This window comes from Myotis daubentonii, chromosome X (assembly GCF_963259705.1).
Source record: "Myotis daubentonii chromosome X, mMyoDau2.1, whole genome shotgun sequence".
In the NCBI taxonomy this organism is placed as follows: Eukaryota; Metazoa; Chordata; class Mammalia; order Chiroptera; family Vespertilionidae; genus Myotis; species Myotis daubentonii.
Genome location: NC_081861.1, coordinates 431,074 through 719,431, shown reverse-complemented (window position 1 = coordinate 719,431; position 288,358 = coordinate 431,074). Strand labels below are relative to the sequence as shown.

General features: G+C 46.6%; 4 protein-coding genes, 2 long non-coding RNA genes and 2 other non-coding genes across 10 annotated transcripts; 2 read left to right on the top strand and 6 right to left on the bottom strand.

Annotated features, from left to right (window-relative positions):
• The first annotated feature begins 68,428 nt into the window (after positions 1-68,428).
• On the top strand, positions 68,429-131,694 carry MED14 (mediator complex subunit 14). Of its 3 annotated transcripts, XM_059679431.1 has the most exons (31): positions 68,429-68,947; positions 73,668-73,694; positions 76,393-76,498; positions 83,024-83,197; positions 83,827-83,956; positions 84,392-84,520; positions 84,840-84,947; positions 85,475-85,607; positions 86,414-86,564; positions 87,046-87,157; positions 93,792-93,917; positions 95,955-96,033; positions 98,225-98,384; positions 100,450-100,644; positions 101,023-101,157; positions 103,736-103,812; positions 108,348-108,508; positions 108,596-108,742; positions 109,963-110,054; positions 110,982-111,134; positions 111,407-111,676; positions 113,376-113,516; positions 115,297-115,408; positions 118,401-118,532; positions 120,292-120,474; positions 121,687-121,922; positions 124,027-124,206; positions 124,298-124,405; positions 126,033-126,158; positions 126,740-126,932; positions 129,514-131,694. In XM_059679431.1, exons 1-31 carry the CDS (start codon positions 68,733-68,735, stop codon positions 129,585-129,587), a joined length of 4,365 nt encoding a protein of 1,454 aa, XP_059535414.1. In that variant the 5' UTR covers positions 68,429-68,732; the 3' UTR covers positions 129,588-131,694. The 3 variants fall into 3 exon arrangements, with proteins under 3 accessions (XP_059535414.1, XP_059535415.1, XP_059535416.1); XM_059679432.1 differs by lacking the exon at positions 118,401-118,532; XM_059679433.1 differs by lacking the exons at positions 68,429-68,947; positions 73,668-73,694; positions 76,393-76,498; positions 83,024-83,197 and having other exon boundaries at positions 83,828-83,956; positions 84,361-84,520.
• A 2,192-nt stretch (positions 131,695-133,886) lies between these two features.
• Positions 133,887-145,027, top strand: CXHXorf38 (chromosome X CXorf38 homolog). Its single transcript, XM_059679434.1, has 7 exons — positions 133,887-134,160; positions 134,322-134,456; positions 137,794-137,913; positions 139,504-139,653; positions 140,385-140,564; positions 144,147-144,309; positions 144,725-145,027. Exons 1-6 carry the CDS (start codon positions 133,945-133,947, stop codon positions 144,306-144,308), a joined length of 963 nt encoding a protein of 320 aa, XP_059535417.1. The 5' UTR covers positions 133,887-133,944; the 3' UTR covers position 144,309; positions 144,725-145,027.
• Positions 145,028-145,466: 439 nt separating this feature from the next.
• LOC132224315 (uncharacterized) lies at positions 145,467-145,823 on the bottom strand. Its single transcript, XR_009450648.1, has 2 exons — positions 145,629-145,823; positions 145,467-145,561 (listed from the first exon to the last, which is right to left on the bottom strand). It is a non-coding gene; the product is annotated as an uncharacterized LOC132224315 (long non-coding RNA).
• Positions 145,824-145,992: 169 nt separating this feature from the next.
• On the bottom strand, positions 145,993-146,947 carry LOC132224313 (uncharacterized). The gene is made up of 2 exons (XR_009450647.1): positions 146,514-146,947; positions 145,993-146,482 (listed from the first exon to the last, which is right to left on the bottom strand). It is a non-coding gene; the product is annotated as an uncharacterized LOC132224313 (long non-coding RNA).
• Positions 146,948-150,686: 3,739 nt separating this feature from the next.
• MPC1L (mitochondrial pyruvate carrier 1 like) lies at positions 150,687-153,308 on the bottom strand. The gene has a single exon (XM_059679243.1). The coding sequence runs from the start codon at positions 152,113-152,115 to the stop codon at positions 151,684-151,686; it is 432 nt and encodes a 143-aa protein (XP_059535226.1). The 5' UTR covers positions 152,116-153,308; the 3' UTR covers positions 150,687-151,683.
• A 10,973-nt stretch (positions 153,309-164,281) lies between these two features.
• ATP6AP2 (ATPase H+ transporting accessory protein 2) lies at positions 164,282-178,958 on the bottom strand. The gene is made up of 9 exons (XM_059680213.1): positions 178,791-178,958; positions 174,035-174,165; positions 171,592-171,723; positions 169,460-169,555; positions 169,167-169,304; positions 167,787-167,840; positions 166,505-166,654; positions 165,573-165,692; positions 164,282-165,299 (listed from the first exon to the last, which is right to left on the bottom strand). Exons 1-9 carry the CDS (start codon positions 178,828-178,830, stop codon positions 165,105-165,107), a joined length of 1,056 nt encoding a protein of 351 aa, XP_059536196.1. The 5' UTR covers positions 178,831-178,958; the 3' UTR covers positions 164,282-165,104.
• A 46,158-nt stretch (positions 178,959-225,116) lies between these two features.
• Positions 225,117-225,195, bottom strand: TRNAP-GGG (transfer RNA proline (anticodon GGG)). Its single transcript has one exon. It is a non-coding gene; the product is annotated as a tRNA-Pro (tRNA).
• A 50,059-nt stretch (positions 225,196-275,254) lies between these two features.
• Positions 275,255-275,419, bottom strand: LOC132225454 (U1 spliceosomal RNA). The gene has a single exon (XR_009450950.1). It is a non-coding gene; the product is annotated as a U1 spliceosomal RNA (small nuclear RNA).
• Between the last annotated feature and the right edge of the window lie 12,939 nt (positions 275,420-288,358).

The following is a 288,358-nucleotide window of genomic DNA, read 5'->3' as shown; positions in this document are numbered from 1 at the left end:
AGAGAGAAATATAAAACGGCTTAACAAAACCATATTTACTCTCACTACTGTGCTGATCATTTCTACTCTGGTCTAATTAATAAAAGAATTGGCTGATGCTCACTAAATAGATTGCCAAACCTACTAATTTAGGGTGGTCTCAAACCACAGTCCAAAGAACACAATTTCAGAAACTATTCCTCAGATATTCAAATAATAAACTGGAAACATCTTTATTTCTTCAACGCTTTTTGCTACTCTGAGATTTATTTCCATATTTCTAAATAATATGAATATACTCCTATTTCTCTTTTTGGCCTTTCAAATGAATAATCCACTTTCTTCTTATGGAAAGTGAACATTTAGCTCCCTTCCACGCACCTTCTTCAAATATACACATATTTCCCCTCGTTAGCTCCCAATATCTTGTGTACTTTTTAAGTCAACATCCATGTTTATATTATCATGGTTGTATGTAGCAGTTAAGGTCCTAGCACACGCCAATTGGGTGCTTTGAGAAGAGTTTAATAAGGGACCATTTGTAAACCACTAGACATGGGGCCAGTGAAACTATGGGGCTACATTACCACTCAGAACCCCCAAAGAACCTAGAGACCAAGAGCTCCAGAGGCAGGGAGCCTCCTGCTGCAGCTGGAACTGTTGTGAAGACACGTAGCCACCTTAAAAGACCACAAACCCCGAAGGTCCTTCTCCCGCCCTCCCCTCCCCTGCTGGGTCCATCCGCAGGCAGAACCCACCTGGAAGCCCGAGGGCACAGGAGTGTGTAGGCAGAGTCCATCGAAGTCTGCCTCCTGGGCACCGAGCTGCTGGGGACGGGTAGGTGGATGTGCAAGGCAGAAAGAACACCATGGTACGTTATGTAACTCGGAGTCACAGCTGAGCCCAGGCCATGTTCTTTCCTCTCTTGAATAACTCGTATTTGCCTTGAGTTAATAATTGGCTCTTTTTCTTAAAAAACTGTTTTGGTTTCTTGTGCTTTAAATGTAGTGCTTATTATTACTACTAATAAAGGCTAGGAATGGAAAAAAGGACAGGCCTCTAACCCCCCACAGGCAACCATTTGCTTCTCTTCTAACCATTTCTTCTGGTGTTTCCCGTCCTATCACGACACAGCGTGCTTGTAGTGACAACTCTGGCTTTGTGCAGTGTAGGGAGGCATTATCGGTTGATGGCTCAATTTGAAAAATGAAGACTTTTGCTATTTCACTAATTTCCCTTCTCCTGGCTTAACACATACAGCCACACTTTCCATCCCCCAAGCCTCCCAATACAGTATAGATATAACATCATGTGGCTAAACCAATATTCATTCTGTATATTACCATGATTATGTAAATGTAATTCATCACTAAGTTGTACCCCGTGATTACTTTTCCTTGCTCACTCAAGTTTTTCTTTGGCCTGGAATTAAATTTTAAATTAAAATTCCTTGGTTTTCTCATTTGTGTCATTTCCTATAGACTTATAATAAATTCATCCCCCAAATCTTCCTTTATTGTCTAAGTCTCCTTTCAATATGTTCAAATTCATCAAGTATTCCATCAATTTCATCTCCTTGAAGAATTAATATTTGGCCTGTTCCGATCTCTATCTGTTCTCTCTGTCCCTAGTCGGCTGCTGTCTTAGACTTTCCTTCATTGTAATCCTGGGAGCTCCTGTCCCCTTTCTCTTGAGTTACATTCTCCATTTCTTGGTCTCCATGTCTTCCTCTTTCTTGGTTCTATCCCTCGTTTTGAAGCAACAGTTCCAGTAGCTTCTGAAAATTGGGTACATCGGAGATAAATTTTTTGAGACTTTGCCTATCTGAAAATGTGTTTATTTGTTATTCTTGTAAGTGCCCTGACCAAGGATTGAACCCACAACCTTGGTGTATGGGGAAGATGCTCTAACCAACTAAGCTACCTGGCCCGGACAAAATGTATTTATGCTCACATTGATTGACTGTTTTGAAGGTATAGAATTCTAGGCTGGAATTCATTTTCCTCGGCATTTTGAATGCTCCATGGTCTTTTAGGTTCCAAATATTGCTGTTGATAAGTTCGCACCCATTCTGTTACATGACCCTATGTAACTAATTTTTTTTCTGTCTCCCCTTATGGTCATAAGATGGCTGCCACATTTCCAGGCATCGCACCCACACACTACAATACGTAGTAGAAGAGTCATCTCTTTCTTCTGTGTCTTTTTAAAAGTAAGAAAACCTTTCCCAGAAATTCCTCACTGACTTCCTTCCCCACATCTTTGGCCAGAGCTGGGTCACAGCCTGCATTTAATTCAATCACTGACAAAAGGGAGTAGGATCACTCTGATTGGCTTGGACCATCATGCGTGAGATAAGGTCCCTTTTTCTGAGGAATCGATATCTGAACAAAATTAGGATCTGTAAACAGGTAAGACGTGGGATGGCTGTTGACTAGGCAACCAATAATGTATGTTATAGAATGGGGCATCTGACATATAGTAAGCATTTAATATACTAGTATATTAGCTACTGTTATTAACTATTTTTAAAATATATTTTTATTGATTTCAGAGAGGAAGGGAGAGGTAGAGAGAGACAGAAACTTCAATGATGAGAGAGAATCATGGATCAGCTGCCTCCTGCATGCCCCGCACTGGGGATCAAGCCTACAACCCAAGCAGGTGCCCTAACCGGGAATCGAACCATGACCTCCTGGTTCATAGGTCAACACTCAATCACTAACCCACACTGGCTGGGCTACTGTTATTAACTATTAATAGCTATGTGAACTTATTCAAGTCACATACCTCTTAGAGCTCCAATCTCCTCATTTTAATATGTGAATAGGATTATCTGATTTGTTGGATGGTTATAAAATTAAAAGAGATGACAAATATGAAGTCTTTGTGCTTAATAAATGATAGCCATTTATCATAGTTGCATTTCATTATTGCCAGAGTACTTGGGCAGCAAGTTGAGGTCTCTAACAAAGTTTCCTGAGGTTGGCCCCAGCCAGGTGTAACTAATTTTTCTCCTGCAGCTCACAGAATCTTTCCTTTGTCCCTTGTGTTCTAAAACTTCATGATTATGTGCCTTGTTATAGTTGTTGTTTTTTTCTCAGCTCATGCCCAGTGAGCCCTTTCAATCTGGAAATGTATCCTTCAAGGCAGAGAAATTTTCTTGATCATGTCTTTGATGATTTCACCCTTCCATTTTCTATGTGCTCTTACTCTAAAACTCATTATTCACGTTGGACTTCCTGACTGACACAATGGTTTTATATCTTTTATCTCCCATTTTCTTTTTGCTCCATATTCTGAAAGATTGCCTCAACTCTAGCTTCTACTTCTCTTATTGAGTTTTTCACTTCTGCTATCCTATTTGTAATTCTTTCCTATTCTCTAAATATTTTTTTTATTTGGTTGCAATGTCTTCTCTTATTCTCAAAAAATTAAAATTCCAAAAATGCTATCTCTCAGCATAGTTTCCTCCAAGATCTTTTTTTCTCAATGTTTTAGCCTCTGTCTTGGATCTTAGTTTTCTACAATGTCTGGTAGTCCTGGGCTACTTGCTCACATTTAATATCATAACCTGAAACCTGATTGGAAGAGAGCTTGGTGGGGGTTACTGATGGTAGATGTCACTGTACTATAGCTAGCCTTATCCTATATAATAAAAGCCCAGCAACTGAATGGCGGAATGACCAGAACGACTAGTCGACCAGTCGCTATGACATGTACTGACCACCAGGAGGCAGACACTCAATGCAGGAGCTGCCCCCTGGTGGTCTGTGCACTCCCACAGTGGGAGTGCTGCTCGGCTGCGTGGGATGAGCGGTGCTCACACAGTGGCTGATCCCCGCAGGCCGTGTCCCCCACCAGTGCATGAATCCCGTGCACTGGGCCTCTAGTATTGATATAAGATTCTCAGAGAAGCTTCCCACGCCCTGCCTGGAGAATATGTATCTCACTTGCAGTGGAGGTCATTTGGGAGAAGATGGCTGAGGTCTTGATGTTTAGCAAGCCTTCACTTAAACCCTATTTTCAATATAGGATCCCCCTCTCAATAGTGCTTAACGTCCCCAGTCCAGAGAACACACTCAGTATTCAGGTGCCACGGAAGGAGCAGCAGTTGCCTTGCTGAGGTTGGAGATCTGGGTTTGCATTTGCTTCTAAGACCAGTGCTGCCGGTTATGATGCTATTGTCTCCCAGCTTTAAGCCCAACTCTCCTGTACTCAGCTTTGCAACACTGTGGTTGGGACCCTGAAAACCATCATTTTGCCAGCTGTTCTCTGTTAGGCTCTGCCCATAGAGGGCAACAGAGGGAAACTGGAAGGCTGGGGAAACAAGGGCAAGCTACTTCCTGTTTTCTTCTCACAGTTGTGAGTAGCACCCAGTGAAGCGTCACCGTAGCAGCAGGGCCTTCCTGCAGCAACAGCTTAAGTCAGTTTGCAGTGTTTCCAACACTCACAGAACCAGCCTGATCATGGCCCCCACGCCAGCGACAGGAGCCCTAGCCGAGCAGCAACCCCTTCTCAGCGGCCTGGGTCCCAGCCCCACAGGCCCCTCCTCCAAGCTTCTAGGTTCTAATAATTCCATCCTTTCCCCTTTTCCCTGCAGCCCTGGGAGCGATGCCTTGTAGTCTTCTTTTTACCCTTTCAGTTATCTAGTTAACAACTTTATGCCTAGTTAGCAGTTCTTTATATTAAATTCCTTCTATTGAAATAATTGGTGTGGTTTCTGTCTCCTGACAGATCCTGGCTGATACACCCACTTTCAATGAAACCTCTCATTTTTTCCAGCCCCATTTATACTCCCCTTTCAGAGGTATGGGTCGCTTCCAAATCCGGAGTCTTTCTGGAGTTTCACACCAGAAATTAGCTCGCTTCTCGGCCTCCCTACCCTCTTGAGAAACTTGAGACTCAGCCTCATCTGGTTGGCTGGGTCAGTCAGTGCTTGTCCATCTGCTTTCTTGCTTCTAAAATTTTGTTGCTGTTTTCTCTGCCAACCTCTTTGTCCCTTTAGAGTTTTTGCTTTTTTAAAAAAAGTCTTGTTTATTGTCATAATGTAATTTGGGGAGGAAACTCATTGCTTTAAAAAAATAAGAACAAGAGACTAATGTTGAAAGGGAATGGCAGCAAACTAGGAGGAAATATTGCCACAAGAAGTCGGTGGCCGTCTCCCCTGGGGAAGGAGAGTGCAGAGGGTCCAGGAGGAGGAGGCGGGGGCACTTCATTTACTCTGTTCCTACATCTTATCTGCGAGCTTCAATCATCCTGTGCATGATCAGTTTCACAATTTTTGAGCAGGTAAACGTCAGCGTACAACTGTTATCAGTTGGTGTGTACCCGCTGCATGAAACTGGAACTTGACCACAGAGGTTCAACCAAACAGGAGTACAGTTTTCTCCCATAATCAAGTTGAGGGGAAGGCAGCCAGGATTAGTACACTATCTCCTTAGTGGCCATGGGCATCTAGGCTCCTCTTAGCTTTGGGTAAGATCACGCTTGGCTTTTGTCTTTATGTTTCACCTCCGAGTATCACATCCATATTCCAGGAAGATGGCAGAGGACAAAGGGCAAAAAGCCAGAGACAAGCTAACTGAGTTGGCCCCTTTAAAAAGTGTTCCTTGTACACTTGAAACTAATATTATGTTATATGTTTACTAGAGGCACGGTGTACGAAATTCATGCAAGAGTAGGCCTTCCTTCCCCCAGCTGCTGGCACCAGCTTCCCTCCGGCTGCCAGCAGGCACCCAGGACCCAGGCTTCCCTCACAGCCCCAACTTCGTCCAGAAGGACATCAGGTCTAATTAGCATATTATGCTTTTATTATTATAGATATGTCAACTAGAGGCCCGGTGCATGAAATTCATGCATGGGTAGGGTCCCTAGGCCTGGCTGGTGATCAGGGCTGATCAGGTTCCCCACCTCCCGCCTCCCTGCCACCTCTTTCCCTCACTCCCTCAGCATCCTGCCGCCACTGCTGGTCGCCCGCCATATTCTGCACTACCCCCTGGTGCTCAGCACACATCATAGCGAGTGATTGAACTCCCAGTCTTCCAAACTCCAGAGGGAACAATTTGCATATTAGCCTTTTATTATATAGGATTATATCTCAATTTAAAATAAATCAATAATGAAGTTAAAAACAAAAGTGAGCCCAGCTGACGTGGCTCAGGGGTTGAGCGCTGACCTATGAACCAGGAGGTCGTGGTTCAATTCCTGGTCAGGGCACATGCCCGGGTTGCGGGCTCAACCCCTGGTGGGGGGCATGTAGGAGCCAGCCGATTCTCTCTCATCACTGATGTTTCTATCTCTCTCTCCCTCCCTCTCCCTTCCTCTCTGAAATCAATAAAAAATATATTAAAAAAGCAAATAAACAAAAAGCCAAAAAACAAACAAAAGTGAAACCAGGCCTTTATATGTTTAAATCATGATTACAATCTATTTAATCATGATTACAATCAATCTATGAAATAAAAAGTAAAAACTAAAATCTGCGGGAAAGCATGTGAAAAAATGAGACCATGCGGTGCTCACTTAAAGAAGTTTACCTTTAGGGAAACTAAAATGCTTTACTAGCCCCCTGCATCATTTCCAAACTGTTCTTTCTCTCGGGTTATTTACTGTGAAGTGTCCACATTATGGAATGAAATGTGTGTGAGCAACCGTCTCACAAACAAACCATGCTTGGCCCTGTGCGTCCTGGCACTGCTATGACCAACATTAAGTCACAATATTAAGCCAGAATTTGATCTCACCTATTTATTGTCAGATTTTAAAAATTATGTCATAAGTACTTGCAACATCTGCATATACACTGAGTGGCCAGATGATGACGACCACCCTCTCAGTACTTCATCGACACTTCCAAAAATACTGAATATTGAAAACTTCCTAAGCAAATACTCTCAAGGTTTTATTATTATGATTATTTGCATAACTAATTCACTTCATTGTACTGATGGGGTGGTCATCATCATCTGGCAACTCAGTGTATAAAAGTCTGCCTAAATGTATGCGCATGAAAATTGGGTAATGGAATTGCAAGTGGTCCACTTTTTTCTTATAAACGCAGATCTATGCAGGATGTACCCTCTCTCTGAACATTACTAGGAGGCAAATACAAACTTTACATACATATTTTATTGCTCTTTTGTAATGTTTTTTTAAAAACGCTTTCCTGAGTGGCCCAAGCAGCAACTTGGCTTACGCCTCATTGTCCAAGACTGTCGCAGGCCACCCCAAACAAAGAAGTGTGGGAAGGTGACACTTTTCCCTGGGCACCTTGTCACCCTGCACAAAAGCAGGGCAGCTCCCCTCCCTGGTGTGGGCAGGGGAAGAGAGAGGCAGAGGTGGCCCACGCAAGGGAGGGGAGCTGCATCTGGGCAAAACGGATAGTGTGTAGCCAACTAACAGCATCTGCCACAGTTGCCATTAGGATTAAAATAGATAATATTTATAGAGCCCTTAGCCCAGTGTCTGGCACAGAATGATCACCCAATAAATTCAAACCTCTTTAAAAACTACTCATCCCTAGGTATCTGGCCCATTAAAGAGGGGCAAATGACCAAGAGAAGCAAACAGAGAGTTTCAGTAATCCTATATAATAAAGAGCTAATATGCAAATGGTCATCATGCCCTTGCGCCAGAGCCGGGGAAACCTGAGGCCAGGTGGGGGGACCTGAGGCCACACCCCCTGCCCCGGCACTGGGGCCAGGGGATCTGAGGCCGCGCTCCCCACCCAATGGGGCTTGACTGGGGACCTGAGGCTGCCCCCAGGCCTGGCAGGGCTTGATGGGGGACCTGAGGCTGCGCCCCCCATCCTCTGGGGGTTGATGAGGGTGGGGCTGGCTGGCACTGGGTCTCACATGATTTTGAGGTGCACGTGGGTGGGCAGGGACTTGACTCTGAGTCCCACAGCATGACCCAGACTCCGACAGGAGGGAGATTTTCATGTACATTTTACTAATTTTCTTTCATCTCTGACCCTTCTATTATAGAGAAAGGGCAAATAGCAATATTAAAATATTTCCTCTAATTCCCTTTTAATGTGCATGAATTTCATGCACCGGGCCACTAGTACTACATATAAGAAACATTGCTGATCTTTAAGGCTTACTGCTGTGGTTTTCCCCTTAGTTTGTGGTTGCACGTTGAAAGAGTATAACTGCTTCCATGGAGAAAGTCTAGTGCATAAAATGTACCTGCAACTTGGCAGGTGAGGGGAAACGTATTGCACGTGGCTTATTTGTTGTCGCACACTTATAGCTTGCTTTCAGCTCCATCTCCAAGCTGGAGAAGGGAACTCCCTCCAACCTTCCGTCCTTTTTTGGTCACCTACTCACTTTCTTTAGAGCAGGGCCTCATTTGTCTTTTCCTGCACTAGAAGCCTGTGTTCTCTCTCATTGGTATTTAGTTGGCTACATCACCTAATAAATGAGTATTCATAATGTTACAAAGAACAACATGGCACTAAAATATGTGTTGTGTTGGTGAGAATGCTTTTGGCTATAAGGACAGACTACTTGGCTGAAACTGGCTTGAAAAGAATGGCATTTATTACCTCATATAATATGTCTAGAGGCAGGTGGTTCCAGAGTTGTCTAATGCAGGGGCAGGAGCTTGCCAAGGATTCAGGTGCTTTTTTCTTACTGTTGCACCATCTTTAGTGTGTTGGGCTTTATCTTCACAGTTTTGCCTTCTGATCACAAGATGGCTGCAGCTTCAAGTATCACATCCTCACAAAAAAGCAAAATGGGCCAGTCAGGTCTCCCTTCCATCACCATTGTTCCCCCTTTACCCTCTCCTGCCTCCCCTCACCCCCTTTCCCTCTGGTAATCACCACATTGTTGTCTGTGTCTATGAGTTTTTTTCCCATTGCTTAATCCCTCCACTTGTTCACCCAGTTCCCCAAACCCTCTCCCTTCTGACAACTGTCAGTCTGTTGTCTGTATCTATGGGTCTGTTTCTATTTTATTGGTCAGTTTATTTTGTTCATTAGATTCCACATATAAGTGAACTCATATGGTGTTTGTCTTTCTCTGAGTGGCTTATTTCACTGAGCACAATAATCCCCAGGTCCCTCCATGCTGTTGCAAAAAGTAAGATTTCCTTCTTTCTTACAGCTGAGTAGTATTCCATTGTGTAAATGTACCACAGCTTTTTTATGCACTCATCCACTGATGGCCCCTCAGATTTCAATGGCCAAGTTTGGATCATATACCCACGCCTAACCCCACCAGACAAAACGAATGAAATTGCCTCATTGTCTGGGAGTGAGGGGGAACACTTTCCCTGAACACATGGCCATTGAGGTGTCTAGAAGGAGAAATGATTTGGGGAGGTAGCTAACGGGTGTCTGCTATACTTGGTAATTCTGAGCTGCAAAAACAAACCAGTTGCTGGAAATGCTTGAGAAGTGGTAAAGGTGGGGACAATCCCTTGGCTGCTTTTCCTGATTCCTTCATGGAATAGTTTCCAACTCTTGACACGAAAAGCCTTGTGTGCGGTTTTAAGTTCTTCCAACTTACCTCCCTTACTCTGGTGCTACAACTTGGACTGGAGCCTACTTTTGCAGTTTGGGTTAGATTGTTCATTCCAAATACTGATCAGACTGAACAGTGTTAGGGCAAAAGAAATTCGGCCTTGACTTGACGAGGGGCCATGTTTTCTTCATCTCGCTCTGCCCAATGTGCAACCACCATCCTTCCCAGTGATGCAGAACCTCTCTCTTCAGCTAATGGCTACTGTCCCTCCCCATCCACTCTCCCTTAGACCAGAGGACGTATACAAAGTGGAAAGAAACCAGTGCCCTTTAAAGCCCTTGTGTGATTTTATCTGATTTTCACAAGAACCATCAGAATTAGATGCCATCCAAGTCCAGGGAGATGGAATCACCGAAGTAGCAGATTTGCAACTCAAACCCCAGCCTGTCTCTTTCAAAGCTCACATCCCCGACCAACAGGTAGAAGTTTTTCTTCTCCTTCTGCTTTGGTACAGGCTCACCTCGGCCTTCCCTTGATGGGAGGAAGGGGAATAAATCTGTCCTCATGTAGTCAACCCGGGACCCCTCAGTCCACAGGCCGACGCTCTATCCACTGAGCCACACCGGTCAGGGCTCACCTGTGTTTTAAACTCCTTGAGAACAGGGGCCATGGCTTCTCTTTCTTCTGTATCCCTAGAGAGCATCTAAAGCCCTGCACACCCTTAGGCACAGAGGTCACTGGCTGACAAATGTCTTGCAATTCCATTTTCTAAAGAAAATCCTGCTTTTATGGCTCTGGTGATGCACATAATGAGGAGTAAATTGGTGCATTAAAATGAACAACACGGTCTGTGTGCCTATTCAAATACAGATGCTATACTGCACACCAACTTTATTATGGAAAAATCCATTTCCATGCTTGTCACACAACTGATCTTCTCTGAAGGCACAGAGCAAAGACTGTCTGCGCATTGGAAATTTATTGACTCACTATTTTATCCAAGGACATTGGGTAATTAGAAGCTTCTAACATAGACCCGGAGAATCCTCTTCATCTGCGAACATGTTTTATCACTCACTCCTGCCTTGTTCCTAATGCTTAGCATTTAAAGGTTATATTTTTTAAAAAAGACTCCAGACATTATGTAGTCACTGTCTGGAACAGCATTATATTTCAACAGAATACGATCACTCGGGCAGAGAAATCATTTTTACGGGGTAGGAAATGATTCCATTGTGTGGCAAATTATGACACCTTCCGCTGGAGTTCCTTCTTCGGCTGTTCATATGCAAAACGCGAGGCTGCAAAGAGAAGAGGCCTTTTCCATAGAATGCAGGCAGCTGGGCAGGTGAGCCATGACGTCATTTTGTTTCTCAGGAAATTCTTTTGGACTTCCCCTGTCTTACTTCACCCATCAGCAACCCGGGTTCCTTCTGTTCGTTACCTTTAGCCAGGGGTCCTCAAACTATGGCCCGCAGGCCCCATGCAAATACAAATATTGTATTTGTTCCCGTTTTGTTTTTTTACTTCAAAATAAGATATGTGCAGTGTGCACAGGAATTTGTTCATAGTTTTTTTTTAAACTGTAGTCCGGCCCTCCAACGGTCTGAGGGACAGTGAACTGGCCCCCTGTTTAAAAAGTTTGAACAACTTAACAATTGGTGTCGTTCCAGAAGTTTGTTGGAAACCCTGTCTTAGAATTGGGAACAGATTTCCTCAGTTCGTTCAGGATGACGCTGGTTCCCCAGCAGGCCACTGGAGCCCATGTCACCCATAATGAAGTGAGACTGTAGGATTAATGATGATCAGGAAACCAGTTACGGGGGAGAGGGCTCTTTCCCCGTGAAAATCCACTCCGAGTTCCAACTTGGAGAACAGAAGTGCAGCTGCCTTCTGCCGCCCCTGCTCCCCTCTGCAGTCAGAAGTGGGAGCTGCTGCAGCTTCGGGGATTGGAGGACGCAGGGCAGGAAGGAGTGGGAAGGTGTCCAGAGGCTGTGAGCAGAGGCTGGGGCTTCCCAGCAGTGACACAAAAAGAAGGAAAAGGGAGCAGGGCGGGCCCAGCAGTGAGGCCGTGGTGGAGGCGGGAATATTTATAGCTTCAGCTACAATCCTGAGGAAAGTCCCAGGATTCGGGAGGGAGTTTGCCCGTGGGACACTGGTAACGTGGGTGATCATAATTGAGGGACTGTCCCAGTCAATATACAAGTCAGTGGTTTGACTTTATAATCAAGCCCCTGGAAACATAACCTTTCTTTCTGCTTTAAAAAAAAATCATCATGGAATATATCAGATATACAAAAGGTACACAGAACAATTCACAAACACCCAGCTTAAGGTATAAAAGATTTCAGATATAGCTGGAGCCCTTCCTCCATGTACCCCTTCTCACTCTTATTCCCTCTACTCCTGAGATAACCACAAATTTGATGTTATAACGTCCATGTATATTTTAATATTTTCAGTACATATATGTCACATCCTATATAATAAAAGGCCAGGGACCATAAGCGTAACCACTGGAACGACCCCTTGACCAGTCGCCATGAGGTGCATTGACCACGTCTAGGTCCCACCCACCTCCCCCTCCCGGCCCGCAAGCGGTGGCAGGCGGAGGCACACAATTTTGTGTGCTGGGCCTCTAGTATGTACATATTATAAATCCTATAAGTTATATCCTAGCATAAATCATTAGGGATAGATGGGATGTCCCAAAAAATGTATACATGCACTTTGAGTAATTATTAAGGCAGTGTTTATTAAAACACATTTCATTTTCAAAATTGAGCTATCTGCTGTTCAAGTATGTATACATTTTTGGAACACCCTGTATATTTAAACTAAATGAGTTATACATTTTTGCATATTTTAACATTTTAGAAATTATAGTACACTTATGTATCCTTCTGCAACTTGCTTTTTCCTTCCAACATTATGTTCTAAAAATTAGTCTATGTTGATAATGTGGCTCTGGGTCCCCCATCTTACCTACTGTATAGTATTCCATCTCATAAAGAGACACACCTTTTCTACCAGCCCAACTCACTCCCCTATCCTGCCTCACATGGGATATTAGCTTCTGAATTCACAGCCAGAGCAACACCCTTTCTAAGGGCCAAATCCACCAGGTCCCTCATCTAAGTGCTCCTTCGTGGGTCTCAGAAGCTTTGTTAGAAATGGCAGGCTGCCTGGTGAGTATGGATTCAGAACATTGACCTTGAGAGAGAGTTGGTCCTTGCCATGGATAAGGACTGAAGAACTGCCTCCACCCCTGGTGGCAGGATGACTCATGTACCTGGAATTCCCTACCTCCTTCCTCTGGATGGAGGCCAAGTCATGCAATCAGCAGGTAATTAATTCACTCTTTAAAAGGGAAAAGGCATCCTTAGGATTAAAAATAACAGAATCATCCAATGCAAGAGCTGGGAGGGTAACCTGTCCGTGCCTCCTTCCCCAGCACCTCAGTATAGGACAAGACATATTTGGGCATAAGCCAAACCAACCATCTGAGGAAATTTCAAAGCAGCAATTGTTTGAGGTCTTTCTAGAAGGGCAGAGGGGTGAAACTTGACAAGAAAGAGCAGCAGGGTGCTGGGATGGCTGAGAATCACCCTTGGTGATGAATCAGTAGCATTTAGAGCCACTTCTCTCTCAGCTCAATAGGTCAGAGAGCCTCCTGGCAAAGGCTCTGTCCCGGGGTTCCTGGCACTCCTTTCCTGGCTTGGGTCAAGCATTCCTTGAGAATTGTCTGGCCAGCCGAATGCTGGCGCCTGCCACCCTGTTCTTAGCGGGCAGGAGCTGTGAAGCAGGAAAAGGACTTCTTCAAGTTCTCACCCACGGCTTAGACTGCGGGGGGGCTGCCATTTCACCCAGCTGGCTGTTTTCCCATCACCCCTGTATCCTACAGAAAGGGCCTCAAAAGCATGGCTGAAAGGTTAGAGCTGACATGAACGCTAGAGACGTTGAGCTCAACACCTGATTTACCAAGTTAGGTGTCAAATGCCCAGGATATGCCAGACTCTGTTCTGGGAATACAGTGATGACTGAAATCAGGCAGAGCCTCTGGCTTCTTGATCACATTATAGTGGGTGAGTGGGTGGGGTGGCCAATATTTATCAAGTAATCATACAAGTGTAAAATACACCATGCTATGCGCCAGACTTAGGGAGGTCAGCGAGGACTTCCTTAAAGAGGTGATGCTCGGGCTGAGATTAAACATGAGCAGATGTTAACAAGGCAAAGAGGGAATAAAGTGGTACGCAGCAAATAGAGAAGGCCGTGTGACTGTCTACAGCAAATAAAGAGCAGAGATGGGGATGGAGCAGGAGTGCAGGGGCCAGACCACATGGAGCCCTGAAACCGATGCTAAATATTTTGGTCTTTATCCCAAAAGCCATGGGAAGCTACTGAGGGGCTTCAGCTGGGGCGTGGACATGATTGAAATGGAATTTTCAAAATGATCTTTTTGACTGTTGTATGGAGGACCAACTGGAGAGGGACTAATTGGGAGATTACTTTAGGTAAGAGATATTGATGGCTTGGGCTAGGTCCGTGGGCGGCAAACTGCAGCTCGCGAGCCACATGCGGTTCTTTGGCCCCTTGAATATGGCTCTTCCACAAAATACCACGTGCGGGTGTACACGTACAGTGCGATTGAAACTTCGTGGCCCATGCGCAGAAGTCGGTATTTTGTGGAAGAGCCACACTCAAGGGGCCAAAGAGCCGCATGTGGCTCGCGAGCCGCGGTTTGCCAAGCTGCAGTTTGCCGACCACTGGGCTAGGGTGGTGCTGGTGGTAAAGAGAAGAGGAAGGATTTGAGAGATGTTTAGGAGGTTAAATCAATATGACCTGGCCATAGTGTGAACACCGGGGTGTGGGTTAGCTACTTGTATAATAGGAAAAGCAAGTCTCTCCTCCACCGCCATCTCCTTCAGTCCTTCTCGGATAGCTCTTTGCATGGGTGACTCTGTTAGTGGCGATTTAAATGTTTCAGGATGAGGACATGAAGGCCACTCCTCCAATTTATCTTTCTGCTCCTCTTTAGGAGCGCAGGGTGCAAAGGGAGGAGGCTCTAGCAAATGCAATACCGGTTTCCACAAGGAGACACAATTTGGAGGCAAAGTTTTCCCCTGCTGCGCCTCTTTCAAGTTCTCACCTACTCTTTCCCAACATTCAACATCCAATGTACCCTCGTCAGAAAACCATGCATTATATTCTATAAGAATCTGTAGAAACTGTAAAAGAAGATCTTCTGACACTGCAATTCCCTTTCCTTAACCATGCAAGTCACAGGTCTACAAGAAAGTCTCTCCTCTCTCACCAAATTCTGCCCCATTATGGTCTGGCTGAAACAAAAGAAATTACTCAAGCACTTACGGATCTGAGGGCTTCCGCAGCTGACACAAGTTTTGCATGCAGTTAATCTTCCACTACTGATCTGGTGATTTCTTTTTCCGCTCCGGCGACTTCTTTTTCTCCAAGTCCCAGTTCAAGGCGCCAAATGTGAAGCCACGGCCCGCATGGCCTCGGGCTCAAAGACTTGGAGAAAGGGCTGACATGCAAATTAATTACACAAGACAAGAAATATAAATTTGGAAATTATGGGGGAAGCCAGTTGTGAGCTTGGTACAAGGGACCAAGTTCCACTGAGTCTCTGTTCCCATCTACTTTTTATTTACTAGAATACACAATTGCCTATTAGGAATGCAAACAGACATATCAAAGGTGATGTTTAGTATCAGGTTGGGGGAGTTTGCTTTAGGCCACTGAGTCAGCAGTAGGTAATAAAATGTAGATATTCAGCCTTGTGAATATCAAAAGCCCCATTCAGCCTTCTGACTGGATTTCTCACATTTATATTAATTACTGTTGATCATGGCTCCTGGCACAGGGGTGACAGGGAGGAGAGTTCACAGGTTTCTTCAATGGGCAGTGCTATTAAGTGAGATGGAAACCATTGAAAGAGGACCAGGTTTGTAACAGAGGATTGAGTGTTGAGTTTCAGATACTTTTATGCTATCTAAGAGGAGATATCTAGCCCTAGCTGGTTTGGCTCAGTGGATAGAGTGTCAGCCTGAGGACTGAAGAGTCCCAGGTTTGATTCCAGTCAAGGGCACATATCTCGCTGCAGGTTCCTTCCCTGCCCAGACTCTGGTCGAGCTGAGTGCAGGAGGCAACCCATCGATGTGTTTCTCTCATATCAATATTTCTCTCTGTCTTTCCCTCTCTCTTCCACTCTCTCTAGAAATCAATGGAAAAAAATCCTCAGGTGAGGATCTATAATAATAAAAGCATAATATGCTAATTAGACCAGACATCCTTCTGGACGTCCTTCCGGACCAAGCTGGGGCTGCGAGGGAAGCCCAGGTCCCGGGTGCTAGGAGGAAAGCTGGTGCCGGCAGCTGGGGGAAGGAAGGCCTACGCTTGCATGAATTTTGTGCATCTGGCCTCTAGTAAATAAATAAATAAATAAATAGAGGAGATACCTAGCAGACCACTATCTATGGATTTGGGACTGAGAGCAGAAGTCTGAACTGGAGATCTATGTATCCTTGCATCATCTTCAAAAAGGTAGTGATTCCGTCAGAGTTCCAAAAGAAAACAGATGATACAATCAAATTCGTATAATTCAGTGAGGATTAATAAAAGGGCTATGGTAGGTTTCTGCTAAATAACAAACAGTACCATTCCCTCAGTGGCTTAATAGAGCAAACATTTCCTTTCTAGCTCACAGTTCTGTGCGTTGGTTGCAGTTCAGCTGACTTGGACTGGGCTCAGCTAGGCCAGGCTGACTCCATACTTCAAGTCCCATCATGTGTATTCCACAAACTGGACCCCTCAGGGAAGGGTCCTATATCAAACACTCAGAGTTGGCCTCTGCTGTTGGCCGGTCAGGCGCCCAGCAGTGGGCTTGGTGAGGGAAGCTTTGTGGATGCTTTGACATTGAGTTCACAAGGTCATTGAGGAAGCACAGGGGAGCTGGAGGAAGAGGCTGATTGGCATCCAGGGATGGGTAGCTCAGTCCACCTAATAAACTGAGAGCCTCCTCTTTCGTAGATGCCTCCTGGTGGACATTACCTGGATATGAATACTTTCATATTTTGGGTTTAGTCTCAGAGGTCCACCCACATATGTTTTCCAATCTTGTTCTTTCCAAGTCCCTGACCAAGTGAATAATCCATTAGTCATTGCCTACAAGACAGTGTGGATCCAGCAGTCTGGCCATCTCAGTCCCAACAAAGTAAACAACCAAATCTTCTGCTTCCTTGGAGAATTCTTCATTTTCAGGGGCAGTGCTAAACGGGCTGGTGCCAGCACACCATGCAGACCCCTTGGGGAAACAGATCATAGGGGATGGAGGGCATGAGGCCACAGGCATAACTGAATGAGAGGCAGAGGAGCAGGAAAAAGGAGGGACCATGGGAATCTGAGCCACCTGCTTGTGCAGTTTTCTCTTGTTCTTCTGACAGGCTTGGGCCTGGTTTCATATATCCCACTTCTGATTTATAATGGAAAATTGCTATGCATGTCCAGGTTTAGGTTTGGGAGAGTAGATAACACGCAGCTCATGCTAATGGCCAATTGTGGGGAGCTTAACGTATGCTCCAGTGTTTTTCACCCTTCTCCCATTTCTCATACTTCAATCATTTAATCCTCATCTTGTAAGTGATAGATGGGCCGTGTCATGATCTCCATTTTACAGGTGTAAAAAGACAATTTCAGAGAAGTTGAGATAACTTGCCCAAGTCACAGACCTCATAAGCGCAGAGGCAAGACTCAAATACAGAGGTTCCTGACTCCCGAATTCATCTGATAATAGATGACCGATAGATACATAGGCAGATTGCACTGAAGAGGGAAAAGGCCCCTATTCTTACCTTGAAAGATGTTAGCTACGATCACAGACTTACTGAGAAGAAGCCTTAGGGAGTGGTCCAGTTGGTGGCAAACTCAAACCAGGAATTCTCACATGGTTGTCCTGGCTCCCAGGGCACAGAGCCACCATGGAGAAACCCAGGGGTCAGCCTGGCCACAGATCCTCTTTCAGCCCCCACTCTCAGAGGAATTTCTTGAGGCAACAAACAGGACATGTTTCCCAAGTCCTTTGAATGAGAATTTTAAAATCCTCACCCGAGGGTATGTTTTCATTTATTTTAAAGAGAGAGGAGAGAGAGAGAGAGAGAGAGAGAGAGAGAGAGAGAGAGAGAGAGAGAGAGATGCGAGCGAGAAACATTAATCAGGTGTCTCCCATATATGCCCTAACTGGAGATTGAACCCACAACCTAGGAAATTGCATCTTTTTGGTGTATGGGATGATGTTCCAACCAACTGAGCCACCCAACTAGGTCCCTGGAGCAATTTTTAAAATTCAGAGTTGGATGTTGAATGATAACATGTTGAAACAATAATATTTTGGATGTACAGCACTGGACTAAATAAAATATATTATTAAAATTGATTTTACCTCTTTCTTTTTATTTTTAAAAGCGTGACTGCCAGAAAATCAAATATTGCCTATGTGGCTTGCATTATGTTTTACGGACAGAGCTGGTCTAAAGAGTATGCCAACCCTGAGGTCACTTCTGAAGGGACTGAAAGTAGGGAGGGGACATTGGGCAGGCGCTTTGAGGGGCTGCTTTCTCCTCTCCATCCTTCCCCACCCCCTTCAATTTCCTCACAGCAAAAGGGGCAATTTTTTGGGGGGTGTTTCATAGAACCCAAGAATAAGACAAAGCGGGAGAGGGGCTGGGGCTGGAATGCGTTCTGCCTCTTGTTTCTAAGTCTTTCTTTTTCTTTGCCTCTGCTCCATGTTCATGCTCCATGTCCACATGCAGGAAATGGCCTCCGCCGAGGGTCCCAAGCTTAGATTTCTTTAGCAGAGAAAGGAGCCCAAGTGAGTGTCCATATTGAGAGTTACAATTGCCCTAACCGGTTTGGCTCAGTGGATAGAGCATCGGCCTGTGGACTGAAGGGTCCCAGGTTCGATTCCAGTCAAGGGCATGTACCTTGGTTGCGGGCACATCCCCGGTGGGGGGTGTGCAGGAGGCAGCTGATCGATGTTTCTCTCTCATCGATGTTTCTAACTCTCTATCCCTCTCCCTTCCTCTCTGTAAAAGTCAATAAAATATATTTTTTAAAAAATAAAAAAATAAAAGTGTACCTTTGGAAAAAAAAAAAAAGAGTTACAATTCCCAGAGAAGGATTGTGATTGGCTTAGCTCGCATCTAGTCCCTTTCCTGGACTAGTCATCTGTGCCCAGGGCACTATAGGCACACCGTACTAAGTCAGCAGTTCTGAGAGTAAGAACCTCATTAAGCAGCGCAGGAGGGCGGGGTGATTCCCAGAAAAGCAGAGAGGTGAGGGGAACAGGAAGACGCTGAGCAGACAGGCGCATGAACTAACTGGCATTCGCTCAGTGGCACTTCTGAAACTGGGCTGGGGAACACTGATGCCCACACATATGCTGGCCATGCCAGCCAGCACAGGTGGCACATTCTTGGCTGTTACAGAATGAGTTGTACCATTCCTCCTCCCCCTTCCCAAATTCATGTGTTGAAGTCCTAAACCAGCGGTTCTCAACCTGTGGGTTGCGACCCCTTTGGCAGTTGAACGACCCTTTCACAGGGGTCGCCTAAGACCATCCTGCATAGCAGATATTTACATGACGATTCATGACAGTAGCAACATGACAGTGATGAAGTAGCAACGAAAATAATTTTATGGTTGGGTCACAACATGAGGAGCTGTATTTAAAGGGCCAGAAGGTTGAGAACCACTGCCCTAACCCATCAAGTGACTGTGATAGAAGACAGGGCCTTTAGGAAGGTAATTAAGATTCAATGAGGCCAGAGGGTGGGACCTATCCAATAGGACTGTTGTTCTTACAAGAAGAGGAAGAGACATCAGAGAGCATCCTCTGTTTCTGCACATGCGCAGGCCAAAGGCCGGGTGAAAACACAGCAAGAAAGAGGCCTTCTCCAGCAAGGACGGGATGGCTCACTAGAAGTCAACACTGATGGCGCCTTGATCTTGGACTTCCAACCTCCAAAATGGTGAGAAAATGGATTCCCGTTGCCTAAGCCACCTAGTCGGCGGGATTTTGTTGCGGCAGCCTGAGCACACTTATACAGTGTTCTTATTAAATTCTCATGGACTGCCTGGCTGCCAGTAAGCTCCAGTGTGATTTCTCTGCAATTAGCAAGAGGCTTTTGTGAAGTGCACTTTTAGAAAAGAACACAGGGTATGAGATCTGTGCGATCTAGGGGTAGGCAAAGAGTTCTTAGGTTTGACACCAAAAGCATGATCAATATAAGCCAATACTGGACCTCATCCAAATGAAAAACTTCGGTTCTTTGAAAGTCTCCATGAAGAGGATGAAGAGACAAGCTATAGCCAAGGAGGACATATTTGCAAACCACACAGCTGACAGAGTACTACCCTCTGGAATATTTTGTAAAAGTCTCAAACCCCAACAGTAAGAAACAAACAATCCAATTAGAAAATGGACAAAAGACACAGAGACACTTCACTGAAGAGAATATACAGATGGCAAGTGGGCACATGCAAAGAGGCTGAACATTATTAGCCATCAGGGAAATTCAAATTAAGACCACAATGACATCACCACACACACATACACACACACACACACACACACACACACACACACACATCTGAATGGCTACAAATCAAAAAGAATGACAATATAAAATGCTGAAGAAGACACACAGAAACTGGGTCACTCATATATTGCTGGTGGGACCGGAGAATGGTACAGGCACTCTGGGAAGTTTGTTACTTTCTTTTAAAATTAAACATGTGACTACCATGACACTCAGCGATTGCACTCCTGGGCATTCATCCCAGAGAAATGAAAACGTATGTCCACATGAAAGTCTGTACATGAATGTTCACAGCAGCTTTATTTATAATAGCCTAAAATGAGAATCAGTAGAGCTGTTCTTCCACAGATGAATGGGTAAATACTATGGAATTCCGTACCATGTAGTATGCCCACACCATGGAATACTACTTAGCAATAAACAGAAATGAATTATTGATACACAAAACAACCTGAATGAACCTCTAGAAAATTATGCTGAGTGAAAAAAGCCAATCCCAAAGGGTTACATACTGTGTGATTCCATTTATATAACATTTTTGAAATGAGAGTTTTAGAAATGTAGAACAAGTTAATGATTGCAGGGTTCAGGGACAGAGGTGGGAGGGAGATGGGTGTGTATAAAAGGGCAACAGGAAGTCCTTGTGGTGATGGGACTGTTCAGTATCTTGGCTGTGGTGGTAGGTAGATGAGTCTATACAGGTGATAATATTGTATAGGACTTCACACACACACACACACACACACACACACACACACACACACATACACACACGTACAAGTGAAACCAGGGGAATCTGAGTAATATCAGTGGACTGTATCAATATCTTAGTTGTGATATTATAATACAGTTCTCCAAAATATTACCATTGGTGGAAACTGGGAAAAGTATACACACAATTTCTATCACTGCATATGAATCTACAATTATCTCAATGAAAATTTCAAGTACAAACATGTATTACTTAACTGTAAAACAAAGCAAAGGTTTGAAAGCTACCACATGCTCTGTAAGGAACTCAGAGTTCCATTTTCCACACAGAATTTTGGTTTCCTCCTCTGAGCTTCCACTGCAGTGCTAATCATGACTGTTCTAGAATTGTTTGTAGACTGTCTCCCAGACAAACTGAGCTCCTCAAAGTAGGGGCCGCGGTTTCTCCTCTGTAACCTTAGTGCTGGCTCCATGTCCGCCGCAATATGCTTTGGTTGAATTCAATTATTCAGCTCCATATACGCCGCGGGGTTTTGCATCTGATAAATCTCCAGTGACTGCTGTGGCCTGGAACTGGGTTATCGGGTGGCGCATGGAATGTCTTTGTGGCTTATTCTCAGCTGAGATGGGGAGGACGAAGGGCATGACAAAAAGGGCTTTTCTGGGGAGTGTGTACTAGCTGACCATCCATTTCATAAGAGCTTTGGGGGCAGGGGAGAAGCAGGTAGGACATTTGATTTCAGAAAAGTTAAGACCTGAGGCCATTGTGTCCCCTTGACTCAAAATATAATGACAATGGGGGGGGAAGTGGCCTTACAGTCTGCAAACCTGCCTTTTTGTCCTGGGAGGCGCTGATTGGATACTGTATTGGGAGAAATAAACAGAAAGAAAAGAAGGGAGAGGGAGAAGAAGAGGGAGAGGGGGAGAGGGAGGAGGAGAGGAAGAGGAAGAGGGGGAGGGGGAGGGGGATGGGGAGAGGGGAGAGGGAGGGGGAGGGAGAGAGGGAGGGGGAGGGGGAGGGGGAAAGGGAGGAGGAGAGAAAGAGGAAGAGGGGGAGGGGGATGGGGAGAGGGAGGGGGAGGGGGAGAGGGAGGGGAGGGGATGGGGAGAGGGAGGGGGAGGGGAGAGGGAGGGGAGGGGGATGGGGAGAGGGAGGGGGAGGGGGAGGGGGATGGGGAGAGGGAGGGGGAGGGGGAGAGGGAGGGGAGGGGGAGGGGGAGGGGGAGGGGGAGGGGGAGGGGGAGGGGGAGGGGGAGGGGGAGGGGGAGAGGGAGAAAGTATAGGCGGTAAGTATTGGAGAAAGGAGCATGTCTGAAGTGAGTGAGTTACACCATGTGAACACCAAAAATCCGGAGTGTTTTCTTAGCTAATATTACCCACTAAAACCAAAGGGTGGAAGATTATGCGTTCCTGCTGGCTGATGCTGCTGACAGCATGCTGTTTGGACAGAATCCCAGAAACGGCTGGCAGAAGCATCATTTCTCTTTAACTCTTGAACTGCTAGTGCATTCATTCTCCTCGTCTCTCCGAATTCTGGCCGCCGTAAGGACTCCGTTCGAGTCTTCCGGATAGTGCTTGCTAGTTATGACTAAAATGAAATCACTTCCTTCTATGGTGTGATTTGATAGTTGCTCCCCGAAACAGTTTCTGGCCCCTTCAAAAAATTCCCCTCCTTGGCCAGGAAGAGATGCTTGGGATTCCTCTTTGACAAAAGGAATTCTCCTTTCCAGCCTTCACTTTCAAATGCAAATCATCTCAGAGTGGGGCTACAATTTGCCGCAATATAAATCAGTTTGTCAGAGATTAGCTATGAATTCTTCCTCACACAAATTCGATACAAATTGAAAACAGTATGAATAAAAGAGTGGATGAGGGACCATGGCCTCTGGATCCTGACAGGATCGTTAACTTTGGACACTCATTTTCTGGCATTTGTGGGGGCAAGAGTGAAGTGCAATCACTTTAAACTAAAGTTCAATTCAGCATCGACTGTGTTTCAGATACGGAAGTAGGTGCCAGAGATACCCTTGCGGACCTCAGGAGGACGTGCAGGGAATAAAATACATGAAGGGCAATTATAATACCAACACTAAGCACTGAAAAATAGCAGAATATGCCATTGTGGCATAAGAATAACGTAAATGAAAGGCAATTGAGAAGCAGCAAATACAAGAAGAGCTCTCTGCCCTCCCCCGTTGGCCTAAGAGCAGGACATATATTTGTACCTGAGTGTCCCCACCCCCTTCATCACTGGAGACAACTCTGGTTCCTTATCAGCCCAGACACATCACCAAGGAATCTACACAGCAAACTATACTAACTAGACCAGTGATGGTGAACCTATGACACGTGTGTCAGAGGTGACACGCGAACTCATTTTTTTGGTTGATTTTTCTTTGTTAAATGGCATTTAAATATGTGAAATAAATATCAAAAATATAAGTCTTTGTTTTACTACGGTTGCAAAGATCAAAACATTCCTATATGTGACACGGCACCCGAGTTAAGTTAGGGTTTTTCAAAATGCTGACACGCCGAGCTCACAAGGTTCGCCATCACTGAACTAGATCTTCTCTTCCCACAATTTGCCTTTGTTTCGTTACTTCTCTGGAAATGTACTGTTCTTTGTTAAGATGCTGGACAAGCCCAAGTTCTCACCACCCTTTTGAGTTACTCATCTCTGAGTGCTCCCATGTGGACAGGTAATACACACGCTAATCAATGCCTGCTTGCTTTCTCTTCTTCATCTGTCTTTAGTTAGTCTAATTTACAGGCTCCAGCCAATGAACCTAAGAAGGGTAGAGGGTAAGAAGATAGGTGGGAAAAGGTGAACCTTGACCTTTAGTTGATACCACACACAAAAATTGACTTGAAAGAGCTCAAAACCTTTAACATTAAAGCTGAAACGTCAGGAAAAAGAGTTAGAGAAAATCTTCTCAGTTTTAAGATAAACAAATATTTCTCAGCAAACATAAGACACCAGCCACAATGGAAAATCGTTGAAAAAAATGGACGTAATAAAAATTAAATCATCCGCTTTTCAAAAGATAGTATTAAGAAAATAAAAATTAAAAGCCACAGACCAAGAGAAAATATTCATAATATATCTGGGTATATTATGAATATTGGTACAAAGGACTTGCATGCTGGATATACAGCCAACCTTTAAACAACATGGAGGTTAGGGGTGCCAACTGCCTGCACAGTTGAAAATCCAAGTATAACTTTTAGTCAAAATACTGTTTTTGAAAGCTACTTAGGTATGTTCTTTTCTAGCAGTAGGATCCTTGATTCTGGAAGCTTCTTCAAGCAACCCGTGTCCCTCCTCATAGTCTGGGTACCCATTTTATCCACATGCAAATGACCATAGCATACTGGGTTTTAACATCATGACCCCTTTTCTTCTAGAGTGCAAGCATTTTTTTAAAATATATTTTATTGATTTTTTACAGAGAGGAAGGGAGAGAGATAGAAAGTAAGAAACATCGATGAGAGAGAAACATCTATCAGCTGCCTCCTGCACATCCCCCACTGGAGATGTGCCCGCAACTCAGGTACATGCCCTTGACCGGAGTCGAACCTGGGACCCTTCAGTCCGCAGGCCAACGCTCCATGCACTGAGCCAAACCGGTTTTGGCAAGAGTGCAAGCATTTTTAAGGTCCTACTTTTATTTATTTACTTACATTTATAAAATTTATTTCAAGTCATAGAACTAAATTTGCCTCAGTAAATCATATTGGCTTGGTCTTATTTCATATCCCTAGAATTCAACTCTAATGTCTACCAGAGGTGACATTTATAATAGCCATTTGCTCAATAATCCTAAACCAGGTTCGTTTTTTTAAATGACAAATGTTTATAAAAGACTGACTGGCATGGCTCAGCGGCTGAGTGTCGACCTATGAACCCGGAGGTCATGGTTCAATTCTAGTTCGATTCCTGGTCAGGGCACATGCCCAGGTTGTGGACTCTATCCCCAGTGAGGGGCATGCAGGAGGCAGCTTATCAATGATTCTCTCTTGTCATTAATGTTTCTCTCTCTCTCTCTCCCTCTCCCTTCTTCTCCAAAATCTATAATATATATTTAGATTATAACTAATCTAAATGGTATTTTATAATATGTAGTCTTTGTTGGGAGAAAGTTCCCATAGGTTGCTCATGTTTTTGTGTATTTCACAAGTGAGCCACTGACTGTACTTTGCTCTGGACTATCTTATAAGAGGGTTTATAGAATACATCCTTGAAGAGACACTGTCTCCTTCCAAAGAAAAGGGCAGGCATGCTTACTGTCCAGTATAATAAAGATAATGTTTATATCTGAAGCAGAGGGCAGGCACACTTGCTAGGCAGTAATTTTAAGTCTGGCTTCTGCCCATTATGAAGATCCAGATTCCCTGAGCTCAGTTTCTCTTCTGAAACACAACCCACTGCATGTGCAGGTGTCACCTGGACCTCTTTACATTGCACTGTGAGAATCTGTGAATCAGACACATGGATTTTCTGGAAAGACAACAAAGCCAAGATCGATTCCGACGGTTTATTCCTTACATAGATAGTTTGAAAAGAAAGACTACCACGGTCTCAGCTCCTGGAGTCCCTTGTCCTGTAGGACATTAAAACAAAAGAAGCCAAAAGACAGGCATCATGAGTCATGGAGCCATTTCTGCACTGCAGCCAAGTAGTTTTATAGCCTGCAGCTCTGCCCTAAGGGGGAGGAGGCAAGGTGGAATGTACCATACTTCACTGGAGCCAGGGAGGTCATAAGAAACTGTCTCGCTGGTAGCCTCCCTCAAGATAGAGAGGCAGATGAGAACTGTCCCTGGGGCAGCTCCTCCTAAGACTGCCTATCCTCCCATGTTCTGGAGGATCACAGGGCCTTCCACCAAGGCAGCTCCCCCTGGAGCTGAAGGGGCCTCTGGGACAACATCAATATAACAACATCTTTATCATAGGGGTGCCAGAGGAGAGAGAGAGCAAAGAATTAAAAACCTATTTGAAGGAATGAGGACAGAAAACTCCCCTAACTTGGCAAAGGGAATAGACATACAAGCCCAGGAAGCACAGAGAATCTCAAACAAGGTGAACCCAAAGAGGCCCACACCAAGACACATCATAATGAAAATGCCAAGGTAAAGACAAAGAGAAAATCTTAAAGGCAGCAAGAGAAAAGCAGTTAGTTACTTGAAAGGTTGTTCTCATTTGACTGTCAGCTGATTTCTCAACAGAAACTTTGCAGGCCAGAAGGAATTGGCACAAAATATTCAGAGATGGAAAGCAAGAACCTACAACCAAGATTACTCTACCCAGCAAGGCTATCATTTAGAATCGAAGGACAGATAAAGAGTTTCCCAGACAAGAAAAAGCTAAAGGAGTTCATCACCACTGTGAGAGTGAACCAGTTATCTTTTCTGTCAAAGAAAGGAGCTCGCTGCCATATTAGGTCCTGCGATATTGATATGACCTTCAGACTCTCAGGGGGCCGCCATCTTGGGCTCCGCCTTACCCCTCTCCTTCCTCTGAACTAGCCACTCGTACAATAATGGGAACCTGAGCTCTGAGCCCTGACCAATCAAGTCAGAGTCAGAGTGAGGGGCAGGGCAGACCACATCAGGGAATAAAACCTGAATGGACTTCCATTCGGTGTGCTTTGCCCATAACTTTCAGCTGGCATGCATCCTTCTGCAGAAGTAAATTTGCGTTGCCAATCCAGTTTCAAGTGTTTGTCTCATTCCTGCGACACTGCTGACAGGCATTTCTAACACCACCTCCTAGTACAGTGATGGCGAACCTATGACACACGTGTCAGAGGTGACACGTGAACTCATTTTTTTGGTTGATTTTTCTTTGTTAAATGGCATTTAAATATATAAAATAAATATCAAAAATATAAGTCCTTGTTTTACTATGGTTGCAAAGATCAAAACATTCCTATATGTGACACGGCACCAGAGTTAAGTTAGGGTTTTTCAAAATGCGGACACGCCGAGCTCAAAAGATTCGCCATCACTGTCCTAGTACCATCACATTGGGGCTTAAGTTTCAATATATGAATGGGCGGGGGGGGGTGGGAACGACACACAAATATTCAGTATATAGCATAAGTGTAAACAGTTTCTTAACCCACCTCCCTGCCTCTTCTCTGGTGGTCCACCAGAAGCTAAAGAATGCCAGGAAGAGAAAGGGAAATCACATCCCTGACTAAGGACTTAAAGGCACCAGAGTTGGTAACTAATGTAATATCTCAATACAATGGTCCTGGATGGCTAATAAAAAAGACTAACAGGAGCTAAAGGCTTATAGCAGATTTTCAAAAAATATTTATTGCTGAAAGTATTATATATGTCCCCTTTTTTCACTATTGACCCATTCTAGCCCTCCCTCGCTCCCCCCCCCACCCTAAACCCTCACCACCCTATTATCTGTGTCCAGGGGTTATGCATATATGCATACACATTCTTTGGTTGATCTCTTCCCACCCACCCACCCACACCTTCCCTCTGAGATTCATCAGTATGTTCTATGCTCCCATGTCTCTGGATCTACAGTGGGGCCTTGACTTATGAGTTTAACTTGTTCTGAGACCGAGCTTTTTAAGGAGCTCGTTAACTCAAATTACTCTATCAACTCAATGCAAAAAATTGGCCAAGAGACAGCTGGTATCTCAAAAAACTCATTAGTCGGGACACTCGTAAGTGAAGGCCCCACTGTATTTTGTTCATCAGTTTATTTTATTCATTAGATTCCACACATGAGTGAGATCATGTGATACTTGTCTTTCTCTGACTGGCTTATTCACTTAGCATAATACTCTATAGGTCCCTCCATGCTTTACAAATGGTAAGAGTTCTTCCATTTTTATACTCTCCCTGGCCCCTATCTTTGTTGGATTGGGATCTACATCTGAACTATGTGATTTCCATGCATCTTAAAGTTTAAGAGTCTCTGCAATGGACAAAGACTAATTTTCTGCCCTGGCCAATTTGGCTCAGTGGATAGAGCATCAGCCTGCGGACTGAAGGATCCCAGGTTCTATTCCAGTCCAGGGCATGTACCTCAGTTGCAGGCTCCTTGCCCTGGTAGGAGTGCATGCAGGAGGCAACCAATCGATGTGTCTCTCTCACATCGGTGTTTCTCTCTCTCTCTCTCTCTCTCTCTGTCTCTTCCTCTCTCTTCCACTCTGTCTAAAAATCAATGGAAAAATATCTTTAGGTGAGGATTTAAAAAAAACACAAAAAACTGAACATTGACCCATGGAAGCCATGTGACTTTCCAGCCTGATGTCCCTATTTGGGGATAGGTCAACTCAAACTCCATGACTCCAGCCCTGGCTGGTGTGGCTCAGTTGGTTGAGTGTTGTCCCCATGCACTGAAAGGTCACCAGTTCAATTCCTGGTCAGAGCACACGCCCAGGTTGCAGTCAAGGTGCATGCAGGAGGCAGTCAACAGATGTTTCTCACATCAATGTTTCTCTCTCTCTCTCTCTCTCTCTCTCTCTCTCTCTCTCTCTCAAATCAATAAAAACATATTTAAAAAACAAACAAAAATTCTATGACTCCATGACCCCCAGTGAGATGAGCCCAATAAGCTTCACTTGTCAAAAGGAAATGGTATATTAAGAAAGCAGCTAGCCTGGCCCAAGCAGTACCTCAATTTTATGTGTAAAAGTGACAACTATCCATCCCTTGGAGGGAATAATTTATCCCCCACTCTGTTGCCTAAAGCAAAGCCACTGGTTCAAGGGGACCCTTGATTCACAGAAGTTTCCCTAATGGCTGGGCCTGGTTCACTGATGGTTCTAACTGAAATCCAATGGTGCCCACGGTATGCTGTAGCTATTCAACCTCACCACCAACTATGCAGAACCAAACATGACCATGACTCCACTCAGTGGGCAGAACTGCAGGCCATTCTCATCTCTCTGACCAATACTCCCGTTGATGGACCTTGTTATTTTTTTTTATATTTTTTTATTGATTTCAGAGAGGAAGGGAGAGGGAGAGAGGATAGAAACATCAGTGATGAGAGAGACTCATTGGTTGGTTGCCTCCTGTACACCCCTACTGGGGATCAAGCCTGCAACCCAGGCATGTGCCCTGACTGGGAATCGAACCCAGGACCTCTTGGTTCATGGGAGGATGCTCAACCCACTGAACCACCACAGCTGGGCTTGTTATTTTTTTTTTTTACTGACTTATTGGCTGTTGCCAATGGCCAAGTTGCTTGTTCTGCCACTTGGAAAACTATAAAGACACTCTCTTGGGGGCCATGTGCTGTGGAAACCAATTACGACTTCTGATCAAACTGTCGGGGTTACTCATGGAAATGCTCATGGAAAGACCAGACATGGCAACACAGCCACCCTCACATACTGGGCACAAAATAAAGAGCTTCATGTTTCTGATGCAGAGGCTGCCGCCGCATGCCAGGCTTGGGAGTTCACATGGCAAGGGGCATTGACTCCATCTGTTCCTGGAAGATGGACCACACTGGACCTTTGAGCCCTTGTAGGCCTATCACTGGGGCCTCACTGCTGTTGACATTTTTTCAGGTTACCGTCCGTCATGTGATCAGCCCGGACCATTTGCAGGCTGACAATAATGCCTCTTTTGTGGCAAAAGACACAATGGGCTGATTGTCAGGGTATTCAATCGTTTTTCATTCACCTACCATCCACAGGCCTCTAGTATTGTGGGGTTTGACCCTCAAAAATCGACTTTAAAAGATTTCTGACTCTATTTCCCTCACCCCCTCCTGGTCTATACCACTTAATAAGGCGGTTCGGTCACTAAATGCAGTTGTCCCCCCAAAAGAATCATCCCTTCTCAGCTACCTCCTGGGGAATGATCAGGACAAAAGAGATGGGGTTACTACAGACCTATTTTGAAAACGCAGGACTCCGTCCTGACCATTTCTAGGCATGGCGCTTCTTTCTTCCCCTAATGGCAACTCCAAGACAATGGCCGGTACACAGGGTGGCAGTTTAGTCCGAAAAGGGCCCAGAGGATTGAAACTTCATTCTGGTTCAGCCATCTGGATTCTCTCATTGGACCGCCATGGTCTGTAATGGTTCCAAGTTTCTTTTCTTTTGAAAAATCGATATGAGATGACAGATATTAACAAACTTACTATGTTAATCACTTCACAATATATATGTCAAATCATTATGCTATACACCTTAAACTTATACAGTGGGGTAATGTCCACTGTATCTCAATAAAACAGAAATTAAAAGGATTTGATGAAATAGGAAAGGCGATATCTATTTTAGTTTGCTTCCAGTCAGTTTCACATGCCAGTATCTACAACCAAGTTAATTTTCTAGACATAATTCTCAGGCCTGCTGTATTCTTTACTTCCTTATTGTGTCCATGCCTTTCATCTCTTAATGTCAGCTCACTTGTTGCCATCCGAAACAATAGAGAGATGATTATCATAATCTGAGATATGTCTCCATCTGGATCCATTGTGCATCGTAATGTTTGATAACGAATTGAATAAGAAATGTATCTCTTGGGTCCAGAAGCAGTAGGATTCTCCAACCCTGTAAGGCTTTTCCCACTTTGAATGTGATTCTATTTCCTTCCATCTCTGCTGGCAAACTGGCTGTTTCTTGCTTGAGCACATCTTTTTCTTATAATACCTTGCTACAGCAGCAAGGAGGAGCCTACACATTAGGTTTCGGGCTTTTGCCCTGTGCTGGGGGCCTGGTAGGCAGATGGTCTGCCTTCCAAGTTAACATAGGTAACATTTGTACCAGCTGTTTCGGAGTCCCCAGATTTTGAGCTTGCACTATTTATTTCTTCATCATATGCTGCCTAGGCATTGAGCAAATGTTAAAAAATGTAGGTTTTTGTTATAGCAGTACTCCACTTTCATGGTACCCATTCCTGTATTAGTTAAGGAAGGCCTGGATACTAAAGTAAAGAGGCATCCTAAAATGTACCGGCTTAAAAAACCACCTTTATTTCTATCATGTCACATTCTGAACTGAGGGTTCTAGGTCTCTACGCAGATCTGCCATCTTTGATAGATTTTCTTTTCTTTTTAGCATGTTTTTATTGCTTTCAGAGAGGAAGGGGGAAAGAGAGAGAGAGAGAAACATCCATGATGAGAGAGAAGCATGGATCGGCTGCCTCCTGCACGCCCCACACTGGGGATCGAGCCTGCAACCTGGGCCTGTGCCCTGACCGGGAATCGAACCGTGACTTTCTGATTCATAGGTCTATGCTCAACCACTGAGCCACGCTGGCTGGGCAGATAGGAGATTTTCAAGGTCACTGTAGTCATATTCATTCTAGCCAGTGGGACAGGAGAGGGAGGGATCATCCAGAGTCAGGAAATGTCTCTTAAGCAATAAATTGTACTCATTATTTTGCTTAAATTCCAATGATTAGAGCTCAGTCATATGGTCACATTTAGTTTCAAGGGAAATTAGCTGGGTATCCATATATTTAGTATTGGCTTAATATGATTCCAAGTCCCCTTGCTGCCGACCTCAGTGAGGCTGCTGTCCTCTGCGTGTGGATGACAAAGGGGAAGCGTGGCTTTGCTGGGAGAATGAAGTCAGTCGCGCCAGGAGGCCGCCCTCCTGCATCTGCTGTGCCGGATAAGCGCTCAGCCCCCAGCTGCTGAGGGCCCCGCCGGGGGCTGGCCGATAAGACACGTGAAGAAGCAGCGATGACAAGGGGACGCTGACAGTGAACGCTGACAGTCCGTGGGGGCGAGCTGAGGGCTCTGCTGTGGGCGAGGCGACTCTTCGCGAACCTGAAAACTCTCCGCAGGGCCCTCCCCTGGCCCAGGTGCCTCTCTGGTGGGTCGTGGTGTCAGGCTGTGCAGCCGTCTCTGGGGTAATGGCCTGGAGCAGCTCGGCCTGCCACGGACACTGGTGTCTTCGTTCCCTAGCAACAGATCTAGCAGAGGGGACGTTTACTTTGGCTCTGGCAGCTGGAAATCAGCTCCAGGTTGGCCACATCTTTCCAGAATGCCTCCTTGTATAAAAAGGTACATCTCATATAAAACTTGAACTTTATTCCTTCATCTCCCCTTGCCTGAAACAATAGTGTGATTACGCTGTCATTTGTTTGGGGTGTGTTATTTTATTATTTGCCTTATTAAGAGATATTATCCTGTATACTATTGGCTTGTGAAACTACTATAATTCCCACAGTGAACCTGTGCTAAATAAATTGCTGGCAAATGCCTGGTCGGCGTGGCTCAATGATTGAGCGTCAACCTATGAACCAGGAAGTCATGGTTCAATTCCCAGTCAGGGTACACGCCCGGGTTGAGGGCTTGATCCCTAGTGTGGGGCGTGCAGGAGGCAGCCGATCCATGATTCTCTCTCATCATTGATGCTTCTATCTCTCTCTCCCTCTCCCTTCCTCTCTGAAATCAATAAAAGTATTTTTAAAAATAAAATAAATTGCTGGCAAAGACAGACTCAGTCTCTCAGTATAACTTTTGGTACCTCCCAAAACAAAACACTATATCTCAGTTACAATAATGGAGAGAATAGATTTTGGTGAAAAGCCAGCAATTTCCATCACAGAATATAATTTCCAACATATCTAAATTGACATTTTTAAAATAAAATTTACATCACTTTTTCGAATGTGTCCAATGGACTCTAGTGTTTTAATATCCACCATTGTCCTTCCTAAAACAAATTTGAACAGGTTCTTTAACAGGTGGATATAGTGCATTGTTTCTGACGCCTAGGTGCCACAATTCCATTTTTCTCTCCCTGCAAAATGTTATACTAATGTAATCTATTTTAGGTTTAAAAAATCTTTTATTAATCATCCTACCACACTACGCAGAAACAAAAATATGTGTGTGTGTGTGTGTGTGTGTGTGTGTGTGTGTGTGTATAGCTGGAAAAATTATATATATACATATACACACCAATATACAAATATTTAAATGTTTCTGTGACCAAGAGGCTCTAGGTAAGTGTTCTAGATGAAATTATCCTTATAGTAAATAGTACCAAGTGATCAAAACAACATAATTTATTATAGATTTTAAAATTCATTATTAAACCTTTATTTAATATACATCACTTATTAAGTTGGATGGGCTTTTTCTTAAGTCTATGTATCCATGGTTGACTAGTACTTATGCAAAAATGAGAGAAGTTCAACAGCAATTATATTCCTATTTTATAGATGTAGACATTGAGAAAATGTATTAATATGTAAAGTAATAATGGAAGAGTTTTATTATAGAAACATTAGTTAATTCTTTGAACTCCTTGTCTTAAGGAGTATAGGGAAGAGGAGACTATGTTCAGGGAACATTCAAGGTAGAAAAGAAACAAAGACACTTAAAGCCAACGCTACATTTTGGTCGGGACTGACTCCGGCAGCTGGGTGTGGTGCAATGATCTGTGGGCCAGAAGCGCCACAGAGTTAATGCCCCCAGGAGCAGCCCCAGCCACTGAGGGGAGGGAACTTGATGCTAAATACTGCGTGTGCACGTCAACCTGTACCATTCTCCATCACCCTGCGAGACAGGGCGGGTCCCTGGTGTGCCATGAGGGACGCATTCCTTTGCCTCTAACCCAGGGGTCTCCCATCTTCTGCCAGAACCTGTGAATCTGTGGCAGGCTAACTTGTTAGTTTGCAAGTAAGGCCAAACCCCAGACCCTTCACAGTTCTTGACATTTATGTCATGTGATACTCTATAAGTACATAATCTCTATGTATATATATATCTTTTCTGGAATTTCTCCAATAAGCATTTATTCTTTTTAATATTTTAAATGAGTGAATGGCCCTGTACACTTCTTGTCCCAGGACCCCCGTCTCCCACTGGTGTTTTCTAGATTCACCTCCCAGATAAACAACTGGTGGTCAAATTCTTGACTCTAGGTCTTTTTAGACAACACAGCCTAAGACAGTATGTTCCATAGGTGTTTGTCCAATCACCCGCCACACTCCAGTCTGAAAGAGAGATTAACGCCAGTTTCTACTAGATTTAGTGGCCTGGGGGGCAGAGCGGGGAGGTGAAGGGAGGGGAAGCCCGAGGCCTTTTATGTATTCCCTGCCTGCTGGGAAAGGGCTGCTCCTCATAAGCCTCATCACTGCGGCTCTTACCTCCTACCACCTTCGGATACCCTTTTCTTTTCTTTCCATTGATTTAATTCCCAAATAACATATTCATTTAATGACTATGAAGTGGTTTACACCCCACGGATAATGGAGTGCAATGATTGAGGTGGGATGTGGTACATTTTCCTGAACAATGAATTACAGTAATAAACATTCATCAACTACTGAATAGGAAACACCAAAAACTATTTAGTTTAAAAAAGCATTCCAGTAATAAGGGCAAATAAATAAAAGGCAGAGTCCAATTAAAATGCAAAATAGTAACTAGACAAATAACTATAAAGAAAGGATAAACCAGAGGGGGCCTTAAGGATAGAGAGCATGGAATTTGATTTGAAATGTTTTTCTTTCATATGCATAATAAAACATGCTATTCATATTCAAGTATTCTGCAAAATGTAATGAGTAGAGCAAATCAAATTTGAAATAAGGATGCTTCTAAAAGGCAGTTGGACCTTTTTAAAAATACAAATTAAAATTAAAATCAGCTACTCTTCGGGGATGACCTTTTAAATTTTAAGGATCTTTTCCCTCCTACCTGGAAAATCCTCTTTTTCTCCCTCAATCTCTGTCTATTCAAAACCTCTACAGCACTCAACACATTTGTAATACCAATAAAGAAATTAAAAAATTAAAAAAAAAAACTGAAGCGCCCCTGTCCTCCAGAGCCACCTCACAGCACTTATTATCTTTACTACTCATTTTGGCACTTAATAATCATAGCTACCATTTAGTGAGCATTTATTATGTGCCAAGTCCTGAACCAAATCTTCTGGGGGCAATTATCTCACTAAATACAACAATTCTTAAGGCAGCTACTATCATGATCGCTATTTACATGAAAGAAAATGGAGGTACTGAGTAACTTGTTCAAGATCACAAAGTGAGTTGCAGAGTTAGGATTCAACCTGTTTTTGTTTTTGTTTTCATCTCGGGACCTACCTAGAGTCATATACCGCTTACTGACAGGGATACATTCCGAGAAATGTGCTGTTATGTGATGTTGTCATTGTGCAAACATCATAGGGTGTGGATATACAAACCAAGGCGTACAGCCTACGCCACACTCGGGCTAAGTGGAAATGAATGTGGTGGTGTCCCGTCAGATTCCAAGGTTTGAGAAACTGCAGTGCCTAGCCCTAACAGGTACTCCCATTCCATTAGTAGGAACTGTAGTTTTATAGAATTGAAATAAATACATTGTTTTTTCCCATTAATATGTATTATTTTTTCAAAAGGCTAATAAACTGCTAGGACACAAATACCTAGTAAGTTGTTTGGATTCAACTACTTAATAGACGGAACTCTTAGGTGTTTATTTTGGCCTATGAGCTCCATGAAAAAATTACTGAGATGTTAAGGGTTCTATGAACTCTGGGAACCAGGGAAATCTGGGAAGTCCAAGCATTTCTTGGCCTCCAGCTAGTGTTGCTAACTGATGCAAGGAAGTGGACAAACGGGAGTGCGGGGGTGCGGGGGGGGGGAGAAGGAGGTTGAATGAGAGTATGTGTGGTCTCCAGCTGACCCTTTCCAGGGAATTTCTGGGCCATCCTTTCTAAGATCCAGTGAGACAGTGGAGATAACTCTGTGAGGTGATAGACATATTAATTAGCTTGATTATGGCAATGATTTCAAAATGTATACATATATCAAACCGAGTCATACATCTGCATTACATATATGTGAGTTTTATTTGTCAAGTATACCTCAGTAAATATGAAACAGTTTTCCTGTGTAATATCAACAGAACCCTCCTTTGGAATTAAAAAATTATTTTATTAAAAATTAAATTGCTGGCCTGGCTGGATAGCTCAGTTGATTAGAGCATCATCCTGATACACCACGATTGTGGGTTCAATACCCATTCAGGGGACATACAAGAAGCAACCAATGAATGCATTAAAAAGTGGAACAACAAATTGGCGTTTCTCTCTCTCTCTCTCTCTAAAAATCAATCAATAAATAAAACAAAAATTTTTAAATCAAATTGCTTTTGAAATTATTTCTTGAATATTGAACTTCTTTGAAAACAGCACTATGTTAAGACCGGATCGTTGTAGCTCAGATTTATGTGGGTTATATATGCAAACATTATTTCTTTTCTGTTTAAAATATCTTTGGATAACACTTTTTGTTGTTGTTGTTAATCCTCACCTGAGGATATTTTCCATTAATTTTTATGGAGCGTGAAAGAGAGAGGGAAAGACAGAGCGAAACATCGATGTGAGAGAAACACATGAATTGGTTGCCTCTTGCACGAGCCCTGATCAGGACTCGGACAGGGGCGGAGCCTGCAACCAAGGTATGTGTCCTTGACCAGAATCGAACTTGGGACCCTTTGGTCAGCAGGCCGAAAGCTCTGTGCACTGAGCCACACCGGCTAGGGCTGTGGAAACCACTTTAATAGCAAGAAGCACACCTAGTGCCCAGAACTTTGTAGAGATTACATTCCACTAAAAAGAACCAGGGCTCCTTGGAGAAGTGGATGATTCTAATTCTAGGCTGGAGTAGGGAGCGTCAAATGAGGGTTTAGAATATTTTGTGCCAGGAAATATGGGCATACTCAAAAATTAACGGGGTCACGTAAAAGAAATACAGAAGCCAGTTTGAGAGGGTTCCCGTTTTCTAAATATGGGACAATTTGAGTATCAAAATGAATAATGATTGGAATAAATGATAACACATTGAGTAAAAAGGAATTCAAACCCAAATACCCTTGATCTAAGTTCACTAGTTGTTAACATTTTGCCAAATTTGTTTTCTATTTCAATAGTCTTTAAAAATTAAGGAGGGGAGGAGGAGCAGGCAACATTGTTTATAGAAGAATGCTAACTCATAAATGTAAAATTGTTAGAATTAGCCAACCAACGTTTGCAATCACCATTGTAATAACTGATTCAGGCAAGAATTATCAATAGATATAAAATCATTGAGTGAAAGACTGTTAGGGAATAATATATTCACACAGTCTCAAAGTATCACCAATTACAATTACCAATTACCAAGAATAAAAAAAACAACCAACGGTACCTTTATCAGTGCAAAGGTCTGGTAGATACCACCTGAACAAAATGATCAAACTTAATGTCACCATACTGATATCATGTGTTTTCCGATGTGATGTACTCAGGACACAAATCACACTGAAGTATTCCTGTGGGAGAGAAAAAGGTGCTAATCATAAGGAAATACTAAGACAAAAAATTCAGGAGCATTATGCAAAGTACTAGTAGTTGACCTGGATTCTTCAAAAATGTCAATGTCATGAAAGGTAAAAAAAAGTTCAGGGATTCTCTTTTTCTTAAGAAAAACATGCTTGAAGTATGTTTGGGTGAAATGTCAAGATGTCTGAAACTTAGGTTTAAACCTCTTGGATATTTCACAAAAAGGTGTGTGTGTGTGCGCGCGTGCATGCACGCACCCATTTCCACAAAAACATATTGAAATAGAAAACAAATTTGGCAAAATGTTAACAACTAGTGAACTTAGATAAAGGGTATTTGGGTGTTCATGAGACTATTTTTATAACTTTTCTGTAAGATTAAAAATTTTCAAACTAAAGAAGTTTTAAAAATAACATGTAAAAATAAAATTAAAAATATGCCGAGCCAAAGATAAAATGCTGGAGGCAAAGTTGTGATGGGCAAAGTTAGGAGTCGAGTAAGGACAAAAAGTCTAAACCTCTGACTTCTCTTGGCTCTATTCCTAGGAGTCCACCCAGCCATCTGCGAATATCCTATCATATACCATAGATTCTTCAAAGTAGGATCTTAAGCTCTTGACCTTGTGTCACAAGGAAAAGATAGATGAGAAATTAAACACGCTATAGCTGAAACTCCTTCCTACAGACATGCTCTCCAGCCTTTCTTGTTCAAGGGGCTGGCTGAATTTTCCTTTTCTTTGACTGTCGGTTTGTCATGGGGATAACACAGTTCCCACGGCCTGGAAGGAGAGCTGGATGCCAGCAATTCCAGTCATTTTGAAATGCATTTTGGGAAGTTAAAGACCATGTCTTATCTGGTTTGCAAGGCTTCCTTCCTCATCTTTCCATAAATCTTTTCTGGACATATTGCATCTGACTCTGCTCTCATCCCTCATGGATTCCCCTTGTCCTGGTGACCTAGCAGAATGCCACTGTTGATTCTTTATGTGTCACCTGTGAGCATGAATGTGGACTCCTTCCCCCTGCCTTTGCTCATTATTTATTCAACCAGGATAATTACTTATTCATGTAGGTCACTTTATTTTAAATGATAGTTTTACAAATGTTGAAGCAGATGAGCACTTGTATTCCAAAGGGCAGGAGAGATGAACAACAGATACAAAATGTACCGCAGAGCGCTGCACTAACAGAGAGATGAACACAGACCTGGGATCTCTTCTCGTATCTTCATCATCTACCTCTTTCCATTGGCCTGATCTGTTCTCAATGGCCGCTTACTACTTTAAATACCCTCGTGATTGTTTTGGACTCTACTACCTTTTTTTAAAAGCAGGAACCACAATGGCTACCGAATATGGCTAGACTGACCAAATTGGAGATGGGACTCTAAGAGTTCTAAATCCAGTCTAAGCCAGGCCCCTGATTGGTCATTTAATTTTGTTATAATTTCTTTTTAAAAAATATATTTTTATTGATTTCAGATAGGAAGGGAGAGAGAGACAGAAACATCAATGATGAGAGGGAATCATTGATTGGCTGCCTCCTGCACACCCCGTACTGGGGATCGAGCCCGCAATCTGAGTATGTGCCCTTGACCAGAATCGAACCTGGGACCCTTCAGTCTGCAGGCTGATGCTCTAGCCACTGAGCCAAACCAGCTAGGGCTGGTCATTCAATTGTTACTGAGCATCTACCTTTAGTCAGGCACTATGTTTGGAAGTGGAGGGAAACACCGACTGAGACACAATCCTAACAGTGCATCAGGTTCACGCTGGTCTCGTCTAAAGAAGACTGACGGGGAGAACATGGCTCCCACCACGTGGATGTGAGGGCATCATCTAGGAATTGTGTGCATCTGGTAGTAACAGACACTCAATAAAGGATGGTTTAAAGAAATTGCAAGGTAATTTTTCTCTTTTGCAGGAAGACGTAGGCAATTCAGTGGTGGCCTGACAAGCCCATGGAGTCATCCAAGTCTGGGCCTCTTGCATCTTGCTGCTTTGCCTTTCTTAGTACACAACTTCCACCCTAAAGTTTGCCTCATGGTGACAAGATGGCCAATGCATTGTGTCTGCATTCTAGGCTGGAGAAAAGAGGAAGAGAGAAAAGAGAAGGGGCAACAAAGGCACTTCCAGGTAAATCAAACCCCTCTTTTAAAAAATATATATTTTTATTGATTTCAGAGAGGAAGGGAGAAGGAGAGAGAGATAGAAACATCAATGATGAGAGAATCATGGATCGGCTGCCTCCTGCATGCCCCACACTGGGGATGGAGCCTGCAACCCGGGCATGTGCCCTGACTGGGAATCGAACCCTGACCTTCTAGTTCATAGGTCGACGCTCAACCCCTGAGCCATGCCAGCTCGGCAAGTCCCTCTTTTTTTTTCATGGCTTAGTTACTTTTTTCTTTAAATTAAATTCATTGGGGTGACATTGGTTAAATAAGATTATATAGGTTTCAAGTGTACATTTCCATGATACATAATCTGTATATTGCATTGTGTGCCCACCACCCAAAGTCAAATCATCGTCCATCACCATAAATTTATCAACCCCCTTTTCAAAGAGCTTCCCCCAAATCTCTACCAACATTTCTGTTTCCATTGCTCTAGCCAGAAGTTAGTGGTGAGTCAAGGATTTCTTAGATATGACACTAAGAGTATGATCCATTTAAAAACCCCAAAAGGACTTGTACCCAGGATCTATAAAGAACTCTCAAAACTAAACAATAAGAAAACAAACAGCCCAATTTTTTTAAATGGGCAAAACCTTAAGCTATAACCCAGCAATCACATTCCTGGATATTTATCAGAGAAATTAAAATTTGTATCCACACAAACCTGTACACAAATGATCACTGCAATGTTATTTGCACGCAGCCAAGACGTCCCTCAATAGTTGAATGGTTAAACATACTGTAGTGTGTTTACACCATGGAATACTCACTCAGCAATATCAAACCATGAACTACAGACTGGATCTTGAGAGCATTATTCTGAATGAAAGAAAAGCCAATCTCAAACTGACTGTCACATACTATATAGCCCTATTTATGCAGCATTTTCAATGTGACAAAAGTATAGAGATGGAAAAAATTACTGATTGCCTAGGGCAGTGGTCGGCAAACTGTGGCTTGCGAGCCACATGCAGCTCTTTGGCCCCTTGAGTGTGGCCACGAAGTTTCAATCGCACTGTACGTGCGCGCCCGCACGTAGTATTTTGTGGAAGAGCCACACTCAAGGGGCCGCAGTTTGCCGACCACTGGCCTAGGGTACGGATGATTGGGGGAGGTGTGTGGCTATGATTATAAAGGGTAACACATGGGAGATATTGGCAGTAATACAATAGTACTGCATCTTGCTTGAGGTGGTTCTTACATAAATCTACACAAATGACAACATGGTATAGAAATATACACACACTTTATACCAATGTCAATTCCTGGTTTTGATATTATATTATAGTTATGTATGATGTAACCATCAGGGGGAACTAGGTGAAGGGTATATGGACCTCTTCATACTATCTTTGCAATTTCCTGTGAATTTAGTTATTTAATAATAAAAAGGTTTTTTTAATAGCAAAATACTTGAGCAAACACTTCAAGAAAGAATATTCAGATCACAAATAAGCACGTGAAAAGATGTTGAACATCGTCAGCTATTAGGGAAATGCAAATGAAAACTACAAGGAAATACCACTACACACCTATTAGAATAGCTACAATGGAAAGTATTGACAATACCAAGTGCCAACAGGGATGCAGAGCAACAGAAACTCAAACTGGTGCAGCCCCTCTGAAAAGAGTTTACAGATGTGTGTTTTTTAATAAAGTCAAACTACACTTACCATATGACCCAGCAATCTGACACCTAGGTAGTTCCCTGGAGAATTAGAAACTTATATTCACCCCCAAATCCATACATGAATGTTCGTAACAGCTCCATTCATAAATGCCCCAAACTGGCAACAACCCAATGTCCTTCAACAGGCAAACGAATAAACAAATAGTGGCACATCCATACCATGGAAATCTACTTAGCAATAAAAAGAAAAGAACTATTGACAAATGCAAAAACATGAGTGAATATCAAAGGAATTGTGCCCCAAAGTCTCAAAGGGCTACACACTATATAATTCCATTTGTATGATAGTTTCCAAAAGACATAACTATAATGACAGAGAACAGATTAGCGGTTTCCCAGGGGGAGGGGGAGGGTATGACTGCAAAACAGAGGGTCAACAAACGTTTTCTGCAAAGGGCCCACAGTAAATATTTTAGGCTTTGTGGGCCAGATATGGTCTCTGTTGCATATTTTTCCTTATTTTTGTTTGTTGTTTTGTTCTTTTCCCAACACTTTCAATACGTAAAATCCATTTTTAGTTTCTGGGCCCTAAGAAAGCAGGCCATGGGTCAGATTTGTCTTGGGCGTAGTTTGCTGACCACTGCTATAATGAGATAGCACAAGGGAGTCCGGGGTAGGGTATGCGATGCCATTGTTCTGTATCCTGTGGTGGTGGTCACACAAATCTATAGATGTGTTAGAATTCACAGAAGCGTATGCACACAAAACGTCAATAACATTGTATATTAATTGAGAAAAAAACCAGTAACTTATCTGACCAGTTCATCTCTGTCACAAAAGAGATCAAAGATTGATTTTCCCCTCAGATATAGAGATCAAGAAATCGTTTAAAAGATATGGCTTCATCTATCCCTTTTACAAATTATTTACTGTAGCAATTCCCTCAATTAAAATGGCACCCTTGTGTGAATGAGATAAAGAATTCAGTTGTGACTTATTAAGTTATAACGATGACAACTATTTCTTTGAGAACAGGAAAGGCACGTGTTTTTCTCTGTTACCGAGAGATAAATGTATTTATTTATCACTTACAATAATGTTCAGTTTATTAGCAGAGCAATGAACATTTAAGCTCAGAGCAGCGTGCTTCAGTCTTTAAACAGCAGTTTAAGCTGGATTGTTTTAGAATAAGGTGCTCTTGTGTCAGAAATTATAACTTGTGTTATGGAGAATATGGTCTTTCTTAAGTTTCCCTAACGAGAGAAGAGAACCTCACATTTACTTGAATGCTCTGGACAAGAGGGTCGCTGTGCCATCGCAGTAGCTCTGTCCCCAGGCCTTGGTTACTGTCACAGGGAGTACTCAGCATCCAATATTTAAAAAGGAGAGAACTGGCTTCTGTGGCTGGCCAAATGAATACATTTTTAATGCTTCCCTAAAAACAGTCTTTAAGAAAATAAAAATATTTCATCTTTAGTAGTGATTCTCACGTGGTGGGCGTGGGTACCTCAGGGCGGGGGATGCTTTAGAAAATTACATGGCCTAATAGCAGAATCAGAGGCCCGGTCATCCCTTTGAAAAACAGTGTAGCCCGGCTGGTGTGGCTCAGCAGTCGAGTGTCCACCCAGGAACCAAGAAGTCACTGGTCTGGTTAATGGTCATGGCACATTCCCAGGTTGTGGGCTTGATCCCTAATAGGGGGCGTGCAGGAAGCAGCCGATCAGCGATGGTCCTCTCTCATCGATGTTTCTATCTCTCTATCCCTTTCTCTTCTTCTAAAAATCAAAACATATTTTAAAAAGAGGAAAATAGTATAATACCTTTCCTCTAGACCAGGGGTGGGCAAACTTTTTGACTCGAGGGCCACAATGGGTTCTTAAACTGGACCGGAGGGCCGGAACAAAAGCATGGATGGAGTGTTTGTGTGAACTAATAGAAATTCAAAGTAAACATCATTACATAAAAGGGGACGGTCTTTTTTTTTTTTTTAGTTTTATTCATTTCAAACGGGCCGGATCCAGCCCTTGGGCTGTAGTTTGCCCACGGCTGCTCTATATAGTCCTTGCAGGGAGTGGGCCTAAGCCAGCAGTCGGACATCCCCCAAGGGATGAGGCTCCCACCACCGCCACTGCTCGCCAGCTGTGAGGCTGCCTTCTGACTGAGTGGTGTTCCCCTGTGGTCAGTGTGCTCAGCTGACCAGGATGAGCGGTTGCTCCCGCAGCGGGAGCAGCCCGCTAGCAGGCCCAGGGTGAAGCTGAGTCTCTGCGCCTATCAAATACCTGAGACAATCCAGACTGTGACTTAACTCCACCAGCTGATGCAGGCCCTCTAAGGTGTATTTTAGAAAGAGTGCAGGGAGCTGGCATAGGTGGATGGCGAGAGGGGATGTGACTGTGGACCCCCGGGGAGGCTGTCCTGATGACTGAGGATCCTGGAGCACAGCTGCCCTGAACATCCCTGATGGTGTCACCAACCTGGCATCACACATCAAGGACATTCACTGAGTGGCTTTGGGGTGCAAAGCTCTCCACCAGGTTCCTCCAGGACACAGAACACGCCTTTACCCAAGACATTGCCCCAAAATATCAGCTCAGACTAATTTCCTCATTCAGCAGCCGCTCAGAGGGCAGGTCCACAGCTGCTCAGCTGACTGGGATGAGCAGTGCTCCCACAGCGGGCCGATCCCCGCAGGCCACCCCCACTACCAGTACACGAATCCATGCACCAGGCCTCTAGTTTTGAAATAATTTTAGGTGCACAGAAAGTTGCAGTGATATTACAGAGAGCTCCCAGGTACTCCTCACTCATCTCCCCCCAGCCCCAGTTAGATCTTCCCTAACTATAGAACAATATTGAAACCAGTAAACTGACATCAGCACAATGTGTGTGTGGTTCTGACACTTTATCACGTGTGGATTAGTGTAACCACCACTACAATCAAGATACAGAACATTTCTTTCAGCATAAAGAACTCCCTTTTACTACTTCTTTACTGACACACCCATCTCTTCTCCCCAGCCTACCTCCATAAACTTGAACCCCTGGCAACCACTAATTTGTTCTCCATCTCTATAATTTTGTCACTAGAGAACATTATATGACTAGAATCATGCAGTACGTGAGCTTTTGAAATTGGCTCTTTTTCACGCAGTATAATGCCTTTAGAATTCACCCAAGCTGTTGCATGTGTCAATCGTCACTTCGTTTTATTGCTGAGTAGCATTCCATGGCACGGATGCATCCCACTTGTTTAACCATTCACCTGTGAAAGACCTCTGAGCTGTTTCCAATTTTAGGTTATTACAAAGAAAACTGCTATGAACAATCATGTACAGGTTTTGGTGTGGACATAAGCTTTTATTTCTCTGGGATAAATGCCCAGGAGTGCAACTGCTGGGCCATATGGTAGGTGTATGTTCTGTTTTTAAAGAACTGCAGAACTGTTTTCCAGAGGAGCTGTACCGTTTTACATTCTACCAGCACGGCACCAGAGAGCTGGTTTCTCCACATCTTTGCCCGCACTTGGTGGTGTCATTATTTTTTCCAATTTTATTGAGATAAAGTTGACATATAACACCGTATACATTTAAGGTGTATAACATAATGATTTCATATATGTATATATTGCACAAGGAGTTCAGTTAACATCCATCATTTTTCCATTTGAGCAGACCACAGAAGTCAGTCCTGTGTATGCTATATTCTACATACTGTATGATCTCACTTATATTTGGAATCTAAAAAAACAAACTAATATCAACAGAGATCAGATTTATGGTTGCCAGAGGCAGGGGATGGAGAGTAGAATTGAGGGAAGGCGATAAAAAAGGTACAAACTCCCAGTTAGATGATAAATTCTGGGAATGTAATGTACAACATGATGACTATAGTTTACAACACTGTATTGTATATTTGAAAGTTGCTATGAGAATAGATCTTAAAAGTTCTCAGCAGGAGGAGAACAAACTGTAATTATAAGAGGTGACCTCATCTCTTATTTCTCTTCCCTTCGCTCACTCTGCTCCAGCCACACTGGCCTTGTAATTCATCTAACACATCAGACAACTTTCTGTCTCAACAGCTTGGCAGTTACTATTCCCTTTGGAATGGTCTTTCCCCAGATACCCCGATGTGCTTTGGATATTACTTAATCTCACCTTCTTATGCATCTCCACGCCACCACCATCCCCTCTGCCCAAGACATCTTATCTCCCCGCCTGGCTTCATTTTTTTCCCTTTAGCACTATTGATATAGCTCTTTTTATATCTACAGTATATCTGTATCTGCATCAGTAGCTGTACCTGTATCTATATCTATACTTATGCTATTTTTAATGTTTTATTGATTTTAAAGAGGAAGGGAGAAGGAGAGAAACATTGATGAAAGAAACACCAATTAGATGCCTCCTGCATGCCCCTACTGGGGATCAACCCCACAACCTGGGCATGTGCCCTGACCAGGAATCAAAATGGGACCACGCTCAACCAACTGAGCCACACTGGCTAAGGCTCATCCTATTTTTTAATCCTCACCTGAAGATATGTTTATTGATTTGAGAGAGAGAGGAAGGAAGGGGGGGGGAGAGGGAGAGAGAGAGAGAGAGAGAGAGAGAGAGAGAGACAGAGAGAGACAGAGACAGACATTGATCAGTTGCCTCCCGTATGGAACCCAAAACCCAGGTATATGCTCTGACCAAGAAAAGAACCTGCAACCAACCCACAACCTTCTGGCGTATGGACGACACTCCAACCAACTGAGCCACCCAGCCAGGGCCATTCTTCATCCTATTTTTATGCTTTTCCCACCAGAATACAATCTTATAGAGGTATGAATTTTTATCTGTTTCCTTTTCACTTTAGTCTCAGAACCATCCTAGCACACAGTAGGTGCTCAGTAAGTATTGTAAACGAATCATGTTGCCTACTCTAATTAAGTGCATTCCAGCAGGGAGTTATTGGCTATTATGCTTTACACACTATAATACTGGTCACTGGACAAATGTTTTCTACAAGCTATTTCTTCCACATCCTTCATGCTGACTATATCAACAGTTAGAACTCTAAACAAAAGATAATACTGTCTACCAGGTCCTCACTCGATGTATTTATGAGCTGTGAGTGTGCACTTCTCCTTCAGACTGGCCAGGGTTTTGTGTGTGTTGCTCTTGGGGATGTTTGCAATTTCTTTGTGATCTATTTCCTTCCTTGTATCATTCATCTTCTTCCCCCACCCTCCCTGCCCCCAAAACATTCGGGAGAGGGGTTTACAGCCAGGAAAACCTTTCACCTTTTACCTTAATCTTTTTCAGTGCTATCTCAATTTTGAACAGGCTTAAATGAAATAAAGTATTTCTTAGATGCCGATATTATTAGACATACAGTTGTATTCATCAAGCTCTGCTTACTATAAATGTCTCTCCACTGACAACACATACACATTGTGTTAGTAAAATAAAGAAGGAGGCAATGGAGGCTTCTGGAACTCGCATCTGTGTTCCTCAAATATCAGAGTTGCTCGATGGAGTTTAATGAGGCACTTGCCCATTAATTTTAAGTTGGATTTTCAAATTATTTGGAAAGTATTATGTTTCAAATTATTACCATCACTCTGCAATGCATTTTTAATTTTCCTGAGTAAAACCTTTAATTATTCTTCCTAAATTTTAAAAACAGCCAATTATTATGGCATTTAGCTGGAATATACTAGGCAATTAAAAAAATACTTGAAACTAGATTGATTTAAAAATTAAGATTTGGTACACAGCACAGGGAAATAATCAATAATATAACTTTGTATAGTGACAGATGGTACTAGACTTATTGTGGTGATCACACTAGAAGGTATAGAAATGTAGAATCACTATGTTGTACATCTGAAACTACTATAATATTGTATGTTAACTATACTTTAATAAAAATAAGTAAAAGAAAAATTAAGATTTGCTTTCAAATGTATGTTTATTAAAAACATTTTGCAAGTATGTATATTTCCTTCTAAGGCTCCTACATAAAGTATAATAACTGGAAAAGTATACCCTCTATTTTTTATTATGAAGGCTCAATATTTAAGACAAATGCTTTTTGTTAATCTTTACTTTTTTGATTATTTGTAATGTTTTAAAAGTTACTCTCGCCCGGCTGGTGTGTTTCAATGGCTGAGTGTGGACCTATGAACCAGGGAGTCACAGTTCTATTCCCTGTCAAGGCACATGCCTGGGGTTGTAGGCTCAATTCCCAGTAGGGGGCGTGCAGGAGGCAGCTGATCCATGATTCTCTCTCATCATTGATGTCTATCTCTCTCTCCCTCTCCCTTCCTCTCTGAAATCAATAAAAATACACATTTTTAAAAAGTTATTCTCAACTAATGAATGGAGCTACACTTCCTCACTAGGGCATCATTAAATTACTAAGTGCACTAGGGATATTTTTAAGGTTCAAAATGCATGATTTTAAGCATTTGAGGAATTTAAGACAAAAATAAGAAGTTATTTGTGGATAAATTCTAAATGTTACATAATGGCTGAAATAAAATTCTTAGGATAAGAATAGTGTATGCGGAGGTGGGTTTGAAATATCCAAAAGACCAACATTTTACTTCTTAAAAATGGAAATTCCCTGTTTTAGTAACAGAATTCTAATCACATAGCATGCCAGATTTTAAAATATTTATTTTAAAAATTGAATCTATATGTTTAACTTCTTATGAATCATTTTAGTGTGCAATCAAAGTTATTTGGTTTAAAAGTATCCACCCAGAACCTCTAGATTTTTTTTTACTGATTTCAAATTGGTTAGACTTTAACTTTACAGTATTTTAATCACTTGTATTTAAATCCTGAGTATTGCTTGTTTTGCTTGTCAAATGACAGCAGTTGGGAGTAAAATCCACTCTGAAAGTCTCCCTCCTTGAACAGAGCGTATACTATAATAACAAGTCTCATTATCACACTATGATGGAAACCTCAAACATCTTTAGTGGAAGGATTCAAATTACATGTTGCAGCACCAAAGCGCCAGCTCATTAATCACCTTTCTTCTCCACTCATAACTACCTGCATAAAATATCATTCCAGGCTCCCTAATGCAATTTAATTTTTCATTAAAAAATTTAAAAAGAAATTGCAAGTTAAAATAGTAGGGGTGGACAGTGTTACTTTTTTGTTGATTACTCCCTGTCCATTTCCAATTATGTTTTCCACTTGGGGCACAGAAGATGTGGTCCAACAAAAGAGATTCATTCACACACACACACACACACACACACACACACACACACACACACACACACGTCACAGTCCTGGTCCCAGGAGTTGACATATTTCACTTTTGTTATTTGATACCCTTCTTTCATATTCAAGTTATTCAGCTGTTAGCTTGCTTTCTTTCTTTTTTTAATCCTCACATGAGGATATTTTTTCCCCACTGCTTTTCAGACAGTGGAAGGGAGGGAAGGAGAGAAAGGGAGAGAGAGAAAGAGAAACATCTATGTGAGAGAGACACATCAACTGGCTGCCTCCTGCACTCGCCCAGACCTGGGGCAGGGAGTGAACCCTCAACCTAGGTACATTTAACTAGGAGTAATTTGTGCAACAAAACTAGATGATAACTTATCCCCCCACAAAATATGAGCAAGTAGGTACTAAACTAGTGACAGTCACACTACCTACATTACCAGCTTACGTGCAGAGGGATCATAGGGATATAACAGGGTCTCTCACTGACCTGAGAACAACAAAATAACCAAAAGGTACTCATTGAAAGCTCATAGAGCCAACATGAGGGCAGGAGTCAAAACTGTAAGGGGTTTAATATCCCAGCGGCAAGTGAGTACCATGGGTGTGCAGTAAGGTCTAAGAAGGCTAAAGTAGTCTGGCTCAAACATGAACTCCTGGAACTAACCAGCCAAAGCATCCTTTGAGGATGAAGACCACACTGAGGAAATCTGCTGATGAATATAAATTGAACAGGATAGTGACGATTGAGGCAGAGTAAAGACAGGTACAGAAAAGGCAGGGGAGGGAGACAGAGGCTAGAGATCTCAGAAATTAAGCCACCATCGGAGACTTCAAAAAACAACAGGCAAGAGCTCTAGCCATGAAATTATAAAATCCATTATCTCCCTTCTAAAAGTTCGGAAAAAATAAATTCACTTGAAAATGAACAACATAATCAACTAAAGAAACCACCTGATCATCTCGATAGACACAGAAAAAATGTCTTTGACGTTCATTATACAAACTCTCAGCAAACCTAGAATAGAAGGGAAATTTCTCAACCTGATAAAGACATGGAAAAAGGCCTGCAGTTAACATCATACTTAGTGATGAGAGACTGGATGTTTCCTCTGAAGACTGGAAACAAAGCAAGGATGCCCACTCTTGCCACTTCACTGTTGCCACTTCAACATTATGCTGGAGGGTTCTGGCCAGTGTGATCATGCAAGAAAAATAAAAGGCATCCGGATTGCAAACAAAGAAGTAAAACTATTGTTACTTGCAGATGACATGATACTATATGTAGAAAACACTAAGGAATTCACACACACAAACTTATTAACTAATAAATATGTTCAGCAAAATCACAGGATACAAAATCAGTATATACAAAAGCCAACTGTATTAGTATTTACAAACAATGAACAATAAAAAAATTGCAACTAAGAAAATAATTCCAGCCCTGGCCAGTTTTGCTCAGTGGATAGAGCATCAGCCTGTGGACCAAAGGGTCCCAGGTTTGGTCCAGGGCATGTACCTCGGTTGCAGGCTCCTCCCTGGCCCAGGCCCTGGTCAGGGCACGTGCAGAAGGCAAGAAATTGATGTGTTTCTCTCACATCGATATTTCTCTTTGTCTTTCCCTCTCTCTTCTACTCTTTCTAAAAATTCAATGGAAAAATATCCTTGGGTGAGGATTAACAACAACAAAAAAGAAAAAAGAAAAGAATGCCATTCGCAATAGCATTAAAAAGAATAAAAATACTTAGGAATAAATTTAACAAAATAAGTACCAGACAAGTACACCGAAAGTTTAAAACCACTGATGAAGGAAATTAAAGAAGTTCTAAATAAATGGAGAAACACATCATGTTCATAGATTGGAAGACTCAATATTATTAATATGGAAATTCTCCCCAAATTGATCTATAGTTAACAGAATCCCTACCCAAATTCCAACAGATATTTATTTATTTACGCAAAAGTTGACAAGCTGGTAGTTGGGAGACAATTCTCCATGAATATTTCACAGTTCTGCACAATCTAGGTCTTCTTAGCACAGAACATGTTTGAACAACAAAGGCTGTGGAAGCTTGAGATTTAGAGATATGCCTCCCTTAGAGATACCCGCTTACATTCCAAGGTAATAAATCTACAGGCCTTTCCCTCCTTGCTCCAGAGATTTGTTTCTATTCCAGAGCAAAGATGAGCTCATCATCTTTCTCTCCTTAAAGGAGAGAATGGGCAGATGTGCCAGAAAACCTTACAGAAGCTTAGAGTCTCATACTTGTGGGGGTCCTTTCCTGCAGTGAAACCCCCTGCGCGTGCAGGTAAACATCTGTCTGTCTGTCACTAGTACTTGTGTTGCCCGGTGGAGAATTGCCACGTGGGGGAACTGATGCAAGGTGCTACTCTGGATGATGCTTTTCCCATGAGTAATAAACCATCTGTGTCCCTAACGTTTTCTGTCAGTATACGTATGTGAAACTGACAAACTTAGTTTGAAAGTCGGGTAAAATCTCAGACCCTTCACAGTTTCTGACTTAATACTGATTCTAAAATGAAATGGACTAGACCTAGAGTACCCAAAATAATTTTGAAAATGAAAAACAAAATTGGAGGACTTCCACTTCTCAATTTTGAAACTTATTATAAACTGTAGCTATCAGTACAATGGGGTGTTGGCATAAAGATAGACATATAGATCAATGGAAAAGAATTGAGAATCTAGAAGTAAACTTTATATTAATGGTCAGTTGATTTTTGACAAAGGTGCCAAGGCATTTCAATGGGGAAAAGGATAGTTTTTTCAACAAATGGTGCTGGAAAAATTGGATATCTCCATGTACACTATTATAAAAAATTAACTTACAACAAATCAGAGACCTAAATGTAAAAGCTAACTCTATAAAATAGGTAACAAGAAAACAAGATAAAATCTTAAGGATCGCGATTAGGAAGATTTCTTAGATATGACCCCAAAAGCATGATTTATAAAAGAATAAATTAATAAATCCAGTATTATCAAAATTCAAAACTTCTGAACTTCAAAAAACATCACTGGTGAAAAGCCATAGTCTGAGAGAAAATATCTGCAAGTCACATATTCAGATAAAGGACTTGTATATTCAAAATATACAAAGAACTTTTATAACTCAATAAGAAAACAACCAAACCAATTTTATACCCGGATAAAAAGCTGGATTTCTTCCCTATACCTAAATAGGACTGCCTGCTAAGAATGATTAAGTAGAGTCCAGAGTCTCACAACATAATACCCAAAATATCCAAGATACGAATGAAGATGACTCATCATACCAAAAACCAGGTCAATTGCAACAGATTCCAACATTAAGATGATTGAGATGTTGGAATTATCTGACAAGGATTTTAAAGCATCAATCATAAAAATATTTCAATAAGTAATCATAAATACTCCTGAAACAAATGAAACAATAGAAATTCTCAGAAAAAAAAAACCAACAGAAGATACTTTAAAAGAAATTGTAGAACTGGAAAATACAATTACTGAAATAAAAAACTCACTGGACGGGTTCAAGAGTAGATTGGAGGGTGGAGGAAATAATCAGTGAACTCAAAGACAAATCAATAGAATTTACATAATCTGAACAACAGAGAGCTTTACATTTAGGTATTTGATAGATTTTGAGTTAATTTTTGTACAGGGTATGAGATCAGTCTAAATTCATTCTTTTGCATGTAGATATCCGGTTTCCCCAGCATTAATTGTTGAAATGGCCAATTGATTTTTTTGTACAAAGGTGCAAAAACAATTCAGTGAAGAAAAGACAGTCTTTTCTACAAATTGTCCTGGAACAATTGAATATCATAGAGAAAGAAAAGAAAAGAAAAATGAGACCTGGCCGGTTTTGCTCAGTGGATAGAGCGTTGGACTGCAGACCAAACGGTCCCAGGTTCGATTCCGGTCAAGGGCACACGCCCGGTTGTGGGCTCGATCTCCGTTGGGTGGCATGCAGGAGGCGGCCGATCAATGATTCGCATCATTGATGTTTCTTTTTTTTTTTTTTTTAAATCTTTATTGTTCAGATTATTACATTTGTTCCTTTTTTTCCCCCCCATAACTCCCCTCCTCCCAGTTCCCGCCCCACCCTCCGCCCTCACTCCCCACCCACTGTCCTCATCCATAGGTGCACGATTTTTGTCCAGTCTCTTCCCACATCTCCCACACCCCTTTCCCCCCCAAGAATAGTCAGTCCACTCCCTTTCTATGTCCCTGATTCTATTATAATCAACAGTTCATTCTGTTCATCAGATTATTTATTCACTTGATTCTTAGATTCACTTGTTGATAGATGCATATTTGTTGTTCATAATTTGTATCTTTACCTTTTTCTTCCTCTTCCTCTTCTTAAAGGATACCTTTCAGCATTTCATATAATCCTGGTTTGGTGGTGATGAACTCCTTTAGCTTTTCCTTATCTGTGAAGCTCTTTATCTGACCTTCAATTCTGCATGATAGCTTTGCTGGATAAAGTAATCTTGGTTGTAGGTTCTTGGTATTCATCACTTTGAATATTTCTTGCCACTCCCTTCTGGCCTGCAAAGTTTCTGTTGAGAAATCAGCTGACAGTCGTATGGGTATTCCCTTGTAGGTAACTGAGTTTCTTTCTCTTGCTGTTTTTAAGATTCTCTCTTTATCTTTTGCTCTTGGCATTTTAATTATGATGTGTCTTGGTGTGGTCCTCTTTGGATTCCTTTTGTTTGGGGTTCTCCGCGCTTCTTGGACCTGTAAGTCCATTTCTTTCACCAGGTGGGGGAAGTTTTCTGTCATTATTTCTTCAAATAGGTTTTCAATATCTTGCTCTCTCTCATCTTCTGGCACCCCTATAATTCTGATGTTGGTACGCTTGAAGCTGTCCCAGAGGCTCCTTACACTATCCTCGCATTTTTGGATTCTTTTTTCATTTTGCTTTTCCGGTTGGATGTTTTTTGCTTCCTCGCATTTCAAATCATTGACTTGATTCTTGCGCTCCTCTGGTCTGCTGTTGGGCGTCTGTATAATATTCGTTATTTCAGTCCGTGTGTGCTTAATTTCTAGTTGGTTCCCCAATATAAGATCGAGGGTCTTATTAGTTTTCGTGTAGATCTCATTAAGTTTATCGGCAGCTTCTAAACAGTTCTTGAGAGACCTTAAAAGTGTGGTTCTGAACTCTATTTCTTCCATTGACAATTTTGTCCTGTTTCTTTGTCTCCGCATTTTGTTATGCTTCCTTGGTGCACCCCCTAGTGGTCTTTGTTCGCAGTCTTATAGATAAATCTTGATTGTTGTAGCTAATTCCAGGGAGGGTTTGACCTCCAGGCCAAGTGGCTATGAGAATCAGCTGTGTCAGCAGTGAGAGAACTTCTGTCCTCTAGGGAGGTGCTAATCTAGCCTTTGCCTGAGGCTACCCGGCAAATGCCTCCGTGCAGGGCTTGGGCGGGGCGGGTCGCACAGGATCAACAGGGTGGGCCGGAGAGAGCAGTTATGGCGGCTCTCAGTCCTGTCCCAAGGGACTCTGCCTCTCTGAGTCCCAGCACCCGCTGCAAAGCTCGGAGAGAAAGCTGCCCTCGCTCTGACCGAAGCCAGATAGTCCCGCTTCTCCCGTTTGAGTCTGGGTCCCTAAAGACTCGCCCGGATCTGGTGCTCAGAGTCTGCGACTCCCTCCCAATTGGAAACAACAACCGCGCCCTCCGCCGCCAGCCCACTCTGCGCACTCCGCACCTCAGAATTTGACTTCAACACTGCGCCTCCTCTGAGTGTCCGTATGCGTTTCTCTTTCCTCCTAGTTGTAGGACTTCCACTCAGCCAGCGTTCCTGTGGTTCTGGGTGATGTCCCTTCCGTTTTTTGGTTTCACTTTTGAAGTAGTTGTTCAAAGCAGCAAACTCCCGCGTTAACCTATGCCGCCATCTTGGTTCTCCCTGTCTCTCTCATTGATGTTTCTATCTCTCTTTCCCTTCCTCTCTGAAATCAATAAAAATATATTTTTTTAAAAAATGAGTCTTGACCTAAACATCACACCATATACAAAAATTAATTCAAAATGGATCATGGACTTAAATGTAAAATGTAAAACTATGAAACTTTTAGAAGAAAACATAAGATAATTTTTAGGACCCAGGACTAAGTGAAGAGTTCTTAGAAACGACACTAAAAGTATGATTCATAAAAGAAAAAAAATTAATAAATTGGGCTTCATCAGAATTTTAAACTGTGGTGCTGTGAAATACTCTATTCGGAAGATGAAAAAACAAGCTACAGTATGGTTGAAAATATTTGCAAACCATATATCTGTCAGAAGCTTTCTTTGTAGAATATGTAATTTATAATTAAAAATCCAATTATAAAATGAACAAAATACATGCAGAGACATTTCACCAAAGAAGAGATATGGATGGCAAATAAGTACATGCAAAGATGTTCAACATCATGCATCATTAGGGACATAAAAATTTAAACCACAATGAGCTATCTAAACTTATTAGAACAGTTAAACAAAAATATAACAATGATACCAAATGCTGGTGAGGATGCAGAGAAACCGGATCTCTCATGCACTGGTGGTGGGAATGGAAACTGGTAAGGCTACTCTAGAAAACAGTTCGGTGGTGTATTAGTTTCCTAGGCGGCCATAGCAAATTACCACACGCTTGTTTACTTAAACAACAGAAATTTACTCTCTTTCAGTTTTAAAGGCTAGAACTCCAAAATCAAGGTGGTGGCTAGGCTACACTCTCTCTGAAGACTCCTTCCTTTCCTCTTCCTAGCTTTTGGAGTCTCCTGGCAATTCTTTATTTTTATTTTTTAAATCTTTTTAAAAATATATTTTTATTGATTTCAGAGAGGAAGGGAGAGGGAGAGGGAGAGGGAGAGAGAGAAACATCAATGATGAAAGAGAACCATTGATCGGCTGCTTCCTGCACACCCCCCACTGGGGATTGAGTCGGGCATATGCCCTTGACTAGAATCGAACCCAGGACTCTTCAGTCTGCAGGCCGACACTCTATCCACTGAACCACACCAGCTAGGGCTCCTGGCAATTCTTGATGTTCCTCAGCTTACAGCTACCACTCCAATATCAGCCACCACGATCACATGGCTTTCTTCCCTCTAGCTCTCCCTCCCCATTACAAAAACAGCAAACGTGGATGTCAGACCAGCTGACACACCTCCTACCAGTGTGGGTATGCTTTCTTCTTTACTTCTCTAGTTGTAGGATTTCCAGCCAGCCAGCTTCAGGCGGTTCTGAATGGTTGTTCTGTAATTTAGTTGTCATTTTGATGTGGTTGTGTGGGGCGGCGAGTCCAGGCATTTACCTATGCCACCATCCTGGTTCTCTCTCCCCTCCTTTCTTTAGTTCATTAAATCCAGCCATTGGCTTTCGGGCCCACTCTAATCCAGGATGACTTCATCTGAACTTGATTACATCCTGACTAATGTATGGTCCTTAAAATACTCTACCTGCAATTTCCCTTTCCAAGTTTACATGTTATTGCCAATATTTTAATTCTACCTTGTTTTTAATACAGTCAAATGAATCATTATTGTATCTTTGCTATTTTTTAAAATAGTCAATGCCCAGTTAGATTGATCTGCATATTTACCAATATCTTTCTCACTTCCGGCATCTTGCATCCTACATTGTCCTTTAGGATTACAAATATTTCTTTCCAGAGTGAATCCTTCAGAGATTCTCAGGGTGACAAGACTATGAGTGACAAACTCCTTCTGTCTTTGTCTGGAAAATGTCTTTATTTTATCCTTCTTTGAATACAAAATGTAATCACATGGTGTGGCAGCTATGAAAATATGTCATTCAGACCTCTTGCTATGGGAGTGTAACTGGCAGATGGCCTCACTGCTGCACTCTGAATCCACCGCCACATTAGCATGGAGGCCACCGAGGCCACGCTTCACACAGGCTGCTCTTAATGATTAAGCATGGCAAGGGCACGCAGACAGACACGTGACTCCTCTGGATGGCTGCTTGGTCTGGAGGACTCCTCATCAGCCTGGCTGCACCTTTCTCAGAACTGCACTGCAATCTGTAAATCCGCCTGGGCAGCCCTTCCTCTGCCATGGGTCAGATCTGCACTGTGGTCTGAAGACCTCACCCGCAGGGACTCCCTCCCTTTTTATACTCGCAGGCATTTCCTCCATTCAGTCTCTTGCATGTCGTCTTATCTTGGCTTCTCCTTCTCAGAGGACCTAGGCTAACATGCATGGTTTGTATATCAAAACAATATAAAATATATCTATAGTAATAAAAGCATAATATGCTAATTAGACCGGACGTCCTTCCTGACGGATGAAGCCAGGGCTGTGAGGGAAGCCTGGTCCTGGGTGCCAGAGGGAAGCCAGTGCCAGCAGCCGGGGGAAGGAAGGCCTACTCTTGCACGAATTTCATGCATTGGGCCTCTGGTACAGTAATAAAATTCTAAGTCCCATCTTTGCCCACATCTACCATTTCACTCACCACAACCACATTCACACAGATGTTCTACCTTTTATCAAACTGTCATGTGTCACGTATACTTTGAGTTTTTAATGGAAATATTATAAAAGATGAGTAAAGTCTTGTTTTCCTTTTTCTTACACAAAAGGTAGCATACTACATGCTCTGGGTCTTATACATTTTATCGTCCAGATCTCTTAAACTTCTTTAAATATTTTCAATCTCATGTCACAGAATTCTGAAACATTTCCTTAAATCTATCCTACAGTTCATTTATTCTTTTTATGTGTGTCTAATTTGCTTTTTAACTTATCCATTGAATTGCTTTTCAGTGCCTGTAGTATTTATTTTTTTAAATATATTTTTATTGATTTCAGAGAGGAAGGAAGGAGAGAGAGAAAGAAACATCAATGATGAGAAAGAATCATTAATCAGCTGCCTCCTGTGTGCCACAACCTGGGCATGTACCCTGACTGGGAATTGAACCATGACCTCCTGGTTCATAGGTCACCGCTCAACCACTGAGCCACGCTGGCTGGGCAGTGCTTGTATTTTTTTAATCTTTATATTTCTATGGCAACTTTTCCTAATCTAGCCATTCTTCTGTCATAGTGTCTTGTTCTTTTCTTAGTGTTTTGATCCTTCTTTTAGGTTTCTAATTATCTAAAATATACTGATTTTATATTACCTTTCTTTTTCAAATATATTTTTATTGATTTCAGAGAGGAAGGGAGAGGGAGAGAGAGATAGAAACATCAATGATGAGAGAGAATCATGGATCGGCTGCCTCCTGCACAACCCCTACTGGGGATTTAGCCCACAACCCTGGCATGTGCCCTTGACTGGAATCAAACCTGGGACCTTTCAGCCCGCAGGCTGACGCACTATCCACCGCGCCAAGCCAGCTAGGGCTATATTATATTTCAATTTTATTATAATATCTCTTGTTTGGGGGAGCTGATCCATGTATGCCTGCTGATTTCTGCTTGTGGTAAGTTGTTTCCTTATAAGGTCTTATAATTTTTTAATGTAAGTTCAACATTGGTGGGGCATTTTATTTTTCTATGTGAATCCAATTCTTTGCACTTATTTTTGCCAGGTGTATCAATTAGGGTCCAGTTAGCAGACTGAAACCACACCAGTAATTTGAACATAATTAGTACAAAGAATTATTAAGGAGTTAAAGTTGATTACTGAAAGAATAAAAGAAAGATCTGAAGAACACAGGAACAGCATCCCATGGAGCAGCTACCATCTCTAGAGTTGAGGGAGAAGATCCAAGGATACTAAAAATAAATAAATAAATAAATAAATAAATAAATAAATAAATACCCCATCCCACCCCCCGACCCCAAAAACAACCTTGCAAGGCACTGGTCCTTCCAGTACCCCCAGCTGAGACTTCCACCTTGTCAGAGAGGGTGGCTTGCAGCCCACGGGGTGGTGGACAAGTCTTCTAAGGTGTCACAGGTCAGAGCCAGTCCACAAGTAGCAGGCCAAGACTGGTGATCAGGGAGCTGCTCACCCGGTGCTGGTGAGCTGGGGCTGGAAAACAGGGAGCAGCCTGTTCGGATACCAGGGAAGGAGAGAGAGAGAGAGAGATGGAGAGAGAGAGAGAGAGAGAGAGAGAGAGTTGGGGGGGGGGGGTGGTGACAATGGGTCTCTTGTACACTGCTGGGAAAATGATGCCTGCTAGGAATCTGGTGAAAATTGCTGAATGGCGGGCACCACTTGGTCTCCTGCACACCATTGACAGCTGAACCGTAGGTTCAGGAGGAAAAACAAAATCACCAGACCAGAAAGAGGAGCTCCTGCCGCTGCTATGCTTTGCACTGTTCCTTCAGCACCCTCACTTGGCAAAGCCTGACATTACACCATCTGGCACAGGAAAAATGTTTACATGACCACTTTGCTGCCTCTCAGCTCAAAATCCACCTTTCCTGGCAGCGGAGTGATAACTGGCACATCCGGTTCTTGAGGAGGTATCATGGGTCCAGGACCAATTTTCTCATGTTGGCTTTATAGTGTGCGGTAACCGAACCATGTGGGGAGTATCAATTTGGACTTCAAACCCAGAAGAGGCATATTCCTAAGATTTTGATTTTTCAGGGAGATTCTCTCCCCTCAAAACCTCCCACACAGCATTGCCTGCTCAGAAAGGTGGCCCCACTCCTATGTGGCAGTTATTTCTACAGCCATAAAAATGTCCATGCAGCCCTAGCTGGTTTGGCTCAGTGGATAGAGCGTTAGCCCATGGACTGAAGGGTCCTGGGTTCAATTCTGGTCAAGGGCACGTACCTTCGTTGCAGGCTAGATCCCTAGCCCTGGTCAGGGCCCGGCCCTGGCCAGGGTGTGTGTGGGAGGCAACCAATTGATGTGTCTCTCTCACATCGATGTTTCTCTCTCTCTCTCTCTCTCTCTCTCCCCCCCCCCATTCCACTCTCTCTAAAAATCAATGGAAAAATATCGAGTGAGGATTAACAACAACAAAAATGTTCATGCAAAAATACTTATATATTTTACTACTAAAAGAATTACATTACAGATTAATTCAGATAACTAAAGCCTATCTAGAACTTCTCATTGCTCACAATGCCAGATTCATTATAGGAGCAAAAATCTAGAGACAGAATAATAAAATAACTCAAAGAAATATAAGCACATAACCAAGAATAACCATAAAAAAGGTTAGCAAACTCCCCATATGGAAGAAACAGTTAACACAGCAGACCAAAGAAGACTTGAAAATTAAGTGTAATATTCTTGGAGATAGAAAGTGCATGAGGCAAAAGATGAAATATATGATCATTGAAATAAAACACTCAAGAGATGTGCTAAAAAGAATAACAAACACACCCAGAAATGATATTAAAAATATTTACTGATGCCCTGGCTGGTGTGCTGGAGCGTCCTGGTCCACTGAACAGTCACCGGTTCAATTCCCAGTCAGGGTATATACCTGAATTTCAGGTTCGATCCCTGGTTGGGGCACATATGGAAGGCAACTGATCCATGTTTCTCTCTCACATCATCAATCTCTCTCTCTCTCTCTTTGTCTCTCTCTCCCATCCTCTCTCTTGAGAATCACTGAAAGGCATACCTTCAGGTGAGGATAAAAATAAATAAATGAATACATAAATAAATGGTTGGGAACAACTCTTCCCCGCATAGGCCTCTTTAAACACACACACACACACACACACACACACACACACACACACACACACACACTATAGCACAAGTACCAAACAATCAGAATATACACCTAATCAGTAAGACTTGGAACAGTATGCCCTTAACACAGTATGCTGGCTTAACTTCAGCCTTAAACACAGATGAAAACTGAGCCAGGAGATGTTTCCAGAATACAGTGCATAGGAACAAAGAAATGAAAAGTATAAGAGACACATCAAGAGACATGGAAGATGGATCCAGAAATTTAAATACCCGCATGATAGCACTTCTTCATGGATAAAACAAGATAGTGGAAGGGAAGGAATGAAGAAGTAGATGTTATCAGCCCTCAGAAAGGACACCAGTCTTCAGGCCACTAGGTCTTACCACGAGCACAGATGGTTTTACTTTCACAAAGTTCTTTACCTGCATACATTACGGTGAAACTGTGATCTTATCATTTAGAGAAAATCCTAAATGCATTCAGAGAAAAAAGAAACTGAGTACCTACAAAGAAGTGAGATCAAATCCACAACAATGGATGTTATAAGACAATCCCTTGAGAATTCTGAGGGAAAATTGTCTTGATCCTAGAATTTTATACCAAGCCTCAGTAGCACTCAACCTCAAGGGCTAAATGAAACACTTTTGCTTTGCACAACTGCAAAATTTCTGTGTCTAGATATGTAAACTATTTTTGAAAGAATTATTTGAAGATGTGCTTTGGCAAAATAAAAATTAGTCAAGAAGGAAGAGAAAATAAAACAAATCTCAGTAAACATTGGTGGAAAAAAACCAACAACAATCCTACTAAATTCCCAGGTGACCTCAACATGTGAGGGACGCAGGTGAAAGAGAAACTGAATTATGTTAAGGCTCTTATTTTGTTGGGTAGGGTACGGAGTTAGAGAGAAAAAGATAGAGATATTTGCTAGTTACATGGTTTTTTGAAATAGAAATTCAAATAATATAACAGGAACAACTATATGAAACAACCAGAATTACTCAAGTGAAATATATGTAGCACTACATTTCCATTACGGCCAGTTTAAGTAGGCCCATCAGAAAATGGTCCTTCTATATTTAGAATCTTTAATATCAATTTGAAAAGGGGCTATTGGAAATATTTTCTCAACAGTTATTTTGGGGCCAAACTCTGTTTTAAGTATAGTTGCTTTCCTCTTCTTCATCTCACCAGAGGTAGGAGACACAGAGGAGTGTTCTGTAGATAAGACAGAACGTGAAAACACAAAATCCAAAAAGCGCTGGCAACACAGGACACTGCAGAGCAGTGATTTTTCAATCGGTGTGCTGCGAGAATTTTTAAAACATGCAATACCTGACCAATACCTGAGCTCTTTTCCCTTAGATTGTCAAATTAAAAAAAAAAATGACAACAGCCAACACAATATTTTTGGTGTGCTGCAGAATATTAGTAATTAGTTTATGTGTGCCATGAGATGAAAAGGGTTGAAAATCGTTGTAGACTATTGGTTATTTATCCTTGTGATCACCTGTCTGAATGGGATCTGTGGCTTGCTGCAGTGCTGAACCAATTACTTAATTTTTCTAAGCTTCAGTTCCAACAACCATAGAATGGGAATAACAATAGTACCTATCTCATTGGGTGGTTGTGAAGATTGAGATAGCCTATGTAAAGCCCTCAATTTCTTGTTATTTCAAACAATAATAATGTGTCTTGGGAGTGCATAGATCATTTCCAGTTGTGGAGATCAGGGAACACTTCCTTGGAGAGAGAATATTTGAACTAGGTTGTGAAGAACGAATAAAATGTTTAATATGTAGAAATGGAAAAAGAGGTCTATTCAGGCTGAGCTAACAGCATTAGCAACTGCATGGAGGCAGGAAATTAAATTGGGTCAGGTCATATAATACATTAAAGGAAATATTAGCAAATAAAGCTTGAACAGTGGTTTGATTTTACATTTTGGCAAAATAAATGAAAAAAATTATGAGCCCCGACAGGCAGAATTTCTTAGATTTCCTCCTTAATTTTGCTACCCCCGTGCCCCATTGAATAGAACTGAATAGCACATAAGTCACCTGTTTCATGTGTTGGTAAGCTAGCCCAAAGTTTGTACCCATTTGCTTTTCTCTGGCCTTGTCTCCATTCTAGAAGTTACAAAAAGCCTTGGTTTCCCAGTCTCCCTCATAGCCAGTAGTGGCCTTACTACTTCATAGTCTTACTAATCCTGTATAATAAAAGGCTAATATGAAAATTGTCCTCTCAACTGGAAGTTCGACCAGGAGTTCAACCAGGTGGGCAGGGGCCGGCCAGCCAACCTCCCATGTCCCCCCCCACCCCACCTCCCCGCTGGCCAGGCCCAATCTACCCCGATTGGGGCAAGACCCCACTGGTGCATGAATTCATGCACTGGGCCTCTAGTGAACTATGAGGAAATCTGTTGAAGGACTTCTGGGAGTTTTGCTTTGTAATGAAAAGGACAAATACCCTGGGAGCATTTTTTTTCTCTGTACTTCATTCCATGTCTGGAGTTGCAGCAGCCATCTTGTGACCATGAAGATATGAAGTAGAGGACCCTAATCTCCAGACACTTTATTATGTGAGAAAATGAATTCCTATCCACTGTTAGCCACACTACTAGCATCTGTTCTTGCAGTCCAAATCACACAATGGGGGATATCTGGCTTTGAGTTTTAAAGAATAAAATAGAACTAGCTTTTACTCAGGCAGAGTTATTTTTTTTAAATATATTATTATTGACTTTTTACAGAGAGGAAGGGAGAGGGATAGAGAGTTAAAAACATTGATGAGAGAGAAACATCAACCAGCTGCCTCCTGCACACTCCCCACTGGGGATGTGCCCGCAACCAAGGTACATGCCCTTGACCGGAATTGAACCTGGGACCCTTCAGTCCGCAGGCCAATGCTCTATCCACTGAGCCAAACTGGTCAGGGCAGGCAGAGTTATTTTATCAGTCTCAAGTCAGTGCCCAGTCCCTATGTGAAACCTAATCTAGTGTTTGGCTGAGGTCAGTCTAGAACTGGCAAAGTCTGTAAATGGGCTGTGACAACTACATACCAGAGACAGATGAGTTTAGTGTTCAGTGCCACTATTCATCAATACAGGTTTCTGAATGTTCTGTTGTCAAAGAGAAAAGGCTTTGACATAAATAATGGCCTATAATATCATAGTAATTGAATGCAACATCCATAAAGAGAAAATAACGGACTGATATGGAAATCCAGCATGACATAACTGTTACTTTGCTGCCAAATATAAGGCAATGTAGTCTAAATTTTCTGCTGTGAAAGAAATGGTAATACGACGATTCCAGGAAATGATACAAGCTTAACCTGATATCAGATTTCAAGGTAAAGATTCATCCACATGTATTTTTTTTCTAAAGTCTCTAGTAGTACCTTGTCACAAAACATGGATGGATGGCTTTGTTGGCCTTCTCAACAAGGTTGTCAGACGCTCTCCATGTTGTTGCTACCACCGACCATGTGAGGTTAGTAGCAGGAGATAAATCATGGTGTTGTGATCCTTTTGTGTGATGACAAGTCACTCCCAGCTAAAGCAAGTTTAACTTCAGTACCGAGGAGAACCAAGATGGAGGCATAAGGTATAAACCTGTATGTGCTGCCCCCCCCACAACAACATTAAAACTACAACTATAAGACAAAGCAGCTATCATCCAGAACCATGGAAAGCTGGCCGAGTGGAAGTTCTACAACTGGAAGGAAAGAAAAAAGTGCATTGAGACCGGGTTGGAGGTGCAGAGGCGCCAAGAACAGGTACAAAGGCGCGCGTGAGGTGGGCTGCACCTGGGTGCGCGGTTTTTTTCAATCAGAGGGGGATACAAGCTCTCGAATGCACTGAACTCATTTACGGCAAGACTCTGGGGTCCCAGACGCCTATGGGGAGAAACTGGACTGTCTTGCAGCAGGTCGGAAAGTGAGGGTGGCTTTCTCACAGAGCTGCTTGCAGGGATCATTGTTGCTGTGGGGGTGTGGGACTCGGCAACGCAGAGGGACTCAGGGACGCAGAGGGACTCGGGACGCAGAGATGTGGAGTCGCGGAGACTGCTAACAACAGCCATTGCTGTTTGCTCCGCCCTGGTGATTCTCTGAGACCCTGCCCCACTCAATTTACATCCCCACCCAAGCTGTGTGCAGGGGCGCAAAGGAATCACCTGCGCTTTTGCAGCCTAATCTAACAAAGTTCAGCTGGGTCAGAGAGCTCCAAAACTTCCAAACCCCAAACAAAGAGGAGAAATCTGCTAATATCGCTGTGCTCCTGCTGGGTGGACTCACAGAGTGGTTGACTTGGAGATCCAGGAGCCAGGGTACCCCTGGTCCGACACCAGAATTCAACTCCTCACATCCATAAGGGACACACTCAAGAAGCAGACTCAGTGAGCACCAAAGCCCCACTGAAGCAAGTCCTACCCCATAAGGTGTCTCCAGCACAGCAGTTCTTCCACTGTAGACACAGAGGGTCCTCGCAGTCAGCCAAAAGTGTGGAGACAAAGAAACATGTCACAAATGAAAGAAATGGAGGAAAGCAAACTAATGGAGGACATAGAGTTCAAAACCACAGTTATAAGGTTACTTAAGGATCTTCTACGAACCTCCGAGGAACTTAGTGAGACCTTCAAGGATCTTAATGAGAATGCCAAAAAATGGAAAAGGACCAGTCAGAAATTAAACATACACTGACTGAAATTAAAAATAAAATACAGAGATCCAACAGCAGACTAGAGGATCCCAAGAATCAAGTCAAACATTTGAAATACGAAGAAGCAAAAAACACCCATCCAGAAAAGCAAAATGAAAAAAGAATCCAAAAATATGAAGATAGTGTAAGGAGCCTCTGGGACAACTTCAAGTGTACCAACATCCAAATTATGGGGGTGACAGAAGAAGAGAGAGAGCAAGATACTGAAAGCCTATTAGAAGAAATCGTGACAGAAAACTTGCCCTACCTGATGAAAGAAATAGACTTACAAGTCCAGGAAGCGAAGAGAACCCCAAATAAGAGGAATCCAAAGAGGACACACCAAGACACATCATAATTAAAATGCCAAGAGCAAAAGACAAAGAGAGAATCTTAAAAGCAGCAAGAGAAAGACAGTCAATTACCTACAAGGGAGTACCCATATGACTGTCAGCTGATTTCTCAACAGAAACTATGCAGGCCAGAAGGGAATGGCAAGAAATATTCAAAGAGATGAATAGCAAGAACCTACAACCAAGATTACTCTACCCAGCAAAGCTATCATTCAGAATTGAAGGTCAGATAAAGAGCTTCACAGACAAGAAAAGGCTAAAGGAGTTCATCACCACCAAACCAGGATTATATGAAATGCTGAAGGATATTAAGAAGAGGGAGAAGAAAAAGGTAAAGATAAAAATTATGAACAACAAAGTGACAACAAATAAACATCTATCAACAAGTGAACCTAAAAATTAAGTCAGAATAAACTGGTGAATATAATAGAAGCAGGGGCATAGAAAGGGAGTGGACTGACAATTCTTGGGGGGAAGGAGGTGTGGGGGGTGCAGGAAGAGACTGGACAAAAATCGTACACCTATGGATGAGGACAGTGGCAGGGGGTAAGGGCATGGGGTGGGGTGAGAACCAGGTGAAGGGGAGCTATGGGGGGAAGAAAGAGGAACATCTGTAATAATCCGAACAATAAAGATTTATTAATTTAAAAAAAAAACACTTTAGTACCAAGAAGTGGAGACTTGAGGACTTGGTCTGTTCTGAACGTTGCTATCGTGCTTAGAGTGTGGATACCAATGGCCCTGGCCCAATCGCTTGGAGTTGATACGACTCAATTTTAAATTGGGCCTGGAACAAGTGCTGGCTGATTTCAGGTGGTATTAATATTTTTCCTTGCCTAGGGAACTTCTGTGGAACCACCAGCCGAGGCTTTAAGCTTGAGTATCCTTCATCACTCCATCGATAAAACAGGCATGTTGAAAATCCTCCCAATGGCTCCAGATCAAGTGTAAGGAAGGCTCATAAGGGTGTCATCCGGACTGCAACATGCGCGCTTGCAAGAGCGAGGTAAATGTGATGCTGAGAATATCTGAGTGATTTGGAGAACTAAGGAGAAGTATCCAGGAATGACTGCATCTGCTGGGTTGACCTGAGGGAAGGTATTAGATGACATTTTCCATCCACGTGTATTTTTATATCCTGGTGGTCCTCCAAGTCAAATAGTTTGGATTCAATATAGTCTAGGTTCCAATACAACAAATAAGTTTCCAGTTTTGCTTTGGCAAAAAGAGAAAACTCTGAAACTTTGAAAAAGATATATGTAAATGCAATTACTGAGGAATTAACAACCTCATAGTTTTTGGCAATCTTATATTGGACCCTGGTACACCACGACCTATCCCTCAATTGTACCTGATTTAACAATCTTTTGATAACGTTTATAGGAAAGAATTTTGGCAATGTTCAAAAATAGAAAATAAAAATTATAATTCACATTTTCTTGAGCATTGTTCTCTCTCTAAACTTTGCTCTTAATTTAGAATTGGGAGTTTCCTTCCCTTTTGGCTCACTGTCTCTTATTTAAAATTCTCTAGAAATAATGGGCTCAAATGTTGAAGTAAAAATGAATTCTACACAAATCTTTCCACTGGTTTATGGGAGAGGTAGTCACCACAGTCTCAAGCGTCCTTGCATGGCCTTGCTAAGTGTGCCTCTCTAAGGACAAACACCCTAACATTTTCTGTCCTTCCTGCTCATTTTTTTCTACGAGCACTTCCTATTTTTGCCTGGTTTGGAAGGTGGGCTATCACCTTTCATTTACACTACCTGCCTGATTTCCAACAATCCAAGCACATCAAGTCTCACAGTCCCATTCCTGTATTTTCAACTTACTTTCCTCTATTTATTTATGTCAATCACCACCCAAGGATATTTTTTCCATTGATTTTTAGAGAGGACGGGAGGGAGAGAGAGGAGAGAGAAACATCCATGTGAGAGACACATCAATTGGCTGCCCCCTTCCCTCAGTGTGCCCCTCCTGGGGCTGGGGAAGGAGTCCTTCAGTGAGAGGGCCTGCGCTCTAACCACTTAGCACACTGCTCAGGGCCCTATTTTCCTTTCAAACATCCTTTTGAATAACTAGTTTTCAATTTTTAAAGATATCTATTCAAACTCACAGAAATTTCAATGAAATCTAATCTGGTGGGTGTGACTCTTTTGTAAAACCCATCCACCCATTAATTTTTTCTTTTATTTGCAAGTTCGCTGTATTCTCTCTCTAGATAGAACCTTACTGCCAAACAGAAAGTGTTTAATATATGCAATAAGGCAGAGTTAAAATCCTACCAATATCACACAGAATCAGACTCTGAGCTTTAGAAAAGACCTTAAGGACCATGTTGTACAACCCCCTTTTGTGTGTATGTGATCACCAGGGCTTTTTAACTTAATACTTTTCCAAAGCGGGTTCCGGGGAAAACGTCAATAAAACCAATCAAAACAACCACAAAAACAATGGTGATTCTAGTTAATTGGTTTAAAAAATGTGTTTGTTCGCTGAGGTAGCCTGGACGGAGGAGGCTGCACCACGGTGGGTTGTGTGTAAATGTGTTTTACCACCACAAAGGAGGGAGTAAGCCATTTCCCTCGGAAGGATACACCTTTAGAAGCCCAGTGACTGGCCTTCTGGAAGGGCTACACGGGTGAAGCATGAGAGTATTTTAACGCCAGGGAACGGGCGAGTTACAGACGGGAATCTGCAAAAAGCTGCTGGAAATGGGTCGCAGCAATGGGCGCTTCTAAACTGAATTTCTACTTCAGCTGCAGATTGCTAGCAGAGACCTCACATGAGATCAATTAAAGGAGAATCTGTGGGGCCGGCAGGCAGAGTATTTTTTAAAGCGCGCCCTCCCCCCTTAATCTAACGTGCAGGCGAGGTTGAGATCACCATTTTAAAGCAGGAAGCAAAGAAAGGTGGGTTTGGGGGGGAGGGGGGGAGAGTAGCGGCGGGACACAGATGAGCCGAAAGCCCGTGGGCAGGGCGGCCCCTGCAGGGCGGGGGAGCACCAGCGGGGAGGACTTCAAGGCTGTTTTTTTGTGCTAAAACTGCCTGGATCTGGGGGTCGTAATAAGATCAGCATCCATCCAACTCCATGAGAGTGAAATGATGCTGCCAGCGGCCTCGCTTCTACCTCCAATCCTATTTTCTTGCACCTTTTCCCACACTCATAAAAAAAAAAAAAAATGACGGCAACGTTTTCTATCCCACGAAAGGCGCATGAGCGGACTGTGGGAGGTGCAAGGGCCTGAGAAGTCACCAGCCGTGATCATTTCTTCGCGATTCCAGAACCACAACTCACGCACTTACAGGAGGAGCGTGTCCGGCCGCAGGGGGGAACCACCCGGGAGCGCGGAGACGCACCTCGAGGCAAAGCGCAGCCTTTTAAAACCTGAGGGCCGCGAGCGTGAGGGCCGGACAACCAGTGACGTTCGCGGTGACGCGCCGGCTCCCTCCCACACAGCCGCTTCCGGTGGCGCGCGGCCGCGCTTCCGCTTTTCCCGCCCGCGCGCCGGCCCCGCCTCACTCCCTTAACCCCGCCTCCCTCCGCCCCGCCTCCAGCGTCCTGGCGCCCAACTGCCTGGAGAAAGGCCAGGAACTGTCGGAAGTCCCCCTGCAGGTTCCCCTTCCGGTCGGCTATCGACTTCCGCTTTGGGCCGTCAATATGGTTGCTGCGGCTGCCCGGCGGAGCGGACTCTGATCCGTGGCGGAGGCGCTGCTTCTCTGCGGCAGCCGGCCCGCTTCCCCGCCCTCCCCCCCGCCCCTCGCTGCCGTCCCTGGGGCTGGCGGGCTCCTTGCTTCATGGGGGCGGGCCTCCGCGCCCGGCGCTCGGCTTCCTGTTCAGAGGCGCTCCGGCGGTAGGCGGCTGACTCTGCCCGCGCCCACCTCGGCGCGGCGACCGAGCCCCCCGGGAGGCTCCCGGGCCGCGGCGCCGAGCCCGACCCCGTGCCGCCATGCCCCCTGTGCAGCTGGAGAACCACCAGCTGGTCCCGCCCGGAGGCGGTGGCGGTGGCAGCAGCGGCCCCGCGTCAGCGCCGGCGCCTCCTCCCCCTGGAGCCGCCGTGGCGGCGGCGGCGGTGGCCGCGGCGAGCCCCGGCTACCGGCTGAGCACCCTTATCGAGTTCCTGCTGCACCGGGCCTACTCGGAGCTCATGGTGCTGACGGACCTGTAAGTGCCGCGAAACCCATGCCGGCTCCGCCGGTCCCCTTCCCGCCCAAGCGGCGGACGGGCGAGCACCGCTGTCTCCCCTAGCGGCTGCTGTTCTCTCCTCGGCGGGGCCGCCGAGTGTAGATGTCGGAACTCCTGGGCTTGGCGGAGGCGGAGGACAGAAGCCTCGCATTTGGGGTCTTTCTGGAGCAGCGGCGCCCGAGACTTGTTAATTATGCATGTTGCTAGGCTGGCAGAGAAAACCTCACCTTTGGGATTTTTTTGCTCAGGTGGCCAACAGAACTGTATTGATTTCTTGGCTGGCAGCTTTTTTAGCCCAGAGCCTAACATCGCGGTTGAGGAAAACATCAGCGAGGTTTTGTTTTAAAAAATCTCAAAGGTGGGAGATGTGTTTTACAGCCTCTTCACGGCCCATTTTAGATGTGGGTTGTAATTGCTTCTGACTGAGCTGGAACTCGGGAGATGGATTGTGTATAAAATAATGCCATCATTTGGATCCCAAAGTTTTTTTTTTCTAGAACATTGGAAACCTTAACGCATTTGGTGTAAGGAAAAGGTTTTTGGGAACTGGTCTGCTGTTGCAGTTTCTTGGTGTGTGAAGGGAATTTATAAATCACCAAGTTACCCAGGAATTACCTTGGGACATAATGAGGGTGTAAGCCCTTCAGAGTAGGGTCAGAAAACACTGTAATGATTTTCAGTGCACGGAGAAAAGGCGCTATAAAATTTGGCGGTGTATATACTTTACTATTTTGCGTGTTTTATTCCAGGTTCAGAAAAAGTGAAGAATCATGAGTTTTTAATTTATATTCGTTTTTATCTTTTATCTGTTGCTAGGCAGATCAGTGTTTTCAATGGAAATAATTAGTATATAGATATTAGGCTCTAAAGTGTCATAGTAATTTGTTACTAGAGACTTAAAATATTTGCATATGACTAAAAGAATTTGAAAAGGTTCCTCTTATTCCTGTAAAACATCATTCTCACTCAGTTCTAACATACTCTACTTTATTAAATGGGACAGAAAAAAGTCTGCCCCTTTCTAATGAGAAACTTAAGAAGATGTCACGAATAGGGATTCTTGTAGTAATATACTTCTTTGCACCACTTATTGTTGGATTTCATAAAAATCCAAGCGTATCCAGGAGAAAATTTCATACTAGTATATGTGAAGGTTACGTGTCCTATGTATAGCTATGGAGAAGTGTTAAAAACTGCTGCTCTGAGTGGTTGTGTAATTTGTTTTCCCATAGGGATTTGTAGAAATTCTTTGAATTATTGTGGTGTTCTTGCTATTTTAGGACTTAGTTATGAAGAGAGGAACATCTGTTTATGGCTGTAGAATAAGTATGTCGTTTGTTTTAGTCCCATACACTTTATATGATTATGATTCCCACACTTATATCTCTAGCATAGATCTCCAGACTCTATATCCAGATGCCTACGTGTAAATACTTAACAGGCATTTCAGTGTACCAAGTCCAGAACCAAACTCCTGCTTCCACTCAATCTCTCCAAACCTTTCCTATCTCACTAAATAGTATCGCGATTCTTCCTATTGTTGCTTCGGCCAAAAATACTGGAATAATTCCTGGCTCCTCTCTTTTCTAGCCCCACAGCACAGTTCAACAGCAAGCCTGTCATCTTTGACTTCAGAATCTGACCACTTTTCAATATTCCCATCAAGGGTTACTCCTTCACCCATGTTACCTCAGTAGTCTGCTAACTGGTATCTCTACTGCTGCCCTTTCCCTCTTCAGTTTTTTCCTCCAAAAAATAGCCAGGATGATCCTTTGAAACCTGCTCACAACCTTTCAGTGGTTCCCCATCTCACTTAGAATAAACGTTTTTATAGTCACCTATTTATAGGGTGACCATAAAATTTATGGTTGAAATCAGGACGCTTTTGAGCATGAAAGATGGTGCTGTTAGTAGTAATGTCAAAGCAACAGGCATAAACTGAAACTATCTTGGGCAAACCAGGAATGTGGTCACCTTAGCTTTAAGGCCCTATATCAGGGATGGGGAACCTTTTTTCTGTCAAGGGCCATTTGGATATTTATAGCATCATTCACGGGCCATACAAAATTACCAACTTAAAAATTAGCCTGCTATATTTGGTCAAATATTTAATTAACTAATATTTAATTAACTAATGCCTTGGAAGGGCCAGACCAAATCATTTCGTGGGCCTTATCCGCCCTCCAGCCAGATGTTCCCCACATTCATTCATTAATGTGTGAAATCAGTGAATAATCAGGCAATCCCCTACATTGATCTGTGCCTTCCCTCCCTTACCTCTCTAACTTCACTTGCCACTACGCTCCTCCCTGCTTATCCTGTTTCAGGTACTCTACCTCTTGATGTTTTGTGATTGTGCAAGGCACACTCCCCTCTCCCAGAAATCTGTGGGGTTTGCTTTCTCATTTCCTTTAGGTCTTTGTTCAGACTTTCTCTGACTGTCACGGGAAGCTCTGCCTCTTCACTCTATCCTTTTCTACTCACTGCTTTGTTTTGTTTCCTCCCTACCCTGGAAGCTCAGTGAGGATGGGTTTTAATTTGATTGCTACTTTCCCCAGGGCCTACATTACAGTGGTTCTCAACCTGTGGGTCTCGACCCCTTTGGGGGTCGAACGACCCTTTCACAGGGGTCGCCTAAGACCATCGGAAAACACATATATAATTACATATTGTTTTTGTGATGAATCACTAGGCTTTAATTATGTTCCATTTGTAACAATGAAGTTGGGGGTCACCACCACATGAGGAACTGTATTAAAGGGTCGCGGCGCGAGGAAGGTTGAGAACCACTGGCCTAGAACAATGCTGACACATACTAGGGGATTACCTGATTATTCATTGATTTAACACATTAGTGAATGAATTTTTAGAATGGTCATTGCAGATCATGGAGAATTTTATGGGAAGATTCGTTGTTGCTCTTGATAGATAACCTTTTTCTCTCTTGATTTATGGTTACCAAAATTAGTTTAGGGACTTACCTTGGAAGTTCCTAAATCATGTATTTTTCCTTGTTCCAGGTAGGAACTGTGAGGATTAATGTATTAATAATGTAAGACCAGTGTTCTTATAAGAGTCTTATTTCTGCCACAGCTGATGCTTGTCTGTGAACTAGCGAATGAGAAAACAGCCTTAGCATTTAAGGTGGTTTGGTTTTGGCCCCAGATTTCTGTTTTTTTCTTTGCTTGTCCACTTCCTCCTTCTGCCACACTCCCCCACCCCCACCCCCCAATACACATGCTCCCATCTTAGAGTTTATACTCTGCCTTGACTTTTTAGAGACTTAGCGGCTACTCTTTTTTAAACCTCTTTAAATTAAAATTAGAAAATGCTAGAATTTCAGTTTTGTAAACTTACCCCACATTTAGGTATAAGTTTCTGACTTACCATTTCCAAAAATTAGCATTTTAAAAAAGGCTTTTGCCTCAAATGGTGGATTTGTTATCTGTAAAGGAATTTAAAATAGATTAGGAGGAATTGGGGCGGGGTGTTGTAGGCAGCAAAGCCTGTCTTTTGTCCCTGAAATAACACCACCTGTGACATGGGATGATCCTTTTAGGGGCAGGTGGGAGAGCTGGAGCAATGATTCCTGTGCTTTCTCCCCCAAAGGCTCTACTCTTTTCTGTCTCTCTTGCACCATGGTTCTTATTCTCTCCTTCCCTTGAGGACAAGGGGACTGTTCTCAAGAAGTTCCACATGTAGAGGAACTCAACAGCTGCTTTTACTTCGGTCTTCCCATAAAGCCTTACTTTCTGCTTCATCCTCTGGTCTGCTTGTCCTTGCAGCACCTACCTGGTTTCCTTTATTACTTGGATGCTATCTTCAGCTTCCATCCCACTGTCTACCATAGGAATTGTGGGTAACTATAAGCCAGGGCTTATTTTAATAGTTTTCCCTCGTGGCCTTAGTTTTCTGTACCTGTGGCATGTGGTGTGTATTCTTCAAGAACGATGAAATGTTAGGGGAGGCTTTAGAGTCCAGGCCATTGCATCTTGGACCCTGGGATAAAGGTGTACAGAGCATGGCGATTCAGGAGGCAGATCAGGACCTTTCTAACAGCATCTGTGGGTGCGAGAGTGCTAACCGGTCAGGGGAGATGGTGACCGGTTACTGGCTGTTAGTACTGGAGAACTAGCAAAAAAAAGGAAAAAAAAGAAATGACAAAGAATCAGAACCTTCCTGGAGCTGTTTAAAAGTAATATAAGTAATTTACATCTCCTCACGTGCAGCAGCATAATTACTGTGAAACCCTTGCAGACACTGGCTCTTTTGTGTGCCCAGCTTCCAGCTTTGCCCACCATAACAAAACAGGGAGGATCAGTGCTGGGAAGCGACTGTTCCTCTGGATACGGGCAGACTGGCAACCAAGGAGGACTCTGCATCTGTGACCATTTTAACCTTAAAGTCATGTTTCCTCTGACTCTCTCTGCTATAGTGTGCTAATGGAAGGCTTGGGCTTCATAAATGTCTGAAGTTCACGCAATACCTTTTGAAGCATTCTGAATGGAGAAAAATGCTCCTTTGTTAGTTTTTTCCCTGATAGCCGTATTGCTGGAAACTTATAAAAGAGTTGGTAGCCACACAAGCCTGTTTATCTAGTTTTTCTGAATCCTAAGGTGTTTAATAGAGTCAAAGTAAAGACTATTATCACTTTAATGAAGGTGTGCATATATTTAGTCAATTTCTTTTTTCTTCTTAGGCTGCCAAGGAAATCTGATGTGGAAAGGTGAGTATGAAAAAAACCTTAAATCTGTGTCTGTGCTGCTATATCTGTGAGTGTGTGTGTGTGTGTATGTGTGTGTCTGAGAGAGTGAACGTGGGTATTGGCCTGGAGGGTACTGCCGCAGATCGGAAACCTAGGCCCAGAGAGTCGGGGGTGGTTTTTTTCACATCATTTCTTTGTGATTTCTTCATCCCTGACAATTCTTAGTGTGAGGCCAGCTCTGGACCTTAGGTTTTAGAAACCTTTTTTAAAAAATATATTTTATTGATTTTTTACAGCGAGGAAGGGAGAGGGATAGAGAGTTAGAAACATCGGTGAGAGAGAAACATCCATCAGCTGCCTCCTGCACACTCCCCACTGGGGATGTGCCCGCAACCAAGGTACATGCCCTTGACCGGAATCGAACCCGGGACCCTTCAGTCTGCAGGCCGACGCTCTATCCACTGAACCAAGCCAGTTAGGGCTTTAGAAACCTTTTTAAAGTCACTGACCAGTTCAAGCCTCTGAGAAGATGTAAAGCTTAATAGAAGACGCTAAGAAATAGACTGGCTTTAAAAGTTGGCTGCCAGCTAACCATTTGTTACAATGATGCAATTAGATATCTTTAGACGCTTGACATTTGTCTACTATTGTTGCTGTTTTAGAGTTGAATTTTGATTCAGTTGCAGTTTGAGGCTTAAGATACAACTAAACACTATTATGTTTCCATAAGCCAAAGGAGCAAGATAAATTATGGTTTCAAAGAAATTTTGTGATGGAGATATTATGGCTACAGCATAGGCTGTTTAACTATATTTTTGCCACTTCTTATGCTCCTTAGTTTATTTTTTTTTAAATACCAAGTCACTGGAGAGGATTTTAGCCTTTATTAATGATTACACTCTCCCCACTACCCAACACCGACCTTTCTGATAAAATTAGACATAGATCAAAAAGAGGTGAAAAAAAATTGAAGCGTGCCTGTGTTACGGTTTGGCTGGCCAGTTGTAAAGGAGGGACATGAAAATGAAAGTCAGGATTTGTGCTGTCCACTCTCGGGTGGGAAGGGCTCTGGAAAACCGACCCCTTGAGACAGCCTGGTGGAAAAAGCCCACGTTACAATCCTTTGCAAAGGGGGGTGTCCTCTTTCTAGGAGAGGTGCTCATTTGGGAAACCGCATTACTAACATACAAATAGGTTTGTTCCGGAAGAGGAGCAGAGACTCACGTCCTCTGTAAGCCGTTCAGAGTTCGAGTGACAGTCAGTACTGAGGCTCCTGGCACTGAGGGGGCTGTCAGATCATAATGCACATTTAGCATTTCTGCGGTGGCCCACTCTTGCCTGTGAGGCTCTGCTGATTTTCTCTCTTAGGGTCCTCACTGGCAGAAAGTCACAACTGGATTTGCCCCCTTGATTCTTCTCTTTATACTTCCAACAACATTGCTGGCTGGTTCTTAAAGCCTGTCAGGTTATTTGTGGGCTACGTGTGCTCTTTTTTTTTTTTTTTTAACATTTTTATTGATTTCAGAGAGGAAGGGAGAGAGAGATAGAAACATCAATGATGAGAGAGAATCATGGATCAGCTGCCTCCTGCACGCCCCTCACGGGGATCAAGCACACAACCCAGGCATGTGCCCTGACTGGGAATTGAACCGTGATCCCCTGGTTCATATGTCAAGACTCAACCATTTAGCCACACTGTTCGGGTATATGTGTGCTCTTGATAGGAGCTAGACTCCATAGTCTCCAGTCAGGATTATACTTCAGCAAAAATTTCATTTTGGTGCATCGTACCGTAGTATTGGTGTTGGCAAGATGCAGAGATATGGATTGGATCCGCAGGTCATTGAACAGCTGTACTAAGATTAACAGGTCAGAATCCAGTTGGAGAGAGGTCGGTGTGCTGTTTGGCTCCTGTCATTGGCCCTGGCCTGTCGAATATGTTTTCAGTGTCTTAGGTAAACCATGGGAGGTATGATTGTCAGTTCTGTAGATGTCATGCAGTTGAGAGGTCTAGCTAACACATCGATTGACAACATAAAGCCTTTAATTAAGCTTTAAAGACTCTATAAGGAGATGATAAAAACAGTGATGAATAAGTATTGAGAGAAAAAGGATTGTAGTGGGTATAGAATAAAAATAGATATGGACAGACCTAGCTTTTACTTTTAGTACTCAACTTTCTTTGCGGCTAATTTAATATCTAAGTTTATCATTGAAATTCGTTTGGTAAAGAGTTGCATGGCTAAATTCTTTTATTATTTAATTTTTTAAGTTGTGCCCTTGCTTTTGTAGGAATAATACAGTTGCAAGCTCTATTTCAATTCTTTCCTCTTACCAAAAGGTTACTAATGCATAACTCATAATTTCAATTATATAATTCCTAATTTGGTCCCCTATGTGACCCAGTTAATTTCTATATAGTAACTTTATATCTGTGAATTTACTATATTTTAGCAAACAACTTTTATTGCAATGTAAAATTAATTTTTAAATGTGATTTATTGCTAAAACATTCTTTTAGATTTATGACAGATAATAAAGCATATGCAGGTGGTATATAAAACAACAATAATTTATATGTATTTAGATAAATATTTTAAGTGGTTCTCATTTTGTTGTAATGGTTTTAAACAAAGATTGAGTCATACTTTAGCTCAGATTAAATAAACTGAAGTTCTCTTTTAATGCTGATTTATTAAGAATTGTTTTATTTTTATAGGAAAATAGAAATAGTACAGTTTGCTAGCCGGACACGTCAACTCTTTGTGCGATTACTAGCTTTAGTGAAATGGGCTAATAATGCTGGCAAAGTGGAAAAATGTGCGGTGAGTTAAACTTTTATTTTACATAAAATAACTTTGTGGAATGTTAACTTACAATAGACAGATTCTCATTTTAATTTTAACTTATATATGCTGATTTGTTTTGAGAAACATTACTTAATGTGAATAATATTTCTGGTGATAATGTATAATATATGTCTGTAGCAGCTGAGTATTTGCTTATGGACAGAAAGAAAACTAGGCAATATCTGGAGACATCATTAAGCTAGAAGATATTAATGAAGAGACTTTAAATGGGGGGAATGGTTAGTTTATATTTGTATGGTTCCTTGGTTTGCAAAGTACTCCCTTATATTTTGCCTGTTGATTCTTGACAACCCTGTGTGACAGAGTCAGTATTTCTTATTTTACAAATGAGGAAACAATAAGTTTCCTAGAAGTTAAGTGGCTTCTTCAAGGTCACAGAGCTGATAACAGCATATATCTGTTTATTCGTCTACTCATTCTCCAAACATTTATTGAGCACAGGTTATGGGATTTGGTGGGTGGAGACTTGAATGAGGAGGCATAGCCCCTGCCCTCAAGAAGCTCATAGTATTTGGACTCTTTTTTTTTTTTTTTTTAATATGTCTTATTGATTTTCTACAGAGAGGAAGGGAGAAGGATAGAGTTAGAAACATCGATGTGAGAGAAACATTGATCAGCCGCCTCCTGCACGCCCCCAACTGGGGATATGTACCAGCAACCAAGATACATGCCCTTGACCGGAATCGAACCTGGGACCCTTGAGTCCACAGGCCGACACTCTATCCACTGAGCCAAATCGGTTCTGGCAGCATTTGGACTCTTGAATAACGCTTTGGAATTCAGAGGACTGATTTGTAGTGAAGTGGACCAAAGATGCTAAAAATATTGTCCATTGATATGATTGGGGAATAAAAGTTTGTAGACAGAAAGTCTTTTGTACACTGTAAAACACCATTGAAAGAATAATGTTTTACATTATTATAAGTGTTATAAATACTTAAACAGGTTTATTCCAAGCTTACTTATCAGAAATTTTACACTTCATTGTTTTGGAAATTTGGGCACCAAGTCTAAATAAATCTATTTTAGCCGAAGTGAAGAAGCATGGTATAGTATTTCTGAAAAACAGAAGGTTTCTTTTCAATAATTAATTAATTTGGGGTAATCTTTTCTTAAAGATGTTCAAACTTTCAGGGAAAAGTTAGGTGTTACTAAAGTATATCAAATCCAAGTGTTCAATTGTTCAAAAACGTGTTAAATCCTAAATTATGCCATGGGTATTTAAGTTACCTGTTTGATACTACTGAGTTGTGCTTCAATAACATATCAAACAAAAACCAAAACTCTTGGTTTTGATATTAAGCCATATTGCATTCATCTTTCATTAATTCATAGTATAGTATTCTGTTATTTTTTTGAGTTGGCTATTCAAATAAGTCATTCTGATAAAGTCTCATTGAATTTATATTGTTTTCATTTTGTGACTGTAGATATAGATGTGTTTATGTCAAAGATAAAGTCCATCAGCTGGAGAATTAGAGGATTATTCGTGTTTTGACACTTCTGTGTCTTTAGAGATGCTTGATATGAATAGATCATGAGCTTTAGCCCTGTCGGACATATTACATGTGTAGCTGAGTGTATAAATACACAGTTTAGTCTGACTAATGTTTTATCTAAGAAAAAGAGAAAACTCTCTTGTTTTCTTAGAGGTATTTAAAAAAAACAACAGTTTTATTGAAATGTAGTTTACATATCATGCCATCTACCCATTTAAAATCCACAATTCAGTGGTTTTTAGTATATTCACAGGTACGTGCAACCATCAATGCGGTCAATTTTAGAACATTTTCATCACTTCAAAAATTAAACCATTGCCCTTTTAGCTATTGTCGTAATGTACCCCACGAATCACAGAAGGACGCCTCAAGAAGTCGAATTAAAGAGTTACATTTATTGCAATCTGGGACTATGAGGGGTCATTCCCAAATCTCACAGCAATAAGATGGTGGCAAAACCAGACTTATATAGGTAAAAATCACAAAGGTGTTGATTACATCCCAGAGTTTGGAATGTGGCACCTGGCTCCCAAAAAAGCAGATTACAGAAGCAGAATTAAGCATGTTAATTACAGTTTCTAGAGCCCTTGGGTAACCTGGGTTAAATTTAGGCATGTTATCTAAATTACAGTTTTGGGTCTCCGGATCACTGAGTTGATAGAAACACATTATCTAGAGCCCTCTGGTCTCCCGACCACTGAGTTGTCAGGACAGTTTAGAGTAATTGTGCTGTCCTGGTCTCTGGACCACTGAAACAGCTGGAACGCACCACCTGTGGCCACTAAAACAATTTAGGGTAATTGAGCTGTCCTGTTTCCAGGTACAGTAGAATGTGCTCTCTAAGACCAGTATGATAACAATCAATGGGATACTCATTCAATCGATAAGGCATTCAATCGAATGGGATGACTTATACAATTTAGAAAATCAAAGTAACCTGTCCATTGTTAAACAAAGCAAACAGGTACCATACTTCACTATCATCCCCAAGTACCTGCCCTAGCCCCCAGCAAGCAATACTCTGCTATCTCTATAGATTTGCCTATTCTGAACATTTCATATAATTGAAATCATCACATGTGGTCTTTTGTGACTGGCTTTATTTACCAAGCATAATGTTTTCAAGATTCACTCATAGTGTAGCATGTACTAGTACTTCATTGTTGGTTGTGGCTGAATTGTATGGTTTTTGCTTGTCCACTCATCAGTTAATGGGCATGTAGGTTATTTCCAGTTTGTGGCTATTACGAATAATGTTGCTATAAACATTCATGTACAAGCTTCTGTGTGGACATATGTTTTCATTTCTCTTGGGTATATACCTGAGGGCTCCACTCTCTCCATGCCGACACTTGCTCTTGTGGGACATTTTGATTCTAGCTGTCCTAGTAGGTGTGCGGGAGCATCTCATTGTGGTTTTGTTTGCATTACTTTGATGACTAATGGTGTTGAACATCTTTTCATGTGCCTTTGGCTATTTGTATATTTTCCTTAGACAAATGTCTGTTTGGTGCTCAGTTAAATTTTAAAGGAAGATTATTAGCCATATTAACAGCTGGTAGGTGAGTACTTAAAAGAAAAAAGCGAGCATGCTGATCATTAGGGACCGACATAAAGTCACTAATAAGTTATTCAAAACTAAAGTTTTAATCTTTATTTATTTGACTTCTAAGACAAAGGAGTGTAGCTGAAGTTAGTATATTTTGAGTTGAGCAAGGTGGTTTAGAGTGTTTCATTAATTACCTGTGTTTAAGGTAGAGGGACTTGGGCTGGATAAACTGTGGCACCCCATTAGGGTTGATGCATGTCTTCCTGGAGGCAGGTCTTTGTTATTCTTTGGCCTTGGCTTTGGCCTGAGAAGCATTTTTAGTGTCCTGAGTAAAGGGAAAATTGGGATGGCCTAAATCTGAGTAAAAACCAGTTCAGAAGTTCAAAGAAAGCAAGATTAAAAATGGTTTTAAATATGTTAAAATCAGACACATTCTAGTCCTGCATTAAGTTGGGATGGAAAAGCAGATCTTGCTTGTTAGAGATTCATAAAGATTCATGTACAAAAGATTAAGGCCTTTTAGTTAACTCCAAGCTTGCTGTGTTTTAGCAATGGCTTCTAATAAAGAAGTTAGTGTCGGTGGCATTGATAGAAATCCATTTTACTAGTGTGGGGGCGCAAAAAAAAATGTTCCTCCCATCTTTCTACGTTCTTCTGATTAGGCGAAAAATCAAATTAACATGAGACAGATTAATAGGAGAAAATGTCCAAGTTTCTTAATATGTACCTATGGAGGTTACATAACGCTGAGACTGGGCAGTGAGGCTTATATGCTATTTTGGACTAAGGAGAGGGAGGCAGGGTCTGGTATTTCAGAGAGAGAAAGCAGGCAATTCACAGGTAGCTGAGAAAGAGCAAACATGTGGTAAGCATTCTTGCTGGGCCACCCAGAAACAATGGGACACAGAGGGGAGCCCAGCAAACAGGCTTTGCTAGATTCCTCTCTGTCTGCCACACTTAATCTCTATTATGATGCTAAGGTGATGCTCCCTTCCTCTAAACAGGCTTTGCCATCTGAATTCCTTTAGACAGGTAGGGAGGAGGGGCAAAGGTTCTTTCTGAGTCTTGTTTCTTAAAAATAACCAGCTTAAAATAGCCCCAAAAGTATATGTTGGGATGGCAAACCTTTGGTCCCTTTCACTAGTCATAGAAGGTAGCACTTGTACTGCTGGTCTTTGCTGGTCTAATAGTTAGAAGAAACATTTTTGGTTCCAGAGTCTCTGATTGCCTGACTTTCTTTGGGCAAGTGTCTTAACTTAAGCCTCAATTTTGTTATCTCTAAGCTGATGGTGATTGTGAGTGTGGAAATGCTGAGAAAACGTAGGGCATGATGTGGTATAAATTCTGGACGCCATATTTTAAGTTGGCCACTGATACACAAGCATTTGCAGGTACTGGGACAAGAATGGTGAGTCCGGAATTTGGAGATGTGAAGGCTCATTGAAGTGATATGGAATGGTTAGCTTGAAAATAGGTTGGACTTCCCCAATTTGAAGGGCATGAGAGACTAAGTTTTGTTCCAGAATAGAAGTAGAAGATAGAAGTTTCAAGGAAATAGATTTCAGCTTTGTGATGAGCTCTAGAGCTCAGATGCTTGTGAAATGCACTGAGTTAGGGAACTGATGGGAAGTATTGGGCATGAAGTTGACCTAGATCTCATAATGAGCAATGTTTATTGAGTGTTTTATATGTTCTAGGCACTGTTCCAAAGGTTTCATATGCATTAACTCTTTTTTTGTTGTTGTTAATCCTCACCGGAGGATATTTTTTCCCGTGATCTTTAGAGAGTGGAAGGGAAGGGGAGAGAAACATCGATGTGAGAGAGACACATCGATTGGTTGCCCCCTGCACTTGCCACGACCAGGGCTGGGGATGAAGCCAGCAACTGAGGTACATGCCCTTGACTGGAACTGAACCTGGGACTGTTCAGTCCGTGAGCGATACTCTATTTACTGAGCCAAACCGGCTAGGGCTGCATTAACTCTTAATCCTCAGAACAACCTCATGAGGTTGGAAGTCATCTCCATTTCACAGATGAAAAAACTGAGGCACAGAGGGATTAAGTAATTTATCCAAGGTTATAGGGTCAGTTAAGTTACAGAGTTAACACTGAGATCAAGGTAGTTTGGGTCCAGGAGTCCACACTTCATTGCCAACAAAAATTTTAACTGAAAGTCTTTTTATTTTTTAAATATATTTTATTGATTTTTTACAGAGGGGAGAGGAGAGGGATAGTTAGAAACATCGATGAGAGAGAAACATCAATCAGCTGCCCCCTGCACACTCCCTACTGGGGATGTGCCCGCACTCAAGGTACATGTCCTTGACTGGAATTGAACCTGTGACCCTTCAGCCTGCAGGCTGATGCTCTATCCACTGAGCCAAACCGGTTAGGGCTAACTGAAAGTCTTTTTAAAAGAAAGGATTTATTAGGCCATTGCTAGCAAAAAAAAAGGAGGAGAAGAAGAAGACTGCCTGGGGCATGGAGTCTAAACCACCAGCAACATGGCTAGGTAGGAAAGACAGACATGTCCGTCCTCCTGGAGTTTTGCCAGTGGCTTCATACAGGAAGTTGGGGGTCGGGGAGATGTAAGCCATTCTGAAAGGCTTTACATTCGCTATAGACAAAGCGGGTGGGAGAAGGTGTAGCAGGGCTAATTCCATGACTATTTAAAGCTCATGTGTCAACAAGAAGAGGGGGCTCCTGGGGTTCAAGGTGCCTGGCTCTTCTCTCTTTCTAGATAATCTCTGAAATAGCCACCTGGCAGTTAATTTAATAGTGCCGACCTGCACTGAGGAGTCTGAGCAGTCTTTTGTTGGTTTTGCACCGCACCTAACTGATTGACCCCCTTTTGCCTCTTCCTTCCACCCTCTGGCCTTCTGTAATTTAATTTAGGACATCCAGAATTTTCTCCTTGTCACCAACCAGCTCCAGAAGTCTGTAAGAGTAGTAAACGGGATTTTAATCTATTTATGTTTTCTAACGTGATAATTGTGTATCTGGAATGTTAAGGATGAAGAAATGAATTAAATTAATAGAAGATTATTGTTTTCAAAAAGATACTGGGGGAAATTATTTTTTAATAATTTCTTTTTTGATGCTCACCCAAGGATATATTTTGTTTTTAATTGATTTGAGAGAGAGAGGAAGGGAAGAGAGAGATACATTGATGTGGGAGAGAAACGTCAATCAGCTGCCTCCCATAGCATCCCGACCAGGGACTGAATGCACCACCTTCATTGGACGGACACTCTAACCAACTGAGCCACACCAGCCAGGGCTGGAAATTTTTTGAAGAAATACTTTGTAATAGCAAATACCTATATTAATTCCCCTTGAAGTTTACTTTGAAATGAATCAGTGATATTTGAAGTGAAAAGTTGCTAGTTGCCAAGGAAGCTTAATTAATCAATTTACCCTTTGCTTTAAAGATGATCTCGAGCTTCTTAGACCAACAAGCCATCTTGTTTGTGGACACTGCTGACCGCTTGGCCTCATTAGCTAGAGATGCACTGGTCCATGCGCGCCTGCCTAGTTTTGCCATCCCATATGCCATTGATGTATTGACTACTGGGTCTTACCCACGGCTGCCAACCTGCATTAGGGTAAGTACATTCTCTCCTACCAACCCCGTTCTTAAAAGCTGAAGGCTTTGGCATTGGATCTACTATATTATTAAGTAGACCACCAAAAACTTTCATACTTTTAAAACAAATATTTATTTGTTTTTTCCTGTATAACTAAGATTGTGTTTTGTTTAAATAAATTGGGGTCAGAATGTGAGTAGCTATGAAAATGGGTGGATCATTTTTTTTCTGTGAGGGAGAACAGATATGCAGGTGTAACTTACATCTATTTCTGTTATGAAAATACTGCATGCTGGTTGCTTTGAGGAAGTGTTTTAAAAAGTTTACTATGCTGGTTTTTGACTGCCTTAGTAGTATTGTATTTTATACTTCTAAGTGGTGGACGTCATCTCGTGACATTAAGTTGGTTTCATAAATAGAGCAGGAAGAAGATCATGTTGCATGACCATCTTAGCTGAGTGACTGGTGGAATCACGTGGCACTTTAATGCATGAGAGTAAAGGTCACTATTATTGGATGTAGAAGGCAGGAATGAGTGTTAAGATTCTCTGGGTTGGGTAAAGTAAGAAAATACTACGTTAAGAAGACACAGCTAAAAATTACACCTCTTTATACATTATTTTAAAATCACTTAAATTTTTTTGAAGGACAAAATTATTCCTCCAGACCCAATTACCAAAACTGAGAAACAAGCCACCCTTCACCAGCTGAACCAGATTCTTAGACATCGGCTTGTAACCACTGATCTTCCTCCTCAATTAGCAAATCTTACAGTTGGTATGTACCTGAAGGCTCTTGTTTTAAGAATTGACTTGCTGGAAATATTTTTTTTAAGGCTTTTGGGATTTTATTAAAAGAAATATCATGATGAGGTTTTGCCCTACAATTTTGATGGTGTTTGAATCTGGGACTGGTCAGCCCTGTCATTTCTCTTTTATTACCTGGAAATACAGTTCTGGTGTTTGAAGCTGACAAGTGGGTGAGATCACCTTTGTTCCTTGATGCCAGAAGAGTTGCCTTTGGTTTCTTAATGGCCCAGAACCTGGCTACTGCTTATGCAGGAACCACTGAATTGTTTGAACATTTGTGAAAAAACATTCAGTCTATTTAAAATTTCTTATAAGCAAGACCAAGGTTCTGGGTTAGCAAAGAGCTGCTTACTTTTTTTTCTTTTTTTTTAGCAAAGTAGACTTACTCTTTTTCTTTTAAAAGCAAATGGCCGGGTGAAGTTTCGAGTTGAAGGAGAATTTGAAGCCACCTTGACTGTAATGGGAGATGATCCTGAAGTTCCATGGCGTCTGCTCAAGCTAGAAATTCTAGTAGAGGATAAGGAAACAGGAGGTAAATCATAAATCTGGATTGAAGTCATAAGTATTGATTTAAATGTTTGAGTTTTTTATATCATTGAAACATTTTGGCAGAATAATAAATGTGTTTAGCAATTTATTCTGTAATTTGAAGCAGATTTCATGATAATCATAATTACCTACTGACCTTAGAGATTTTGGTGTCTAAGTATAATGTTCTCTAGTTTCCATAGATAGTTTCAATTCTTTTTTAAAAATGTATTATTAGTTAATATATTCTTCCATAGTTGGTACTATGACATGATCTGTACGCTTTTCTGATTAACCACTTTGTTTTCTCCTGTGAATGGAAGATGGACGAGCCTTGGTTCATAGCATGCAAATCAACTTTATCCATCAGCTGGTACAATCTAGGCTCTTTGCTGATGAGAAACCTCTTCAGGACATGTACAATTGCCTGCGTATCCTTCTGGAATTTGAGACACATGTTTATAAGGAATTTGTGTCTCCTTCTCACCTCCACATTTCCATCTGCCCCTCATCTCGAACTGTAGCAGCCTAAGCTCTCCCCATCCACTTTGTTGGGTAGAAATGGGGCTGGGGAAACTAGTCAATGTGAAGAATAGTAATCGGTAGTAAATCAAGTTGTAAATTTGCTGTTGACTTTGTGGGTAAAAACAGAAAATGATGAATTAGAAGTAGTATTATTTGGAGAAAAAATATTGGTCTACCCATATTCTTTAAACTATGATGAATTAAGGGGCAACTAAATGGTTTGTTTATATTGGATCAAAATTAAATATACATTTTTCTAAAACTATGCCACAAATTATACCACTTTTTAGGATAAGTCATTGGCGATCTGTAATTCCAGAAATTTCTTTCAGAACCAGTTTTTAGGACTAGAGCTTTTGTTAAATGAAGTTTGCTTGTACTTCATTGGCTGTTGTAGTGATATGTATTATATTTGCTTAACGAGATCCATCAGATTCTTTTTGCTTGTCACTTCAGTTAGAAGTGCTACATTCCCAAACTCTGATGTTAATCCGGGAGCGGTGGGGAGACCTTGTGCAGGTGGAAAGGTATCATCCTGGGAAGTGCCTCTCCCTCTCCGTTTGGAAGTAAGTAAAGCTGGTTCTGGTGGGTTCCAGCTCTGACTGTAATTGCTCTTTTTGTTTCTCTTTTTCTCTCGTACATATGACGCACTGTATACTGATAGCTGTATGCCTCAGGCAGTATGATTTTGTATAGTGGGGTCCCATGGTATCCTAGAAACTATAGAGGACATCCATAATTGACAGCTTTCTTAGAATGTGGCATGTTTGAAATACGTAGACATCTATCTGTTTGTATTAAGACTTTTCTTAAAGAGTTAGGTGACTCTGGACTCAAAGCAGATTGCTAAAAGACTTAGATTATTGGATATTGTTTTAAAAACAAACCTGCTTGCTTATCACAGTTTTACACTTTGAATTGCTCCTTTTAAAATCTTTTGGGGGGAGGGTTTTGGGAAAAATTAGTATCGAGCTGCTTACAGTCCCAATTTCCTATTCGAACTTTGCTTGATCCCCATTTTCTGTAAAGGAATCGGAGATGAATAGATATCACTTAGAATACAGGTTGTTCTATTTTGGGATTTTTTTATTTGTTTGTATGCATGTGTTTTATTTTTAAATTCTGTGTCTGGGTTTTTTTTGTTTGTGGGTTTTTTTGTGGGTTGGTTTTTTGGTTTTTTTTGGATGCAGTAAATCAAATATTGTGTTTGATTACAGAATAGCTGTCTTCCCAATATTAATGTAGTCCCTCCACAAACAGTGAGGGCCTGCCATGTTCTGGCCTCTGGCTCAGACACACAATGGATTGCCTCTATTTCATCCCAAAAGTTAACAGGCGTTGTTGAAAAAAATTGTATATTTTTTCTCTTTAGTCAACAGATTCTTGGGAGAAAAACAGGGACGGCATCTGTTCACAAAGTTACAATTAAAATCGATGAGAATGATGGCTCGAAGCCTTTACAGATTTTTCATGATCCTCCTTTGCCAGCTTCTGATTCCAAATTAGTAGAAAAAGCCATGAAGGTAGATATCTCAATAGATTTTAATATTGGTTTAATTAAATGAATATAATGTAGCTTATCATTTATACTTAAACTTTTAGTGTAAATTCTTTAAATTACCTAATTGTTCCTAGAACCCTTTATGGAACTTGTTTTAAATGACTGTTATGCTTCTGCATTTGTTATTTTTTTAAATCTAATATTATAATATAGTTTTAAAGATGTTCTTTCATATTTTATAATTTTGATCAGATCATCATTTTGTTTTTAAGGTCATTTAATCTCTATGATAACTGATACATATAGTATCTTGATCTATACTCATCAAAATGTTGTCTGTAGTCTTTAAGCTACCAGTACTACATGGTTATTTTTTTACTTTAAGTTTGTGCTTAATCATTATGATTCTAAAAGGAAATATCTTGAAGCACAATAATCTACTCAAGCTTTAAAGTAAAAATGTTTAAATTGCACATGTGATTCTGTTGTTCTTGTCTATGCAGATCGATCACTTATCAATAGAAAAACTCCTGATTGACAGCGTTCGTGCACGAGCGCATCAGAAGCTCCAGGAACTGAAGACCATTCTTAGAGGCTACAATGCCAATGAAAACTGTAGGTTCTTTTAAACAGGCATCTTTGTCTTTCTTTTGTTTAAATTAGTATTCACTTTTATTTTCTGAAGGGTCTGTGTTAGTGTGACTTCTTTCCTGATACATAGGTTTTGTTGTGAAGGCTGGACATTTTTGCATTTCAACTTGTGATCTACCCAGCTTGTTCTAACTGTCCCCTTATTTTCTTTCTATTTAGCTTGGCCTTATTTGAAATGTATGCATATTGACCCTCCTTAAAACTCTTTTTTTTCCTATTGAAATGGAAGCTATTTTAACATCTCAATATGAATTTTATTTCTCTTAGGTTTTCTTCTAAGGTTAAGGCAGCTTTGCAAATGTTTATAATATAGTTACAAAATGGGCCCCTTTGAAGCAGAATGTATGCTTTGTCTTTTAAAACATTTTTTGAATTGTTAATACATTAACAGGGTTCAAAATAAGAAATACAGATAGACACACCGTGAAAAATCTTCCAGTTACCTAGTACATTCAGAGCTTTAGGGGGACAGTCAGTCATTTAGAAAGTAAGTACTTTTCGTTCTAGGAATATAGCTTCACAGTATCATTATGGGCATATTTACTATCCCTGCTCCAGTTGTTCTTGGCTGTGGCTACCTTGTACCCACAGTGAGCAGCCTTTAAGTGAGATGATGTTGGTGAAGTGCCATATAAATAAGAAGTCCTCATAGCGCTAGTAGCAAAGGTACTGCGTTTCATTATCACAGAGCCCACCTCAACCCATTATACTTAAAAAGGCAGCTTCTTAGGTACAGACTAGTCACACTGGAATGGAACTGCTTTGGTGAAGTAGAGAAAGACACTGCCTGAAGAAAAGACAAAGTCAGGAAAATAAATGTGTATTTAGAACACAAATTTCCAAGGAAGGTGAAAAAGAGGATCTAAGACAAGCTAAAAGAGGAAGGGTAGCTCAACTTTAAAATGCAAATGTGGGCCTTAAAGAAGGGTGTGCCAGGCATCTGGTGAATGTAGTTGTTCCATCTACTTTGAGGGGGTATGTCCTTTAACCCCATCAAGGCTTAGCATTAGATTTCTCAAGTCTTAATAATTTAAATTTAATTATAAGATGTAGTGTAAGTTGCACCCCCCCATTTTAATCCCTCAAGCAATGTTACTAAATACAGATCTAAAATTTATGATTGGAAAGCATAATTAAAACTCTCATTGGACCCTCCTTTTTGTTTTTTTCATTGCTTTATTGAGATATAATTCACTCATTCAGTGTTTTTCTAATATATTCAAAGAGTTGTGCAACCATCACCACAATCTAATTTTAGAACATTTTAATCATCCCCGAAAGAAACCATGTACTCATTAGCAGTCACTCCCCCATTCACCCCTCCCACCAGCTCCCTAGCAACCACTAATCTATTTCTGTCTATAGAATTGCCTTCCAGGACATTTCAGAGTAATATCATATACAGCAGGTCCTCAGATAAGCCGGTCCACCATATTGTTCAATGTTGTTTTGTTAAAATGTTGCTGAGATGCCATAGGAACTGAACTCTTGTTTATTATCAATTAGCCTGTGGTAAAATTGGTTTTATTATATGCTGTTTTGCTTAGTCTCAGAACCTATTGATGACATTAAGTGAGGACTTAACTGTAATATATGGTCTTCTGTGTATTTCTGTTAGCAGAATGTTTTTGAGGTTTGTCTATGTTATGGCATGTTTCAGTAGTTCATTTTTATTGTCACATAACTTACTGCATAGACATACCACATTTGTTTATCCATTCATTGTTGATGAGGTTAGTTTCTACCTTTTTGCCTATAATGAATAATGCTGCTATGAATATGTACAAGTTTTTGTGTGTACCTATGCTTTCATTTCTCTTGGATATATATGTACCTATGAATGGAATGGCTGGGTCATATAGTGACTCTATGTTTTACCTTTTGTCATGTTTAACACCTCTTTTTTATTCCACTAGTACATTGACGGCGAACCTATGACACGCGTGTCAGAGGTGACATGCGAACTCATTTTTGTGGTTGATTTTTCTTTGTTAAATGGCATCTATATATATAAAAGCCTAAGTGACTGTTATGACCAGTTGACTGAATGACCAGTTGACCAGGTTGCTATGATGCACACTGACCACCAGGGGACAGACACTCAATGCAGGAGCTGCCCCCTGGTTATCAGTGTGCTCCCACAGCCAACCTCCCGTGGCTGGCCAACCTCCTGTGGTCCTTCCCCATGGCTGGCCCTGATCGACCCAGATTGGGACTGGGTAAGGTGGCCCCAATTGGCTTCGATTGCTAGCCAGGCCGAGGGACCCCACCCGTGCACAAATTTATGCACTGGCCCTCTAGTTTAAATATATAAAATAAATATCAAAAATATAAACCTTTGTTTTACTATGGTTGCAAATATCAAAAAATTTCTATATGTGACACAGCACCAGAGTTAAGTTAGGGTTTTTCAAAATGCTGACACGCTGAGCTCAAAAGGTTCGCCATCACTGCACTAGTAGCATGTGCGGATTCCAGTTTTCTCCACATCCTCACCAACACTTGTTATTGTCTATCTTTGTTTCTAGCCATCCTGGTGGGTATGAAGTGGTATCTCATAGTGGTTTTGATTTGCATTTTCCTAATGCTTGTTGAGCATCTTTTCACTTATCTTTTTTGAAGAAATGTCTATCCAGATCCTTTGCCCATATTATACTTAGATTAATTACCTTTTTATTATTGAGTTATAACAGTTCTTTTTGTAAGTTCCTTTTCATGTATCATGATTTGCAAGAATTTTTTTTCATTCCATGAGTTGTCTTTTCACTTTCTAAATGGTATTGTTTGTAACACAAGTTTTTAATTTGGACAATGTCCAATTTGTCTATTTTTTTCTTTAGTTGCTTGTGCTTTTGGTGTCAAACCTAAAGAATCCATTACTTAACCCAAGGTCATGCAGATGTGCCCTGGTGTTTTCTTCTAAGAGTTTTATAGTTTCAGTTCTTACTTTCAGGTAGGGGTCCAACTGAGTTTTTTGTTTGGGGATATGCAGTTGTCCTAGTAACTTTGCTTAAAAAGATGATTCCCCCCCCCCCTATTTAATTGTCTGGGCACCCTTGTTGAAGTGCCCCTTTTGTTCTTAATGAAAACTTTTAAAGTATTTTTTGCAATCTTAATTTTTTCTAATTTTTCTTATTTCTAGTTTTTCAAAATAGAGAAATTCTAACATTTCATTTGTTGGGATTGCAGAGAATAGGGGTTTGTGATCTTGTGATAGGCTCTGGTTTACTTTAGTATAGTCTGTAAACAAGACTTAGTAAGTAAAAAAAGAACTCAGTATGATTGCCCAGGGGATATTTAAATTACTTTGAAAAATAGACTGTAAGTATGTGTTACATAGGAAGTGCTGTTTGAATAAGTTACGAAGATTTTTCTTTGGCAGCATTCAGTAGCGATGTCACTACTTGAGTAGTAGCCAGAAGACCTGAGTTCAGCTGCGTGTCTTGAATGATCACAGTCTTCGGGCCCCATTCTCCTCATTTGTAACTAGCGATGTCCAGGCTCTTCCGAGATCTCTATAACTCCAGCAAAAGGGTGGTTCCAAGGCCCAGGTGTCTGGAGTCCTCGGTGTTAGAGAAAGGGGCTTGGGAAACTAAGCTTTAGAGGGGAGGGAGGTGCTGGCAGATGGGGTTGGAACTCTCAGTCCTACTTTAATCAGACAGTCCTGGAAATGAGAACCGCCATAGGAAAGGGCCTGCTGACCCACCATCTTGGGACATATGCTGTATCTTGTGTGGTGGTGGTGGTTGTTGTGTGTGTGTGTGTGTGTGTGTGTGTGTGTGTGTTTAATATATTTTTATTGATTTCAGAGAGGAAGGGAGAGGGAGAGAGAGATAGAAACATCCATGATGAGAGAGAATCATGGATCAGCTGCCTCCTGCACGCCCCACATTGGGGATCGAGCCCGCAACCCGGGCATGTGCCCTTGACCGGAATCAAACCTGGGACCCTTTAGTCCGCAGGCCGACGCTCTATCCACTGAGCCAAACCGGCTAAGGGTTTACCTTGTTTTTTAGATTCATGTTCATGCATTTATACTCTTACTGGATCCCTTTTTTTAAAGCATGCTTTAGTCAGGTCCTTGGCTGGGACCAGGGGCTGTTCTTGGAATCCCTTTATGCAGCCCTCTATCAGCTGGCTTTTCCTCCAGCGCCTCACTGGGATGATCTGAGGACATGAGTAGCTCGGAAAGGGGAGCATCTCAAGGGATGGCCAGGAGAAGGCACAGGCGGCAGTATGTTTTCTTAAGCGGGGGAAGGGGTGGGCAAAGGCTCCGGGAAAGTAGGCAGGGCTTTGGAGAGAACTTTAATAACAGGCAGCGTGAGGCACTGAGGGCGGCTTGCCATGTGGCCCCATTTGCAGCATTGCCTGCCTCTTGAAAGCTGGGGTGCTTCCCTGGGGTTGTGCTCTGTCAGCACTGGAATTGGGGTGTCCGGGTCAGTTCAGAAGCTGTGAAGCACACAGCCGTTCCTAAGTGTGCCTGGTTGCTTGTCTTCCGTCTTCACCCTTCACATTACTGTGTGCTGGTGGTTCCTCATGTTGTCCTCAGTGAATAGCTAGGGAGGAACAGAAGAGGAAATAGGTGTGTGTGCCGTTGCCGCAGGCAAAAGGAGTGCGTAGCCCTGGCATCTGGCGCAGCCTGTAATTCTCCCTTCTGTATTGTATTCACAGGTTTCTCCATTTTTGGATAACTTAACACCTGCTGCCTTTAAGTGCTTCGGGCCTTATCTGTTTTATTTTATGGACATGGGTGGTCATAAAATATGTTCAGAGATAGACATCAAAGTATTTTCTATCTTTTGGGCTGTGTTGTATAGTCTACTTTGATCCCCTATCTTTTCAAGAACACTCGGTTTTTATAATTAGATTGAAGTTATCATCGTTATCCCAGTTGTCAGAAACTAGTTTTGCTCCATTGCTACGCTTCAAAAAATGTTTTTGCTTAAGGAATACATCTCTACCCCGTTAGGAATTATAACAGTGCAGATAAGTTTTAAAGTCAGCAGCCCTGCTTCAAATCTGTAAGTACTTTTTATTATGTTAACACAGTCATTCAGCAGAACATGAACTAGTTTGTCACACTGTTCTGAATTATAAAATAGTGTAAAGAAATTCCTGTGTGTGCCTTTTTGTTCTGTTTTTTTTGTTCTATTTTTTGTTTGTTTTTAGGTGAGAGTTCTTCTGGATCTGCTGTTAAACATTTGTATACAGAGATGTACCAGACATACTTGAAAGCAGTTTGTTTTCATCTGACTATATCTCTTTCCATTTTTTTTTTTTTTGCTTTATTAATTTGTTTGATAATTTGTATAGACCAGGGGTGGGCAAACTTTTTGACTCGAGGGCCACAATGGGTTCTTAAACTGGACCGAGGGCCGGAACAAAAGCATGGATGGAGTGTTTGTGTGAACTAATGTAAATTCAAAGTAAACATCATTACATAAAAGGGTACGGTCTTTTTTTTTTTTTAGTTTTATTCATTTCAAACGGGCTGTAGTTTGCCCACGGCTGGGATAGATAGTACCAATGGTAACTTCACTAATTTCAATTATTGCAAATTCATAATAAGATGTTTTGGTTTGTCTCTTTGACTCGTAAAGGTAATGTACATTGTTAAGCACTTTGCTTTTTAAATCACCTTTGCAAACTTGTCACTTCTTCCTCCTAAGGACCCACGGCATGGACAGCAAGATGTTGTCCTTGTTTAACAGAATAGCGCCGAGAAGCCACACCTGATGAAAGGCTGGGCCTCCATTTCCGCTCTCCTCACTCTCTGCCTTTCTTCTGTGTTGTAGCCTTAGAGGAAGGTGGCGGCCAGAAGAGCATATTCCTTTCACAGCTCCTGATCTGATCAGCACGCGGTGTGCTCAGTGCTTTGCTCCTTTCTTATTCTCTTCTGCCAGCTTGTGGGCTGAAGGGAAAAGTCCACTGGGCCTGGCAGAAATACTGACAAACTCTAGAACAAGTACACTGGCAGCTTTGGGGATTTGTGTAGAGAAGTTGCCTATGTTCTTATTTTATCTGTAACTTGAAAATGAGGTACATAAATAATGAAAAAAATTTTTCCTGTATAATCAGTAATGTTCAATAATTCTCACGTGTTATGTGTTGTTGTTTTTTAAGCACATGGGCCCTAATTGCCACAAAACCTTTCTTTATGAAGAATGGCATTGAGAATATTTATGCCATAGATGAAACTTCTTTGATTTCCGAAACAACTGATTTGCCTCCCATTATATCAAAGAAAATCCTTAAAAATTAACTTATTGGTCATTACTAAGTGAAAGTAAAACTAGGACCCAGCTCACTGATGGGGTTAAATTTTCCCTAGCTATTTTAATGTTTTTTAAGGCACCTTGGGACTTTTTTGCGATGGTATTTGAGTTGGGCATATTTGTTTCACGCCACGTTGAAGATTACATTCTTCCTTTTGAGATCCTAATTGCCTTCATAAATTCCAATTTTGCAAAAATCACGTTTTTCTTCTAACAGTCAGGATTGTTTAATAGTTGACTTGTTTTTAGTCTCTGAGATATACTTTTTTTTTTTTTTAGAAATGCTCAGATAGAAATATAATTTTTAATTCTTAACTGTTCAGCTTCCATAGAGACTGCACTTCCAGCTCTCGTTGTTCCCATCTTGGAGCCGTGTGGTAATTCGGAGTGTCTACACATTTTTGTGGATTTGCATTCTGGAATGTTCCAATTGATGCTTTATGGACTTGGTAAGTTAGTAAATGATATAGTCATTCAATGTAAGGAAAAATATTTTTAACAAAAGCAAAATTAAAAATTTCTGCCACTAGATATTGAGAAGAGTGGCATGAGCAGTGTAGAGAGTAGTAGATACGGAAAGAATAACTCGCTGACATCTGTTCCTTGGGGCCCATTTTAGCTCCACTTTGGATTTTCTTGTACCGGAAGTTAAACTTCCCAATATGAAGTACATTCATATTGCTTCTCTTTCGTAAAAGTCATAATGTTGATAGCTGATGTGTTTTAGATGTAACGATTTTCACTAATAGTTGGGTGACATGAAGATCGCCACAAGGGATTCTCTGTCGTTCACGGCTATAAACATCTAAGATAACTTGGGGTACAGAATCCTGGAGGAAAAGATTTTTTTCTGGCTTAAATACAGTAGAAATTAAAGTTTGATTTCTTACATGTTCTGTCACTGAGTTGGTGTTCTAAAATGGTGAAATACTAGGAACTTAGTTTTTGTATTGCTCATGGGACATTGCTCTTGAGTATATTAGCACATTTGCCATTTGAAATTAACATTAAGCTACATAGATTGCTGAAAATAAAAGGTTTTCTAGTTATGCTGTATGGCGAGAAAGATAGATTTTTGTACAAGCTGCTCGTGGAGTACTGGCCGCATTACTTTGAATCACATCACATTTGTGATGGCTAAATGATAAGTGACACATTTATGAATTACCTTTTTTTTTTTTTTTAAATATATTTTATTGATTTTTTACAGAGAGGAAGGGAGAGAGATAGAGAGTTAGAAACATCGATGAGAGAGAAACATCGATCAGCTGCCTCCTGCACATCTCCCACTGGGGATGTGCCCGCAACCCAGGTACATGCCCTTGACCGGAATCGAACCTGGGACCCTTCAGTCTGCAGGCCGAAGCTCTATCCACTGAGCCAAACCGGTTTCGGCTATGAATTACCTTTTAACTATGCTTCCAAACCAACCAGGCAATTGTTGTTTGTTCTTAAAAACTTTAACTTTTTTTATTAACACAGTACATTCTCATAAGTAAAAACCTAAACATGTAAAAATGAGAGAAACAGTAAAAAATAGTTTCTCTTGGCAATCCTTGTTATTTTAGGATATCAATGCTTATCTTACTCATCTCATGCTACCATAACAAAGAACCAGAGTGGGCGGCTTAAACAACAGAAATGTATTTTCTCACAGTTCTGGAGGTTGAAAGTCTGAAAGCAGGTGGCCAGCACGGTTGAGTTATGGTCAGGGCTCTCTTCCTGGCTTGCAGACTCTGGCCTTCTCACTTGTCCTCATGTGGCAGGAAGAGGGAGAGAGCAAGCTCTCTGGCCTTTCTTATAAGGGCACTAATCCCATCATGAAGCCCCCAACCTTAACTGAGCCTAGTTATTTCCTGAAGGCCCTGCCTTCATCACGGGCAGGTAGGGGAATACAGTTCAATCCATAGCAGTGTTCTTTTTCTTTTTCCTGTATTTTTTTCTTTAGTTGAAATCATTTTATATTTAGCTTTTTGCTCAACATTCTATTATTAGCATTATCTAGTGTCATTAAAAATTCTAAGTGACATTTAGCATGCTAATCTTCAGCCAGCACATCTTGTTTATGCCAGAGACCATTTGTGTTTAATAAGTATTATAATGGAATTTTATAGTTCTAATTTTTAAGGATATTCGTCTAGTAACATTAAGAGCTTTCAATACATATAAGTTAAAAATATCAATTGACATAATAATTTTGGGAATTAAAATATAGGCAAAGAATTAATTCATGTATTTGTTACTTATTCTTGTTGCTAGTATACATTTGCTATTAATTAGTTGTCTTAACTATAACTCTCCCTAAATGTTAAAGAGGGAAAACAATTTAGGTTTAATTTATGCCTAATGATGCATTTAGTTTAGTTTTTTTCTAACTCAAAAGTAACACTCCTTTCTGCCTAAAATAATAATTTCATTTAAGTTTTGGGCTATCTAGATATATTGTGTCTTGTACAAGCAATTAATAAAAATGCTTTATTTTTTAGATCAGGCCACTTTGGATGACATGGAGAAGTCTGTGAATGATGATATGAAACGGATTGTTCCTTGGGTTCAACAACTTAAGTAAGCTTAATTATTTAGCTCAATACTAAAAATGGAAACGTTTGTAAAAAATATGTTTTTTATTGATTTCAGAGAGGAAGGGAGAGGGGAAGAGAGATAGAAACATCAATGATGAGAGAGAATCATGGATCGGCTGCCTCCTACACGCCCTGGACTGAGGATCGAACCCGAAACCTGGGCACGTGCCCTTGTCCAGAATCCAACCCTGGACCCTTCATTCCGCAGGCTGATGTTCTACCCACTGAGCAAAACCAGCTAGGGCAAATGGATACATTTTCTCTATCATTGCTTTTTTCCAAAAAATATATTTTTTTTATTTCAGAGAAAAAGAGAGAGGGAGAGAGGGATAGAAACACCATTGATAAGTGAGAATCATAGATCGGCTGCCCCCTGCACGCCCCTCCACTGGGGATCGAGTCCGCAACCCGGGCCTGTGTCCTGACCAAGAATCGAACCATAACCTCCTGGTTCATGGGTGGATGCTCAACCACTGAGCCACACTGGCCGGGCCTCCATTATTGTTCTTGATCGGTCCTTAATGTTTATGACATGAAGCTTGAACACCTTTTAGTACCTACTGGTCGAATCTAACTCTTGGAATATGTCCAGGATGGCAGTGCTTCATATCATATTCCCCTCTAGAGCAAATGTAGGTATGAAGGGCATGACATTCAACTTTCGTTCCTTGCCACATTTTCTCTTGCACAAGTGCGCTACCCAAGGAATTTTATTGTAGCTAGTGTTCTCTGCAGTAGTGTCTTATTTGTTCTTATCCAGGAGAATCGTCATGGTATGAATCTACCAGCTGACACTTTCAAAATAATCATTTCTGCTTCTCCGATAGTGTTCAATTTGTCTCAAAAGCCTGTGAATGCTTCATACTGTGAAACTAAATAAAATTGAAAATGGAGCTAGAGATAATCCTTGAAGGTTTCATCACCACTCTAGTCCACAAAGGTACCATTATAGCAACTCTAACAAACTCTCTTAAAATTAATAAATCAACAAAAATTCCAAGAGAGAAACATAAATTTTAGCAATCAAGGGGAAAGCGGGCAAATGGAGAAGGGGTGGGTCTATTGCTTTTGTGATCTTCTAGCCTACCTCTTCCCCTTTGGAAGTTTTAGTTGGTAAAAATTCAAACGTTTTGATATCAAGTCATTTTTCTCATTAACAGGACATGATTTTAAATGCCAATAGAGAGATAATATTACATTACCCTTTTTTTTTTACATGAGCCTTTTGAACGGCTGTTTAGTTTGTATGTGAAAAAATGAGTCATTACTCTGGGTAACAATTTCTAAAATTTTTGTGGTTTAGCATCATTTTTTTGTGTGTGCATTTTGGCTAAACAAGCAAGGTTTAAATACTTAAATGCTCAATAATTCACAGTTTGCATAACTTAAGGTTATCTGGCAGTTCCAGCCTGCAGAAATATAACTAAAACCAGAAAGCTAAATCCCAAAAGCCTTAAACTCACGTAATTATAAGAAAGGTCCCCTGGCCCTGGCCAGGTGGCTTAGTTGGTTGGAGCATCATCCTGGGCACCAAAAGATTGCAGGTTTGATTCCGGGTCACGGCACATACCTAGGTTGTGGGTTCAATCCCTGATTGGAGTGCATACAGGAGGCAACTAATCAGTCTTTCTTTCCCTCCCTCCCTCCCTCCCTCCCTCCCTCCCTCCCTCCCTCCCTCTCTCCCTCTCTCCCTCCCTCCCTCCCTCCCTCTCTCTTTTTCCCTTCCTCTCGCTAAAATCAATAAAAACATATGCTCAGATGACGATTAAAAAGAAATCCTCTGTCAGTTATTATTCTGTTTCTCAAATGATCTTTGATGAATAACCAGTTCGTCACTAATTTATCATGGAACATTAATTTTTTTAAAATATAATTTGCTTATCATAAAATTCACCCATTTTAAGTGTGTAATTCAGTGACTTGTAGTAAATTTACTGAGGTGTACAACCATAGCCACAGTCCAGTTTGAGAACATTTTTTATTACCACGAAGGTGCTCATTTATAGGCAAGTATGAGCCTACTTTTCATTTCTGTAGATTTTCCTTTTCTGGACATTTCATATAAATGCAGCCATAAAGTCTGGGATTGTTTATGACTGGCTTCTTTCACTTAGCATAATGTTAATCAGAAAATTCTATGATTTTATGATGTGGATTACATTTTTTAAATTAAGGTTTTGGCTTGGACAACAGCGTTGCAAACAATCTATAAAACATCTGCCTACAATAAGCACTGAAACATTGCAGCTGTCCAATTACTCAACTCATCCTATTGGAAAACTTTCTAAGAATAAGCTGTTCATTAAACTTACTCGCCTTCCACAATACTACATTGTAAGTATGCAAAGGTGATCCAGTTCAGTAATTCTGTCAGTATCTTGAATGATTTATTGTTTAATTTCATTTGCAAATATATTTTATTGGATAACTGACTTTTGTATAGTGATTCTCAACCCAGGAGGGTAGGGTTGGGAGAGAGAGGAAAATTCTCTCTAAGAAATTACATAATATGCAGGCAGGCTTGGGGAATATAAGGTACTAGAGGCCTGATGCACGAAATTTGTGCAAGGGGCTCGGCCCTCGCAGCCACGGAGGCTTGCCTGGGCCCTTGCAGCCCCGGCTTTGTCCTGAAGGTCGGCTGTCCGGTCTACTTAGCATATTACGTTTTTATTAGTATAGATACCCCCATTTCTCATCCTGAGATCTTTCCTATGGTGAGGCCTAATTTCTGCTTGGAACGAGACATCTTTGTATAAGAAGAAAAAAATTGAACGCAGCTACTGGGAGGGTTTGGAGATGTTGGTGTCAGATAAATTTATTTGGTTTTAATCAGATGTTGACTTGCATAATGCAGCCTTTTAATATGGGTTGGCTGAAGAGCTTTATTTTCTAATCTTTAATTTTCTGAAGGCATATATATTCACTTTATTGGTTGCATGTACCTTTCAGTGCATAGTAAGATTCTTATTGTTGTATGTATCATAGTTCACCCCTTTTATAGCTGAGGAGTATTCCATGGGATATGTGTGCCACAGTTTGTTTAACCAGTCTCCAGTAGAAAGAATCTGGGTTGTTTGCAGTTTGGGATAATTATCAGTAAAACTGCTATAAGCATTTGCATATAGGTTTTTTGTGAACTTAAATTTTTGTTTCATTTGTATAAGTAACTAGAAGTGGGATTGTTGGGTCATATGGTAAGTGTTTAGCTTTATAAGAAACTGCCAAACTTTCCCAACATGGCCAGACCATTTTACATTCTTGCCATCAACACATGGGAGTTCCAATTGCTCCACACTCTTGCCAGCACTGGATATTATAATTTTTTTCAAATTGGCCATTCTGATATGTAATGGCCTCTTACTGTAGTCTTAATTTACACTGCCCTCATGGCTGATGAGGTTTACTGTCTTTTCATATGCTTATTTGCCATCCCTATATCTTCTTTGGTGAAGGGTATCAGTATGATGCTTAGGTGTTGGCCAGTATCCTGAAGAGAAGATTTGGGGAGGGGGAGGGGAGAGGTAGGATGAGAGAGAGGAAAGTGTTGGTCAAGAGCTTTGCCTAAGGGCATTTATTTCTCTTACTAAAGTATTTAGGAGACTTTTCTTAAATTTCAGGTAGACCTTGAAAATAGTAAGTTGGTACAGTGAGTAAGGACAAGGTCTCTAGAGCCAAACTTCTGGGATCAAAGTATGAGGCCATCGCTTCTTAGCTCTGAGACCTTGGGCAAGTAACCTAACTCTAGTGCCTCAGTTTCCTTATCAGGAAAATGAAGATAATTTGATTTCACTGACTTATTAGGAGGATTAAATATGTTGGCACCTGTCAAGTAGTTAGGGCAGTGCATGGCGCATAGCAAGCTCGCTATCATCTTGTTGGTGATATTGTTGTCATTATCCTCACAGTGACTACGTTTTTCTGTTGAAAAGTCGGGGTTCATTTTTCTATGCTTCCAAGTATGAGAGATAGTTGTCCTTTTTTTCTGCCATAATAGTGGAATTCTTAGGATGTTTTAATGGTTAAGGGAGACAGCAGGGCAAGTTGAAATAGGTAACATTGTAGAAAAATCTAGCAGAGCTGCTGGACTTAAGCATAACTTTTTTTTCAATTTATAAGCTAAGGCAGGAATATCAAGAACATCTAATGAAAATAGTCTAAATGTCCCATTTGCTGTAGTTTAAGGTTTTTACTATTATTGTTCTTTAGTCTGACCAATTTTTTAGAAAATAAATTATTTACTGGGTAGGAATGCTTTTTTTGACATCACGATTAATTTGTCTTGTTTAAATAAAATAATAGATCATTAGATTTATCATTCTAAGCCCTCCTTGATATAAGGAGGAAAATATCCAACACCTATTATTTCTCTGAGTTTCATTTTTTATTTGGGTCTTTTTAGGTTGTAGAGATGTTGGAGGTTCCCAATAAACCCACACAGCTGTCATACAAGTACTACTTCCTGTCTGTGAGCACTGCGGAGCGGGACGACGGCCCTGTCATGGCACTCCTGCTGCAGCAGTTCAAGGACAACATCCAGGAATTGATTTTACGGACAAAAACCGGGAAACAGCCTAGAACCGGTACCAAGCGCAAGGTATGCTCACATGTGCAAATAAGCACAGAATTTGTGTACATTCACTTCATTGTAGTCTTAACCTGTTTTTAATATGGGAAAGAATTAGATGCAGTTTTTAAAAGACGAGGCAGCAATACGATTTAAGTAATAATTGTCTACATTTTCTTGGAAATGCTTCTCTTTTAATTAATAATTAACTATACACCATTTTCCACAAGAGAACTTGTTAAATACACAATATTTACTGCTAAATTTCTCGTGTGTAGGCCAGTATTTGCCCAATAAATATTTGCTGAATGAGTAAGGTTTTTACTTAACCTTGAGCTTTATCGTTGTTTAACTGCCTTAACTAATTGTATCATATGTACTTTTTTCTGTTTTTTACGTATATTCTAGTTGTCTGATGATACATGTCCACTAGAACCTAAGAAAACCAAACGATCAGGAGAAATGTGTGCCTTCAATAAAATCCTAGCTCACTTTGTCGCTGTGTGTGATACAAATATGCCCTTTGTAGGACTTCGGTTAGAGGTAAGTTTGTTAACAATTTTGGGCGCTCTAAATGAAAGCAATTTTTAAAATGCTTTGCTAAAGCTCCATGGATTCCATTAGAATCAGAATGATTGTCATCTTTTTCATCTTGGGATCGGTGGGGTTGAAATCATACAAGTAAAACAACTTAAATTATTTCATGTCATTACAAATTGTGTGCCTTCTGCTCTTTGTGGAAATGGAAAGTAAATTCTTTTCAGTTTTAAAACAAAAGGACAGCTTTTGAGAATTAACATCTCGTATACCCCTTCATAGCAGCATTATTTAACTGTTAGGGCTAATTGATAAAGGGGTGGCTTATTTTTGAGTTGATGAGCTATACATACTGCTTACACAGTAACAAAATTGGGTTCCTTTCTGAGAAGCAGGTCAGAAAGAATCTTAAACTGAATTTACTTTTGTCACACAGAAGAGGCATAGACTTACGCAGAATCATGTTTTTCAAGAATACACAGCTGTGATAATCCAGCATGGCCCCCAAACATGGAAGTAAAAGGGGAAGGGACAGACAGAATCTGTGCTTTTTTTAAAAAATATATTTTTATTGATTTAAGAGAGGAAGAGAGTGATAGAAACATCCATGATGAGAGAGAATCATTGATCGGCTGCCTCCTGGACATCCCCCACTGGGGATCGAGCCTGCAACCCAGGCATGTGCCCTTGACTGGAATCGAACCTGGGATCTTTCAGTCTTCAGGCCTACGCTCTATCCACCGAGCCAAACCCTTGCATCCTAAATTATTTCGCTCTGGTTTAAGTTTTACTTTTTGTGAGACTCCTTCGCTCTGGGAATCATTGTGAAGGAAGAGATTTGGAAATGTGGAAGTGGATTGTTTCGGTTGCACTGGTGATGACAGTCTCAGGACGACTTTCAGGAAACACACTCGTGCTTTAGAGCAGGGATTGGCAAGCTTTTTTGGGAAAGGGCCAGATAGTAAATAGGTGTGTGAGTCATATGGTCTCATACCATAGCTGCTCCAATCTGTTGTGTAGTGTGAACCAGCCATGGTTGATATTTTAAAAAAATGAGCATGGCTATCGTCAAGTAACACTTATTTAGAAAAAGAAGCAGTGGGCTGGATTTGGCCATGAACTGTTACACGCTGACCCCTGCTTCACAGAGCTTTGGGATCTAAAGGTGGGCATCCGCTGTGCCATTGTGAAGAGCATCACTAGCCCTGAGAAAGCCTCAGTGTCCCGGCTGCTAGAGCTGTGAGCTTGAGGAATATTTTTCTAGGTACTGGCCACAGCTCCTAGACTGCACAGACCGTGCCCAGGCTTCCTGGCTGCTTGCCTGTGTTCTCGGCCTTTTCATTGTGCTGTGTGGCTCGAGTGTATGGAAGCCTGTGCGGTATTACCTTTGCAGTAGGAAGGGAGGCTACATCGTGTCCAAGGGCAAAGTAATGCAATTGTTTCCTCTTTTCCTGCCTGGTCTCGCCCCACCCCTCCCCACCCACAGGCTAGAAATCACAGAAACGTGTCTTTGTAGTGCCACATGGACTAACACCTATAGACACATGTCCTCTCTGTCCCCTTCTCTTCACTCCCATACCTGTTACACACATAAGACGTGAGCTCTTGTCAACTCAATCAGGCTCTTAAAAACCTTGCCTACTTTTCTTCTCTCAATGAAAAAGACACGTTAAAGACCAAAGCCAGCACATTTTCTGCTTAAAGCAATTTCTACTGAGATGTGAATAACGAAATCTAATCTTACCCGGGCTATTTATTTCTCTGATCCATAGAATAAAGGCAACAGTTTTTGAGCCCTTCATCCTTCGATTCCTTTTGAGTCTGAACTACTGCCTGTTTGATCAGGGGTTCTTTTTCTAAACCTTTGCCCTTCCCAGGCCAGAAGCCCAGGGTTCAGTCAGATCCTCAGGGCTGCCTTAAATCCTTTCGGGACCAAGGTCAATATAAATAGTCTGCTGGGACCCTCTGCCGAAGGCAAGCATTCCTTCTGGCACACCTAAATAACCTGGAGTGCCGCGGCAGGGTCTCGGGCACTCTCCCGCATCATTTTTATACCTCACTTTCTGAGCCCTCCCACTGGGAACTCTTTCCTTCACTGGCTCTACAGGAAATAGTTTGTTAAAAATAAAAATGTATTCCAGAAAGGTTCTGGACTAAAAAAATAATTGTTTGTGATTAGAAGTGAGATACGACTATCATTCAAACAGTGTTTCAAACGAATATAATTGAATTACACCGGTAGACCAATCTTATTTTACAGTTGAATCATTTGGAACCACCAGAATAGATTATGGATTGCTTCTGGTTCACTACACAAATGAGACCAGTCTCCCGAATTGTGAAGATTTATCACTTATGGACGTGTCTTTTAACTAGAAGCTCTGGGTCATCTTTGAGTTTCACTGGACTTAAATGTAGTTCCCAGAAAATGAAATGATGCAGACAATGCTCGTGCCTCATATGTCGTAACTTTAGAAAGAGTGGCGCTAGGAAAGATGCTGTGAGAATAAGCAGGAGGATTTAGAGAAGGTAGTTTCCCTTGTAAAGTTGGTGGTCTGATATAACTGTGCTTTTCTCCTCCCAGCTGTCCAATCTGGAGATTCCCCATCAAGGAGTGCAAATGGAAGGGGACGGCTTCAGCCATGCAATTCGCTTATTGAAGTAAGTCCCTGTCCTGTGTGTCGCTTGGTGCCACACATTTTAGCCACGCAGCCAAAGCCGCTCCTCTCCTCTCAGGAGTCAGCATACAGCAGACTCATATGGGTGTCACGGATTTCTGCAGAGACTTGCTAAGATCCGGGGGAGGATTCTCTTCCCCCCGCCGAGTGGCCAGCCAGCACCAAGCCAGCACCGCTTGGTATCTTAGGTTGTCTCTCCTCTGCTTTCTTTTCTTCAGTCAGCAGGTGTTTCCTGAGTGTGACTCCGTGCCAGGCTTGCATTCTGGGGGAGCCCTTCAGGATGCTCTGGATCACATAGCAGGGGATCTGGACTGGTTCGGAAGTCAGGAAAGGTGGCTCTGAGAAAGCCCCAGTTGTGCTCTGACCGCCGGAGAGGTGGGAGTTACAGGAAAGGGAGCGAGGGTGCGAGGGGGTGGTCCTCGCCAGAAGGGGTAACTGCTTTGGCGAAGGCTCGGAGGCAAGAGAGCTGAGCATCCCGGAACTGGAGGAAGTTCAGCATGGTAAGAGTGAGAGAGATGTCAGCAGGGAGGGTACAGGTCCCGTGGGGTTTTGTAAGTGTCCTTAAGGAATTTAGACTTGATCCTACTGGCAATAAGAAGCCATCAGATGATTTTAAACAGAAACTGACATCATTAAATAAGTGTTTTTGAATGATGGGTGAGCGTGGTGTTTTCTAAGATAAGGGACACTGGAGATGTGAGTTTGAGGGGCTTTCCTAAGTTTGAGGTGCCTAGACATCCGTTTGGGCAGGTAGGGATGTGTCTCAAGCTCAGAAGACAGGTCTAGGCAGCACAGGTAGATGAGTCATCACCAAGGTGATGGTAATTGAGCTGGGATCGTCAATTAGCTCACCAGGAAAGAGTGTACAGAGGGAGATGGGCAGAGGGCTTGGCTTGGTTCTAAACATAGAGGGCAAGGCGCCAAAGGATGCTTAAAAGGAAAGCATTGTTTGTGCTTCATAAGGTGACCAGGATGGACTTGCAAAGGTAGTACGCCATTTAAGAGATCAACCTTTTTTTAAATATACTTTTATTGATTTTTTTTTTTAGAGAGAGGAAAGGAGAGAGAGAAAGAAACTGATCAGTTGCCTCCCTTAACGTACACCAATGAGGGGTCAAACCCACAACCTGGGTATGTGCCCTGACCTTGAATGAACTGGAGACCTTTCGGTGCATGGGATGACACTCAGCCAACTGAGCCACACCGGCCAGGGCGAGAGATCAACCTTTTTAGTGCAAAAAACATTTTCTTTTTTTGGCATTTGTATTATTTCTTAGATGTTTAATCATATAAATCAGTTTGTTGCTGTGGAAGATGGGAAGGGCTAGCAAGTGGCATACACACCACCTGCCTTGTTATAGAAAACCGGAGAAGAACCAAGCAACGCTTAGAAAGATGGAGTTACATTTATTATTATTATTATTATTATTATTATTATTATTATTATTATTATTACATGCGGGCCCAGAGGAAAATGTCTCTCAAATTCTGAGCCCCGTCACACAGGAAGTTTCTTGTATTTATACCTTTTTACCTTCTTTGTCTCCCAAATATGGGGTTCTGTTCCAGTCCCCTTTGCAAGTTCTTAAAGAGCCCCTATGTGCTGGGGCTTTGAGACCTTGGCCTGGTGCCAGCACTGATAACTTCGTCTGGGGAAGGTTTAATGGCCTCTCTGAAATGGGTCTTATTTTCCTTATTATTTAAGCCAGCAAGCATTACAGAAGCCAAAATGCAGGGTTAAAATTTCAAAGAGCAGTTTTTATATGAGATGGATGCTTCAGCATGTCCTGGTGCTTAATCCAGATAAAGCGTTGAAGAACTGGAATAGCTTCCCTTCCTGGCTATCTTCAAGCCATCTCTATGAAATGTCGTTTTCTGGAGCGGGAGGGCTAGTCTTACAGTGGATATCAATAGGAAAATGTAGTACTCTTAATTTAATTGCATTCAGTTTTGAATTACTTCTGCTTAAAATGCAGGGTATTTTTTTCTTTTCACTCTTCTTGGCAACTGCAGATGAGTAGGTGCTGTTAACTTTTGTGTTCTATTTTCTTAGTTATGTTTTCATATTTTACAAGAGTTTTAAAATATCTTATGCTCAGCATTTTTATGAAAGCAATTTCAGTCCCCTTTTGAGAACTCATAATCCTCCTGCCTAAGAAGGCAGTTGACTTTTATTCTTTCTGTTACATGTATAACCTTAAAAGCAAGTAAATATTTTCCAAAGTTTCTTGGGGTAAGCCGATTATATTTATGCCATAGATTAAGAAAGTGACCTGGAATATATTTTCAAGGTTGTATTGTTCCTGAGACCATAAATTGGAAGGAGTCTTATTCTTACTTAGTTCTTACTTGAAAATGTGCTGGCTTCTGTGTATTCATTTTCTAACCAGATGGATTTCATGAAATACCTATTTTATGTGAAAAGAAGATAATGTATTGCATTTCCATTTTCAAAATCAAGATTTAGAAATCTCTCTGCATTGGTTGCTCTATAACTCTTATGGGTTAGGGTTATGTTTTGAAGGGTAGGGGCAGGCATATGTGTGCCCAGCTGGAGAGGCTCAGTTGGTTGAGCATCATCCTGTGCACCGAAAGGTTGCCAGTTTGATTCTCAGTCCAGGCATATACCTGGGTTGCGGGTTTGATCCCCACTCGGGCGCCTACTGAAGGCAGCTAATTGATGTCCCTTCCTCTCTCCCTCCCTCCCTCCCTCCCTCCCTCCCTTTAAGAATGTCCTTTGGTGAGGATTAAAGAAAAGCATATATGCAATGTATGCGATTCCTATAATAACTACCCCAAATAAAATCTTCCTGGTAGTCATAAAAGGTCTCTAGTATGAAGGATTCACTTTTGAAAAATGTAAAAAGCTATACATTTAAGAAGAATTGTGATGAATTTTTAATTGAGGAAATTTCAGTGCTATGTTAATTTTATGCAACCTGTATAGATTTCTTTCCCCCTACAGAGTTTATTGTTTACCATATGCTTATTGTAGGGTCAGTGGTTCTCAACCCCAGGGTACTTTTGCCCTCTAGATGTTTGGCAATGTTTAGAGATATTTTCGGTTATCATTAACTTAAAAGAGGGGCTAGAGGTGCTCCTGGCATCTGGTAGGGAGAGACCAGGGCTGCATTGGACAGCCCTCCACAACGGAGTCCAGCCCAAAATGTCAGTATTGCCAACATTGAAAAACCCCGTTCTAGGTGTTCCATTCTGAACAGGAGGCCTAAACCAAGATTCCATGTTTCCAGTTATAGTTGTTTTTTTTCCCCTTAGTTATTGATAATCATACCAACTCTGAGAATTGATCCACCTTCTCTATGAGTTACTAGATAATGTAGGGTTAAAGAATATATTATCATTATTTCACCCATTACTGAAAAGAACAGCTAAACTGGATTACCTCTCAGTGTTTTATGACAAATAAGAGAGTCATAAAATTGCGAGAAAATGGATAGGTAGGTGTGGTAAGACAACTAAACTCATACATTCCTCTTGTATGTGTAATATATGTGAGTAATAACATGTATGCTAAATGAATTGATACAATTTAAAGCTCATCATAGTGCATGTTACTCTGTAGAGGAGGCGAAGGGGATGATAATGAACCTGGAATTCTGTCATGGCAATCAGTGATGAAGATTTGTTTTACTGCAAAGGGGATTGACATCTATGAATACCTGGTGTCTCAGCCACCATAAGCACTTTATTAGTTTTAAAATCACTGACCATGAGATAGTTACTTAGCTCCATTTTGTAGTTGGGAACTGAAATCCAAGGGTTTAAATGCGGCTGAGTCAGAATTCAAATGCAGGTCCCTGATTCCGCCGCCCTGTACTTTCCACTGTATCATCCTGCCTTCAAAAGTGGCTTTACAGCTGCCTCAAACAGATTGTCGAGCTGCAGCGGGAAGGCCGGGGAGGGTTGGGGGGCAGGAGGTAGGGGGGTAAGAGATCAACTAAAGGACTTGTATGCATGCATATAAGCATAACCAATGGACATAAGACACTGGGTGATAGGGGAGGCTAGGGGACTGTCTAGGGCGGGGGGATAAAATGGATACATATGTAATACCCTTTGTAATACTTTAAGCAATTAAAAAAAAATAATAATAAAAAAAAATAAAATAAAAAATTAAAAAAAAAAAGTGGCTTTACAAGTATTTTGCTCCCCTTAGTTTTTCCTTGAGGATGTTCTAAATAGATTTTGTAGAAAGTCAATATCCTTGATTTTTTCATTCTCAAGAATTGTGGTCTTTTCTAGTAACAAGATTGAGGATGAAAACAAACATCACTTTGTTAAAATGAGAGTCCTAACCTGTGTTGAAGTGAATGGAAATGGGTTAAATGCTATGAATTGCCTTGAATTGCTATGAGTTGCCTCCTTCCTTTACAGAAGGTGCCTGGTAGAGACTTTGAACTGAAGCTCTAATGTAAATGCCCTCCTGTCATTGTGGAGACTGTGCTTTTGTCTTTCTGTGACGGGAAGTACACTTCATATGCTGTCTTTCCTCACCAGAATTCCTCCCTGTAAGGGTGTAAGTGAGGAAACCCAGAAGGCTCTGGACCGCTCTCTCCTCGATTGCACTTTCCGATTGCAAGGTAGAAATAACCGCACGTGGGTGGCAGAGCTAGTGTTTGCAAATTGTCCGCTTAACGGCACTTCTACCAGGGAACAAGGTGAGATGCTTCACACACTTTGTCTTTGTATATTTCTGGACTTTTTTTCATACTGATTGCTGTTAATTTTCTCTTTTAATCCGGTAGGACCATCCCGGCATGTTTATCTAACATATGAAAACCTGTTGTCTGAACCTGTTGGTGGTAGGAAAGTGGTTGAAATGTTCCTTAATGACTGGAATAGCATTGCGCGATTATATGAGTGTGTGTTGGAATTTGCACGTTCTCTACCAGGTACGTGTGATAATCTTCCTTTTGGGGGGAAAAGCATCCCCCTCTTTTTTAACTGAAGAAGTAAAACATGCACTATTAAAAAAAAAAAGAAGAAAAGAAAAGTATATCCAATGAGAAATGAGTTTCCCTTTTAACTTAGGCTTCAGTTTCCTTCCCTCAGAGACAGTCACTGTTAATTATGTCTCCAGAAATTTTCACACATGGGTATACCATATTATAATAATACTAGAGGCCTGGTGCACAAAATTCGTGCACGGGTGTCTCTCAGCCCAGCCTGCATCCTCTTCAATCCAGGATGCCTCGGGGGATGTCCGACTGCTGGTTTAGGCCCGATCCCGCAGTCAGACATCCCTCTCTCAATCTGGGACTGCTGGCTCTTAACTGCTCACCTGCCTGCCTGCCTGATTGCCCCTGACCACTCTGCATGCCAGCCTGATCGTCCCTAACCACCTCTGCCTGCCTGTCTGACCACCCCTAACCCCTCTGCCTGCCTGCCTGCCTGATCGCCCCTAACAGCCCCTGCCTGCCTTCCTGATGCCCCTAAGTGCTCCCCTGCCAGCTGGATCGCCCCTAACTGCTCTCCCCTGCTGGCCTGATCACCCCTAACCGCCTCTGCCTGCCAGCCTGATCGCCTGTAACTGCTCTCCCCTGCCAGCCTGATCGCCCGTAACTACCTCTGCCTCAGCCCCTGCCACCGTGGCTTTGTCCAGAAGACGTCTGGTCTATCTGGTCTAATTAGCATATTACCCTTTTATTAGTATAGATTATAATAATAGTTAATACTTAGAGAGTTTACTATGTGCTGTACAATGTACTAAACAGTTTGCTTGTATTAACTCCTCATAATCAATCACCTTATGAGATGGGTAAGTTATGCTTCATTTTATAAATGAAGAAAACAAGTCACAGAGACTTAAGAAACTTGTTGATGGTCACATAGCTAGTAAATGGCAGAGCTGGAATTGAAGCCTCTGACCACTATGCTATTGCTTCAATATATCTCCACCTCTGCCCAGGCCACCTTGTATACGAGGAAATGGAAGGAAGCCTACTTTCTATTTATGCTGTTGCTTTCTTTTTTTCTTTCTTTACTAAATTACATGTATTAGAGATCTTTTGATCTAGGCATATAATATTGTCAAAATATCCTCCTTTTCAAATATATATTTTTCATTTTGCATGTGTAATCTTAATCTCCTTTTTGTTTCCTTTATATTTAGACATACCTGCTCATCTAAATATTTTCTCAGAAGTTCGTGTTTATAATTACCGAAAACTTATCTTGTGTTATGGAACCACCAAAGGAAGCTCAGTAAGTGTATGAATTAATTAAAACTGAAGTTCCTCTCATCAATCTTGTAAAAAGCAAGAATTCAAAAATTATGAAAACTGCCTTGAAATAATTGGAGGCTCAAGTAAAAATTAGGGATAAATGGTAAAATTTAAATACTTTGTTGATACAAATATAGTGTACTATAATGTTTAACTCTTTAAAATTGAAAACAAAAATTATACCCTCTTTGATAGGTATATAATCTTGAGTTTTAGACAATATACTTTTAGTTTTTGCATTTTATTTTTAACTGATTTTAAATCTTCTTAGCAATGTGATTACTGTGATGAAGTTCACACATAAGTTTGAACAATATGGTATATCTATATTTTTGGTCATGTGATAATGAACATTGTTTGATCTTATCTTTTTAAGGTATTCCCCATAATTCGTGGTTTTTGTTGTTTTTTTTCTACCTCACATGTAAAGCCCTAGAAATTCAATATGAAAATTCAGCCAGCTGGCTTCTTTCTGCACTCTCCAAATCAAGTAATATCAGAAATTACTTGAGTGTTTAACAATCTGTTAATGAAGGCATCTGTGTTGGGGGTGGCTTCCTTTCTCTCTATGACCGTGTGCACCTAGAGGGTGACTCTCCTTCAGCTCAAGAGAAAAGTGAGCATTAGAAACACCATTGGTAATTTTTAAATAAAATTTAATCAAAGTGTTTTCTTTAGCGCCCTCTCTTTGTTTTATTTAGAAGTGGGATATCTAACACACATGCTCAGTGAATGCGCTGGTCCTTAGTAACAGCACGCCTAGAATTTAGAGTCCAGTCTTAGGAGTTGCTTTCAGAAAAGATCTAATTTAGATCTTTGGAATTTTGCCTTACTGTTTAAACATTTTTTCAAATACTTGAATCTTTTACTCTCTCAGTGTCTGAAATATGTATTCTCTTTGCTTTAGATTAGTATCCAATGGAATTCGATACATCAGAAATTCCACATTTCTTTGGGAACTGTTGGTCCAAACTCAGGTTGCAGTAACTGTCACAATACCATTCTCCATCAGCTTCAAGAAATGTTCAACAAAACACCAAATGTGGTTCAGTTACTACAGGTAATTAAGTTTATTTTCTCTTTAAAAATAAGATTCGATTAGTATTAGTGATGAGGGTGGGTATCTGTGTCTTTCATATCTTGCACTTTTCTTGCAGAATTTTCTTTGATTCAAAGTGGACAGAGCGATCTAGTTTGCATTCGCTTCAAGGGAAAGTTTTGTGGAATGTATCAGAAGGATGTTGTCTCATTTATGATGCTTCTACATTGAAAATTCTGAGGCTTTAGCATGGTACAGAAGCTGGCTGCTCTCACTGTGTTTGCTCCTTGTAGGTACTGTTTGATACTCAGGCTCCGTTAAATGCCATCAATAAACTCCCCACTGTGCCGATGTTGGGCTTGACCCAGAGAACCAACACGGCCTACCAGTGCTTCTCCATCCTGCCGCAGTCGTCCACCCACATCAGACTGGCCTTTAGGAACATGTACTGCATTGATATATACTGCCGGAGCCGAGGCGTGGTGGCCATACGGGACGGTGCCTATAGTCTTTTTGATAATAGCAAGTTAGTTGAAGGATTTTATCCTGCACCAGGACTAAAGGTAACAGACTTCAGTGGTACAGCATGAATAAACAAACATGATCTCAAACAATTCCTTCGAGGGAGGAAATAATGGGGCAAAGCAACAAATTCCTGTCTAAATTTAATAAGCAGCCATGTTAATGCACTATCTCTGCCACTTGACTGAAGGAGCTAGAAGTTCTAAAGGGTTGTGCCTATGTATGAGGTGAGAAAATGTCTTTCCCTTTGTGTCCCTACTGTGCTGGGCAAGGTGGAAGCCACTGAAGAGATTCCTATTTGCTATTTATAACTTTAAAAGTAGTCTTCATCATTGATTATTGAGTAGGTTTGATATGCCAATAGAACTATGGTGCTTTTTTAAAATGTAGGGTCCTGGGCCCGAATCCTTGGAGATTCTGGTCTAATAGCTCAGTTGCTTATAATGTAGAGTCAGATAATTCCGAATGACTTGTTTTGAAAATTAGTCCCCTGCAATCCTCTCATGCCATTCTCCTGCCTTGTTTTCAACTCTTACATAGTTGATTCTCTTGGTATTTATATCTTATCTCTAAATAGGTGCTTACATTGCTGTTCGTTGACTGCTTAGTTGAGGGCATTATCTGATTGTCAGAGTGAAAGATGAGGATTGAATTCTTTTTTAATGCTTTCTATGTGCTCCTTCCTCGTTCCAGGCTGCTGCTCACAAGCACCTTCTTCCTTTCCTCCTCTTCTTACAATATGGCTAGATAGCAATTTTGATTGGATAATTTTTCACCTTCATCCTTATTTGCAGAGGTATCTGGCGCTGCCAGCTCCTACATGTGTTGAGGATCTAGATGGAAATAGCTTCGTTTCTTGGCTTCCCCCACTGCTTGCTTAGGATACAGCTCCCTCACGTTGTTGGTTACCACTTAGCCATCTGCTCAGCAGCCTCCAGAGTTTATTGCTATTTTTTTCTTTTCCCATTCTTTTTTCGTTGTGACTTACTGCTTTAAAAAATGTTTATAAGCGCTTCATATGGATTATTGGGAGAGGATGAAATGTGTTGTGAATCGTCATCTTTAATTGGAAATTAGACTGTGTACTTTTAAATGCTTTTGAGTGATTCTGATACTCTTATGACCTATATTTTTAAAGACTGGGAAGATGAAGAGTATTACAAGAAAGAAAAGCTATGCTTGACACAAATTCTGGTAGCCTTTGATGACATATCTTATAAACAAGGCTGTCCCATTCTTGATGGTTCAAGATTAAGTCATTAGATAAAAAAGAGAAAAGATGGCTTAGTTTCTTTATTCAGTTTTCCTCTCATATTTTCTAGCTTAAAAAGTGAAAACTCTCACTAAGTAGGAAATTTTCCAACATACAAGTTTTGATCCTCTCCCTCCCCCATTTTTGCTTCAGGAATTAATAAGGAAATATTTTGGCCTCTTGTTAAGAAGTACCAGGGTGTAATTCTTTGTTCGACTCTTTGCTTGCACTGTACTTCTTAGTTGATACAATTTTCTGAAACCTTGATGTTGATTTTGTTACGGTGCTGAACAGTTTTCGTCAATATCCCCCCTTCAAAATTATCAATATGTCCTTCAGGTTGTCCTAGTGCTAGTGATCATGTGTTAAATTTATATTTCAGAGATAGACATGGTATGTTTATTTCTGTTAAAATATTATAAATAATTTAAAAATACCAGGCTAAAGTTAGGTAAAATAATGTAAATTTTACCTGTTTATGTCCATAGACCTTCCTGAATATGTTTGTTGACAGCAATCAGGATGCTCGGAGAAGGTCTGTAAATGAGGACGATAATCCCCCTTCTCCCATAGGAGGAGATATGATGGATTCTCTTATCTCCCAACTCCAGCCACCACCTCAGCAACAGGTAATGTGGAGCTGAAATTCCACACGGCATCACATTTGTTTAATTTAACAGGTTCTACAGGTGTCTGGGCTTCTTTCTTTCTTTTAAGATTTCTTATTTATTTTTAGAGAGAGGAAGGCAGAGGGGGGGAGAGAGAGAACATCTATGTGAGAGGGAAAAGTTGATCAGCCGCCTCCTGCACTTCCCCTACTGGGGATTGAGCCCGAAACCTGGGCAATGTGCCCTGACTGGGAATCGAACTGGCCAGGGCTGGGCTTCTTTCTTGAAAGACAAGGAGACCCTTGGTGGGTCCCAGATGCCCAGGAAGACCTTATGGAAAAATAGGCATAGAGGCTACCAGGAGGAGGCTCCCAGTGATGGGAAGTGAATAGTACCAGAAGCAGCGCTCCCCTCAGACTTGTGCACTTACAGTGATGCCAGGTGATCACCCGTGTCATCACCACAGAGGTTGTCCAAATGGATGTCATTTGGCATCACAGAGCTACAAACCAAAGTGTCGTGCAGGCATACTCCATAGCCACAATAGCGGCTTTACGAAGAAAAATGACAATCCTTGCCAGCATTTGGTATTCGGAGCAACTGAAACTCATTCCTGGAGGCTGTGTGAAACGTACAGCTGGCTTGCAGTGGGGTTTAGCAGTATTCCAGAGGCCTAAGCTGAACATCATGCAGCATGTGGTTTAATGATTCTACTCTTAGGTATATGTACAACAGAAATGCATCAAAAAACAACATTTATAGCAACATTATTTATCCAAGAAATTGTAAACAACTCAAATATCTAGCAACAGTAGCATGGGTAGACAAATTGGGGTGTATTTATACAATGGAATACTTTACAGAAATGAGAAAGCAAATTATTGCTGCATGCAGCAACATGATGCATTTCACTGGCATAGAGTTGAACAAAAGAAGCCAGATACCATGTATATAATGAGTACTTTCAGTATTTATATGAAATGCAAAACCAAACTTGAGTAATAGAAGTCAAAATAGTGCTTACCTGTGGGGAGGTGATAAAGACTTAAGGTGTATAAGGAAGGGCTCTGGGGTTCTGGTAATCCAGTGGCTCTCAACCTTCTGGCCCTTTAATACAGTTCCTCATGTTGTGGTGACCCCCAACCATAAAATTATTTTCATTGCTACTTCATAACTGTCATGTTGCTACTGTGATGAATCGTCATGTAAAGATCTCATATGCAGGATGGTCTTAGGCGACCCCTGTGAGAGGGTCATTCGACCGCCAAAGGGGTCGCGACCCACAGGTTGAGAACCTCTGTGGTAATCTCTTCAGTATCTTCATCTATGTGGTAGTTATGTTTGTAAAAATCCATCCAACTGTACATTTAATATTTGTGCACTTTACTATATGTGATTTGTACCTCAATTTTTTAAAAATATAGAGTAGAAAGGATTCCATTGTTTCATTACTGGAGATGAAGGTAAAGGTAAGTAGAGGTCAGGTTGAACTACCATATATCATTGACTCCAAAACTCCACCAAAGGAAAGAAGCATTATTTTTCATGTGCTGCCGGTTAAACTATGACAGATAAAATGAGCGAAAGCCATCTTGAGGAATGTAAGCGATGGCATCGCAAGATCAGGAATGAGGATGCTGCCTTTTTAAAAGTCAGGCGGTTTTGTAAAACCTGTGTTATGGATGTGTATTTTGTACATGAAGTGTGAAATGTTACTACTGGAGCTGTCTATTAGGGAAAGCCATACACTCACGCTATGTTGTATGGCCATTTGACAAACATTTAAATTTCTTCTTTTCAGCCATTTCCCAAGCAGCCAGGATCATCGGGCGCTTACCCTCTTACTTCACCTCCTACATCTTATCACAACACAGTTAGTCCATCTCCCTCTATGATGCACACACAGTCTCCAGGTAAGACAGTACTTATTTTCTTGTGTCACCTTTAAATCGAAAATACACACACACGTGCACACACAGAAGCACTGCGCATGTAGCCTCGGACTTCAGAGAGAACTCCCTTTCTAGTCTATGGCTACGTATCTGCCATTCATTCATGATGGCAGAGTTGTGAAATCCATGTTCATGATTCAAAGCACTTTAAAAGGTTTGAATTAAATGGAGGTGTTATCACCCAGAACCAGACTCATGGCACAACTCCAAGAAGTGCTAATCTAATCACATGATCTGTGTCAGAAGCCGGCACACTGAAGCCTGCAGGCCAGGTCCTGCCCTCCACCTGTGTTGTGGTTAGTTTCGTTGGCATGCGGCCACGCCATCTACGTATTGTCCGAGGCTGCTTTCCCACCATGGCAGCCGGCCCTTACAGAAGGTTTGCCCAGCCCTGGTACATGTGAATGGTGCCCGCCCCTCGGAGCTAGGCAGTGCACAGCCTGCTTGGCCAAGCAAAATGGCTCTGCTGGCAACTTGAGAATGCCCAAGTTTGACTGTTGACCTGCAGTTCATTGGTATCGCGGGAGCACCTGCTCAGTGCCAAATGCTGCATGTGCTGAGGATTGACCCGCGAGCCAGGGACCAGCCCTGCTCGGGGGCTTATCGCCTATCGAGGAAGACAGGTGTCGGCTTTCTTGGGGAGATGATCGCCTGCCTGCTCATCAGAGATGCCTGGACCACAGATGAAGACTTGGAAGTTGTTGTCATGCCATTGAAGGTCACTGACGCCCAAGTGGGTGGGTGAGCTCAGCCCAAGAAGGAGCGGCCCAGAGAACAAGGAGGAAAACAGGAGACACAGGGCATAGAGCCCAAGGAGAGTGTTTTTTTAAAAAATATATTTTTATTGATTTCAGAGAGGAAGGGAGAGAGAGAAACATCAGTGATGAGAGAGAATCATTGATTGGCTGCCTCCTGTACGCCCCTTAATGGGGATCGAGCCCACAACCCGGGCATATACCCTTGACCAGAATTGAACCCGGGATCCTTCCGTCTGCAGGCCAGCGCTCTATCCACTGAGCAACACCAGCTAGGGCAGGAGAGTGTTTTTCTAGGATAGAGTTGAGACTGGTTTTGCATAGACGGTAGGAGAAATGATTATTTTGAAATAAAGGTAATAGCAGATAGGTATGTATAGTACTTAATCTGTGCTAAGCGCTTTATCCTGTAGTCACTTGTCCAGGTCACACAGCTAAATAAGTAAAATAACAAAGGTTAATCAAGTTGAATATAAGGCATTGCACTGGGTATTATAGGACATGGAAATGTGGAATTCTCTTACATAGAGGTAGAGAATTTGAAACTTGATATTGAGAATAGTTATGGTAAAGTAGCAAGTATGTTAGTGCTGCATTTATTTGTAGTTTTGGTAGCCATAGTCCCCAAGTTAAAACGAGTCCTGTGGCTAAATACCATCTTTAAGCTCATGTCTCCCGTTTTTTCATATCTCCTATCTAGGCCTCACCCCCGAATTCAAGTCCTGTATTTCCAGCTGTCTATTCAACATTTCCATTTAGCTGTCTAGTCAACATCTGAAACTCACCAACCCACCCCTCCTCCCCACCCCAAATTGCTCCTGCCACAAGCACCCCATCTCAGTGAATGGCAGGAGCACCCCTTCCTTCCTGCTACTTGGACCAAAGCTGTTAAAGAGTCCGGTTGGATCCCTCTTTCTCTCACACCCACATTCAGCCAGTCACCGAATGGTGCCAGCTCCATCTTTAGAATTTATCCAGAATCTAACCACTTCCCACCATCCCGGCCTCTGCCGGCGCCCAGGTCATTAGCCATCTCTCACCTGGATGATTACACTTACTGGTTGCGCTGGCCTTGGCCCTGCCCTACAGCAGCTAGCAGTGGTTCTCAACCTGTGGGTCGCGACCATCGGAACACACATATATAATTACATATTGTTTTTGTGATTAATCACTATGCTTTAATTATGTTCAATGTGTAACCATGAAAATACATCCTGCATATCAGATATTTACATGACGATTCATAATAGTAGCAAAATTACAGTTACGAAGTAGCAACGGAAATAATTCTATGGTTGGGGGTCACAACATGAGGAACTGTATTAAAGGGTTCCAGCATTAGGAAGGTTGAGAACCACTGAGCTAGAGGGATCCTTCTGGAACAGAAGTCAGTTCATGACTCCTCAGCTGCAAACTGCAGTGGTTTCCCATTTCATTCAGCGTTAACCCTAAGTCCTTTGAGTGGCCTACAAGTCCCAGTGTGATTTAGGAACATCCCCTGCCTCTCTGACTTCATACCCCCCCCCCCACACACACACACACACACACACTGTTCCAGCCACACTGGCCTCTTCCCAGTTATTTATAACTGTGATCCTTTATATCCTTTGCACTAGATGTTTGCCTGGAATACCTTAAGCCCCGTATACCCTCGTGCCTCTTCCTTCCATTTGTTTCTCAGCTCACGAGGTCTTCTCTGATTGCTTTACCTAAAGAACAGCACCCACCTCCACCCTGCTCAATATCGCCCCCTTACCTCACCCTGTTTTTCTCCACAGCACTTATCACTCTACCTGACATGTATTTGTAGTCTTTCACATTCTACTAAATACAAGTTTTATGACAATAGGAATTTTTATATCTTGTTAACTTGCTAATCCCCAGTGCGTACTACGCACAATGCTAGGCATGAAATTGACATTCGGGCCTAGTTGAATGAGTGAATGGGTGAATAAAGTGTACACTGGATTCTTTTTTTTTTTTTTTTTTTTTTTAATAAGCCAATATAAGAGCTGGAATTTGGGCCTCATGGAATTGATCTCTCTTTTTTTCAATAATGAAAGTTCTAGTTTTCCTTTGCACTACTTACGGGAGCTTTACTACTTATTACTTTAGTCTGTAGAGTCTTAACTTGGGGTCCTTGGACAGGACATAATATGTGTCCTGCAAGATCATCTATAATTATTTTCGTTTATTAGGAAATCTGCATGCTGCCAGCTCCCCCAGTGGGGCTTTGAGAGCCCCGTCACCAGCGTCATTTGTTCCAACTCCTCCCCCATCCTCGCATGGACTCTCTATAGGACCAGGGGCCAGCTTTGCTAGTCCACATGGTGAGTCCGTACATAGAAGCTGCCGTAGCACAAGAGTTTGCCGTGGAAGTAGTTTTTGTTACATAAGTTATTTTCTTTTTGCAAAATTAGTATTTGTTTATTGGGGGAATAGCAAAAGAAAATAAATTTTTCCTAGCCACACCACGCAGAGACCTACCAGTTTTGTCTGCTTTGGACTCTCTCCCTTTCCCTCTCCCTCGCTCTTCCAGTCACACACCTCTGCTTGTCTACCTGTTTGAGTCTCTTGCTTGCTCTCTACCCATCTTCTTATCTCCCGCCTCAAACATACCCCACCACCACCACTAAAATTGGGACCCTACTCTTTATGTTATGTTGAGACAACTTTTTTCACTCTTTAACTCAAAAGTCCTATTTCAGATTGGTTCAAATCGATGAAGAATAGAAGAAGTAGCCAGTGGAGTGTTTCCTTCTGAGCCACCTAGGTCCTCCTCCCACGGGCATTTAGCTAGTGTCGTCCATTTCTTCTTGTTCTCGCAGAGACGTTTTATGCATAAATAAGCAAATACAGCTTTTACACACATGGCAGACAGCATACTGCACGTGGTGTTCAGTTCCTTCTTTCACTTAAATATATCATGACTACATTCCTCAGATTTGACAGCTGTGTGGCACTGAAGATTTTTTACTCTTTACTATTAATATTTGCGGCAACATTTCTGGCAGTAAGAACTCTACATTGTCATACTAAATGGCTTCATAGCATTACCCTTACCTGGGCATACCATATTTAACTGCTCTCCTGTTATGATATGTTTAGAATGTTTCCATTTTTTCACAAGTAAAAGTGATGTCGTGTCTGCTCGCGTGATTATTTCCTTAGGTAAGTTCCTAGAAGTGAAATTGCTGCCTCAAAGGGTTTGAGAAATTCTGAAGCTTTTAAAACATATTACAGATTGCTCACCCAAAAGCCTGTTACCAATTTCCTCTAGTATCATACTAGAATGTCTGTTTTCCTGCATCATTGCCAACACAGGGTATTGGGATTTTTTAAAATCTTGGTTACTTAGGTAGCTAAAAAATGGTACCTTACTGCTTAATGTGTGCTGCTTATTTTGTGTGTGCCAGCTTATATCCTTTTCCTGTGTTCTTATGTTTGTTTGTTTTTATCACTTTGTAAGACTTCTAAGTAAGGGCCATTTATTCTCTGATATTTGGTAGAAGTATTTTTTTTTTCAGTTTGTCATTTGGTTACAGAATAGTGTAACCCTGCAGGGTGAATTGAAATACCAAATTGTTCAGGAAGTTGCTGCTTTCAAAACATTATTCTGTGGTTCATTTCTTAGTCCATGTCACCTTTACTAAATAAAGAAAATGGAAAATTTCCCTCTCCTCAACCTCCTCTGAGTAGAATGAAAACATAATCTGTCAGGGTTAGTTTAAAAATGTAAGATTTCTTTTCTTAACGGAGCTTTGAGATTTTTTTGCTTAATATTTTCAAACCTATAGAAGATTGTTCTGTGATTAAATTGTTATGTATTCCACATCTTGAAGTTCGCGTGAAGGTAAATTTTTAGTCTTTCTCCGTCTTTTTATCTAATTTTTATATCATTAAAAAGTACATGAACTATACAGAATATTCAGATGTGTCGTAATAAGAAGCATCATGCTTCAGTGAAATACTATCCTGAAAGAGAAAATAAAATTATCACCAAATAAAGTGCGACCATTTAAATGTTGTCGAATACTTTTCAGTTATTAAGATGCAGACTTTGAAAACCATTTGTTTACTTGCTTGCAGGAGCCCTGGACCCCAGTTCTCCGTATACGATGGTGTCACCAAGTGGACGAGCAGGGAACTGGCCAGGGTCTCCTCAAGTGTCTGGCCCCTCACCAGCAACACGGTTAACTGGGATGTCCCCAGCCAACCCATCACTACACTCTCCAGTTCCAGACGCTTCTCATTCCCCTCGAGCTGGAACAAGTGAGTGTAACCAACATGTTTATGTCTGCTTTTAGTATAACCAGCGAATGGCCTACTTTATTCCATCCTCACATTTGAAGATCATGATCTACTTGTTGAATGGGGTTGCTTAATTAACTTTAACTTGTCCATTTAGTAAATCGGTGGTAATAATAGTTCATTGCCAAAGTCAGACATAATGTAAGAAAGGGAAATGTCTCTTCCAGAAGTTTTTTGAGTTGAGACCCCAGTGCCTCTGTTATGACTGCTACCTTAGCTACAATACTAGACCTTAAAAAATCCCTAAAGGCATCTGACAAGGTCATGCAATTTAACACAGAAGAGAAGAATTGTACAACTATGCTAGCTAGCTTTTTTTAAAAATATATATTTTATTGATTTTTTACAGAGAGGGATAGTTAGAAACATAGATCAGCTGCCTCTGTGTGCGTGTGCGCGCGCGCGCGCGCACGCGCACACACACACACACACACACACACACACACACACACACACACACACGAGATGTGCCCGCAACCAAGGTACATGCCCTTGACTGGAATCGAACCTGGGACCCTTCAGTCCGCAGGCCGAAGCTCTATCCACTGAGCCAAACCGATTAGGGCATGGTAGCTAGCTTTTGCTATGCAACTTTGAGTGGCTTAAAACAACAGTCCTATTTGCTCACCGTTCTGCAGTGTGGCAGTTTGGGCTGAGGCCAGCTGGGTAGTTCTCCCAGGCTCTACTGGGCTCGCTCATGCCTCTATAGTCAGCTCCTGGGTTGGCTGGGCTTAGCTGATTTAAGGTAACCCCAGCAACATGGCTTCTCTCTGTTCCATATGGTCTCATAATTGATCATGGCTTGTTTACCTGGTGGCTGGATAGGGAGCTCCAAGAGAGTGAGTGAAAGCCTGGGCTTGCAACCAGCACTGCCTCACTTCCACTGCATCCTGATGGCCACAGCAAGTCACAGAGCCAACCCAGAATCCAGGTAGAGCAACAGACTCCACTTCTTGATGGGGTTGCTGCAAAGTCTCATTGCAAGGGACCTGGCCACAGGAGGAGCCGTGGCCATTTTTGCTAACAGGAAGCTTATATATGATTGCTGCACTACAAGGAGTAATTAAACAGTACAGGTTGCTATAGACTAGCGAAGATCTGTACCAAAAACAAAGCAGGGAGCAATGAGATAATATGTCCTTATAAGTGAAATGACTTTTTCCTTCCCAAAAGGTTCTCAAACGATGCCAACAAATATGCCCCCACCTCGCAAACTACCTCAGCGCTCCTGGGCAGCCTCCATACCCACCATCCTCACTCACAGTGCCTTGAACGTTTTACTGCTGCCCTCTCCGACGCCAGGCCTCGTGCCTGGCCTAGCTGGTAGTTACCTTTGTTCTCCGCTTGAAAGATTCCTTGGATCGGTCATCATGAGAAGACACCTTCAAAGAATTATCCAACAGGAAACGGTATGGCCACCTAGTGAACTAACTCATAAGTGGGGGTGTCCAAGGCAGATGCCCAGTTCCTCTCAGAATAGGATCGAGACTAAAGTGGTATTCCCTCCCCTCCTTTCACCAGCTTGTTAGAGTTACGCTTTGCACTGTTTTCTTTTCCATTCTAACATTTTCCTTCATTTTATCATTTGCCCTCCTGTGGCTCACATGGACCTGGAGGTAGGTCTGCTCAGTACCATAGGACATGTGTGCCCTGGAGCTGGCTTTGCAGAGAACAGCCAGGCAGGCTGGCTTTGAACCTGAGTCTTCATCGAAATCAAATGACTTCTGATCACAGGGATGAAAGCTATTTTTCAAATAAACAAGCATTTGAATTGATTTAAAACCCTGACCGAAAAGGCCTTCTAACCTGTCCTGTGGTGATGCCCGCAGGAGATGGGTCAGAGTTGAGAGCACCTGTTCTAGAGTCCAGCTGCCTGGGTTTGTGGCCAGGCCAGGCCACCTGCTGGCAAGAGCTTGGCTAGTTCTTCACCTTTCTGGTGATAGTAGGTGATGCTATCTGCCTAACTCAGAACAGTTGTGGAAATTTGAGATATTTCATAAAAAGCTCATAGCATAATGTCTTGGTATTCGGTACCCATCAGTTACTTGTAATTATTATTGTTGATGTACATATGTTAATGAGGTGGTCGTCAGAATGGTGAATGTTGAAAATATCCACTCAAGGGATGGCACCACGCTCTTTTGCAGCCTTTATATTCAGATTTGAAAAAAATACAGGTTTTAACATAAGTTGAATAAATTAGCATTTAAAATGGCAATCATCAGACCTGGGATCTAGGCTCACCTCTGCCTCTTAAAAGCCATGTAAGTGTTCAGCTCTTTAAAACTCGTGCTCATTTGTGTAATCAACATATTAGTCAGTAAACTATGGCCCCGGAGGCAAGTCCTGCCCACCACCTATTTTTGCAAATAAAGTTCCATTGGAACACAGCCACTCCCACTCAATACATACCATCTACGTCTGCTTTCAGCTACAATGGCATCATTGAGTGGTTGTAACAGAGACCAAATAGCCTAAAATATTTACTAACCCCTGGGCTAGCAAAAGGCCCCAATCCGGATCTATTTCCCCCTAATGTGCTAGTTCTGTTGTTATTGTGGAAAATTTTAAGCTTGTAAAAAGTAGGGACAGTTGGATAATGAACCTGTCTTTCCTCATCACCCAGCTTCAACAGTGAACTCATACCAATATTGTTTCACTTTTGGTTCCCCTAGATTGTTTGATAGCAAATTCCAGACATCATTTCATCCAAATACAATTTCTTTATTATCAAATATGGTTGGTATCCAGATTTCTTTCCCAAGTTATCACTCTTTTCACAGTTTGAATCAGAACCCAGACTAGTTTTGTTTGTTTGTTTTAATATGTTTTTGATTTTTTTTCAGAGAGAGAGGAAGGGAGAGGGAGAGATAGGAACACCAATGAGAGAGGAAAACATCGATCAGCTGCACACCCCCTACTGGGGGTTGAGCCCACAACATGGGCATGTGCCCTGACTAGGAATCAAACCGTCAACTTCTTGGTGCGTGGGATAATGCTCAACCAACTGAGTCACACTGGCTGGGCCCCAAACTACTTTTTTAAGTCCCTTTCAAACTATAGGTTCCCCTTCCATTTCTTCTTACATACTTTATTTGTTGAAGAAACCATATCATTGTCCTGTAGAGTTTCTGTCTGAATTTTGCTGATTGCATCATTTAAGAATAATGTTCTTTTGACCCCTATAGATCTATAATATGGATCAATCCTGTGGATCTAACTGCTGAATTCAGCCTCAAGTTGGTTCTTGTTTTGCAAGAATATTTCATAGGTGGTGTTAATGCTCTTCCATCGAGATGTGTAATGTCTGATTGCCTCTCTGGAATGGTGGCCGCAGTTTCGGTGCTCAGTGCCTAGATACCTCTGTTTTGGAATAGGTATCAACTGAGTTGTCTTCCTTTTGAAACAGTTCCCTGGGCAACATTTCATTTTTTCTTTGTCTTACATACTGTCTTTTTTTTTTTTTTACACATACTGTCTTGCATGCTAATTTGATGCATCCTTGTTTTGCAGCTTCAGCTGATAAATTCCAATGAACCTGGGGTGATCATGTTTAAGACGGATGCGCTGAAATGCAGAGTAGCCCTTAGTCCCAAAACCAACCAAACACTTCAGCTGAAAGTGACACCTGAGAACGCAGGGCAGTGGAAGCCTGACGAACTTCAAGTTTTAGAGAAATTCTTTGAAACAAGAGTATGTGTTTATTGATACATCATTTTAGTGTAGTCAATGAAACAAGAGTCAAGGCCAAATGAAGAGTAACCTGCTTTATTTATCCCTACAGGTTGCCGGACCGCCATTTAAAGCCAATACATTAATAGCCTTCACCAAGCTATTAGGAGCTCCTACACACATCCTCAGGGACTGTGTGCATATTATGAAACTGGAGCTGGTAAGTTACAGAGAAACACCAACTTTTATAGCCAGCTCTGTTTGAGGAGGTTGCATTTGGTGGGATCAGCGTTTATTGGTTTTTACCCATTTAGGCACTTCTAATTTTCTCTTATATTCTTCTTAATTTCTCACTTAAATTTTATGTGTTTTGAATAGGCAACACAGTCCTCTTGCATCTTCAGAATTTAGAACAAGGTGATTCAGTGGGAAATTTTTCATCCAGCCATCTACACCTCCTTCCCACAGGCAACCCGAGTTACCAGTGGCTTATCTCTTATAAAAGCAAATATATTTAATACTCTGTTCCTACTCCTGGATAATGAAATAACCCTCCCATGGTTTCTTCTAATACTGTATGGACTCATTTTTTAAATTACTTATTTAAAAATTTTGGATCCATTTTAAATATATCTTTGTGTCATGTGTGAGGTATGGATCCAACTTTTTCAGATGCCCCTAATTGCCTTAATACCATTTATCAAAACTGTCTCCTGGGAGATTTTTTTTTTTAAGATTATTATTATTTTTTTAAATATATTTTATTGACTTTTTACAGAGAGGAAGGGAGAGGAATAGAGAGTGAGAAACATCGATGAGAGAGAAACATCGATCAGCTGCCTCCTGCACACCCCCTACTGGGGATGTGCCCGCAACCAAGGTACATGCCCTTGACTGCAATCGAACCTGGGACCCTTCAGTCCGCAGGCCGACGCTCTATCCACTGAGCCACACCGGTTAGGGTCCTCTGGGAGATTTTAAATTCCTCTTCCTTTCTATGAAACTATACAATTATATCAATGTATATACAATTAATACAATTATATCCAGGTGGCAGCTGATTATATTTTTCCAACCTTACCATAGTCCTTTCATTTTAATGTTTCTAGTATTGCTTTGGGAAATTCCAAATACCTCGCTTCTTTTTTCAGTTGATATTTTAATATTGGGACAGCATGGCTTCTGCTCTGATAGGCTGTAGGAGACATTATTTATGCCAACAAGATAGCCATCTGAGTTTTTAAAGGAGTAAATATTTCTGTGGTTACAAAAGCATCCGTGGATATAATTGAAAGTTATTAACACAGTTTGACTAGTTTGTTTTAGGGAAGGAATTGGAACTGAGACTGGGAAGTCTAGGTTGACACTAGTTAAGGGCCTTGAATGCCAGCTGTTGATTCTTGGAGGGGGTGGGGGACAACATGTGTCGCTGCCTGTCACTGAACATTTGTGAGCTAGAATAGAACCACCTTCCTGAACACTTGGCAGTGCTATCAAGATGGACGGGAGAAGCGGCCCCTGGAAGGAACCATTAGGGGACCACGGGAGGAGTAACAAAGCCCTGGGCTGGCATCAGTGAGGATAGAGAGAAGGGAACAGGGGTCAGAGGCCCTGAGGAAGCAGAATCCTCAGGAATTGGTGAAGTGAGTGGGGAGGAGAGGAACATATCACATAAATCCATAGTGGCCTTTTCAATTAGGACCTTTATGTAGATCTATTTTTTGAAAACATGCAGGTTATCAACTTTGTTTTGTTGATGAGTATAAAATAAAATTCTGCCTCAACTTTTCAGACTCCTAATGTTCGTAGGACTTTATCTTGATGTTTGATTTTTTTTTTCAAAACAGTTTCCTGACCAGGCAACACAGCTAAAGTGGAACGTTCAGTTTTGCCTGACGATCCCTCCCAGCGCCCCGCCGATTGCACCTCCTGGGACTCCTGCTGTGGTGCTGAAATCCAAAATGCTCTTTTTTGTAAGTACCACCCGGCATATGTGTGCACGCAGCTTCCAGTTTCGGAAGCAGCGGTTCTCAACCTGTGGGTCGTGACCCCTTTGGTGGTCGAATGACCCTTTCACAGGGGTCGCCTAAATACATCCTGCATATCAGATATCCACGTGACGATTCGTAACAGTAGCAACATTACAGTTATGAAGTAGCAACGAAAATAATTTTATGGTTGGGGGTCACCACAGCATGAGGAACTGTATTAAAGGGTCGCGGCATTAGGAAGGTTGAGAACCACTGTTCGGAAGAAAGAGTCACGTGAGGATAGTGCAGCAGCTTGTGGATAAGTGCAGAAATGATCTGTTGCTCCCAAATATAGGTCCAGATTCCTCGTCAGCTTAGACTTCATGTGACCCTGGTTCCTTGAGTAATAACAGAAAGTTATTGAACTAGATCATTGTGGGACAGTTGCATGTTAATCATTTCATTTTCTTTGCTTCACGTATCTGAATCTGACAGTAAATGATAGTACCTTTGATAAATTTTCGTCAAATGTTTTCGTTTCTTACTGTGTTTTCATTCTCTTTGTATGTGTTTTGTGTCTACAGCTTCAACTAACTCAGAAGACATCAGTCCCTCCCCAAGAACCTGTTAGTATAATAGTTCCCATCATTTATGACATGGCTTCAGGTACAACCCAGCAGGCAGACATTCCCAGGCAGCAGAACTCTTCTGTTGCTGCTCCCATGATGGTCAGCAACATTCTGAAGAGGTTTGCAGAGATGAACCCACCGCGACAAGGTACATGACCAGTAGATGATCTTTTATTGCGTATGTGTTGTAAGTTCTTTTGAGAGATTTCCCCTTCTCCCCGCTGCTTCCTCCTTTCCCGCCTCAGCCCAGTCCTAGTACTAGAGCTCCGGTCGCTGTGGCCTCTCAATGTCTGCCTGTCGCTTTCTTCTGTTCTCACTGGTTCTTTGTTTTTGTCCATGTCTCTGCTGCCTGGACTTCATTTTCGTTAGTGATCTACTATTGGGACTGACCCAGTTGCTAATGCCAGAAGCTTGTATTTATGGCACACATTGCCACAATGCCCTAGGTTAGGATGATAGAATTTTCCGTGAATGTGAATTCCTGCCCTCCCATCGATACCCGCCACTCTGTACATCACCAAGTTGAACTGCATGTCGGTTTCTCATATTTCATGGTTCAGTCATGAAGAGAATAATATTCAAAGTTCTGTATCTTCTCAATGCTCTGTGAAGAATAAAAGCTGATACAAATGGCATCACTGCTTTTTGGGCTCCTTATATAAGTTCAGGCGGGTGCAAGTGAACCTTTTCACCAAGTGCACAATGAAGCTCTCACGGTGAGCACCGTCAAGGAAACCAGAATGTTCTGACAAGAGAAACAAGGTCCGGTCAATACTGTTGTAGCCTACGCTTAACACACCACTCCTGGCAGTGCCAAATCCTGGGTTGCAAAACAAAGCTCAGCAAAGAGAACTTTCTTCCGTTTTGCTTATTTCCAATATTAAGGAAGTCTGCCATCTTTCTGTTGAGAATAGTATGATAACAGAATTATGTTTTTAAATGAGGGAAAGTCGTTCTCTGAAACATTTTTATGTACCGCAGTGTGAAAATTTTACTAGTAATAGGAGTCATGGGAGAAATTATTTATTTTTAGCTGTTTGTTTCCCCATATTGTATACAAGGGCAAGTTCTCACTCAAGTATAGTTTATAAAAAATGCACTGGGCAGTAGAGAAGGGTATGCTTCTTTTGTTGTAATACTTCTTCCACTTCTTATAATTTTCTGCTTTCATCCTTTGACTTCTTTCCTCTTTCAGCTAAAGAATAGGTCCTTAAGAATCAGAGTTTAAAGCTAACAGAATTTTCAAAGTAGTAATCCAGTAGAACTCTGATAATAAACACCATTCTCTCATAAGCAGTTAACTATCAGTATGTCTTGTGGAATTTAAAATTGAAAGGAAAGAATGTTTTGATCCTATTGCGATCAAGCAAGTGTTTCTACCTGTCAATAATGAAAATGTGTTTTTAGAAAAAGATGTCACTTCTTTGAATTAATAAATGGCTGGGATATTTTGAAATTGTTTTTCTTTTATGTCTACCTTAGACAGGTTATACCTTTGCATTTCATTTTCTTTCTGTACCTTCATTTTCCAGTGGTAGATGAGAAGGGTGCAATGACTTGCACAGGGTCGCTGCACTCTGCCCTCTGCTGGAAGGCCATTACTCAATTGTCTTCAGTTCTCATTTCAGCCACTGTAGTGTTAGGCTGTGCTGGTTTATAATATTAACAGCTGGTCTTGGTTTATTATATTGAAATATTTGTAATATTTACAGGAAGGAAGAGGCAGGGTGTTTGGTTTCTTCAAGCAAAGGGGACACTGAAAGGATGAATCGTTAGCCTCCCTCCCCGCCTGCCAAACCCATCACTTCCTCCCCTTGGAGGTGGAAGTGCTTTTAAGAAAAACCACTTTATTTTTGTATTAATTGATTTTAATGCTGAACTCAAGAAGTTGGTCATTTCCTTCAAATTTGGGAGAAAACTCCAATAGATGTCATAGAACTGTACTGTCCAATATAACTGTCACTGACTGCATGTGGCTTTTTAATTTTAATGTAATTTTAATTTAATTGAAAATTCTGTTCCTCAGTCACCCTAACTACATTACAAGTGCTTGGTAGCCACAGTGCGCATATAGAATATTTTCATCTTCACAGAAAGTTCTAATGGACAGTGCTTTCATAGATATTTTACCTGACCTTTTTAAAGAATAGATATTTTTATTGATTTCAGAGAGGAAGGGAGAAGAAGAGAGAGCTAGAAACATCAGTGATGAGAGAGAGTCATTGATCCGCTGCCTCCTGCACACCCCACATGGGGACCAAGCCCACAACCGGGGCATGTGCCCTGACCGTGAATTGAACCCTGACCTCCTGGTTCATAGGTCAACGCTCAACCACTGAGCCATGCAGGCCGGCCTGTAGATCTTTTCATTACATTCAAAATACATAAGATAAGCCAGTTGTCAGTAGCCTTGAAGCCCAACTTCAAAGGTTTACCCAGTGCTCTGTATCCAGTGTTTCTATAAACTCTAGGCATTTTCTTAAATTCAAACCTAGATAGGGCTTGCCCAACATTTCCTCATAAGAAAAAACAAAACCCAAACGAAATCATTATCTGATACTCAACACCAAAGCTTAATCCCCTGTAACCTGTGCAGTTAAAATTTACTCTTTTATTTGGATCCTTAAAGTTCTTGCTAATTTTAGATTTAACTGCCCCTACCCCACCGGTGTGTTGACATCGTCTTTCCTGTATTGCGAATAGCTAATGACCATTTTTCTCTGTTGCAGGTGAATGCACAATATTTGCAGCTGTTCGTGATTTAATGGCTAATCTTACACTGCCCCCTGGTGGGCGTCCATAGACACTATTGTTTTTAAACCAGGAAGGCTGACAAATGAGACAAAACAACAAAAAAAAGTCTGAATTCAGCCTTCAGTTTTAAAAAGGAAAAGGACCTCTTTTTTTTTTTTTTTTTTTAACTTTGAGCTAAATATTCGCAAAAATTTTCAGGGTGCACTTCATTCATCAAACCATCAATCTTTTGTATAGTGAACTTGTAAAGTGTGTCTAAATGGGACACGTTTCAAAGTAGGTAAATACATCAGTGTCTCGCTTGCCAATCTTAGATTTAATATTCTGTTTTATACTATAAAATTACGGAAATGCCAAACTTGTTTATTTAATTGTTTTTCTATGTTTTGGGTGTAATAGTCCTTTTTTTGGTTTTTGTTTTGTTTTTATAAGGCAGGTCTGTTGTTTTGAATACTGTAAAACTGTGATAAACTTTATATGAAGCTGTATTTTAATATGACCACTTGAATCCTTACATGAATATGTTCTGGGAGTTGTTATAAAAAAAAAAAAAACATCCCAAAGAAGCAATATTTAATAAAACTAGAGGTTTAAAAAAACAAAAACAGTGACACTCACTTGTGTGTATATATCAGCTCTATAGACTTCCCAGGGCCTCCCTTCATCTTTAACCTGGTGGGGCCAGTAACAAATTTCAAATAATACATGTCTAAAATGTGACCAAAAACATCTACTTCTTTGTTTCAAGTTTATTTTCTTCAAGCATTCCTACATTGACTGGTGGTGAACACTTAGCCCCTTGACTGTCTTTCAGTTTAGGATTTTGGTAAAAGCAAGAACCCAGTCTTTGAGAAGAGACAGTGAGTACTCCATATTAATCAAGGCTCTCACATACGGCAATATTCTGGTCTGTTGAGGATGTGGTAACTTTTCTGTTAGGCAACTTTCTTTTACAGGAGACTTCTGCACACAGCATTAATTAGGAGACAGAATTTGAATGCTCTGCCTTTGCATAAAATTTCTGCGGGGGTTCCTTATCTTGCTTAATTTCCCCACCAAAGTTGGGGTTATTCTAAACAATCCTGTTTGATTCATTGTCTACAAAACGATAAAATGTTTTGCTTGGAAGAAACCTGGTCCAGTCTCCTCACTTTGAAGAACCTAAGATCACATCTCAGCAGTTTCCTTGGGGGCACTGCGTTGTCTCTCCCAGTCAGTCAGGGACTTTGATAAGCTTGAAGGAATGTCGTCGGAAGCAAAGGTCTTCTGGTGACTTGATGCTGTTTGGGGAAGTTTTATGAATGACATCATGCTGAGTTATCTTGTCACTGTAATGTTGGTTCTCCACGAAATTGCAGATGCTTTGTCTAATTCCATTTTAGATGACTCAATTGCGCTTCTGTAACTGTCAACTACCAAATTCTAATTTCAAGCATCTCACTGCAGCTATAGCATATCTGTCCTCAACTTGGCTTGATTCTGTCTGTATTCCTTTCTGGTCAGCGCTGAGGCCTTCTTTGCCTTTCTCCTATGTCTTACTCTGCCTTCATCTCCTGCTTCTTGCCCAACTCTGCCACTATTCAGGAGCAGGTGACTAAACTTTTACCCTTCCTTTAACTTACCTTTTAGCCTTCCATTTCCAGTTCTCCTTGCGGTGGTCATCACATCTGTTTGTCAGTCTAACATGTCTTTATCAAGGGCCAGTCCTTTTCTGTTTGGAGCGGAATCCTTTCTTTCATGTAGAAACCTACATGTATATACAACAAATGTATTTTTATCTACAGGATAATACTGCCTCAAATAATTTTATGACTCAAGTTAACTTTTTAGGTGTTTGCCCTTTTAAGTATGATTGGTTTTGAACTGTTAATTGCATTTGAAACATGATGCATTCAGTAGACACTTTTTTCCTAATTATAACTCATCTCTGAATGCATTGTGCAAATCAAAAGGAAAATAGGACTCAGTGAACAAAGCTTGTATTTTGATGCTTATTTAAGAATACATCGGTGAATTTGAATTTTGATATCATACTTGGTACTTGGAATTGGAATATACTTTATTAAAGCTTGAAAACACTAGTATTTGAATTTTAGGATTCATCACAAACCATGTCTTTTGCCTCTTTTGTTACCTAGTTTCAACCAAAGGGATTGGATGCCCTTAGAGATTTTTTCTAGAGGGTTTGGGTCTTAACTTTAAGATGTTTTCAGTTTTAGTAATAAATAAAATTTACACACGTTTCAGAGAACTACCAACTCTCAATAGTTAATTTTCATGAAGATGTTTGGATAGTAGCATGTTTTAGTATTAGTTTAACCTTGAAAGAAGAAATTGGTTCTGATTTGCCACCTTTCGTGTATCTACTGAAATGCCATTTCAGAATGTATAGAAGTACTTTCAGAATTAGGAAAAAAGTGAAAACTTCAACAGAACGTATCAAGTTATTAATGGGATGAACCTTATATTTGAAATGAACTCTGAGTGAGTTAAGTATAGGTGTAAACTAAAATGTATTGTGAGTTTGAATACCACTAATAACTTTACTTTGTTGCAGTTTACACAGTAACCTGTCCACAGGATACTAATAGTTTGTTAGTCGTTCTTTGGACTGGGATTAATTTTTTAACTACAAGAAGCATAATTTTACTACTCTAAATTCAGATCCAATTTCATAGTAAAAAGTTGTTTCATGATTTTCCCCCAAAGGAATACCTTTTGTTTAATATTTATTACCCAAGTGTTTTGTCTTGTTTTGTTTTGTTAGTTTTGTTTTAAGAGAGAGAAAGGGAAAAGGAGAAAGAGATAGAAATTGATGAGAGGGAAACATCAATTGGCTACCTCCTGCTTGCCCAGATTTGGAGATCAAGCCCCCAACCTGGGCGTGTGTCCTATCCAGGAATGGAACCGGTAATTTCTTGGTGCATGGGACCACGCTCAGCCACTGAGCCGCGCCAGCTGGGCTACCCAAGTGTTCTTGACAGGAAATTAATGTACTGAAAATCTTAAGAAAACTTATAGGGACAAAAAGAGAAAATAATGTGTATTTCATTGTTTCTTGGGAAGTTTTCTTTTTCATTTGGTTTGATGGGAATGGACAGTGTGTCTTAGGGGAATGATTTGAAATTTATTTAGGATAGCTTTGAGGTTAAGAAAAAATGAGCAGAGGCCAGCCAGCATTGTGCTACACAACTCCGGGAGGCCACGATCTCACAATTTTCTGTAAATGGCGGCCACTTCCAAAGCTGTGATTTGTTAAAATACCTTGCTCAGGAATATGACTGATTGAGGAAAGGGCACATTTGGGTTAATATAATAGCTAATATTTACTGAGAGCTTACTATTGCCAGACACCATTCTAAGTATGTCAGTGTGTATTTAATCCTCACAACAACCCAAATGGGGTAGGTATTAATATCTTCCTTTGACAGATGAGTAAACTGAAGCCTAGAGAAATGTAACTTGCTGAGATCAAATTTACAACTGCTTAAGCTCAAGCAGCTAAGTAGAGACAACTTGAGTCCAGATCTATTTCTGTGAAATAGGAAGTCAGGGGCAGGCTTCAAGGTTTAGACTCGCCCCTCAGAGCCTTTTGACTGCACACAATTTTAACATGCTTTTCACACTCAAGAAGCTCACGAAACCTAACTACAACTGAGATCACCTCTTGTCATTCAGAGCTGACAATTCGTTGCCTTCTGACCCTCGTGGCACCCTAATTTGGAACTTAACTCAGACTCCCTTATGGGAGGAGCACTAATTAGCACATAATCAAGAGTACAAAATAATCCTCTAAGCGCCAAAGATCTGGCTTAGAGGGTGCAGCCTGCCAGAATCCACCCTCCAAAATCCAGGTGATGTGTCCACTTTGCCTCTCCTTGATGGCCCAAAGGTGTCACCTTGGCACACCGCAAACAGGTAATAAATAGGTGCGTGGTGCAGGCTCCTGCAGTCACATTTTACTAATTCCCCGATTTGCTACATCCAGTCTGTGGGCTTAGGAACCAGGTAAGTAAGCTTGGTAGAGTTGTGTAATGCCAGGAACATTTAAGTCAAGAAGTGTGCCTTTAGCGCCTTCTGCATCCCATCCCTACCAGGAAACAGGAAGGAGCACGGACATCGGAGAGGAGGGAGAATTCGGGCTGGCGTGTCTCAGTTTGGGGGAACAGAGTTCCAGGTAGAGACAGTGTGGGGTTCTTTAAGAGGGTGCGGCCGACTTGTCCTGGGAGCCGGGACGCCCCGCCCCGGGGGCGTGGCGCCGCGCGTCATGCTGACGCGCCCTGCACGTGGGGGCGGCTAGGGGCGGGGCCACGCCCACCCCGCCGCGCCGCTTCCGGCTGTCTAGGATTCCGCGCCTGCGCACTGCCGCCCGCCCCGCCCCGTGGCCTCCGGGGCAGGAGCGGGCGATGGTGCTGTCTGAGTTGGCCGTCCGCCTCAACTGCGCCGAGTACAAGAACTGGGTGAAGGCGGGCCACTGCCTGCTGCTGCTGCGCCGCTGCCTGCAGGGCTTCGTGGGCCGGGAGATGCTGGCCTTCCACCGCGGCCTGCTCGCCTGCGCCCCCGGCCTGGGCCCGGGCGCCACCTGCCGCGGCGGCTCCAGGTGCAGCCCGCGCGCCCGCCAGGTGAGCATCCGGCCCGGGGCCTTGACCGCTGCGCTCCCCCACCCCATCCCCTTGCCCGCCCCGCGCCCCCCCCCCCCCCGTTTCGAGCTCAGTGTCGCGTGCCCTCCCTGGTGCGGGGCTCAGATGCCCAAATGCCTCTCCCTCCCCGCCGCCCCCTGTAGTTTCAGCCTCAGTGTCGGGTGTGCGCCGAGTGGAAACGGGAGATTCTGAAGCATCACACCAACCGAAACGGGGACGTCCACTGGGGCAACTGCCGGCCGGGCCGCTGGCCCGCGGACGCCTGGGAGGTGGCCAAGGTAAGCACCTGTGGGCGATCGGATCGGGTGGGAGGGGTGACACCGCGGGTAACCTCAGGGCTGGTGTCTGGGCGGCCCCGGGCTGTGCTGTCGGACCCAACCCCCCTTAGGGAAGCAGAGGCTTCCTGCTACCCGTCTGCTTCCTGGAGGCGTGAGTTCGCTACTCCTGCTGGCGAAGCTGGAGGAAGGATCCGCACGGGAGATGCTGGGACAGGGTGCAGAGAGAGGGTCACGGGCACAGGCGCCGAGGGGGCAACATGACATGCGGTTTTGAGGGAAGCGGCTCAGATACCCATCTTGGTTCTCAGGTACCATGAGGACGGCCAAGTGAGCGAAGGCAAGAGAAGGCCACCCCATGAAGGACTTTCAGTGCCCGTCTAGGGAATGAAACTTCGGAGCTGGGGGAGGCAGCCAGATGGAAGGATTCCATGAGACTTGTTTTTAGGTTTTGGCAGTTTGACGTACTAATTGGGCCAAGTGGGGAATTTTTGTTGTTGTTGCCTTTTTGATGTTTGCCAGAAGCCGTGGAGGGGGTGGGAGGCGCAGGCAGCCTCCTTGCCAGCGAGCAGCGGGCACAGGCTCGGTGCCTGGGACGCAGAAATCAGTCCCCGCTCAAGCTGCGGTGAAGTGCCGCGGGGCCAGCCTCTGTTCCCTAACCCCAAAAATGAACTTGAACTGTATCAGCACCCCAGCCTGTTAGCTGTCATGGTCCAGTAAACCCCCAAACCTGCACTCTCTGCCCCATTTTTTTCTAAGCGAACTTCTCCGTTTACCTAGACAAGAAAACACCTTAAAACTCTATCTTTTACTGTGACGGTCCCTCACCCATTTGTTCTCTGCTGCTGCTTTTATACTCTCGGAATTCTCTGGAAGCACAGGCCACCTGTTTATGCCACTTGGCGTTGCTGTCACCTACAGACCTTCTAGTTCATACTCTTTCTAACCCCCTCTTCCTTTTTTCTCCTTCTCTGAACTGGCCTGGCCCAGCTCTAGCCCTGATGGCACCATCGTCTGCTTCTGCTGAGAGGAACAATCTCCCAGGGAGCTGACTGGTTTCACTTTCCGTTTTTCTTTTCTTTTTTTTTAATGAGCACTGTTTATTGCTTTATTTGTTTTCCCCCACTCCCCACCCCCCACCCCTTTTGGCAACCATCAGCTTGTTCTTTATATGAGTCTTTCTATTTTGTTTTGTTTATTTATTTGTTTTTCTAGATGCAACATGTAAGTGAGATCATATGGTATTTGTCTTTCTCTAATTTATTTCACTTAGCATAATACCCTCTAGGTCCGTCCATGTTGTCACAAATGGCAAGAAGAAAACAGAAGCACTAATTCAAAAAGATATATACACTCCTAGGTTCATTCCAGCATTACTAGTAACAGCCAAGATAGAGAAGCAGCTGAGCCCTAACCGGTTTGGCTCAGTGGATAAAGCGTCCGCCTGCAGACTGAAGGGTCCCAGGTTCGATTCCGGTCAAGGGCATGTACCTTGGTTGCAGGCACATCCCCAGTAGGGGGTGTGCAGGAGGCAGCTGATCAATGGACGTTTCTCTCTCATTGATGTTTCTAAGTATCCTTCTCCTTCCTCTCTGTAAAAAAATCAATAAAATATATTTTAAAAAGAGAGAGAGAAGCAGCTGAGGTGTCTTATCAATAGATGAATGAATAAAGAAGATGGTATGTATGTATGTGTACAATGGAATCTTATTTGACAGTTAGAAAAAGGAAATCTTGGTGGACCGGGTGGCTGAGTGGTTGAACATCAACACATGAGACAAGAGGTCACCAGTTTTAGAGGGGGGCGGAGGGGAGAGAGAGAGAGAGAGAGAGAGAGAGAAACATCAGTGTCACAGAGAACATCGATTGTTTGCCTTCTGTACATGCCCTGACCACAGGTTGAACCTGCAACCCTTCATTATATGGGAAGATGCTCCAGCCAACTGAGCCACCCTGGCCAGGGCTCCAATCATTCTTGCTTCCTCTCTTCCCGAACTCTCATTACCCTCTTTGTACCTGCACAGTCGTTATGAAATCCTCCTTCTCTCCATCTCTGCGTCACACTCTCGCCCTCCCTTTTTATTCCCTTGCCTAAAGCCCGTGGGTGGCTTTCTGATGCCCTTGGAATGCATGTCAGACTTCTTTCCAGAGCCAAGAAGGCCCAGCGTGGTCTGGCCCTTGTTCATTTCTCCACCCTCACCTCCCCCCCCCCCTCCTCAGTGCAGACACAGCAGGCGGCAATGAGAGGCAATAGGCGTGCTTCACAGAGCTGCGTCTGACACATGGGGCACATGGCATGCGACATAGTTTTAAGAAACGGCTTTCAGAGGCAGTAGAACCCCCTGTTGGCTTCTGTATCTAGAGAAAAGGAATAATCACTAGAATAAAATGCCATTGTGCAAGAGACGGGTTCACACGGGCGAGAAAATGCCAGCCAGAACATGCCTTGTCGTGGGAAAGAAAGCCATACCTGGTCTTGCAGCTAAGGCTCCTCTAACTTGCTCTTTTCCTCAGCAGTAGCTGGAGTGACAAGGAGAGTTTCTCCTTCCTTTTCTTGGGATTTGCTTGTGCTGCTCTAGCTGATTTCTCTGTTAGCCTGTGTAGCATCCGGAACAGGCTTCTTTCAGAGGCTGGCGTGTCGGTGGCTGTGCAGATACAGAAAGACGGGGATGGTACTGGCTTTTTTTCTTAATGACATGAGGCTCAGGTGTAGCATCCCCGCCATCAGGAACACGGCCCTGACCCCCCCCCCCCCCCGGCAGCCCTGTAGGAGGCAGTGCTGTCGCTTGCCTACTGAAATGTGTTTGTTTTCCAGGGAACTCTTTATTTAGAGTTCTCATCGCACGCAGTTTCTCATGTGTCATCTTTTCCAGTCCCTTGGCAGCATGTACTCCTGAGCTGCTGAGCTTGGTAAAGTTGTTGCCTTCAGATGGAAATTTGGCAAGATTTCAGGCCAGAAATGTGCCCCAGCCTTGCTATAGCACCATTGGGGGGGGGGGGGGGGTTGTGCCAGAAAATGCTGTAAAAGGCAAGATCCTGCTAGAACAGGCCCTTCTGCTGTCATCTAGTGCCTGCAGCCCCGGAGCCCCATCTGGAACTCTGCAGGCCCGACTCGCCCGCACCGTCAGCAGGGTAATCGCCTGCGTTTAAGGCCTGTTCATTGGCACGTGCCAGGCGCCAAGCAAGTGCTTTACTCGCATTAACTCGTTTAATTCTTGCAACGCACTTCGAGGTACATGAGAGAATCGCAGTCAACTCGGGAAACAGACACGTGACATTGGCCCCAGTAGCTCACGGGCTTGGAGGAAACTCAGGCGCCCCTCGCCCCTCCCTCCCACAGGCCTTCATGCCCCGCGGACTGGCAGACAAAGCAGGACCCGAGGAATGTGATGCCGTGGCTCTTTTAAACCTCATCAACTCCTGCGATCACTTCATGGTGGATCGAAAGAAAGTCACAGAGGTAAGAGCTGTCCGACTGCAGTCCCTACAGTGGGAGTCAGTCATGTAGGTCGTGTGGAGCCCGCTGAGAAACACCCAGTGCACAGAAACCTAGACTTAGCGTCAGAGCTGGCACTGCTCAGCAGGCTCGTGGGGCTCACATGCGTCACCTTCTGTGATGTCCAGGATCTCCTGTGCAAATGCAGTCAGGAGACTGGCCTCCTGTTCTTCCTAATGAACGCTTCCGGGCAACTCGCTGTTGTACCTTTCGCCACCAAGCTAGGTGAGCCTCGCATTTCTCTTCTGTGTTCTACCACCAACAGAAGCAAAGCTATCTTTAGTGTTAAAAACTGTGTGTGCAGAGCAATGCATCATCTGTTCATGGTGTGACAGCATTTGAGTCCTGCCCTTCTAAATTTCATTGGCAAGCCCGGCCAGTGTGGCACAGTGGTTGAGTGTTGACCTTTGAACCAGGAGGTCACAGTTCGATTCCCGGTCAGGGCACATGCCCCGGTTGCGGGCTCCATCCCCAGTGTGGGGCATGCAGGACGCAGTTGATCCATGATTCTCTCTCATTATGGATATTTCTGTCTCTCTCTCCCTCTTCCTTCCTCTCTGAAATCAGTAAAAGTATTTTTTAAAAACTTTTTAAAATGTAATTGACAAGACCAAGTTCCATAGAACTGGAGAAAATAGGAACACTACTGAATAAAGTCCAGAATTCTCTCTTTCGCCAGAGAACAGCTCTACACAGTTATCGCTCTGAGGGACATTGAAGAGAGTACATTTGAATGGAGTATTTATAACATGTAGAGAAAATGCATGTATATTCTGCTAGGTTGCCAGCGGCTAAAAGAACTGAGAAGCCTCTATGACATCAGTAGAGACAAAAACGATCGCAGTGCGAAGTTGACCCCTGTGCTCTCTCTTAACAAAGATGTGGAAGACTTGCCGTGCATTAATGAACATATGATTACACAGCACCATCTGTCTTAAAACACAAGCTAAAGGTGGTCTTTCATCATGGTTTCTGCAACAAAAAGCTCCCTTGGCCCAGCTTCCTGGGGTTCCAGCGATAGTTAAAGGCTTTTTGCATTTTCTGCTTTAGCCTGGGGTGTGCGCAAAGCCGCTAGCCAATACTCTTGCTCTTTGGCGGGTGGTTTTCAGCTAAGGGACGTGGGGGATGGTAAGAGACAGCCCAGCCAGTCACAAGATTTCAAGGACTAAGGGTAGTTGTAAGCTTGTTTGTATTTCTTTCCCTGATGAATTTATTACTCAAGTGGCAGGGGGTTGAACATAACAAAAAGCCTTTCTGCAACTTTTTTATTTTTTAATATGTTTTGTTCTTTTTATTGATTTCAGAGAGAGGGAGGGAAAGGGAGAGAGAGAACCATGGATCAGCTGCCTCCTGCATGCCACACACTGGGGATCGAACCCACAACCCAGGCATGTGCCCTGACTGGGAATGGAACTGTGACCTCCTGGTTCATAGGTGGACGCTCAACCACTGAGCCACTCTGGCCGGGCTGCAACTTTCTTTGAAACTACAGAAATGTCAGTTTACCCCACTGTTTGACTTTGAAGCCTTTTACCTTTTTCTGTCTTTCTGTAGGTGATTAAGTGTCGTAATGATATCATGCACTCTTCAGAGATGAAGGTATCTTCTATGTGGCTTCGAGATTTCCAGATGAAGATCCAAAATTTTCTGAATGAATTCCATAATGTCCCAGAGATTGTGGAGGCATACTCCAGAATAGAAGAGGTAAAGATTAGGTTGAACACTTTTGGCATAAAGAACTAAGGGGAGCCCTAGCTGGTTTGGCTCACTATATAGAGCGTCGGCCTGGGGACTGAAGGGTCCCAGGTTCGATTCCAGTCAAGGGCATGTACCTTGGTTGCAGGCTCATTCCCAGTAAGGGGCGTGCAGGAGGCAGCTGATCAATGCTTCTCTCTCATCAGTGTTTCTAACTATCCCTCTCCCTCTCTGTAAAAAATCAATAAATATATTTTTTTTAAAAAAAAAGAACTAAGGGGAGCCCTAGCTGGTTTGGCCCAGTGGATAAGGCGTCGGCCTGTGGACTGAAGGGTCCCGGGTTCGATTCCAGTCAAGGGCACATGCCCGGGTTGTGAGCTTGATCCCCAGTAGGGGGTGTTCAGGAGGCAGCCGATCAATGTTTACATTTCTCCCTCTCCCTTCCTCTCTGAAATCAATAAAAAAAAATTTTTTTTAAAGAACTAAGGGGGAAAAGTAGCGACAGTCACTCATTTAGAATTTGAAGTTTATTAGGTTTAAGTGAAATTTTAGCGTGTCAACAGGGCAAAACATGTTGATATGAAATCTAGAATTGTACTGGGCTAGGAAGCTTTTCTGTGGTCACAGGATGTTATTAAAATGGGTCCAGTCAGTGATAATTCATTATAAATGCTTCAAGTCATCCAGTGGAACTTCTTTTTCATGCAATCAGTTCATGTGTTTGTTCGGTATTCCAACAGCTGTTGACATCTGACTGGGCTGTCCTCATCCCCGAGGAAGATCATCGAGATGGGTGTGAATATGAAACAGGCATTTACCTGAGTGAGAGCCAAGTCCATGAAATCGAAACGGAATTTCTAAAGGAAAAACTTCAAGAGATTTATCTTCAAGCAAAAGAGCAAGAGGTGCTGCCAGAAGAGGTAAACAAAAATAAAAATTACTATATCCTCTGTGTGAGTGAACAAAACAGAGACACCAGGGAGGAAGAGTAGCTCCTCGTAAGGTATTCCCAGCCGTGTTTCTGATTTATAAGACAAGTAATTTCCAGAAATGAATCTCCTTTTGGCATAGATGAATATTACCTTGAAACAGTTCTTTTCGCTTCGTCAGCACACATGTCAGTGCCTGATATGTGCCATAGAGTGGAACCACATGGTAAGGCTGCCACAGAACTCTGAACCGCGGCTCTAGAGAGTCTATAAGTGGGGGTGGGGTTGTGGAAAAAGGGCTTTGCTGAGAAGGTGCTGTTGAGCTGGGACTAACAGAATCAGCTTGGAGTTTGACAAATGGGCAAGAGGAGAAGGGCGTTCTCGGCAGAAGGAACAGCACCTGTCAAGGCATGAAAGCAGCTTGGGCCTGGCCGGCATGGCTCAGTTGCTGAGTGTCGACCTATGGACCAGGAGGTCACAGTTCAATTGCCAGTCAGGACATGTGCCCACGTTGGGGGCTTGATCCCCAGTAGGGGGCATACAGGTGGCAGCCGATCCATCATTCTCTCTCATCATGGATGTTTCTCTTCCTCTCCCTTCCTCTCTCTGAAATCACTATTTTTTAAAAAGAAAGAATAGCTTGGGCCTGGACAGTGACAAGGAGGAGGCATATTTTGAAAGATTTTCTGTGCTTCACCCAGGGGTTGGAGCCGACAGGTGTTTGTTTGTTTGTTTTAAATCCTCGCCTGAGGATCTGTTTGTTGATTGTAGGGAGAGAGCGCGGTGCCCTCCCTGGCACACCATAGGTATGTAAAGTGATGGATACGACTGTTAAGTCTTCTGTGTTCTCAGTGATGGGCTTCATCTTGCTTTATTTTAAAATGCATAGAGCCAGCCCCACTTCCCTTCCTGCTGCTGCTTCCAGAAGGCCACCGGGGGCTCGGGATCATGGCCCCGGAGTTGTCCCGAGTCCCCTCTTCCCTCTGAGGGAGCGGCAGTTCTTTCCCGTTTGTGTAACAGAGAGCAAAACACACCGTGTGAGCTGCGCGCTGGAAGGGAACCTGCCATCACTTTAGCACGCGAGGCAGCAGCCCAAGGAGCAGGCCGGGTGGACGGAAGGCTGCCGGCGGGGCCTGCGGGCTGGCGTGGGTGCCCTCGCTCTGGGCCTGTGCCTCATGCCTCACTGCGTCTTGTATCACCGCAGAGCTGGCGACTGGACATTTTGAACCCTCATTATCTCTGTTTTCCAGGAGCAAATTGGGGTTAATTGGCTTGTTCTCTGGGTCCCAAGTCTCTAGATAGGGTTGATAAGTTCTCATTTCGCATGCTTTTGTTCAGTAGACCATGGCATTTCTCTTGCTGTTTCCATTGATCAAAATGTAAATTCAGATTGATTGGCATGTTATCTCTAAGAAGTTGAAGGTTGGCTTTCCACGATGTGTGGAACTTGACCTTGTTTGGCAGTTCAGTCCCAGATATGGTTATCCGTGTTCTCCAGGGTCAGCCTCCAAAGGCAGATGATGCGATAGCCCGCATTTCGGTGGCTCTGAGATGCCATCCGTTGTAAGTCACAACATGGATTCCGTTACTTCTAAGACAGAAAAAAAAATGCTGCCAATTTATTGTAAGACACTCAGTGGTAAGATGCATTCTCATTTGAGATGTTAAAATATGAAAAAGCAGCAACACATGCATCCAGGAATGAAGGAATGCGGTGATTATATTATGAGCACAGGACTTTTCCTGTCAGTATTTAACAAGACCTGTTTCTGGGATTCGGTAAGAGGGTGGGAGTCGGTGGAAAGCCAAGCTGAGGGAGCATGGCTCATGGTGGTCATTTAGGGTGACGGTTCCCCGAATGCCTCATGGAGCTCATGGCAGAGGCCTCGTCATGTCCGCTCTTTCCTGTTCGATCGACGCGCCGAAATGATACATAACGTTATCAAGGGCCCCGGAATACGCTGTGTGTGCGTGACCGTGCTTGTCAGTTGCGCTCTGCGTCAGAGCCGCGGGGAGCAGCAGCCGGCCAGCTCCCTGGGGACATGTGTGGCGTGTGGCCACCAAGGGCCGGCTGCCACCCCAGCGCCCCTCGCCTGGCCCCGCTGGCCCCCCCTGCTCTGTTCAGACCCGGGAGTTTAAAATGCAGCTGAAGAACACTGAGCGCAGTAAGTGGCTAAGAAAACAGAGGCAGGACTTGCATGTTCTCGAAATTCATCACTGATCTCAACAACCCCGGCGAGGGCCCCGCTCCGTGGAGCGTGTGTGGCGCACAGCCCGGCCAGCGTGTGCCCGGCTCTGCGGGAAGGGGGCGGGGGCCTGCGGCGTGCTGTGTGTGCTGGGGAAGGGGAACTGCACTTGATCTTAGCCAAAAGGCCAAGAAGCGATGGGGAAGGGGAACTGGTGTGATCTTCATTTTCCGTGTTTATGGTTTCCAGATTGATTCTTTAAAGCCCAGGTGTCCTTCAGGAGCTGCGGGCTTGTTTCCAGCCGGGTCATAAACAGTTCCACGTGCTTCCTAACCTCCCCGGCCCTCCCTGCCCACTGTGCATCTGGGCGACAAGCCACAGCCCGTCTTCCCCTCCCTTCCGTCCCGGGACATCATCCATGTCTCTGGCTGTTTTATTCGCTGGCATCACAGTCACCTGGGTGCTTGCTGAGTCGTCCCCCCCAACCCCCCAGACCTGCATGGGAATCAATCATGTGCACCCTAAGCTTTAAGGACCACCTTCCTGCTAGGGGTAGGGCACTCCACCACATTCCTTCATTAGAGTTAGATCTCCCTGACTTAGCTTGGGCTTGGAGTTCCCCATTTAAAAAACTTCATCAGCCCTGACCGGTTTGGCTCAGTGGATAGAGCGTCAGCCTGCGGACTGAAGGGTCCCAGGTTCGATTCCGGTCAAGGCATGTACCTTGGTTGCGGGCACATCCCCAGTAGGGGGTGTGCAGGAGGCAGCTGGTCGATTTTTCTCTCTCATTGATGTTTCTAACTCTCTATTCCTCTCTGTAAAAATTCAATTAAAAAATATTTTAAAAAAACAAAAAACTTCATCAGCCCTGGCTGGTTTGGCTCAGTAGATAGATCGTCAGCCTGCGGACTGAAGGGTCCCGGGTTCGATTCCGATCAAGAGCACATACTTTGGTTGCAGGCTTCTCCCTGGCCTGCGCCCTGGTCAGGGCTCGTGCAGGAGGCAACCAATCGGTGTGTCTCTCTCACATCAATGTTTCTCTCTCTTTCCCTCTCTCTTCCACTCTCACTAAAAATCAATGGAAGAATATCCTCCAATGGGGATTAACAACAACAGAACTTCCTCATACCCCAAAGTACAAGTCCCTCTCACCTTGCTCACAAGCACAGTGGCCAGCTAGCCTGAGTTTTATTTCGTTTGAGTACAGGATGCTTTGTTTTGAAGGGTTTGGCTTGGTTTGGTTTGTCCGTGGGCAGGTGGCTGTAGCCAAGGCTTCTGTCTCTCGGTGAACACGTGAGCAGGAGCCCAACTTGGAGCTGGGACTTTTCACTTGAATCCCGAGCCCATCAGATTCTCTGACTGTCCATTGTGTGGTTTCTTTCTGCAGATCTTAAATCGCCTGGAAGCGGTAAGAGAATTTCTAAGAAGCAATGAGGATCTTAGGAGCAGTCTTTCAGAGGATCTGCAGAAGCTGGCCAGCCTGTGTCCACAGCATCAAACACTGGATTCAAAGGAGCCTGGGGTACAGGCCGCCACAGGGGAGGTCTGAGGTGAGCTTAGGATCGGATGTTAAATAAGCACAGAACAACCTCGCCTCTTGATGTCGGTTCTCTAAGTCGGGTCACAGCGGACACACACAGTCTCTGAGGTTCCCTGTCCTCACTGGAGAGCAGGGACCCTGGGCTTGGCGCTCTTTCCAGTTGAGGGTTCTCACGTGTGAGGGAAATCAGCATACACTGCCTGCCAGCCTTGTGTAGCTGAATGTGCCTGAGGTCGCTGGGCTCATCCTAAGTGAATCAACCTTATCACTTCATCAGAAAGCATGGCAGCCCTGAGTGATGCCCACGGTGCCAGCTCTCAGCTGTGGCATTCATAGCGACTTGTTCATTTCCATAAGAAAACCGCACTGTTCAGTATTTTAGTTCCTTCCCCTCAAATAAAATTCAATCTCTTCTTTTATTTCAGGTTGCCCTTGGGCCAAACCAGACCTGTTCTTTGAAAGTCAGCACAACTTCGCCCTCAGCCGCCCTTTTCTGTGCAAAAGGGGAGACTCCCAGAGCACTCTGCCCGCCCAGAGGGATGCTGTGTCCCTGAACTTCCCTTTCTCCTGTGGGGGTGTCGCTTTATACTCCTAAGCGTGGTGTTGTTAGATACTCTTATGTCAAAACTGTTACCCAGGGGTCTTCAGTGTTTTTGCTTTTGTTTTGTTTTGTTACTATTTAAAAGGTGATGTTCTTTTCTGGTCCTAAACTCTGGCTGCTAAGCGCAGTCCCGTCCTGCCCCCACCCCCTCCTTCCTGAAAGTCTCATTCATGAGGAGGCCCAAGGCGCGAGCTGTGTGTCAGAGTTGAGATATAAATCCTTCCTTTCTGGAAGAAGGCAAGAAAAAAAATGTCCCAGAAGGCCATTTTCTAGCCATTTCCAATTAGTTACAGAACTGGTAGCCTGAGGCAGTAGGACAAGAAGGTAGGTCCATGCCGGTTAGGGCGGGGCTAGAGAACAGTGACTTGACTGACCAAAGCCGGGGGGTGGGGGATGGGGGGGTGGGCGGTGGGGAGGTCCCAGGTCAGCATCACAAACGAATGTTGGGAAAAGGCCCCCAGTTGCTGGCACTTAGGAGGAGTGACCTGCCTTGGCTCACTGAGACCCTAAGTGCTGAGCACCGGCCTGGCCCTCCTGCGCTCAGTGAATGTTCTTTAGCTGAAGGGTCAACAGATTCACGAGTTCATTCATCCTCTGTTCCTCTTACCCCAAATGTCTTCCCCTTTCAGACTTTGTTCTGCTGTGGTGCTAGCCATGGTGCCTCTGAACCTTCAGGGACAGAATTGCCACAGTCCCCGCTGCCCAGGTCCCAGCCGCCAGGATGTGACCTGGCCCTGGCTGGTGTTGCTCAATGGATAGAGCATCGGCCTGCAGACCAATGGGTCCGGATTCAACTCTAGTCAAGGGCACGTGCCTTGATTGCAGGCTCCTCCCTGGCCTGGGCCCTGGTCAGGGCGCCAGCAGGAGGCAACCAATCGATGTGTTTCTCTCACGTCGATGTTGCTCTCTGTCTCTCCCTTTCTTTTCCACTCTCCCTAAAAAAAAAAATCAATACAAAAATTTAAAAATGGATGTGATCTGTAGAGATGGGGGCGGGTGTTCAATGTAAATAGTTTTACATTAAAAGGCACTTAATGTACTTTTATAAAACCTAGATATATGCAGATGTGCCTGTAACTTCCTGTTTGAATCTTTCTTGTTACTCTTTTTTTGGGGGGGGGGGGGTTGTTTTGTTTTGTTTTTTTGGTGCCAAAACCTGGGAACGAACCATGCTCTTTGGTCTTTAATCTTACATTTCCTCTCTCCCTTCATTTTATGGAATTCCTTGAGATGACTTCAGTAGTAAAGAAACAAGAATTTTCATTCATCTTACAACTCCCCCCAAACTAAGAAACCTTGCAGTGTTTTCTAGCTTCTAGATAAAAGATACAAAATTTGGCATCAAATTAAATCTTGATTCACTAACCAATTTTAGACCTCACTTCCAACTTTAGGGACTTTGGGGTTATTACACTTTATTTTCAAACCTCACACATCTAGTTAGCTTTTCCTTATCTATTCAACAAACAATTATCAATGTCAACCACGTGCCAGGCATTGAATAAATGCAGACGTGAGGATTTTAAAGGTACAGACGATGGCCTATGTCTATGAGCTTTCATCTTCCTGGATTTAATGTCCGCTCTGGTAAATTAAGATACTGTTCTGAAAACTACTGGCAGCATTTGATTACATTGAAATTGAAATGAAGGAAGACATTCCCTGAGAAGGCTTAAAGCAAATGTGACGTATACAGGGACATCCCCTGTGGGCCTCCTACAGACCTGTGCGGTGGGAACAGTATGCACCGAGGGGTAGTCACAGAATTAGCTGGTTAAGTAAAAGTCACAGCACGGCCATGCTGCAGAGTATTATGCAATCGGTAAAAAGGAGAGAATGAGGACGTGCTATGGAATACTCTGAGACATATTAAGTAGAAAAGCAGATGTTAGCAATGCTATAAAACTATTTGTATTTTAAAATAACAGCTCTGGAAAGCTGTGTGTTTTTCTCAAGCTTTTTGGCTATTACCTCTGCGAAAGGAATTGGGGTTGAGAGGGGTGGTTCGAAGAAATTGGGCTTTTCTACTTTGTATGCTCCCATGTGAAATTTTTACAACATACACTCGTGTCTTTTATAATTTTTTTTTGTTTAAAATTTTATATTTCAGAATAAAGAGACATGAACGATATGAATTCAAACTGTGAGTCATGTGTCACATTTCCTATAATCTGTCATAGCCTCCATTTTTGTGGGGGTCAGCTCCGCCTTGGGGTGTTCCTGAGCTGTCAAGGTCAGAAGCAGCCCCGGAAGTGGCTGCTCCCCACCCCCCACTCCCTGCCTGCCCTCCCCCCTCCCCCGCCCGCTCCCCCACGCTTTGTTTGATCTCGCAGTGCCTTGTTTTCATCCAACAATGCCATGCACTCAGTCTCTCCCTAGGACACAATGAGGTGGTTCGTGGTTTTGAAAGAATTAGAGGAGCCTGGCCAGCGGGGCTCAGGGTTGAGCCTCAACCTATGAACCAAGAGGTCAGGGTTCAATGCCCAGTCAGGGCACAGGCGGGGTTGTGGGCTCATCCCCAGTGTGGGGGCGTGCAGGAGGCAGCCGATCCATGATTCTCTCTCATCATGAATGTTTCTCTTTCTCTCTCCCTCTGAAATCAATAAAAATATATTTAAAAAAATAATTAGAGGAGGAAAATGGTTTTAGCATCATAGTTGCAGAGATATGGCAATTCTTTGGATTTTAGCCTGCACTTTGCCAGGAAGCACAGAGGACTTCAGGAAGGACTCGAGACTTCTTAAACTCAGTGTAAAACACAAAATCTTGGAAATAACAAGCATGTGTCAGTAACAGAAACTTCAGGAAAAATAACTGCCAATTCGGAAAATGTTATTGGCCTCATAAAGTCATTGTAGGGATCTGTAGACAGTTTCAGTTAAATTGCAAAGGCCAGAAAGGATATGTTTGAGAGTTTGGGGACATTATGAAATTATTATACCCCAATGATTTGAAAGGTTTGTTTTTATTAAAGTACTAGAGGCCCAGTGCGCAAAATTCATGCACAGACGAGGGGGGGGCGCGGGGGGGGTTGTCCCTCAGCCCAGCCTGTACCCTCTCCAATCTGGGACCCCTTGAGGGATGTCTGACTGCCCGTTTAGGCCCAATCCCACTGGGACTGCTGGCTCCCAACCGCTTGCCTGCCTGCCTGCCTGATTGCCCCTAACCACTCTGTCTGCCAGCCTGATCACCCCCTAATCACTCCCCTGCCAGCCTGATGGATGCCTAACTGCTCCCCTGCCAGCCCGATTGCCCCTAACTGCCCTCCCCTGCTGGCCTGGTCACCCCTAACTGCCGTCCCCTGCTGGCTTGGTCACCCCTAACTGTCTTCCCCTCCAGGCCTGGTTGCCCCCAACTGCCCTCCCCTGCTGGCCCGGTCACCCCTAACTGCCCTCCCCTGCTGGCCTGGTCACCCCCAACTGCCCTCCCCTGCAGGCCTGGTTCCCCCATATACCCTCCCCTGTAGGCCTGGTTGCCCCTAACTGCCCTCCCCTGCAGGCATGGTCGCCCCTAACTGCCCCCCCCCTACACAGGCCTAGTCGTCTCCAACAGCCCTCCCTTTCAGGCCTGGTCACCCCTAACTGCCCTCCCCTGCTGGCTTGGTCACCCCTAACTGTCCTCCCCTGCTGACCTGATTGCCCCCAACTGCCCTCCTCTGCCAGCCCGGTCACCCCCAACTGCCCTCCCCTGCAGGCCATCTTGTGGTAGCCATCTTGTGTGTTGGGAGTGATGGTCCATTTGCATATTACTCTTTATTATATAGGATTAGTCATGTGTATGGCTTTCAGCATGAATATCCCAGGTGACAAAGGGTTAGATCTCTTAGTTGGGTGGGCATAGTATGAATTGGATCCTGTGGGTAGAAACTGCAATAGAGTGGAGGTGTCATCTTTTGGGTGTTTTCCCTAATAAATTTGCCCTCTAGATTATAAATGTAGAGTGATAGGAAATTCTCAGCAGGCAGTACCCCCCTTTTCTTTTACCAGGTTAATTAGAAACCTGCCTGCTCTGGAATGTATTCAATAGACAGTGGCCTTTTATTGAAATCTAGTGCTCAACTTACAAAATACATTCTGTAAGACAGATCTAAAAATATTAATCTCTACTCATATCATAGCAAAGGGGACAATCCTTCAAAGTTTTAATAAAAATCTTGATACAAGGTTATGATTCGTTTCAGAACTGGAAGAACAGCTTTTTATTACTGCATGGGCATTTTTATGTCAGAGTCGCGTGTGGGGGAGCCAGCCTAGGATGGCCCCCAATGATGGCCACCTCCTGGTATTCCCACCCTTGTATCATCCTCGCACGGTGGACCATGTGGCCAAGGGAACCCAGGTGAGGTGATGGAACATCACTTCCCAGATTAAGCTTGGAGAAACCAGAGCTTCCTCCTCGGGCTTCCTCTCTCTTGGAACACCTGCTGTGGGGGAAGCATGTGGGAAGCAGCCCCGTGGCCCACCGGGCACGGAACTGAAGCCTCCTGCAAATTGTGAGTTTGAAAGTGGGGTTCTCTAGCCCCAGGCAAGTCTCCAGAGACTGCAGTCCTGCTGGACAGCTAAAAGACCCTGAGCCAGTGCAAGCACCCAGCTAAGCCCTTCCCATTCCTCTCAGAAATTGTGAGATAATAACTAATTTTTTATTATTTATTTTTTTAAAATTAAATCTTTATTGTTCAGATTATTACAGTTGTTCCTCTTTGCCCCCCCTCATAGCTCCCCTCCGCCCGGTTCCCACCCCACCCTCTGCCCTTACACTCCCCTCATGTCCTCATCCGTAGGTGTAAGATTTTTGTTCAGTCTCTTCCCGCACCCCCCTACACCCCTTCCCCCGAGAATAGTCAGTCCACTCCCTTTCTATGCCCCTGATTCTATTATATTCACCAGTTTACTCTGTTCATCAGATTATTTATTCACTTGATTTTTAGATTCACTTGTTGATAGATGTGTATTTGTTGTTCATAATTTGTATCTTTACCTTTTTCTTCTTCTTCCTCTTCTTAAAGGATACCTTTCAGCATTTCATATAATACTGGTTTGGTGGTGATGAACTCCTTTAGCTTTTTCTTGTCTGTGAAGCTCTTTATCTGACCTTCAGTTCTGAATGATAGCTTTGCTGGATAAAGTAATCTTGGTTGTAGGTTCTTGGCATTCATCACTTTGAATATTTCTTGCCACTCCCTTCTGGCCTGCATGGTTTCTGTTGAGAAATCAGCTGACAGTCGTATGGGTACTCCCTTGTAGGTAACTGGGTTTCTTTCTCTTGCTGCTTTTAAGATTCTCTCTTTGTCTTTTGCTCTTGGCATTTTAATTATGATGTGTCTTGGTGTGGTCCTCTTTGGATTCCTTTTGTTTGGGGTTCTCTTCGCTTCCTGGACCTGTAAGTCTATTTCTTTGACCAGGTAGGGGAAGTTTTCTGTCATTATTTCTCCAAATAGGTTTTCAATATCTTGCTCTCTCTCTTCTTCTGGCACCCCTATAATTCGGATGTTGGTGCGCTTGAAGTTGTCCCAGAGGCTCCTTACACTATCTTCATATTTTTGGATTCTTTTTTCATTTTGCTTTTCCGGTTGGGTGTTTTTTGCTTCTTCGTATTTCAAATGTTTGACTTGATTCTTGCGATCCTCTATTCTGCTGTTGGAACTCTGTATAATATTCTATATTTCAGTCAGTGTATGCTTAATTTCTAGTTGGTCCTTTTTCATAACCTCGAGGGTCTCACTAGAGGTATAATCTGGGCTAACACTGTTGACCACAGACCCTCACCCCCAGCAGAGCTAGTGTTCAACCCAGGGTGATAGGTTAACCAGTTTTACAAACTGCATTTGCCCTATTTTTAGGCATGAGGAGAGGAGGGAATGATTGGGATTTTGCCATTTTTATTTTCTAGTTTAGGTATCTAGACTCTAGGGTTGATAACAATTGACCTCAGAGTTGTTTATCCTTTCCATGGAAGATTCTAGAATTGCTCTGTCACCAAGAGATTGTAGATTCTCTTAGTAAGTACTCCTTAAAGGTCTAAACTGTATTTCACTGAGTTCATTTAAACTCACTTCCAAGTATTTCCATCAGTAGAAATAGCCTCAGACTTATTTGGTGTGAAGAGATTTGTGGCTCTACCAAGTTTTTAAAAAGCCATGTGTGCTAAGCATCCTTATTTGGCCCCTGGACACCCAAAACAAGTAACAAAAACAGAAATTTAAGAAAATAAAAGAAGCAATGAGCTAGCTTAGCTGGTTTGGCTCAGTGGATAGAGCAAAGGTCTGTGGACTGAAGGGTTTGATTCCCGGTTGGGGCACAGGCCCGGGTGGTGGGCTCCATCCCCAGTGAGGGGCGTGCAGGAGGCAGCCGATCCATGGTTCTCTCTCATCATGGATGTTTCTCTCTCTCCCTCTCCCTTCCTCTCTGACATCCATAAAAATGTTTTTTAAAAAGAAAGAAGCAGTTAGATACATAATTTGAAATACCTTTAATTCAATTTTTCTTCCCCATACAAAACTAACCCTCAAGTTGCAGGTCCCATGAAAACAACCAATCTACAAAATATTTCATGTCCAGATCAAGAAAGAGGCGACACTTGGTGTCAGTTGTGCAACTTTCTATTTTTTTTATTAACCAAACTGCAGGTTTCAATGAGATTTGCACTGTTTTACAATCAAAACCGAACTTTTCCTTCATCTGTAGGAAGAATAGTCCAGTCCTTGCAAGCTGCGAAGATTCAACAGGGTCATGTCAGCCATCACGAACCTCATCCCGGGGCCTGCAGGTTGGGGCTGGCGACCACCTAATCGAAGGCGATATAAATGCAGCACTCGGTGGCAGCAGCCTCGGCGCGGGTGTTGGTACAGGCGTCGGTGGGGGTGTCGGCGTCGGTGTCAGCAGCTGTCTGAAGGCTGCGGCTGCTGCCATAGCGGTGGATGAGCAGGCGGCTGCCCTGCACACTCTGCGCCATCACGTTGGCGCCATGACACGCCATGAGCAGCCGGTTGCGGGGCTGCACGCGGTGGGCGAAGCGCATGAAGGCCAGTGAGTAGAAGATGAGCGCCACGGTCATGCGGCCGCTGATGATCTCCGGGGAGTCCTTCATGTCCCGAAAGGCGGCCAGCGGCAGGCCCCAGTTGGCCAGGGGACCCCAAAAGTGCGTGCTGGTCACATAGTCACGGAACTCCTTGTTCTTCACGTAGTCCAACGCCTTCCGCCACAGCGCCGCCGCCATCGCCGCCGGCGTCACGGAGCAGTGGGAGCACCGACGCCAACGGATGCCCAGCCAGCTCACAATCACGTGGGCATGGAGCTGCCGTAAAGTGCAACACACAGCAGGCCGCTGTCAAGTGCGCACCTCTGGGGGCGGGATCGTGGCCTCGCCTTCGCGCCTCCAGCGACTGCCGTAAAGCAAGGCAGACAGCACGTGCCGCTGTTGTGTGTGTGCTCGCTTTCGCGCCTCCAGCGACTGCCGTAAAGCAAGGCAGACAGCACGTGCCCCTGTACAGGCGTGCAGTGCCGGGCAGGGACGCAGCTTCGCCCTCCGTAATGCGACTGCCGTAAAGCACGTCGAACAGCACGTGCTGCTGCTGTGTGTTGCCTGTGGGAGCCTGAGCGCGGCCGGGGCCTTGTGGTGCCGGCCTTCACGTGACCACGGAGGTGTGCAGAAGGCGCGTGGGTGCCCCTCGAGCAAAGGTGGAACCAGGGCCCGTCGCTGGCCCGCACCGAGCTGTGGCCGCTTAAAACTCTCAAGGCTCCATTAGCCCCAGGAAGGTGACATGTGGCTGCCCGTGTCGCCTCAGCCATACAGACGAAACTTGGCTCGTTCAGTTTGTGGAGAGCGTTGACTGGAAGCTGATACGAAATTCTTCAACCAGGTAAACATTGTAGTCCGTACACAATTTGCCGGAGTGCTGCTTGCAGACATAGTTACAGGTCACCCCGAAGTATCCCAGAGCCGGCTCCTAACAAGGACATTCTCCTAACTTAACCACAATACAATAATCTCGTCCGACGCTTAACATTTAGTATAGTACTTCACTGTGCAGTGCATATTGAACTCTCACAGTTTTATGGCTGTTTTTAAATTTTATTTATTTTTAATGATTTTATTGATTTCGGAGAGGAAGGGAAAGAGAGAGAGAAACATCAATGATGAGAGAGAATCACGGATTGGCTGCCTCCTACACACCCCACACTGGGGATCCAGCCCATAACCCGGGCCTGTGCCCTGACCGGGAATCAAACCCTGACCTGGTTCATAGGTTGATACTCAGCCACTGAGCCACACCTGCCAGGCTATGGCTGTTGTTTTTTTCTTATTGGAGAGGGGGGAGATCTAGGATCTAAGCAAGATTCACATTTAGTTATTAAATTAATCTTTTAATCTTCCTTAATCTAGAATAGGTCTAGGGCTAGGGGCTAGGGGCTAGGGGCTAGGGGTTAGGGGTTAGGTTCAGGGCTGGAGGTCACAGTTCGATTGCCAGTCAGGACACATGCCCAGGTGGCAGGTTCGATCCCCAGTGGGGAGCATGCATCTCATCATTGATGTTTCTCTCCCTCTCCCTTCCTCTCTGAAATCAATAAAAATCTATTGTAAAAAAAGTAAGTAATTTGTGGGGAGATACTTCAAGACTTGGTAAATGCTCATTTCCTCAGCTAATATTTTACCGACTACACTGAGCGTCCATTCATGATTCTTGTCTGTACCTTTTGTCTTAATCCAGTGGTTCTCAACCTTGGCTGCACATTAGAATCACCTGGGAATCTTTTCAAAATCCTGATTTCTGGGCCTCATCCTCCGTAACAAAGAAACAGAATTTCTGGAAAAAGAGGCCCAGAAATCAGGATTTTGAAAAGATTCTCAGGTGATTCTAATGTGCAGCCAAGGTTGGGAACCACTGTCTTAATCTAATGATAACTATTTATTTGGTTTTTACTCTATTATTAATATTTTTTCATCCTCACCCGAGGATATTTTTTCATTGGTGTTTAGAGAGAATGGAAGGGAGGGAGGGAGAGAGGGAGGAAAGGGAGAAGAGAGAAAAGTTGATGTGAAAGACAGACGGACTGGCTGCTTCCTGCATGAGCCTTGACAGTGGCCAGGGATGAAAAGTGCAACTCAGGTACATGTCCTTGACTGGGAATGGAACCCTCGATCCTTCGGTGTCTGGGCTGACACTTTAATCCAGTGATGGCGAACCTATGACACGCGTGTCAGAGGTGACACGCGAACTCATTTTTTTGGTTGATTTTTCTTTGTTAAATAGCATTTAAATATATAAAATAAATATCAAAAATATAAGTCTTTGTTTTACTCTGGTTGCAAAGATCAAAACATTCCTATATGTGACACGGCACCAGAGTTAAGTTAGGGATTTTCGAAATGCTGACACACCGAGCTCAAAAGGTTCGCCATCACTGCTGTAACCACTGAGAAACAGCAGCCAGGGCATTACTTCATTTTTTAATTAATTTATGTTTTTATTTTTCAATTACTTTACATTCAATATTATTTTATATTAATTTCAGGTATACAGCATAATAGTCAGACAATCATATACTTTATAAAGTGTTCCCTCCAATATTTCAGTAACCCCCTGGCAGTGTACGGAGTTATTACAATATTATTGACTATATTCCCTAGCCAACATTTTATTTTTTAAATTATTTTCTGTCTTGTGGTGTGAAAGTCAGACATGTATTTTATTAAAGTTGCCCTGGAATGCTGGCCAACATTTACAAAGCATAAGACTTCCTGAATGATGGCTGTGAAAACCGAACATTTAGGATTTAAGTATTTTATGAATTTTTTCGCCACATCCTATGCTGATTTCTTTGGAATATTTACTCTTAAATTCTACCAAAGGGAATAAATAGCATAGTGTCTCAAGAGAAGCTGGATGAATAAAACAATAGGCGGATATATTGACTCTGCTATTTTCAGTCACTGCTGAAAGTAATTTTAGAGCCATCTGTGGCTCTGATTCTAATCTGCCTTCTTACACTGTTTTTCCCCTCATGTGAATAGAATGGCCGAAGGCTGGATAGTTACCCAGTTTCTTCCAGTAGCTACCAGAATGTCAGTGAAATGTGCTGTAGCTCATTTTCTCTAGCAATCAGGTAGCAGGAAGGGATCGGTTGGGCCCAGTCCCCAGTGACCTGTTGCTCCCTCCCAATCTTTCCTTTCTGACTCATTTTATTGCAGTGCTCTGGAACTGAATTCGCAATATCTCCAAGGTATATACACACAGAGATACACATGACTATTTATTTTTATTTTTTTTAAAGTTTTTATTGATTTCAGAGAGAGGAAGAGAGAGCTGGAAACATTGATTGGCTATTTCCTGCACAGCCCACCCTGGGGATTGAGTCCACACCCAGGCATGTGCCCTGACTGGGAATCGAACCGGGACCACCTGGTGCATGGGATGACACTCAGCCACTGAGCCACACCGACCAGGGCACATTACTATTTATTTTATCTGAACCATTTGAGAGTAGGTTGCAGACATTTTTCTACTTTACTCCTTAATCCTTCAGTGCATATTTTCCTAAAACAGAGATATTCTCTGATGTAACCATAGTACAGTTATTAGAGATGTACCATTGTATATAATACTTTTTGTAATTACTAGAGGCCTGGTGCACAAAATTTGTGCACAGGTAGGGTTCCTAGGCCTGGCCAGTGATCAAGGCCGATTGGGGCCTTCCAGCTGCCAGCTGGGGCCTCCCTTTCCCGGCTGCCAGCTGGGGCCTTCCTTCGTTCTGTGCCATGCCTGGTGGTCAGTGCACGTCATAGCGAGCGATCGAACTCCCAGTCTCCCAGTCTAACTCCCGAGGGGACACTTGGCATATTATCTTTTATATAGATAGATAGATAGATAGATAGATAGATAGATAGATAGATAGATAGATATAGATATATAGATTATATATATAGATAGTCCATATTTTAGTTTTGTCAATTATCTCAATAATGTCCTTTATAGCATTTTTTCCCTACAGTACAGGCTCCAGTCCAGTATTATTTCAGAGTCCCCTTTCACCTGGAACAGTTTCTCAGCTTTCCTTTGTTTTTCATGACTTTAACATTTTTTTAAGAGTATAGGCCAGTTATTGTATATAGTGTTCCTCAATTGGAGCTTGCCTGATGTGTCCTCATAGATTCAGGTTATAGCTTCTCATCCAAAATACTAGTACTTGTATGGTTTCTTTCTCTCTTTAAAATTTAGATCTCGCCCTGGCCGGGTAGCTCAGTTGGTTAGAGCATCCTCCCAATACATCAAGGTTGTGGGTTTGGTCCCTGGTCAGGGCACATACAAGAAGCAACCAATGAATGCATAAATAAATGGAACAACAAATCCATCTCTCTCTCTCTCTCTCTCTCTCTCTCTCTCTCTCTCTCTCAAATCAATAAATAAAATTTTTTTAAAAAATTTAGATCTCTCATCCATTTGGAGTTTATTCTTGTGTGTGCTGGAAGATGTGGATCTAGTTTTATCTTTTCCAAAATGGGTGTCCTGTTGCTCCCACGTTATATCTCTGGACTTTCTACTCTATTCCATTGGTATGTCTGTCTTTTAATCTGTCAGTATCATACTGTTTTATATCAGAGAGGCTTTTTAATATCAGACAGGGCTAGTTCACCTCTGTAACTTTCCTTTTTCAGTATTTTCTTAGTTTTCAGTTTTGTACATATAAACTTTAGGATCAACTTGTCTAGCTCCATAAAAACATTTTTTTAAAAAATATATATTTTATTGATTTTACAGAGAGGAAGGGAGAGAGATAGAGAGTTAGAAACATCGATGAGAGAGAAACATCGATCAGCTGCCTCCTGCACACCTCCTACTGGGGATGTGCCCACAACCAAGGTACATGCCCTTGACCGGAATCGAACCTGGGACCCTTCAGTCCGTAGGCCGACGCTCTAGCCACTGAGCCACACCGGTCAGGGCCATAAAAACATTTTTATTTTCATTGGGATCACATTAAATTTGTTAATTAACCTAGGGAGAACTGACATTCTTACGATGTGGGTTGAATTTTGTCTACCAAAAAGCTATGTTGAAGCTCTAACCCAGCCGTGGGCAAACTACGGCCCGCGGGCCAGATCCAGCCCGTTTGAAATGAATAAAACTAAAAAAAAAAAAAAAAAAAAAAAAGACCGTACCCTTTTATGTAATGATGTTTACTTTGAATTTCTATTAGTTCACACAAACACTCCATCCATGCTTTTGTTCCGGCCCTCTGGTCCAGTTTAAGAACCCATTGTGGCCCTTGAGTCAAAAAGTTTACCCACCCCTGCTCTAACCCCTGGTACCCAGAATGTGAGCTTATTTGGGAAAAGGGCTGTTGTAGATGTAATTATGTAGTTAGGATGAGCTCATACTGGAATAGGGTGGGCCCTTAATCCAATATGACTGTTCTTATAAGAAGGAATTCTACCTCAAGACTGTAACAGAAATATTGCCTGAGTTCCAGCTTGCTGGCCTGCCCCCACAGCCTCATGAACCAATTCCTTAAAATAAATGTGTGTGTGTGTGTGTATACATATGTATATTTCATATATTCTCTGGAACACATTGACTGATATTCTGCTGTTTTCCTATTCAAAAAGCTGTCTTTTCATTTGTCAAGCCTATTTTTGTGTGTTTTAAGAGTTTCAAAGTTGAAACGTGTTTTTTATATACATGATTTCTTAAATGACAGCCAGGCTAGATATAAAATTCTTGGCTTGCATTTTCTTTTCTTGGGTTTCTTGAAAATGCTGTTCCAGTCTTGCAATACTTTGTGTATTATTCTTGAGGTCTGATTCCAGGTAAATTTTTTCTTATATCAGTAACTAGAGCAGTGATGGCGAACCTATGACATGCATGTCAGAGGTGACACGCAAACTCATTTTTTGGGGTGATTTTTTTCTTTGTTAAATGGTATTTAAATACATAAAATAAATATCAAAAATATAAGTCTTTGTTTTACTATGGTTGCAAATATCAAAAAATTTCTATATGTGACACAGCACCAGAGTGAAGTTAGGGTTTTTCAAAATGCTGACATATGCCGAGCTCAAAAGGTTCACCGTCATTGAACTAGAGGCCTGGTGCACGAATTGGTGCATGGGTGGGGTCCCTCAGCCTAGCCGGTGATTGGGGCCAGTCAGGGCCGTCTCTCCCAGTTCCAGTCGGGGCCAGTGGGGGCCAGCCAGCAGGGGAGGGGCTATGGGAGCGCTCCAGGGCATATCCAGCCCATCTCACCCAGTCCTGATTGCTGGACCCCAGCAGCAAGCTAACCTAACCTACCAATTGGAGCATCTGCCCTCTGGTGGTCAGTGCACATCATAGTGACCGGTCAGACACTTAGCATATTAGGAATATATATATATGGATTTGACCTTTTGCCTGGAAGCCCTTAACACTAGAAAGACTGAAATTTAGTATATACCTATATTGCCCAAAAGCAGTCAAAATTACTGCATTGTGAAAGAATAATATCGGAGCACTCTTCACTTATGTTCCTTAGCTTTTCCAATAACTCACTTCTATTCGACATTTCTTTCATGAATTTAGGGCGCAAAAGAAATAAAATAAACAACTTATTAGAACAAGTATCACTGCATAAAGATTCGAATAACAAGTACTAGTTTAGCTTATTGAGCACCTGCAACTTATCAAGTACTGACAATTTATCATGTACTTGTATGTTATCATGTGATGGTAATCGAAAAAAAATGAAAACTGTTATTTCAATACAGAACCGAACTGTTATTACTCAATTCAATAATAAGAGTCATTTGATTATTTAAAATTTCCCAAGCAGTCAAAATGACTGCTTTTGGGCAATATAGGTATAACACATATATATATACCGGAAATGAAGGAGGGGGAGGTAACTACAATTATTAATAAACGCATTTATATATTGTACAAAAAGTCACAAAATTCTAAGACATTGTGTCCTTATATACATAATTGTTTTTCTAATTGAAATTAAAAAGCAGTCAAAATGACTTCCTTGGGCAATCTAGTGTTAAGATCTTTCTTTTGTCTCTAAAGTATAAAATTGTATTTAGATATGTCTCAGAGTTGATAGACTCAGGTCAGTTTTCCCAGGTATGTGGTGGGCCCTTTCAATATGTAGACTTTTCTTATTTATGGAGTTTTCTTGGATTAGTTTTGAAAAATTAGCTCTCTTCCATTGTTTTTTTTTTTTTCTTGTATATTTTCCATTTCAACTACTTTTTTTCTGACCCTTTTTTCTTATTTACCTGGTTTTCCATCTTTATGCCGTATCCTTTATTAGATTTTCATTTGAATCTATTCTCCTTTGGGTTCCTTGAAATTTATTCATTTTAAATGGTTGTCTTTTACTTTTTCAATTTCTTTCCCAAGTTCAGTCAACTCTCTCGCATTTATTTCTACCTGTCTGTCCTTTTCCATTCTTAGTTTTTACATTTCTGATTTTAGGATTTTTTATATTGAAAAACATGTGTTTAAGTATATTAGTTTGGATTTTTCATGGCTGGCTTTTATGGGGAGAATTTTTGTTAGCTGATTTTTTTCTGTTTTCATCTTACAGTAGTTTTGCATTGAATTAATTATTTTTTTCTACTCCCAGGCATTTTGTGGACAGAGTTCCTAGCTGGATAGCACCTTCTTCTTCCTCTGAAAGAACAAACAGGGTTTTGCCACACGGGGTGGGAGTGGGGTGAAGACAGGCAGGGGCTCCCCTGGGGCCCTTCGTCTGTGCTGTGGGAAAGGACCAGCATTAAATTTTTAATTTTAAATCCATTGTAGACATTTGTAATGATAAAAAATACAAGCCTAATTGTTTTATATTCAACAGATAAAATTGCATTTTTTAAAATGACTTTTTATTGCCCTAGCTGTGTGGTTCAGTGGATAAAGTGTCAGCCTGCAGACTGAAAGATCCCGGGTTTGATTCCTGGTCAGGGCACATGCCTAGGTTGCAGGCTCGATCCCCAGTGGGGGGCGTGCAGGAAGCAGCCGATCCATGATTCTCTCTCATCATTGGTGTTTCTATCTCTCCCTCTCCCTTCCTCTCTGAAATCAATAAAAATATATTAAAAAAAATAAAAGGATATTTTATTGATTTTTTTAGAGAGAGGGAGGGAGGGAGAGAGAAACATCAATGTGAGAGCAAAACATTTATCGATTGCCTCCTGCATGCTCCCTACCGAGGATCAAGCCCGAAACCTGGGCATGTGCTCTGACTGGGAATCAAACCAGCAACCTTTAAGTTCACGGGACAGAGCCCAACCAACTGAGCCACACCGGGCAGGGAAAAATTGCATTTTAAATCAATATAATCAGAAAAATTTATAAAAACTATGCATTCATTGAAAGTGAATATATATATATATATATATATATATATATAGGCAATTAATCACTATTTACTAGTATATTCATAACTTTATCATTACACAGTTGTAACTAAATAAAAAGTTACGAGTCAAAGCAGTTCTCCCACATTAACTACCTATATGCACACCTTAAAACCCATGAATATTAATATTTTTAAGTTTTTTTAAGTTTTTTTATATTTTTTTATTGATTTCAGAGAGGAAGGGTAAGGGAGAAAGAGAAGCATCAATGATGAGAGAGAATCATGGGTCGACTGCTTCCACGCCCCACACTGGGGATCGAGCCTGCAACCTGTGCATGTGCCTGGACTGCGAATCGAACAATGACCTCCTGGTTCATAGGTTAATGCTCAACGACTGAGCCACACGGGCCGGGGATTATTTAAAAATTTTAAATGTGCCCTAACCAGTGTGGCTCAGTGGATAGAGCGTCGGCCTGTGGTCTTAAGGATCCCAGGTTTGATTCTGGTCAAGGGCATGTACCTTGGTTGCGGGCACATCCCCAGTAGGGAGTGTGCAGGAGGCAGCTGATCGATGTTTCTCTCTCATAGATGTTTCTAACTCTTTATCCCTCTCCCTCCCTCTCTGTAAAAAATCAATAAAATATATTTAAAAAAATTTTTTTTTAATGTGACAAATGAGTGTGGTTGCTTGTTAGCCTATCTCATTGAGGTTGGATTGTTGACAGTGCTTATGTAGGGATGATATATAGCTGAACTGTTTCTTTCTTTGGTCTTAACATTTATAGTAGAGAAACTAGTCTCACAGAGCTGTTGACAGGAAAGGAAGAAGATATTTTAAAGTAATTCAGAAAGTTCAGGATATTCATTTTTAATTCTCATCCAAAATAAAAGCAAGCGATGATTTATTCCCAAAATGTCTTCAAATCTTCATCCAGCTCTAACAATTTATGATGTAAAAGTTAAATATAAATTCTGAATGTGATATACTTGTGGGTAACAGTTGGCAAACTAACCTTAGCCTATCTTCCATTACCGCATGGTTTGTGGTGCATGACTAGGACAGCCTGCTCTTTGTGACTCACCATACTTTCCAGTATCCAAACTGGTCTGTGCCTCATTCACTGAGATGAGTCTGTTGATCATGTGTTTGGCTATCATAACGTCAAATTGCTATAAAAATTTCTCAACACTTATCGCATCGCAAACTGCTAACAGCCCAGACCTACACCAGTCTATGGCCCCCAGGCCCACAGACTCCTTGGCTCTTCCAGGGTAGCCGAAGGTAGAGGGAATATTGATAGAGGAGATAAAAAACTCACAAAAACCACCCAAGACCTCGTTATCTTTTGAGGTGGCAAGAATGTCTACCCCGATTCCTTCCTCATTCTCTCATGTGTTATGCTTATATGTTCTAAATGTTTTTCTTTCCTTCCTTGTCCCACCCATCTTTCTCTCCATCACATAAAGGTATCACATAGAGGTGGTTTACTTGATATTTAGTAACAAGTGCTCAGAAAATAATGAGGACATGTCAAAAGAACACAGGCGCCAAAGAAAGGGGCTCCTATTGGCCAAATCTGGGACAATTGAGTGACAAAATAAATGATTATAATCCAGTAATGGGTTATAACACAGAGACTAAAAGAAATATCCAATATGCAAAGTGTCCCCTTGGGAGTTTGACCGGGAGACCGGGAGTTCACTCACTTGCTATAATGTGCGCTGACCACCAGGGGGTGGTGTGGAAAGAAGGGGAAGGAAGGCCCCAATCAGCCCTGATCACCAGCCAGGCCTAGGGGCACTACCCATACAAGAATTTCGTGCACCGGGCCTCTAGTATAAATAGAATAGGCAAATTAATGGGAGAGAAGGGAAAGCTCTTTACAGAATTCCAATTAGTACGTATATTAGGAATAATTGAGAAAATCATTATTTGGCTAACACCACAGTAATAATTATTTCAGGCAAGAATCATTAATGGATGCTAAAATGAATGGGTAAAAGTAGGATGAAAAATGGGATATAAACATAGTCTTAAAGTGTCTAAGTCAGGGGTGGGCAAACTTTTTGACTCGAGGGCCACAATGGGTTCTTAAACTGGACCGGAGGGCCGGAACAAAAGCATGGATGGAGTGTTTGTGTGAACTAATATAAATTCAAAGTAAATATCATTACATAAAAGGGTACGGTCTTTTTTTTTTTTTAGTTTTATTCATTTCAGACGGGCCGTAGTTTGCCCACGGCTGGTCTAAGTATAGCCTGGTCAGTGTGGCTCGGTGGTTGAGTGTCAACTTATGAACCCGGAGGTCACAGTTTGATTCCTGGTCGGGCCTGGGTTGCAGGCTCCATCCCCAGTGTGGGGCATGCGGGAGGCAGCTGATCCATGATTCTCTCTCATCATTGATGTTTCTTCCTCTCCCTCTCCCTTCCTCTCTGAAATCAATAAAAATATATCTTTTTTAGAAAGACATAGCAAAACAAAATAAAAATCGATTCAGTATTATTTCTAATAGAATTAGGCTATAAGCAGTATCTACCACATATAAAATCTCAGATGTCTTATAAACCCAGAATAGCCTACCAATTAGATATGAAGTGATTGGGTTTTTCTCTTTCAATGCCAGTGGAGTATCAGCCATGAGTCTGGCTTTCCTGCCTCTCACACCCTGTGATTTATGTTCCTGAACAAATGAGACTTAATTTAAGAGCAAATCATCAGCAACAGGTATAATAATCTTGGCAGAACATTTATTTTAATTAATTGCTTTCTGTCTAACACAGATAGAAGGGTGCTGATGCCATTTACCCTATAAGGATTAGTGCTGTCATGTAATTAATTTTTTTCTTCCCCTAGAACTTAAAAGTCATCAGTTTTAAATTACAAAGGCATTGGTTTACTTCATTGTTAATCATAACAATCTAACTTTTATGCACTGTTTATAGAAGAAACTTGTGGAAGAAAAATGAATTTTAATCACTGCAGCATTCCAGATTCCTGCTTCCCAAACACAGGCCCTTAGGGGTCCCATGGGGGTCAGTATTTGGGGCTAGGCTACTGAACAACCCTCACCCCATATACTTGGCAGTGGGTAGCGGTGGAGAATACTTGAGTGATTTTAGAACAGTGTAGTTTGTCTTCCCTGTGGAGTTGACTCTCAGCTTCATTATTATTTATAGTTTAATGGGAGGCAAAAAGAAAACAAATATTTCCTCCACGCTGTGGATGCTTAACACTGCGGCTGCCGAAGGTATCTTGCAGTAAGTGGTAGAAAACACAACCAAATAGACTCCGTTTTCTCAAATCTGCTGACCCTCAATGTTACTTAGAAATGATTTGATGATCTTTCCAAAGAGGCAGCAACAGCTGATACTAAACCCACGCAAGGTACCCAGGGGCAGGGCAGCATAACTCTCATAAAATAATTTACATCATTGTGAAATTTTAAATTCTAATATGTAAGTCATTTAAGAAAATTATAACCTTTAAGCCTCTGCTTTGGATAGTCCTTCATATTCTAACCAGTTAGTTGCTTATTCGTCATTGAAAATGCTATACTATAGGGAAATTTAAGCCTTTCCTTCCTAAAGTCTAGTGTGAATTGATCATATATTCTGTATAAATGCAATAACAGAGGAGTGGTGATCAAAGCGTCAAGCTTCTATCTGGTACAACCTCAGGAGGCAGTGAGAATAAACAAATGTTAAAAAGAAGCATGAGCCGAAACTGGTTTGGCTCAGTGGATAGAGCGTCAGCCTGCGGACTGAAAGGTCCCAGGTTCGATTCCGGTCAAGGGCATATACCTGGGTTGCGGGCACATCCCCAGTAGGAAATGTGCAGGAGGCAGCTGATCGATGTTTCTCTCTCATCGATGTTTCTGACTCTCTATCTCTCTCCCTTCCTCTCTGTAAAAAATCAATAAAATATATATATATATAAAAAAAGAAGCAGCATGAAACTGTGTAACAAAATAGCCAATTCTGATGAAATAAAATCCTGTTTAGTTAGGGTTTTACCATATAAAATAGATTCAGTATTGAAATGACACAGATTTGGAATCATTAACTTTATTTGTCACTCTTCACAGACATTGGTCCACTGCCACATCAAAAGTAGGAACATCTACACTTAGTCTTTGATAACAATGTTGTACCACGAACCATAGTAACTTACACAGAGAAAAGTTACTGAAATAGAGATTTTTATATTCATGACCCTACACATCCCTCAAATATTTGTCCTATCTGTATAATTATGAAGATTTATAACTCCACAAAGCTATTTCTTCTTAGTTTTAGTATTTTTAATATCCACACTAGACCATCAGATCAGCAAACTTTCAAGAGGTTGAAAAACAGATGCAGTTCCAAATCTAAGTGACTGTATATGCACATGCATAGTCTAGAGCTGCTCTAAAGTTAAAAATCTTCTCTTGTTTCAGAGATACTTACATCAAATTAAGACATTTATAATAGCTCATAGTACATAACAACCCAAATAGCATTTTCACCTATCCTGTAAGGAAGTTAAGCATTCATAATCTTAATAAATTCAGTGCATTTTGTCAACATAAATAACACAAGCTATTCTAAATGTTTTACATTTATTTCAGTGCATTATTTTCAAATACTAAATGGAATGAAATTATAATTACTGGTTATATCATAATTGAGCATATTACGGAATCTGTTACACAAACAATTCACATCAATACTATAATTCATTCTAAAACAACCTCACAGGCACACACAAAATAGAGAACAAAATTTGCTTTTAAAAACATTTAAAGTGTACTGTCTTCTTTACCCTAAAAGATATATTTTCACAAACAGCCAATTTCCAAACCCCTTTTCTAAGTCTGACTTAAGGAAAGTTCAATCCATTCGAATCTTCTGGTTTGTCATCCTGTAAATGATGCTATCATATCCAGGATCCATGTTCCAAATATTGTAAGAGGTGATAATCACAGCCAAGGCCAAGCCGATCATTATCCAAAGTACCATGTTGAAAATCACTGAATACTCAAAATTATACTTATAAGCAAGATTATAGGGACTTGATGGGTTCTTCTACAATGAAGAAAGAAAATCAAGAGGGAAGAATTTTAAGATAGGAAATTACCCCAATGCAGTAGCTCTGATTCATCTCTCTAACAAGCATTTATTCCTAAGTGGCATAAGAGCTTATACGAGGAGGAACCAAGAAGGGAGCTTTCAAGGAGATGATAACACACACTGTTGATTAACTATAAACGGGTTCAACTGCCATAGGTGACTTGAGATTTAGTGGGTTTTTTAAAGTTAATGTAGCAGTTTTAAAGCAGGATCTCAGAATGTGCTCACCTCTTGTTTTGCCTGAAGGATAGTTCTTGTCTTCCTCACAAGGGATGTGTCGAACGATCTGACAGTCACCAGCTCTACCACTGCATTCCCACCATAGAGACCATACATGTCATCTGCAAACTGAGGAGTTAGTGACATTACATCAGTCTTAACTACATGTTTGTTTAAGTTCTTTGTGAAGCTTCTATGCATCTACAAGAACAACCTACCTACCTACTGGCTCATGAAATATAAGCTTAGAACAGGCAAGTCTGAAAAGTCTCAACATACATTCAAATGTTCCAAATAACTTTAAGGGCCTGGATTTTTGGCATATAAGCTGGGAGAAGGGAAGTAGGGAAGGGAAATAAAAGAATCTTTCTAAATGGTCTCTGGTTAATCACAAACATCTACAAAGATTTACTGTGAAACCTCATTAAAGAGTTACAGGCAAGTAACTTCAAGAGCAAGAGAAATGAGCATTTATTACATATCTACTAAATGTCTGCTACTGGCTTGGTGCTCCCCTTTGGTTATTTCATAGTGTTTAATGGGGACAGAGTTTCAGTTGGGGAAGATGAAAGTTCCCGTAATGGATGGCAGTGGTGGTTGCACGACAACTTGAATGTACTTAATGTGACAGAACTCTATGCTTAAAAATGATTAAAGTGGTAAGTTTTATGTGAAGTATATTTTAGCATGATGAGAAGAAAAAGGTATTGTGCTGGATGGAGTTATCCATCATTTCCTACGCTGCCTCTGCCAGCATTCCAGATGTCCCAGTATACATATACATCTTTGCTCTACTCCATCCTTGGCCACTAAAATTAGAAGTTCTCCAAAGAGCGTAAGAGTTCAAGCAATTAAGTATTTCACCTAAGGAGACTTTTCCATTAAGAGGCTAAAAGTGAGATGGTCAGACTGTGACCTCTCATACCCCACTGATAATTTACCTTTTGTAGAGCATCAACAAGGATCTTAGAAGCATCTCTGAATTGTTCAGAATCTTCTCCGTAATGTTTCCCAATTTCATCCAAACCTGCCAGCTCCAGTGAATATAAGTCAGGAGAATGGTCCTTGGCTAGATGCTTATGTCGAGACAACTGAGGAGAACAAACAAACAAAAGGAAGTGGATGAAATGTCAAACACAGCCAAGTGAAGTTTTATGCCCAACTAAACTAGGCTGAACAAACCAGCCCATGTGCCACAATACACAAATAGTCTAAAAAATGGCAGCAAGCCCTGACCGGTTTGGCTCAGTGGATAGAGCGTCGGCCTGCGGACTGAAGGGTCCCAGGTTCGATTCCAGTCAAGGGCATGTACTTGGGTTGTGGGCACATCCCAGTAGGGGGTGTGCAGGAGGCAGCTGATCAATGTTTCTCTCTCATCAATGTTTCTAACTCTCTGTCCCTCTCCCTTCCTCTCTGTAAAAAAAAAAATCAATAAAATATATTTTTAAAAAAATGGCGGCAAATGGAGCTGGTTTAAATGGGAGTTTCCAATAAATTCAACATAAATCTCATTTTTAAGAGCAGTTCCAGGACTACATGAATTTTTAATAAAAGCTCTTTTTAAATTTTCTTTTAAAAACTTCAGATATGAAAGAACAGATGGCTGGACCAGTCTCATCCCAGAACATGAGCCATCAATGCTCAGAGCAGACACTTCCCACACGCCCTCCTGGACCCCCCGGTGGCCTCCGGACTGGGCTTCCAGCTCCCGGAACCAGCCCTGCTGAAAAAGTTTGGGCAACGACTTCAGTAGACAGCAAACAGGTACATTTTTCTGTTTCAATCACGGGAGGATTTTTGTGAAAAAATAATTCACCAAAAATACCCTTTCAGCAGATTTATTCCCTTCCTGACTTGGTGGACAGCTTTGTTAGTCCAAACTGTTGTTTCTATTTTAGATACAGGATTTAAGTCTTAATGTCTGACAAGAAATCAATAGCCAAGTCAGGGCTGCAGCTAGGGCGGCCCACTCAAGTCCTGTGTTCTTGGAGGATATACTTACTATCTCCTAGGAGTAGAAAGCCAAAATAATTTGACTAACGAGAGATGAGTTCAAAATTCCCACCACCACCACCAATTCCTCAACTTCCATGGCATCATAAATAAATCCAGGGCATACTTGATCCACCTTTTCTATTGGTTTCATTATCATGCAAAGATTCTCTAGAAGTGTCTTCTGGCACCAAAATAAATGGGACTGAAAAATCAGAGCAGCCTACTCACCAAACTGGAAATATCATGTAGAACTTGCAGTTCAGAAAGAAAGAGCAGATCGACCTGCAGAGCCAAAAGAAATGCGCAGTGCCTTAAATATGCATCGCGGGTCTGTGTTTGCCATTTATCAAGTAAGGCGCAGAGTAGTACAAATGTTAAGCACATAAGCGAGCTTATGCAACAGTTGTCCTCCATTTGGTAGGTTCATTTCAATGGAAAATACATATAAGACATCATTTCCCAACAGAAAGGGCATGGTCATTCCCAGCTGCATTTCTTTCTTTCTTTTTTATGTTTTTATTGATTTTTTAGAGAGAGGGGGAGAAGGGGTAAGGGAAGGAGGGAGAGAGAGAGAGGAAGAGAAAGAAACAGACAGACAGACATCAATTGGTTGCCTCCTGCACACCCCCTGCTAGGGAATCCAACCCACAACCTGGGTATGTGTCCTGACTGGGAATTGGACTGGTGACCTTTTGGTACGGAATGACACTTAACCAACTGAGCCCTCCCAGCCAGGGCTCAATAGCCATATTTCTGATAAAGCTATAGATAAAGCATCTAAACTCTATAGTTTTCCCTCAGGGCATCAGAATGTTCTGGCACACTGCAGCGAGGTCCTGCCAGTGGCCCAGTTTGCTCACATCCCTTGAGCATGTTCTACATTGGAGAATAAGAGGCGGTGGTCCTGGTCAACCATAGGAAGAGGGGAGGGTGCCAGAAAGGCGGTGTGCCACGTGGTTAAGAGGGTGCATGAGCGGGTGGTGAAACTGACAGACCTGAGTCATCAGTACACTGCGCTGTCAAGAATAAACTAGAGCCCTAGCCAGTTTGGCTAGGTGGATAGTGTGTCGGCCTGAGGACTGAAGGGTCCCGGGTTCTATTCTGGTCAAGGCTCAATCCCTGCTCAGAGTGTGTGCAGGAAGCAACCAATTGATGCATCTCTCTCATGTTGATGTTTCTCTCTGTCTCTCCCCCTGCCTTCTACTCTCTAAAATTCACTAGAAAAATATCCTCAGGTGAGGATTAGCAAAAAAAAAAAAAAGAAAGAAAGAAAGAAAGAAGAATGAACTAGAAAAATGAGGTAACACATCAGAAGTGGCAGTGAATGATGGCACCCACACTGCCAGATTGGCCCAGCTCCATCAGCCGCCAAGTAAATCCCATGATTTCTGGTTTGTCCAGATTAATTGGTGACAACCCTCATGCGAGAATGTAATACTATTTACTACTACAGTTCAACTCGCCAAAGGAGTTTACTCATGCAGTTCATGAGCAAACTACACTAGAGGAAAGAAGAATCTACTCCAGCCATAAATTTGCAAAAGTCAGGAGCATAAGAAAGGGGAAAGCAGTAATGAATTAACTTGTTCATTCGGTAACTATACTTACTTCGTTGTTCCTGCTCAGGGAATTGAGGGGAAGGGAGTTGAGAACAGAGTTTTCTTGAAACAGGCGACTGCGGAGCTGTCGTAACGTTACTGAAAGATCTTCAAAAGCTGAATTTGCCTTCCCCACCATGTACACTCTCTGCAAGAAGAATCCAGAAGTTTAAGCTGTGTTCTCCAGAGTAAGCCCAATGTACAGAGGTCTGGCGGCATTGTTCCTAAAACTGGTTTTAAGTTTTCATTAACTAATGAGAGCTAATTTCTTAAAGCATCGTGAATAAGAAGCATATCACTTACTTCCTCGCTGGGAGCCAACTGCAAAACTACTGGAGTTTCTTCAGAAAATAAGGAGTGAATGGAATTTGCAACACTGTCAAGGTTAAAAGGAACTGCCTGAAATTTAAGAGGAAGACCTGAATTATTATCTCAACCAAAGTGGGAAGAAAAATCATTCAGATGGTATTTAAAAAGGAGCCTCAAAAAAAAAAAAGGCATCAGCATTTTCTAGGGAAATTCAAAAGACCCAAATCACATCCAAACACAGAGCCCTTTGAGGATACGGAAGGCCAGACAGCCTCCTAGTGGGCCAATGAGCCTGTCCCCCAATGTGCCCAAACAGGAAATAACCTCCAAACCCCATGGACGCAATGCTATCTGCATAAACATCCTTCTCTAATGGTCACGTGTGTATTTCAAACAGCAATGCCTTTGGTCTCAATATTAATTAAACATGCGACAAAGAATGGATATTCTACCATAAAGTATTAACTCTCATTCAAGAGGTCAGAAAATACCTGAAACCCATATGATGCCACTAACCAATGTCACCCCAATGCATTTAATAAAACAAAGCAGGTCAGAAGATTTTGAATTTAATTGAAAGAGAACAGACCTCATTTTTCATTTCAAAATTTTAAAAATGTTTAAAAAGACTTAGGGTTTGTCTTCAGATATACTGAAGACTCTTAGACAAGGCATGAAGTATGTCACAGAATTTCATAGGTCTTTTATTGTAGGAGCACATGATATTAAATTGAAATAACCACTTGGGGTAAAATTGGTTTTTTTCCTTGAACTTCTTTTTATTAAAGTGTAACATGCAATACAGTGCACAAATCTTGGGGTAACAGCTCAAGGAATGTTTACAAATGGATACACTCATATAATCCCCCCAGATCAAGACCGAACATTATCAGCACCCTAGAAGCCTCCCCACTCATCCCCAAGAATAACCAAAAGTTTGACTTCTAGCCTCACTGATCTCTTTTTGCCCTACATTAGTTTTAACAATAAATTGCAGTAATTTTCCCCTCAAAATAATTATTTTATTCTCAATATTGTGGTATTAAAACAAGCAGTATAGCCTGGCTGGTGTGCTCAGGGGTTGAGCGTCGACCTATGAACCAGGAGGTCATGGTTGATTCCCAATCAGGGCACAGGCCCGGGTTGCAGGCTCCATCCCCAGTGGGGGGCGTGCAGGAGGCAGCCGATCCATGATTGTCTCTCATCATTGATGTTTCTATCTCTCTCTCCCTCTCCTTTCCTCTCTAAAATCAATAAAAATATATACTTAAAAATAAAACCCAAAAAGCAGTATAGCAGTAGCAGTTTTGCTTTAATGGAGATTTCTTATAGTAATTCCTTTTACTATTAAAAGGTTCATGTTTATAAGCAGCAAAGTAATGCTAACATGGTACAGGCAGAAATTACTGTGATTATATAAATCTTACTTATCAAATCCCACCATTCATGATACTGTGAAACAAAATCATTGAGTTAATGAGCAACTGAAGAAGAGAGGAGAACGTTCAAGCTTGCAGAAGCGTCCTGAGTCAGCCACAGCACTCTGCTTTGCAACCAGCCAGTTCACTGCCTCCGACTCGGGGGGAACACGAGGACATGTACCCAGTCCTCCGGCCTCACTGCGCCTAGTGAGAGGGCACGCGTGGCAGGAAAGTTGAAGATGGAAGGTAACACGTCCCTAACCAGCAAGCTGGAGAAGCTAATGAGCCCGAGGACTGCCTGATGTGAAGGAAAAGGAAACGTTACAGGGACCGCTCCTTGTGTTCGGTGACTTCTCGGTATTTGTAGAGGAAGGAGGGTCCCTCACGACAGCTGTCAGCCTCCAGTCTCCGTACAGAACAACGAGGTGAAATTCTGAAGGGAAAGTGACAAGATAACGCCCGAGACGGTGTCGGCGGGAGACACCGCAACTACTCTCAGCTTTTCGAGCCATTTGTCTGCCTTTTATCTTAGAACCGACAAGTCTCAGTGCATTTACAGCCACCACGGCATTTTTTGTAACAGAAGTTGTTTTACTTATCAATCAGCGCATCCAAAAACAGACAAGTGTGCTTAGAACACAGTTCATAGTGACAGCTGACAAGACGGAATTAAAAACGCACCCTGTTGATCTGAGCAATACTCACATTCTCCAGCGGGTAGGAAATGACGCTGCCTGGGGGCAGCGCGAGCCTGTCCACTCCCTTCACCAGCACCATCACGGTGGCCTGAGGACGATGGAATAGGTTTCCCACGGCAAGGCCCGGCCAAGAAAGGTCCTAAACGTGGAAAAGTGGGAAACGATGCTGAGTTAGCAACTCGGGAAAGCATGCCGGGAGCCTGCAGTAGAGAGCTCAGGGCTTCTGCGGACACTGGCAGTGAGCGCCCAGGAGAGCAGACGTTTTATTCCAGGTAGTAGCTGCAACCGCCTAAGCAAAGATGCAGATTTCTACCTCCATTTGCTTAAAAACTTCTATGCATTTCAGCAATAACATTTAATAGGAAGTCACCGCAAATCTCTGATGGAAAACTGCAGGCAAGTGAACAAAACATAGGTACTTAGCAAATTCCAGATGACAAAATGTCCTTGTCTTCTTACAACCATGGCATTTCCCCCTCACTGCTTGTCCTTACCTACATCACTGTTCCCTGTCACTCAGTCTCATTGGAGCATCGTCCCATGCACCAAGTTTGTGGGTTCAATTCCCGGTCATGACACGTAACCAGGTTTCGGGTTCAATCCCTGGTCAGGGAGTGTACAGGAGGCAATTGATTGATGTTTCGCTCTCACATAGATGTTTCTCTTTCTCTCTCTCTCTCTCTCTCTCTCTCTCTCTCTCTCCCTCCCTCCCCCCCTCCCCCTCTGTCCCCCCACCCCTCCTCTCACTCTAAAACAGCCGCGGCCCGTTTGAAATGAATAAAACTAAAAAAAAACAAAACACCGTACCCTTTTATGTAATGATGTTTACTTTGAATTTATATTAGTTCTCATAAACACTCCATCCATGCTTTTGTTCCGGCCCTCCGGTCCAGTTTAAGAACCCATTGTGGCCCTCGAGTCAAAAAGTTTGCCCACCCCTGCTCTAAAATCAACCGAAAACATCTCAAAAAATTTTTTTTCATTAGACTAAGCTCTTTATAAATAAAACAAAATTCCTGCTGAAAGTAACTCATATTAGTTCACTAATAATTACTTCTAAAGGTTACCTTAATTGCCATTTGTAATCAAATTTAAGTCTGTAAAGAACAAAGTACAGATCTCATCCTTAAATGTAACCGCCAGTCCTGCTCCTGCTCAGGAGCCCCTCCCACAGGCCCCACGAGCGGGTGCCCAGGCATTGCTTCTGGTTTCAAGGGCAGCCAGGACTCGGAGGACAGCTCCTCTGAGTGATGGATGATATCTGGAGACCACATCAAAAGCACCAAACTTATAAAATGGGAGATGACAGGAAGACGGAGCAAACGGAATCCCTTTTCTTCTGGGGCACAGATGGACATTCCTCATACTCGCTGGGTCCCAGCTGCCTCTGCTACATCACATGATCGCTCAGTTACTGTGTGTTGCAGCTTAATTGTTGGAAACCGTGATCCTAGGCTATTCCTTAACTACTGACAACACTATTTTCCTCAACTCAGGCAAGATATACACATTTTTTCATTCATAACAAATTATAAGAGACTGTCTGTGTCTCCCACCCCAAATTCATATGCTGCGCTCCTAGCCCGTAAGGCAGTGGTTCTCAACCTTCCTGATGCCGCGACCCTTTAATACAGTTCCTCATGTTGTGGTGACCCCCAATTTCATTGTTACACATTGAACATAATTAAAGCACAGTGATTCATCACAAAAACAATATGTAATGATATACGTGTTTTCCGATGGTCTTAGGCGACCCCTGTGAAAGGGGATGGTATCAGGAGGTGCTTGGGTCATGAGGATGGAGCTCTCACAAAAGGGGTCAGTGCCCTAATAAAGGACCCGAGAGCTCTCTCTCACCACATGAGGACACAGCAAGAAGCCCAGTCTGCACCCTGGAAGGGCCCTCACTAGGACTGGAGCTCACACAGCCTCAGAACGGCAAGAATGGCTGCTGCTTATAAGCCATCCCATCCAGTGCTTTGTAACAGCAGCCGGAACTAAAACACAGATCTATCACGTGTACTGAGAAAAATAAAAGTATACGTCCTATTAATAGTAGGACAGATGTATTCTCTTATAGACAAAGAATGTCACTACTCTGAATAAATTATTACATGGACAATGATTTATAAGGATTTGGTTTCATAAGCCAAGCTTGTACTTACCCCAAATCTCCCCAACTACAAATGAGCTTTTTCACTTTTGCAACCTGTACCAAATATACCTGTTTGCTTGTTGCTTTCTTGGGCTCTTTGCAGAAATCAACAAAAATGCTTTCAGAAACCAAAAAAAAAAAATTATTGATTGATTTGAGAGAAAGAGAACATCAATGTGTTGTTCCACTTATTTATGCATTCATTGGTTGACTGGGGATGGGACCATATCGGGATGACACGCTAATCAACTGAGCTACCCGCCGCGGCCCAAATTATATATTTAAATACACATACTTCTTTCACAGAGAAGCCCATGGACAGTGCAGCCACATCTGGGATTCGCTCTCCGGGTATAGGCCAATTTCCATCGCGGAACACAACAGACCCCGGGGATCTTAATATACTAAACTCGTTCCCCAAAACACCTGAGAAGAAAACAGATTAGTAAATGAATGATGAGCATCATAAATCTTTTGCATCCATGTTGAAAATTATGAAGTATATTTCCCCATTCCCAGTGAGTTAGCATATTCAATCATGGTGGGACAACGCTGAGTCCTAAATAAACTTCAACGAATCCTTTTTCAAGGTATCACATTCTGCGGTAACAAAGATACAACCACGAAACCGGAGTCCCCTAATGATCTAGATGACTTCCCACAAGTGGCCCTCAAACAGGGGCATGTGGCAATTTGTCAAGTGTTAGAAATCAGTGGCACGTCTCCAGAATTTAAGAAACAAAAAACAAAACTCTAGCACAGACTAACAAGGAAGAGTGAAACTTAAAAACTCGAAATTATTTCTACCACCGACCCTCTCTTCAAAATGCAAATTCATCAAATTTCCTAGCATTTCACCCTAAAACTTTAGTAGGTTAGTATCTTCGCAAAGATCTTTCCTTTCATCCCACAGGCAAACCTAGTGAAATGAGGACTGTCATGTGGGGGTACATGTTACCAGTAAGGACACAAAACACTTCAGACCATAGAAACAAAATCCAGGAAATAGTATGTCCAATGGACATACGAAGAAGGTGAGAAAAGGTATTCTGTAATAATAAGGTCAGCTAGTCTAGGGATATGAGGCCTTGGAATAAAAGATGAAGGAGAGGCCTGGCCGGTGTGGCCCAGTAGTTGAGCGCTGACCATGTTTGGTGTTGCAGTGTTGACAGTAAATAAAAGGCCTCTGGTGGTGCTGATAAAATGAGTTGCAATTCAGTGCAGCCACCAAAGCAGAAATTTCCAGATTGTTCTAGCCTGAGGTAGACAAAAAAAAAATTAGCAGAATGGAATGGCCCTCTGCAATGGATACACATCTTGGTTCACTAAAGTAGTTTTGCAAACTCTAAGGAAAATGGGGCAGCAAGACACCCTTATCTTCAAAGCACCACACGCATTTGAAAAACCAAATTTGGATCTGGAGATAGCCCTGTTTTGAGATGTGGCCCTACTCACTCAACCCAGCAAAATTATACTCAATTCCTTTGCCTTGACTTTATTATTTTTTTAAATATGTTTTTATTGATTTTTTAGAGAGACAGAAACATCCATGATGAGAGAGAATCATGGATCTGCTGCCTCCTGCACGCCCCACACTGGGGATGGAGCCCACAACCCGGGCACGTGCCCTGACCAGGAATCAAACTGCCACCTCCTGGTTCACAGGTTGAAGCGCAACCACTGAGCAACACCGGCTGGGCCTTTGCCTTGACTTTATAGTTAGATTCTCCTTCCTGTCCGTACAGCAGTCCCGCAGGAGCCCAGCGCTTTAGAAAACATCGGTCATGGACTCCAGACGCTCTAGGTTTCAGAGTGCGCACTGCACTGGGCAGCCTGAGGCCCTTCCTGCCCTCACTGCTCTCCTGGTCTCCGCCTCCCTCCCAAGGCTGGAAACTCCCAGACACAGCGATGGGCTTCTCTTGAGCCGTAGACCTGCACACCCAACAGTCTGCTGCGCATGTCCCTCTAAGCCAGTGGTTCTCAGCCTTCTGGCCCTTTAAATACAGTTCCTCATGTTGTGACCCAACCATAACATTATTTTCGTTGCTACCTCATAACTGTAATGTCGCTACTGTGATGCATCGTCATGTAAATATCTGATCTGCAGGATGGTCTGAGGCGACCCCTGTGACAGGGTCGTTTGACCGCCAAAGGGGTCGCGACCCACAGGTTGAGAACCGCTGCTCTAAGCCCTGTGGGTCTTTCAAACCCAGCAGGTTTGGACCGGAATTCCCCCGGCTTTCCACCCCCAAAGGTGCCACCGCCTGCCACCCAGCTGCTCGAATGGGTCGCCTTGAAATCCTTCCTCAGCACCACAGCTCATCTGTCCACCTTTTTTCCGATTATCGCATGAGTCCTTTCCCACCCGTGTCCAGTGCACACGCTTCGGGCCTCACAAGGCCTGGGAACTGGTCACCTCGTGACTTGCTTTCCTATCACCTCAAAATACAGATCTGTTCACTCATGCTTCAGTTTAACCACCTCCACTCCCTGCCCAGAGCCTTTGAGACCAAACGCAAGGGCACCTCATTCACATTCCTTCTGGGGTCTCTCAACCGAACTCGTAAACACTCAGGCCTGTACTGTCGAGCCTCTCCTTCCCGCCCCAACCGTTCACATTTGTCCTCGGAGCCTCCCAGTCTGAGCTGGAGGCTGAGTCCGATCCTTTGGGAACTGCCCCCCTACTGTGCTGTGGTCAGTGAGGCATCAGTGACCAAATCAAATCCCTCTTCAACAGGACATCCTGCAGATTCCGTGTGTTTTTGACCTGCGCCTTTCCTCTCCAGGCTAAACAAAGTTTTTCAAATACTCCTTGTGACGTGGTATTCATAACCCTAATTCCCCTTTTCTAGTCTTTCTCTGACTTGGTAGCAAGCATTTGAAAGAACTTACGTTGTTTTCTCTAATAGAGAAGTCTGATCCCTTAACGATGTCTTCCATTGAATCACATTTAGTCATTGTGGAAAAAACTAATTTAACCTCAGCTGACAAGACCAAGCAGTGCAAATGCTGACAGGATTGGATTCTTGGTCTGCATGAACTAGACCCGTGGTCGGCAAACTGCGGCTGGCGAGCCACATGCGGCTCTTTGGCCCCTTGAGTGTGGCTCTTCCTAAGCCTTAGGAGGACCCTAATCAAGTTAATAACAATGTACCTACCTATATAGTTTAAGTTTAAAAAATGTGGCTCTCAAAAGAAATTTCAATCGTCGTACTGTTGAGATTTGGCTCTGTTGACTAATGAGTTTGCCGACCACTGAACTAGACTATTCTAGTTAGGAAAGCATGTTGAAACCATGGACCAAACCAAAAACAAACAAAACCCCCTACACGTCCCTGAATCAAAATATCACTCATAACACTATACGTGGAATTAGCAGATGTTCAGATAAATCATAGTATGAAAGGGAAGATTTTTAAAGTTCAAAACCAAAATTTAAAAAATTAAAATAGCCCTGGCCAGTTTTGCTGAGTGGATAGAATGTCGGCCTACTGGACGGGACCAAAGGGCCCCGGGCTCAATTCCGGTCAAGGGCATGTATCTCGGTTGCAGGCTCCTCCCCGATCCCAGACCTGGTTGGGGGGGCTTGTGTAGGAGGCAACCGATGGATGTGTTTCTCTCACATTGATGTTTCGCTGTCTTTCCCTCTCTCTTCCACTCTCTAAAAATCAATGGAAAAATATCCTTGGGTGAGGACTTAAAAAAAAAATTAAAATAAAAAGTTCCCCCCAAGTAATTTACTAGATAGATCAGAATGACTTTCCAGAGCCAGACACAAAACAGCCCTAAAATTTAGGGGGCAGGAAAAAGAAGTATAACTGTCATCAACACAACACCGTGCAATCCGATGTCAAGAACATCAGTGGTCTACACCCCCCACCCCCGCAGAATTCAACCCCAATTCAAAAGGGGTGTCCCAACACCTCACTCAGCGGAGGCACAGGCCTCCTATAGATTCTAACCTATCGGTTTTTTTTTTTAAATATATTTTATTGATTTTTTACAGAGAGGAAGGGAGAGAAATAGAGAGTCAGAAACATCGATGAGAGAGAAACATCGATCAGCTGCCTCCTGCACATCTCCCACTGGGGATGTGTACACAACCCAGGTACATGCCCTTGCCCGGAATCGAACCCGGGACCTTTCAGTCCGCAGGCCGACGCTCCATCCACTGAGCCAAACCGGTTTCGGCTAACCTATCGGTTTTAAAGCCATACACTGGGGAACGGAACCCAATTCCTCCCAATAGTTTTCAACGTGGCCTCTTGTTGGCCACAGTCTGCGCGTGGTCCCAGCCCCGTGGTTCCCACGGTCTCACACAGGGGTAGCCCTCCCACTGCCTGGGCCACAGCACCTGCAACGGAAAGGCCTACGCTCTGGCGAGAGCTCATCTGTGTGGTGTTGGGTAATGTCCTTAGGCGTCATCACTGTAAAACGAGCAGGATCTCCTCGTGTAAGGGTTGCTGTGAAATTAAATGAATTACGTGATACACCAGAGGCCAAATCCTAGCTGACTGCACGCCCCTTGCTGGATGTCGGGGAACCTCGGCTCCCCTCAGGAAGCTACCATGATCTGACATGTGACCCTAAGAACGTGACTCACATCTCAGTGCCCACATCCTTAAAATCGCTGTGACAGGCAACTGAGAGGGGCTCTGAGTTCGCCTTTAGAAACGACCATGACTCCACCTCCAACTTCTGTCTCCCGAAACAATCACTGATGCCAACCGCTAGGAATGGAGACACCAAAAAATGCGAAGAAATGCAGCCGATGGCAGCTCGGAAGTCCCTTCCCTTCTCCGCAGGCGGCTGCGGTTCAGCACTCAATTGAGAAATGCCTTCCCGGCGTCCGGAGCCGGAAGAGGCCGGGAGGACGCGAGGCAAGACCGGCGGACGCGCCTTCCAGGAGGAGGAGGAAGGTGCGGCCGCTCGGACGCCCCCGCCCGGCCCCGCCCGCCCGGCCGCGGCGCCCCTCGCCCGCACTGCGGCGGCCGCCCCGACCCCGCGGCTCCGACCCCGGGGAGCGCGCCCCGCCCGCCCCGGGTCCTCACCCGCCACCAACAAGGACAGAAGCGCGACGAGCACAGCCATGGCTCCGGCGGCCGCAGCAGCGCAGGGGCGACAAGGAAGGGACTGGAGGACGCGAGCGACCACGGCAGCACCGGGGTGACGAGCTCCGGCTCTGCCCGAGCCCCTGGGACCGCCCCGTCGCCGCCGCCGCTCGCCGGTGCCGCGCTCTCCACCAATCGCCGGAGACGCCGCGGCTTGCGGGGGAGGCGTGGCCAGCGCACGTCGGTCTACTGGGCGGGTCTAACGTAATAATGGGCGGGCCTAAGGTGGTGGGTGGGCGAGTCTAACGTGATGGGCGGGCGGCCCTTCTAATGGGGGACAGCAATCGCTGAGCCGGGCAGCCCCGCCCCCTCGCCCGTGACAACTGGTCACGAGTTAGAGGGTCGCGCGGGCGATCCCAGATGCGGGGAGAAGACGGAGCCTTCCTCCCGCGTGGGGACCCTCTGGCCACTCCCGGGTGACGGTTTCCAACCGGCTGTCCGTCCTTCCCGGTCGCCTGGCTCTGTCCTGCCGCGGGTGGAGCCGCGGAAGCTGCGTGGCTGGTTTGGTTTCGCTCTATTGCCCAGATGCTGAGCTCCAGCTGGGAGGAAGCTGGGAGCCCCTGGGAGCCCTGCCCTCCACGTAGGGCACAACGAATAATTTTTAGGATAAATATGTCGTGAATATTTCATGGGACGTACTTAGACTAATAAAAGAAATGAATTGTTTGTCTGAAATTCAAATATACCTGGGCGGCCTGTGTGTTGATTTGCTAAGTTGATTTGCTACCGCCTAAGATTGTCTGACTTCCTGATCGACCAGGAGTGACGTGACAGAAACATCCATTACTTTCTTCATCCATTCACTCCGGGTGACGTGAGAGCTACACATATTAATTAGACCAGGATCCGCCCTCCCCACAGCTCATAATTCTTTGCCGGTGAAATGAGGAAAGAAGTAACACAATGTAACATCTGTAGTTAGAAGATGATTGCCCAGCTGATGACCTTGAAAGATGGATGCGTTCCCAACGGCGAGGATAGGTGATGGGGGGTGGGGGAGGCAGCACACGGTGGAGTCATTTCTCTTCACATCCACTAACATTTCGGTCTTTGTCCACCTCGCTGCGTAGCCTAGAACCGGTTCTAGACCAAAGGCCTTGGAAGAGCTTGTCTAAATGGACCTTACTGAGGGGCATAGTCAGCTCAAAGTGGAGCAGAGCGCCTGCGGCTCATCCAACCTAAAGGAACAGGGAAAGGAGTGGATTGTTCTGTTCTTAAAAGAGTTCCAGAACATTCTTCTGTCTTTTAATTTGAAGATGACCAAAAATATCGTAAATAGACTGGAATAAAATAAATCCTTCCTCTTCCCCCTCCCCCAAGAAAACGGCAAAATCTCACAATCTTTCATGCTCTACCTACGTCTTGAGAAATAACATCCCTTGCTAAGCCAAGGGTGAATCTCTTACCCTTTCAATCTAAGGCCCCTTTTCCTCTGAGGTCTTAAAGGGGCAATGCTGCTTCTTACAGCCTTAGAACCCAGTAAGATAAACGCTGTAGGAAGCCTTCTGGTTTCGTACATTGAGGTTGAAACCTGGGGGAGGGCATATGCACTCAAGGTCCCGTTCTGAACCATCCGTAGTTCTGCTTTATGAATGCAGCCCTTTGGGTTCAATCTTTAGCGCTTCGTCAGGAACTGGTGATGCGTGGTTAACTTTCCCTTGAAGCATTTAGAAGTGGATATGTGAGCGGCAGGATGCTAGCCTAAAAGAAGCCTCCTCCCTCATCACACCTCTCCTCCCAGGCCATTGCTCTGAGGGGAGGACTCGCAGAAGCATCAGAAAACAAAAACTTCAAGCTCTTGGCTCTTGAGTTGCAGAAGGAGAGGTCCACATATACTATTTGAAAGAATATGTACATAATTCAGTTTGCTTTCCTAACTCTTCCCCCCTGTCCCCCCCTCCATCCCATTAATTCCAGCAGTAAATTCTGAGTGATCCCAGATAGAGCATGGTGAGGTGGCCTGGTCCCCGCAAATCAGCCATCAGGGAGCCCTGCGGAGGCCAAGGTCATGTCATGCCCCAAGACCAGGCAGCCCCCACTCAATTAAAAATTAAGAATTCCTTTTCAAAAGATAGCAGATACAATTCTGTAGAATGAAAAAGTGAGGGAGAGGGCGGGAGTAACCTCACAGTGGAGAAACCTGACAAACAACTCAGCTAGGTGATCAAGGTCCACATCAGCAATGCCACACCAGGTAGGAGGTGATGAAATGGCATTTAGCCCGGCCAGTGTGGTTCAGTGGTTGAGTATCAACCTATGAACCAGGTGGTCCTGGGTTTGATTTCCAGTCAGGGCACATGCCTGGGTTACTGGCTCGATCCCCAGGAGGGGGCATGTAGGAGGCAGCTGATCCATGATTCTCTTTCATCATTGATGTTTCTATCTCTCCCTCTCCTTTCTTCTCTGAAATCAATAAAAATATATTTAAATAAATAAATGAATAAATAAATAAATTTTTAAAATTGATTTCACAATGAGGAAAAGGGAGAGGGAGAGAGAGATAAAAAGATCAATAAAACCCAGACGGTGTGGCTCACTAGTTGAGCTTCGACCTATGAACCAGGAGGTCAGGGTTCGATTCCTGGTCAGGGCACATGCCTGGGTTTCGGGCTCCATCCCCAGTGGGGAGTGTGCAGGAGGCAACTGATTCATGATTTTCTCTCACCATGGATGCTTCTCTCTCTCTCTCCCTTCCTTTCTTTTTTTTTTTTTTTTTGTAATAAAGATATTCATAATATCTTATTTTTTAAATATATTTTTATTGATTTCAAAGGGGAAGGGAGAGGGAGAAAGAGATAGAAACATCAATGATGAGAGAGAATCATTGATTGGCTGCCTCCTGCACGCCCCCCCCCCCCCCCCCACTGGGGATCAAGCCCACAACCTGGGCATGTGCTCTTGACTGGAATCGAACACGGGACACTTTAGTCTGCAGGCTGACGCTCTATCCACTGAGCCAAATCAGTTAGGGCTCTCCCTTTCTGAAATCAATAAAAATATATTTTTTTAAAAAAATCAATAATGAGAATCATGGACCGGCTGCCTCCTGCACGCCCCACACTGGGGATCGAGCCCGCAACCCGGGCATGTGCCCTGACTGGGAATTGAACCATGACCTCCTGGTTCATAGGTCAACGCTCAACCACTGAGCCACACCAGGTGGCTTATTTTACTTAATAAAAATAAATCACTTTACATATTCTTGCTTCTTTTACTTTAAAATGGCTCAGCTATCTTGCCATGGCAGGTGGTAGAGTATTGTTGTCTGTCTGCTTATGTCTGTAATTACAGACGGGCGGTGAGTTAGAAATGTGTATGTTATTAAGCTACACGTTTGGTCCAGTCAGCTGCCCTTTACAGAAAGTCACACTCCAGGAGCTGTCAGCTTCTCCAAGTGCTCTATCTACTTTTATCTTCAATCAACATCAGATGTTTTGCTAATTAGCATAATGATTGTTCAAGTGAACCTACACAATGATATTAGAAATGGGCTTTTATTGTTGAATTGCGAAGTATTCAAAGTATGTATGGATCGGCTGAACTGTTTTATTTTATTATTTTTTAAATATATTTTTATTGATTTCAGAGAGAGAGAGACAGAAACATTCATGATGAGAGAGAATCCTGGATTGGCTGCCTCCTGCACGCCCCGTGCTGGGGATTGAGTGTGAAACCTGGGGCACGTGTCCTGACCGGCAATTGAACCGGTGACCTCCTGGTTCACAGGTCGACACTCAACCACTGTTCCTCACACTTGTACAAACAGGATGATTGACTAGACGCACAAGTAACCTGGACTCAGTGGCACCTTGGGCTAGATCTCTAGTGGGGCCTTTGTCCAGCCATAAATGTGGACATCCTGGTCGCCTGATGCCTCCTACAGGGCTGCCGGGGTCCTGCATTTAGGGTGCTGTTCCCTGCATCTCAAGTGAAGCAGGGATGGAGTGCAGGCTCGGCGTGCACAGAAGAGGAGGTGCCACCTGGCTGACTCAGACCTGGGACCAGCTCCCATTATACCTCGGCAGCAAGGTGGGAATAACTAGGCCCCACCCACCTGGGAGCAAATAAACTGGCCTCACCCGGCCGGCGTGGCTCAGTGGTTGAGCGTAGACCCATGAACCAGGAGGTCACGGTTCAATTCCCAGTCAGAGCCAGGCCCAGGTTGGGGGTTTGATCCCCAGTGTGGGGTGTGCAGGAGGCAGGCGATCCATGGTTCTCTCTCATCATGGATGTTTCTATCCTTCTCTCCCTCTCCCTTCTTCTCTCTGGTTTGGCTCAGTGGATAGAGCGTCAGTCTGCGGACTGAAAGGTCCCAGGTTCGATTCCGGTCAAGGGCATATACCTGGGTTGCGGGCACATCCCCAGTAGGAAATGTGCAGGAGGCAGCTGATCGATGTTTCTCTCTCATCGTTATTTCTAACTCTCTATCCCTAATTTTCTAATGATAATGCCACTGAATAAACTTCTTTACGTTTCATCTTCTGAGACAATGGAGATTTTGATGTAGATTTTTGCCTTCATTATAGTGTTTTATAGTCTATGTTCCTAAGAACTGGGTCAGACTTTGCATTATGGCTGTAATTTATTTTGGAGTGCCTGATATTTACATTTCTAGGCGAGCAGTATATATATAATGCCATATTAACACTGGAGCTTTAAGTTAGAGGAGTTATTTTTTTTTAATTGAAATAACAACTCAGCCCCATTCTATACATAGTCCGATGTAACTTCATTTTTTCTAAATGAATTCATCTGTGGTTTCCCTCCTGCAGACTTAGTCATTCCCACCCACACACCTCCTCCCCGGCGCCCAGCCAGCCAAAGGTCAGTTCTATCGTTTCTGATCCTCCAGAATATCTTATCATTCTTTATCTCATACAGCAGGGTGCCTCCTAAGTTGGGATTTTAATTTGTTTCTAGGCAAGAGAAGTTGCGTGCTGAAATCTGTCTGGGTCTTGTTTATAGGTTTATCTGGTGCAGTGTTATTTGTAATTGGAAATGAAAATGATTGCAAACAACTGTTACCGGAAAGGGGCCTGGGCCTGGAGCAGGTCTGCCTCCGGCCGGCGGTGGTGTGTGGGTTCTTCGCGCAGGAAAGACTTCACAAGCCAGTCCCCGTGATTGTGAGAGTGTGTTTGTCACAGCTGGGGCTGCGAGACCAGGAAGGGCCAGGAGAGAGGAAGCAGCAGGGGCGCCTGGCGGGGCTGCTCTGCTCCCTGGGCAGCCAGAGCACAGGCGCCTTGGGACAGGTTCAGGGGGTTGGTCCCGGAGCAGCTGCCGCTGCCCATTGCTCCCCCAGGTGCAAGTCTTGTGGGGTCCCTTAGAGGTTAGGAGGTGCGTGGCTGTGGGGATGAAGTGGGGGGAGGGAAAGGCAGGAAGAGAGTGGGAGAGAGAGATAGAAACATCAATGATGAGAGAGAAGCACTGATGGGCTGCCTCCTGCATGCCCCCTACTGGGGATCAAGTCTACAACCTGGGCATGTGCCTTGACTGGGAATCAAACTGTGACCTCCCGGTTCATAGGTCAATGCTCAACCACTGAGCCATGCTGGTTGGGCACGTGTGTACTTTAGAAACCAGGCAACCAGTGGATCTGGTTTCAAACCGTTAAGATAAAGGACTGAGCATGCACCCCGGAGCAGGCCTGCACCTTTCCCTCCCCCCACTTCATCCCCACAGCCATGCATATCCTCTCTAGCCCCTAAGGCAGCGGTTCTCAACCTTCCTAATGCCGCGACCCTTTAATACAATTCCTCATGTTGTGGTGACCCCCAACCATAAAATTATTTTCGTTGCTGCTTCATCACTGTAATGTTGCTACTGTGATGAATCGTCATGTAAATATCTGATAAGCAGGATGCATTTTCATGGTTACACATTGAACATAATTAAAGCATAGTGATTCATCACAAAAACAATATGGAATGATATATTGTTTTCCGATGGTCTTAGGCGACCCCTGTGAAAGGGTCATTCGACCCCCAAAGGGGTCGCGACCCAAAGGTTGAGAACCGCTGCTCTAAGGGACCCCACAAGACTTGCATTTGGGGGAGCAATGGGCAGCGGCAGCTGGTCCAGGGCTAACCCCCTTGAGCCAATTAAGCAGAGCAGGGTTAAACCATATATGAGCGTTCATTCCAATCCTGCAGGCAACATGAGAAAGCAGCAGGTCACCCACAAATACCTGCTCTGCACCCCTCCGCCATAAGCCAGCTGCTTACTATATGGGGTACAAGGATGAAGATTACATGGGGAAGTGGGTGACAGAAATAAGAATGGGTATTACAGGCATGGGGAAGTAGGCAAAAGGAATAAAAAGGGGTATAATTGTCAGGCAATGCTGGCTGGGGGGTTGCAAAGGGTGCAATAAGGTTGTTAATGTTTCCATGATAATAGGCAGTTCTGAGGTTAACTCCCAGGTCCCAAGGCATACAATTCCCAGCCAGGTCAGAATATGCTTTATTTATTTATTTATTTTTTAAAAATATTTTTAATTTATTTTTTACAGAGAGAAAGGGAGAGGAATAGAGAGTTAGAAACATCGATCAGCTGCCTCCTGCACACCCCCCACTGGGGATGTGCCAGCACCCAAGGTACATGCTCTTGACCAGAATCGAACCTGGGACCCTTCAGTCCACAGGCTGACGCTCTATCCACTGAGCCAAACCAGTTAGGGCTATGCTTTATTTTTTTAAAATTTTTTATTTTATTTTGTTTTTTTTCATGGGGAGCAGGGGGAGGAGAAAAAGGAGAGAAATTGAGAAAAGGAAGGGGAAGGGGAGAGGTAGAAGAGGAAGTAGGAGGAGGGAGAGGAAGTAGGAGGAGGGAGAGGAAGGGAAGGAGAGAGAGCAAGCCCAGAACATGCCTTCTTTAACCAGAACAAAACAATCATGGTTAACAGAGCATGACTATCCTATATAATAAAAGCATAATATGCTAAGTGTCTGACCAATTGGTCCACTGCTCGACCAGTCACTATGATGCACACTGACCACCAGGGGGCAGACGTTCTGACCAGTAGGTTAGCTTGCTGCTGGGGTCTGGCCAATTGGGACTGAGCGAGAGGGCTGGCCCTGGAGCCCTCCCCCGGTCCCTCCCCGGCCTGCCAGCACCCATTGGCCCCAATCAGGACTGGGTGATACAGACCCAATTGGCCCCATCACTGGCCAGGCAGAAGGACCCTACCCGTGCATGAATTCATGCACCGGGCCTCTAATATTTCTTATAATTATAGCTAATCCCCACTATTCTATTTCTGCCCATAATATCCCTCTCTGATGGGTTGAAAGGGTCCTAGTGAGTGTCTGCTGGCCAGAGAGGGGACATGGGAACCCTTGGGTAAATGAGCCAATAAGGAAGAAGCTTAGCTCCACACCTTGGTGTTGACTGTTAAGAAAGGTGAATTCTGGCCAAGGCAGGGCTGGGCCTGCAAACCCCCAGGTGTGTTGTGGAAACAAGGGCTGTTTCAAGGCAAAGTCGAGCCATACTCTTGGGATCCAACTTGTGGCACCTTATTCCAGGGCTCTTAGGAGGAGAGGGCAGGAGCTGGATTAGGGGTGAATTCTGTTGCCAGACTGAACACGACCACGGCTATTCATCAGCAAAACTTGGGGGCAGCCATGGCAGCATAAAAAGAGGGTGCCTGTTGGGGGACTGCTCAGATTACCTAGTTCTTTCTTTCCCTTGAAAGCAGGACTGGGATGGAATTGGACTGTGTCCTGGATAATTTACTGGAGAGGGGCCCCAAGAGAGAATCTGGGCTTTTTATGTGGACCCTCAAGCAGCTCATTTGAATATGAGACTTAAAGGGGAGCAGAATCTGCCACCCCAAAATGCGCCTCTTTGGCATGAGGACTCTTGTAGGCTGGTTGTGTTTAAGAAACTGCAGACACAGGGGAAGCTCTGAACACTGAGCGGAAGTTACCCTTTGGCAAGAGACGTTTGCATCAGGGAATTGCCATGGGAAGGGGTCTCCCTCTCTGGCCCAGGAAGAGGGGAGACTCCAAGCCTCTAGAGATGCTGATCCATGGAGAAGGCACAGCTTTAAACCTGCACAGCAGCCTCCCACTTGCTTACTGGGCCTTCCTGGTAGCTTCCCCGAACTACCTCCCCGCCCCCAGCCTCTTCTTTTGTCTTTACCTGCAGATGGTATTTAAGGTGGTACCGTCAGCCATTGGGGAAGTTACGCAGTTTTCCTGGGTGTCTCCCAGGTGTACAGGAGGTATACATGTTATTAAACTTCTTTTGTTTTGTCCTGTTATTATCTCTTTTATTATCGTGTGTGTGTGTGTGTGTGTGTGTGTGTGTGTGTGTGTGTTTCAGCCAAGAACCTAGAAGGGTAGAGAGAAAATTATTTTTCCTTCCCTACAGAACAAGTAATATTAAGGTATCATTGTTAATTATTTTGGGGGCGATATTGGTATTGTGGTTATGTTTACAAGGATTCCTTCTCTTTAAAAGATACATAGTGAAGTATTTGTGGATAAAAGAATATGATGGCTGGTATTTCTTTAAAAAAATCAATAGGGCCCTAACGGGTTTGGCTCAGTGGATAGAGGGTCGGCCTGCAGACTCAAGGGTCCCAGGTTCGATTCTGGTCAAGGGCATGTACCTTGGTTATGGGTATATACCCAGTAGGGGGTGTGCAGGAGGCAGCTGATTGATGTTTCTCTCTCATCAATGTTTCTAACTCTCTATTCCTCTCCCTTCTTCTCTGTAAAAAAATCAATAAAATATATATTTTTAAAAATCCATAGGGAGGAGGTAGGGGAAGAAAAAAGTAGGTGGGGTATAGAGGAACTGAGATGGGCCATGAATTTATACTAGTTACACTGGGTGATGGGTACATGGAGGTTCATTATACTACTCTCCTTTTGTGTAAGCTTGAAAACATTGTTTAAAAATTTTTTAAAAAACAAAACGGCCTGGCCGGCATTGCTCAGTGGTTGAGCTTTGACCCTTGAATCAGGAGGTCACAGTTTGATTCCCAATCAGGGCACATGTCCGGGTTGTGGGCTCGATTCCCAGTAGGGGTCATGCAGGAGCCAGCCAATTGATGATTCTCTCTCATCATTTTTTTTAAAAATATATTTTTATTGATTTCAGAGAGGAAGGGAGAGGGAGGGAGATAGAAACATCAATGATGAGAGATGTTTCTATCTCTCTCCCCATCTCCCTTTCTGTCTGAAATCAATAAAAACATATTTTTAAAACAAAAAAAAAAAACAGGCCACGTGTGCTTACTAGTATTTAACCCCAAACTGGTAAAATTTGTTCTACCAGGATGTACAGGTTGGGGCAAAAGTAGGTTTATGGTTGTTAGTATGGAAAAAAACACAATAGTCCTATATAATAAAAGCCTAATATGCTAAGTGTCTGACCATTTGTTCGACCAGTCAACCAGTCGCTATGATGTGCACTGACCAGTAGGTTAGCTTGTTGCTGGGGTCTGGCTGATCGGGACTGGGCGTGAATGTCTGGACACACCCTGGAGCCCTCCCGCGGTCTTTCCCCTGTCCCAATTGTGCACTGGTGGGGTCCCTTGGCCTGGCCTGCGCCCTCTCACAATCCAGGACCCTTCCAGGGATGTCAGAGAGCTGGTTTTGGTCTGATCCCTGCAGGACAGGCTGAGGGACCCCGCCGGTGCACAAATCTGTGCACCAGGCCTCTAGGTAATACATAAGAATACAGTGTGTTTTTTCGAACTCATACTGTAACCCTACTCTTGCCCCTCCCTGCATATGCTATTTGTTCCTGGGCTCTGTTGATCTCTTCAGTGCTTGCATCAACTCCCTAAGTGAAGCAAGAGCTCGTCTTCACATCTGTCTCAGCTTGAGTTTCTTGCGGGCACACGGAGGCAGCAGAGGATAGTGGTTGGAAGGCAGAGCACTAGATACCTTGCCTGGAGCTCACACCTGGGCATAGCCACTTAGTCACTGGGCAAGTTGCTCAGCTTCTCTCTGCCTCAGTTTCCTCATCTGTGCTACAGCAGTAAAGCAAATAATATACCCTAAATGCTGTTAAAAGGATTAGACAAGATGATATAATATAGCACCTGATGTATAAAAAGGCTCAAAAATGCTTATTAATAGCAGGCACTCAAAGAGTATTTATAGAATATGAATGCCTGGATAAGTAAATGTGTGTGAGGGACAATATTATTACAAAATATACAATTTTGTAATTTTTAAAAATGTATTCAAAAGTTTCTAATGTCCTAAGTTTTCTAAGAAAACTTTTGAAATTAGTTAAAATTCACCACATTTTCTGTGATTTAACTTGTGTTTAATTTGGGGTCTCCTTTGCAATAATAATGGGCATCTACAAGAATTTATTCTGAAAACTTATTATTTAGCACATATATTTTTGGTATTTTATAGTCTCAAACTTCAAAGATTTCTTCATGAGAGATGTGAAGTTTATACTTTTGGCTGATTTAATTCTGAGGAGATTAGATGCTCCTTAAACATAAAATGGGGATATATTTTCCTCCCATGCTTTGTTAATTAAAAAATTAATTGAGACTCAGTCTTGTGGGGAGGGATCAATGGGAATTTGCTCATCAATAGGTATAAAGTTGCAAGATAAAGAAATTCCAGAGATCCTCTGCCTGTAAATAATAATACTGATTTGAGCACTTAAAAATTTGTTAAGAGGGTGTATCTCATATTGTGTTCTTATCACTTTCTTTTTAGACTCAACTTTAAAGCTTCCAGACAGAAGTCTGTTCTTAGTTTGTTTGTTTTTGTATTTTTTTTAAATATATATATATACTAGAGGCCTGGTGCACAAAATTTGTGCACAGAGGGGTGTCCCTCAGCCCGGCCTGCACCCTCTGCAATCCAGGACCACTGGCTCCTAACCACTTGCCTACCTGCCAGCCTGATGCCCCTAACAGCTCCCCTGCCAGCCTGGTTGCCCCCTAACTGAGCCTTGGGCCGCTGGGCAGCTGCCAATGGGGCTTGCCTGAGCCTCGGGCCGGCCCTGGGCGACTAGGCAGCTGCCATCCCCGGCTTGCCTGAGCTTGCAGCCACCATTCCGGGCTTCCCTGAGCCTTGGGCTGGCTTGGGCGGCTGGGCAGCCGCCATCCCCGGCTTGCCTGAGCCTCAGGCTGGCCCTGGGAAGTGGCAGCTGCCATCGTGGCTTGCCTGAGCCTCAGGCAGCCACTGCAGCTTTGTCTGGAAGGACGTCTGGAATACATCTGGTCTAATTAGCATACTACCCTTTTATTAGTATAGATACTAGAGGCCCAGTGCACGAATTTGTGCATCAGTGGGGTCCCTTGGCTTGGCTTGTGGGATCAGGCTGAAACTGGCTCTCCGACATCCCCTGAAGGGTCCTGGATTGCAATAGGTCCAGACCGGGCCAAGGGACCCCACCAGTGCACAATTGGGGCTGGGGAGGGACATGGGAGGTTGGCCAGCCCGGGAGGAACTGCAGGAGGGCTCCAGGGTGTGTCTGGCCCATCTGGCTCAGTCCCGATTGGCCGGACCTCAGCAGCAAGCTAACCTACTGTTTGGAGTATCTGCCCCCTGGTGGTCAGTGCACATCATAGCGAGCAGTTGAACAGCCTTAGCAAATCATTAGTATATTACGCTTTGATTGGTTGAATGGCTGACTGGTCGACCAGACACTTAGCATATTAGGCTTTTATTATATAGGATACACATATATAATTGATTTCAGAGCGGAAGGGGGGGAGAGAGAGAGAGAGAGAGAGAGAGAGAGAGAGAGAGAGAGAGAGAAACATCAATGATGAGAGACAATCATGGATTGGCTGCCTCCTGCATGCCCCCTACTGGGGATTAAGCCCACAACCCAGGCATGTGTTCTGACTGGGAATTGAACCATGACCTCTGGGTTTATAGGTTGACACTCAAACATTGAGCCACACTGGCCGAGCTGAAGTTATTTTTGACCAGAAGTTTTGGCCACACATGAGCTCTGAGGCTGCAGAGAGCTGGGCAATTCCTCTCACTCCCACTACGGAAACCACTATATCATCTTCTCAGCATGCTTGAGGTTGCAAAAAGAGCCCACGTTGACATTTAGAGTTGCTATGTCAATGCTTCTATAACTTTAAGGGGTGGTCATGGGACCCCGACATTATACCTAATTTTTTAGTCTCACTTAAGTCTGCAAGCCCCACCCAGGCTGAGTAAGCCAATTGATTCTTTTTTTCCCCCTCACTTTGCAACATTTTATTTTAGCCATTAAAAAAACAATTATTAGGGTTATATTGCTTAATTACATTACATAGATTTCAGGGGTACAACTTTGTCATATTACATCTGCATACTCCACTGTGTGTTCACCATCGCAAGCCCCTTCTCCTTTGGACAATTGAGTCTTTATTTCTTTGACTCTTAAAAGGTATTTACATATCTTCCTGCCTACGTCTAAAGACCTTTGAACTTTACAGGAATTCTGCATTTTTTTATGTCTTAGGGGCCATGGTCGGCAAACTCATTAGTCAACAGAGCCAAATCTCAACAGTACGACGATTGAAATTTCTTTTGAGAGCCACATTTTTTAAACTTAAACTATATAGGTAGGTACATTGTTATTAACTTAATGAGGGTCCTCCTAAGGCTTAGGAAGAGCCACACTCAAGGGGCCAAAGAGCCGCATGTGGCTCGCCAGCCGCAGTTTGCCGACCACGGCCTTAGGGCAACTCCATACTTCCATATATTAAAATGGTTCTGTCTGCTTTGTGATCGTAGTACCCGAGGTCCATTCTACTGGTGTTAAATACCATTGGATTTTGTGGGAAATGTTTTTAGAAAGGTGGGCGAATAAGTCTGTGATCAATTAGAGTAGATTTAGTGTTCCCTCATCAACAAGGAAGCAAACAGGAAGAGAGGGAGGAAGGGATGGTGAGAGAGTGTGGCAGACACATGGTTTATGCCTGACAGGTCTCACCACCCAGGAATGGAAGCAGGACCCCGGGCAGCTTGGAGAAGGGAGAGATGCCCATCTCCTTACAGCTATGTGGGTGGGCAGCCCCCCCCACCCCACCCCCCCGCCGCCCATTCATCTCTGATTGTGGGCTTCTGATGGATGTGTTTCTCTTCCCTCCCAGGAGATGTGGGTGTTGCTAGCCGGTGTTTGGCAGGCTTCCCCCGTGGGCCCGCAGAGACGCTCACCCAGGGGTGGCTGCCTGGCTGCTGCAGGCTGCTGTGGCTGCAGGATGTGGCTGCTGCTTTAGGGTGACAGATGGGTGCTGCTGCTGCTGAAATGCTCCTCTTGCATCTCGATGTCCTTCCTTCTCCCGGAAGTGCATCCCTTCAGGAGGTCCTTACGTGGGGGTCAGTTGCTGGTAAAACCGCTCAGTGCTTGTTTTCTGAAAATGTCACGTTTTTACCCTTTTCCCTGAAACGCAGTTTATCTTGGCATAAAATTCTAAGTTGATGGTTATTTTCTCTCGGCACTTTAAAGACAGCATTTGGTGCCAACACAATTCAATGGGGGGGAGGGGGAGAACAATCTTTTCAACAAATAGTGCTGGACAACTGTATACCAACATGCAAAAAATGAAGCTGGACTCCTCCCTCTACCACATACAAAAATTCATCAAAACTAAAAGTTCTTTTGGTTCAAAGAATACCATCAATGAAGTGAAAAGACCGGTTTGGCTCAGTGGATAGAGTGTCAGCCTGCGGACTGAAGGGTCCCAGGTTCGATTCCGGTCAAGGGCATGTACCTTGGTTGCGAGCACATCCCCAGTAAGAGGTGTGCAGGAGGCAGCTGATCAATGTTTCTCTCTCATCGATGTTTCTGACTCTCTATCCCTCTCCCTTCTTCTCTGTAAAAAATCAATAAAATATATTTTTTAAAAAAGACAACCCAATTAAAAATGGGCAAAGGATTTGGATAGACATTTCTCCAAAGAACATATACAAATGGCCAATAATCCCATGTTCAACCTCATTAGCCGTCAGGGAAAGGCAAGTCAAAGCCACATGAGATGTTACTTTACACTCAGTAGAATGGCTACAATAAAAAAGACAGATAATAATAAGTGTTGACAAGGATATGGAGAAATTGGAAATGCACCACTTTACATTCCTACCAGCACAGTATAAGGTTTCCAATTTCTCCATCTGACCCAGCAATCCCACTCCTAGGTGTACACCCAAGAGAAATAAAAACATGTCCACACAGGGAAACTTGCACATGAATCCTTATAGCAGCTTTTTTCATAATAGCCTCAAGTTAGAAACAACCCAAATGCTCGCCAACTGCCAAACAGAGAAGTAAAATGGAGCCTATCCACGCAATGCAATATCATTTGGCCATAAAAAGGAATGAAGTACGGACACATGATGCCAAGTGAAAGAAGCCGGGCACACAGGACCACGTATTGTATGATTCTGTTTACATGACATATTCAGAAGGGGCAGATCTATAGGGTTAGGGAGTAGGTCAGTGCTTGCCAGGGGGAGAGGGGCAGTCTTTTGGGGTGATGAAAATGTTCCAGAATGAGATAGTGGTGATGTTGCAGAACTTTGTGAATATATGAAAAACCACTTAGTTGCACACTTTAGAAGAATGGATTGCATGATATGTGAATTATTATGATTTTTTAGAAAAAGAGCATTTAGCTGTCTTCTGGTTTCTCCTGTTGCCGTTGGAAACTATGTTGACATCCTAATTGTCATTCTTTTCTGGGTAATTGCTTTAGAGTCTGTTGTTTCTTTGGTTTCTACAGTTTCAATGTGGGTTGCTTTTTCTCCTGTTTGAACTTGTTGGGCTCTGGATCTGAAGATTCATGCATTTCAATAATTTTGGAAAATTGTCAGCCATTATCTCTTCAAATATTGCCTTTCTTCCATTTTTTTCCCTCCTCAGATGCCAATCAAACACTCAATTAGACTGTGTTATTCTATCCTCCATATCTATGAACCCCTCTTTTATATTTTTCATCTCTCTTTCTTTGCTGCATTCCGGATCCTGTCTTGGAACTTTATGTTAATATATTCAGCCACTTTCTCCGTTTTTCCGCCTACATGCCTAATAGCTCATCAACATCCAACACTAAACTCCTACCCCCAACGTGCTCCTCCCCCAGGCTTCCCCGTCTCAGCCCAAAGCCTTCACATGCTACATTCAATCTACCAGCAAATTCTGTAACCTCTACCCTTATATCTTGAAGGTAGGAGAGAAAATGTATCCATCTGTTCCAGAAGGAAGAAGATCAGCCAAAATGTGCACTTGAGACCTAATTCCTTAGCAACAGTGTAAGAGAGAACAGCAGCCCGTGCTTTTGACTAGACATTTCTCTCTGGGTCCTGAACACAGGCCTTTGGTTTCCTCAGGACATTCTTCCAGGACCGTCGATCTCCTTCACAGACCAGATTATAGAGCAGAAAACTGTTTATTAAGCAGAGAATTAGAATAAACAGATTCTCATCAAGCTACAGAGGCCTAATAGACCGGCGGTCTGTACTCCAGGCGTCTGTCTGAAGAACTGAGGCCAATCACCCAGAACTAGGCATCCTCAGGCCCCCTCCCCTTTCACCCCAAACTTCTGCTCCAGTCTGGTCTCTGGTCTCCATCCTCACCCCGGTGCCTTGGTTTGAGCCTCAGGGTCCCTTTCCGGACTCATGCGGCACCCTCTATCTGGTCCACCTCTGAGCTTTCCCTCCCACTGCAGGCATTCTCCTAAAGAGGCCGTCTCCCCTCACACTCCTCTGCTACAAAACCTCCTTTGCTCGCCCAGGTTTCCTCATCAGATCAAAACGCTTCAGCTTGGCATTCGCACGCCGCACACGCTACGTCTGGTGTCCTCGGAGGTGTGGCTTCCTCTTCATAGAAGCCCTTCTGCCTCCTGTCTGCTTGGTAACCACTTACTTGTCCTTTAAGAGCCAGCTCAGCCCTGGCCTGCATGGCTCAGTGGTTGAGTGTGGACCTATGAACCAAGAGGTCAGGGTTCGATTCCCGGTCAAGGGCACAGGCCCGGGTTGCAGGCTCCATCTCAGTGTGGGGTGTGCAGAAGGCAGCTGATCCATGATTCTCTCTCATCATGGATGTTTTTCTCTCTCCCTCTCCCTTCCTCTCTGGCATCAATACAAGTATATTTAAAAATAAAAGGGCTAGCTCAATGTCATCTCCTCCGGACTTCCCCAGGCAGTGCTCCCTCCCCTGCGGAAATGAACACAGTACATGGCGATGTTTGCTTGCACCCACCTCCCCTGGGATATAGAGCACCTTGACCCTGACTGTTCAGATTCTAATCTCCGGAGCCCAGCTCAATGCTGGGCTCATGCAAGGTGCTCAGAAAGCTGTGATGAATGAATGGGTGCCTGGAAGAAACAGTGATGTTTGACTGCTGTGGTGGACGGCTATTTGGCGATGCCTAACGAACCTCACCCCTACCGAGTCATGCCCTTGTGGTCCCTCCCACATGGACTGTGCACTGGAGGGTGACACCTGTCATTTCATCTCACAACTCAGGGCAGAACTGGTCACATGGCCTTGCCCTCAGCTCTCCTACCCTTCAGGGTCCGCCACTGAGTGATGGCTGCAGGGATATGAAAATCTGACCGTCCACCCTGGCCAGTTTCCTCAGTGGACAGAGTATTGGCCAGTGGACTGAAGGGTCCTGGGTTAGATTCTGGTCAAGAGCATGCGCCCGGGTTGCAGGCTCGGTCCCCAGTAGGGGGCGTGCAGGAGGCAGCCGATCCATGTTTCTCTTTCATTATTGCTGCTTCTCTGTCCTCTCTCCTCTCTCTCTCTCTCTCTCTCTCTCTCTCTCTCTCTCTCTCTCTCTCTCTCTCTCCCCCTCCCTCCCTTCCTCTCTGAAATCAACAAAAAATATTTTTTAAACATGAAAAGAAAAAGAAAATCCGGTCATCCAGGTGCAACTCAGGACAAGCCTGCAGGGTCACCCTCGCTCCAGAGCCGCGCAGGGTGGCTGAGGCTGGGCCTGGGCCTGCATCCTGGCTGACTGAGTGTGTCCTCCTGTCCTCCCTCCCCTGCCTCCCTCTCCTCCTCTCCCAGGGGCCTGAGTAAGCAGCCCTCATGCTCACTCCCCTGGGTGCTCCCAGGACCCACCCCCATGGGCAGAGAGCCACTCAGCCCCCCCTCCCCCGCCCTCCCCCCACCCCTCCCGGGCTGAGCTGTGGCTGCTCTGCGGCTGAAATGAGCCGTCCCTGCAGGGCTGTCTGGGGAGCCGCGGGGCAGGGTGTGGGGCTCAGCAGAGCGATTACAGGCTGAGCTCGCAGCCAGAAATGACAGGAGCTGCTCAAGGGGTGGCTTCAGGCTTTAAGCCCGCGCCTCCCAGCTCGGCCAGGCCAGCTCGTCCCTCCGAAATGTCCCTCGCCCGCTGCCTGCCCCCTGCTGTGCCAGGGCTGGTGAGCCAGCTGTGCCAGCGCAGTGTGTGGCCCGAGCCCCGCCACAGCCACAGCCACAGCCACAGCCCAAGGGGAGGGCGGGAGGCGGGTGCCCCAGAGGGAAGCCTCTGCAGGAGACATTTCTCATTTGTGTGGAGCCCGGGGGGCAGTGGCGGAGTGAGTGGGGGTGGGGGGGGGAAGCTGCCGTCCTGGGGCCCAGCAGGCCTGGGCGCTCGGTAAGCAGCCAGAGCTGCACCTGTGCTTGAAGCGGGGCTCTCTGCTTCCCCTTTTTGTTTATTCATTCATTTTCATGTTGTTGTTGTTCATCCTCACCCAAGGGTATTTTCCCATCGGTTTTTAGAGAGAGTGGGAGGGAGGGGGAGAGACACAGAGAGAGAAACATCAATGTGAGAGAGGCATATTGATTGGTTTCCTCCCTCACACACCCAGACCAGGGCCAGGGATGGAACTCGAAACCGAGGTACGTGCCTTTGACCGGAATCGAGTCCCGGACCCTTCAGTCCCAGGGCTGATGCTCTATCCACTGAGCAACACCAGCCAGGGTCATTTCCCCCTTAAAAAAAATATGTTCTTATTGATTTCAGAGAGGGAGGGAGAGAGAGAGAAACATCAGTGATGAGAGAGAGTCATGGATCGGCTGCCTCCTGCACGCCCCACACTGGGGATCAAGCCCACAACCCAGGCCTGTGCCCTGACTGGGAATCGAATCGTGACCTCTTGGTTCACAGGTCAACGCTCAGCCACTGAGCCACACTGGCCGGGGCCATACTTCATTCTTTCTATGCACTTGTCAGTTTGCAGCGGAGTCACACCATGCGCCGTTTTAAAGAATGTTGACTGAACCATGTACACCTCACAAGACACAGCAATTTAAATAAATAACAGGTGAATCTGTCCGCGAGCTGACTCAGAGTGAGCATGAGATGGACGTCACACACCCCACGCCTCAGGTGCCCTCAGTGCCAGGCACATCTTTTCACACAATGTGACTCCTCCGTGCAGGTGACCCACTGCTCAGGGGCTCCCCTGAGAAACAGCGACCCCGCCGGGGGGTCTCAGTGCTGAGCTGCCCACACGCTGCTGACCGCGCGGCCTCCAAGGGCTGTGACTGCCGAGTCCTCGGCCGCCTGCTGGTGGGAGCCGCCCCTCCAGAGGGTGCCCTCTCCCTGCGCAGCTGCCGTCAGCACGCAGGTGCTGCCTGAGGCTCCTGGACGGCTCACGTCTGTAGGAGCGATGTCTAGACGCAGACGTGCTGGAGAATTTTCTGCGTCACTGGACTGGACTCTGAGCTGCCCAGATATTTGGTTAAACGTGATTGCTTTTTTGTTTTTTTAATATATTTTTATTGATTTCAGAGAGAGGAAGGGAGAGGGGGAGAAAGAGAGATAGAGATGCATCCATGATGAGAGAGAATCGTGGACCGGCTGCCTCCTGCACGCCCCTCACTGGGGATCGAGTCCACAACCTGGGCACGTACCCTGACCAGGAATCGAACCGTGACCTCCTGCTTCATAGGTCAAGGCTCAACCACTGAGCCACCCGGCCAGGCTGCACGTGATTTCTGACTGAGTCTGTGAGTCTGTTCCCAGGTGAGGTCAGCATGTGAGCGTCTGGGCTGGAAAGCAGATTGCCCGGGTGGTGTGGGTGGGCCGCAGGCGATGTGGGACCAGTGCAGGAAGAGAAGAACTTGCTCTGGGCCTGCCTGTCGGGCTGACCCCCCCTTTCTGCCCTCGGACTGGGACCTGGCCCAGCGGCCGCCCGAGAGCCGGGTTTGCAGAGAGCAGCTCTCATAGCCTTCGCCTCCAGAGCAGGCCGCTGCTCATTCTCCCCGTCTTCAGCTCTAGCTTTGAAGTCACACGGAATAGCCCACACGCAGGTCCCACTCCTCCCCGGCTGGCCCGTTGCTTACCCCCACCCCCCGCCGCCCCCCAGCCGCGGTCCCCTGTGGTCCATGGATCCACCACGCTCTCCACCTTGAGGCTTCTGGGAAGATTGAAAGCAACCAGCACGGCGCTGACATAGCAAAGACACATTGAAATGTAACCTGAAGGAATGTTCTATTGGTTCTGTTTCTCTGGAGAAGCCTGGCTGATACAATAGAGGGGGCCCCCGCCCCCCAAGAACAGTGCTGTGGGCACACAGCCCCAGCCAGTGCGGCGGGTGCCTCATTTTCTTGTGCTTCCCCAGGTTGAGTATCACCGCTCAAAAATGCCAGGGTATGTGGTCTTTCTTCTTCTTCTAATATATTTTTATTGATTTCAAAGAGGAAGGGACAGGGAGAAATAGAAACGTCCATGATGAGAGAGAATCATGGATCGGCTGCCTCCTGCAGGCCCCCGCTGGGGATGGAGTCTGCAAACCAGGCCTGTGCCCTGACCAGGAAGCGAAAGGCTCACCTACTGAGCCACCCAGGCCGAGCCCGCTGGGGGTGGGGGAGGTGCCCTGCTGTCCTTGGGCCAGCGATCCCCAGAGCCGCCTGTCCCTGTCCTGGCCTGAGGTGCAATGTTGCCTAGGGATGTCTAACGCCTTTAAAACAAGATAACTTGTGAACCCACATTGTCCCAGGGCCACTGATTGCTCGCCTGAGGCTCAGGTGTGTGTGTGGGGGGGGGTGGGGGGGCGTGGTTTCTGCCTCTCGTTGGGAGGGTTTGTCAGGCCAAGTCCACAGCCAGGAAGGCCCGAGCCGGCTTGGTCCGGGAATATGAGGTGAGCTGCATGCCAAGATCAGTGAGATGGAAAACATGATTTTTACTGTAACTGCCAGTGCTTTGTAGGTAATAGTTTGTCCTAGAAAATTCAGCTTATTGCCTGGCCGGTGGTTAGAGCGTTAGCCCGTGCACCAAAGGGCCTCAGGTTCAATTCCTGGTCACGCGCACACACCTGGGTTGCGGGTTCCCTCCCAGGCCCTGTTGATTTGTCTCTCACACATTGATGTTTCTCTCTCTCCCCCCCCCTCCCATCCTCTCTTTCTCTCTCTCTAAAAAAAAAAAAAAAAAAAAAAAAAAAAAAGGAAAGAGATAGAGACATCCATGATGAGAGAAAATCATGGATCGGCTGCTCCCTGTATACCCCAACCTGGGCTCGTGCCCTGACCAGGAATTGAACCCTGACCTCCTGGTTCATAGGTGGACGCTCAACCACGGAGGTCAGGGTTCAATTCCTGGTCAGGGCACGGTTTGACTCCCCTCAGGGCACAGGCCCGGGTTGGGGGCTGGATCCCCAGCAGGGGGCGTGCAGGAGGCAGCCGATCCATGATTCTCTCTCATCATTGATGTTTCTCTCTCTCTCCCTCTCCCTTCCTCTCTGACATCAATCAGGCTATCGATTTTCCCCTGCATATATACAAATCCACTTATAATCTTACTATTGAAGAAAACTGAAAACTTGAATGAAAGAAAGAAAGAAAGAAAGAAAGAAAGAAAGAAAGAAAGGGAGGGAGGGAGGGAGGGAGGGAGGGAGGAAGGAAGGAAGGAAGGAAGGAAGGAAGGAAGGAAGGAAGGAAGGAAGGAAGGAAGAAAGAATTGGCCCCCAGGGAAAAGATATGGGAAGCAGAGCGTGGGAGGAGCCCGAGCCCCAGGCTGAGGCGGGGCAGGCTTGGAGAGTTAACGCAGGAGAGACTGGCAAGGAAACATCGATTGAAACCATCTGCTTCTAGAAGAGGGCCAGGTGCCACCCTGACAGATGGGCACGGAGGCGAGCCTGGCCCGGGGCCAGCTGAGGCTGGGCCTAGTGGCAGGGAGCACAGCCTCTCCTCCGCATGTGTGGCCACCGCCCAAGCCTGGTCCCGGCAGAGCCCCCGGGGCCGGGACCTCCGCTCTTTCTGCTTCCAGGGCGCATCCCTCACCGCCTGGGCTGTAAGTGCGGGCTACCCTGTGGAGACGGGCAGGAGGGTGCGGGGGGGGGGGGCGGGGGGGCTCCTCTCCTGTGTGCTGTTCATAAAGCGCTCCACTTGACAAGCATCCTGGCCCGGCTGGTGTGGCTCAGTGGTTGAGTGTCCACCTATGAACCAGGAGTCAGGGTTCAATTCCTGGTCAGGGCATGAGCCCAGTGTGGGGCGTGCAGGGGGCAGCTGATCCATGATTCTCATCATGGATGTCTCTATCTCTTTCTCCCTCTCCCTGCCTCTCTGAAATCAATTATATATAAAATTGCCCATTAGCACAGCGCTTAGTCAAAAATTTCCCATGACCTTTGGCCTAGGCCCTAGGAACTGCGCCAAGAGGTGAGGCTGGAAGTGGGTTGCATGCATACATGGCTGACATTGATTGTTTTGGCCTTTCCTTTCCTTTTCAAGAACATTATTCTCCCCAGCCTCACCTGCGGTCGCTCACACAGATGGCCGCAATTCTCGCCCTCTAATCCCCTGGCCATGTGACTGCAGTGCCTTCCACAGGGGTGGGCTGATGGCCCCGCGGGACGCCAGCTCAGCCGCCTGACTTGCTTTGGTCACTAGTAAGGATGACACGGAGGCTGGAGGTGGCTCTTGGGCTTCTGCCGTCTCCGTGACAGTAGCCAGGCTGGTCCCCGGGCCGTGGACACGTGTGAAGGGGAGCAGAGCCGGGCCAGACACCAGGCAGCCAGGAGTGAGTGTCAGTACTTACTGCTGTATGTCACCGAGCTTCTTTTATACGCAGTTTAAAAAACAAAACCGTTTTTATTGATTTCAGACAGGAAAGGAGAGGGAGAGATACATTAACGATGAGAGAGAATCATTGATTGGCTGCCTCCTGCACACCCTCTATTGGGGATCCAGCCCACAACCCGGGCACGTGTCCTTGACCAGAATTGAACGTGGGACCCTTCAGTCCGCAGGCCGACGCTTTATCCACTGAGCCACACCGGCTAGGACGTGCCCCTGAGCTTTGACTTAGTTGTTAGGCAGCACTGTCGCTGCAGAAGCTGCCTGGCACAGCCATAGGCTGGGGGCCTGGATTTGCCCTCGGTGTGTGGGGGGAGAGAAATCCATTTTCCACGTGCTCCCCAGCCAGTGCTGCCCACTGGTAATATTCTAGGACAGTGGTCGGCAAACCTTTGAGTGTGGCTGTTCCACAAAATACCACGTGCGGGCGCGCACGTACAGTGCGATTGAAACTTCGTGGCCACACTCAAGGGGCCAAAGAGCCGCATGTGGCTCTCGAGCCGCGGTTTGCTGACCACAGTTCTAGGAGAATTGGTGCAAATCTGTCTCCAATTGCAGCTGCCCCCACAGCAGAGCCCCGGGAGAGTTCACTGACCCAGAGCGCTCGTAAATTAAGCCGTATTGGAACCAGGGACGGTTTTAGAATACGATCGCCCATAAAACCTTAAGCGTTCCCTTAGAAGAATGTTCAAGAATCACGTGTGGACAAAAGCTCCGTCTGTGTAGCCGGAGGCAGCTCATGTTTGTTTTAGAAACTTCCCCCTTTCCTTTCCTGACGTGCAGTGGGCCCGCACGCGGCGGGGTAATGGCTCTGGTGTCTGCGTTAATGTCCTGCGCCCGCACCGAGCCTCCCACATCCCCGCGGAAGGTAATGCCAGTAGTTCTCTCCGCAGGGTCGTAATTCTTAAATACTTAAAATATTATGTATGTTGTCTCTCCTGATGAATAGAACATTTTTTTCATCTCGCTGTTAACAAAGTTAGATTCTCTCGAGTGATTGAAAAGCACTCTGCCAGCCTAAAGTTCTATAAAAACTCGAAGTAATAGCAACAATAAAACCTTATTAGCCATTTCGGGCTCTGAATCAAGAGTTTCAATCCTTGGCATCTAATTAAACGTTTTACATTCCCCGGGAACACGGAGCATTTACCTCTCCAAATGCTTGCCTGCCTGGGATGAGCAAATCGGTCAGGACTTGGTAGGAGCCGCACATGCAAGTGGCAATGACGATGTCTTCGGTGCCGCTTCCAAACGCTATGGGCTTGGATCTGGCTGATGTTGCTAACTGCTGGGGGGGGGGGGGGGAGCAGGAGGAAAGCCATTGTTTTTGAAAAGCCTACAGGCATCTTGGGCACTTTGGGGATGTTATCTCATTATAGTCTTACACCGCATTATGAGACAGGCACAGCGTTACCCCTACATGATGGGGAAACGAGAGGGCAGGGCCAGCAAAAACCTTTGAGTTCAGGCTTCAGAACCCCAGATTCCCAGATTTCTTCCTCCTCCTCCTCCTCCTCTTCTTCTTCTTCGTCTTCATCTTCTTCTTCTTCTTTTTAAAAATATATATTTGTTTGCCAGCCAGCATGGCTCAGTGGTTGAGCACCGACCTATGAACCAGGAGATCAGGGTTTGGTTCCTGGTCAGGGCACATATCCAGGTTGCGGGCTCGATCTCCAGTGTGGGGCGTGCAGGAGGCAGCCGATCCATGATTCTCTCTCATCATGGATGCTTCTATCTCTCTCTCTCCCTCTTCCTTCCTCTCTGACATCAATAAAAATATTAAAAAACAAAACCGCACCCACTGTCCCATGGGATACGTCCGTCCCCCTAAGACAGACACTGTCGCCTGGACTGCTGGAGAGGCGGGGTCCCTTCGCCTTCTCATTGTTTCCTGCAAGCGCCCCCCCCCCCCATATATCAAGTCTGTGTCCAGGGCAAGGCCCTCAGTGATGGTGGAGCTCGCCCTGCACTTTCTGTGCCAAGTGTTCTGAGCTGATGGTGTTGGCCTGACGGGTGGAGCCAGCCAGATCCCTTTGGGGAAAGAGGCTGACAGTGTCCAGTGTCAGCTTGGAACATGGAGGATTGGATCTAGGAAACTCAACTCTATTTTTTAAAAAATATATTTTGATTGCCCTACCCAGTTTGGCTTAGTGGATAGAGAGTCGGCCTGTAGACCGAAGGGTCCTGGGTTCGATTCTGTCAGGCCTTGGTCAGGGCACACGCAGGAGGCAACCAATCGCTGTGTTTGTCTCACATCGATATTTCTCTCTATTTTTCCCTGCCTCTAAAAAAAAATCAATGGAAAAATATCCTCTGGTGAGAATTAAAAAATAAATAAATACATCTATTTTTTAAAAATGATTTCAGAGAGGAAGGGAGAGAGAGAGAAACATCCATGATGAGAGAGAACCATGGATTGGCTGCCTCCTGCACGCCCCACACTGGGGATGGAGCCCAAAACCTGGCCTGTGCCCTGACCGGGAATAGAGCCATCACCTCCTGGTTCATAGGTCGGCGCTCAACCCCTGAGCCACAGCAGCCAGGCTCAACGCTATTTTGATCGTTGTCTTTCTTAGGCTAGTCACTCCTATGTCTTATGGTTACTATAGTAACTCAGCCTTCACGAGGCCCTGGTAAAGCTAGAGGGCCCCATATCTCCCTCGGACAGACAGGCATGGGGCTGGTGTCAGATAGCGCTCCGTGCAGAGCCCCGACGGGGCGGGCGCGGAGAAATGCCCACGGAATAGCAGCCGGTAATGAAGGCGCCAAGCACCGTAGCGCATGAGCCGGCAATTACTGAGCTGAGGCTTTACTTTTAAGTCCCGAGACTTCCGAGTCAGAAAATTCTCCTAATAGCAGTTAATAAGAACATAATCCTTCCCGGGGAGAAGCAGGGCGAGTTGTCTAGAAGACACTGCGCGCTACAGCTGAGCTAACAAACAAAAATGCACGTTTGTGACAACTTTAACCACAAAGACTGGAACAATAGTGAGCGCACGGAGGCTTGGCAAGGGGGGAGGCAGCGGCAGGAAGCGGAAAACCCCACTTTACCTGATTAGCTCTTAATGAGCTTTTGGCTGAATGCAGGGACCACTCTTCTACCTCCATCTTGTGGTCAAACACAGAACTGGAGCCCACTCTGGCCCCCCCCCCCCCGCGCCCCTCCCCCCGTGCCTTTTTCTGTTTTTTTTTTCACTTTTATAAATTTATTTGACAACCAGCAGTTAGCTCGCATCCATATTAACTGTTTCTATGTATGTATGTATGTATGTATGTATGTATGTATGTGTTTTTTTTAAATCCTCGCCCGAGGATATTTTCCGTTGATTTTTAGGGAGAGAGGAAGGGAGAGGGAGAGTCAGAGAGAAACATCCATGTGAGAGAGACACATGGATTGGTTGCCTCCTGCACGAACCCAACCAGGGCCCAGGCCGGGGAGGAGCCTGCAACCCAGGTACATGCCCTTGACCAGAATCGAACCCGGGACCCTTCAGTCCGCAGGCCGACGCTCTATCCACTGAGTGACACCTGCTAGGGCTGTTTGCATTTTTAAAAATATATTTTTATTGATGTCATAGAGGAAGGGAGAGGGAGAGATATCAAAGCATCCATGATGAGAGAGAATCATGGACCGGCTGCCTCCTGCACGCCCTGCACTGGGGATGGAGCCCACAACCCGGGCCTGTGCCCTGACCGGGAATCGAACCATGACCTCCTGGTTCCTAGGTCGACACTCAACCCCTGAGCCTCACAGGCTGGGCCACAGTAACTATTCGTAGATTTTTGGAAGTGGCTACAGGTCTGTAGGTGACCAGCGTGTAGAGCGTGTTGAGTGACTCTTCATCCTCATCTGATGCTTTAAGGTTGAATTGCAGCTGGGAGAACCCACTAGCCATTTATGCTCCTGGCCTCTGATACAAAATGTGTTAATTTAAAACAACACACAACTGACTAAGATCACAGAGCAAAGGGCATTTATGAACTCAAACTTCATAAAGCGTCATCCCTCGTTCCTTTGGTCCAGACAGCTGGGCGCGCCTGGCGTCAGGGCTCACACCTGGGTTCTGTCTCCTTCAGGGCAGATCTTCAGGGCAGTCTCTCCGAGCCTGAGTGCACGCTTCTTGGAACCTGCTCCGGGGGTGCGCTGGCGAATGTCCATGGGCTGCTCTCTGGTCATCCCCCCGTCGATGGCGGAGCGGCCCTTGTCTGCGGGAGCCGTTGTGCCTGCCCCGCGTGGGAAAGGGAGCGCCCCTCCTTTTCCTGTGCTCAGTCCCCGGTGTCAGCTGGTTGGATCTGCCCCACCGGTTCACAGCTATGGTTTCCAAGTCCCTGCGCTAGGACACGACAGAGCCGTGGCCTTTTTCTCCCTTTGCCAAGAGCCACCTCTCAGCATGCCCGGCCAAGGACATGTGTGTGGAGTGCGGTGGGGACCAGACAGCAGTGATGATGACATGCACATGCCGGGGTCATGGGGAAAGCGGAGCATGGTCAAGGCATTGTAGGGCCTGAAACTAACACCTTTTTGAGGTCCCTCTTTTAAAAAAATTATTATTTTAAAAATATTTTTTAATTGATTTCAGAGAGGAAGGGAGAGAGATAGAACATCCATGATGAGAGAGAATCATGGATGGGCTGCCTCCTGCATGCCCCCTACTGGGGATCAAGCCTGCAACCCGGGCCTGGCCCTGACCAGGAATTGAACTGCGACCTCTTGGTTCACAGCTCGATGCTCAACCACTGAGCCGCGCCAGCCGGGCTGAGGGCCTCCTTTAAGGAAAAGTACATAAGATTACAGGTCCAACATTTGGTGTGATGCAAAATCACAAGAAATTCTGAATTTTGAAGAGTTGATAGATGCCTAAACCTCGCAAAATCCAGACAAGGCAACATATTATATTTTTAAACTGCCTAACACCCCTCCATGGCACTTTTTATCTGACAACTTTTGGCTGCATACTCAATATCGATTTTTGGTTTGATCAATAATTCCAAAAAAAAAAATAAAGTTAATCTGAAATTAGGGCATACAAGAGCAATTCAAATGCCTTCTTAAATTGCCACTACACGGTATTGGGCTACGTAATTATGTAATCGAATTACTCTTATGCGATAAAAATGGACTCATTGATAAATACGTTTCTTCAGGGTATTTTGCTGTGTCAGTGGCAATTTCCCTCCCGTTTCGTCTGGAGCTGCCAGACTTCATCAGAACAAGAGGCGTCAGACACTGAGCTGCGGCCACTGCCCCGAGGGCCAGGACACGTGACTGCACAGACAGACCTGCTCACTGCTGCTGCCGCCGCCAGAGGTTTGTGGCCTACAAACCAGGAATCCTGATAAATTCTACTCCCCACAGCCCGGCCGGCGTGGCTCAGGGGTTCAGCATCGACCTATGAGCCAGGAGGTCAGGGTTCGATCCCAGTCAGGGCACAGGCCCGGGTTACAGGCTCCATCCCCAGTGGGGGGCGTGCAGGTGGCAGCCGGTCCGTGATTCTCTCTCATCATGGATGTTTCTCTCTCTCTCTCCCTCTCCCTTCCTCTCTCTAAAATCAATACAAACATGTTTAAAAAATTCTACTTCACATACATTCCATGCAAAAGGAAAGAGAAGTACATGGCGCGTTCATAACCACACACACTGTATTGCTGAACAGACTCCCGGCAGCGGAGTCCCCTTTGCCTCGGGGGGAATAAGAACTAACCCCTGCTTAGAAGTTTCCATGTGTGGTGATTGGAGGAGTGTTCCTCCGAGTGGCTTCTGACGCCATCCCCTTCACACCGGCTCCCCTCCCCCTGAGCTCCGGGTGCAGAGAAGGGGGAGAGGATGCTGGAACACAGCAAGGACACTGGGTCAAGGAAGGGCTTTTGATTTTCATTTTCTTTTTTAAGCTGTGGCAAACTTCAACATGCTTATGTGCTGGGGTAAAGAGCCAGTAAAAGCAGCATAAATCCTAACAACAGAATATACTGAAGTGAGGCTGGGAGACAAAGCTATGAAAGCCTTAAAGCAGTGGTTCTCACCCTTGGCTGCACATTAGAATCACCGGGGAATCTTTTTAAAATCCTGATTTCTGGGCCGCATCCTCCGGAAATTCTGTTTCTTTGTGACTCATGTTGTGGCCCCACCCCAGAACAAAGAAACAGAATTTCCGGAGGATGCGGCCCAGAAATCAGGATTTTAAAAAGATTCCCCGGTGATTCTAATGTGCAGCCGAGGGTGAGAACCACTGCCTTAAAGAGAAAGATGGCCTTGTCCATTTACACAGAAGGCCCCCAGCACAGCCCTGGAAAACTGAAGATGCCGGCCTCTACCAGGGGCCACCAAAACCTCATGTGAGCCCTGGCCGGTGTGGCTCAGTGGATAGAGCATCAGCCTGCGTACTGAAGGGCCCCCGGTTCGATTCTGGTCAAGGGCACGTACCTCAGTTGCAGGCTCCCAGCCCTGGTCGGGATCTTGCGGGAGGCAACCAATGGATGTGTCTCTCTCACATCGATGTTTCTCTCTGTCTCTCCCTCTCCCTTCTGCTCTCCCTAAGAATCAACGGAAAATATCCTCAGCTAGGCGGGGCCCAGGACGGTGCATGTCCCACACCAAGCTCCTTCCTCCTGCCCTTCCTCCTTGTTTTCATGAGATGAGGGCATCTTTCCCTGCCAGAGAGAGAGCTGCAGGGTTCTAGAAGGCATAGAACTTTCTAGCAAGTGAGAAAGAAAATGCCTATGTTTCTTCCTTTGGGGAAGAAAAAAATATAGTAATAAATAAATGTGAAGGCATCTGCCCGCGTCCAATCCATGGCAGAGACAAAATGGTATGCAGGTGGCGCGTGCGGAAGGAGAGCGCTGGGCACCATTCACCCCCCGGGCTTGCCTGCTCCAGCCGCTGTGGCTGAGGCCTGTGAGGAAAGCCAGCTTAGCCCTGCGCTGCTTGATTTGAAATCATTTCTTGTGCTCACAGTTGGGGGGTTATTTTTTAAAAAAATTGATTTCAGAGAGGAAGGGAGAGGGAGAGAGAAACATCCATGAAGAGAGAGAATCATGGATCTGCTGTCTCCTGCAGTCCCCACACTGGAGATCGAGCCCACAACCCGGGCCTGTGCCCCGACCGGGAATCAAACCATGACCTCCTGGTTCATAGGTCGATGCTCAACCACGGAGCTACGCCGGCTGGGTGGGAGGCTATTTTTAATAGGACAATAATGAACTTGTCATTTACAAGCTGCTTTATAACTTTCCAAGTGCGTCCACATACATGAACTGATTTGCTTTTCACATGAATGCTGCAGGCAGGAAACGAGTTATGGTTTTTGTTAAGTGTGGCAGCTGGAGCTCAGAGAGGTTGAGTGACATTCCCCAGGTCACACAGTCAGCCGGAGGCAGGGCCAATGTCAGGACGAGATGGATCCGTTGTCCATGGCTGTGTAACCGATTCCCACACATTCAGCAGCTTAAAGCACAGCCCATTTACTAGCTCATAGTTTTGTAGGTCAGAAATGGGGGTTCTCCCTGCCAGTACTATGCTAATGTATAATTTACATGCTGGAAAGAGCGGAGATCTTAAGTGGAGAGCTCGATTGCTTTTGCTGTGTGTATGTACCACGTGACCAGCACTCAAATCAAGATAGGGACCATTATCACCCCCAGAGAGCTCTCTTGCATCCCTTCCTAGCCAGTATCACCCCCCTTAGCTTCCCAGAGGTACTGCTATGACTACCGTAGATTAAATTTTGCCTATTTTAAAGCTTCGTATAAATAGATGCGTGTAGTATTTACTCTTATATGTCTGGCTTATTTCACGTGGCAGAGTATCTATGTGATTCATTTATGTCATTGTGTGTATCCATGCTTTGTTCTTTAAAAATATTTTAATTTTTTATGGAGGTATAATTGACATATAACATATTCGTTTCCGGTGTACAGCATGATGATTTGGTATTTGTATATATTGCCAAATGATCACCACATTTTAGTCTAGTTAACATCCGTCACCATAGTTGTAAATTTTTTTTCTTGTGATGAGAACTTTCAAAAATATAATTTTTATTGATTTGAGAGGAAGGGAGAAGGAGGGAAAAACATCAACAATGAGAGTCATAGAACGGCTGCCTCCTGCACACCGCCTACTGGGGATTGAGCCCAAAACCCGGGCCTGTGCCTGGGAATCGAACCTTGCCCTCCTGGGTCATGGGTCCACACTCAGCCGTTGAGCCAAACGTGCGGGGGGTGAGGAACTTCTGAGATCCACCCTCCTGCTCTGGTCTCCTGTATCCGGTTGTCTGAGCGTCCATTCCGCTGCGGGAGGACATGTGGGCTGCTGGAAGCCTGGGCTCTGGGTCTGAGCAGTACCGTCCCCTGCTGCTTGGCTCTGCGCTGACGCTGCCGCCGAGGCTGGGAGGGTTGCTGCAGTGGATCCATCACTAGGGGCCAGGCACAACTTGGGCCCGTAGGGAACGGCCCCTGGACCCTGCTGATGAGGGTGAGAGGCGAAACCCCTGTGCCCCCCCATCCTCCCCCCCACTGTTTGCCATCTCCATGGAGACCTGAGAGCCCCCGCCAGCTCCCTGGGAAGTCCTTGAGCAGGCGGGGGTGGGGGGGTGGGGGGGTGTCTGCACAGAGCGGCAGGCTTACGCCCTGACAAAGGGGCCCTTAGGGGAGCGGTTTATGGCCCCAGAGGCAAGCTGGGACTTGCTCCCTGGCTTGGGGCGCAGGCGGGGGTTGGGGAGCGGGGAAAGGGGGTGATTTACAGCAGTGGGCTCCGCCCCTCCTGTGAACTTCATGCAGCCGCAGGCGGGTCTATGGCGAGCAGCTGGGGGTGACAGCTGACAGCCGGGAGGTGAGGAACAGCCGGCTCTTGGCCTGGGGAAGCAGGTTAGCACCCACCGCAAGGACAGGAGGGCTCCCCCGCTGCCGGTGGTGGTCGGCTCCTCTCCATCTCCCAGCAAAAGAGCGAGATCATACGATGACGATGAGGTTTTACATGCCAGCGGGAGGGGTGAAGGGCTGACGAGGAAGTGAAGAGGTGGGCTGCGAAGTGACAAATGACCGTTAGGCTGGGCCCCCGTGGAGGCTGCTGGGAGCTTTTCTGCGTAGCTGTGCCCACTGACCGGCAGGGCCTACAGGTCAAGAAGAGCCGGGGTGACTTCTAAGACCCCGGCTCCCTGAGACCCAGAGGATGTGGGTACAAGCGGTTCCCCTGGGAAGAGGCCCCAGGTGATGGACTGGGAAAGGGAGCCAGTCCAAGGTGAGCGAAGCAGCTGGTGACTTCTGTGGGCAGCTGGGGCACAGTCTCACTGGGGACTCTCGGGAGCCAGTGGGGAGCCTCACTGTCTTCCCAGGTGAGCAAGGAAGCTTCAGAGAGGAAGAGAGAGATGGAAACATCAGTGATGAGAGAGAATCATGGATCGGCTGCCTCCTGCATGCCCCACACTAGGGATCGAGCCAGCAACCCAGGCATGTGCCCTTGACTGGACTCAAACCTGGTGTAAGGGGTGGACTGTAGTAGACACTGCTGTGTTCTACCCAGATCCCTCCTCAGGGCCGACCTCCCAGCCCCCAGCTGCTGATGGCTCACAGCTGTGGGAACTGTCCGCCACAGTTTCCTTGTTCAAAGCTATGTTCCCTCCCAACGACCTAGTTTGTGACATGAACGTTAAGGGAGGTCTCAGGACCAAGGACTCCTTTCTCTGCAGTCCTCAGCTTACCTCTGGTAGTTCTGTTACCAACTCTGGGAGCGAGGATGGAAGGAGGGCTGCAGCTGCACAGGCCGAACCTATCTGTCTTGGAAAGCGTAGTAAACAAACTCAGCAGGCAGGGCCGCTTGTATAATCTGTGGGGCTAAATGCAAAATGAAAGTGCAGGGCTCCTTGTTCAAAGTGCAGGAAAGCCCAGCTGGTGTGGCTCAGTGGTTGATCCATGAACCAGGAGGTCACAGTTTGATTCCTGGCCCCAGCACATGCCCAGGTGCAGGCTTGATCCCCAGTAGGATGGGTGCAGGAGGCAGCCAATCCATGATTCTCTCTCATCACTGATGTTTCTATCTCTCTCCCTCTACCTTCCTCTCTGTCTAAAAATCAATACGAATATATTTTAAAAAGCGCTAGCCTGTTTGGCTTAGTGGATAGAGCATCGGCCTGTGGACTGAAGAGTCCTGGGTACGATTCCAGTCAAGGACACATGCCCAGGTTGCAGGCTCCATCCCCGGTGCGGGGCAGGAGGCAGCCAATCAATGATTCTCTCTCATCATTGATGTTTTTAAGTCTCTCTCTCCCTTCTTCTCTGAAATCAATAAAAATATGTTTTAAAAAAAGGGAATACCCTATATATATACATATATATATATAAAATAAAATAAATTTTTTTTCTCTATTTACCCAGATGTAGAATTGTTAAAAAAAAGAATATGTTAAAAAAGCAAGGGGTAATATGCTGTTAAAGTTACTAAAGTATAGATAGGAGTAACAGTGATACATGAGTCACAACAGAAATTTACAAATAGCAAAACAATTATTTTTTGGTATTATAATTTTTATGGAATACAACAAATAATACTTTATTGATGTGATCTCTTGATTGATCATCGTTTTCTGGCTCACTTATCTACAAATTCATTTATTAGGTCATCAAAGTTTATACTTTTAGCAATTTCATTTTCAATCAATATAAATTGAGGGCGACATCAGTCACTCTGGCAAGTGCAAGACTGCACGGAACTTTGATAATGTTTAATTTGGAAAAGGCTCTTGCTGCTGGCGCACTGCGCTAGAGCTGTTAAGAGTGTTTTCATAGCCATGACAACATTGTGATAAATTTCTAATAGATTCTTTATAATACTTTGAAATTAAAAATTTTTAGTATATCTGGAACTGATGATTCTCACGAAACAATTTTAAAAAAAAATTTAACTGTAAAAATCAGTTTCATGTAAGTCTGAATTTAATTTTCAATGTAAATTTATACAATGGCATTTAAATATTTTCTCTGACATTTCCTGTAACTTGTGGAGGTCACGGAAGAAATTGAAAGTGGCTTCATGATTTATATGTAATCAAAATGCCCATTTATGCATTCTATTACTGTATCTTCAATCACAAGGAAAAATCAATTTAAAAAATTGTCTTCGTTGTTAATAATTGGTTCATCTGAAGCTTCCGATGAAAATAGTGTTCTTTTCACTTGAATTTGACGAGCTTTAAATTTAATTTCTATTTCGAAGCCTGTGGGTATTTGTCAAGCGATGTTGCTGTGGTTTTCAAAACCCACGATTCTTAACTGACCAAGTTTACTGTCTGGGCTCCAGCAGTGTCTGTCCAGGTGCTCAGGCTGGGGAGTTAAAAATTGTGCAGCACGGCCGGTGTGGCTCAGTGGTTGAGCATCATCAGGAGGTCCCGGTTCGATTCCGGTCAGGGCACAGGCCCGGGGTGTGGGCTCCATCCCCAGTGTGGGGTGTGCAGGAGGCAGCCGGTCCATGGTTCTCTCTCATCATGAATGTGTGTCTGTCTCCCTCTCCCTTCCTCTCTGACATCAATAAAGATATATTAAAGCCTTAGCCGGTGTGGCTCAGTGAATAGAACGTTGGCCTGCGGACCGAAGGGTCTCAGGTTTGATTCCGGTCAAGGGCACATACCTCGGTTGCAGGCTCCTCCCTGGCTCCAGCCCTGGTTGGGGCGTGTGCAGGAGGCAACCAATCGATCTGTCTCTCTCACATGGATGTGTCTCTCTCACATGGATGTTTCTCTCTGTCTTTCCCACTCCCTTCCACTCTCCCTAAGAATCCGTGGGTGCGGATGCCACAGGGGTGGGGTGCAGGCAATTTGGCCTCGGCTGCCGACCAGCACTAGCCCCTGCGGAGCCGCCCCTCCCTCCTCCGCGGAGCCTGCTGCTTCTGTCATCGGCACCCCAATCTGGGCTCTGGGCTGTGCCTGCCGCCGGCTGGGGGTGCGCCTGCCGGGGTGCCAGGGAACCGCTTGTGCTGTGCTGTCTGGGGAGCCCGAGTTGCCACCCGAGGTATCTGTGCTGTCACACACATGCGCCATTGTCCCACCAGATGCCACGTATGAAACACAGGTTCAAGATCAAATGATGAGGCCTGTCCGGAAGGAGACAGCAGAGCATGAAAGCAAGATGGGGCCTTCCGCGAGCCGGCCATGCGCCGCCGGGGCCAGCGGCCTTCGGGGCTGAGTTCCCCGCACAGCAGAGGGGCCCTGGGCACGGGTGTAGGTGCCACTTGTTAGTTGGGGGCGGGGAAGTGAGAAAGGGAAGTGGAGACAGCCAGCTCAGGCTGCTGGTGGGGGGAGGACCCTGTGGACACATGGGGTGCGACACTGCCCCCGGGGCCTCAGAGGGGCTAGTCACGGGCATCATCCTTCCGGAAGTTGGGGTGTTTATCTTCCTTTTTTTTAAAAAATAAAAATATACATATATGTTTATATTTTTAAAAATCTATCAACAAATATATGTATATATGTATTGTGTATATATATATATATGTGTGTATATACATATATATTGATTTCAGAGAGGAAGGGAGAGGGACAGGGAGAGATAGAAACATCAGTGAGGAGAGAGAATCATGGATCAGCTATCTCCTGCATGACCCCTACTGGGGATCGAGCCCGCAACCTGGGAATTGAACTGTGACCACACACACCTCACACACACACATTCACACTCACACATATTCACTCACACACACCTCACACACACACACACTCACACACACCTCACACATACACACACATGCACACTCATGCACTCACACTCACACACACACTCACACATGCACATTCACACACACACTCATACTCAACACACAAACATTCACACATACACTCGCACTCACACACACACACACTCGCACATACACATACACTCACACATGCACACTCACACACAACTCAACACACACACACACACTCATACTCAACACATACACACATACACTTGCATTCACACACCTCACACGCTCACACACACTCAACACACTCACACACACACTCACACTCACACACACACACTCATGCACACACTCCCTCGAACTGCGTGGGCCTTCCATTCCTCCTTCACGCTGTAATTCGCGCTAATTTTCTCCTTGCATTAGTATTGCAAGTGCATCCAACGCCATTATTTCCTTCCTGTATTTATTCTGGTGAGAAGGCACTTAGGAGCACATTACGCCCGCTCCCATCTATCTCTCGACCTGTTTCTGTGCGTGTTTACGGGTGCCTGTCCCCGTGCTATCTGGGATTCCGACAGCCCCATTAGATCAAATTCATTACCTGCAGCGGCGGCCACTCCCCAGCCCGCGCAGAAGGCGCCCGAGCGCAGGGGCTCAGCCGGGAGCCCGCCAACCCATCCTCTGTTTCCGACTCAAGGGAAGGAGACCCTGGCCAGGGGCCGCGCCCCTCCCAGAGGGAGCTCGCGTGGAGGTCCGCAAGCTCACCTGGAAGATGCATCTCTCCGAGGGTGGGAGTCAGCATGTGGTCGTTTACCATTGGAAATGATTTCAGTTCCACTGTGCTCCAAATATCAGATTGAGCCCATTTTCCAGCAACGCGGCTTCGCGCTCCGAGCAGTTTCCACGGGAGATTCTGGATATTCACCCCTTTCTCGCCCTGCAGTTCCCGGGGATGCCGCGCTCCAGCAGCGTGAAGCGGCTCCGTGTCCCCAGGCCCGTGTGGCTGCTCCAGGGCCCAGCTCTCCCGCGTGGCCTGGGCAGGGCATGGGACCTCTGGCCCTCACTGCTGGTCACAGCCTCTCTCTCTGCCCGCAGGCCCCCCTCTGAGTTCAGGGCCTTGTAACCCAAGGAACAGGCAGAGAGTCGGTGGTCATGGTCATACCCTCCACCCCCACCCATCACCAGTGACAGGGCAGAAACAGAGCCCTGGGGACCAGCTAGAGTTGTAAGAAATACGAGTCATGCTCTGTTGACCGTGACTGGGTTGTTCTGGTGAAAGAGGGCGCATGCTCACCTGGCTGGGAGGGGCACCCGGGCCCTGGGAGCACCTGGAAATGCCGCCCATCCTCCCACCGGGAGCTGCCTGTGGTCATGGAAACATTAGCAAGCTGGTTGCAGAAGCCAGGAGAATGGGAGGCTGTATGGCCATGGCTTACGGTCAGAGGGTTTTAAGGAGTGACGGGTATTGGGGAGCGGTGTGAGCATTGATTGATGGACCTTGGAAACCGACCATTCATGGCGAAGGGCTTCGGGCTTCGGCACTGGGGACCCTGGAAACAGACACTTCGCGCCGAAAGGGCTCCCATGTTCAAGTCCCCACCAGGTCCCGGTCCGCCGGCCCGGGTGCAGCTGGGGGACGGGGACGCATGCACAGTGTTGTCCCCGTAAAAGAACTCCAGGGATGTGTCACCACCCGCTGCTCAGTGCGGCTGGTGTCTTGGATCTCTCATGGCCTCCATGGGCCGTCCTGACCAAACACCCTGTCAACCCAGGACGTTCGGGGTCCCCGCTGTGGCATTTCCTGGGGGAGCTCGCGCAGGCCCAGGTAGGAGAAGCCAAATGCCATCCCGGGAGAGGAAAAGCGGGTGGAAACGCTTGCCTTTTAAATGACAGGATGTTACTGACATGCTAATGATGACAGGCTAATGTTGGGGCGTTGCAATCATTTTCCTCTCACCTTTCGCAGCTCTCAGGCTGGTCTAAACACGGTGATGTGTATCTCCTGTGTACACGGGAGAGACTCGGGAACACCAAGCCACTTGCCGAAATGATGGAAGTCATCGCCCTAAATGCCGCTTTCAGCTGGGGCGGGGATGGGAGTGGGGGGTGGGGAGGTAGGTTCAGGAGACCAGGAAAGGACAGTCCCTCTGGCAGCTGGGACTCAGGCTTCTGGAAGGTTGTTGGGAAGGACATCCGGAAGGCTGTCTGGTCTAATTAGCATCTTATGCTTTTATTATTATAGGTATTATTATAGATTCTCTTAGAGTTCATGTGTGTGTGTGTGTGTGTGTGTGTGTGTGTGTGTGTGTGTGTGAATCCTCACTGGAGGATATTTCTCCATTGATTTTTAGAGAGAGTGGAAGGGAGAGGGAGAGACAGAGAGACAGAAACATCAATGTGAGAGACACATCGATTGGTTGCCTCTGCACAGGGATCCAGCCTGCAACCCAGGTACATGCCCTTGATCAGAATCGAACCCAGGACCCTTCCATCCACAGACTGAGGCTCTCTCCACTGAGCCACACCGGGTGGGGCTGGTACGCAGGCAGGCTGGGCCCCGAGCTGCTCCGGGTCTGCTGCTTCTCCGTTACCCGCCTGGAATAACGCCTCACACAGGCCCTGTTCGGAGCCGCAAACTGCTCCCCTTCAGTCTCGTCCAACTTTCATCTCTGCGAACACGTGTGTAAACGTATTTATTTAAACAAAATGAGGATATGCCGTGTGAACTAATCCACAAACTGCTTCCTTCACTAACAATGGCTCCAGAGTGTTTTCCTAAATAAAAATAATCTATGTTGTTTTTAAAAATATATCTTTATTGATCTCAGAGAGGAAGGGAGAGAGAGGGAGAGATAGAAACACCCATGAAGAGAGAATCATGGATCGGCTGCCTCCTGCACGCCCCCCACTGGGGCTTGAGCCCGCCACCCGCCACCCGCCATGTGCCCTTGACAGGAATCGAACCCAGGACTAACAGGTTCATGGACAACGCTTAACCACTGAGCCACCCAGCCAGTCGATGCTGAGTTTTGTTTACCAAAGGCAAGGATGGCGTCGCATTGGACTTGGTATTCCAACAGATGGAGCACAGGGACTGGTTCATAGTTGCTGCTCCAGGAATCAGCAGCGTGGACTTGACCGCTGGCCCCTGTCCGGCCTCCTGTGGTGCACACGGTGGAGGCAGCAGGAAGCTACGCCCTGACTCTCCTCACCTGACCGCCGAGGAAACTGATGCTCAGAGAGGGCCAGTCACCTGTCCAAGACCCACAGCCATGAATGTAGGACCAGGACGTCCACCTGGTGGTGACCAATCTCACGCCTGTATCCTCAATCGCATCTGAATTCCCTGTTGCTGCTGTAACGAATGACCAGGAGTGGGTCCCCAGTGAGCCTGTGGGCCCGCAATGCGGCGCTGGTGAGCTGGTGTCCGCTCCGTTTCTAGACGCTTCTGGCTGCATCGCTCCAACCTCCAATTCTGTGGCCACGTGACCTCCTATTCCGCCCTCCTGACTGCCTCGTAGAAGGACCTTGGAGATGACATCAGGCTCGCTTAGATCTGCCCAGACCATCTTGCCCTCTCACGGTCCTTAACAGCACCACACCCGCAAGGTCCCTTTTGGCATCTGAGGTACCACTGGCAAGTTCTGAGAATTAGGAGGGGCCGTCATCTGGTCTACTACAGCCACTGCCTCTCCTGAAAGTGCTAACGGGATGGATGCACGAAGGCATGCGGGGGGTGGAGCGTGTGCCCTTAGCTTGGGTGCTCCCACCAGTAGGTAAGGACGTGGCGCAGGTGGTACTGCAGGGCAGTGGGGGAGTGAGACAGGAAGGGCAAAGTGAATGAAGGTGTGTAAGTGAGCTGGTTGCTCCCATGGGAAACGGACTGGGGAACCTCTTAGGAACTGTTTTGAATGCATTTCAGAGTCACCCCACCGAAGGCAGCAACAAAGTACCATGAACTGGGCGGCTTACAGCAACTGGACAGATCGCCTCCCGAGTCTGGGGGCTGGAAGCCCGGCATCCAGGTGTGTGCAGGGTGGGTTCCTCCCGGAGACTGTGAGGGAGCATCCATCCCAGGCCTCCCCCAGCCTCTGCTGTCTGTCGGCAATCCTTGCTGTTCTTTGGCTTGTAGACACATCATTCCAATCTGTGCCTCTGTCTTCATGTCAACTCTGTGTGTGTTCTCCTTTTTTCTTTTTCTTTTTTTAAAAAAAATACATTTGTATTGATGTCAGAGAGGAAGGGAGAGGGTGAGAGAGAGAGAGAGAAGCATCAATAATGAGAGAATCATGGATCGGCTGCCTTCTGCAGGCCCCTCACTGGGGATGGAGCCCGCCACCCGGGCATGTGCCCTGACTGGGAATTGATCCTCGACCTCCTGGTTCCTAGGTCGATGTTCAACCACTGAGCCACATGGGCCCGGCTCCTTTTCTCTTCTAAGGACACTTGTCATTGCATTTAGGGTCCACTTGGATAATCCAGGAGGATCTCACCTCAAGAGTGTTAACGTGATCCTGTCTAGAAAGACCATTATTCCAAACTAGAGGCCCAGTGCACAAAATTCATGCATGGGTAGGGTCCCTAGGCCTGGCCAGTGATCAGGGTTGATCTGTGGGGCGACCAGTGGGGAGATCGGGGGACCACCGCTGGCACCCGCCTTGGCTGGCCTGGGGCCTATGGGCTGGGGGCAACTCCTGTGTTGAGCATCTGCCCCCTGGTGGTCAGTGCACATCATAGCAACCAGTTCTGTTGGTGGTTCCGCCGCCCAGTCAATTTGCATATTAGGCTTTTATTATATAGGATAAGGTCCCATTCATAGGTTCTGGGTGGACATAGCTTTTTGGGGTCACCATGCAACCCATGACAGATGTGAAGCTAAAGTACTTCTCCACAGACTCTTGTCCCTGATTGGCTGCGGTGGCCCCTCGTGCTGTAAAAGCCTAGCACTGCCCGGCCGGCGCGGCTCAGTGGTTGAACATTGATCTATGAACTAGGAGGTCAGGGTTTGATTCCGGGTCAGGGCACAGGCCCAGGTTGTGGGCTCCATCCCCAGTGGGGGGCATGCAGGAGGCAGCCGGTCCATGATTCTCTCTCATCATCGATGTCTCTCTCTCTCCCTCTCCCTTCCTCTCTGAAATCAATACAAATATATATATTTTAAAAGCCGAGCACCGAGCTGGCTCCTGTGCATCCCAGGAAGTCCTGGCAGGACCGGCCCACCGGCTGCAGGTGAATCAGAGGCGGGTTCAGGGGGCGTGGCGGGAGGCAGCAGTCACGGTTGTGTAGACTCTTCCTTAGAGAGATGGATGGCAGTGAGCGTTCCTGTGTCCCCACAACCCCCTCCCCTCCGCCTGCGGTGCCCTGGCCTTGCCTCAGCCTCTGGAATAGATGAATCAGCAGGAACACCTCCCGCCTGCCAGAAAGTTCAGGCCGCGGGGTTCAGTCCCTCCCACACAGGCAGCCCCGGCTTTGGCTTCGCAGCGCAGCCTTTGATACGGCAGCCTTGCAGCAGGCCAGGCGGAAAGGGGGCGGGGTGGGCGGAGGGGGGAGAGGTAATTAGTTTGATGAATCTTCTTTTTAAGTCGTTCTCTACATGGGCCTCTCGCGGCGTTATAGGCTCAGTGATGCATTCCCTAAGTTTTATGAATCCTTAAACACGGGCCATTTTTCAAAGGAGAGAGGTGAGAGCAGTCATCTGGCGGCACCAGCCCGGGGTGTCCCCGTGGAGCAAGGACGCCTGGTCCTGGCCAGGGCTGTGCAGGGGGAGGCCAGGCTGGACTCTCCCCGCTGCCCGTCTCGCGGCCGGAGGTGCTGCGTGTTCAGTGCCCACCCAGACCCTCAACAAGCCTTTAAAAAAAACCAGGTTTTTACTGATGTCAGAGAGGAAGGGAGAGGGAAAGAGAGAGATCGAAACATCCATGATGAGAGAGAATCATGGAGCAGCTGCCTCTTGCACGCCCCCACTGGGGATCAAGCCCACAACCTGGGCCTGTGCCCTGACCAGGAATCAAACCCTGACCTCTTGGTTCATAGGTCAATGCTCAACCACTGAGCCACATGGGCTGGGCTGGGCACGCCTTTTGGCCACGGCCGCCTGGCGCTGGGATCTGGGGCTGGGAGGTGCGGCACGGCCTCCCCTGTATAAGCCTACTGACTAGGCTGGGTGGTGACAACTGCCATGCTGCCCCGGGAGTTGCAACTCACACGTGTAAGGTCAGCTGAGGCTCAAGCAGTGCTTCAGCTGAAGTGGTTGCTCAGTGGTTACAGCGTCAGCCCTCGGACCGAAGGGTCACGGTTTTGATTCCCAGTCAACGGCAGGGACCTCAGTTGCAGGTTTGATCCCCACCGTAGTGGGCGTGTGTGCGGGAGGCAGCCAGTCGACATGTCTCTCTCACATCGATGTTCCTCTCCCTCTCTCCTTCTCTCTCCCTCCCTCCCTCTCTTTCACTCTTTCTAAATATCAATGGAAAAAATATCCTCAGGTGAGGATTAAAATGACGAAACAAAGTGCTTCGATGGTGGGCTCTCCACTTGCTGTGGGGGATGACGGCGGCCCCGGGTCTCTGTGCTCACCTGACAGCCAGGCCTCAGAAGTGGCAGAAGCAGCTCTGGGGGGCTGGAGGGCGGGAGGTGTGGGGAGAAGGGAGGGCAGAGGCCTTCACGCTACCAGGCCCGCCCTTACACCTTTCCTGTGTGGGTGCGAATGTGTGCTTGTGTGCGTGTGAGCATGTGCTGCGTATGTGTGAATGTGGGGGATTTGTGTGTTGCGTGCAGACATATTTGTGTTCTGCCTCCTCTGAGGTCATGCCACTTTCTCTGACCCTGTCCACAAGGAGAAGGCTGGGGGGGGGGGGCTGGGGGGCAATGGAATGGCCCTTCTTCTTTAAATATGTTTTTACTAGAGGCCCGGTGCATGGATTTGTGCACCAGTGGGGTCCCTTGGCCTGGCCTGCGCCCTCTCACAATCTCGGACCCCTCGGGGGATGTTGGAGAGCCGGCTTTGGCCTGATCCCCAAAGGCCAGGCTGAAGGACCCCACCGGTGCACGAATCTGTGCACCAGGCCTCCAGTATGCATATAAGATCTTTGGTTAATCTCTTCCCGCCTTCCCTCCTCCCCCCTTCCCTCTGAGATTCATCAGTCTGCTCCATGTTTCCATGCCTATGGTTTCCACTCCTGCGTTGAGCATCTGCCCCCTGGTGGTCAGTGAGCGCCATAGCTACTGGCCAGTCGGCTGGTCAGCGGTTGGCTGATTGGCAGGTTGCTTAGGCTTTTATATATATAGACTAGAAGCCCGTTGCACAAAGATTCGTGCAATAGGCCTTCCTTCCCCTGGGTGCCGGCACTGGTTTTCCTCTGGCACCCAGGACCTAGGCCTTTGGTCCGGCTGCAGCGGAGAAGCCAAGCCTCTTCAGTCTTCAGTCTTCAGTCTTCAGTCTTCACTCCAGCCAGAGCCTTCAGTCTTCGCTCCGTGCCTGCATACGCAAATTAACCACCATCTTTGTTGGCTTAATTTGCATAGTTGCTCTGATTGGCTGATGGGCATAGTGGAGTGACACCAATTTGCATTTTTCTCTTTTATTAGTGTAGATTGCTTTCAGAGAGAGGAAGGAGAGGGAGAGAGAGAGAGAGAAACCCATGATGAGAGAGAATCATGGATCAGCTGCCTCCTGCACACCCCACACGGGATCGAGCCCACAACATGTGCCCTGTCCGGAATTGAACCATGACTTCCTGGTTCATAGGTCAATGCCCAACCACTGAGCCACACTGGCCGGGCTCTCCTGCCCTTCTGCAAAAAGCATGTTCCCTGCGGGCCGCAGCCCAGGGCGGGGCTGGCCGCTCTGCCCGGGAAGCTGGGGTTGGCGGGGGCTGCGCGAATCCCTGTGCTCGCCCCTCCCGGCCCCGTCTGATCACAGCCCCGTGTGTTTTGACTGAAATCTCTCCCTGCCTCCTGGGATTGATGTGAAGATTAATGCCTGTTTAGCAAATTACAGCTTCCCCGGCACCTCCCGCTCCTGGGAGTGGAGCCTTGGAAACGGAAAATAAAAACAAAGCTCGCAGCTCCATGTCAGGGCTTGGCCACAGCAGAGACGGCCGGGCCCCAGTCTGCGGACGGGGCTGCTTCGCAAGGCGAGGTGAGGCCCGGGCCTGCCAAGGAGGCGGCTGGGGGGACGCCAAGCCCAGCCTCGGGCTCGGGGCGCGGGAGAGCATGGGAGCGGGCCTCGTGGGAAGACGGCCAAGGGCAGCTGCGGCCGGGGCCTGGCTCGTCTACAGGCCTGATGGGGAGCGCAGCAAGGCTGTGCCCATGGAGCAGCCTGTTTCTGCCGTTCTCCGGGGCAGGGGGCTGAGCCCATCCCTTTAAAAAAATGCTTTTATTGATTTTAGAGAGAGAGCGGAGGGAGAGGGAGATAGAAACATCAGTGATGAGAGAGAATCATGGACCGGCCGCCTCCTGCACGCCCCCCACTGGGGATGGAGCCCACAACCCAGGCCTGTGCCCTGACCGGGAATTGAACCGTGACCTCCTGGCTCCTAGGTCGATGCCAAACCACTGAGCCACACTGGCCAGGCCCATCCCTCTCCTCCCTGTAGCCTAGAGGGAGACTCGGGGGATGATGGTGACTGGTGCTCAGCTCTGGGGAAAGGGAGGAGGAGACTCTGGCCCTGTAGCCTGCGACTCCTCAGGGAGCAATCACATGTGGAGGAGGAGCCGAGACAGGCCTGAGGGCAGGACCTGCCGATGGGGCAGGTATCAGTCCCCAGCCTCCGGGCTTCTGGGCCGCCTCTGAGGGCTTGGCGGAGGCCTGCATGTGGCCAGCCTTGGTGGGGAGACCACTGGGGCTAGAAGGCAGCTCCCTGCTTCCCTGGCAGGTTGCTCAGTGGTTAGAGCGCTGGCCCTCAGACTGAAGCATCTCGGGTTGGATTCCTGGTGAAGGGCACGTTCAGTCCCTGGCCCTGGCTGGGGTGCGAGGGGTAGGCAACTGCTCGTGTGTGTGTGTCTCACATTGAGGTTTCTCTCTCTCTCTCCCCCTCCCATCCACTCTCTAAAAATCCATGGAAAAAGTATCCTGACTCCTCGGGGAGGATTACAGAACAAGAGAGAAGACCATGACCTCTCCTGCGTTTCCTCCAAAAAAGCTGGTTCCGGTTCCGCTCAGATTTGGGTCCCCGAGGCCACTTCTGAGGGAGCTGACTAGGCCATGATGGGGGGAAGCTCGGGGAAGGTGGCTACAACTTCCAAAGAAGGAACAAGGTGTATGTTCCCGTCCATCAAAGTCTCCTTTAATACCCCAAGCCCTCCGACTGCACCCTCTCTCCCCAGCGCAGCCTGGAGACTGTCTCTGCCCCCCCCCCGCCCCCCCGCTGGGGATGGAGCCCGCAAGCCGGGCCTGTGCCCTGGACCAGGTCGTGTCCCGGAGCAAATGGAGTGTGCAGCTGAAACTAATAACACCCACCCCGAATTGGCGAAATTACTCAGCTGGTGAGACGGTTTGCAGCCGGGAAGGGCAGAACTCCCCTGGAAAGTGCCTGGTACGTGGTGCCTTGTTGTGTTGTATTTTGTGCCTTTAAATCAACGCAGCAGATCCAAGCAACAGCAGCCTCCTGAGCACCACACCCTCTGTCTGAGGAACAGCAGCTGTGTGTGAAGCCTCCCCCCACCAGCCAGAAGAGCCACCACAGCTGTGAACAGCACCCACCAGAGGAGCTGCTGCCAACTGAGGAGCAGCTGCTACCGCAACCGCCCGAAGAGCAACCACAGCCCAAGGAGCCACTGCCACACAGGGAGCAGCCACTGAATGACTCAACATCTAGATATGTCAGTGAGATCAAACATGGGTAGACAAAGAAACCCCCAAAGGAAAGAGAAGGAGGACTCTCCAGAAAAGCAGCTAAGTGATACAGAGGCATGCAACATGACAGAAAAAGAATTCAGAATAAGGATCCTAGAGTGCATAAACTGGATGGAGGAAAAAATCAACAACTTCTGCAAGAAGCTAGAAGAAACAGATGAAAAAGTCAACTACCTATGCAAGAAGCAAGAAGAAACAGATGAAAAAATCAATAACATATGGAAGAAGCTAGAAGAAACAGATGAAAAAATCAACACCTTAAGTGAGCACTTACTATATGCAGGCATGGTGCTGAGTGTTTTCCATGCATTGACTTCATTGTACTGGCATCACAGCCCTGGAGGTGCCAGCACCCTCTCTAGCGGACAAACAAGGCTCCTGGGCCTGGAGGGATGCAGCACACAGCCCGGCACAGAGCTGGGGTGGAGGAGAGATCTGAACACAGGTGTCTGTTTCCGGCGCTGGTTAATCCGCTCAGACATGTATTGATTTGGGTCCTCACCCTCTGGCCGATACTCTGGGATCCATCCAGATCCAATCTAGGCAGCAGCTCATCTCCAGCAGCTGAGAGGCCCTGTGCCTGCTGGCGAGGGGGGACAGGAAGCTGGCGGGTGCCTCTTTTTGCAAAATCCAGGACAGGTGTTTGCACAGTGACACAGCGAGCTTTGTGCAGGTTTCTGCAGCCTCCACGCCTGGTCTGCGAATAGGGGCGCCCCTGGGGCCTCCTTGTCTAGAGCCAATGCTTTGGGAACGTTCCTTCCGAGCTGCACACAGGCCACCTGTGTCAGGAACGGGGGGCCAGCATCGCAGAGGGCCTCTGCCTGGGCCTCACCTTGCGAAGGGCTGGGGTTTGGCTGAGAGAAGTTACGGGTCTCGGTGTGGCTGAGTGCCAGCCAGGGACAGTGCGGGGAGCTGCACACTGGGTCTCGTCCCAGCTCTGCGGTACCTTGCTGTGGGATCTTGGGCATCTCACTTCTCTGTCTTTCTCTCTGTCTGTCTGTCTGTCTCTGTCTCTCTTATCTCTCTGTGTATCTCTCTTTCTCTCGTTTCTGTTTCTTCATCTAGAAACTTGCACTATTTGATCGCCAAGGTCCCGCCAGACTTGAAATGCTATGACTTTATGATGAATCATAAAGGTGAGTCACCAAGAACTCTGAAACCCCGGGACGAGTTAAGGTTGGGGAGCGTCACCAGGCGCAAGGGAAGACGTGGACCCGCTGCATTTAGAAACCAGCCGGGGATGATGCCGTGGGACTGCCAGCCGGCGGGAGCGCTGTCCCCCCGAAGGGCCTCCGCTCTGCGGGATTACGAGTGGAAATCCCTTTAATGGGGACAAATCCCTCCTTGCATAATGATTTGCATCCAGAAAGATTTCAGTGCAGATCCTCCCGGGATGCAGAATTAGTTCATGGACTTGAATTCAGACTAACATGGCTGTCTCCCAAAGAGTAGATTTTCTTTCTTTTAAAGGAATATTTTTATTGATTATTATTATTATTATTATTTTATTGCTTAAAGTATTACAAAGGGTATTACATATGTATCCATTTTATCCCCCCGCCCTAGACAGTCCCCTAGCCTCCCCTATCACCCAGTGTCTTATGTCCATTATTATTATTTTTAAAGTATATTTCTATTGATGTCAGAGAGGAAGGGAGAGAGAGAGAGAAACATCAATGATGAGAGAGAACCATGGATCGGCTGCCTTCTGCACACCCCTTACTGGGGATGGAGCCTGCAACCCGGGGGCCTGTGCCCTGACCAGGAATCGAACCTGGGACCCTTCAGTCCCCAGGCCAATGCTCTATCCACTGAGCCAAAGCAGCCAGGGCCCGAGAGTAGATTTCCTTAGGATGGGAGCCTGGGTCTGGGAGCCTGAAGACAGAGTAGAAAGAGTGCCCCGAAGGTCAGGGGCGATAAAAGAGTCCAGTAATGCGATTGGTCACAGCCCAGTGCGGCTGCATCCACTGCCCCCTCTCACTGTCCCGTGCCCCGCCCCCCACCGGCCAGGGAGGCGGGAGGCGGGTCGCTGGCCCGGAGCGGGCCCAGGGCACCTTCAGGGGCGGGAGCGCGGAGGCACCTTCCTTTCTCAGCGCGACGTCCAGGACGTCCAGGGCGGCCCATGATGAATGGCCTGGCAGCGCCCGAGGCTGCAGAGCCTGGCCCTGCCAGCACCTGAGTGTCCTGAGCCCCCGGAGGGAGGGACGGGGGGGGGGCAGGCTGAGGGCCACCAGGGGACACTGAGGAGGTGGAGGAGGGACAGAACCCTGTGGCTTGTCCCGACCCGGACAGGGGACCCGTAGCACCAGGGGACACATGGGGACCAGACCACATTTCCTCCTCCTCCTCCCCCTCCCGCTCCTTCCCCCCTCCCCCTCTTTCCCCCCTCCCCCTCCTCCTCCATTTTTATTGATTTCAGAGAGAAAGGGAGGGGAAGAGAGAGAAATAGGAACATCAATGATGAGAGAGAATAACGGATCGGCTGCCTCCTGCACACCCCTCACTGGGGATCCAGCCCGCAACCTGGGCCTGTGCCCTGAGCGGGAATCAAACCCGGGACCCTTCAGTCCACAGGACGATGCTCTACCCACTGAGCCACACCGGCCAGGGCGGACCACATTTCCACCTTGGGCAGGTCCCTGGAGCTGCTGGCTCAGGGTCCTCGCTGCCCAGGCAGGAGCTGCACCGCCGGCACTTAGTACAGGGTGAGCACGGGCCACGGCGACCCTGTTGCTCGCAGTCCCTCCTGTGTGGGGAGACAGCCGATCAGTGATTCTCTCCCTCTCCCTTCCTCTCTGAAACCAATAAAAATACATTTAAAATCAGAAATAAGTAACCATCCACACAGCCCCCACCAGCCTCACCAAGGCACCTTCACTGGCAGATTCCCACGGTGCCTGTCTGATCCGCTACAGCCCTTGGCTTCTGGGCTCCACAGCAGCAGCGCTTGGTCTCCTGGCCTCCGGGGGGCGGAGCCACCCTCCTGGCCCCAGGCGGGGCGCAGCTCTCACCTCCTGTTTATGAAGACAACAGCTCAAGTTCACGGTATTAACAGTAACCACGGCCTTCCACTTCCGCAGACCCCCTCTCTCCACACACAGAAACACGCATGCACAATGAAATACATGCGCACAGAAACACACACACACACACAGACCCAAGTTCACAGAAATGCACATGCACACACACACACACACAAGAAATCAGAGACGCCCACTGACTGTAACCATCCACTATGACCCCCGACCTTCAGCAAAAGGCTGCTGCCCCGCAGGCAATGGGGCCACGCAATCATTTTTATTTAATAAACATGGATTCAGTGCTGACCATGTGCCGGGCGATGTTAGAACCCCTTCCCAAATACTGACCCTCACGACAACCAGAGGAGGAAACGGAGGCAGAGAGCTGCGCGCTGGTAGTGCGGGGCTCCCAGCGAGGCTGCGGGCCCCAGAGGAGGCGCGTGAGGGACGGGCAGGAGGTATTGAGGAGAGGGAGTCCCCAGGCGCTGAGAAGGGAGGTGATTTACAGTGACCTCGAGACCCTGACACATCCGTCAGGCACAGGGGCCTCACGCGGATATGAAGGAAGAAAGGTAGGGCTTTCTGTACCTGGGTGTGGCATACAGCAAGTGCTCAATAAACAGGAACACGGTGGCATCACTACTCTGCCCAATGGTTTCAGACCACATCTCTCCTTTGAATTACAGGCCTTGGGCAAACAAGGTCAGAATTCGCCTCCATAATTCTGGGACTTCAGGGGGAACAATTCACACCTCCAGGACTGGCATAGTTCCTGTTGGCTGGGGGAAAATCCCTTGAGGCCAAGTGAGATCTGGGACCTCCCCAAGATCAGAGAGGGCAAACCCACCCCCAATTCTAACCCTAACCACAGCACTCAATTTAATGCTAAACCTTAACACTAACCTAAACCCTACCACTACCCCTACCCCTAACCTCCCCAAGGTCAGGCAGGGCAAACCCACCCCCAAGACTAACCCTAACCCCAGCACTAAACCTAATGCTAACTCTCACCCTAACCCTAACCACATCTTAACTTAAATCCTAGCCCTAACCCTAACCCTAACCATAACCATAACCATAACCCTAGCCCTAGCCCTAGCCCTAACCCTAGCCCTAACTCTAACCCTAACCCTAACCCTAACCCTACCCTAACCCTAACTCTACCCCCAACCCTAGCCCTAACCCTAGCCCTAGACCTAACCCTAACCCTAACCCTAACCCTAACCCTAACCCTAACCCTAACCCTAAGCCAGTCACCCAAGCACAGGGAGGGGGCCTCCTTGAAGCTTAGCAAAGGCTATTGTGTCCCCTTTGTCTGTGTCTGGGCTCTTTTATGGCCTCGAAGTGTCACAAATGTCACTGCTCCAACACAGATGGGCCCTAGCAGGGCTGCTGCGCGCATCCATAAGGAATGTGCTTTCTGGATTCTGGCCTTGCCCTGTCTGCCTACTTTGCAGAATTATTTTCCATTACATAAGTCTCTGAAAAAGGCCTTGAGTTGCCGAGTGGCAAGGCACCACATGAAATACAAATGAACCAAAGTGTTGATATCAAAGAACGGGGGAGTCCATCTCGCCCGTGTCTCTGGAAGAGGCCCATTATCTGACGGCTCCGCTGACTCATCCCCACCTTACCTAAGGGGCGAGATCTGGAGGCTCAAAACAGCCCTGGACTGGGCCTGCCCAAACCCTCAATAGTTTGCCTCAATTAGGCCCAAGGAGGGGTGTGTGTGGGGGGGGGGGGAGGGGAGGGAGGGTGAGCGAGCCAGAGAGAGGGAGAAAGGCAGGCAAGGGAGCAGAAACTGCTGGTTTGTCGCTAGCCTTCTCCCATTTGCCTTCTCCTGGGCTCTCCCAAATGAGTCATTAGCAGTGGTCAGTTTGTCCATCCTAGTGAAGGGACTAACTGAGCCAGATAGGACCTGGCTCATACTTCGCAGGTGATAAGGATAGATCTCCTATAGTTGCAGAAGGAAGCCAGGAGGCAAAGACGAGACGCGCAGATGGGGTTTAGCCGTGGATCCGAGGCCAGTGTAAGAAGCCTGTGATTCCGAACGGTGGTGGGGGCAGGTGGGGGCCCAGGAAGTGGGTGACATTCATGGGCTCCCCAATTTCCAAGCTGCTAAAGAACCTGAATATAACTCATGTGTCTACTCTCAAGAAAGGGGACCTCATCCCCAATTCAGAGGCAAATCTTTTTAAAAAATATGTTTGTATTGACATCAGAGAGGAAGGGAGAGGAAGAGAGCAAGAGAGAAAAATATCCATGATGAGAGAGAATCATGGATCGGCTGCCTCCTGCACGCCCCCCATTGGGGATCAAGCCCACAACCCCGGCCTGTGCCCTGACCGGGAATTGAACCCTGACCTCCTGGCTCATGGATCGATGCTCAACCACTGAGCCACGCCCGCTGGACCAGAGGCAAAGCTTTACCATTCTAACCCAATCAATGGTAATCCCTCAGAAATTGGTTTTGAGGATGGGGGTCATGTGATCCAGTGCTGGCCAGGGAGCGCTGAGCGAATTCCATTGGGAGCTACCGTCCTGTAGGAAGCAATCCTGGAGACAGCGCTTTGCCATCAGAGGTTGTGTCTGCATGTGATGCCGGAACTGCAGCAGCCTTTCTGGGACCCCGACAGGCAGAACAGAGGGTCACAGAGGAGAGAAGCCTCCAAGTGCCATCTTGGGGACCTTCCTATTTGGGGGGTTTCTGTCACTTGCAGCCAAAAGCATCCAAAGGAGGCAGCCTAGAGATTATTTGGGAACCAGAACAGTTGGATACACCCCCCACCCCCAACCGAGGGCGGCTGGAGCAGTCAGGCTCAACTCTCCCTTCCTCTCTGAAATCAATAAAAACATATTTTGTAAAAAAGAAGAAACACTGGAAAAGCAGCTTCAGCATAGGTTTCATGGAGTTACCAAGGATACGGGGATCCTGTTAGGGTGGGGGTGGGGCAAAGGTGCATGGGGGGGGCGGGGTCTCCTGTGCAGGCTCCCTGGCTGGTGCAGTACTTTTAACCCCTCAGCTGCTGGGGTGGAGGAGGCCTGGGAGATGGTCCTCAATGGGGAGACGGAGACTCAGAGGGGCCGAGTGACTTCCTCCAGGTCACACAGCGAGGGACTGGCAGAGACCGGCTCCTTCTGGTGCCCAATTGTTGGGAGGCAGGGGCCACAGGGCTGGCTGACAGGATAGACCCCACAAAGGGTGAACGAACCCGCTAACTAACATGGTCTGGCCTCAGGGACGAAGTGCCTCCTTGTATTTCTTTTTAAAAATCTTTATTGTTGAAAGTATTACATATTATCTCCCCTTTTCCTCCATGGACCCCTTCTAGCCCGCCCCCACCCCAGGCCTTCACCACCCTATAGTCTGTGTCCATGGGTTATGCCAGGGGTGGGCAAACTTTTTGACTCCAGGGCCACAATGGGTTCTTAAACTGGACCGGAGGGCCGGAACAAAAGCATGGATGGAGTGTTTGTGTGAAAAAGGGTACGGTTTTTGTTTTTTTTTAAGTTTTATTCATTTCAAACGGGTTTGCCCACGGCTGGGTTATGCATATCCTATATAATAAAAAGCCTGTGGTCGTGACGCCCTCACGCTGTAACAACCGATTAGCAGGAGGCTGCATGCGCAGCAGGCGCACACGGGTGGGTGTGGCTGTGTGTGGTGAGGTGCATGTGGATGGGCAGGGCTCATGCGGGGCTGGATGGCGGTTGCCGCTGTGAGGGCCTGGCCTGAGGCTCAGGCAGCCCTGGCACTGGCAGTGGCAGCAGCAGTGGCATGATGGGGGCGTCGCCTTCCCCTGATTGGCCCGGTTGCCTCCCGCAGAGAGAGGCCAGAGGCAGCAGCAGCAGCAAGGGGGTGATGGAGGCCTTCCCCTGATCGGCCGGTTGTCTCCCACAGGGGGAGGCCCTGTGGGGAGCAGGCCTAAGCCATCAGTCAGACATCCCCGAGGACTCCTGAACTGTGAGGGGGGCAGGCTGGGCTGAGGGACCCTCCCCCCAGTGTACAAATTTTCATGCACCGGGCCTCTAGTCCTATATAATAAAAGCCTAATATATATGCAAATTGTCCCCTCGGGTGGTCATTCGACCAGGAGACAAAGAGTTTGACCACTTGCTATGACGTGCACTGACCACTGGGGGGTGGCACAGAACATGGTGGGCATTGGAAATCCGGTACTGGCAGAGGGCGGCAGTGGAGGCATTGCCTGCCCTGATGGGCCCCAATGAGAGCGGGACCATGGTGGGATGGTAGAGCAGGTGAGTGGGTGGTGCCCGGCCAAGGTGGTTGCAAGCAGGGGCCTGATTGGCCTGTAGACGGCGACCAGCAGCAGAGGCAGGGGACGGGGCCGCTGCCCAGGTCCCAGGCCCTGAAGGAGCTGGGCAGGGGGCCCAGCCCTGATCGACTGCCCCTCAGTGAGATGGTGGAGCAGGTGAGGGGGCGGCGCCAGGCCAAGGCGGGGTGCCAGGCAGGGCTGCGGGGCTGCAAGGCTGGGGCGCGGAGCTGGGGCCCGATCTCCGCAGGCCTCCCTGAGGGGACCCCTCCCATGCACAAATTCATGCACCAGGCCTCTAGTATGCCTATAAGTGCTTTGGTTAACCTCTCCCTATCTACCCACCACCCCTGCCTTCCCTCTGACAGCTGTCAGTCTGTTCCATGTATCCATGCCTCTCTATTTTGTTCATCAGTTTATGTTGTTCATGAGATTACACATGAGTGAGACCATGTGAGACTTGTCTTTCTTTGACTGGCTTATTCACTTAGCATAATGCTCTCCAGGCCCCTCCACGCCCTCAAAGGGTAAGAGATCCTCTTCCACAGCAGGCCCACGCCTTTCCTCCCCCCCCTGCCGGGAGCCGGTCCATCCTTGCTGTTTCAAGGGACCTGGCATATATGGCATACGGTTCTTAATATGTTTGCTCACCTTCTTGGCGCTGTGTTTTAACCAAGGTCACCTCTCCGAGAAAGGTTGTTTCCCCAGGTAGGGATTTTCCCCTGAAGTTAGGGAGGGGATGAAACTCCTTAACTAAGTGCCAGGCGGGTAGTTAATCAATTTAACTACAAACAATCATGCTTAAGCTACATAATCTTTACTCCCTGGAATGGAGATAAGAAACGCCCTAACCTTTGTAATAGAGATTGATAGGATTGAATCAACTGGTATAAATACAGATGCAACAAGACAAAAACAGTCAGAACTCAGAACACAGAACTCATGAGACAGAATTCAGAAGACAGCAAGAGACAGAACTGAGAACACAGGGCTTGGAAGACAGGACCAAGAGAGACAGAGCCTAGGCACAGAACCTACACAGAATGTTCTCTAGAAACAGAAGAACTTCGCTGGAGAGAGCATGCCGGAGGATCCTGGACTGAACCTGACTGCGGAGATTGGCAGGAGAGCCTGACTAGAACCTGGTGACTGAACCTGACTGGAGATCCTAGGCAGAACCTCTCTGGAGATCCAGACCAGAACTTGGCTGGAGATCCTGACTGGAGATCCTGGCTAGGCTGCTGATCAACTGAACGCTGTCTCCGTGTCATTCCTTCTTCGCCGACTCCGTCCACACCTTTGGGGACCCCTGGACCTGCTGGGGTTGGACCCCGGCACCCCCCCACTTCATCCCCACAGCCACGCACCTCCTAACCTCTAAGGGACCCCACAAGACTTGCACCTGGGGGAGCAATGGGCAGCGGCAGCTGCTCCGGGACCAACCCCCTGAACCTGTCCCAAGGCGCCTGTGCTCTGGCTGCCCAGGGAGCAGAGCAGCCCCGCCAGGCGCCCCTGCTGCTTCCTCTCTCCTGGCCCTTCCTGGTCTCGCAGCCCCAGCTGTGACAAACACACTCTCACAATCACGGGGACTGGCTTGTGAAATCTTTCCTGCGCGAAGAACCCACACACCACCGCCGGCCGGAGGCAGACCTGCTCCAGGCCCAGGCCCAGGCCCCTTTCCGGTAACAAAATCTTCATTTCAGGTTCTGCTTTTAAGGGGAACTCAGATTAAGATAATCTCAAGGTTCTCACTTCCCCTGACAACTGCCAACAGCACCCTCCTGTCTGCCCCACCCCCAAGCCTCAGTTTCCTCTCTCCTGGGTCTCACCTCCAGCTCACCTTACCTCCTGCCCAGACTCCAGCTCCCATCTTCCTCCTCCACTCACCCCCAGTCCAGTGTGAAACATAGCTTTTCATGTCACTCAAGGAATGGGAATGCAGCTAAGTCCAGATACGGACTTAGCCCAGCGGAGGTAAAAAGGGAACAAAATGGCAGTACTTGTGGATTGTGGGTCCCTGTCTGTCACTAACTATGATGTAATAATCTCTCTGAGCTTTAACAATTTTTTTTCCTTTTTAAATCTCTTTTAAACTATATTTTTAATTGATTTCAGAGAGGAAGGGAGAGGGAGGGAGAGATAGAAGCATCAATGATTGACTGCTTCCTGCACGCCCCACACTGGGGATGGAACCTGCAACCCGGGTGTGTGCCCTGACCGGGAATTGAACCCTGACCTCCCGGTTTATAGGTCGATGCTCAACCACTGAGCCACGCCGGCCGGGCTACAGTTTTTTCAATTCCGGTTTACATTCAGTATTATTTTGTATTATTTCAGGTGTACAGCTTAGTGGCTAGATAGACAAATACTTTACACAGTGTCCCCTTCAGTATGCCAGTCCCCAACTGGCAGCTTTTGCAGCTATTAAATAGAGGTCATACCCACTTCGAGGCTCTCAGCAGAGAACCCAGCAGAGAGTATGTGAACATGAGGGTGGGCACTGTATTGGGTTTGGCGGCCAAAAAGGTCACCAAGGATTCAGGCTCTGCCCGGCTGCCATAGCTCAGGGGTGGAGCATCGACCTAGGAACCAGGAGGTCAGGGTTCGATTCCTGGTCAGGGCACAGGCCCAGGTTGCGGGCTCCATCCTCAGTGTGGGGCGTGCAGGAGGCAGCCGATCCACGATTCTTTCTCATCATGGATGTTTCTGTCTCTCTCTTCCTCCCCTTCCTCTCTGACATCAGTAAAAAATAAATAAATGAATCCTATCTAATAAAAGAGAAAAATGGTAATTGGCGTACGACGATACCCTTTTCATTGGCTAATCAGGGCTATATGCAAATTAACTGCCAACTAAGATTGGCAGTTAACTGCCAACAAGATGGCGGTTAATTTGCATATGTAGGCACAATGCAGGGAGGCGAAAGGGAAAGCAGGAAGAAGCCCCCTGCCACTGACAGTGATCGGAAACCCAGGGGGGAGGTAAGAGCTGGGGGGCAGGGCAAAGGTGGCCCTGGGGCCACCTTTGCCCTGCCCCCCAGCCATGATCGGAGAATCAGGCACCTTTGCCGCTCTGGCCAGTGATAGCAGGAAGTAGGGGTGGAGCCAGCGATGGGAGCTGGGCACGGTCGAAGCTGGCAGTCCCGGGAGCTAGGGGCCCCTTGCCTGGGCCTAAAGTGAAGCCCATGATCGCGGGGCCGCTGCAGCTGCGGGTCCCCGCTGCCCGGGCCGGACGCCTAGGCCAGAGGCGTTAGGCCTGGGCAGGGGCAGAGCCTGCAACCACGGGGAGCTGGGGGTCCCCTGCCCAAGCCTGACACCTCTGCCGGAGGCCTCAGGCCTGGTCAAGGGGCCGATCCGGTGATTGGTGATCGGAGGGTGATGAGGGTCAACTCCTCTGGCCGAGGCATCAGGCCTGGGCGGGGGGCGGAGCCGGGGATTGGGGGGATATGATGGTCCCCTTGCCCAGGCCTGAAGCCTGGGTCAGAGGCATCAGGCTTGGGCGGGGGGTGGAGCAAGCGATCAGAGGGAGATGGGGGTCCCCTGCCCAGGCATGATTCCTGGGCCAGAGGCCTCAGGCCTGGGCGGGGGCCAGAGCCAGTGATCAGGGGGAGATGGGGGTCCCCTGTCCAAGCCTGACACCTCTGGAGGAGGCATCAGGCCTGGGAAAGGGGCTGATCAGGCGATCGGAGGGTGATGGGGGTCAACGCCTGAGGGCTCCCAGTATGTGAGAGGGAGCAGGCTGGGCTGAGGGACACTCCCCTCCCACACACACACACACACCCAGTGCACGAATTTCGTGCACCAGGCCCCTAGTAAATAAATAAAAAGAACTCAGGCTCTTTCTACCTTTTTCTGTCATCCCCTCGTGGTCCCAAAGTGGCTGCTGCTGCTCCAGGACCTCACAGCCCTGCAGCAGCTCAAAAGCAGGAGGAGCAGGGATGGGTGATGGTGGCAGCCATGCCCCTAAACGTTTCTCTTTTGGGGGGGAAGAAAACGATTTCTGAGACCCCCCCCCCAGCATCCCTATTAGGTTTGATTGGCTGGGACAGGGACTTCCCTAAATGAAATCATTGACGAGTGCTGTCTGTGCCGTGATGAGTTTGCTAGGTGTCGCTTAGGGTAACTGAGTCATCTCCTGGGGCGGAGCCTACCTTCCATGAATACACTGCCCCCCCTCAGAATCCACCTGGACGTGGGCTGGCATGGAACAAAGGGGGCGGCTCCTGGTGAGCCCAGGGGCCCCTGCGTCCCTAGTCCTCCCAGCAGCCGCAAGGCCCCTCCAGACACTGACGAAAAGGGCCAAAGGACCCTCAGGACCAGGGTTGGGCTCTGAGGTCTGGAGCCACCTGACCTCTGGCTGAGAGCCATCCATTCACTCTCTGGTGGCTTTGACTCTGTCCCGAGGGCCAGGAAAGATTGAACCCAAATTGCGACTCTGACTCACAGCCTCGGCTCTCCGCCTCGGCGGGCAGCCAGCGTCCCGGGCCATCAGCTGTGTGGCTCTCCACTCCTCTCCTGGTCAGGGCCCTGCACTGATGATCCGATTGCGTGCAGGATGTGGTGTGCTTGGCGACTGCTCCTCTTGTAACTTGACTGTGGCGTTGTCCAGCCGGAACTGTAAACACAGAGCCACGAGGGACCATGTCTGTGCAGTTCCCTCCGTGCTGCCTGCCCCAGTGCGCATGTACACTGGCCCTGAATAAATGCTTCTGCTGATTGATGAATGCCAGGGGCGTCCTTACCGTGACATCTGACAAGTACTAGGAAAGCCAGGACACTTCTGAGCGTCTCCAATTTGGGAATCCAATTCATTTTGGAAGGGTTTAAGAAAACAATACTTTTATTTTATTTTTGCTTTTTTTTTCATTTTTCCAATGGCTGTAATTTTTTTAAAAAATCTTTATTGTTGAAAGTATTACATATGTCCTCCTTTTCCCCCCATCGACCCCCTGCAGCCCACCCCCACCCCTGCCCCAGGCCCTCAGCACCCCACTGTCTGTGTCCATGGGCCTTGCATATATGCACACATGTTCTTTGGTAGATCACTTCCCACCCACCCTCCCTCTCCCACCTTCCCTCCGAGATTCCACACTCTGTTCCATGCTTTCATGTCTCTGGATCCACTCTCTTTATCCGTTTGTGCTGTTCATTAGATTCCACATATGAGGGAGATCATGTGATCCTTGTCTTTCTGTGACTGACTTATTTCACTTAGCATGATGCTCTCCAGGTCCCTCCATGCTGTCCCAAAGGGTAAGAGGCCCTTCTTTGCCCTGACCGGTGTGGCTCAGTGGCTAGAGCGTCGGCCTGCAGACTGAAGGGTCCCAGGTTGGATTCCGGTCAAGGGCATGTACCTGGGTTGCGGGCACATCCCCAGTGGGGGGTGTGCAGGAGACAGCTGATCGAAGTTTCTCTCCCATCGATGTTTCTAACTCTCTATCCCTCTCCCTTCCTCGCTGTTAAAAAACTCAATAAAATATATTTTTTTTAAAAAAGAGAGACCCTTCTTTTTTACAGCTGAGTATTGCATGGTGTAAATGTACCACAGCCTTTTTATCCACTCACATGCTGATGGGCGCTTGGGCTGTTTCCACATCGTAGCTATTGTAAATAACGCTGCTATGAACATAGGGGTGCGTACATTCTTTCTGATTGGTGAAGAAAACAGTACTTTTAGTCCTTACAATTTCTTCTGACAACAGACACATTACTAGTCCCCTATTCTTCTTCTGAGAAAATACTGGGGAACATGGTGGTTATGTGGGAAGGTGGAATTCATAGCTGGTATAGAGGACACTAAGGGCCCAGTGCATGAATTCATGCACCTTGAAAGGAACTGTGGGCCATGAGGCTGCGGTGGGCACAGGGGCAAGTCTTGGTCCATCCTCCACGCCCCTGCCCGGCTCCTCCTGCCACAGCCTTAGTCCCCTGTCTGCCAGCAGCTCCGCTCCCACCGCCACCACTCCCACACACTGACGTCACCGCCCCGCTCACACCCACTGACGGGCGAGGAGCGATTGGGGCCGGCACCAACAGTGGGTGTAAGCCATGGCTGCTGCCCCAAGCGCCCCTCAGGAGCGGGGGGAGGTGGAGAAGCCCTAAGGGGCGATTGGGGCCAGCGCCAGGCGCCAGCAGTGCGTGCAAGCAGCAGCTCCAGTGCCAGCTGCAAGCAGGGCTGGTGCCAGGTGCCAGGTGCCGGCAGCGGTTGCAAGCGACAGCTCCGGCATCAGCAGCGGTTGTGAGTGGGGCGGGACCGCGGCACATGGGAGCAAAGAATTTTCAGTAACCACCAGAGGCTCGCCTCAATGACAGCGACCGGCGCCACCCGCTCACCTGCTCCACCATCCCACCACGACCAACGCCCACCATGTTCTGTGCTCTGCCACCTGCTGCCGACACCCACCATGTTCCATGTGCACCCCCCGGTGGTCAGTGCACATCATAGCGACCGGTTGTTCAGTTGTTCCGCCATTTGGTCTATTTGCATATTAGGGTTTTATATATATATCAATGGGGTGGAGTTTTAGACTGTTGCAAATTGACCTAAGCCAGTTTGGTCTTGTAAAAACCATGAGGGGCCGTAGCTGGTTTGGCTCAGTGGATAGAGCTTCAGCCTATGGACTGAAGGGTCCTGGGTTCGATTTCGGTCAAGGGGAGCAAAACCCACCAGATAAGCAGCCGGATGCTGGCAGGGCCACTTAGGATCAACGTAGGGCGCCACTCCTGCAGAATGAACCACAGCCTGGATTCCCGGATCTTCCTGCCAGAGCTGGGATGCCCCCTGTTCCTAGCCACTCACCCCCTGCAACCCCAGCAAGAACCCATTCTAAGGTCCTTTATGCGGATGAACACTACCGATAGCGCTCGTTGGAGCCCAGGTCGCGGTGGGCTCCGGAGCTGGGCTTGTGATAAAATGCTAGCTGAGCATCCTCAATGCGTACCAACCAGGACCCCTGCTTGTCCCCAGAGCAGATGCACCCTAACTCGTGCGTGCACCTCCCTGCCAAACGCCCCACCGGGATTTACAGACCACAGCGTGTGGGCTCCCTGCCCCTGTAGCGGGAACAAACTGAAGCGCCCGTTCCGCCTCTCTCGGCCGCAGGGAGGGGCTCCCGGCTTCCCACCTCCAGGTTGGAGGGCCTTCACCACTGGGGAGACCTTGGTGCAGCCCCTGCAGGGAGGAGGGGTGGGAGGGGGAAGGAGGAGGGATTGGAAGGGAGATGGGAGGAGGGATGGAGTGGTGGCAGGAAGGACGGGAGGAGAGATGAATGGAGTGAGGGAAGAGGGGTGGGAGGAGGGATTGGAAGGGAGATGGGAGGAGGGATGGAGTGGTGGCAGGAAGGACGGGAGGAGGGATGGGAGGAGGGATGGGGGGATGGGAGGGGGTGGGAGGAGGGATGGAGTGGTGGCAGGAAGGACGGGAGGAGGGATGAATGGAGTGAGGGAAGAGGGGTGGGAGGAGGGATGAGCAGAGTGGTGGCAGGAAGGACGGGAAGAGGACTGAGGAGATGCAGCAGGAAAGGGGCCAGGCTGGCGTCTGTGGGAGGCAGGGTCCTGGGGGAGCCCCTGTGCTTGGAGGACGCTCAGTCCCCCATCGTCTAGGATGCTGGGTGCTGAGTGCTGGGCACCCCCCACTGCTGACGCTGCTGACCGCCCCCCCTGCCCCCCACCCCCCGTTGAAGAAGCCGCCCTGCCCAGAGCCATGCACCTCCCGTGGGAGCCCACGCCGGGGGCGCGTCCCTGAAAGGCAGCCGAGGCTCCCTGCGCAGCCCACTCCAGGGGGCCCCCCTCCCAGGCGCCCGGGTCAGTTTCCTCCCACGGCCCCAGGCCCTGCGGCAGGTGCGGGTCCTGCAAACGCCCCCCCCCCCCCCAGGAACCCCCTGCGCGCATCTCCTCTCAGCTGCCCCGTGGGGGGAGGTCGCTGCCGTCTGAGACCGGGAGGGCACAGAGCCAGGCCCCATGGAGGGGAGGGCCCAGCAACAAGCAGCCTTAACCCGGACCCAGTCCCTAGTCCGAGGGCCTCCCCTGGCCCGGCTCCCGCTGCCCGCCCCCCCCCCCCCCACTCGCAGGCGCTCGGGGCAGCGCGCATTCTCCAATCTTCCCCTCCCGATGCTCCGTCTCCCACATCCTGTGGGTCTAACGGCTTAAAACCTGGGGGGAGGCGGGTGGCAGGAGCACAGAAGAGAAGTGCACGCAGAGAGGGGGAGGGGAAGACGAGGACAGAGTGTGTCTGCATCTCGTAAGGAAAGAACATTCTACACTGTGACGACTGACCCCCCAGACAGCTCCCTCCCGCCCGGAAAGTGTTAACCGCCCTCGGAGGGGGCGCGGGCCTCCCCGCGGGCCGCCTCCCTGGGCCGCGCGGCTGGGGATCAGGCCCATTGTTAACAAGTAATGACAGCCCGGCGCCTCCGCGCGTCCCCTGGGGGTTGGTGTCAGAAACGTCTTCCCGCGCTGCCGCTGGAGCTGACAGCCCGGCTCCCGGCGCAGCTGCGAACCAGGCCAGCCTGCGCCTGGTTGCCCGCCATCAGCTCAGAGCCCCCCGCCCCCCCCGCCCGCCCCCCCCCCCACCCCCCCGCCGCAGGAGAGGGCAGTAATCCCATCCCTCCTCCCACCCCTCCTCCATCCCTCCCCACCCCTCCTCCCATCTCTCCCTCAGAGTTGAGCATGACCTCAGCATCTGCAGGGACTGCAGCTGAGAGACCCTTGTGCCCTTTTAAAAAATATTATTTTTTATTTATTTAATTTTTTTGCTGTTAATCTCACCTGAGGATATTCTTCCATTTATTTTTTTAAAAAATATATTTTTATTGATTTCAGAGAGGAAGGGAGAGGGAGAGAGAGAGGAACATCAATGATGAGAACCATTGATCGGCTGCCTCCTGCACGTCCCCTACACTGGGATGGAGCCCACATTCCAGGCTTGTGCCTGGGACCCTTCAGCCTGGGGGCTGATGCTCTATCCACTGAGCTAAACCGGCCAGGGAGCCGTGCCCTTTGAGTGGTAAATTCCCAAAGCCTTCAGCCAGCAGGGGAGTCGGCCCCAAAGGTGGTTGTGCTGTGGACACTGTTGGAAGTTCCTCTTTGCGTCTGACCTAAGTAACAGCACATTTAGCGCTTCACCTCTGCCCAGAAACCGTGCGCAAATGAAAGCATCTGACACCTTTAAGAGAAAAGTCAATGTATGTGCCACCTCACCAACGCCGCGTCCTGTTGTAAGATCTGGGCCTTATTATGATTCAGGTGCAGTGAGGCCAACAGGTCTGGAGCCCGCTCAGAGGAAGGTAATCGGTGATACTTACAAGTCCCGGAGGAGAGGGCATGACAGGCCAGTGTGAGCCCTGGGAGGCCTGGTCCATCCCGGGTCCGCAAGGCCCCGGCGCCCAAGCATCAGAACAGAAAGAAAAAGGCACGGCTGGCCCAGGCCCCTCTCAGCCTCCCACTGCGCCGCATGCCTATCTCCTGGGATCCTGTTCGGCTTTTATTACTTGCAATCCACACAGAACACGTTCCCAGCAGTGTCATTAACAGCAAGAGGAAGTAGAAACACCGCCCTGTCCATCCGTATAGAAACGGTCGGTGAGCCATGGGCTCGCCGTGCTATGGGATGGGACACAGCGAATACACAGGCGCGCCAGGTGCACTCACAGCCCCTGCCCCTGGAGAGGTGCTGAATTTTTCTAAATTGTAGAATGGTTCGCATACACAACGCAATGCCATGGGCGTAAAACGTGAATAACAACAATGAATGGAAAAATGTCTAGAAAAAGGCACACCCAAGACGAGTAGATTTTGCCTCTGGGGAGGGGGTCACAGGCCAGGTTCTCCAGAAAGCAGGGGCTGAGAAGGGTCAGGGCTCAGGAGTGCCCGGGGTTGATGGGAGGGGAGCACCCGGGAAAGGAGAAGGGCGGAAGCAGGACTGGGCCGGCGGCAGTGCCCATCTGCAAAGTCTCTGCCCGCCTACCGGGAGCCCCGAGCAAAGGGCGCCCATGAGAGCGGCCCCACGCTGGGCGGAAATGACCGGCTGCTGGCAGGGGCCCCCTTGGAAGGGCTGGGGGTCAGCTGATGGGACTCAGAGCAGCTCAGCCCCATGTGACATGAGGCGTGGGGAAGAGGAGGCGACGGGCGCTGTATGGCTGTATGTATGTAAGTTACAAACGGGGACAGACGAAGAGATTTCTAACCGGCTCCCATGTGCGCCTCCTCCCTCCCTGAGCCCAGGCCCGGGAGCCGCGGCAGCTGCGGGGCGCAGGGATCCCCCCAGCTGCAGCATTTCCGTTTTTGGCTGTAGCTGGACCACATACCCATCTGCGCTGTCCCCGCTTCTCACTGCGCCTCCCAAGGCCGTCAGCGTCCCTTCCCAGGAACGGGCTGCCGCGTCTCACACTCGGTGTGGAAGGTATTGCTGCGGGGACAGAGCAAGAGCCTGGGTCACACAGGGGCCTGGTGAGTCACACTTGCAGCTTCACACTCTTCAGGGCAGCGCCTGCCCCTGGCTCAAGCGGAGGGTCAAGTGAGGGGCGTTAGCATCCCAGCGGAGGGGCCGTGGCTCTGACCATCCTGAGCACATGCTTAGATGGGTGGCGTTTGGCCTTGGCCTTGAAGGATGCAGAAGGAAAGAAAGAGCATTCCAGTCAAAGGGAATAGCATATGCCAGGCCGGCGTGGCTCAGTGGTTGAGTGTGGACCTATGGACCAGGAGGTCACAGTTCGATTCCCGGTCAGGGCACATGCCTGGGTTGCGGGCTCGATCCCCAGTGTGGGGCGTGCTGGAGGCAGCCGATCCATGATTCTCTCTCATCATGTCTCTCACTCTTTTCCTCTCCCTTCCTCTCTGAAATCAAAAATATATTTTTTTAAAAAGGGAGCAGCATAAAGGAAGGCAGGGAAGGGGGTATGTGGCCTCCGTCTAGTGTGGTCCATACTCTCCCAGGATGGGGTTTCTCTTCAGCCCGCCACGCTGGCATCCCACGCTGTTGGCCTCATCCCCAAACCTCCAAGGCTCTCCCAGCGGAGGCCACAGCTGCACGCCTCAGTCCTCACACCGCACTGGCCAGGGGGGAACCCGCCTTCCCACACCTACCTGGGAACACGCTGTGAGCCTCACTTCCCCGTAAACTCCACTGAATGTGTCCTGACAGTTCATTGGTTCTAGCTGAGTTATGTGCCTGCCTCTCCCTGGGCCGATCACGGAGGCCCGGGTAGATTTCTAGGGCCTGCAGGGCCTTCCTGGTTGGAGAGACTTTGGGGTGAAAGATAACACCAGTTCCTGTGGGGGGTCCGAGCTTCAGCGCTCGCCACTCACTCCTAAATCTAGAGCCAGAGTGGAGATCCACACGCACCAAATGCCTTCAAAGGCATCATTAAAGGAAAAGGCAGGGCGACGCGGAGATCTATAATTTTCCCGGCTACGCTTTAATTGCCTTCTCTGGCATGCGCTGCATAAATTAAGAGCTAGTTAATGCTGTAATGCGTAAAACAATTTCATGCATCTTAAATATTGCACTTGTACTTTAATTCCGCATTAAGTGGTCCCCTGAAATTTTTAAATTTACCAAGTCGCTGCTGTGCTACATGAAAAAGGTGCTAATGAAGTGTTCGTCAGTCACCACCTAACCTTCCCGGAACCCTGCCCCAGGTCTCCAGGATGACCGGCGGTCAGGAATGCGGTGATGGCCACAGAACAGAGAAGGCAGACAGATGCGCAATGGCTTCTCAGCCACCTCCAGCCAATGAGGGCCGATTTGCTCATTATGCAGTTCTAATTAAATGCCATTCACTATAGTGGACAAGAGGCTAATAATAATAATAGCATTTAATAGTGGCAGACCTTTCGGTATTCAAAACATCGGGCAAGGCTGGCTAATTAACAAGCGGGCCCCCCCTTTCTGGGTAAGGAGAGGGCTTCATGGGGGGGTCCTTCTAGGAACCTGAGTGCGTGCGCAGGGATGGGTCCAATGAAAAGAAGTGGCCCCTCCCTTGAGGGACCCCCATCTTATAGACCAGCGCTGCTCCCAGTGTGGTTTGTGGGCCAGGGTTGGTCCCCAGCAAGAGAAGCATGGAAACTGAGAGTAGCCATTCTGACACCTTGAAAGCAACTTGACCTTGCCGACATACATGTGGCGGGCTCTTGCCGAATGGGAAATAGATTATTCAAACTTCCACGGTGAGTGGCCTGTGGCAGGGGCTCAAAAATCATACACAGCCCGGCCAGCGGGGCTCAGTGGCTGAGCGTTGACCCAAGAACCAGGAGGTCAGGGTTCGATTCCCGGTCAGGGCACAGGCCCGGGTTATGGACTCGATCCCCAGCAGGAGGCAGCTGATCCATGATTCTCTCTCATCATTGATGTTTTTTTCTCTCTATCTCCCTTCCTCTCTGAAATCAATAAAAATATATTTTAAAAAACTTATTTAAGAAGTCATACACAGTAGGAACCAGAAATTACACACACACACACACTCTGCACTGCAGATGGTTCAAGAAGCAGTTATAGACCTATCAGTGTGGAATAAGGGGATGTGGGCTTAGTTACAGCCCCACAAATAAGGAGAGGGGCCACTTCTTTTCATTGGACCCATCCTGAGCATGCGCTCAGGTTCCTAGAAGAACCCCCCCCCCCCATGAAGCCCTCTCCTTACCCAGAAAGGGGTGCCCGCTTGTTAATTAGCCAGCCTTGCCCGGTGTTTTGAATACATGTGTCAGAATTTCTCTCCTTTTAAAGTGAATTCGGTTTTAAAATCTCCCACATTATTCTACATGTTTCCTCTGCCTAGAATGTTCTGTGTCCCCAGCTCCCCACTCACCCAAACTCTTTCTCTCACACACACACACACACACACACACACACACACACACACGAGTCATCGCAGTTCCTGGGGAGCCCTGCTAAGATCCTACTTCCTGGAGGAAGGCTTCACTACAGCCCCCCAGCCTCCACTCCCGCCCCTGCACCACAGCTGCCCCAGTCCCACGCGCACTGCATTATGGTACTTCCCACATGGCACTGAGTACATTTCTGTCGCTTTGCCTTCTGGACGGATTGATCCTTGAAGATAGGGTGATGCTTTATGGCTTTGAATTCCCACTGCAGAGCACATAGTAGATGTTCATTAAATGTGTACGAAAGTTAGTTTTTAAAAGTTGCATAAAATATGCATAGCATAAAATTTACCATTTATGACATTGACATTGTATTACAAGTATTAAATTGACTTTGTCGTGCAACCCTCACCACCATCCATCTCCAAAACTTTCTCATCTTGGAAAACGGAAACCCAGTCCCCATTAAACAGTGTCCCCATCCTCCCCTCCCCACCCAGCCCCTGGCAGCCACCATTCCACTTCCTGTCTCTATGAATGTGACTACTGTAGGGCCCTCAGATAAGTGACATCATCAGTATTTATCCTTGGGGGCCTGCTTATTTCACTCAGTAGAATGTCTTCAGGGTTCACCAGGTTGTAGCATGTGTCAGAATTTCTCTCCTTTTAAAGTGAATTTGGTTTTAAAATCTCCCACATTATTACACAGTTTTGCAGTGAGTTGGGAGCAGAGAAGAGCGGCTCAGCCTCTGGAAGGTTGGAGTTCCCAGCAAGTGTGCCCAGCGAGGAACGGATGAGAGGCCTCTAACAATGGGCAGCGGAGCGCCAATGGCAGGAGAAATGGACTCCAAGTCCTACCTGTGGTCTCACCGATGGCTGCTGGACAGCCTCAGGCAAGTCGCCTGACTCTGGTCTGTACAGTCGGGCAGTGTGCCTTCCAGGGTCGCTGAGGGGCTTTGATGAGACGATGCACAGGAACCGCTGGGTGGTTCATTCCCACTAGAAAGGCTGTAAGAAGAGGGAGAAGGCAGTAGGCTCATTATTCTCACGTTCTGAAGAGAAAGCCTGCATCTTTTTTCCGTCTTCCACCCTCCAGACCTTTGCTTGGAGGAGTTCCGGTCCCATTCAGCTGAAGGCGCCAGAGTTCATTCAGGGCACCAGCCAACAGCCTGGGAGCTTGAGCTGGGGGGGGGGGGGGGGGGGGGAGAGTGCTGGTGACAAAAGGCAAAGGAGCCGAGTGGTTGGCCCTGGAGGAGCCCAGTGTCGCGCACGACCCCTATGTAAGCAGATGTTCACAACATCTTCCACTTGCCCCTTCAGATCCCTGCCCCAGCCCCTTCCTCCTGCCCCTGTGCCCCAGAAGCTGACCCATCAGTGATCACCTCAAAGGACTTCCTGTTGGCCAGCTGCGGCCAATGGGGAAGCCCGTCCTGAGCTCAGAGGGTGGGAGAATGAGGCGAGGACTTACTCACCCTGTGGAGTTGGCCTGCGCTGACCGACCCTTCCACTGCGGGTCTTGCTCCTTTGAAGGGTGCCTCTCTACTCCCCTCTGATCCCTCTCAGTCTGCGTGATCACAAACTCCTCGTAGCCTTTCGGGTCTAGGGTGGTGACAGCTCCACTGCTAAGAAATAGCTTCTTAGGCTCAGTGGCTGAACCTATGAACCAGGAGGTCACGGTTTGATTCCCGGGCAGGGCACATGCCCGGGTGGTGGGCTCCATCCCCAGTGGGGGGCGTGCAGGAGGCAGCTGGTCCGTGATTCTTTCTCATCATGGATGTGTCTAGCTCCCGAGGCCCCTCCAATCTGCGCATTTCTGGATGTCGCTGAAGGAAAGAAACGGGTCAGGGGGCATCCAAGAGGATGAGAGCCGAGGCTGGGGTCGCCTCCTGGTGTCATGGAGGCCCAGATGAGCTCTGTGGGTGACATCCTGGGCTTCGGTGTATGCGGGCGGGGAGGGGGGCGGGGGGGGGGCAGGGTGAGGGTAGCTCCGCAAAGTCTGATTAAAGGGCCGCGGCTTGTCTGCACCTGCGCATCTCTCACCCCGCGCGGCCTCCATGGGCTGCTCGTTGGCCACCATTCGGTGGAGCCTGACTCCACGAGCATCTTCTGGTCCAGAAGGACCGGGTTTGGGGCGTCGGAGCAGCGACCAAGGCCTCCTCTTCAAGACCCTGCGGTGGCCCCTCCCCAAAGAGGCTGCTCCTCAGCCCCCACTGAGCATGCGCGGGCGCAAGACCTCCCCTCGGCCACAGCTGATTGGCTAAGGAATGGGCACCTGACCCGATTGGACCAATCAGATGCTTGCCCAAGAAGGGGCCTGGAGACACCCTGGAGGTTCCAGGCGGCGTGTTGGCGGCCTGAGCGCCGTGCCAGGCCTGGCCGTGGGCCTGGGGGAGCCCCAGGGAGGAGCCCCAGGGAGGAGCCCCAGGGAGGAGCCCCAGGGAGGAGCCCCAGGGAGGAGCCCCAGGGAGGAGCCCCAGGGAGGAGCCCCAGGGAGGAGGCCGGGAGAGCACGTCCGGGAGCAGCGGGAGCAGCTGGAGGAAGGAAGAAGCAGCCTCGCGGGGAAGCTGGAGCAGAGGCCCTGGAGCAGCAGGCGGAGCAGGCGAGGCCGCAGCTGCCACGCTTCCTGCCGGCGCCCGGTGGCTGGCTCCGACCCGGGGCCGCTGCACTTCCTGTCCTTGACTCTGCGATGGCCTCCTGCTCTTCCCATAAATCCTCCCCGGCCCTCGCGCCTGCGCAGTGGGCTGCCGTTCGGTGCCGCTAGGCCGGCCCTGCCTGCGGCGGCCACGTGACACAATTAGCTCAGGGTCCCTAAGGGGAGATTCATCCTTTTCGCAGACTCTCTGCCATAAATTTACAACCTCCACCTGGCTTCCCCTCGCCAGCCAGCGAGTGTCCTTCTGGGTTCACTTTTGTTCTCACAGGCCACCGAGGAGCTCGTGTCACCGGATCCGACGCCTTTCCCTGCCCTTTCCTCCTCCATCACCCGCTCCCCCACGCGGCTCCTCCGACACCCCTCTCTCCTCTCTGCGTTTGTCTCCTTGTCTTGCTTTCCTGGGGACTCAAGGGCCCCACCTTGTCTGTTCTGTAAGCCTCTTCTTAGCATTTTTTTCTGGCTCTCGTGGCCAGCACCCCACCCCACCCCCCGTGGTTTTTGTTTTGTTTTGTTTTAAAATATGTTCTTACTGGTTTCAGAGAGGAAGGGGGAGGAAGAGAGAAATAGAAACATCAATGATGAGAGAGAATCATGGATCGGCTGCCTCCTGCACGTCCCACACTGGGGATGGAGCCTGCAACCCGGGCATGCACCCTGACCGGGAATCAAACCCGGGACCCTTCAGTCTGTAGGCCGACACTATCCACTGAGCACACTGGCTAGGGCACACACCGTGGTTTCCATGGCCTCTTTCCACATACAAGCTTGCGCCTCCGCTTGGCCCTCTCGGGCTTCCATTCCCATGGCGCTGCTGGGAGCATGCATGGGACACAACACAGACCTCTTCAAACTGTGTGTGCCCCACAGGGGTCTCACTGTCCCCTCCCCAGCTGGCCCTCCTGTGTTCCCCAGTTGAGTCAATGAGTAGACAGTCTCTGCTCTTCATCCGGGAACTTTTGGCAGGGATTTTGGCTCCTCATCCTTTGCCAGGAAACACCCACCTTGGGCCACACGCAAATGGTGACTCTAATGTCTCTGCTTTTTTCCTCGCTGCTCACAGTACCGTGAGGCGCATGAGCCCTTGGGTGCTAAGATGCTCCTTGTCACCCCTGCTGAGGCCACTGGCCCAGCCTGAGCGCTGAAGGAAGGACACCCCATGCGGCCTGTGCATTATCCATGTGGAGGTCAAAGGTCACCAACCCCTCAGAGCGGTTGTTCTGTGGGCCCCAGGTGGATCCCCTTTCCTTGTGGGCATCAGACCTTCCATTCAGGAGAGCGAGTCTGTGAGGCCATGGCTGCTGGGAGGGGCAGGAAGGCCTCACCCAGACTTAGTTTTGAAAAAATATATGTGTGTTTATTGATTTGAGAGAGAGGAAGGGAGAGGGAGAGAGATAGAAACCTCAATGAGAGAGAAACCTTGCTTGGCTGCTTCCTGCACGCCCCCCACTGGGAATCGAACTGGTGAGCTCTTGGTTCATGGGTCGACTGAGCCATACCAGCTGGGGCCAGACTCTATCAGTTTTGAGCTCAGCTCAGGCACTGAGATATCAGGTCACAACTTACAAGACCACATCCCCTCACTGCACTGCCCAGGGTGACCCCAATCCCTGCCACGTGGCCATGAGAGGACTGTGCCCTCTTGTTAGCCCGAGGCTTGAACCTGTCCAAACCCCCCTATGGCCGCACCCCACAGTCCTTATTTGGAAATAGGGTCATTGCCGATGATCGAGTTGAGATGACGGCAGCAGGACCGTGTCCCCATATAAAGGGGAACCCGGACAATGACACAGCGCACAGGGAGGGCGCCACGGGAAGACTGGAGTTACGCTGCCGCACACCAGGAAGCAGGAGAGGCTGCGACAGGCCTGGAGGGACCCTTCCCTGTGCTTTCAGAGGGAGCATGGCCCTGCCGACACCTGGATCTCAGACTCTGAGCCCCCAGGACAGTGAGCCAACCCATTTCTGTGGTTTCAGCCATGCAGCGTGCAGTGCTTTGTTATGGCAGCGTCAGAAAACAAAGCCACGACTGGGTTTTTACTTGATGATTACGTTTAACCCCCCGCCCCCACACCCACACCGTTGCTTGCTCCTATTATCCTAATAAATTGTATCACCATGTTGTGTTAAACCAATATGCACTGTCTGTAAGTATGTAAATGTATTCAGTGCCATGCCGCGTAGCATGCTTGGAACCCGTGTCCTTTACTGTACAAATTCTTGTTTTCCTTGGAGTTAATATTTAGCTCTCACCCGTTTGGTGTGTTCAGCTATCCCGAGTTCATCCCGAAGGCGGGTATGTTCATCTCTTCTGAATCCATTCAAATAGCCCCTCGGCTTCTCTGTTTGGTTTGGTTTTCTCTCGGAAATCCGTCCCAGCATCCTGCGCGCTCCTGCCTGGTCAGTGCGGTTCCGCTCCAGGCCTATGCCCCGCGGTCCCCCGAGGGCCTCCCCTCCCATCTCCAGTTTCCAAATCCCACGCTTTCCACGTATTTGGTCGACTTTCCTTATTAGCACCTCTGCCTGCATACCACATCATCCCATTTTAGTACTTTCAGATGACAATAATCATTTATTTTATTCTTTAAATGTATTTTTATTGCTTTCAGAGAGGAAGGGAGAGAGAGAGGGAGAGAGAACCATCCATGATGAGAGAGAATCATGGACTGGCTGCCTCCTGCATGCCCCACACCGGGGATCGAGCCTGCATCCCGGGCCTGTGCCCTGACCAGGAATCAAACCGTGACCTCCTGGTTCATAGGTTGATGCTCAACCACTGAGCCACACTGGCCCAGTGACAATAATTATTTATTAACTCTGTTTCCAGGGCTGGAAGAGGTGAGAAGTCTGACTTGCCTCTACACAGTGTGCAGGCAGCTCGGTTCCAGCCCAGCTGTACCTTCTCCAGCACCTGGAGCCTCTGATTCCTCCACCTTCTCGGTTCTGCTGCCTGAATCCGGTTGCTTCTTGCAGCTTCTACCCCCATAGGCACTTCGCTTCCAGCGTCGTCCGGTCTGCTAGGTCAGTTTGCTTTCTGTCCATTTGCTTTCCAGCTTCCAAAATGTTGATGACATCTTTCAATGGCTGTCTCTCGCTCTCCCTCTCTCTCTTTCTCTCTCTCTGGTCCCTTGTGGATTTAGATATTTTTATTTTTTAAATATATTTTTATTGCTTTCAGAGAGGAAGGGGGAGAGAGAGAGAGAAACATCCGTGATGAGAGAGAATCATGGATCGGCTGCCTCCTGCATGCCCCACACTGGGGATCAAGCCCGAAACCCGGGCATGCGCCCTGACTGGAACTGAACCAGTGACCTGTTGGTTCATGGGTTGGCGCTCAACCACTGAGCCATGCTGACTGGGCTGGATTTATATCTTTTTATTTTTTATTTTAAAATATATTTTATCGATTTTTTACAGAGAGGAAAAGAGAGGGATAGAGAGAAACATCAATGAGAGAGAAACATCGATCAGCTGCCTCCTGCACACTCCCTACTGGGGATGTACCTGCAACCAAGGTACATGCCCTTGACCAAAATCGAACCTGGGACCCTTCAATCCGCAGGCTGACGCTCTATCCACTGAGCCAAACCAGTTAGGCCTGGATTTATATCTTTTTACACTTGATCTTAGCCAAAAGGCCGAGAAGCGATATATATCTTTTTAAACAAAATTTCGTTACTGTTATTTTATTGGGGACCGTGGGAGAGACAGTGGAGGTGTGTGACTGCTCAGTAATCCTCGGCTAATGGGACGCCCATCCATCTTTCTCACTGTGCTGCATTGCTTAGATCTCCCTCCACAGTAAACACAGGCGGGTTTGCTCTGAGTCCCGCGCTGGTGGGATTCCGGGGGAAGATGCATCCTGCTGAGGACTGCCCGCTCGGCCATCCCCTCCGCAGGACGCCTGGGCCTGGTACCTGGTACCCTGGTGACTGTCAGGCCCCCTGGGGAGGAGCCGCCTGCCTCCTAGTTCTGCCTCAGCTTGCAGGGGCCCCGGGAGGGCCCTTCACTGAGCCACTCACTCACCCTCACCCATTCCCGCCTTCACTTCCCATCACTTCAAGACACAGAGAGGCACCCAGGACCCCTCCAAGCTGCCCTGGGACAGGTTGCTTGGAGTCCCTCCTGGAGCGGTGTGTGTATATATTCGTGGGTCTGGGTGTGTCTGCCGTGGACAGAATGTATGGAAGGGAAGGGAATTTAAGTCGAGAGGGGCAGGCTCCAGAAAGTCAAGAGAGTCCATCAAAACAGCAAGTGCGTACAGCAGGGGTGGGGAATGTCTGGCCTGCGGGCCCTATAAGGCCCGTGAAATCATGTAGTCTGGCCCTGCCAAGGAATGGCGGGGGGGGGGGGGGAGTCAATTAAATGTTTGACCAAATAGAACAGGCTCATTATTAAGTTGATAATTCTGTGGGGTTTTTTAAAATATTTTTTTATAGATTTCAAAGAAAAAGGGAGAGGGAGAGAGAAATAGAAACATCAATGATGAGAGAGAATCATTGATCAGCTGTCTCCTGCACACCCCACACTGGGCATGTGCCCTGACTGGGAATCGAACCGTAGCCTCCTGCTTCATAGGTCCATGCTCAACCACTGAGCCACACCGCCTGGGCTCATGGAGAAGCCAAGTGTGAGGGATCCTCGGTTCCCCAGTGGGGCGTTCACTGGCCAAGGTCCTCCCTCAAAACCCCACCGGACTTGCCATGAGTGCTGGCTGCCCAATGAGGCGGTCGGGTTTCCTCCTGAGACAGCGACGCCCTAAGACACAAATGGATGGGTCTGGCCCTACCCAGTTTGGCTCAGTGGATAGAGCGTTGGCCTGTGGACCAAAGGGTCCTGGGTTTGATCCTGGTCAAGGGCACGTACCTTGGTTGCAGGCTCCTCCCCGGACCAGGCCCTGGTCAGGGCTCATGCAGGAGGCAACCAATCAGTGTGTTTCTCTCACATCGATGCTTCTCTCTGTCTTTCCCTCTCTCTTCCACTCTCCCTAAGAAATAAAAAACAAACAAACAAATGGATGGGTCTGAAAGCCCAGAGACTAGCAGCTGGGCCTCTGGGTCCTTCCCCTGTACGCCCCCCCCCCCCAGCCACCCCCCGTCGGCTCACAGCACACTGTGGCCTGGCCACGGCCAGCCTGGCCTCCCCACTCGCAGGGCGGCCCTTCCTACATCCTGCGCCCAGGAACAGCAAACGCAGGCAAAGCCCAGGATCAGCTTCTGAGCAGCTGACACCGGCTGTGACCTCCTCACCCACATGTGGGGCAGCCTGGCCCGCCCTGGCCTCAGCCTCAGCCTGCGCCCGTCCGGCTGAGACCTGTCCGGGGAGCAGGGTGAGACCTGCCGGGAGCAGGGCCCAGGCAAAGGCCAGGGCTCTGCTGAGCTCACTGAAAGGAGAAAGAGCCCATTGATATTCCTGGGAGTCCCTCTCCCCGCTTCCTTCTCTTCCTCCTCCCTCCCTCCCTCCCCTGGTCGGAGAGGAGGTCAGCTCAGTACAGGGCAGGGCTTTGGGCAGGGCTGGACCAACTCCGCGGCAGCCGCACTGACCCCTCCTGGGATCTGCTTTCCTGGGGCCTTGGATTTGACCTGTGATGCCCTCACTCCCTCAACACCACCCCCTCCCCCACAGGTTGGCTATGAGGGGACAAATGAAAGTGTCCTGGCACTTCCTTCTCAGCAAATGAAAATTTATACCGCGGCCTCAGGCCCTGGGGCCACCTCTGTCAGACTCCTCAGAGCCCTCTGCTACCTCCCAGCTGCTGACACCCTTCAAAGAGCCCTCATTCAAGTGTGGCCTTGGATCGAGCCTTGAACTTGTTGTCCCTTCATCTGGGAGTGTCTTCCCCGTGTTCTTTGCCTCTCCCTATCATTCACTTCTCAGCTCCCATGGCACTGCCTCTGAGAAGCCTTCCCTGACCACCCCCACTCAAGACAGTACTTTGGAAACATATCGCCCTGTTTTATCTTCTCCAAAGTGCTGATAGGTTACCCACTTGTTTCTTTTTATATATAAACTAGAGGCCTGGTGCACGAATTCGTGCACAGGTGGGGTTCCTCGGCCTGGCCAGAGATTGGGCCAATCGGGGCCTTCTTGCCAAGTTCGAATCAGAGCTGATCAGAGCTGATTTGGGCTGGCCGGCTGGGAGGAGGGACCACAGGAGGTTGGCTGGCCACGGGAGGTTGGCTGTGGGAATGGCCTGACCACCAAGGGGCAGCTCCTGTGTTGAGCATCTGCCTCCTGGTGGTCAGTGCACATCATAGCAACCATATGACCAGTTGTTTGGTCAACCGGTCGTAATGATCACTTAGGCTTTTATATACATAGACTAGAGGTCTGGTGTACGGATTTGTGCACTGGTGGGGGTGTGGCCTGCGAGGATTGGCCCGCTGTGGGAGCGCCGCTCATCCCCGTCAGCTGAGTGGCTGTGGACCCACCTGGGAAGAGGCTATTAATCATTACCCCAATGCAAATGTAACCCTAACCAGACACCAGTACCCGCAGGGAAATAACTTGTAAACTAGGAAACTGACCTAGAGTGTGGAGGTCAGGAGAATATCTTGGAGAAAGAGACACACACGCTAAGATACAAGGACTAATGGGCACTAATGACAAAGAAGGAAGGGAAAAGCATTGCAGACAGAGGGAACAGCATGTGCCAATATCCTGCGATGGGAGGTAACATGGCATATTTGAGAACTCATGCAACATTGGTGTGTGGCTGGAAGGCAGACAGCAAAGGGAACAGCGTGAAAGACATGCTGGGGTGGCCGGCAGGGGCAGACCTTGCAGGCCTTGTAGTAAGTCGCAGGTCATGATAGGGGTTTGGATCTTTATTTGGAAAACAATAGGAAGTCATTGGAGAGTTTAAGTGGCGGTGTGATGGAATCAGATTTGTGTTGTTAAATGGTCTCTTTGGAAACCACACATGGCCCAGCTGTGGTGGCTCAATGGTTGAGCGTCGACCTGGGAACCAGGAGGTCATGGTTTGATTCCCGGTCAGGGCACATGCCCAGTGTGGGATGTGCAGGAGGCAGCTGATCAGATTCTCGCTCATCATTGGTGTTTTTCTCTCTCTCTCTCGCCCTCTCCTTCCCTCTCTGAAATCAATAAAAAAATATTTTAAAAAAGAAAAAAGAAACCACACATAGACTAGATCAGGGGGCTGGGGTGGGGTGCAGAGCAGGGCTCCTGAAGCTGGTACTAGAGTGGATGCTGGGGGGTGATAAGATGGAGAGCATAAGCTGATGCAGCACATCCCCCACCTCCCAGGTGAGACAAAGGCCCAGAAGCCTGATGGGATGGAGAGACCATAAAGCAGACCTGAGTCCAAGTTCCAGCTGTGCTTCTCACCAGCTGTGTGACCTCTAGCAAGTGCCTGCACCTCTCTGCTGCAATGCCCTCACATGTACATAAGCATAAGAAGGCCTACTTGCTGGGCCATTGTGCAGATCGCAGGAGAGACGCCTGCCATGTGCCTGGCATAGACAGGACAGTGCGCAGAGGTGCCCTGTGTCCTGCAAAGCCTTCACGGCGGCATGCACTTCTGACCGAGTTCGTTTTTGCTACAACTGACGTAGTATATATTTGCTGCGCTTTTGAGAATATGCTACTGCCGAATACGTGAAAGCAAGGGGGATGGATCAAATGTGCCACTGAAGAGTCAGCTAGTAACCTGGGAGCAGAGCGTATGCATGAACATAGAAAGAGATGGAAGGAGCACGAGATCCCTAATATTCATGAGGCACTAAATATATTTAAGACACCTGAGGAACTAAATATTCATAAGGCACTAAATATACATGAGGCAGAGAGGCTCTCAGTACCCAGCCACCCATTGGTAAGACTCCTTCTGGCCCCATGTGTCCTGGGCCCAGGAAATGCAAATAACCTCCCGCTGCTCCTCAGGCTAATTGGGGGAGTGCAGCTAGGCCCCCCGCTCCCCCACCCTCCGTCTCTGCCACAGAGCATGCACGCTATGGCCCCAGGCACCTTCCAGACGTCTGTGCACCTCAAGCCTCAACTGTGGTCTCAGAAACCACAGCACCAGAGGGTGAGGCTGATGGAGGGAGTGGAGAGAGAGCCTGAGAACACCCCCCCCCCCCAGGATGCAGGCAGCAGGCTCCTGCCACCTGCCGGTGCGAACCTAGTCCGCCTCTCTTTGCTTCCCCTGTGTGTTTCCAGTTGCTTTACTGCACCGTGTGATTTGAGCTTATGCTCATACACACACACACACACTAAAGGCCCAGTGCACGAAATTCGTGCACGGGGGTAGGGGGGTCCCTCAGCCCGGCCTGTACCCTCTCCAATCTGGAACCCCTCAGGGGATGTCCAACTGTTGGTTTAGGCACAATCCCTGTGGGCCTAAACTGGCAGTCGGACATGCCTCTCACAATCCGGGACCGCTGGCTCCTAACTGCTCACCGGCCTGTCTGCCTGATCGACCCTAACCACCTCTACCTGCCTGCCTGATTGCCCCTAATTGCTTCCTTGCTGGCCTGATCCCCCCTAACTGCCTCTGCCTTGGCCCCACACCCAGGACCCAGGATTCCCTCCTCTGGCCGGCCCCAGGCACCCAGGACTCAGCCTTCCCTCCCTCTGGCCGGCTGCAGGCACCTGGGACCCGGGCTGGCTTCACCTGGGCCAGCCACAGCCACAGGGGACCGTGGGTGGGCGGCTTAGCCCAGGCTGCAGGTGCTGGCGCCTGGGACCATGGGGCAGGTGGCTTCTCCCTCTCCCGGGCCGCAGCCGCAGGTGCTGGTACCCAGAACCGCGGTCCTTGGGCCTGGCTTTGTCAGGAAGGATGTCCAAATGGTCATCCAGAAGTCTAATTAGCATATTATCCTTTTATATTGATTTCAGAGAGGGAGGGAGAGGGAGAGAGAGATAGAAACATCAATAATGAGAGAAAATCATTGATTGGCTGCTTCCTGCATACCCCCCACTAGGGTTTGAGCCTACAACCCAGGCATGTGCCCTGACCTGGAATTGAACCATGACCTCTTGGTTCCTGGGTCGACGTTCCACAGCTGAGCCACACCCGGCTGGGCTGATTTGAGCTCTTTACCTGGGTGTCCGAGCCTTTCTTTCCTGTGATCCCTGGGGTAGCTTGCCTGGCAGTGGGGAGGTGACTGCCGTGGCATGGAGGTGATGTCCCCGTGACGACTGGGCGATGATGGAGAACGAAACCCTCCTGGCGCCACGTCAGATGGAACATTGTTGTGAGCAGGTCAGGCATGGAGTTAGAAGCTTGGGAAAGGCGTGGCGAGTGCCCGCCAGCTGTAGGGAAATGGTGATTACCTGGAATGGGTCAGCACTTGCCTGCGAACAGTGCAGAGTGATAGTGTGAGTGCCTGTAAAGATGCTGAAAAACTGCCCGGCCGGCGTGGCTCAGTAGTTGAGTGGTGACCTTTGAACCCGGAGGTCACGGTTCGATTCCCGGTCAGGGCACAGGCCTGGGTTGCGGGCTCCATCCCCAGTGTGGGACGTGCAGGAGGCAGCCGATCAAGGATTCTCTCATCATAGATGTTTCTATCTTTCTCCCTCTCCCTTCCTCTCTGAAATCAATAAGAACATATTTTAAGAAAAGGAAAGATGGCTGATGATCAGCTGTGAACAAAGGCAGGGTCTGTCTTCGGGGGAAGACACATCGGAGTGACACGTGCCGTAGCCAGAAGGGAAGGAAGAGTCTGGAAAGAAAAGTGACGAATGGAAGGACAGCAGGGCAGCTGCGTAAACTTGGCATGACCTTTCCAATTTAACTCAGCAATAGGTAAACACTTCTGGCTTTTTAAATAGCATTTCCTGTGAGTAGCCCGTTAATTAGTATTAATTAGCTAATCGGCGGTTTGCAAGTCAAGAAGTTTAGGTGGAGAGTCGTTAAAGGGGCAGGCGAAGGGAAAGAGGGGCTGTGGTTTCCATTCTGGTCAAGGGCACGTACCTTGGGTGCAGGCTCCTCCCCGGCCTGGGCCCTGGTCGGGGCTCATGCAGGAGACAACCAACCAGCAATAACTCACCTGCACGCAGGGTGCTCTCAAGGATCCAGAGCTCCCCTGAGCAGTCACCCCTGTTATGCTTGACAGACACACACCCAGCTTTCATGAGTGGCTTCTGTGGCTTTAGGCCAACAGCAAGTTCTCTCCCACCCTCTCTAAACCCTGGACCAATGACGCTTCCCCTACCCTGTTCAGAGGCAGTGCCCGCTCACCCAGCCTGTTCCAGCACGTTCTCTTTCATCTGCGGCCTTGCTGGAGGAACCTGCCACGGCAGAAGTTGCCGGATCTGTGGGAGTAGCCCAGGTTTCTGCCCCGAGGGGGGAGGGAGCGCGCCAGCCCGGAGAGCCGATGGAAGGGGGCAGAGCTGGTTAAGCTCATCACCGCACTGCGGCTGAGTTCTGAGAGGAGTGTCCCTGGAGGTGACGTCCAGAGAGCGAGGACATGGAGCGGGAGACCTGGCGGGAGCTTCATGGCTGTGGCTGGCCAGCCTGGGGGGCCATTCACTGTCCCTTCCCCTGCCTTCTGTCAGTCACACGGGAGGTCCTGGACCAAGTGCTCTGGTTGACAACCCGTCTGAGCCCAGCCTTCAAGTCGGCTCAACCCCAATGACAGCCACGGTGATGGCTGTGGTTCCCACTTTCTAACCTCCCGGCCGAGGTCCCAGCCATTGCCCTGTCCAAAGTCCCGATGCCCAGACTCCATGAACACACACAAGGCTGTGTTAAGCCATCAGCAGGAGTGACTGGGATACCACCCAACAGGGTAGGGGGCGCCGTTACAAAATCTTGAGCCTCACCCAGACGGTTTTGCTCAGTGGATAGAACGTCCGCCTGCAGACTGAAGGGTCCTGGGTTCGATTCAGGTTCAAGGGCACGTGCCAGTGTGGGGCGTGCAGGAGGCAGCCAATCAGTGATTCTCTCTCATCATTGATGTCTCTCTCCTGCTCCCTTCCTCTCTGAAATCACGTGTTCCAGCCCCAGCAGCGTGGGACCACTGTCTGTGCGGCCAGGTGAAAGGAGGCTGTCTGGGGCCTGATCCGTCTAGAAAGGGTCACTGGCCTTTCCCACACTGAGCCGTGTCACAGAAATTGTAGCGACCCGGGTCAGAGAGCCAAGCATGGCGTTTGGAGGGCGGGCATCCATATGGATGGGCCTGCACTCAGAAGGGGCCCGCAGGCCCCCGGGGCTAATGCAGGTGGCCAGGCCTGCGGACGCTCCCGCTCCGGGGTGGGGGGGGGGGCGCTGGGAGAGGCCTCAGCCCGGAGGGGAAGGTGGGGAAGAATGCCGGTGGCGGGGAAGGCGGGCCTAGGGCAGGGCCTGTGATTGACAGGTGCGCTCTGTCAATCGGGGCGGGGGGCTGGGATGAGGGAGGCCGAGCCGGAGTCGCAGGCAGCTGGCCTCTTCAGGGGAGACACCAGGGTTTCCACGGGGCAGCCTTTCTGCCCGGGCCCGGTTATTCCGGGGTGTCTGACACTGTGTGTGTCGCCAGGCTTTGCTGTGGGGTGGGGGTGGGGTGGCAGCGACGGTTTTATTATACAAAAGGATTGGAGACTCACTCGGTGCCGAATACATATTTGATCATTAATGCACTACGCGCCAGGGCTCCGAACTGCATTTTAAAAATAAAATCCCCACGCCCTATCTTCTCAGTTTAAAGATGAATTTAAATTCGGTGTTTGCAGTCATTGTGGGAAATATCAGGCGTCTACAGATTCCGGTACAGGAGGCGGGGACCCTGCCCCCCACTGAGAGCCAGCCACCTCGGCACGCGGTGCATTTAACGCTGGTCTTTTTGCTGCACATCTTTTAAAGCATCATTGTGATCAACTGTACACACAATTTGGCAATTTGCTCTTTTCTTGCTCAACGTAGTGATACAAGCATTTTTCATGTTATTACAAACTCCTGGTAAACATCATTTTTAATGGCTACATAATATGGATTGTATTTTCAATTTTCATTAAATTTCTGTTTTATCTTCAGCCTGATTGCTTTGAGGGACCTAATTTCTGCCAGCCCCGATCTGCTTGTCTGTTTATCAGGAGTTGCATTCCCACCGCAGCCGTCCCCTTGTCTGAGGGAGAGGAGTGTGGAGACAAGGAATGGGGTGGATGTGGCATCTACACAGGGGCCCCGGGGAAGCCCCAGACACTGGCAGGGCAGGCCTCCCATGGACCCTGGGTGTCCCGGAGCCCGTCCACATTTCAAACATTCTGTCCTGGTGTGTCCACACATTCGCTGGTTCTTACAGAGACCACGTGGCCCACCTCGGATTAAAAATCACAGTCGCCATAGGTTGGGCACCCTGTGATGGAAGGGAAGGGTTAGGGCTGGTTAAAGCGGTGGCAGGAAGGACATGGGCGTCCAGAGGGGTGGTAGGAAGCTCTGTGCAAAATATTTCACCTCCAACTTCCACAGATGATGCATGTGTCCGTCCAACGCCAGTGAATGTATCAAATCTCCCTTCTTAAGAGAGGAAAGGACTCATAACTCTCCCAAACAGACAAATGGTTCTGGGTGTTTCATTCACTAAGAAACACCCTCCAACCTCAGTGTGTGTGTGAGTGCGCATGCGTGCACCTGTGTGTGCATGCACGTGTGTGTATGTACAGTTCTATGGATTTTAACACATGTATAGATATATTCAGGATACTCGAATCAGTTCCTTCACCCAGACAACTCCTTCGTGCTTCCCTTTGTACTCAAGCCCACTCCCACCCTTGATGTCTGGCAAGCACGGGTCCATCCCCAGCACCAGAGTCTCGCCTTTTGCAGAACCCCGTACACGTGGAGTCATGTGGCACATATGCTGTTGAAGACGGGCTCCTGTCGCTTAACATGATGCCTTTGAGATCTGCCCAAGTTGATAGACTATTTATGGCTGAATAGTTTCCCATCGTGTGGTAGATTCACCCATTGAAGGATATGTGGGTTGTTTCCGGGCTGGGGTATTATGACTAGAACAGATTTTTGTGTGGACATACATTTCCATTTCTCTTGGGTAACTAAACTAGGGGTGGGATTTCTGGGTCATATGGAAATTGTATGTTTAACTTATTTATTTGCTGTTTTTAAATATGTTTTTATTGATTTCAGAGAGCAAGGAAGAGGAAGAGAGAGAGAAACATCCATGATGAGAGAGACTCATGGATCAGCTGCCTCCTGCACGCCCCCCACTGGGGATCGAGCCCACAATCCAGGCATGTGCCTTTGACCAGAATCGAATCCAGGACCCTTCAGTCCTCAGGTTGATGCTCTAGCCACTGAGCAAAACTGTATGTTTAACTTTACATGAAACTGCCGAACTGAAAACACGGGCGAGAGTTCCAGTGGCTCCGCATCCTTGTCAGCATCTGATAAGGTCAGTGTTTTCATTTCAGCCGCTCTGATAGGTATGCGGTGTGCATTTCATTCTCGCTTTAATTTGCATTCCCTAATGGCTAATGATGTTGCACGTCACTTTCTGTTTATTTGCCATCTGTTATCCTCTGTGGTGAACTGCCCGTCTTTTGACCATTTTTAATTGGGCTGTTAGTTTTCCTACTAATGAGTTTTGAGAATTCCTTATATATTTGGTCTCCACGCCTTTTATTGGGTACGTGATTTGCAAATATGTTCTCCAGTCTTCAAGTTGCTTTTTCATCCTCTTAGCAGTGTCTGACAGAGCAAAAGTTCTCAACTTCGATGAAGTGAAGTGTAGACCAGCTCTGCTTTTGGTCTCACGTCTAAGAATTCTGCCTGACCCTGGGGCATGGAGATTTTCTCCTAGGTTCTCATCTAAAAGTTTTACAGTCTTACACTTCACATTCGGACCTATGATCTATTTTAAGTTAGTTTTTATATAAGGTGTGAGGTTGATATTGAGGTTCACTTTTTTGCATCTGGATGTCCAATTGCTCCAATACCATTGAATTGCCTTGTATCTTTCTCAAAAATCAATCGGCCATATTTTGGTCAGTCTATGTCTGGTCTCTCTATTCTGTCGCATTGATCTATGTGTCTGTCCCTCCACCAATACCACACTCTCACTGTGGCTTTATATTTAGTCTTAACATCAAGCAGTGAGATTCTTCCCCCAATTTTTTCTTTTTAAAAATTGATTTTGGTTATTCTAGTTCCTTTGCGTTTCCCTGTACGCTTTAGAGTCAGCTTGGCTGGACCTCCAAGAAACCCTGCCGGAGTTGCGGACATTCTTGCCATGCTGCGTGTTCTAATCCGTGAACCCGGCACGCCTCTTCCCCATCTTGTTCTGTTTGTTTGCTTTAAGAACTGTCTTTCCCCTCAGGGAGGAGGCACATCTCAAAAGGTTTGGTTTCAAGCTGTGGGGAGCACCGCCTGGATGGAGTCTTTCCTGCGACCCAGGCCCGTCTTACGCCCTCGGCCCAGCGGGTCTTATCACACTCGTTCGTGCAGGTGGTAGAGAATCATGTTTTGGTGTTGGTGCATACATGGGTGTCCTTATGTACAAATGTGTACACATATGTGGATGCCCACACATATACACAGGTGGGAGCCTGCATGCACACAGACACATACATGGGGTGTCTGCATATACACACGCGCATACGTGGGTGTCTGTCTGCACACACAGGCCCCCTGCGGTGGCCTCCCCGCCTCCGCTCTGCTGTAAGCAGCCGTGTGACGCCGGGCTGAGAAGGGAAGCTATTTGTTTCACACGCAGAAGCTGACAGAGACGTGACCTTGAAAGAAACAGCACAAATGCACATATAGAGAGCTCTTAGCAACTGCTCGTTGAGAGAGAGAAAGGAATGGGGGGGGGGGGAGCCAGGAAACAAGGAGGAGGGGGAGGAGAGGAGAGAGCAAGCAAGGCTGACCCTTTCAGAGGGGGCTGGAGACCCTGCAGGCGTCTGGCTGGGAGAGTGAGCCCCGCTGCCACACATCAGTCCCCGGGGAAGGGGCCGCGTGGAAGGTGTGGCGCGGGATCAGCACAGGCCTCCGGCGCCTCCTGGCACCGCCCCTGCAGGTGTTGGCATCAGTGGCCCCATTTACAGGCACGGCTGGAGGGGTTAGGACTAGCTCAGCCTCCAGCAAAGGGCAGAGATGGCGGCACCCTGCGGCCATCCTTGCACTCCTTCCTCTGCAGCGCCATCTACACACCATGAAGCCGGGCTGGGCACAGCTGGAGGGCACAGCTGGAGGGCACAGCTGGAGGGCTGGCCGCACCGCGTGGACAGGCAGGTAGACACAGGCGCCGGCTCCCCACCTCCTGCTTCCGCCACCTCACCTGCCTTTCCGGGGGACCGAGGGGTGACAACCCAGGAAGCAGGAAGCCAGCCCCCAGGGACCCTCACCCATCCTGCCACGATGGTGTCTGTGTAGGGCGTGCAGGCCAGTGGCGGCCCAGGACGCCCACTTCTCAGCTCCTTCTCCCACGACCCTTTCAGGGGCTCTGGGAATCTGCAGCAGCCCGGCCCCCAGAGGGCAGAACTAGCGTGCAAATTCTTCTCTTTTTAAGAGCATTTTATTGCTTTCAGAGAGGAAGGGAGAGGGAGATAGAGAGAAACATCAATGATGAGAATCACGGATCGGCTGCCTCCTGTGCGCCCCAAACTGGGGATCGAGCCCACAACCCAGGCATGGGTCCTGACCAGGAATGGAACCCTGATCTCCTGGTTCATAGGCCGATGCTCACCCACTGGGCCACACCAGCCGGGCTCCCTGAAGCTCTTAACTCCCAACAACTAAGTGAAGAGAGGTGCCCGCAGGTAAGTATTTTCACCTGCGAAGAGAATTTCTCCAATAGAAACTGTCAGCAAGCAGAGTGGCTGGGAGAGGCTTGCAAATGTTTCCTCTCCCCCATCTGGTGCTGTGTACGTGATGTGGAAAGTGTACACACACACACACACACACACGCATACACACGTGCACACACACGTGCGCACGCACACGCAATGCACACACACATACACATGTGCACACACGCGCACGCACACACGCACGCTCGCACGCAGAGGACGGGCCCCTTTCCCCATCACTCACCCCCGTCAGGCCTGCAGCGCTCCCTATAAATCACCTCCACCAAGCGCGAGGCTGGGAATATGCTGAATCATCTAATTGGCCCAGAGAGACAGTGATGGAGCGCTTCCCTCCCCCCCAGCCTCACAGGAGCCTGGGGACCTGAACTGTCTTCCGTTTGCACGTTAATCAGGATCTTCCAGCCTCAGCCAAGCAGGACCGGGAGGCCTGGCAGCCGCTCCGCCTCCTCACGCAGGCCTCCCTGCCGCCTGCACCTGCCAGTGACTGGGGACCCCTCTGTCCTCCCAGGACACCACCACAGGCCATTGAGTGGGATGACAGACCCCGCGCTGTTATGTGTTTGTCCCAGTTCCGCTCACAGCAGCCTTTGTCCCATCCCAAAGCCACACTTCTGAGGTCAGACCAGAGCTGAAGAGCTATTTAAAAATATATTTTTTTATAGATGTCTGAGAGGAAGGGAGAGAGAGAGAATCATGGATCGGCTGCCTCCTGTACGCCCCACACTGAGGAAGAAGTCCCCAATCCAGGCCTGTGCCCTGACCGGGAATCGAACCCAGGACCCTTCAGTCCATAGGCTGACACTCTATCCACTGAGCCAAACCAGGTAGGGCCTGAAGAGCTATTTAGAGGCCTCTGCTCTGTACCCAGCCGCCTCTCTCCCGGGCCCTCATCTTTGTTCTCTCGGGCAGGGTGTGTTCCCCAGGAGCAGGCCAGCGAACCTGACCAGGAGAGCAGGCCAGGCATTTTGTGGAGGAAAAAAACCTTTCTGGGCCTTAGACACTTGCTGTTCACCCCCTAACACGGGCAGCTCGGATGGGAAGAAGCCACCAGGAGCGCCCTCCTTCCTTCACCCCACCTGCTGTGAAAGGAAAAGTACTGGGACAGTGATGAGAGAGAATCATGGACCGGCTGCCTCCTGCACGCCCCCTACTGGGGATCGAGCCCGCAACCCAAGCACGTGCCCTGACCAGGAATCGAACCGTGACCTCCTGGTTCATAGGTCAACACTCAACCACTGAGCCACACCGGCCGGGCACAGCTTCATAGCTTTTTAAAAAAATATATTTTATTGATTTTTTACAGAGAGGAAGGGAGAGGGATAGAGAGTTAAAAACATCGATGAGAGAGAAACATCGATCAGCTGCCTCCTGCACACCCCCACTGGGGATGTGCTCGCAACCCAGGTACATGCCCTTGACCGGAATCGAACCTGGGACCCTTCAGTCCGCAGGCCGATGCTCTGTCCACTGAGCCACACCAGCCAGGGCCAGCTTCATAGCTTTTGCCATTCACCTACCACCCCTGGCAGGAGAGCTCTGCTCTGGAAAATGATGGTGACCCGCAGTGAAAAACTTGCCTTTTTCCCACCCTCCACTCCACAGGCACCAGAAAACAACCCGGGAGAAGGCCTGGCCTAATGGGCGGGATTAACGCTGAGCTCGGGACAACGGCTTTCTGCTTCGCCCCCGGCCAGCAGCTCTTCCTCCGTCATTAACCCTCAGGAGGGGCTTCTGTGCAGCCATGAGTCAGCTCCTCCGGCCTCACTAAAGCCACCACGGAACTAGGCCTGACGGTCCCGTGTTTTGCCCCTGGATAGGCGTTTGCCTGGACCCTGGGCTTGGCGACTGATGAAGGCCTGTGTCTGCTCACGTCCTGTGACTTCTGTGGGCCTGTGTCTGCCGCAGGCCTGTGCCCATCCATACACAAAGACCTAATTCCCGAGGCATCTACCCTGACATTTCAAGGCACCGTCTGCTTGTCTTTACTCCTTATCCCGACCTTTTGCCCTTAGCATTCCCTGGAAGAAGGGAGTTTGGAAAGCCAGAATTCACAGGTGCAGGGCACCAACTCCCCTAATGTCTGAATGCGCCGGAACAACACTGTATCCATTGTCACGTGTGGGGAGCAGCTACAGCGTTTCAACAGGTTCAAGCCTCGGACTAATGAGAGGGCACAGTCCTCTCGTGGCAAAGGCACGTGCAAGTCCCAGCTTGGAGGGCAGAGCCCTCCCAGCACAATGATAGCCAACAGCTATGGTTGTGAGCTTGAACTCATGGTCCGAACATGTGGTCCCACGTGCCTAAGTGATGTAGGCTTGATAGAGTTCAGGTGCATGTAGTTGAGTAGGACTGAAACCCAGGAGAATGTTGTAAACATCTTGACCACACCCTTACTGTGCCTCATGGAATCTGCTATAAAATAAAGACACGGCTTGTAGTCTGTGCTGCTGTCGCTAGCTCTCCATCAGGGAGGGCAGAGTCCCACCCAGACCCAGCTCATTCTCTTGTCTGTCTTTTCTCCATCCTTCACTGCCCCCTCTCAGGGTCACCGAACCTGGCTGAGTGCGGCACATAAGGCACCCAATGTGGGCCTGAGTACGCCATGGCCGTGCTGGCTCGCCACAGTCACCGTTGTGTGTGTGTGTGTTTTTTTTTTTTTTTAAAAAAAAAACCCTCAGTCTTTGAAAAAGGGTTTTATTAAGAATCTCATTATGATGCCCCTTGCCCTCACCTCACATCGGATTATTAACACGGGCTCTTTGGAGCAAAGCTGTGGGCAATTGGCTATCTTCTCAGCAGAACCGTGCTAGCCCTCACCTGCTAACCCTCACACCTGCTAGCCCTCCCCATGGCCAGGAAGGCCTTCTGGGGAGAGGCACTCCCCCGTGGCACAACTCTCCGCAGGGCTTTATCAGCATGTGCTTGGTGAGCTCTTCATCATTTAAAACTAAATTGCCTGCGTCAGAATAAGTGAACAAGGCCCGGCCTGTGTGGCTCAGTGGTTGAGCGTCGAACTATGAACCAGGAGGTCAGGGTTAGATTCCCAGTAGGGGGCGTGCAGGAGGCAGCTGACCCATGATTCTCTCTCATCATTGATGTTTCTCTCTCTCTCTCTCCCTCTCCCTTCTTCTCAGAAATCACTTTTAAAAATACTGAAAATAAATAAATACAGCAGTGCCCTAGAATTCTTCCCTACCCCTCCTATCAAGATTTGGGTTCTGAGTGGGCTCGTGCCTGGCTGTGTCAGCTGACAGAGTATGGCACATGTGACACTGTGACTTCTGAGCTGGGTCAGAGGGGGCCATGCAGCTTCCGCCTGGCTCTCTTGGGACAGTAGCTGTGGAGGAAGCTGGTCACTACGAAGGAAGTCCAACCGCCCTGAGCCTGCGTGCTGGGGAGACACTCCAGGCACGGCTTGTCCCCACCGCAGCACCAGACATGTGAGCGCAGCCATCAAGAGATGCCACAAGGAGAAACAAAATCACTCGGCTGAGCCCTGCCTGCATCCCTGACCCAGAGAGCCACCAGCAAATAAAACGGCTGCTGCTTTATTTTTATTTTTAAAATATTCTTATTGATCTCAGAGAGGAAGGGAGAGGGAGAGAGAGAAACATCCATGATGAGAGAGAATCATGGATTGGCAGCCTCCTGCACGCCCCCTACTGGGGATCAAGCTCGCAACCTGGGCAGGCGCCCTTGATCAGAATCGCACCCAGGACCCTTCAGTCCGAAGGCCGATGCTCTACCCACTGAGCCACACCGACTAGGGCTTGGGTTTTCAATGAATTTCGAATATTCATGCGGCTCGATTTTGGTCCAGAAAACATGCTACTTGGCTTGCTCCGGGATGGCCCCCAGTCAAGTGCTAGAATTCGACGGAAAGGCCACAGCGGCTGTTGCAGGACAGGGACCATCTGATTCGTGGCCGTCTGTCCTCCCGGCCCGCGACGCCCCCATCTCGGCGGGCAGGCCCCCTGCTGAGCCGGGCTGACGTCAGGCGGTGAGGCCGGGGCCACGGGCCACGTGCGGCTCAGCCCTGACCTAGTAAACACCCCTCTTGCCAAACCTGAAACTCAAGTCCCGGGTGAGCAGGGAGCGCTGGGTCCCGCTCCCGTTCGCCTCGTCCAACAACAATAATCGCAGAGCTTGTTAAAGGAATAGGTTTCTTTTTCAGAGGCAACTTCGGAATTGGCTGAAGCAGCGGAATAATTTACTGTGATGTTTCCTCCTCTAATCCTCCCCTCCCCGGCCCCACCCCCACCCCAACGCGGCAGAGGCTACAAAGGACCCTGTTGCTTAGCAACAGGAGTGAAGCTAATCAACACAGCTCTGAATATTAATATTTTTCCCAAACACGACTTCTCCTGAAATTGTGCAGGATACGAGGCCTTCCTTTCCATATAAACAGTCATTTTTTTAAAAGTCTATAATTAATTTCGTGATGTGTGCTCATTTCCTCCCGCGGGTTAGCCTTGTTAAACACAGTCAGCCGGCAGCACCAACACCGCGCGGCCTGCGTCCGGCACATCCCCTGGCGTTTTGTAATTCTGTCAGCTCCGAGGTCTCGGCGGTGAACGGGGTGGGTTTGAAGCTCCTTCTCAAGCCAGAGGAATGGATGGGAAGCGGGAAGCCTTTGTGATAGAGCCTTCCTGAAACTCGACCCAGGGCCTTCCCCTAAACCACGTGGCTTTCCTCTTAGTCTATGACCTGCGGGAACTTAGGGTGGGGTCTTAGGTGATAGGACCACTCTGGCCCTCGGTTTCCTCCTCTGTGAGGGAGGGATGCTGAGGGGATTGGCTTGGGTCAGCCCTCATGTCCTGCCAGTCCAGGGATGTCAAGGGTGTGGCTTAGGGAGTCTGTGGGCCACATTCTTAAAAGTGAGTGTGGCCCTAGCCGGTTTGGCTCAGCAGATAGAGCTCAGCCTGCAGACTGAAGGGTCCTAGGTTTCATTCCAGTCAAGGACACATGCCTGCGTTGGGGGCTGGCCCCTCATGCAGGAGGCAGCCAATCAATGATTCCCTCTCATCATTCATGTTTCTATCTCTCTTTTCCTCTCTGAAATCAATACAAATATATTTTTAAAAAAGTGAGTGTGGAGGGAAAGGGAAAGAAGGGAGGGAACTTAAGATGTGGCTGATGAGCCGAAACCGGTTTAGCTCAGTGGATAGAGCGTCGGCCTGCGGACTGAAAGGTCCCAGGTTCGATTCCGGTCAAGGGCATGTACCTGGGTTGCGGGCATATCCCCAGTAGGAGATGTGCAGGAGGCAGCTGATCGATGTTTCTCTCTCATCGATATTTCTAACTCTCTATCTCTCTCCCTTCCTCTCTGTAAAAAATCAATAAAATATATTTAATAATAATAATAAAAAAAGATGTGGCTGATGAGGTGCACTTAAAAACAAAGAAGGTTCTAAAGAAACAAGAGCCCCGGCCGTTGAGCATCGACCTATGAACCAGGAGGTCACAGTTCAATTCCCATCAAGGGCACAGGCCCGGGTTGTGGGCTCGATCCCCAGTGGGGGGTGTGCAGGAGGCAGCCGATCCATGATCAATAAAATATGAAACAAGAGCTAGACATTAGGGGTTCCCTGCCAGCTGCCAGGAAGGGGACGCGGACTTGGCAGAGGTGACAGTCATACCACAGAGGTGGCATCTCAGAGCCACCACACCCAGGGCCCTCGGCAGCCTGAGGAGCCAGCCCCCCAGGCCAGGGAACCCTGTGTGCTCAGGGGCCGTGTTCATATTTATAATAAATCCCTACGATGCCTTGCGCGGTGTAGACACGCAATCCATATTTGTTGATTGATTTATTGATCAACTGATGGAAAGTTGGTCATGCGTGCAAATAACCCATTTGCAAGTAGTTTGCTGCCCTTGAGGCCGAGAAAGCAAACATTTCTTTTTGATGGTATGGATAGTGGTTCTCAAGGAATATGTCTCCATCAGCTGTGAGTTGCCTCGCACAGAATTTGTTATTAACGATAAAATACATAAATCTCAAATTATTTGCTTAAATAAATTAGAATACATTCAAGGTTATCCCTGTAATAACATCACTCTCACTCACTTGCCTTCCAACGTGCTTTCTTTTTTTTTTTTTTAAATATATTTTATTGATTTTTTTACAGAGAGGAAGGGAGAGGGATAGAGAGTTAGAAACATCGATGAGAGAGAAACATCGATCAGCTGCCTCCTGCACATCTCCTACTGGGGATGTGCCCACAACCCAGGTACATGCCCTTGACCGGAATCGAACCTGGGACCCTTCAGTCCGCAGGCCGACGCTCTATCCACTGAGCCAAACCGGTTTCGGCCAACGTGCTTTCTTGATGGGGAGAGAACATTGTTGAATCCTGGTCGTCAAACCAGGGGTTCCTGGGTTCATTTTCTGGAAGGGGCTGTTCATGTCTACGTCACCTGTCTGTGTCTTGCACTGGAAACAAGGATGAGGTTCTTTTTAAAAAATGTTTTTTAATTGATGTCAGAGAGGAAGGGAGAGGGAGAGAGACAGAAACATCAACCATGAGAGAGAATCATGGATGGGCTGACTCTTGCACGCCCCGACTGGGGATCAAGCCCGCAACCTGGGCCTGGGCCCTGACCGGGAATTGAACCGTGACCTCCTGGTTCATAGGTCGACGCTCAACCACTGAGCCACCCCAGCCGGGCAAGGATGATGTTCTTGAATGGCGGTTGGAATGAATGGAGCACATCACAGGTTTCAGGTTCTTAGCTCCCTCCCCGCTGCCTGCACCCCACTGACGGCGGCTGCGTTTCCTTTGGCTTTTAGAGCTGGCGAGTTTCCCCATTAGTGGGAGGATAAGAAGAAACTGAGGAGGGAAATAAATCCATACATAACTCCTGGGGGAGCGCTAATACTATTTCAACTTGCAAATTGTTTAAGGAGCAGCCGGGCTGCCTATGAAGGCAAGAGAACGTCCCGACTGGCCAGGCCGGGGCGCTCGGACCCTCCCCTGTGGCCGCGTGGCCGCGTGGCCGCGTGGCCGCGTGGCTGATGTCCGTTGTAGGGACACAGGCCCCATCCCGCCTGGGTCCCTGAGGGCCTCCCGCTGCAGTGCACACAGCGACACCCACAAACTCACGAACACTGGGGTCTGCAGCTCTGGTGCCCCGGGATTTTCTCTCTGGGCTGGAGCCTGCCCCACCCTGCAGGATGGGTGACAGTGACAGGCAGTTCACACCATGAGCCCAGAGAGGCGACATGTGTCATAATGGCCCTCTGTCTCCTGCCTCCCTCCCTGGCCCATTTCCACCAGCCCTCCCGGCATCCCCCTCACTTCCCAAATAAACTAGGTTTATTGATGTCAGAGAGGAAGGGAGAGGGAGGGAGAGAGAACCATCCACGATGAGAGGGAATCATGGACCGGCTGCCTCCTGCACGCCCCCCACTGGGGATCGAGCCCGCAACCCGGGCCTGTGCCCTGACAGGAAATTGAAGGTTCAGAGGTCGATGCTCACCCACTGAGCCACACCGGCCGGCCGGTTCCCACTCCCGCCGCCTGCTTTTCCTCACGGGCGGCCTAGCAGCCGACGGGACGATGCGGGTGGGAGTATTTTGCAAACTGCAAAGGGCTGCAGGGCCCGTGTCCCCCCCCCCCCCCGGGACCCGGAGCAGGGTGGCTCCGGGGTCACAGCTGCAGCTGTGAAGCGCTGGGGTGGGCTCAGCCTTAGTTCCGAGTCAGGCACCGGGCTGTGCGTTCACCTCATTTCACCCCACCGCTCCTCGTTCCCCACCTCGCCCCTGGTCTTTTAATTACGGAGCGCGTCGCAAACGATCAGTACTCTGGGCCTGTTAGCATGATGAATGAGCAATTAAAGCGACATAAGCAATTACACCGGCTCCAAATGTTCCCGTTCAGCCCGGTCATGCTTCCCGGGTTGGTCAGCCAGACAGAGGGGCCCCCTCAGCTCCCCTTTCGGGAGACCACTGGCCCCCACCTCCCAGGGGTCCCGAGTGAAGCGACAGCGAAAGCCTGGCCACAGCTGCTCGGCCCAGATGGAAACAAAACCAAGCAGTTTCCATTCGTCCCAGCCCATTGGCTGAACTGTCCAGCAGGAATGTTCTACAAGGAAGTGAGGGGGGCCAGACTGGGAGGCCATTCTCTCTCAACAGTGATGCTTCGATCTCCCTCTCCCTCTCCCTTCCTCTCTCTCTAAAAACAATAAAAACATTTAAAAAAAAAAAAAGTGGCCTGGCCTTTGTGGCTCAGTAGTTCAACGTTGACCTATGAACCAGGAAGTCATGGTTGGTTGCCCAGTCAGGGCACAGGCCCGGGTTGCAGGCTTGATCCCCAGTGTGGGGCATGCAGGAGGCAGCCAATCCATAATTCTCTCTCATCACTGATGTTTCTCTCTCTCTCTCCCTCTCCCTTCCTCTCTGAAACCAATAAAAACATATTTTGGCCCTGGTTGGCTTGGCTCAGTGGATAGAGCGTCGGCCTGTGGACTCAAGGGTCCCAGGTTCGATTCCAGTCAGGGGCATGTACCTTGGTTGCAGGCACATACCCATTGGGGTTGTGCAGGAGGCAGCTGATCGATGTTTCTCTCTCATCGATGTTTCTAACTCTCTATCCCTCTCCCCTCCTCTCTGTGAAAAATCAATAAAATATATTTAAAAAAACATATTTTAAAAAATAAATTCATAAAAGCGGGAGTGCAAATACCCAGAGGCGAAGCCTGAGACAGATCAAGTGCAAGTAGCTTATTGGGAAGGAAGTGGACAGGGAAGGGCTGCAGCCAATACAGGGTCGTTACTATGAATGTGAGCAACTGGGAAACCTGAGACCCAGGGGTGAGGCGTGAGCAGTTTGTTAGTGAGATGGAGGCTGTTGGGGGGCGCCCCTTAACACACATGCAGGAGGGGAGGCAGTGCTCCCTGAACCAGAAAAAAAGCCCCAGGCAGAGAGTTGCAGGTGTTCTCAGTAAACAGCTCTCAGAGCTCCATGCTGTCCAGTAGGCGGCTACGTGTGGCTCGTTACATCTGAATGAATTTAAGTGAAATAAAATGTGAAACTCCGTGTCTCCGTTGCACTGGCCAGACTGCAAGCACATCTCTATAACAGGGACAGAAGAAGTGCTCGGAGAGTTGTGGTGAGTAGATTGATAGATTTGCAGATCCTTTGTATGTGTAAGAACACACACAGTTATTAGTTGTAAAAACTCAATAAGTACATGCTGAACGTATTTGCATTATTTTTTTAAAATTATTTATGAGAGAGAGAGAGAGAGAGAGAGAGTTGTTCCACTCATGCATTCATTGGTTGCGTCTTGTCTGTGACCTGACTGGAGAAGGAACCCACAACCTTGGTGTGTTAGGACGATGCTCGAATCAACTGAGCCACCCGGCCGGGGCTGAACGTATTTGAATTATTTTGAGCTTCTGCTTTCTCATCTGTAAAATGGGGATAAGAATACTACCCACCTATAGGGTCATGATTTCAGCTCCAATAGGTAAAAGGCTTAGCCCAGGACCCGGCATGTGTGAGCATTTAGTAACTATTGGCTACGGAAATAGCTTTACTGTGACCTTTGCTTAAGCTCCCGGCCCTCGCTTGCATTGGTCCCTTCCAAGAGCCGGGGGGGGGGGGCGGGGGGGGGAGCACTTACTCATTGTACACAGACCGCTGCCCGTTTCCGGTTGGACTTCCCTCCACGGGCGGGGCAGGATGAGAGCAGCCATGGCCATGTTTGCGGCCTGGCGAAGGGGAAGTGGAAGTGCGGATCTCATCAGTCTTTGTTGAAGGGTGTACTAGTATGTGTATATGATTTGTAGCCACGTCCATGCTAAGCTGGTGCTTGCCACCACACGCGATGACTTCTGGGAACATTCCTACTCCCCTCTAGGCTGGCTTGCCCAGAACTGTGACTCGAAGGTTCACACCAGAGGTCATTTCAAAATAGAATTGTGTCTGTCCTGGGTATCTATGGTGACATAGAAGTCACCCCAGAACTCAGTGACTTAAAACACCAGCAATCGCCTGATCTGCGTGGCTCAGGGGTTGAACGTCAACCTATGAACCAGGAGGTCACAGTTCAATTCCCGGTCAGGCACATGCCCGGGTTGTGGGCTTGATCCCCAGTAGGGGGCCTGCAGGAGGCAGCCGATCTGTGATTCTCATCATGGATGTTTCTATCTCTCTCTCTCTCCCTCTCCCTTCCTCTCTGACATCAATAAAATATATTTTAAAAAAGATCATGATGGATGAGAGATGTCGTTGTGACCATTTTGGAAAATACAATCTTCCCCAGTGTCCTGTGGCTCCCAGCCCCCGAAGTCTGTAGGTCGTGGTGAGAAACGGAGCTTGAAATGTACAGAGCCAGGAGCTAGTCTGGGGGAAATCTTCCCATCACCAGATGTGGGAAATTGTAAATGACGAATCCCATGCTCATCGATGCCTAGTCACGATGGAAATTAGCTTCCGTCAAGAATATACTCGATAATGCAGTGTATGCAATTAATAACGCACCATCTACTTTTATTTCTTTTCTGATGGCAATTGCACACAATAAGATTTATCAGAATTCATGTGTTTGTGGGGCACGGAACTGAAGCAATCCTATGAACACAAGCACGTGTGTGCGGAGAGCAGGCAGGTTTCTGAGCCCGGGACTTCAGATTGCATTTGAGCATATCTGACACATCTTGTCCTGAAGTCTGATGGATCCAGAAAAAACGGCAAACAAAATTGCTCCTGATGCAACCAAACTGCCTGAAGAAATGAGTGCCCCAGCACAAAGCCCACGTGCTCATCAGCACTGCAACGTGGATAGCATAAGGGCGGTTTAATTTTATTATGCAATTATGTAGCTCAATATGTACACCTTAACTGCATATCAATTTTGTGTATTTTTTTAGAATTACTCATCAGACCCAAATTCAAATAGGAGAGGAAAAACGCAGCAACTTCGTAGTGGCCAAAAACAAACAGAAAAATCTACAGATGCTTTAAAATGTCACTCTGTGCCTGGCCTCGTGGCTCAGTGGTTGAGCGTCGACCTACGAACCAGGAGGTCACGGTTCGATTCCCGGTCAGGGCACAGGCCCGGGTTGCGGGCTCGATCCCCAGTGTGGGGTGTGCGGGAGGCAGCCGATCCCTGATTCTCTCTCACCATTTGTAAATATGTCTCTCTTCCCCACGTCCAGCGCCACTAGAGAGCGGTCCGGTTCCTGAGCAGGGGCGGCTGGGGATTGAGAAAATGAAAGAAAGAGACAGACACAGAGATGGAAGAAAAAGCTGGGTCCGGGTGGGACCGCTGTCCTCTGACCGGGACAGGGACAGAGACTCAGAGCCCATACAGGACGTTTATATTCTTGGGTGGGCCCGTATTCATCCCTGGTGCTTGGCTGGATCTAAATAACAAAACCCACCCCCTGGCTTCAGCTGACGATAATTAAAGAAATGCCCATGTGCCTTCCCAGGTGCTCTCTACAATCATTGATGTTTCTATCTCTCTCTCCCTGTCCCTTCCTCTCTGACATCAATAAAAATATATTAAAAAAAAAACACAACAAAAAGCAAAATGTCACTCTGTGATTACATCACAGTGGAAACCAATGACCAAGGCCGACTTGGGAGCCTGAAGGAGTCTACAGCCCTACGAGTAATTTTATAAACGGAAAACAAGCATGTGAACCAATCTTTCTATTGTCTCGAGAGAAAATGATATTAAAAAATTGTCGCCATAGGAAAAGGCAGCCACAGCTGTGCAGCCCAAAAAGGTAGGAAAAAAGGAATGAGACAGTTGATTAATAAAAATATTATATATTTTTTTCTGGATTTTGTGAAATTTGAGGTCTTCATGAACCTTTAATTATTGCAATTTATTATTTTTTTTCATTTAAACATATACTCTTATGCTAGGTTTTGTATTTGCAATTTTGTGTTCTTTTTCTTAAGGACAGTCCCCTAAGTGTTCAATCTTCAGACACCACTATTAGCCACAATTGACTCCTATTGGCTGTTGTTGTTATTAATATTTTATGATGATAATAGAGACCACGCATGTGGCAATTTATTCACATGAGAAGATGGATGATAAATTGCAATCAACTCAAACTGGTCTCCTTCTCTTTTCTTTTCCAGGAGGAATGGCTAGAATGGGGTTGAAATACCCATATTAGTCACCTCTGGCTGGCATAACAAAGAACTGCAGGCTGGGTGGCTTAAACAAAAGAAATGTATCATCTCCCAGTTCTAGAAACAAGAAGTCCAAGATCAAGATGTCAGCAGGGATGGTTTCTTCTGTGTGCGTCTGTGTTCTAATCTCTTCTTATAAGAACACCAGTCAGATTGGGTTAGGGCCCTTCCATATGACCTCATTTTAACTCAATCACCTCTTAAGGGTCTTATTTTCAAATACAGTCACCATCTGAAATAATGAGGGTTAGGGCTTCGATGTATGAATTGGGGAAGGACACAGCTCAGCCCACACAGTAGGGCCTACCGTAGGCCCCCAGAAGGCAGACAATAGCCCCAGCTGCCCTGTCTAAGCTGCTCAATTAGTGCTTCCAAGCCTCGCTCATCTCTGAGTCACCAGCTGGTGTCATCAAAGGCCCCGGCTTCCTCCACACGAGCCAGTCATGCTAAGCAGTCCTGGCAAGGGAGCCAGATTGTGGCAGGAGAACCACAGCCTCCAGCCGGAGAGGGAAAAGCCCTCGGTAGCTGCTCGCTGACAGCAGGAGCCCTTTTAGCTCTATTTTAAGACGCTTTAAAGCGTTGCACATGGGGCCCTCTCTCCAGAAACGATCTCCTGTCTTGCATTGGGAGGCACTTCTTGGCTCAGGGCAGGCTCAGGGTACCACCTCTGGTGCCAACTTAGTGGCAGCCACCCAGGCTAGGAACTGCACCTCATCTGCATGATACCAGCTCTGATTAAAGTATTGCCAGCACATTCACTCTACTGTCTGGCGGATGTTTAATATCCACTGAGGTGGCCTCTACCCACGCTGAGCTGCCTGCCTGGTTAGTCCAACTTATCTCCATCAGGACCAATTAGTTTGCTACCTTAGGGGCTCCCGTCTGATCGGGATCATTAGTGGTCGCCATTAGTAACTGTGATAGGAGGACAGGGAGAGAGCGGCAGCTCTTGGCCCAGGGTGAAGCTTGAGCAGGACCCTGGCTCCTCCTGGAAAGCCAAGACGTGCCAGCCAGCACCGGGACTCAGGTGCCATTTGCCCAACCCTGTGCTGGGAACCTGACAAATGACTGACCCCCAGAAGATTCTTAAGAAGTGACTAGTGTCCTCATTTTCCACATAAAGCAAGTGGGCTCCAGGGGGTGACAATGACAATCCCGGCTGGGAGGGAGTTGAGAAGCTGTTGCGTCCAGTTTCTCTTTTTTCCCTAGGGGAGAGTGTGAACACAGTCCCCGCCTTCCCCCCAAATCATGCAGTCGAGTTTCCCACATTTGGGGAAATCGCCGGGGCCTGCACATGCGGAGCGCAATGGGTAAGCCTCGCCCTGGAAAACCACCTTGGTGATCATGGCGTCTCCCCTGCCAGGTAAGTATGGCATCCAGTTTCTTTATCTTACAGAGCAATATGAAGGCACACAGTACAATGGCCACGCCAAAATCATTTGCGACCCTCTTTTCCAGTATCTGCTACCACAGAAGCTGAAAAACAAAAATGATCCTCTTCTCAGATGCCCTTGGCCAGTGAGGTATCAATAAAACTCACAAGTTGAGGCTTTCAGGGAAAACAGAATACTCCCCCTTTAAAGCACCCTTTGTCTTTTGCATTTCCCTTTCTTTCTGCTGGAAAGACAGTTGCAATCCCTGTAAATGCAGCATCCAGTCATGAGGATAAAAGCCCCATAGTAAGGATGGAAGATCAAGAAAGTAGGAGATCGGATCTTGACAACATAGTTGAGCCATTCTGCCAACCTAGATTTTCTGTTGCATGAGACAAAATCTATATTATGTTTGCCACTGTAAGCTGGGTTTTCTGTGAGCTGCAGGAAATTTTGTCCTAACTGATACAAGCATTCAGATGTCATCCCTGGACCTGTGTTTTTCCTGCAAGGACAGTTCGGCTGGATATAGATTTTCGGTTGACAGTTTTCTTTCAGCACTGTGAATATGCCATCTCATGGTTCCTGATAGGAAATCAGCTGTTAATTTCTGCCTTGGTTCAGGCTATTATAATAGAACCAGGGCCCAGTGCACAAAATCATGTGGGTAGGGTCCCTAGGGCCTAGCCTCCTGCGATCAGGGCCATCTTCTGCCCATTTGCCAGTCCCCAGGCCGAACACTGCCTCCACCGCCAGGCTGTCAGGCTGTTGGGATCACCAGCTCATCCCTGGCTGCTCAGGGGCTCAGGCCTGCGGGAAAGCAGGTGCCAGCGACTTCACCTCCATGCCCGTGCGCCGCGCCGGCCGCTGATGGAACGTGCTGCCCACTTGGCACTGCTCATGTGGGCACCGCCACCACCACTGCTGCTGCCACTGCTGCTGGGACTTGAGGTGCTGACGGAAGCTGTGGGGCGCGCCTGCAACCTACCCACCCCGGCATGAGCAGCCCCAAGCGGGCAGCGCATTCCATCAGTGGCCGGCCCGGCCCAGCACACGGGCGTGGAGGTGAAGTCACTGGTGCCTGCTTTCCCACAGGCCTGAGCCCCCGAGCAGCCAGGGATGAGCCGGTGAGCCCAACGGCCTGATAGCCAGCCTGCTCCTCCCACCACCCACCCCGATTCCCCCATTCACCATCGCTGATCCATCAGAGCCTGCAGGCTGGGGGCAGGGACCAAGAGGTCAGCCATTCAGCCCGTTTGCCAATCCCCAGTCCCGCCCCGCCCTGCTCGCACAGGCCGGGGGTGGGGGTGGAGCACCTCATGGTGACCGGTCATTTGGTCATCACAGACACTGGCTTTTTATATATATAGATACTGTAGACTGAGCGGCTTAAACAATAGACATTTATTTCTCATAGTTCTAGAGGCTGGAAGTCCAAGATCAGGGTACCAGCATGACTGAGTTCTAGTGAGAACTTGTCCTGGTTTCCTTGCATGGTGGGGAGAGATGGAAGGTAGGGGTAAAGGAGAGAGGAGGAGAGAGAGAGAGGGAGGGAGGGAGAGAGGGAGACAAACATCAATGATGAGAGAGAATCCTGGATCGGCTGCCTCCTGCACGCCCCACACTGGGGATCAAGCCTGTAACCGGGCATGTGCCCTGACCGGGAATTGAACCGTCACCTCCTGGTTCATAGGTCCACGCTCAACCCCTGAGCCACACCGGCCGGGCCAAGGGCAGTTGTTGGTATTTTGAAGAAGGGCCAAGAAGCCCTAAAATCATGTCTCTTAACTAGAGTAACCCTCTCTGCCTAAGGTTCATGGGCAGGCGGTGCAGCATGCAGACCCCGCCCCCAGCACCAACGTACACATACACTGGACCCGGGTTTCCATGCTCATGACTACAACATGTGCCCAGACGTTCTTATAATAAATCATATCTGCAAAGACACACCTGAGCCGCAACGCTCCCAGGAGCCCTCTGTGCACACACACAGAGGGTGGGCAGTCTCTCCTCCTGCAAGACTGGTTTCCAATGAAAATGCAGCCACCCTGTGATTGACAAGCCAGCTAGTAGCTTCATTCAGTTGGAATCCAAGATGCCATTACCATGGCGACCGCCGTCCCTTCCGGCTGGGAGTTGGCTGTCACACCTGGGAGCCTTTCTTGGAAGCCACCCCTTCTCCCGCTAGTGGCTTTTCCTCTGCCCCAGGGCCTTGCTTCTCTGTGGCGGGTTGACTTCACACCTCCCTCTGGCTCTCCTCTGCTGGTGGTGAGGGAGGTGTTAAGGAGAGTTGGGCATTAATCAAGCTTGTGGACTCCTGGAACCTTCTAACTACTCTCCTGGGTGTTGATGTCATGCCTCGCCAGAGGGAATATCCTCTCCACAGATCACCCTGAGGCTGGGCGATGATCACACAATGTTGTTGTTTTTTTTAATTTAACACAAATATATATTATTGATTTCAGAGAGGAAGGGAGAGGGAGAGAGATAGAAACATCCATGATGAGAGAGAACCATGGATCGGCTACCTCCTGCACGCCCCCCCACTGGGGATCGAGCCCACAGCCTGGAGATGTGCCCTTGACTAGGAATTGAATCTGGGACCCTTCAGTCTGCAGGCCGATGCTCTATCCACTGAGCCACACCAGCTACGGCTATGATCACACAGTCTTTGAACTGAAGGGTACAGCTCTCAGTGGGTGCACTGCTCAGATCCCCCGCTTTAAGACTGAGGGGTCGTTCCTCTTGCTGCGAGGGTGTCGGGGGCTGCTGAGAGCTCTCAGTTGAGTCCCTCTCTAGGAATTACCCGCCACCCAAGAGATCTGACTCACCCCAAATCACACTCTGTCCCCTGGGGGCAGACCCCATTCAGTGACTGCTCAACTGGGGCTACAAAGGCTCAGCCTCTCACCTTAATCCAGGACCACTCTGTAGGGCCACCCTGGTTCCAAGGCTCCCAGAGGATGCTGGGAGGCCTCTGTTATGACTGTGCCACAGCTAAGACCCTCCTCTTTCTACTCCTGCTTCCCTGGCTCTTATAGATGTTGACCCTGGAGTGTGTGTTGGGGGCTGGGTGCAGCCAATGAAAGAGGTGCTCATAGCAGCTTTCTGTGCCTTCTCAGGCTGGCACACACATACCAGGAGGCGGAACTCACTGGGGGCCATGTTGAAGGCTGGTGTGGGGAAGTACAAAGACAAAGTAGAAGCCACCATGACAGCTAGAACCCATATTTCACCAGCTCTAGTCTCCGTGGCGTGGGTCACCTGCAGGAACAGCTGGCTCTCAGCCATGACTGCACAGGTACCCGGCCCAGGACCCAGAGAAGCCAAAGGAGAGGATCCAGCTAGAGCTGAGGCGCCAGTGGCCTGGCTGCTCCCTGGGGCCAAAATGGTGGGCCAGCAGATTGGCAGCCACGTGCTGCGTGCCTTGCAAGAGTGCTGACTCACTCAGAGTTGCAGAATATAAAAGTGGCTGTTGCTTCACCTCTGCCTTCCAAATCTCACGTACTTTTCTCCGACAGCCAACCCAATGAGGATGGGTGAGAAGAAGGGAATTCTGGGAAATGTAGTTCTAGCCTAACTAAGTGGCCACAGTGTAAAGGCACCAGGAGGCTGGAGTGTGTGTTGGGGGCTGGGTGCGGCCAATGGAAGAGGCGCTCATGGCTTTCTGTGCCTTCTCCTCAGGCTGGAGCCAGAAGGAGCAAAGACAGCCCTGGGTGAGCTGGGGTCTGGCAGCAAGTAACATGGAGACCTCAGTCTTCGCAGAGCCTCCGGGAAAGGCCCTCACCTCCCCATTACTGACCCGCTCTGGATTAAGCCTCTTTCATTCGGGAGGGGTGGGGGGGGGGGGGATGACAGATGGATGATTCGAAAGCTGATCCAAATGAGCTGGAGAGGACAATAATTTCTCCCTACTTCACATCAGTACCTTAGCGAGCCAGATGGAAATCACGCTTTAATGGCCTGGTCGCATCTGATAACGTGGCCACTCATACTCTTAGCCTGATGTCTCTGGACTCCGAAATGCCTCCTACTAATATTCCCCAGAGAGAGGCAAAATGGCCTAAAAGATGACACAGCAGCACCTGGTGTGTCATTTCAGAAAGCCCCGAACATCTCCCCTGCTGGCCTACTCAGGCCTGAAAACCCCGCGTCGCAGTATTAACCTGCCAGCGCAAAGCTCCCATTATCAGTCATTTCTATTCCCTAGTGCAAATGAGATCTGGAGAGGCGTGCGGCATGGGGTAAGTGAGGGAGCATTAGACACTTGACAGGGACGGAAATGGAGAGCCCTGATGAGGGGTGTTCGCCAGCTCCCGTGGCATTTGCCTTTTTCTGGAATCACAGAAAGACTACACATCCCAGCCTCACTTGAAGTGAGACTGAGGTCATGTGATGGGGTTCTAGCCAACAAGATGTAACTGGAAATAATGAAAGCCACTCCTCCCAAGCATTGCCATTAAAACCATCTCCTGCACCCTGGCCTGTGTGCTCAGTGGTTAGACACGGAAGGGTCTCTGATTCCATTCCCAGGCAAGGGCATGTACAAGGGCTGCAGGTTCAATCCTTGGCCCTGGTCGAGGCAAACGTGGGGAGGCAACCGATTGATGAATCTCTCTCACATCAATGTTTCTCTCTTTCCCCCTCTCATTCCCTCCCTTCTTCCCTTCCACTCTCTCTAAAAATCAATGGTTAACCAAAGAACTTATATGCATATATACATAACCCATGGACACAGACAATAGATAACAAATATCCAATCGATCCTCATTTGCCGTGGATTCCGTATTTTCAAATTTGCATACTCACTGAAATGTATCTGTAACTCCAAGGGAGTTTTGATCTTGGACAGTTGTAGACATGCTGAGGTCAAACAAGAGGACGCTCTGTCTTCTTACTTCAACTCTCCTCTGTAAACAAGTCTTTTCTGGGATCTACTTAGTGCCACCTTTACACATTTTTGCACTTTTTTTGTTGGTGATTTTGCTATTTTAAAATGGCCCCCAAGTGTGCTGTCCAGAGTTCCTAAGTACAGGAAGGCTGTGATGTGTGTTAGACAAGTAAAGAGGTGGGGCATTTCTGCAATGGAATATTACTTGGTCCTGAAGAAGAATGAAATCTTGCCATTTGTGACAGAATGGATGACCCAGAGGGCATTATGCTGAGTGAAATAAGTTAGACAATGAAAGACAAATGCCACATGATTTCACTTACATGTGGAATTTTTTTTAAAAAAAGAATAAGCCCGAACAAAACAGAAACAGACCCATAGATATAGAGAAAGAGCTGACGGTTGCCGAAGGGGAGGAGGGGGAGGAGGATGGGGAAGAAGTATGATGTCCCTTTGGCCCAGAAAGCCCACTTCTAGAACTGTATCTTTGAGATGATTTTTCTAAAAAGTTGTCTCATGTGAATAACATGCTCCTACACACGCATCTGCTCATTCGTGTTGAATGTTATGTATGGCCTCTTGCCGATTTTCCTGTAGATGAAGTTACCAAACATGCAGTGGTAAAGAGAGAAGGAACTTTCCAGAACAATAGGGATGAACAGAGGCAATGGTTTGATCCAGGTTGGAGATGCAGGGCGGAGCCAGAAATGAGGTGATGGATGACTAGAGAAGTGTCTATGAAAACTCAGAAACAATGTTAGTGAAAAGTTGCTCAGGAAAGCGGTCCTGGGACTGGCCCTTGGTCTGGGTCAGATGCACTAACTGGGGCATCTTTACGTCGGGCCGTAGGTTTAGGGTGTAGCCTACAACACTGCTCTTCAAATGCCAGTCACAAGTCCAGGTCACTTCCTGTGCTCCGACCAATGGCTGTAAATCCGAGGTCCCCACACCTCCTCCTCCTCGGCTTCCATTCATTTGCTAGAGCGGCTCGGATCTCACCGCTGTATTAGAGGGAGAGGGGGAGAGAGAGAGAAACATCCATGATGAGACACAATCATGGATCGGCTGCCTCCTGCACGCCCCACACTGGGGATCGAGCCCGCAACCAGGGCCTGTGCCCTGACCAGGAATTGAAGGTTCATAGGTCGATGCTCAGCCACTGAGCCACACCGGCTGGGCGTGGCTGCGGTTCCCACTCCACTGGTTGCTGCGCTGTGTGACCCGGGACACAGCGTTTCGCGCCGCCTGCTTTTCCTCACGGGAACAGGCAGATGGAAGAGATGCAGGGAGCAAGGTCCAGGGGCGACCAGGCGCCACAAACCTGCACGTGGTCACCCACCGGAAGCTCTGGGACTTTGACGTCCTGGTACTCGTGGAGGATTCATTACACTGTAGGGCGTGATCCAGTCATCATTGGCCAGAGACCGCTGATTCAAACTCCAGCCCCTCTCCTCCCGGGGTCCGGGTGGGGGTGGGGGTGGGGGTGGGACTGAAACTTCCAATCCTCCAATCACACGTTCGCTTCCGCTGGCAACCCGCCCCCAGCCTGCGGGGCGGTCCGCAAGCCCCTCATTAGCATAACAAAGGCGCCTCCCCGCTCGCCCCGCCCAGGAAATTCCAGGGCTTTCGCTGGAGCTCTGTGCCAGAAACTGGGCCAAGCCCAGCTCTCTCTTCGCTCCTAAAAATCAGCATCACAGGCCTCCAGTGCCCACAGCTGCAGGTTGCCGGAGAGGCCGCCAGCCAGCACACCCAGGTGTGCTCGGAATAACACAGCACTTCAAACAACAAGAAACATTTTTACAAATAACCCCAAAGCATAAAACGTTAAAAACAAATTTAAAAAAATCAACATCACAGGCAAGAAGGGCAGGTTCTCCCCCACGGGGATCACCGCGTTCGGTCATCTGCACCCCTGGGCCCAGGCCTCGCAGAACTTCCTGTGTTCCGTGGGAAGAGCTGGGCTCTGGGGTCAGGCGGCCCTGCTGAAGGCCAGCTTCCTCTCGGAGGCTTCCACTGCTGAGTGGAACGGTACCCACCCGGTACCCACCCGGTACCCACCCGGAGGAACGGAGGCGGCAGAACATCAGCCACAGCAGGCGCCTCATCGCCACGTGAGCCAGACAGGCCCTCACGCTGAAGTAGAGGCGCCCATGGCTGTGGGGGACTTCACAGGTGTGATAAGTTAAGGATCTTGAGGTGGGAAGATTATCGTGTGTGAGACAAATGAAGCCGAGATGCTATCACGCGTGTCCTGATACAAGTGTCCTGGCGGCGGCCACCAGGAGCCGGAAGAGGCAACAGGTTCCCCGGAGCCCCAGAGGGAGGCAGCCCGGCTGACACCTTGATTTCGGCCCACGGGTTCCGCAGCCACAGAAACTACTACCGTGGCCCGCCGAGTCTGTGACCCCAAAATGAGGGCCACGCAGGGAGAGAGGATGGTTCCTTGGGCAAGGTCCGCAGAGACCGAGGTCCCTGGAGGGAGGGATGTCCTGGGGGACCCTGCGATGCCCACTCACACTCGCTCCTACGGGAGGCGTCCTGGCAGGGAAGGAAGTGAAATAACATCCTTTTTCTTCTCTGCTTAGGACACAACCCCCCTCACTGGGGCGGGGAGGGGTCCCCGTATCTGAAAAGGATCATGCGGGCCTGGTCCCTGGCTGCACTGAGGGTACCCAGTGGGGGGCAGAGCCCGCGCAGGTCAAGCTTGTGGCGTCGCCCCCTGACGGCAGCCCTCCCCAGCCTGAGGCTAACCCACGTCTCGGGCGCTCCCAGAGCTAAGCAGCTCCGCCAGGTGCCGTGGAGACCCTCAGCGTGCGCCCAGCGACGCCCGGACAGTTTGGCCCAGAAAAGGCAGGCGTGTTGAAGACTAATTACACTGCTGCTTATTCAACACGGGGCCGGAATGGATCGCAGCGCCTTCACGGACCACAAGTTTTCAATTTGCAGCACAACCAGACCCTCCAACGTGGCCCGCCCTTGCCTGCAACCTGACTCCTTTTTAGTGGGTTCCTGCGGCTGCCAGGTGTAGCCAGCTTTCCCAGAACCCCCGAGTGCCCCGGCCTGCCCATTGGCAGAGACCTGGCCACGTGGGCAGCGCTGACTGCTAGGCAAGTGAGACTGACATTCATAAAAGTGGGGTGGGGGTGCCAGTCCCTCCCAGACACCAGCCACTAAGAAAGCAGTCATTCTCAGTCTGAGGGCCCAGTAGTAAACACAAGACACTTTTATTTTTTTGTTAATCCTCACCCAACGATATTTTTCCATTTATTTATTTATTTTTTTTAGAGAAAGAAAGGGAGGAGAGACGGAGAAACATCTATGTGAGAGGCACACATTGACTGGTTGCCTCCTGCACACACCTGACCAGTGTGGGGATCGAACCTGCAACTGAGGTACATGCCCTTGAATGGAATTGAACTCACGACCCTCCAGTCCGCAGGTCAATGCTCTAACCACTGAGCAACCGTCTATGCCAGTGGTTCTCAACCTTCTGGCCCTTTAAATACAGTTCCTCATGTTGTGACCCAACCATAACATTATTTTCGTGGCTACTTCATCGCTGTCATGTTGCTACTGTGATGAATCGTCATGTAAATATCTGATATGCAGGATGGTCTTAGGCGACCCCTGTGAAAGGGTCTTTCAACCGCCAAAGGAGCCGCGACCCACAGGTTGAGAACCGCTGGTACACACCTAGACTACATTTCCCAGTGTCCCTTGCAGTTAGGAGTGGCCATGTGATTGTGTTCTGGTCAATAGAAAGTAAGCAGGAATGATGAGTGGCCTATAAAAGTGATGAGTGGCACATGAAAGCTGGCCATGCCATTCTCCCCTCTCTCTCTTCCCCTTCTGACCATTGGATGTCAATCTCCAGGGCAATCTTGGAAACAGGTGACCAACTATCTCCATTTGCAGAAACTATCCCCATTTTAGCATTGACAGTCAGCATCCAGGAAACCCCTCACTCCCGGCCACACTAGGCTGATGGGCCACCCTGCTTGAAAGGCGCATGCGGAAGCTGGCAGGGGCTCCATCAGCCCGGGAACCTGCATAACTCCATGGAGCAGAGCACTCCCCACCCCGACTTTCCACCCCTGCCAACAGCAATGTGTGTTTTGGACTTTATGTGGGTGAAAAATAAACAAAACTGAGCTTTGCTATTTTGTGTGTTATTGCTGCTAGTGTAACCTTAACTGATACACTAATATTTTTGAAGAAACACAGAAATATCTTATGTTCCTTCAGTTATTTTAAGGAGACAAATACCAGTTATAAACAGAAAGACTATATATGATCTGGGATAGCCCTCGCTACACCTGCTATCTGGGTGTAATTGTTAATAGCACTCCCTTTACTGTCCAAAGTGTCTGTTTGCACAATATCTAATACTAGTGGCCCGGTGCACGGATTCGTGCACATTGAAAAGAGATTAATTAGAAGAAAGATTCGTGTGGTAATTACGTTACTGCAAAAACTTACATGTCAAAATAGTATATATAATATAGTATTATAAAATTGAAACACATGTGTGATTGGCACCAGCGAGAGCTTTATATGTATCGTGCATGCGTGAGGCAACATTTATTTTTAAATTGCCAGTGCGCATCATATGTACCAGCTGGTCGGTTTGTTGGTTGGACGGTTGGATGGTTGGTCAGTTAGCCTTTTATATATATACTAGAGGCCTGGTGCACGAATTCGTGCACCAGTAGGGTCCCTTGGCCTGGCCTGTGGGATGGGGCTGAAACTGGCTCTCCGACATCCCCTGAGGGATCCCAGATTGCAAGAGAGTGCAGGCCAGGCCAAAGGATCCCACCAGTGCACCATCGGGGCTGGGAAGGGATGCAGGAGGGCTCCAGGGCATGTCCGGCCAGTCTCACTCAGTCCCGATTGGCCGGACCCCAGCAGCAAGCTAACCTGCCAGTTGGAGCGTCCGTCCCCTGGTGGTCAGTGCACATCATAGCAAGTGGTTGAGCAGCCTTAGCATATCATTAGCATATTAGGCTTTTATTATATAGGATAGATAATTTCAAGTGTGAATGCAGGCCTAAAATGTTGTAGGAAAATTATTAATTGAATCCTACTTTTTTTTTTTAATCTTCACGTAAGGAAATTTTTTCCATTGATATTTTAGAGAGAGTGGAAGGGAGGGAGGCGGGGGGTGGGGGTGGGGAGAGACAGAGAGAGAGAGAGAGAGAGAGAGAGAGAGAGAGAAGGAAACATCGATGTGAAAGAGATACATGGATTGGTTGCCTTCTGCTTGCACCCCAACTGGAACCAAGGATTGAACCTGCGACCGAGGTACGTGCCCTTAACCGGAAATCGAACCCTAACCCTGATGTTTCTATCTTTCTCTTCCTCTCTCTTCCTCTCTGAAATCAATAAAAACATATTTTTAAAAAATAACTTTTAAAACAACCCTTAGAAATAAGGGGCTATGCTGCAATGGGTGAGAAGCAGCCTCCAGTGTGGGCCCAGGGGCACATGGGAAGGTGCCAGCGCAGACATTCAAGGTCAATGTTCCTGATGTTGTGGGGTCAGGGGAACTGGTGAGGCGGGGTTGGGGTGGAGACCCCCGGGGGCCAGCGTGGAGGAGAGTTAAGGAGCTGGGACCCAGGCCGAGGCCCTGGCGGGGGTGGTGGGATCTCTCCCTGCAGCTCAGCCCCCTCAGGGAGCCAGGCCACAGGTGAACAATCCAAACAGGAGGCCGCGGGTCCCGCTGCACGCTGCTTCCCACACAGTTAAGTGAGAACAAATCCAAAGCAAATACTCGCGATATTTAGAGCTTTCGGATGCCCATGTTTTATTCATGCACATTAGCATGGGGTCTGCAGGCCCCTGGGTCTGCAGGAAATTAGAAAATCACAGAATGTCAAGGCTAGAAGCGGCCTGGGGAGTGACCTAATCCAGGCCTTTTTTCTGCAGAAGAGGAAATTGAGGCCCACGGGGTGGGGGGTGAGGGGGGGCAGATGGCCTGAGGTTATAGACAGCTGCATGTGCCTGCCTCCTCCTCCTCCTCCTCCTCTCTCTCTCTCTTCTCTCTCTCTGTCCTCTCTCTCCTCTCCCCTCCTCTTCTCTCTCTCTCTCCTCTCTCTCTGTCTCTCCTCTCCCCTCCCCTTCCCTCTCTGTCTCTCCTCTCTGTCTCTCCCCTCCCCTCCCCTCTCCTCCCCTCCCCTCCCCTCCCCTCCTCCCCTCCTCCTCTCCTCTCCTCTTCTCTCTCTCTTTCTCTTTCTCTCTCTCTCTCTCTCTCTCTCTCTCTCTCTCTCTCTCTCTCCTTTCTTTCATAGCATCTGGGTGGCTCCTTTGTGCTACTTTCTGTGCAAGGCCAGGGACGGGGGTCCTCCCAGCGTCTGGTGGTTGAGGGCCCTCTGAAGCCACAGGCCAGGCTGTGGGCAGTCAGCAGCCTTTCCTGAGGTCATTCTAGCCCAGCGGTTCTCAACCTTCCTAATGCCGCGACCCTTTAATACAGGTCCTCATGTGGTGGTGACCCCCAATTTCATTGTTACACATGGAACATAATTAAAGCCTAGTGATTAATCACAAAAACAATATGTAATGATATATGTCTTTTCCGATGGTCTTAGGCGACCCCTGTGAAAGGGTTGTTCGACCCCCAAAGGGGTCGCGACCCACAGGTTGAGAACTGCTGCTCTAGGGCCTCAAGCCTCGAGGGCAGTTGCATTAAAAAGAAAAAAGTCACACTGTGGACGCATGAGGATTTCTAGGTTCCCAGATGTGCAGGACCGAGTACCAGCTGACTCTGGGTAAGTGTGATGAGCGTCTGGAGGTGATGCTGACTTCCGGCTTAACAGCGGTGCTGGGCAGAGGGGGGAATGGGCCAGGTTCTGGGGGGCCTCAGGCGGAGGGACAGTGGGCCCTGGGGTAGGCACCCGGAGCCCCAGCAGCCGATCAGCCTGCCCAGGACAGAGGAGGTACCTAGGAGCCTGGCAGTGAGGCGGAGGCGGAGGAGGAGGAGGAGGAGGAGGAGGAGGAGGAGGAGAAAGGGGGAGGGGGGAGGGGAGGAGAGAGGAGGGGGAGGAGAGAGAGGAGGGAGGAGGGAGAGGGAGGGGAAGGGAAGGGGAGGGGGAGGAGAGGGAGGAGGGAGGAGGGAGAGGTAGGGGAAGGGAAGGGGGAGAGGGAGGAGAGAGAGGAGGGAGGAGGGAGAGGGAGGGGGAGGGGAAGGAGGACACGCTAGGTCAGCTCACGCAGACTCCGCCCTGCCTCTCCTCTAGCTCACCTTCCTCCCCAGACCTCCTCCCAGCCGGTGCTGGCTGCCACATCCCGGCCAGTGCAGCTCGAGTGGAAGCTGGCCAGGTGCCAGGCCCTTCCCTCCTCCTCCCTATGCTGACCATGGACGTGACAGTGGCACCTGCAGAAGCTGAGGGAACTTCCCTGACCTCTGACCTCTGGGCATGACCCCGCACCAGCAGCCAACTCCCCTCCGAATTCTGCAAAAGAGAACCCACCCAACCCCAGAACGTGCAGCCTATTTGAGCCACAGTCACCTGGCTTTGCCGTTATTCAGTCAGAAGATCAACAGCAGCGGATGCCGGCGGTTTACGATGCCACCGAGGACCTGTTTCTTTTCATCCTTCCAGGCCCACCCTGCAGCTAACCGCTCTGGTGAAAAGGGTGGGGTTCTGGTGACCGGCTTTGCCAACCAGACCTTCCCCCGAAGGGGTCAGTCTCCCCCCAATCACTCAGCTGCTGGACAATGGGGTCTACGAAGGACAATCCAGGCGCTACTCTGAAGGGTGACAGGAAGGGAGGTGAGCAAGCGATGAGTGTCCACTACAGCCAGACGGGAGCGGGACAGAGAAGTGTGGGAGGCCACTGGACATGCGCAGCAGCAGGCCACAGGCAACCTCCTGTTGGGAAGGAGGCCGTGGGGATGGTAGCAGGCTTGGGAGTGAGGAGCTATAGGCTACCCTTTCAAGAAATTTGCACTGGAGAGATCAACCGGTGAACTTGTGTGCATATGGGCATAACCCTGGACACAGACAATCGGGTGGTGAGGGCCTGGGGCGGGGCGGGGGGCGGGGGGCG

Excerpts from the sequence above, each read along its gene's own strand:
- MED14 (XM_059679431.1), top strand. The coding sequence starts at position 68,733 with ATGCCCCCTGTGCAGCTGGAGAACCACCAGCTGGTCCCGCCCGGAGGC. Across the intron at positions 76,499-83,023 it reads GCAAAGTGGAAAAATGTGCG|ATGATCTCGAGCTTCTTAGA; the intron begins GTGAGTTAAACT and ends TTTGCTTTAAAG. Across the intron at positions 110,055-110,981 it reads GAACCACCAAAGGAAGCTCA|ATTAGTATCCAATGGAATTC; the intron begins GTAAGTGTATGA and ends TCTTTGCTTTAG.
- CXHXorf38 (XM_059679434.1), top strand. The coding sequence starts at position 133,945 with ATGGTGCTGTCTGAGTTGGCCGTCCGCCTCAACTGCGCCGAGTACAAG. Across the intron at positions 134,457-137,793 it reads ACGCCTGGGAGGTGGCCAAG|GCCTTCATGCCCCGCGGACT; the intron begins GTAAGCACCTGT and ends TCCCTCCCACAG. Across the intron at positions 140,565-144,146 it reads AAGAGGTGCTGCCAGAAGAG|ATCTTAAATCGCCTGGAAGC; the intron begins GTAAACAAAAAT and ends TTCTTTCTGCAG.
- MPC1L (XM_059679243.1), bottom strand. The coding sequence starts at position 152,115 with ATGGCGGCGGCGCTGTGGCGGAAGGCGTTGGACTACGTGAAGAACAAG.
- ATP6AP2 (XM_059680213.1), bottom strand. The coding sequence starts at position 178,830 with ATGGCTGTGCTCGTCGCGCTTCTGTCCTTGTTGGTGGCGG. Across the intron at positions 174,166-178,790 it reads TCTGTCCTTGTTGGTGGCGG|GTGTTTTGGGGAACGAGTTT; the intron begins GTGAGGACCCGG and ends TTTTCTTCTCAG. Across the intron at positions 169,556-171,591 it reads TTTCCTACCCGCTGGAGAAT|GCAGTTCCTTTTAACCTTGA; the intron begins GTGAGTATTGCT and ends CTTAAATTTCAG.